We start from the raw sequence: 265505 nt of genomic DNA on the forward strand, positions 1-265505 counted from the left end.
GAGAGCCATGCAGCTATATATCTGAAGGTGAGGGGACTAGATGCCTGGGAAGCAGTGGAATTTGGGGAGCACACCTCTCTCCCACCCTGGCAGCAGTGATCCAGGTTGCAGATCCTCACACAGCAACTGGCACGACTGCACAAGGAAGCAGGGGCAGCCCAGTGCATGCATGAATGCATTTGGAGGGGTAGCCCAGCCTGTAGGAGCACCCTCAGAGTCCCAGTGGCCCCGTCACTGAGAATGCTCCCCACCAAGTGGCTGCAGCTCAGCCCCCACAGATGTGCTCAGCCCCCACAGATGTTCCCTGCCCACCAAGCACAGCAGCTCAGCCAAACCACCAGCAAGCACAGTGCTGGGCCAAGTCTGAGCAAACCACCCACTCACAAAAGAGGCCCCACCACCATGAGAGCTATCTAACAAGTGGCTGTGGCCAACCTGCACAAGCACAGAGCAGCTGAACCCATACAACTTCCAGCAGATGGGAAGGGATCAGAAACACAGCTCTTGCTTCTCCCCAGCAATGACAGGAAGAATCTGTGACCTGATATTACCAAAATGCACCAGCAAAGGATAAGTTCATCAAACACCATGAAAAACTACAGTAATACTGCAGAGCATAAACAAAATGACAAGTTTCCAGAAGCCAATCCTGAACTCACAGAAATTTATGATCTAAATTACAGGGAATTGAAAATAGTTGTCATAAAGACACTCAACGAGTTACAAGAAAACTCAGAAAGACAGTTCAATGAGCTCAGGAATAAAATTAATGAGCCTAAGGAATACTTCACCAAAAAGATTGAAACTCTAAAAAAAAAAAACAAACAGAAATTCTGGAGATGACGAACACAATTAATGAAATAAAAAGTAATCTAGAATCCTTAAAAAAATAGAGCTGAAATTATGGAGGACAGAATTAGTGATCTAGAGGGTAGAAATATAGAAATGCTTCAGGTGGAGGAGGATAGAGATCTAAGATCTTTTAGAAATGAAGAAATTCTTTGAGAAAGCTCTAACTCAATTAGGAAAAGCAACATAAGGATTATAGGTATTCCAGGTGACAAGAGAGAGAGAAAGGAGCAGAGAGCTTGTTCAAAGAAATAATAGCTGAGAACTTCCTTAACTTGGAGAAAGAACTGAACTTACAAGTACATGAAGCCAACAAAACTCCTAATTACATCAATGCAAAAAGACCATCCGCAAGTTATACAATAGTAAAACTGGCAAAAATCAATGACAAAGAAAAAACATTAAGGGCACCAAGTTAGAAGAGAACAATTTACAAAAGAACCCCTATCAGGCTTTCCAATGATTTCTCAGCAAAAACCTTATAGTCTAGGAGAGAATGTAATGATATGTTCAAAATACTGAAAGAAAAAAACTTTCAGCCAACAATACTTTATCCAGCAAAACTATCCTTCAGAGATGACAGAGAAATAAAAGCTTTCCCAGATAAACAAAAGCTGAGGGAGTTCATTGCCACTAGACCTCTCTTACAAGAAATGATCAAGGAAGCCCTCATAGCTGAAACAAAAAGGCAAAGGTTTACAAAACTTTGAGCCAGGAGATAAATAGACAGGTTAAAGCAGAAAATTGCAGTTCTCTATCAGAACAGGCTAGCAAACACTTAATTATAACATAAAAGATAAAGGGAAGGAAAACATCAAAAATAACTATAAACACTTCCATTTAGTCACAAACTCACAACAGAAAACAGAATAATTTGTGACAATAATAACTCAGAAAAGGAAAAGGAAAAGGGATGGAACCTACTTAGGCTAATGGAGATAAGAGGTTATCAGAAAACAGACTATCTCATCTATGAGATCTTTTATGCAAACTTCATGGTAACAACAACATACCAAATCACTAAACAAAAAAATCAGAGCAGAGACAAAAATCATAAATAAAGAGAAAACCATCACAGAAAACCAACAAACTGAAATGGCAGTCAGAAATACAAGGGAAGAGAAACAAGAGAAATACAGAACAACTGGAAAAAAAGAGATAAAATGGCAGTATTAAGCCCTCACATATCAATAATCACTCTAAATGTAAGTGGATTGAATCCTCCAATCAAAAGACCCAGAGGGCTAGATGGATTAAAAAACAAGACCCAACAATATTCTGCCTCCAGGAATCAGATCTCAGCTCTAAAGACATATATAGGTTCAGAGTGAAGAGATGGAAGACAATACTCCAAGCAAATGGCAAGCAAAAGAAAGCAGGTATTGCCATACTTATATCAGACAAAGCAGAATTCAAGATAAAAAAAGACAATGAGAGACAAAGAGGGGCAGTATGAAGTGATACAAGGGACATTCCACCAAGAAGACAAAACACTTATGAATAAATATGCCCCTAAAACAGGAGCACCAAAGTATACATAGCAACTATTAACAGACCTAAAGGGAGAAATCAACAGCAACACAATAATAGTAGGGGACTTCAACAACCCACTTACATCAATGGATAAATCATGCAGACAGAAAGAAAGTCAATAAGGAAATAGTGGCCTTAAATGAAGTATTAGACCAGATGGACTTAATAGAGATATAAAGAACATTCCTTCCAAAAATCAGTGGAATATACATTCTTCTCAAGTGCACATGGACCACTCTCAAAGATAGGCCATATCTTGGGAAACAAGGTAAGCCTCAAGAAATTTGAGAAGATTGAAATCATATCAAGCATCTTTTTCAACCACAATGCTATGAAACTGAAATAAACTACAAGAAAAAAGCAGGGAAAGTCACAAATACTTGGAGACTGAACAACCACTGGATCAATGAAGAAATCAAAGGAGAAATTTAAAAAATACCTGGAAACAAATGAAAATGAAAATACAGCATACCAACGCTTATGGGATGCGGGAAACACAGTTCTAAGAGGGAAATTTACAGAAATACAGGCCCACCTCAACAAACAAGAAAAATCTCATGTAAGTGAACTTAAACTACACCTAAAAGAACTAGAAAAAGAAGAAAAAAGCTGAAAGTCAGCAGAAGGAGGGAAAAAATAAAAAATTAGAGCAGAAATAAAGGAAATAGAGTCTAAAAAAAACAGTAGAAAGGATCAATGAAACTAAGAGCTGATTCTTTGAGAAGATAAGCAAAACTGACAAACCCTAAGCCAAACTCATTAAGAAAAAAAGAAAGAAGGTTCAAATAAATAGAATTAAATATGAAAGAGGAGAGGGGCCAGCCCGGTGGCGCAGCAGTTAGGTGCACACGTTCCGCTTCTCAGCGGCCCAGAGTTTGCCGGTTCAGATCCCGGGTGTGGACATGGCACTGCTTGGCAAAAGCCATGCTGTGGTAGGCATCCCACATATAAAGTAGAGGAAGATGGGCACGGATGTTAGCTCAGGGCCAGTCTTCCTCAGCAAAAACAGGAGGATTGGCAGCAGTTAGCTCAGGGCTAATCTTCCTCAAAAAAAAAATTAATCGTTTCAGACCCCACTTTATTTAACAAAATCCCCAGACGACTCCTATGCACATTACATTTGAGAACCACTGGTGTAACACGTTGCCCATATTTAAGGAGCCTACATTTTATTGGAGGAGACAAACAAGTAAACCAGTAAATGTAGTGTGGTATGATAAATGCTGTGAGAACGACAGGACAGGCGAGCATGCTGAGGTCAGCAAATCAAATAAGACAGGAAATGTCAAGGGGGGAAAAAAGAATGCCGTTGTGCAGTTGTATGACAAATGGTGCACAAATGTGCCACAGCATAGTCTGACTACTGAAGATATTTACCAATAACTAGAAGGAACATTAATTTTTCTTGACTGTCTTTGTGTACCAAGCTCTGTTAGATCAATTATTTTATTTAGTCCTTCACCACCACTTCTTTGCTACAAGCTACCATCATCTCTTGCCTGCACTATGTAGCAGCCTCTCAACCAGCTGGTAAGCCCCGGGAATCCCCCCAACCAATGTATTATGCTGCAGCCAGAACAACCTTTGCAAAACATGAATCCGACTTGGCCATCTACCTGCTTAAAGTTTTTTAACATCTTCCCATTGCTTCGCTCTTTAACGTGGTTTATAAAGCCCTGGGGACCCAGCTCCTGTTGCATCTCCCTCCCGGCACCCACTTAGTCACCCTCCAGTGCTCTCCACTCCAACCAAGATGGCTTATTTCAGTCTCATACTCTTCACACTTCCTCCTACAACAGGCAATTTGAACACGTTACTCCCTTTGCTTATACTCTCTTCTATTTTTCCCTTAGCCTGGTTATTTCCTGCACACCCCTCAGATCTCAACTTAAATGACCTTCCACAGGAGCAGCCCTGCCTGACCTCCCTGATAATGTCACATTCCCCCATTGAAGGATCCCTTGGTGGCCTTTTTCACAACTGCAATGTTAAGTCACCTATGTGACCCATTAACTGTCTTGCTCCTCAGTTAAACTCTAACCACCACCAGGGCCAAGGACCTAGTCTGTTTTTCCTCACCACTTTTTTCTCTTAGGATGGTACTGGTACACAGCAGCCACTCAAATATTTGTTTAATTAACCAACTAATTAATATAGAAAGTATTGCTAGATAGAAATGCTGATGGTCATTTTGGCAAGAAGTCAGTGTGAAATGCTTCAGAGAGGTTTTGTAGATTGAGGGCTAAGAAATTATACTGCATTTTTTTATTAAGAGATCATTGATGGTGGCTAAGCAGTTTCAGCACAGCAATACCACCAAACTAGGTAAGTTAAGTGGTGAAGAAATGGGGGCAGGAATGTAGACAACCTGATTAACAATGAGGGAAAACCAAAAATTAACAATGAAGCTCAGAGGAGGTAGCAAGGTCAAAGGAAGGGCTAATTTTAGAGTAAGGAAGACTCAGGTATATTTGTTGGAAGCAGAAGGAGCAAGAATAGAACAGAAGATTGAAGTGAAAGAAAGAAGGTACGTAATCAATGGAACGAGAAGACCGGAGAGAACAAGATAACGTCGCACAGGGAGAAATCGCCCTTGAAAAGAAAGAGCAGCCCATCTTCTGTTGACACAAGAAGGAAGGAGATGAAGATGAGTAAAAACATAGAAATTTTGATTTTGAGAAGATGGAGGACGTTGGGCAGTCTCTCTCATGATCCCTCCACAACCTTCCTTCCAGTGTATGTTCTTTGACATTCCTTAGGGAAGGAATGATGGTTCAGTATATGCTTTGGTCTCATTTTGCCTCTCTGTTTTTTTTCTGCCTCTCTTCTTTTAAAGCCAATTCTCTCTACGTATCACCTTTGTCACCACTGTCAACCAACACACAGGTAACTCTTCTACCTTCTGAGATTTCAGTCCTGGTTCACAGTCGTCCACTCTGTCTAGTTTTGGGGCTTTATCATCCATAACAATGATCCTTTCCACACTGTACAACTAAAACGCCTACTGAAACTGTTCATCATTCATTTTCATTAAGTAAACAAATATTTATTAAATACCTACTCTGCTCTAGGATTTGTGCCGGGGGTTTGGAAATATGAAGATGAATAAAATATAGCACTTGTTTTTGATGAGCTTATAGTCTAGCATACAAAGTTATTTTTTAAGTGGTAAAAAGTGATACAAATAATATAAGGAAGTGTGTAAACCAAGGGTGGAGTAGTAGAGTGACAAATTCTATCTTGGAGCTCTTAGGAAAGACTTCACCGAGAATGTAGTGCAGCTGTGATATTTAGTATCAGGGACTTGAAGGGAAAATTTGGGGTCACCTCAGATTTCAGCTTAGCCATAAGGAGTCCATAACCTGAGAATACAGTGAGGGCTCACCAGGAAGAGACAGAATTTATTCATTCAATAAACATTTACTGAGCACTTAGTGTATGGCAGGAACTCTGCAAAGACCATGCCTGACATGGACTCACTCAGAGACTGGTGGACATTCTACTTTGACCCACAGAAAAACTATGGAGGAAAATTGTAACTCAAGTGTGTCTATCCATATCTCCATTTCCTATTCATGGAGCTGCTCTTCCTCACCTCCTCAATGCCCACTGAGATTCAGGAGGTAAGTTGGGGGAAAAAATACAGTTGCCCAAGGTACTGCTAAATAAAAATTTGCATATGTCCAGCCTCTGAAATCCATCACTCCAAGAGTATTAGACTTCTAAAAAATACTAATAATGAAGAAAACACACTAATCAGTGCAGCTAGCACTTATTGAACAATTAACTGTGTGCCAAGCTTTGTGATAAGTGTTTTAGATGCATTATATCTTTTAATTCACAGAACTCTATGATGTAAGAATAATTAACTGAATTTTACAGAAAACAAAACTAAGCCTCATGCTGTTAGTAAATCGTGCCTCAGACTTTCCTGGTTGTGGCTATACTTCCTCCAGACAATCAATCAAGTCCATTTTAACCAAATTTCACATATAAATTATGTTGAAGCAAAGAGTCGGCTCAGGCCTTGATTAGAAATGGCCTTCTCTAAATGTTTCTCCACTTCAAAGATAAACGCGTTCAGACAAAGAGCTTACTAATGTTGTCAATAAAGGTATTTTAGACTAAAGGGGTCTTCCCAGCACCCCTCAAACAATTCCAGCTATGGTCACCCAGAGGCGAACTGCCCGTCCCACCCATAGAACTGACCCTTACTCCGTAGCTTCAGTCACCGTAAATGAAATAGATAAGAGTATCCACCTTTTTTAATACTGACCACATAAAATGCTTCATTTCTAAATGGATTTTTAATAGATCTTAAAGACCTTCCTTCTGTCTACCGCTCAGTAATTGCTGCTTTTTGTTACTCTTCAAGCCATTGCTTTGACATTCTGAAGTCATCCATTCTTAAGACATGGGCTGCTTGGTATTTTATTCTAAAATAAACACTGTGATAGGCAGAACAATGGTCCCCCAAGATGTCCATGTCCTAATCCCGGAACTTGTGAATATGGTACCATATATAGCAAGAGACTTTGCAGATGTGATTACATTAAGGATATTGCAATGGGGAGATTATCCTAGATTAACTGGGTGGGCCGAATGTAGTTACGAGGGTCTTCTTAAGTGAAATAGGAAGGCAAGAGGATCAGAGTCAGAGAACTACCGGCTTTAAAAATGGAGGAAAGTTTCAATCCAAAGAATGCAGACATCCTCTTTAACCTGGAAAGGTCAGGGCTCCCTCAAGCCTCCTGAAGGAACCAACTCTGCCAACATCTTGATTTTAGCCCAGTGAAGCATGTTTCAGAGCCTTGACCTCCTGAACTGTAAGATAATAAATTTGTGTTGTTTTAAGCCACTAAATTTGTGGTAATTTGATACAACAGCATAAGAAACTAATTCAAATACATTTTATTCTTTTCCTGTTCTTGATACCTCATTATAAGAAATGCTATTTGCCACATAAAATGAATTGAACAGTTGAATTACCAGGATATCAGTAGCTTGCAATTTCTTTGTCAAAAGTACTCACCTGATAGCTTTAGAATTCGGTCCTCTATCACAGTTGTTCTCAAACTCGAGAACGTATTGGAATCACCTGGAAGGCTTGTTAAACTACAGATTGTTGGGTCCCACCCCCATATCTTCTGATTTTGCTGTTCTAGGACGGGACCTGAGGTGTAGTTCTAACAACTTTCCAGGTGATGCTCATGCTGATGGTCTGGGGACCACACTTTTGAGAAGCACTGTTCTCATCTTTGCTGGGGACTGCTTTGTTACATAAGAGAACTACAACAGTAATAGACACATTGACCCTACAGGTGAGTAAAATGCAATAGGACCTAGAATGGGTAGGGTTGACACTACTACTAACTCTGAGAACTCTGAAAACGAGGGTGAAGGCTATTGTTCAATATCTACCTTAGCACTAGGCACAGAAAATAGTGCTCAGCGAACAGTTCTTTTTATGATTATTATTGAGAGATAATTGACATAATAACATTATATTCCTTTTAGGTGTACAACACAATGAGTAGTTCTGGAATGAATGTTGTGAGAGCAATTATTCACTCATTCATTCAATTACTATTTATTGACTGTCTCCTTTGTTCCTCTGTCCACAGTTTTATGTGGTCTTTGGGGAAGACACGGCAGTGAACTGATGGAACAAAAATCTCTCTCTCCCTATCGTAGACAAAGGGAAATATAAATAAATTAATGATAAGGAATGCTAGAAAGTGATCACTCCTGTGGGGAAAAAATAAAGCAGGGAGGAGAATCAGGGCTGGGGAGCAGGCTGTAAATGTGAGTAGCTTGGACAGAGTAGACCTTTCCTGACTCCCCTCAAGCCCTACTGAACTCTTTCGCAGGGAATACGTCGCTGAGTTCCTGGCTGCAGTGCTTCAGGCTGGATGCCAAGATATTGCAAATAGAGAGAGGAAACATGTGGCTCTCATCCTCCAGGAGTTTACAACCAGTAGCCCCAGATGTAGGATGGAAGTGCCTAACGCTTGCCCTGCTCTGCCCATCGTCCAATTACCAAGAACCTAAATGGAGTTGCAGTTAACACTTAAAACCTTCTCCAAGAGTGAACCCAGGTGCCCCGGGGAAGCTGGGGGAGGAATAGTCATCTCCCTTCTCCTCTTTGGCAGGACCTTCCCAAGCTTTAAGGAAATTGAGAGAAAAAGAGGTTAACAACGTTTCTCACATTTTCAGTTTACAGTTAAGTGTCTTTCATTTTCAAAGCTCTTCTAAATGTTATTTTACAGGATCAAAAAGAGGAGAGGAATTTAAAGAACTGATTCACTGTACAATTCCAGACTGAATACTATTTATTCGTCCAAAACAAGTGGATGGAAATTATACAGATCCTTGGGGGCATCTTAAGGGAGGGAGTAAAGAAGAACATACAAAGTGATATGCAAATTTTTTAATGTTTCAATAAAGTAATGATGAAGTTAATTAAGCTGTTTGGGAGATGGGCCCCTTCCGCTTGAGACAGCCTCAAGAATGAATCTGTCTGTCTGCACACATGACTAAATACAGAGCACAGAGCCGTCTTGTTTTACTACACAATGAGTCTGGCTCAATAAAGCAATTCTTGGTTTCTCTTCCAACTATCTACACAATTAGAAATACTAAAACTTTCTTTAATATACTGGTACAATGCAACCACCATACTTAGAAAGGTTCTTCTGAGGTCAAAGCAAGCTCATTAACTCTTTCTTTTATTTTTAATTTATTCCTATTTTTAATATCCGTTCTTTCTCCTAAACTACTCCTAGAACATTAGCTCTCAAACTTCAGTGTGTATCAGAATCACTTGGAAGTTTGGTTAAAACCAATTGCTGGGCTCCATCTGTAACTTCTGATATGATAGGTTGGGGGTGGGCCCTGAGAATTTGCTTTTCTCCCAGATACCCAGGTGCTGGTGATGCTGCTGGTCTGGGGACCACATTTTGAAAACTTCTGTTCTAATTAAAATTGAGATGACTAATTGAAATTGCTCTGTTGACCATTATAATAACCAATACACCTGAAAAGAGTAAGACATAGTATGTAATATGTAACGTAATACATAAACATCTTAGTTTCTTCTCCAGGAAAAACAACCCAATCAGATTTAATTTTCCAATTGGTATCCCTTTCATCAATTCTATTGCTCTTCCCTAAATTCTCTGGGTAAGAAAAAAAATCACTCTGAAAATATAGAAATTAAAATTGGACATCATATGTTAATACAGGCCTAATAGACAAGGAATCAAATAGAAATCGTCTTCCCAGCTCCTGCAAATAACCCCATAATTTAATAATATCCAAATATCATATTAGCTTTTTAAATTAAAGCACAACATTACCTATGAAAGACCTCACTAGGTTATTTACTTTGTCAAGCTAAACATTGTTTAAAAGAATTTTAAATTTATTTAATAAATATATAGAGACAGGTAAATAGTCATTTATCTTTTTAATATTTTATATTAGAACAATTAATTTTTAAAGTCCATCTTCTCAAGCCACATTGTAAAACGAGAGTTAAAAATTGCCCAAAAGGAAAGAAAATTTATTTTTTAACTGATAAACTAAAATGAAACAGGACTCCTACAGCAACTAATAAAGCATGTCTTTTAACATTTGTAAATTCAGTAGATGCCACTTTAATACAATGTAGAAACATATATTGGTCCTCAGTTCATTAGTTTTAGTATGCCCTGTTAAAATATCTTACTTGCATTTTTGTATCTGCCAAGATGTCAGTTCTGACATGACTCTCTTCAGGCAAAATGTAGTTGGCCTTTCCTCATTTTTCGCTGACACAGAAAATGAACAATTTCTTGACATCATTTAGGATAATGCTATCTGAATCACAGCAAGTTCAAGTATAAATGAGTGCACATGTTAAGTCATCTGCAGAAAGGTACAATTTTACAACTGGGTGAATTAGTTCAGGGCATGAAAATTTAGCAGTCAGACTAACCAATTCTGGAAGTACATCTGACTGTAGAGAAATTTCCAAATACATAAAGACAACCAGCCTTTAACATTCTCATTTCCACTTGCATATAGCATTTGACTTTAATCTAATGTATATGCAAGTTGCTTCCTACAATGTTAAGCATTAAATATAATGCACTCTTATCTAGAATACATTTGATGATTTGGGTTGGCCATTAAAATATTTAAATTGAATACTTAAGTACAGTTTAGAAAATTATATTCTCTACATTTGAAATAACCGTAAATAAAACTCTCTTTAAATTATTATGGAAGAATAATGCTAAGTGAAAAAAGCAGAATACAAAATTGAATCTACACTGTAATTGCAACTATATAAAATTGGTTATGCATGCAAACAAGATGGGGACAAAAGCATGACTGATTTGTTAAGGAAGCATATTGGAGGAGTGTCTTTGCAAAAATTCTATACTTCTTGTAAAGTTATTTGTACAATTTTCAAAAATATTAAAATTATTTTGGGGAAGATATTGTGTTTTCTTCTCTTGGATTGAATATTTTCTTACCATTGATGGTAATCTAAATTATCAAGACACAGGAATGATAGTTTAAGTGTTAGGGGGACATTTGCCATCTTCTTTCCTTCAAAGAAATTTATTTTTAAAGCCTATGATGTTATTGTAGATATACTAATGCATATCCTTTACACAGACATTATTATTGCCATTCATCACTAATATTACAATTATCAAAAATACTAGTCTTCCAACCAGAAATAATCATGGAATCATAATAAAGACAAATGAACTAAATTACTGATGAAGTTGAAAGTTGCAGTATTTTGATTAAACAGCCAGCAGGAATTGTGAGACTAATTAACTCAGGGTCAAGCTACTGCTGAACCAAATGCCAGAACTATCAAAATCCAATGCAGGCTATGCCCCGTTACTTCACTAAGACTGTGTATTTGTACTTAAGAGTAATGATCTGATATGTTAAGAAAGTTCAGCTCAGTAAAATAACTGCTGTTGAAATCTGTTTGCGCCAGGGCTGTTGTCAGCAAATCAGTCAAGTTCTGATAGTCAAGCTAGATCTCAATTCTGAAAGTTAGAGATGCCTAGCATCTTTATGGGAATGCACAAGTGGGATTGGGGTGGGTCTATAACCTAATGTTCATATCTCTGACCATAGTAAAACATGGGGAGAAGCAGGAGTGATCTGAGGCCTGGGGAATACCAGAGCATCTCTCTGAGACCTCAAGATGAAGCTGATAGAACATTGGCAGTGGTGCAGGGAGAAGGAAAATGGTCCCTGGGGAGGCACTGGCCAAAGGACTGAGCTCTTCTTCCCCAATTCATTCATCCCCTACAAGCTGCAACATTTGTCCCTAAAGTTAAGATGATGAGCAGTGAAACCATTCTGGTCTAATTTGTCTTCTTCCTTTCTTGATTTCCTTCATTGCTTCCATTCCCTGTATTAAAATGTGAGTCCATCACACAGATATTTAGAGAGCTTAGATAAAGTTACTAGCCCAAGTTGCTAGGTACTGGTATAATTTCTTAAGCTCTGAGAGTACAAATGTTAACTTCCCACATCCCCCTCTCCAAAAAACTAACAAACAACTAAAGTAGATTTACCAGCTTCAATTTAAGTGAAAGATGAGATTGACCAGGAAACCAGATCAAGATTGCACACATTTAATCAGAAAAGATGTAATGGGCCATGACATTCAAGCATACATTAGTGGTTCTCAACTGCAGCAATGTTGTCCAGTTGTCACAAATGGGGGTTGAGGCGGATACCACTGGCATCTAGTAGAAGGGATGCTGCTAAAATATCCTACAAATGCACAGGACAGCACCCTAGAATTAAAAAAAAGTTTCCAGTTCAAAGTGTCAATAGTGCCAAGGTTGAGAAATCCTGGGTATACATACATTCATGAGAGCTTATAATCTTTATATCTAAATCCAAATTATCTTGGCTCAACAAAATAGCCACACATTCAGGCACAATGAATACTCTCTTTTAACAGACTCTCCAGTTTTAAAATAACACAGAGGAAAATGTACTTATACAGAATTTGAATCAGCTTATATAAATGCCTCCATAGCCCCTGTTCTAATCGTGCCACAACTTCCATCTTTAAGTTTCACACTGCAGATTTTACTAGTTTCTTAAAGTATCAATGAAGAAACAAAGCCTATAACAGCACTTATCACAAGGTATTCTGTGACTCTTTACTTATCTGTTTCTTCTTTGCAATTGTGAATTTCTTAGGAACATGACCCATATCTTATTTATCCCAAGCTTACATAGTAGATGGGCAAAATACATGTGATGCAGGCATAGCTGGGTGGGTGGGTGGATGGAATTTGGATGAATGATGCTAGTCAAGCCTGCAAGTAGGTTTTTAAATAATGTGAATTTACTGGTCATGTCTCTGAAAAAAAATATATCATTAGTTCTAACAACTGCCAATAACAATATTTTTGCTGTCATAGTTGTGTTTAAATACGTAAAATAAAATCAAGATTTTCAAAATCAATATGCTTTTATGATTGAACTGTGTCACCCCAAAATGATATATCGGAGTCCTAATCCCCAGTACATCAGAATGTGACCTTATCAGAAAATAGAGCCACTGCAGATGCAATTAGTTAAGTAAAGATGAAGTCATTAGGGTGAGCACTAATGCAATATGACTGGTGTCCCTATAAAAGGAGGAAATTTGGACACACACACACACACAGAGAACACTGTGCAAAGATCAAGGCAGAGATCAGAGTGATGCTTCTACAAGCCAGGAATGCCCACGATTGCCAGCAAACTCCTAGAAGCTAAGGGAGAGGCATGGTACAGGTTCTTCCTCACAGCCCTCAGAAGGAATCAACCCTCCTGACACCCTGATCTTGGACATCAAGCCTCCATAACCGTGAGACAATAAGTTTCTTTGTTTAAGCCACTCAGTTTGTGGTACTGCATTACAATAGCCCTAGCAAACTGAGACATGTAGGATGCAGTATATTCTCATTAGACATAGTAAGTAAGCAAACAAATGTATACCAGCTACTTCCAAATATGATTCTCCCACATTCACTCAACAACAAGGAAAACTTCTTTTAAAGTTCAGACTTTGGTTTCACTACACTTTAACCTTTCTCAGCACTCTCCCCAGATTATTCTAACAAACTTATTGGGAACTCTGGTGATTGGAATTCAGATTTCATCTCTACCCTAGCTCCTCTTCATGGGAACCCATCCAACATCCTAATTTGATATAGCTTCTTGACCTCCTCAGCTACGACGACTTTACTCCCCCTTCACTTCAGTCACATAATCACATGGCCATTCCTAAGGGCTTGTCACCATGCAAACTGCATGAACTCTCCTACCCTCTTTCTGGCTCCCCTAATGAACAAAGACCTGGATAATCCCTCTACAAGGAAAGGAGAGAAATTTTGCTTTGGTTCTTTTGAGAGTATCTGGAACATAGTGGGAGAAAATAAGGTTTTGTTATACGTATGTCATTACTAGCTAGGTCCCAAATACCCACTGACTCTCTTCCTTGGTGATCTTGGGCAAACTATATTGGAAAATCAGTCTGTCCACCTATATTTAGGCCCAGATTAAAAGCAAGTTTAAACAGATTATTCCACCCCTTTTTCCCTAGACTCCACCCAGATTGCTACATTTAGGAGAGATGTTTCTGCCCAAGTGCTCCTTGCTGTACCAGAATGATGAGAGAATTACCAGACTGATGGCAGGCAACGGCAAAGAGAAACCACCAGAGGAAGACAATCCAAAAGGAAAGCCATCCAGTGAGGGAGCTCTCCCCACAGAAGAGGAGCATTCCAGTGGGATCTTTGATCTTGATTTAACTATAACTTCTACATGGGGGTGTAATACATAGATGAGAAAAATGGCCCCTGCTCCCAGGGGTTCCAGCGTATCACTAACACTTCCTTTGAATATTGCCCCTTCTTCCACAATCCCAATAGACCTACCAGCCAGCCATAAGGTCAACTGCAGGTGTTGAGGTCCCTCTCGAGGGAGAAGAATAGCAGAGAAGAAAGTAAGTCCTGTCTGTCCCTTTCCTGCCATTACCCCTACATTTCCACCCTGGACCAATGAAATGGATTTTAGTCCCTCAAGCATCCTCACTGGCCCTCCTATCTCCAGGTTCTCCTTTCCCAGTCCTCCCTTCTCATGGGTGCTTCTTCTGCTTACCCTTCTGTGCCTTTCCTCTTGCTTTCTCTGTGTCTACACTGCCCTCACCCTCCCCATGCTCTTCAGGAATTGACATGAATTCCGTTGTTTCTCACATTAGGATTAATTCATTTTATAAACTATCCCTGACCTCCCAAATGTGGGTTAGATAACCCCCAACTTTTGTTCTCAGAGTATTTATGTATGCCACTATCATTCTTACTGTTATATTATATGAATATCTGCTTAGAACAAGCAGGTTTCCTCTTCAAGACTCTCAGGTGTTTAAGGACAAATGCATCCTATTCATCTTTTATCCCTTACACTGTCCCTGGCACAAAGAATGCACACAATAAATGTTTAACCAAATTAGCTGGCAACATTATTTTAAGAGAACTTCAACATATATTCACTCTTTCAATCACTTGACACACATTTATCAAGTCCCTGCCAAGTGCCAGGTATATGAAAAGTTGCTCAATATATCCTTTCATTCTCCATAGAAGTGCCTTTTACATGTAAAAATTTTGACCTTTGCAAATATTTAGCACAAGACTATTTTACTGCAGTTAAAATAAAACTTAAAATATTCCCCTACAATCAGCTGTGCATTAGCATGCAGTAGCCTAATTAAAAAGCAAGAACTGTAACAGGAGAAAGGAGATGGGCCATACATGGATTGCAAAGAAATAAAAAGAACTAAGTCATACAATAAAGAGGAGACATTCTATATTACAGAGGTCAAGTGAAGATTGTCAAACTAGTTTTTCCACTTGGGCCCCTAGTTACAAGGTTGGAAATGCAGCATTTTAAAAACCACATATAAATATCCTTTTAAATAATGGAAACAGACTCCTCTGTTAAATTGTAGCCTTCAAACAGACCAAGACCACAAATGTTTCACCAGTATACATATCTTTGGTTTGTCTAAACATGATCTCGATACCTGCAATAGGTTTGTCCAAATGCTCTTATTCAGGATGCTTCTGCCATTTTGTTATTTACAAATTAGGTTGTTCTGGAAGATACGAGGGCTGGAGCCTACTTTTCAGCCAGAGTAGGCAACAAGTGAGTGTTCCAGGACGAACACCTTCCTTTGGGTAGGGCAGAACCAGATGATGCGGAGGGGCTTCAAGCTTCATTTTGGAATCCAAAAATTAAATCAGTACAAAACTGTGAAACGCTTCTGATAAGAATCATGGCTTTCATCTTTATATTAAAAAAATAACTTGAGAAGGAAAGAGAGGTTCTACCTCCCATAAATTTGCTGTTGTTCTACCCCTGAAAACCACAGCAAAAATCTTTATTCTACTATTTCTATGAAAAAATGGTTTCTTTCTGGTGCATGAGCCAATTTCTGTAATATATATATCGTAGTGATTCTATTTCTCTGGGTAACCCTGTCTGGTGGAAATGGGAGAGAAGATACAAATCTCCTGTGTAGAAGAATCCCAAATAGATTCTCCAGCCTCAAAGACATGGAGTGTAATTCCCCACTCCTTAAGTGTTGGCAACGCATAGTGACATCCTTCCAAAGAGTACAGTACAGAAAGGGATAAAAAACAAAGTAATTTCACAGTGGAGAAACCTGACAAACACTACCTCAGCCAGATGCTCAAGGTCAGCATCAAGAGCAATAATTCACATTGGTAGTTTGTAGACTTGATATGATGTGGTGAAAATGACACTTTATGTTTGTGGTCTTCCTCTCAAAAACACATACCCCTGGGCCGGCCTGGTGGCGCAGCGGTTAAGTTCACACGTTCCACTTCTCAGCAGCCCAGGGTTCGCCAGTTCGGATCCCAGATGCGGACATGGCACCGCTCAGCACGCCATGCTGCGGTAGGCGTCCCATGTATAAAGTAGAGGAAGATGGGCACAGATGTTAGCTCAGGGCCAGTCTTCCTCAGCAAAAAGAGGAGGATTGGCAGCAGTTAGCTCAGGGCTAATCTTCCTCAAAAAAAAAAACACGTATACCAACCCAATCACCAGAAAAACATGATACAATCCCTAATTGAGGACAGTCTACAAAATACCTGTCCAGTACTCCGCAAAATTGTTGAGGCCATTAAATGCAAGAAAAGTCTGACAAATTGTCACAGCCTCAGAGTTTAAGGAGACACGACAACTAAATGTATGTGGTATCCTGGAATGGGATGTTGCAACAAGAAAAGAACATTCGGCAAAAATTAGGGAACTCTGAATAAGGTATGGACTTTAGTTAAATAATAATGTACCAGTATTGGTTCATTAATTGCAACAAATATACCATACTAATCTAAGATGCTAATAGGAAACTGGGTGAGGGGTACATGGGAACTCTCTGTACCATCTTTGCAATTTTTCTGTAAATTTAAAAGTGTTCTTAAATTAAAAGTTTATTTTTTAAAAATGAAGCTCCTTACACATAGGTCTCTCTGATTTATACTAGTTGGCATCACCTCCTTGATTTTATGCTTGTCTGCCCTTTATGTTTTTGGGGGGAGGGGAGGTGAGGAAGATTGGCCCTTAGCTAACATCTGTTGCCAATCTTCCTCTTTTGCTTGACGAAGATTGTCACTGAGCTATCAGCTGTGCCAATCTTCCTCTTTTTTTGTATGTGGGATGCTGCCACAGCATGACTTGATGAGCAGTGTGTAGGTCCACACCTGGGATCCGAACCTGTGAATCCTGGGACACCAAAGTGGAGCATGTGAACTTAACCACTACGCCACCAGGTCAGCCTCTGTCCCTTACTTTTTAACGAGCTTCAGTTGAGGTCTATCTCTACTCAACGGTGATTTACTGATTTTGCCTGATCCTCTTTCTTGGGTGTTTGAATGTGAAACTACAGAGAGATTCACATATTTGAATAGTTCGGTAGTGAAGATGCATACGAAACAAAGACAGAGAAAGAAAGCGGAAACCATCAGATAGGGGGCAGAGACGAAAGATATCATCTCGTACCAGAGAATGAAGAAGTAGCAGGGTGGACGAGCAAGTCACACACACAGCAAACTGTTGGACTTGCTGCTGGATCTTAAGAGCTGCTCTTGGCCTCTGGACCTATTGTCATTTCCTAACAGCAAGGAGTGTCATGTCCCTTCTTCATGGGGCTTCGCTGTGTGACTGCTGAGATTCTTTTTCCTTCCTTCTCTCCTTCCTTCCTCCCTTCCATTCTTTCTTTCCTTTCTTTTGTATAGCTTTTTTTTTTTTAATTTAGTGGGAAGTGGCACTGAGCTTAGATATATTCAAGTACAGGCACACCTCAGAGTTATTGTGGGTTTGCTTCCAGATGGAAGCAAATATCACAGTAAAGGGAGTCATACAAATTTTTTGGCTTCCCAGTACATAAAAGGTTATGTTTACACTATACTGTAAACTATTAAGTGTTCAATAGCCTATGTCTTAAAAAAAAAATGTGCATACCTTAATTTAAAAATACTTTTTTGCTAAAAAATGCTAACCATTATCCGAGCCTTCAATGAGTTGTAATCTTTTTGCTGCTGGAGGGTTTTGCCTGGTGGCTTGCTTGGTGGACAGGTCAGCAGCTGTCACCACACTCCATCTCTGAATTCTATGTCCTGTGATTTCCTCCAGCCCCACCCCTGACCGCTGTGAGGGCGGGATGTCCGGGTCCTGGGCCGCCTGCGTCCCCGGCCATACGGATGCTGATGGTTCTGGAGCTCCCCGCAGGGTCCCGGCTGGCTCTGATTGGGGATGGGAACTGGAGGGGTGATAAGTGTCCCGGGCTGACCTGGCTCGTAATGTGAGACTCTCACTGGCTGTCAGCGCTGCCCAGAGATCAGCTGGGCACACAGGGGCTCCGAGGCAGCAGCGGCACCCCCGCCACGGCGAGAAGCTGCCCTCCTCCCGCAGCCGCGGCCGGCACACGGACCCCACCAGAGGCCAGCCGAGGGCTTGAATGGTCACGTCATCCAAGAGGTTCCCTAAATGATCACCTGGTTGACGACACTTAGGAGCAGAGTTGATGACACGCGGGGGAAATTTAGTGTATTTAAATAAAGGACACTAGTTAAAATAGCTAGCTGTCCACCATCAAAGGTGAGAAATCAACCCGCCGTTCCACCCGTCTTCGTCCTGCGCTTTCATTACCGAACCTGGGAGGGAGCCGCGCAGTCCAGGCCCGCCCGCGGGGGCGTCCGAAGGGACAGCATCCCCTCCAGCCTCGGCCGGGTCTGCGGCCCCCAGGCCGCCTGCCCAGCACGCCCGAGGTGCGGGCGCCAGCAGATCCTAGGGGCTCTGGGCGCAAGTGGCCCCTGCCTCCTCCAGCGCCAGCCCGCCAAGGCTGGGGGCTCGGGGTGCCCCAGGGGGACATAACCGCCATGTGCTTCTGCTCCCTGCACCTGCGGCCTGAAGGCCGGTCACAGAGGGCGGTCCTCTGCAGGGGCCCGCCATGCAGAACCTAGGGGCGACACACAGGGCCAGCAACAGGGACGCAAAGGGACCGGCAGGACCACCTCACCCTGCGCCAGCCGTCCTGGCCTCTCAGGGGCGCTGACACCTGACCACCCCTTCTTCCCTGAGCATCTTCTTCGTGTGGCTTCCAGGACAGTAGGCTCCGCAGAGCACATGCGGCCAGTCGAGGAGGTCACAGTGCCCTTTCCGGCCAGGGCGACCGCACATCCTCTGTGCCCAACCACTGGTGATGCCTGTTGTGCCGGCGTCCTGTGACGGTGGGGCACCTCCCTTCACTCTCAAAGAGGGCTGGCTTGAACCCTATTGTCTGGTTCCCATTCTGTCAACCGTTCCCGTTTCTGTGAAGGGACTGGCTTTTCCCTGAAGCTGTGTCCTTCCCAGTTGGTGGGAAAATCTCTCCTTTGATGAGAAGGTGAGGGTGTGGACTGAACTGCCCTTCATGTTCTTATTTCTGAAACATTGTTGGTATTTTCCCCAGCAGTCATTTGTTTCTTCTACATTGAGTAACGGTAATACTAATAAATGTAGCTTGTTCTGGTCTCCTGATGCAGTGGGCTCAGAGAAAGGAGGCCCATTCCCAAGGGATGAATTATGACTGGAGGAAATCAATCATCCTCTTCTCCTTCTTCTTTGCTAGGAGTGATTTGGGGTGAAGAGGGTGTTTGACCCAGTTCAGGCCAATAGGGCCTGAGCAGATGCCTCTGTAGGAGGCAGGTGGTGTTTGGGAAAGTTTTCTCTCTCTAACTAGAGAAAGGCAGATGGCATGAATCAGTCATCACTCTCTGCCTTTGACCTGGTGGGGTGAGTATGTGATATTAGCAGCTGTAGCAGCCAAAATGAGCCCATGAGCAAAGAGGTAAAGAGAATCCCAGAGGAGCTGATGAAAGGCTGCCCCTGCTGACAGGAGCATTCACCAAGCCTGGAGCCTCCCGACTCTGGACTCCTTCTTGGTGAGATCAAAGCCACCTGTGCTGAAGCCACTTTGGGCCGGAAATTCTGTGACATGAAGCTGAAGGCACCCAAGCTGATCCATTTCATCCCCAGAATAATCTAAATATTTCTCGTGCCAATTCCACTTTCTAACTACTAAAATTTGTATTTATCCTGATGAGATATAGGCCATGGTAGGTCAGTCATATCCCATTCCCTTTGTATCCTCCAGTGTCCTTGCACCTTGCTTACCTCATAGGTAATTAGGGGAGGCTGCGTGTGGGGCAATTAGGGTAGATGCTGAAAGCTTGAGGTGGGCAGAGATGACTGAGGACTGATAGGGAAGATGGCATAGCAAGGAAGAAGTTTCCGAGTGGGACAGCCTGTGGGCACAGTCTGAGGAGATGCGGACCCAAGAGAACCACGAGGGGTCTGAACTCTGCCCCAGTTGCCTCGACCACAGCTAGGCAGTAGGTGGGGAGACATCAAGGATTGGTAGGTGGTCTCTAGATGCTGCTGGTGTGGGTGTACCCTAGAAAGAGATTGGGGTCACTGGGCAGCACTGGAGCAGTTGAGGTGAGGGCCCTGGGGTTCAGATGGGACTGGCCAAAAGGCAGAAGATGGGCAGCTTCAAGGGCCAATCATGCCAGGGCGTAGATGGGGTTCTCCTTGGTATTTCCATGTCTGACCCAGTAAAAACTCTTGCTGATCTTTCAAGACTCAGTGCACACAGCCCTCCTCCCTGCTCTCCCAACAGTATACATTCCAAGCATTTCAATACGATCCGCTATAGACCCCTCTCAGGGCCTTGTGGGGTCAAGTCACCACAATCTCTCCACTACTGCCACTCCCTGGCTATGTGGGGAGAGGCATGGTCATAATCTCCAGTTTCCTTCAAATCCCCTCACCCTCCCACCCACCCAAGGAAAGAGTGTCATAATCTCCACTGTCCACCAAACCTCCATGTTGGTGGCATTGTCATAACTACATTTTCCATCAACCACTTCACCCTCCCAGCCCTCCATGGGGAAGAGTTTGTCACATTCTCCATTTTTCATCAACCCACTTTATCCTTCCAACCAACCACAAAGAAGGCAGTGTCAAATACAGAGAAAGATAGGTGAGATGTAGGGATAGCTCACCATTTAATCAAGGGCCGTGATCATAAACCTAAAGACCTAAAACATGATACGATTCTAACCAGAAAGTTGCTTAATGTTCTTGTAAAGAAGAAAACCACCTATTCTAAGAAGCTGTATATAAGATGAATTGGAGTCAGAAGAGATTAAAATTATTAAGACTAACTCATAGAATTTTGCAATAATGCAGGTGAAAGATAATCAGAACATCTATCAAATTTTGTTTGCCTGGGCCCATTTTTATGCCTTTTGTCATTTAATAGATTGTAATGACAGACCATATCTTCTAAACTTTCTTCTATCTTCTCATCTAAGCCTTGACAAATCATTAAGATTTAGAGGCCTCTGTAGTATGTAAATTATTTATATACAATATACTTAAACTAAACTTGTTAAAGAGTCTTTTCTTAAGAGAGGGTTAATTTTTCTGTGGGGAAAAGGTCAAAACTTCTGTGAGTTGAAGTATCATAGAGGTAACTCTTACATTGCAGGAAACCTAAACCATCACTTTCCTGTGTCTTCTTTGACAGATTGGATTGTAAACTTTTGCTTATACAGCTATTGTCTTACGTTGTATCCACCTTAACACTTAACCCATTGTCTTACCTAGAGAGAGGACTTGGCACATTGTTGTTGATTTTACCTTTTATAATAGTCATCATTTTCAGGGAGAAAACTCAAAAGAGTGACCCCTGCAGTAACAAAAAATGTATATTATATGACTCAAATATTAAAATGCTGGAGCTGGTTCATGCCTCTCTGTTCTAAACAATGGGATTTTTAATTGCCAGTTAGAATAGTTGCCAACATTTAATGAAGATTTACTATGGAGCTGCCCCTGTGTTAAGTGCTTCGCATGCGCAGTAGTATCTCACTTAATCCTCCCAACGATGCTTTAGGTGGCTGTTACCATTATCTTCATTTTACACATGAGGAAACAGGCTTAAGGAAGTTAATTGTGAAATAATTAATTACATTTTATTAATGCATTCATTCATGGTATCATAAAGCCTACAGATTTATTTTAACTATAACCTTTATGTTCTTTTCTAAGAACTCAAAATGTCTTAAATTACCTATTACTAAATACATATGTTTTCTCAAAATTGTTGATCTTGCCCACTCTTACTTGAAAAAAAATTAGTATTTTTCCATTAAAAAGTAAAAGATAGCCAAGAACTATAAATCCAGTTGTCCTATTAAATACATTACCATCATTTAATTCTTTAGTAAGTGTATATGTATCTTAAAAAAAAATTTCCTTAAATCAGTAGCATTTCTATACTCTAATAACGAACTAACAGAAAGAGAACTCAAGAACACAATCCCATCCACAATTGCAACAAAAAGAATAAAATATCTCAGAATAAATTTAACCAAGGAAGTGAAAGACCTATACAATGAAAACTACAAGACTTTCCTGAAAGAAATTGATGACAACATAAAGAGATGGAAAGATATTCCATGCACATGGATTGGAAGAATAAACATAGTTAAAATGTCCATACTACCTAAAGCAATCTACAGATTTAATGCAATCCCAATCAGAATCCCAATGACATTCTTTAAAGATTTTTATTTTTTTTTCCTTTTTCTCCCCAAAGCCCCCCGGTACGTAGTTGTATATTCTTTGTTGTGGGTCCTTCTAGTTGTGGCATGTGGGATGCTGCCTCAGCATGGTTTGATGAACAGTGCCATGTCCATGCCTAGGATTCGAACCAACGAAACACTGGGCTGCCTGCAGCGGAGTGCGTTTAACCACTCGGCCACGGGGCCAGCCCCCCAATGACAGTCTTCATGGAAATAGAACGAAGAATCCTAAAATTCATATGGGGCAACAAAAGATCCGGAATTGCTAAAGTAATCCTGAGAAAAAAGATCAAAGCTGGAGGCTTCACAATCCCTGACTTCAAAATATACTACAAAGCTATCATAATCAAAACAGCACGGTACTGGTATGAAAACAGGTACACAGATCAGTGGAACAGAACTGAAAGCCCAGAAATAAAACCACACATCTACGGACAGCTAATCTTCAACAAAGGAGCTGAGGGCATATAATGGAGAACAGAAAGTCTTTTCAACAAATAGTGTTGGGAAAACTGGCCAGCCACAAGTAAAAGAATGAAAAATAGACCATTCTTTTATGCCATTCACAAAAATGAACTCAAAATGGATCAAAGACTTAAGGGTAAGACTTGAAACCATAAGACTTCTGGAAGAAAATATAGGCATCACTCTTAAAAGGATATTTTTGGACACCGTGTCTTCTCAGACATGAGAAACAATAGAAAAAATAAACGAATGGGACTTTATCAGACTAAAGAGCTTCTACAAAGCAAGGGAAAGCAGGAATGAAACAAAAATACAACCCACAAATTGGGAAAAAATATTTAAAAATCGTATATCCAACAAAGGGTTAATCTCCATAATATATAAAGAACTCACACAACTCAACAGCAAAAAATCAAACAAACCAATCAAAAAATGGGCAGGGGATATGAACAGACATTTCTCCAAAAAGGATGTACGGATGGTCAATAGGCACATGAAAAGATGCTCAACATCACTGATCATCAGGGAAATGTAAATCAAAACCACTCTAAGATATCACCTTATACCCACTAGAATGGCTAAAATAGCCCAGATGAAAAATAACAAATTTTGGAAAGGTTGTGGAGAAAAAGGAACCCTCATACACTGCTGGCAGGAATACAAACTGTTGCAGCCACCATGGAAAACAGTATGGAGATTTCTCAAAAAGTTAAAAATAGAAATACCATATGACCCAGCCATCCCACTACTGGGTATTTATCCAAAGAACTTGAAATCAGCAATTCAAAGAGACTCATGCAACCCTATGTTCATTGCAGCATTATTCACAATAGCCAAGACATAGAGGCAACCCAAGTGCCCAAGAACTGATGACTGGATAAAGAAGATATGGTATATATACATATAATGGAGTACTACTCAGCCATAAAAAAGGATAAAATGATCCCATTCACAATAACATGGATGGACTTTGAGGGTATTGTTTTAAGCAAAATCAGCCAGATAGAGAAAGACAAACTCTGTATGATTCCATTCATATGTGGAAGATAAACAAACACATGGACAAAGAGAATAGGTTAGTGGTTACCAGAGAGAAGGGGGGTGGGAGGTGGGCACAAAGGGTGAAGTGGTGCACCTATAATATGACTGACAAATAATAATGTACAACTGAAATTTCACAAGGTTGTAAACTACCACAACCTCCATTACAAACTTAATTAAAATTTTTTTTTTGATTTCCTGCTGGTACATACCATGATTAATTTGAAATAAATGAACACACTCTTTCCAATTTAGGTTATGAAGTTATACAAACCTTAAATAGTTAATTATATCTTCAATACATTTATCAACCAAATACTATTTATACTATGGATATGGATATCAAAATAATGATTCTCTCCATATCAAAGCACTCATATGTTTACACTCTGATAATTTGGTTTGCATTTGCTCTTAAATTCTATTTTTATGGCCAAATTTGTCTTTTTTACTGTGTACTTGAGACTTCTCAAGAAGATTTACTGTATACATAGCAAACATAATCTGAAGAGGGTTGTAGATTCATGGACATATAATGTTAGAAGGAACGGGCATTTCTTGAAAAACCTCACATCCTCTAAAACTGCACTAAATATACCAAGGTGTATTGGAAAAATGGAATTAGGAGCAAAAACTCAAAACTTGGTAGTCAGAGAACTAATGGGATCAATAACAATCGTTTAAAAACATTACACAGTTGAAAAGACATGCTAAATTTTTAATAAGCAAAATAATGCTACAGAATATATAAGACATTATCTTAAGAAAAAGGGATAGTAGTTTGATGGACATGGGCATAAGGAAAGGTTGAGCCTTCTATAAGTTGTAGAGACAAGGGCAAATTGCACAATGATCAGAAAGAATCATTCTCAAAAAGTATTTCCAAGACAGAGCGCATAGTCAAATAAGCAAGAGGAAAACTTGATGTCAAATTGAACAATTAGGTTCCCCTATGGTTTGCTACTTTCAAGCCTCTTTATGTTCAGCTGCTGTTGATTGAGAGTACAAAGCGTTAATGTGCTCAGAGAATCCCGAAACCGTGGAGACCTCTGCATTTTACTGACACCATTCACCTATTTACTCATCCCCTATAAGCTCATTTTGCTAGTTCTCATTTCAGAAATACACATTGTAGGAAAACAAATTGGACCTGAGGAGATTATCTTCATTCCCCTACTTATCTCTAGACTAATGAATGAGTGATCCGGTATAGTAATTATTTATTAAATTTTAATCATTTTTAAAATAGCTAACCAAAGATTAAAACCTTATTATATGGAGCCCTACTCTATTTCAGCGACAACATACTTTTTGAGATTAGGTCTGGAAGAACAAAATGGCCATTAGATCATCTCATCTTCTCCTGGGGGTTTCTTGGGGTTTTTTTTGAGGAAGATTAGCCCTGAGCTAACATCTGCTGCCAATCCTCCTCTTTTTGCTGAGGAAGACCGGCCCTGAGCTAACATCCATGCCCATCTTCCTCTACTTTATATGTGGGACGCCTGCCACAGCATGGCTTGCCAAGCGATGCCATGTCTGCACCCAGGATCCAAACCAGCGAACCCAGGGCTGCCAAATTGGAACGTGCAAACTTAACCACTGCGCCACTGCCGGCCCCTCCTGGGGGTATCTTGCGCTATTGAGGGTTTCTTTTCTTTTTTTTTCTGCTTTTTCTCCCCAAATCCCCCCAGTACATACTTGTATATTTCAGTTGTGGGTCCCTCTAGTTGTGGTATGTGGGACGCCACCTCAACACGGCCTAACAAGAGATGCCATGTCTGTGCCCAGGATCCGAACTGGGGAAACCCTGGGCTGCCAAAGCAGAGTCCAGGAACTTAACCACTCAGCCACGGAGCCAGGCCCCAAGGGTTTCTTTTTTAATATTTGAAAAATATTTACATGCACAGATAGGTCTCATTTTAATCCATAATTTCTGGTTTAACCAAGTAACTTTCAAACCCTAATTAAAGTGTGTTTGAAATAAAAGACTTTAATATTTCATTAGTCTTGTTATGCGCTGCAAAAGATAATTTTTACTCCACCTAAATTAAAATTTTACATGAAACAAAAACAAAATTGTTGTATAGTTATTTTTAACTTTTTAATGTGTTTTCACACCTCTTACTTTATCAAAGTAACTACTCTCTGGAGGGTCGGAAACACAAACCAGATCCAGTTCTGTTACAACTTCCCTAATAATGAGTCCTTGGCTTCTCAGTATGAAAATTATTTTTTCAGTCTAAGTGATTTCTTACGGCAACATTTCATTTTAATACTTCCATTCTCAGCTCAATTTGCTCACCTTAACTTACTTCAGGAGTCCAAATGTTACCTTTATGAACTTTGTTTCCAGGTTCCTTGACCTTTTAAAGTAGTTTGTTTCTGAATCCCCAGAGAGGTATACTTCTTTTCCAGACTTTAATCTCTTCTTCTCCAGAAATCCTCGTCTCTGCTTCATTAAGCTGCCCTGTAATATCCAGAATTAAATCGCATACCTCATTTATTGTTGTGGTTGTGGATTGCTTTTTTTCTTTCTTTAATGCGGCACTTGAAATGACTTTGAAAGGAATGACCTAAAGTTTTCACCATTCAGTTTATTTTATTTTTTTACTTCTAGATAATTGTGGAATAAGAAGATGTTTAACCTAAAAAAAGAGGAAATCATTATAAGAGTTGGGGTAGGGGGTAGGGGGAGGACAATGACGGCTCTCCACCAATAGTTAAAGGGGTTTGTCATATGAAGGAGGAATGATAATTTTCTATAGAGTTTTCAAGACAGAACCAGGACCTGAGAGAATAAGTTACACAGAAACGTATTCCTACTCAGGCTGTTTTAGGAGCAGTGAGTTACTTCCTCCTGGAAGTACTTTACTCGGGGTTGTAGAGAAGGAAGAACTATTCCTCTACCCTCTAAGCTCTTGTGACTGGTCTCAGAATTAAATTGACACGAGACAGAATAACAGAAGAAAATCAAACAAAGTTTAATAATGTGTATACATGGGAGAAACCCAGGAAAACTGAGTAACTCCCCAAAATGGCCAAAGCCACCGTCTTAAATACCATCTTCAGCTAAGGACAAAGGAAGGTATTGGGGGTAGTGGTTTGGGACTTCTAAGGGGAGGAAGGCAATTTACAAGAAGGTGGAAAAGCCAATGTTTGATGAAGGTTTGCTGGGCCATCTGTAGACGATGAGACCGGAGAGAGAACTTTGTTAAAAATGGCCTTGCTGGTGCCTTCCTGTCTACCACACCTAGAGTTATCTATGGGGATAGCTCCTTCCTGGGACAGGCCTTTTATCTTAAATTCTTTTAGGCAGTTAGGAGGAAGGTCAAAGTTTCTGCCCAGGTCCTCTGTTCCCAAAAGTAATCATGCCAGAGAGACACGTTTTGGGGTGGCAAACTCTGATCCCTCAGAGGATATTCCTGAAATTAGCAAGATATTTTACTGGATGAATTTATAAATCTGTATTCATATCAAAACTTCTTTGCGCCTTTGGCTGACGATCAATTACAGCAAAACAGAATCACGTGGGGGTTAGAACAGAGACAATGAGGATGAAAGACCTGAGTTTGAGTCCCAATTCTGCTAAAGGCAAAATTGTATGATGTTGGGCAAGCTTTTTTACCCTCTCCCCTGCCTCAGTTTCCTCATCTATAAAGAGGGAAGGAAAGCAGTGCCATAGAGTTTTTATGAAGATTAGGTTAGTTGATATATGTAAAGTATGCCTAACAACTTGTATACATTATGTGTTAGCTAGAAATATTAAGCTATTTTGAATGAATTTCTTCCATGCTTTTTTAAGTTCTTTAGAAATAGAGACTAAAAGTTAGAGTAAGCTGTGATTCTGAAAACTTCCCCCTTCAGTTGTCCAGAAATATATGGAACACATTTTCATGAAAATGCACAAGATCCACAAGGGTAGGGATCGTTGATTTGGGCATTGATGATTCCCAAGCATTAGGAACAGCTAGCCTGTAGTAGATGCTCAATAAATATTTATTGGACAAATGAATGAAAACGTCCAATTGCCTCACATTTTGAAGAGCAAACAGCTGTATTTAGAATGATTATATCATGATAATTCCATTCATTCCTAAATGAAGGCCTTCTTTGTCATAAACAGGACATTCAAAAAAAGTCCTGAAATGTAGGAAATGTGTTTAATTTTTCTTTGTTTTCTTTCTTTAAAAATCTGCACTGGAGGCCGGCCCAGTGGTGCAGCATTACCACGTTCTACTTCAGCAGCCCGGGGTTAATCAGTTTGGATCCTGGGTGCAAACCTATGCACCACTTGGCACGCCATGCTGTGGCAGGCATCCCACATATAAAGTAGAGGAAGATGGGTATGGATGTTAGCTCAGGGCCAGTCTTCCTCAGCAAAAAGAGGAGGATTGGCAACAGATGTTAGCTCAGGGCTAATCTTCCTCAAAAAAATAAAATAAAGATAAAAAATCTGCTCTGGAAAGGATCCCTTAATTAGGTATCCATGACACTTTTCTGTCCTTGTCACTTTAAACATTAGGATGATTCATTTGGTGGGGAGTACAAACATTATGGGACACAAACCAGGTGCAAAGCTGGCCCACAATAAGTCTCAAGAATTTTTATTTAAATAGTAACAGATTAGTATATCATCTAAACTCTACAAACCACATGTCAACAATCAAGTGGTGAAGGAGTAGCCCTTTTAAGTGCATGGATGTCTTGGTAGATCCTGGCATGGACCTAAGATGTGTGCTTTTATACTGTGATTCCATGACTGAAATCTGTTCCAACTGGATTATGACTGTTCCCCTGATCCCTCCAAGGCCTTGATGGACACGACTTTGCCCCACTCACCATAGCAAAGCAATCATGCATTTCCAAGTAAAAATTTAAAAATTAGTTTGACAAATCTGAAGTCAAATGTATAATTTGTATGGAGCTTCTTCTATTGAGTCTTTCAAAATTCACATATAATACCACAAAATTTAGATTTCAGTTGTCTGAACAATCATGTTAATGTAGTTAACACTCTGATGTTTGTCCCTGAGCAAGGGTCAGGATAGGGATTGGGGCATCCCAGAAAATATCAGGAAACTACTCAAAAATGTCTCTAATACTTTGGCTAAACGCTGTGGGTTTCTGTGGAAACCCATCGTTATTCAGGCTTTATAGCATAACGGTTAAAGGCACAGGCTTTGGAATAAAAAAAAAGATGTAGGTTTACTCTTTCATTTACTGTGACTTAGATCAATTATTTATGCTCTCTAGGTTTCAGTCTACTCATCTTTAAAAGGAACATGCTAATATCACCTTGTAGAATTATTGTGAATGTTACACAAAATAATGTGTGTAAGAAAACTACTGATTAAAAAAGTTCCAAAAACATGTCATTGTTAATAACAATCACAACCATTCATGATATTCATCAATTTATTCAAAAAATATTTACTGAGGACCAAATACGCGCCAGGCACTCTGCTCCACCCCAGTGAAACAGAGAGGGATCTCTCTGACTTTAAAAGGAAATAAACTTTTTTTTTTTTTTTTTTTTTTGAGGGAGATGTGCCCTAAGCAAACATCTGTGCCAATCTTCCTCTATTTTGTTTGCAGGTCACCACCACAGCATGGCCACCAACAAGTGGTAGAGGTCCACGCCCAGGAACTGAACACCAGCCCCTAAAGTGGAGCACACTGAATTTAACCACTAGGCCATGGGGCCAACCCCTAGAAGGAGATAAACTTTTAAGAAAATGATGCAGTCAAGTATGCCAGGTTGTATGATATAAGTCCTCAAGGGGTTCAGTGAGAGCACAAAACTTGAATCCTATTTCAGGAGGCGATGACAAAAAGAGGCTAACTGTATTAGTCAGTGTCCCAGCAAGAGAGAGAGTCAAAGGTTTACTGGAAGGACTATTTACAGAGGTGTGGGCAGCATTAAAGGAAACAACAGGGATGATGAAGGTCCAAGGATGAACACTGTGGGAAGAAGTTAACACCCACAGGCCGGAAGGGATGGGAAGATTTGTTTCCAGTATCAAGCGAGAGCTGTAAGCTGTGGGAGCTACAGCGTTGGCTGGTGGAGTAAAGCCACTGCCAAACCACAGTCCAGCAGGGATGAAAGCATGCAGAAGTGGAAAGAACAAATACCCAGACCTCCTCCTCCTCGTGCCCTCCAATCTTCTCTTGGTGCCTCCCACTGACCAAGGTCAATTGCAAGCCAGAGCTCAGGGACCATGGTGATGAAGGAAACCTTCAACATCAGCCCATGGGGCACAGAGTTGGGAGGGAAAGAGTGAGGAGTAGAACTAGAGGAGTAAATGATGAATATCCAGCACACTAACACTTGATAGGAGCCTAAAAATGTTGAGTAGGTGTGGCTCAGTTAGGAGGGCACTTCAGTTAGGAGCGAGCATGACAAAAACAAAAACAGAGAGGTAAAAAAAAACCCAAACGTCATATTAGTGGAATTGGAGTGTGGGACACAAGACTGGAGACAAAGTAGAAGTCAGATCATGGAAGGCCTAATATGTCATGCCAAAGCATTGGACCATATTCTACACAACCATAACCAATAAGCCTGTGTCCCACAATTGACAAAAGGGAACTATTGCTAATTAAGTTCTCGTGTGTGTGTGTGTGTGTGTGTGTGTGTGGTTGAGAACAGATCATATTGAGAAAATAGGTCCTGTGTCTATTTCCCTGTTTAAGACCCTTGAGAACCAAGGCTGCTAATACAAATCACATATGCTATGGAGGACCCTGTACCATTCCTAATTATTTTAGGGGAATGCATTTAGTTACACACTGAATTAACACTAATTGAAGTTGGAAGAGGTTCAGAAAGCAATTAAATATTACTTGGAATAGAATGGTAGAGAAGGATACGTTGTTCTCTCAATACAGAATTCATGCTGAATGATTGCACTGAGTTAAATTGACATTTTTCCCCCTGAATTCCAGCAAGTAATTGTCTTCTTGAATTGCTGGGTAGGTATTTAAAGCCTCATGAAAAATAGCCAAATGCATATGTGCTCTGCTTCAGTGGCACAGGTTTCGTTCCTGGGCATGGACCTACACCAGTCATCGATGGCCATGCTGTGGCAGTGATCCATATACAAAATAGAGGAAGACTGGCATAGATGTTAGCTCAGGGCGAATCTTCCTCAAGTTGAAAGAGGAAGACTGATAACAGATGTTAGCTCTGGGTGAATCTTCCTCAGCAAAAAAAAAAAAAAAAAAAAAGGTCAAATGCGTAAATAAAGATCATACCAATTTACATTTCCACCAAGATATGAGAAATCCTATTTCATCATATCCTTGACATCGAGACTACTTTTGTGAAAAACGCTTTGTATAGGAATAATCTACCAAGTCATTAGCATTTAGCAGGAATTGGTGTTTTCATCTTCCTTTCTTCAGATGGTTTGGAGAGTATAAAACCGTTAGTGTTGTTACCAAGGAGTAGCAGAAGAGCGGGAGAAGGGCAAAAATCCTACTTCATAATTCTGCATCATTTGGATCTGTGTGATCTTCCACATGTTTCACTTTATTTAACAAATCTTTGTTTATCTATTATTATGTTCTTGGCTCTGTTTTAGACTCTAGGAAGCAAAAATTGATTAATACACATTGCTGTTCTCAAGGAGGTTATAGTTATAACTGAACTATTTATCTAAACTGCATATAGCAGAGGTTAAAAGCAATCTATATACTAGCCTATTATAAATCTGGGGAAAAGTCTTCTAAACTCTCTTTCTTGTTGATGTTATTTTTAAATCATTATTTCAACAAACATTTATTAGTACCTGTCATATGCAAGGCACTAACCTGGGAGATGCAAGGGGTTCATAAAAGTATATAAGACATTAAATGTGCCTATAGAGAGACAAATCTCCAGGGGTCCCTAGTGTTTCTGCACATCTTGTGAGCAGAGGATTGATAGCTTTGTAGCTTTTGTTCTGGATCATCTTTTCAAGGATGTTTATACAGTGAACCTTAACAAGTAGCGATAACGTCTCCCTTTGGATAAGAGGGCAGTTTCAGTAAGGTCCAGTATAATAAAAATGTCTCCCTCTGGGGAAAAGTTGGGTCAAGTTTGCTTGTTAAAGATTTAGTTCCCTGATCTCAGGGTTTCTTAGCTATAACACAAACATACCGTGTGTGCAGCATCCACCTGGGCCACTCTGAGTCACCCCCATGAGACTTGGGGGACAAAGAGAACTGATGTGAACACGAAGTTTATGCTACCTGATGTGCTAAGAGTAATAAATCCTTCATCTCTGATCCAGAAGTCTCCAGGCTTCTGCCAGCGTCCATGAAACTGTGGCAGGCTAACTTGTAAGCTTGCAAGTAGGTAAAATCTTAGACCTTCACAGTTCTTGACAGTGCCATCAAGAAATTTACTATCTGATAAGGAGTTTAAGAAAAGTACACTGATAATGATAACATGTTATAATTGTGGTAATAGTTACCCAAAATATTATAAAGAAGGATAAAATTGATTCTGACCAAGAGACAGTTTCATGTATGAAGTTAAGGTGAGGAAATATGGGAAAATGAAAGCATAAAAAATTATAATCCTATTTCTATTTCTCTGACCACTCTTTCTCAGTATCTTCTGCTGGGTCCTCCTCTATCGTTGGAATTCCCCAAGATTCTATTGTCCCACTTCTGTTTGCAACCTATGTCCTTTCTTAGGAAATTTTATCCATTCATATGACTTCAGCTTCCAAATATTCATCTCTGTCCCTAATTTCTTTCCAAGCTCCAGAACTCTTTTTCCAATTGTTTACTTCACATCTGGATATGTAACAGGTGATTCAAATTTAACATGGGCAAAATTGAGCCCATTCTCTCTCTTCCTGACACACTCTCTAGTCTCTTCCTCCCCCTAACTCTTTAAAAGAATAATCGTTCCCTGGGCTTCAAGCAAGAAATCCACAAGGAATTCTCATCAGTAAGCAGGAATGCTATCAGAGTAAAGAAAGCCAATTTAATATATCAGCCTGATATAAACTATGTGGCTAGAGTCTCTTAAGTGTTGATACTGTCAATAACGACTCACTTTCACCTGGGAGCTGTCCTGTCCTTTCAAAGTGACTTTGTTTTATCTCGACTCAGATGTAGTATCAGTTGACTTGATAGTTCAATACTATATTCTTATTTCAAAGTTCTTGTTGGCTCCTTATAATTGTCCCTGTGTGCTAACTATATGCCCACCCAAAGTGGATTCTACTCACTTACCTCTGCTTGGTGTCCAGTGGATTTATCACCATTTTTGGAGAGTTGATTCACCCCATTAAGTGAATTAATACACAAGTTCTGAGGATTTTTACCTCCTTGATAAATATCTTCTATCTGTCCCCTAATTTCCACCTCTGGGAATACACTGTCCTGATTCAACTCTTGATCACCTATTGTTAGCTTCTTCTACTTTTTTTTTTTTTAAAGATTGGCACCTGAGCTAACAACTGTTGCCAATCTTTTTTTTTTTCCTGCTTTTTTCTCCCCAAATCCCCCCAGTACATAGTTGTATATTTTAGTTGCGTGTCCTTCTAGTTGTGGCACGTACTTCTACTATTCTTCTACTTTTTCTACTTGTCCTCGGTCTCTTCAGTCTGAACCTCTTTAATCTATCTTATATACTCTTTCCAAAACACTCTTTTCAAAATTCAAATCTGACCAACAAATTCCCTGCTTAAGACCCGCCGTAGTTCCCATCATTAACACTACATGTCACTTATTATAAGTCCTTTAAGATAAAGTTCGGCCTCCTTCATTGGACAGACAAATCTCTCCATGATCGGAATCCTGTCTAACTCTTCAGTCTCATCTCAGACACATTCTACCTCAAATCTCAAGATATAGCAAAACCAAACTGATTATACTTCCTCCCATACAATCTGCTGCTTCTTGCCACCATGCTATTTCTCACACTGTTGCTTTTCCCTAGTGTTCACTTCCTAGTCCTCTCCCCGTGTCCTATTCTTGACTTGGCAAATTAGTTCTATTTCACACTTCTCTAGTTGGTCATCTCCTCAAAGTCTGTGATGTTCTCATCCAATTCCTTGCCAACTAAGAGGTTCTCTTCGTAGTCTCAAAATACCATGACATATCTCTAACTCTTACCACACTGGATTGTAATTACATTTTTTAACTGAGTTTCTGGCTGTCCTACTAGATTAAAACACTTGAGAGCAAGAACTCATCTTTCCATCCCTATTCACTTGAATGTGCCCGGCACATAAGTATTTAATAAATATTTATTGAGTGAGTGGATATGTGTATGAATAAATGAATGAATGAAGAGTGAGAGATAAGTTATGAACATTTACATAGCAATTTAATCAAAGTACATCTGAAATTTTAATGAATGTATAAATGGATATACTATACTATGGTTCTCTTCTGAAAGGGCATTAGTTAATAAACATATCAACAATAGGATAAATTTGGCTGTTGGTCCCATAATTATTATAAATATTTTCTTTTCCTTCTGCTAAACTCCTGATAAGTTAGACATGTAATAGATAAATCGGAACATAGTCAATATTTTCAAATTGGTATTTCAGCCTCTTTTTAAATGACAAATGCAAAGCATTTATAACACTAGGGTATATAGAGTAAAGAGCAAAGTTTATATTAATATTACTTATCTTTGCTTACTTTTTTCTTCTTCCTCTCTGTCTTCCTCCTCCTCTTTCTCTTCTTCTTCGTGAGTTCATTCCTAAGTATATCCATTTTTAAAAACATGAAAAATAACTGAGTCCTTGGAAAAGACCGATGGTATCCAGTTTAGTGTGCTCTGAAGTCCTTGGCAGGGAAGGAAAAAGAAAGTGCAGAGAATAGATGATATATAATGATAAAATATTTGGAAAACAGCTGGTAGGACTTTAAAATGTTACAAATGAAGTAGTGAAAGAAATAAAGATATTTTAATTATCTGAGAAATAAAAATAATGCAAGATAAATGTATTTCAAAATAGAATTTCGATGGAAGTTTGGGAAGAAGAGCAGAGATGTATCTCATAAGTCCAGAGTGAGAACCTCTGATAGGACCTATAGAGAGTTTGCATAATCATTCTAATGGTACCATCTTCCACTGCATTTGCTTGAATAGTTTAGAACAAAGTGGAACTCAAAGGTCTTTCCCCTCTATGACTCCCTAGTGCCTGTTTAAGTGTAGTGCGATTTTGAGGGTAGATCAACTTAAGCTAGATATGTTTATTTCACTATAGATTTAATGGTGTGGATGAAAAAACTTAAAGGCATTTATTTATCTGTAACAATAAAGTCAAGAATTGGAAAAAATTACAAGCTCAAGATGATTTTGTAGAGGAAATAGAAATGTAGATCTGGAACAGAAGCATAGCCTTTACATTGCATTTTAATCAAAGTACATTTAAAATTTTAATGAATAATTATACATATAAATATTCTGCTGTTTCTTATCTTGACATTCAATAGTCTCTTACTGCACTTCAGTATTTTGTCTGATAATTTTCTTGTTAATTCAGTCTCCTCAGATATCTTCAAATATTTTTCTTCTACTTATAGATGTCCTTGCTAAATTTAGGAAGAATGTTTTATCCAGGTTCATGCATCTATTATTAAATATTCTTGCCTATTCATAGAATCACATGGACCAATTGCTAACTAAATTCAATTTTTGTTACTTCTTAATACTTGTTCAAATATTTTTAAAACCTTTGCCTAACTATGTAAAAATGAAAGATAATGTAGAATCTTTAGTTTTCAAGCAATGAAAGTGAAAATTCATACATTTCTTAAAAGTAAACTGGCAGTATGCATCAAAAGCCTTAAAAAAAAGTTCATAACTTCTAATTCAGCAATTCCCCAGATGGGAATTTATATTAAGGGGGATAATCATGGATATACTCAAAGATTACCTACAAGGATAGTCATGAAGGCATTATCAGTAACAGAAAAAATATAAACAATAAAAACGTCAAATCAGAAAGAGCTGGATAAATTATGTTATATCTTTCTGACGGAATACCATACAGTCATTTAAAAATCACATTTTGGAACACATATCGACATAAGAAAATGTTCACAATATATTGTTAAGTGAGAAAGGTAGACAACAAAAATCATATTATAGGTTGGTCCAAATTAAATAGACACACACATACATATCCACTATAAGTAGAATATACACCAAATGTGAAGAGTGACAAATAGGTAACTCAGGGTGATGGAATTACAGATCATATTTTTTCTTTATTGGATTTTTCTATATTTAAAAAATTTTATACAATAGACATTTTTAAACGCCATTTGGGGGAATTTTTAAATTTGTTTCTGAGGTGGGGGAAGGCATAAACTCTTTAAGAAGTAGGTTTGGGAGTGAATAGAAAATCTACTAGAGAAGTTAAGTATAATCTTAAGCAATTCTAAGCAAACTAACATGAAGCACTCTAACCTTCATAGACCAGAAACCTGAGGAACGAGAATGGGCAGGGAGGAAAAACGCATCCAGTTTGGACCAGGATAGTCATGTGTCCAGGAGAGATGCCCAGCATAACCAGGATCTCCGCCTTTCTCTTTTCACTGCTTACTACAAAAAAGAGGTGCAAACACATCTGATGGCCTTTCTTTAGAGGATTTGTCGGCAGGGAGCTAAAAATCTCATTACGTTTCTAGGTAGAGGCTTAAAAATGAAGGCTATCTATACTGCCTCTGAAGCTTCAAATCATCAGAACCACAACAAACTTGGATAAATCCTGTGAAGATTTTTGGCACTAATAAATAATAATATTAATTATTATTTTGGCATTACTAAAAACAAAATAAAAGGTTTTCTACCTGTGCTTTATCACATTAAATAGATAAATTTATTAAGAAAAATCTAAATCATGGCATGAACCATAGACTCTTTTAGACGGAAGAACCTTAGCTCATCTACCTATTATACATGATATAGCCAATTAAGCCATCTCTTTCTTTAACCAACATTTTAAATGTATTATTAAAACTATTAATTTATGAAAAATGAATAATTAGTGATTAGATACTAATTGTGTTTTATTTTAGTAAATTATTTCTTGAAACTGAGGAATTGTATAGCTAACCTATGACTCATTTACCCACTCCCTTGGAAAGCCTTGCCCATAATTTACAAAACCACACCAGACCCAGGACCACTACCTATTACTAGTAGCTTCTCAAACTGAGACCTTGTGTTTGGTTGACTTGAAAAACACCACCTACAAAGAGCTAGCTTCTTCATAAACCCAAATCTATAACCCATAAAGTTATACATACACATATGATGATTTTGTAAATCAATAGTTATCATTTGCTTTTTTATTTCTGATTATTCTTATATTTTAGGAACTCCTACAACTTCAGCCATAATATTCTCTGTTTTGCTGAACTGTAAACACAAGGAACTATTATTTAGAATAGTGGTTTTAATACTGTAGGTTGTATTATAGACTGTGAAATAAAACTAGTGGGTCACAACTAACGCTAAAAAAATTAAACATAAAAGAATAGATTAAAAGATCAGAATGCAGTATACATTGGAAGTACACAAATTAGTACTATTTTTACAACTTTTGTTTCAGTTATACTTTTATGTGTGTACCGGGGTGTAATGTGATACTTATTTTTCAATGGGGATATGCTGTGTATTGTTTTGAAAAGCAAACATGCTCCATGAAATCTAATTTTCAACTTGGAATATTTTTCCTTAATATTGCTATATTTGCACTGTGATTTTTGTATTATGTGATGATCTGCTTAAGAAAGGCATATCTATATCAAAAGCCAGAAAGGAAAAGACAAGAAGTAAATTGCTGGATATGTTTTCAAATCCTTCCTGAAAGTACCCCTATGGTACATGCTTCTTTATGGTACTTCATTCATCTTTTGTCTCTCTCTTTCTCTATCTGTGTAGAGGTAGATAAATATAAATAGAGATAGAGAGAGCCTTCTAGGTGCCAGGTGCTGGGGATGCAAAGATAATAAAACGAGCCCCTCTGAGGGTAAAGTTCTAGTCAGGGAGACCACAAATAAGCTAACAAACACAAATTAACAATATGCTGACAGTTTTAAGAAGTGTTGTAGCTCATGGTCTAAAGGTATATCTCCAGTTGAGTGACAGAAGCACAGAACTTGATTTCAATGAAATTCAAATTTTCAGATGAATGAAAAGAATTGGGAGCCAATCTAATAGCAAGCCTTGTTGTATGGGATTGAAACCTCAAAACCCTTGAAAATGTCTAGACTTGATGAATATTAATTGTTTATCATCAAGAGATGCCGTGACCTATGAAATAATATAGAGTGAGAGGGTGACTCAGCCCATTGATTACTGACTTCAACAAACATTAATTGAGCACTTCCCATGTGGGAGGCATGGGAAAAGGAGCCAGAGAAACAAAGGGGAATAAAATACACTTTCGGTGGCCACAGTTAATTGCTGTCTAGTAGGGAAAGCTAATGTGAAAATAGATAATGTCATAGAGCAATGAGCACAATTAGAAGGGGGTATGCCAAGTACAATGGGGACACAGGAAGAGGAGTGCTCACTTCCTTAGAGGAGACACAGCATTTGGCAGAATACAAGTACTAGAGCTGGAATGGGAGTTTTCCAGGAAGAGAAAGGCAGCAAGGCATTCTGAGGTGAGAGAACCACCTCAAGGGCATGCATTATCAGCATGGCACATTGGAACAACTACAAGAAGGTACTACTACTAAATTCCAGGGTGTCAGAGGGTAGTCAACTGAAGTGAGGCTGGGGAGGCAGATCCTGCCACATAAGGGAAGAACTTTTTATATTATACAGAGGGTTTTACACTTTATTCAGCAGACAATGAGGATACACATTTTGGACAATGTTTTAGCCAAGGTTTTAAGTTAACTCTGGTGACAGCATGGAAATTAATTCAAAGGGAAAAGAGTTCAGAGACTCAGAAAACCACTGGGGCTGTGAACTTTGCTATCGCACTTGACTGCTAGCACATTATGTGACCCAGGACACTCTGATATGAAGTAAACCAACATGTAATATTTTTATCTTGCAAAACTGATAATGCAGAGAATTAACAAGTTATGTATGTATAAACAGGAGTTCCACAGTTAGGAAGCCATGAAGTGGCCCTCATAGGAGTCCTATAGTATCGTATCCCTGATTCACCTTGGACTTATCAACATCATTAGATCAGCATATGAATAGTCACCAGGTTCACTGCCCAGATCTGCTGGGTAGCAGGGCTGGCTCACTGTGGAATAAGTTAACCCCACAGACTCTAGATTTGGGGAATGAGGTCTCACAGCTGGGAGTAGGTACCTGGGTTTCCCATTTGAGGAATATTCCTCTACTCCTTGCCTGATATAATTATTCCTCTAAAATCTAATCATTTCCTCACAGCTCCATTTCTCTCTTCATGTTTTCTCTAAATTTTGTCCCTTCAAACCAAAGACACCTTTTAATAATAATGGCAAATAATTCCACAGCACTTCCTATGTGTCAGGTGCTATTCTAAATGCTCAATGTATATTAAATGACTAAATTCTCATACCAACCCTATGAAGTGAGAACTATTATTTTCATCCTTATCTATTTGTACTGCTATAACAGAATACAATAGGCTGAGTGGCTTATTAGCATCAGAAATTTATTTCTCACTGTTCTGGAGGCTGGTAAGTCCAAGATCAAGGCGCTGGCAGATTCTGTGTCTAGTGAGAGCAACTTCCTGGTTCACAGAACTAATCACCTCCCAAAGGCTCTACCTCCAAATACCATCACTTTGGGGATCAAGTTTTGTGGAAATTAATAAAGGGAAGCCTCATTTAAAATGGCGGCAGGAGGCCAGAAGGGGGAGCTCCCACTCAGTATCACTCCAGGTCAATTACAGGAAAGGTAAATTACAGACCCTAACAGAAGTCCCTAACAAGAATCATTGATTACAGGAAGAAATGTACTTGCATCCCAAACAGAAATGACTATCCCAGCAACGCACCCAATGAAAAACCATCACCACCCTGAACTCTTGCTTTTCTCCAGTGGACTTTCATTCAAAACAACCCCTCTCAATTTCCTCCTTTTTCTCTATAAAATAATGTTCCTCTCCCTTGTTTGTTGGATTTGCCTATGGTCTGCTATAGCATGTACGTTCTGAATTGCAATTCTTTGGCTATTCCTAAATAAACTTGTTTTGGTGGTAAAATAACCGGATATTTTATTTTTAAGGTTGATAGTTTCAACATCAGAATTTTCAGGGGACACAAACATTCAGTCTACAGCAATTATCCTCATTTCTCAGAGGAAATAGCAAGTTGCCCAAGATTCTAAATAGGAGCAGAGGCACTAATCAAACCCAAGCCATCTGGCTCTGGAGTGGGTATTTTTAATCACCATGATGTGCTGCCTCCCACAAATCTCAATTTTAAAAGGTACTCAGGAGGAACAAGAGACCGGTACATGAAATTTTCCTTTACAGAAAACTTTTCTTGGATATTCCCTTTATAATAAACTACAAAATCCTATAAGTTTGCCCCCACATCCAGTTATGCTTTTTTTTTTTTTAAAGATTGGCATCTGAGCTAACATCTGTTCCCAATCTTCTTCTTTTTTTTTCTTCTTCTCCCCAAAGCCCCCCAGTATATAGTTGTACATTCTAGTTGTGAATGCCTCTGGTTGTGCTATGTGGGACGCTGCCTCAGCGTGGCCTGATGAGCGGTGCCACGTCCGCGCCCAGGATCCGAACCTGCAAAACCCTGGGCCGGTGAAGTGGAACACATGAACTTAACCATGTGTTATTCTTTTATATACATGGTTTGCATTGGTCCAACCACCGTCAGAAATACATCTCCTCGTAGCATGTTTGGGAGTGCAGTTCAGCCAGACTGAAAGATTACCCTTCTTAGCTGATGTTTCTTACAGTTTAACCAAAATTCTGTGTCTCATAGATAAAATCTCTGTAGGAGTTCCATCAGGACAGGAGACTTACATAAGAATTTGTAGTTCATTGAAATGTCTACCCTTTAATACTCAAAATTAAAAAGAAACCTTTTCTGCAAGGTCAGCAATAAGAGCAAATCTAATGTAAGTCCTTTATTGATTAAAAAAAGTTGATTGCATTAATCTTTTTACTTTGTATCTTGTCTTTAGGTCATAAGTCACCAACTCTTCCGTGAGAGGGAACTACTTCTATTCCCTGAAGCTTTTAAAGAGGCTATAATAGCAGTAGAAAGTTATTTTTAAAAAATCAATCTACCATATAAGGCTTTAGGATCTACTTACTGGTTGAAAGACCCCTGACCCTGCCCATTCTTAAATGGTTCCTATATCGCTTTTGGAGTCTGAGCTTTAGTTTCAGAAATGATTAATTATTTAAATAGAAAAAAAATAGTTGGCACTTAGCCCCTTACGACTTTTAAAAATTCTTCATGTGAGCAAATCTTAGAACTTTATAGACGTGTGATTCTGAGTAAAATATATACGAAAATGTTTCCCACTTTTTTTTTTTTACTTTTTTGAAAAATTAACATGAATGACACAAAGGTCAAAACTTTCAGCAAAAGAATTTTGTGAAAATTATCGCCAGTGCTTCAAAGTGAGTGGACAAGGAAGGCGAGCGTGGAAGAATCTGTTTTCCTTCCATGGAGGTGTTTATTCGTTGGCACAGAACTAAGTCAGCCCACTGAAAGGCAAGCAGGATGTTTTTAAGTCCCCTTGGGCGGGTGAAGCAGGTGCTGGTTCTGCCTTATCATGCACTGAACAATGAATACGTGTTGAAAAATAGAAAGAGTTGATATGCAACGCTTTCACCTGGCAACCACTCACCTCTGCTAGTATAAAATAATGCTAAAAAAAGATTAGCACACAAAAGTCAGGATATGCCTAAAGAAACAGGCATCTCACAGCCCCCTTACATTCTGAGCTCTGTCCGCAGTGAGCAGGCCATGCTCAATACTGGGGGAAACAGAACGATTTATCAGGGAAACCGAACTGTGGGTTTGAATCCTAGCAGGACCATCTACAAGTTGTGTAACCTTGCCAAATTACCTAATCTAGAAAACGGGAATTATCCCAACCTTTAAAATCGAGAGAACTGAGAAAAGTACGTGAAAACAGCTGGCCCCAGTAGGCTCCCAGTAACCTAGCTTGCCCTTTCCCTTGGCGTGTCTAGGGCAGTTGGCGGCCTCATGCCCCGCGGACTCCCGCAGCTGGTTCACACAACGAAGGCACCAAACCCAACGGACACCTTCCCTTATGTGGGTACCGATCACTCATCCCCTTTCTCCTTCTCGGTGCTTCGGCCTTTTTCATTCTGCCTAGCCGCCGAAGTCTAGACTGGTAGGATTCACTTCCAGCTCGCTTTGTAGAGTTGTAGGGTTGGGGAGAAATGTCTGTGGCACTCGCAAGAGATGAGCACCAAATAGGTCTCTTCCGTGCCCCTTATTAGCAACTCCGGAGCCAAAGCAGGGAGGAGGAGGGGAGGTGGCCCGAATCTGCGACCACGGGAATGCCTCCTGCGCCCGCTCTGCTCCTCCGGGGCTCCGGGCAGGGCCTCGGGCTGGGAAGGAGGCTGCAGGGCGCCCGAGCGGTCGGACGGGGGAGCGAGAGGTAAAGCTTGCGGAGCGCGCCGAGCCGCCGGCGCCGCGGCCGGGAACCCGCGGCCACGCCGAGCCAGCCGGGCCTGGGAGGCGGAGGCCGCGCGGGAGGCGGGGCGGCGGCGCCGGGGGGCGGGGGCGGGGGCGGTGTCTCCCCGCGCCGCGCAGGCGTTGCTCGCACCTTGTTGATTAGTCAGTGCTGGGAGCGCTGCTATGGCGCTTCTCAGACCCGGGGCTCCTCCTCACACGCTCGAGGCGGAGGGAAGGAGGGGAAAGAGGAGGAGGAGGCGAGCGGGCGGCCGCCGCAGCTGCAGAGCCGGGGCAAGAGGAGGCGGCGGAGCGGGAGCCGCCGCAGCCACCCGGGCCGCCGCCGCCCGCAGCCACACGGCTGCTGCGAGTGGTCTCGGGGCTTGAGGGCGCGCGGGGCGCCCCGGCCATGCCCCGCCGCGGCAGCTGAGCCGGGCGCGGGCCCCCTCCCTCCCTCCGTCCCGGCCCTCAGCCGCCGCGCCCCCGGGCTGCCGGCGGCCGGAGTGCCCGGTGCCTCCCGCGCGCCCCAGACCGCGAGCGGGAGCAGCGGCGGCCGCCGAGGCGCGGGTGGTGCCGGCGGCGGGAGCTCGGGGCTGCAGGAGGCGGGGAAGATGGACCCGGCGCCCTCGCTGGGCTGCAGCCTCAAGGATGTGAAGTGGAGCTCGGTGGCCGTTCCGCTCGACCTGCTGGTCAGCACTTACCGGCTGCCCCAGATCGCGCGGCTGGACAGCGGTGAGTCCCGGCCGGGCCGCCGGCGCAGGGCAGAAGGGCGCGGACCGCAGGCTCAGCGCGGCGGTGCGCGCGGGGCTCGGCAGGGTGGGACCCGGTGAGGAGTGGGCTCCCCCCGCCCCACCCCACCCCACTCCACCCCTGGAGTTGGCCGGAACGACTGCCGCAGCCCTGGCGCGTTGCTCTCAACTCCCCCCAGCAGCAGCTAGAGATGTGAAAATCAGAGCCCTTGCAGTGTAATTTAAAAGGACGCCTAAAAAAAAAATCACCATAGGGGAAACCTCTGCAGATAGTAATCTTGAAGGCGAGCGGTCTCTTCCCACCCGCCTGCAAGAATTACTCAACCTAGGAAACCCCGAAGAGTTATCTTTAGGCAACTTTCTTACAAAATAATTGTGCTTTGGGTGGCATCTTTGTTTTGGATGCTCTCCTCCCCCTTCCCCCACAAGAAGCTGCACATTTAAGAGGAAAAGCTCCTGGGTGACCAATGAAAGGGATCACATTTCTCAGAGACCTTTTATTACAGCTTGTCTGTTTTGTTTAACCGAACTGAAAGTAATTTAGGGCTGTGTGTAGAAAACGTTTTTAGCAGAAGTGATGGTATGCTTAAGGTTAATTATTAGCTTCGCGCATTTCCAGCCTGGAAAAAATTTAAGTCACCAAAACCTATATTGACTCGGAACCTGAGCTCAGAACTAAGAAATGCTTGGATTTCCTGAAACTGACCACCAGAAACCAAGCAAACATCCCCCAGCCGTTGGTTCTGCAGTGTGACATCTGCAAACAAGTAGATAGATGGGCGTACTGGCTAGCAAGTAGACACCTTCAGTTTGAGAGTTGTGACATGTAAGGTGACAATTTAGGTGTGTTTTGTCTTCTCTTGTGTTTTCACAATAACTTCAGCTGATTTTTGGCTTTACGTGATTTCAGACTGTTTGCAGAAACGAGCTTGCTCTGCTGTGGGGCTGCTGGAATCACCTGGGCCCAGGCTGGCAGGCAAGCAGATAGAGCTGGGGTCACACAGGCCAAGTCAGAAGAGCCCTGAAGAGAAAGATGTCCTTTCAAGTCAGAAGGGATTGGGTTACTCCTTTTCTGGAGTACAAGAGTGTGTAACGTGAGCTGTATAAATGTCCAAAGGCATTTTATTCTGTTTCTTGTCTGTGGGGTTAGATTAGACGTTTGAAGTACTGATTCAAAAAATAAATGGAGGAAAGTTCATGAAAGCTGGAAAACAGTCTTGGCATGCTTGCTTGCCTTGTTTGCTTGGTGGTGGTCGTGGTGGGCACTAGTAATGAAGTGCAAATGAATCGAAGGAGAGACAAGTGGTGTGTTGAGGCATTTGTGCTTAGAGTGGGGCAGAAAGGGTTTTGTGCTTTAAATGTATCTGCAGATCTGAATCAGAGAGAGAGTGGGATCACGCAAGTATTTACAATGTTTCGTTTCCTCTTCCACTGTGCAAAATTGTGTATATTGGAAGGTTATGAGTCCTCACCTTTTCTGACCTTCTCTCATCTCTGCACGCTCTGCCAAAACTTCCTAGCTAAGCAGAGAACATTGGTGCATGGTGTAAAATTCACCCAAAAGCTTCATTAAACTGAAAGTTTAAAGAGGCTAAGTATCAGTTGCAGATGTAACTTTTAGCTTTATTATCCACTTTGCATATCCCTGCCATTCATAAAAAGGATCTGAATCAGCAGTGTAGTCATCCCACACTTCTTTTTAAAATTAGCATGTGGGTAGCAAGTCTTAACACTGTGTCCTTTCAAGCTGTGGAATGGATTTTGATCCCTGTGTAATTCCAATTCTTTATTGTCAATTTTCTCTTCTTACCACTTGAGAATCACAATGGCGCACACAAATTTGGAATCATAGCCAAATACTGCTTTATACCTTGCTTCTTTCACTTACTAATCCCATCTTATTTAAATACTTTTTGATTTTAATAGCTGCATAATATTCCATGGGATGGCTATGTGATCTAGTCCTCTACGGGGGACATCAGGCTGCTTTATTTTTTACTACTATAAGTTGTGATATAATGAACACTCTTGTACATAAATCTGTTTGTTTGAGTTAGGCTATATTCCTGCCTTGCTGAATAAGCATGTTAATCCTTTTTAAGTCCTGGATATATATTGTAAAATTGCTTTAGAAACTAAAGGTGGTACTCATTTACACAAACAGAAGAATTGTGGGAGTACCACTCTCCCCACAGCCTTACAATATTATCTTCAAAAAGAAAGAAACAACCAACAAACTTTGCTGATTTGATGAGGAGAAAGTGTTAGCTTACCAATTAAATTTGGATAGACTTTGAATGAGTCGATCATAGATTCCATGCTTATTTTTAAACATGTTTCACAGCAATGCTTAGAACATGTTAAGGCCATGCCACCATATTTATAAATGCTGTGTGAAACCTCCAGTTTTGTGTGGTCCTCATCCTGTGTATATCCTTTTGCCGGTTTTAGTAGTGAAGGTACATTTTACACACAGACGCCCTATACTTAGACATGAAAGGCAGTCATTTTCCAAATCACTTGTTTTAAAAGAGACTAGAAAGAAATTGAAAAACATGCCACTGGCTGACATTATGCCAGGAGAAAACTACTGGCTAATTTTAAGCAATCATTAAGGAACGTTAACATCTAATTTCATAACTCTTGATTATTGAATGCCTACTATGTGTTGGTACATTTCTCAGTGATTGATGTGTATTGTCTCAAATCCCCAGCATCCTGTTTTAAGGACTTTGGGAACCTGAGATTCAGAAAATTGAGTGACATGTGTAGCAAATGGTGGAGTGGAATCTTCAGCTGACTTTCTGACTCTAAAGACAGACGTTTTCTCTTAAACTGTACTACCTCCTTATACTAAATGGGAATAGATTTAGAGTAGGTCTGATGTCTGCTCTAAATAGCCTCACTGTCTCTGAGAGCTTGAGGACCAGAAAGTCAATATTTTTAAAACAGTGTAGACACTGAATTAAGTGCTGGTCTCATCCATCATATTTAGGCGTCTTTCTACTTCCCAGAGGAGTAGCTGAAAAGAGGTAAGAGGCAATGGGGAAGAAGAGAGGATGGAATCAAGGAAGGGAAAAAGTGGAGTCTGAGGGCTTAGAGTATGTAGATGTGTCTGAGATTACTCCTCAGTACACTTGCTGTGCTTAAAATATTAACTACACAGTAAGTAAAGAACTCTCCAGTTCTTTGCATTTTGCATGTCACTCATGAAATGCCAGTCAGATAGACACATTCAGTATTACATCCCTAGTGGTGAAATTTGTCATTGTATGATAAGAGAAATACAAAATTAGTGAGTCTTTATGTCAGATGTCTCATGAATCTTTCTGGAGAATTCAAAGAAGAGTACTCTAGCCATTCCCCTCAGTAAGATGCATCTCGGTCATCCGAGGTTTAAGTCAGCAGTGCAATTAAGATTGGATATTTAACCTGATCATCAATCTTAGAAATGGTTGGCTGTAGAACCAGGTTCAACAAATGTGTTTATGACTTAGAGGACAATGCTAATACCCACCCCATCTCCAGCCAGCCTCACTCAAAACTAGGTGGGTGAGACATTGTTCATTCTCTGTCTATTCAGTATTTTTCTTGGAAAGGCTTCGACAGGTTGGTCTACACCAGTGTTCTTCCAACTTTTTTGCTCCTGTAACTCCTAAGAGTTTCTGTAAATCTCTGTACTCTATGCACATCTTTAACCTAACTGTTGGGGCCGGCTCCATGCCTGAGTCGTTAAGTTCGCGCGCTCCGCTGCAGCGGCCCAGGGTTCGGATCCTGGGCGCGGACGTGGCACCGCTCGTCAGGCCACGTTGAGGTGGCGTCCCACATCCCACAACTAGAAGGACCTGCAACTAAGATATGCAACTATGTACCAGGGGGGTTTGGGAAATAAAGCAGAAAAAAAAAGATTGGCAACAGTTGTTAGCCCGGGTGCCAATCCTTAAAAAAAAAAAGGAAGATTGGCAACAGTTGCCAATCTTTAAAAAAGTAAAAAATTAAGCTAACTGTTAAGCTTTTCATCCCAAATTTAAGTAGTTGCAAAAGATTTCATTTTTCAGCATATTGTAAATATTGGTCTTTTAAATTGTTACATTGTTTAAAAACCTCTAGTAGGGTCCATGTTTGGTTCCCAGTATCATTCATTTTTTTTCTATTTTATTTTTTATTAAGGCTATGATAGTTTACAACCTTGTGAAATTTCAGTTGTATGTTATTATTTGTCACTCATATTATAGGTGCACCACTTCACCCTTTGTGCCCACCCCTCTTCCCCCCTTTCTCCTGGTGACCACTAATCTGTTCTCTGTGTCCATGTGTTCATTTATCTTCCACATATGTGTGGAGTCATACAAAGATTGTCTTTCTCTGTCTGTCTGATTTCAGTTAACATAATACCCTCAAGGTCCATCCGTGTTGTAAATGGGATGATTTTCCTTTTTTATGACTGAGTAGTATTCCATTGTGTATATATACCACATCTTCTTTATCCAATCATCAGTCAGTGGGCACTTAGGTTGCTTCCACGTCTTGGCTATTGTGAATAATGCTGCAGTGAACATAGGGGTGCATGGGTCTCTTTGAATTGCTAATTTCAAGTTCTTTGGATAAATACCCAGTAGTGGGATGGCTGAGTCATATGGTATTTCTGCTTTTAAGTTTTTGAGAAATTTCCATACTGTTTTCCATAGTGGCTGCACCAGTTTGCATTCCCACCAGCAGTGTATGAGGATTCCTTTTTCGCCACAACCTCTCCAACATTTGTTACTATCAGTTTTAGATATTTTTGTCATTTTAATGGGTGTAAGGTGATATCTTAGTGTAGTTTTGATTTGCGTTTCCCTGATGATCAGTGATGATGAGCATCTTTTCATGTGCCTATTGGACATCCGTATATCTTCTTTGGAGAAATGTCTGTTCATATCCCCTGCCCATTTTTTTGATCAGATTGTTTGACATTTTGTTGTTGAGTTGTGTGAGTTCTATATATATTATGGAGATGAACCCTTTGTCAGATATATTATTTACAAATATTTTTTCCCAGTTGGTGGATTGTGTTTTTTGTTTCAATCCTGTTTTCCCTTACCTTGAAGAAGCTCTTCAGTCTGATGAAGTCCCATTTGTTTATTCTTTCTATTGTTTCCCTTGTCTGAGAAGACATGGTTTCCAAAAAGATCCTTTTGATACTGATGTCAACGAGTATACTTGCCTATATTTTCTTCCAGAAGTCTTATGGTTTCAGGTCTTACCTTTAAGTCTTTGATCCATTTTGAGTTTATTTTTGCGAATGGTGTAAAAGAATGGTCTATTTTCGTTCTTTTGCATGTGGCTGTCCAGTTTTCCCAACACCATTTATTGAAGAGACTTTCTTTTCTCCATTGTATGTTCTCAGTATCATTCATTTTTAAACATGCATAAGTAAGTTCTTAAACAGTTAAAATTTTTTCACCTTTCTTTTTCTCCTTAAATTCAGATTTCCATTTCCCCTCCCTTACAGAATTCCATTACAATATAATATATTTTTGTGCTTGAAAATGTCTTATTGATTACTTTGTCATACTTTCTGCAACAAAAAAGTATATAAATTGAAACCCAGTATTATGTATTTCTTTTGACCACAGGGCTCTTTGTATTTAAATATTTCAGGTTGTTTAAACAAAGAATTGGAAATTACCTGATTTAGAAAAGGAGGTGTTACCCAAATGCTGGAGCCTTTCACTCCTCAACCTGCGTTAGCATTTTTATTTGTTTTTTTGTGAGTTGCCGTGGGGTGGTTACATCCTGGGGTAATGCCCTTTAGAAAGATCTAAGGAAGGTACTGCAAATGCATTACTTTTGTAAAGGGAGTGAAGGACAGCTTCCATTCATCAGGGATGGATGTCCCTCCATCATGGTCATGGTCCCAGGCAGGTCAATTTTTAGGCAAGAGAATATTTGGAAGTTGGGGATCTGGAAATTGACTTCCTTACAGATGTAATGGTGAACTCTTTGGGAAATGCTGGCTTTGCTTCAAACATGTATTGAAGGTTCGAAGAATGTTGCTCTTGTAGGGACCTGAAATTGGCCACCCCAAGGTATGTCTCTGGCATCAGGATTATTTGAGGCTGATTGCTTTTGATAAACTGGGACAGGGAAGGAGGCTCTGAGGAATGGAACTTGCCCCTTGTTAGGACACATTTACGTTTGTAAGGTAAATCTCTATCTGTAAAGATGCCTCCCTCTCTGTACCAGGAAGAAGAAAGGAGATGACCTTCTCTCTAGAAACTCTTAATCAATACCAAAGGCAAGGACTTAAAATCTACATTTTATTGTGCTTCTCTGGTAACCTCCTGTAACTGACTTCCCTCCCCCTCCCAACGTTGGCATCTCCTTAAAGATTAAAGCATCTTTCTTTAGGCTGGGAACCGATTGCAGCGCTCATCTGTGACCCCCCCAGCCCGAGGTAACACACCTGCCACCCCGTGGCGTTCACTGAGACAGCGGACCTATCTGCCGTTTCCATCAAGCGCTATGCTGACAGAGCAGCCTCGTGACTATTGTGGGAGGGACATTTCAATCACATGTGAAACACCCTGTTTGGGGGTATATAACCACTCTGTGCACCCCACTTCTTCGGTGCCCTTTCTTCCTTCGGGAAGAATAGCAATTTTCTCTTGCTATTCTGTCTCATGTGAATTTAATTCATTCTCTGGCCAGACGAACCCACATTTGGGAAGAGGAAATGTCTTCCTCCCCTACACTCTAGAGCAGTGAAAGATGAGTTTATGGCCCTGATTGTTGAAGGGAAGAGGAAGACCAAGGTTGCATGGACTGAGAGAAAAAAAGATGGTAGGAGTTGGAGGCAGCCGCGTAGATAGATCAGCAGATCTCCTTCCTAGCTGTGTGGAGGAAGCGGATCTGATTCTAAGCCCCAGGTGTGTTGGGACTGTGGAACTTTGGTTCTTGCTTTGTGTTGTGGGCTTCGGTAATTTTACTGTTTAAGTGCCTGGAGGGCTGAAGGAACAGAAACAGTGACCCTCAGATCAAAGAGAGGCTCCATGTGGCTGTTTGCAAATGTCAAAGATGTTTCCAGGTCTGTGTCTTATCCTTGAAATTAATGTAAATTCTCAAAATCTCCATGATTGATGTTACTTTAATATATATATTAACAGTTTTTTTCTAAAGTAATTTACTGTAAGTCTTGTTCCAGGAAGATATGCTGTGCTTTTCTGTGGCTTCATTTCCCCTGGCATTCTGTATCTTAAAAGGGTGCATATGCCCCGGGTGAGAGAGACAGTAGTTTAAAGGATCTGGATCTGGAGCCTAGAAACCTCCATTGATACAGGTATTGCCATTTCATAGCCATGCAATCTTGATCAGGTCTCTTAACACTTTGTTTTGTAGTTTTCCCATGCAGAAAAATGTACGTTACACTTGCCCATCTGTCTCATAGTTATCCATTAATTTGTTTATTCAATCAGCTAATATTTATTTAAGCCCCTGCTATGTGTCAAGCCGTGTTATAGGTATTGGGACAACAGCACTGAACAAATCAGACTGAAAGCTCTGTCCTCATGCAGCCTCCATTCTTGTGTATCTGCTTACTATGATAATTAGTTGTAATTGTTTATGTGAAATGCATATGTATTTCAAAACAGTATACATATATGAGATTGGTATAGTGGAGGTGCAGACTAGTTGAGGGGGAGGCTTCAGAGTATATCATTTAGGCAACAGAAGTCCACTGAGTAATAAATAGATTTTATTATCCTTGTCCAGATAAAGAAACTGAAGGCAGTGTGCTGGGCGACACTTTAGTCTGTTTCCTTCTGCCTAATCCAGGTTATTGATTTAGAAATCCACAGCTTATAGAAAGGTGATGTAAGGTCTTTCTCAGAGAGAAAGTGTTATGAACTGACTAATCCAAGATTGAGCTTGGGAGAGACCAGAGCAGTAAGTTAGTTAGGAAAGGAACTTTTTTTTAGTTTATTGATGTCATAATAGTTTATAACATTGTGAAATTTCAGTTGTACATTATTGTTTGTCAGTCACCATATATATGTGCCCCTTTACCCCTTTTGTCCACCCCCCAAGTCCTTCCCCACTGGTAACCGCTAAACTGTTCTCTTTGTCAATGTGTTCATCTTCTACATGTGAGTGAAATTATATGGTGTTTGTCTCTCTGTCTGGCTTATTTCACTTAACGTAATACCATCAAGGTCCATCCATGTTGTTCCAAATAGGACGATTTTGTCCTTTTTTTGTGGCTGAGTAGTATTCCATTGTATATATATCTCACATCTTCTTTATCCAATCATCAGTCATTGGGTGCTTGGGTAGCTTCCACGTCTTGGCTATTGTGAATAATGCTGCAGTGAACATAGGGGTGCATGGGTCTCTTTGAATTGTTGATTTCAAGTTCTTTGGATAAATACCCAGTAGTGAGATAGCTGGGTCATATGGTATTTCTATTTTTAACTTTTCGGGAACTCTCCATACTGTTTTCCATAGTGGCTGCATCAGTTTGCATTCCCACCAGCAGTGTATGAGGGTCTCCAGGAAAGGAACTTTTAACTTAATCCAGATGCACATGTGAATCTGACCAACTGCTACCAAGACACTTCAGTCTTTTTTTTTTTTTTTTTAGCACGTATTCATTGCTACCTTTAACTGGGTTGATGGTGACTTTCTGAGCACCTGTAGTTATATAATTGTTAGCAGAAAAGAAGAACCTAGTATATAACATTATACAAAAAGTGGGCGATGAAGGAAGTCTCTTCAGTGTTCTTTTATATACCATATACTTTTACTTTCCTCTGGTTATCACCTGTTTTAATTGGCCATGGCTAAAAATTATGAAAAAAGAATAGGAGAGGACCTTGTAGAGGACAGTAGATGGTGATAAACATTTAGACCCACAAGACAAGATTTGGACATAGCTCCTTCAGTGCTCTTGCTTTTCAAGTAAGGTGATTATTTTGAAAGTCTTAAATGAGTATCCACATGGCCAGTAAAAAATCTTAAGATGCTCAGTTCCTCTGTAAAAGGAAAGCTGGTTTGACCGTTGTGATTGACTGCATCATAGTTTAAAGAGAGAGTATTTTAGTCTCTTTGCTCTTTTGGCTGCCTTATTGAAATAGCAAGTTCTACTAGACCAGCTTGTAAACTCATTTATTTTTGTTTGAGATTCCTGAAGTATCTGTCTTTTCACTTACTGACTGGCAGTTCTAGGAAGACGCAAACTCCCTCTGGTCTTCAGCAGGATTATCAATCTTAAGAGCACCAGCTATTATATGCAACCTGAAAAATAACTTTATTGCTGGTTTATGTATTATTTTGTCATACTTGACAAAATGTAAAACCTGTTAAAATATTTTAAATCTCATGGGGGTGATTCTTCTTTTAGAAGACATTTCCACTGAAGATGCCCCCCCCCAACATTGCAGCTCCCACTTGGCTCCCAGTTTCACGAGAATGTTTACTTGAATTTCAGGTTAAAGATATCTAAAATTATTTTTACTATTTCCAAGCTCCCAGCACAATGCAAGTAGGAAGAACTGGATAAGCATTTAATAAATGAATGAGCAAATCTCAGTATTAAAAATTTTCAGGTCCAAAATATCCATATTACTAAACCTCTCTGTGACCTCTGCAAGTCGGAAATAGAAGTTCACTTTTGTTTCACTTGAGGTAGACATTGTATTCTTAAATATACAAATTGGAACTAAGATGGTAGGTCCTAAAATTACAGTAGGAAATATACAAACCAGTGGTTCATCACGATGAAATAATGATTCTTAGGGTCATTAGTTATCAATATTTTAAATTATTTCTGGAAATTACAACTCATTTTTAGATGTTTTGCTTTCTTGCTACTTTCGTTCTGAAATTAAGATGCCTTCTTTACATATTATATGTAGCTATGTCATTGAATCTTTAATCTTATATGGACTAGGATGCCATAAAGCTTCGGAACTAGTCAACTCTTAATACAATGAAGAAAAAGCCTGATTGGATAGTCGGCTAACCATTGAACTATCCATTGTCTCATCTTCTCAGGGCACCAGGGATTTTACTTCTAAGCAAAGCAAGCCACTTGGTTTAAATAGTGTTACAAAACTACAACTGCTAATTTGGTACAGTTGTCATCTTCCTAGAATAGCCCCAAGATTGACTGGAAACCGTAGTGTCTTAATCCCAGGCAATGAGTTTCCTTTTATGCCGTTGCAGGAGTATTACAGAGTGGTAAAAGAAGGAAAAAACAATGTTCTGAGCCCCTTTCCAGTTTTGTGGATGAACTACTTTACAATTATACAGCAAGTCATTTTATTTGATTCTGCCAGTTCTTAAACCTAGTTTGAAGTATTCAAATACCACTTGAGATTTGATAGCTTAATGGTTGTTTAATAAATACCAAGTTAGTGAATTTCAGATGCAATATGAAGTCTTATAGTTATGAAGGTATTTGTTATTCAGGTTAATATTTGACATCTACAGTAAGTTAGTATGATTAGGGCTGGTTATGGCTTAGAAGGGAATGTAACTGAGCAGTGCTTGTGTATATACCCCTGTGAAGATTTAAAATAAGTTACGTTCTGTTGTTTTTCTCCACTCAGTAGAGAAAAATTTCCTCCACCGGGCATTTTTTTTTAAAGATGACAGTTTTCTCAGGACCAATCTTTTAGATGTTAGAAATGAAAATTTTCTCTTTGTAATTAGTTCACATTGACAATATTTTTCTCCTAGCAGGGAACTAGGTTGAAGTATCTAAAAGTAACCAGAAAAGGGTAAATGTTTACTTTTCTATTTTTAAATTTATCTGTTACATTGAAAGTGATTAGGAGCACTGGTTAGAACAGATTCTGTCATCTGTTCAAAAAAAGGCTAATGAAATGCCTGAGGAAGCCCACTTGAATAACTCCAAGACATCAATTTGTGTATACACTGTATTGGTGATAGCACTTTGAATTGCTTCTATCTTCCTTTAGGAGAAATGGGCCAGCAAGGAGTGGTCGGAATCAAAGAACTGACGTCTATTCCATTATCATTCCTGGTTCTCAGTAGCTTATTCTCTGAGATCTTCAATTTTAGTCTGTTGAAACAGACTAAAGGTTAACATTTAAAATAACAGCAGATCCGTTTTTACCTTGTACCACTGACACACAAAAACAATCAAACATCAGACCCATGTTAAAAACAATTTAATTAGTTATGTCTAGAGAGAGGGCTCTAGAAGTTTCAGATTACCTACTTAAAAATAAGTAACATAAAGCTTTATACAGTTATTCTGCTGTTATTTTTTTCCTGTTTATTTTGGTCCCATCTTTTGATCAGTTAAGAGAAAGGGATCCACTGAGAGTAGACAGGATCAGAAGAAATTTTCACAAGCTCATCATGGCCAGGTACATCAGTTAAGGTTAATTTCAGTTGTATATAACAGAACAAAAAAAGATAGCGGCTTAAACAACATGGACATTTCTTTCTTTTTCATATAAAAGAAATCTGAAGGTACATAGTCCAGGACTGCTATGGCAGATCCACAGAGTTAAGGACCCAGGTGCCTCATCTCTTTTTGCTCTGTCATCCTCAGCAGGTAGTTTTCACTTCATGGTCCTTAGTGGCTGCTGGAGCTCTAGCCATCATGTCTGCATCCCAGACAGCAGGAAAGGCAGAAGGGTATGTCTTACCGCCCGTCCTACACTGCACTTCACTTACATCTCATTGGTTAGGACTTACACACTCCTATATGGGCAGGAAGGCAAGGAACTGAAGTCTTTTAACTGGACACAGTGCCCAGGGGTTCTTAGTGCAGGAGAGGGGAGCACTGGATATTGGAAGCTGCCTAGCAGCCTCTACCGCTCAGATTTTTGCTTTGCTGCCTTTTCTTCACTTTTTTCTCCTACTCAAAACTTACTAAAATAGCACGCATTGGGCCCTGATTCCTTGACATCTCTTTATTCAGGTTCTTACTCAGCTAAGATAGTGTGAACTTCTTGCCCCAACTTCCTGTTCTCTCTTCATCCTTGAGCATGAGCTAAAACCCTAAAACGGCTGTGAATAAGAGGCCCTTTATTACAGGTGAAAGTACTTTATAAGTGAGCCGTGGAAAGCTGTGTACTTGTAAGAAATTGTTATAAGGCTCTCTCACATTCTTTTTTGGCTTGTGTCCTTTTCCGATTATGTCTGTGATCTGATGCACACAATGTGAATAGTTGTCCACTTTTTTAAATGTACTTTTTTTCCTGCTCTCCTTCTTTTGCCGGAGAGGCTTGGTGGCTGTGTTTTAAAAAAATGTTTACTGTTTTCCCCCAGATATCATTTGTATAGAGAATTTGGAAAATAATAGACCAAAAAATGATAAAAATGAATATGTTTTAATTCCAGAGGTTATATAACTTGTTATATAACTGTTATTAACATTTTCCTATTGTGCAGGCCTGGCATATGAATGGAGACTATATCTAAAAGTGGGACCAAAAAAACCCCTGTTTTTTAAATTTTACATTAGATCATGAACATTTTACTTCATTATTAATATTCTTTAAAAATAAAATTGTCATGACTGATGCTCTGTTATTAGCAATAAACCATTATTTATTCGACCATTTTCCAGTTGTTAGATATTTAGTTGTTTTGAGGCTGTCTTTGTACTTAAATTTGTCAGTTTTATATATCATTATTTTGGGTTCCTGGAAATGAGATAATTATTCAAAATTTATCATTTTTAGATTGTTGGTATATATTGCTAAATTGTATCCAGGAAAGTTTGTACCATTAGCAGTGAATGAATAATATCATTATACATCATTGAATATCATAGGTGTATTTTAGTCTTGACTAAATGATTTTAAAATTGGCCCTTTTTCTAATTTCTGTTGCTTTGACTCCTAGTAGAATAACTTCAATAATTTTATCTTTTTTTGTGTGAATTTTCTGAGTTCGTTGTTCAATTTCTTGGTAGAGTTTTTTTTTTTTAAAGCTCTTGTTTTATTACAAGAGCTTTAATTAGAGTGTCCTTTATTCTTGGTTTCTGCAAGATGTTTACAAATAATTCCCAGGTTTTATGTGAGTCTAATCACTTTTTTTTTTAAAGATTTTTTATTTTTTTCTTTTTCTCCCCAAAGCCCCCCAGTACATAGTTGTATATTCTTTGTTGTGGGTCCTTCTAGTTGTGGTATGTGGGACGCTGCCTCAGTGTGGTTTGATGAGCAGTGCCATGTCCGCGCCCAGGATTCGAACCAACGAAACACTGGGCCGCCTGCAGCGGAGCGCGCGAACTTAACCACTCGGCCACGGGGCCAGCCCCGAGTCTAATCACTTTAAACTTCCTTTCTATTTTTCTTCAGTTAATAAGTAGGTATTACCTCTGTTTCTGAAATAGAATAATTGTGATTAATTTACTTTTCTTTATCAAGCTGGATATTGGCTTTAAATGTTATGTTATGTTGCATTGTGGCCACTCCTCTGAAAAAAAGAATCTCTTTCCATTGTATAAAATAAGATAATCTTGTGAAAATCTTGGTAAAACCATGTTGTGTATTCACAACTGTAATTATGTTTGAGTTCAAGTCAGAGAGAGTTCCCCACAGATAGTTCATTGTTGATAAATTCCTCTGCACTACATGAAACTGAGATGACAGACTACGTTTGCCACTGTTTGGTTTTAAAGACTGAGAATAAATTGATAAGTTTATAGAAATATTTCATTCTTTTGCATATAATCCAGAGCGAACCCGAAGTGCTACATTTTGGGCAGTTAGAGTTTTCTCTGCTAGTTCCTAGTCGCCCCCTGGTAAAAGCTCGACTCTGGCAACTTGAGAGCCCGTTGAAGCTTAGAATGTGAGTGCCGATGCGAGAGAATGAATAATAGAGATTCACAGATAACTTTGATACAGGGAGAGAAGCAAGTATGATAGTTTGAATGTCATTTTATTCTTCTGTTGGATACCTGTGTAAATGCTGACTTCATTGTAATGGCTAAAGAAAGGAATCGGAGATAGGAGAGGGAAATCCCAGTGGAACTCTCTCTCTATGTACAGGCAGTGATGGATGGGGAATAAAATCCATATCCTGCTGCCACACTTGACACCTGAGGACTCTGTAAGGTAGATCCGGTAGTTTATGAATTGTTCTCACTCCTCCCTCAGTCTTTTCTTTTTCTTGGCTCACTTGGGAAGATGTCAATCTGGGTAGGTTGTATGAGATTGAATACTGTACCGTGGATAGCAGAGGAGTTTTATGCTGATAAATGGAGCTAGAGGAGGAGGGAAGAAGGAAAATATATGAAGTAAGTATTAATACCATTTATAGTCGATCTAGTTTTTTTGTTACAATAAGACAAAACTTCATTTCCCCTGATTATAAACATAAGGTATTCATTATGAAGAATTTGAATACATAAAAATATTTAAAAACTAAAGATAATCTGAAGTCCTACAACCCTGAGGTAACCACCCTCAACACTGACTGTCTTTGCAGGCATCCTCTGTTCACCCTAACACACAGACACACACACATACACGCTCACACAGACACACACACTTTCTAACAATTTTATATGAACAAGGCATTGTAGCTACTGCTTTTTCTTTTTTACTGTCTCCCTTCACATCAACCCCCGTTTCTCCAACCCTGCCCACCCACACAATCCATTTTAATGATCCCATGAGTATCCTTCATATTTTCTCCATACTCATCTAATCCTATATCAACATTAGATATGTATATACAAAGACATATACTGAAACAGATTTCTCTTGTTGCTTTATAATAATGGGATTATATTATACATACTTATACATACTTTTTGGTCTCTTATATCACTCATGGGAATCTTTTTGAATCATTTGGTATAAAACAAATTCATTCTTTTTGAAGAGCTGCATAATATTCTATGGTGTGGAAATACTCATTCTTCTGTTGATTAGTGTTCAATTTGTGTCTAGTTATTGGCGTCTGTGAATTATTCTTCACTAACCTTCATGTATTTAATGTCATTAATTTGTTCGTTGTTTCTGTAGAAGTCTTTGGTTTCTATCTCATATCTTTTACTTCTCCCCCCAAATATCTTTGATACCGTTGTCTTCCTGATTCTCTTCATCTCACATGCAAAGACCAAAATTAAATCTTTTAAAAAAAAAAATGTTGGGAAAGTGAGTCTTCTGCCCCACTATCAAAACCCTGTTCACAGAAGTGGAATTGATTTAATAAATGTTGCCAAAATGCTATCCAAAAAGTTCATAACAATTCTCCTTTCTGTCATTGAAGTATGAGAATGCCATTTCTCCACATCTGTGACATTAGGTATTATACAGTTTAAAAAAAATATTTGCCAGCCTGATGGATGCAAAATGAGATCTGATTGCTATGTTAATTTGCATTTCCCTGACTATTAGTGATTTTGTACCCTTTTTATCACTTAGACTTGTTCTTCTGCAAATTGAAATCATACTTTTTGCTGTTTTTTCTATTGTTGGCTTATTCTTGCCAATTTCTAGATGCTATTTGTGTATGATAGAGATGTTTTTCCTTATTCACATTTATCTTATCTGTTGACTTTGTTTATATTGTATTTATCCATTTGAGTTAAAATTTTCTTTTTCCTTCTCCCCCAGGCCCCCCAGTACATGGGTGTATATTCTAGTTGTAGGTTCTTCTAGTTGTGCTATGTGGGACGCCGCCTCAGCATGGGTTGATGAGCGGTGCTGTGTCCATGGCCAGGATCCCAACTAGTGAAGAAACCCTGGGCCACCAAAGTGGAGCACGCGAACTTAACCCCTCTGCCTTGGGGTCGGCCCCTAAGAGTTTTTAATTTTTACATGGGCAGGCAAGTCTCTTTTTCTGCTGTTTTCACTCTTGGCGAAGAAAGAACTCTCTGACCCCTCTACATGTAGTCTCTTAGATTTTCTAGGAAGATTGAAAAAAATTTTTTATTTAAGTTGTTAGTCCATCTGGAATTAATTTTTGCAGATGACGTAAGATTTTTATTTTCTCCTAGATTGTTGTTGTGCCGGCCCATTTATTCAAAAGTGTGCTTACTGAATTGAACTATCTTTGTCAAATTTATTGTGCTGCTTAACAGCAGAAAAAACACACTTCAGCCACACCTGTCTGTCAGGGAATGCCTTGGGCTGTGATCTAAGAACACATATAAATATACAGTTAATGAAATCTAAAAAGAATCCTTTATTCCCCAAAGAACAGGAGTTGTGACTAGAGCTGTCCCTAATCTTCATTTATTCTTCTTTTCCAATGGCTGTGGGAGGCCTGAGATTTGTTTTTCTAAAGAAAATTTTAATTCATTTTAAAACCAGTTGCTACCCTGGTGAGTCTGGGAAATGATAGTAACTTGTTAAATGCTTTCTGGAAGCATAGTCCAGATGCTTTGGCAATAAGTTTTCTCCAGGGAAGATTTTGTTTTAAAATGATACTTTACTAAGCTGCTGTTCATATGTGTGTGTGTGTGTGTGTGTGCGCATGTGTGTGTGTGTAAGAGGGAGTATATGCCATTCAGGATTTAAGAAACATTTGCAAGTTGCACTCTACTTTAGACTACTTAATTAATTGAAAGTATATTTCCCCTATTATTTTTTGGATGAGGAACACGCTTTCACACATTATTCCTAATGTGTCTATTGCTTAAAAATTCCATAATGACCCACATCTGTTCATTGTTAAAGACTTAAAGTAAATTTCTCTTAGATTTTCCTTACCTCCCCAAAAATATTTGGTGGCATTGTCTTCCTGATTCCTCTTAATTTCACATGCAAGGACCAAAATTAAATCTTTTTAGGAAAAATGTAGGGCACTGTGGACCTTATATCTCAATGTCAAGACCCAGGCTGTCTGCATAAATAAAGGAGAAATAAGTATGAGAAGAGGCCATACAACATAGATTATTCTCGGAGACTTTTTCTACTACATGACCTTTGTATAAAACTACAACAAAATTTCAATCCTGCATTCCCTGCGGGACTTTATTAGGCTGGAGTTGAGTCTATGTAAAGGTTTTATCACTTCTCTTTTTAGACATGTCTTTCTAAGCCATCCAGGAGCAGGCATCCTATCTTCTTTTTGTTGTACATTTCGCAGGGTCTAGTAGGACCACCAGGTGTCCACCAGATGGATCAGAAATCTTGTCTGAATGACCCTGCCACAGGGTTCTCGGGACAATCCAGCTTATCCCTAAAGTATTTGCAAGCTCTGCCCCCATACACACACAGGTGCACGTACTCTGTTCTTCACCTTCTGACCTTTTAGCAAATTCTGGGCAAAGAAAGAGGTGATAAGCCACTCCTTGCTGCTTCACCTCAAGGCTTTTAGAGTTCTTTCCCAATCTCTGACTTCTCAAAATATCTCAAACCTAGAAGAGACCCAATATATGAGTATATGTCTTACTTTAGGACTTACTGAATTATATCTACATATATTAACCTCATAGAAATAAGGCGAAAAATATTCTGAGGCTAGGTGAAGCCAACTCAGCATTAAAATTTTGCTGGTAGAGTACTGAGATTTGGCTGTACTGTTTAATCAGAAGCTGTTTAATTTGTCCTGATGTGTTGTGAGAATATATTTCAAAAGGGAAATGAACATATCTCACTCATTCTAAGGTGCACATTTTAACATCTCTGAAATTGGGATGCATCTTATAGTTAATGGCATGTCATAGTTTAATTGGCCGTGTTTATTCTTTCTTGGCTGTTGTAAAGCAGTGATTGTATTAGAAGTCATGGCATCCTAAATTGCATGAACTCTGGTGGTTCCATGGAGTATCTTTGAGTCAGATAATTTAAAGTGCAAAGCACACGTGTGAAACAAGGACTTTTGGTGGATGTCCCAATACAGGGTGGGAGGTAATCTGAACTATCCATCTCTAATTGAGAAAACATCGGGGCTACATTTAACATTTAACAACAGACAAGGTGAGTTTCCCTGTTATATACAACTATGGTATAATTTTCCCTCATACCACATTTTCCACCTTGAAAGAATAATTTGATGTCTCTATCCCCCAGTAGACTCTGACTTCCATGGGGGCAGGGACTGTGTCTTTCACGAACATCACCCCCGGCACCCAACACAGTTTCCAAATCTTATCACCTTGACAACACGTACATGTTCAGTAGAGCCTTAAGGACTCTGCTTTGGCGTATGATACAACATACAAACACATCCACACATCCACATCTACATTGTAGTGGGTTGAATGGTGGCTCCTCAAAAGATAAGTCTGTGTCCAAATCACTAGAACCTGTTTGTTACCTTATTTGGAAATGGGTCTTTGCAGATGTAATTAAGTTAACAGTTTGGATAAGATCATCCTGGATTACCTGAGGGGGCTTTAAATCCAATGACAAGTGTTGTTCTAAGAGGAGAAAGGCAGAGGGAGATCTGAGACAGACAGCAGAGGAGGAGGCAGAGACTGGAGTGCTAACAGCCGGAAGCCACAGGTCTACCTGAACCCACCAGCAGCTGGAAGAGGCAGGAAACAGACGAGTCTCCCCTAGGGCATTCCAAGGACGTGTAGCCCTGCCGACTGCTTGATTTTGGACTTCTGGCCTCCAGAACTGAGAATAAATTTCTGTTGTTTTAAGCCAATCAGTGTGTGGAAATTTATTGTGGCAGCCCTGGGAAACTAGTACACATACATAGACACACATGCACAGAAACACACAAATGTAAACACACACATGTTTTACTTGCCTATAGTTAAATAAAATGCCAATTTTTTAAAAATTAGAAGTTATGATTATATAACCTCCTTTTCTAGATTTTCAAAGTAATAGAGTTAACCCTAGCATCCTTCAATAGACTGATGGATAAGTGGGATTATGGAATGTGATGTTCATGGTGCTGTTCACTTAACAACCATGGATCCCATGCCTGCCATCTTCAAGCACAGTAGCCAGTGCTCAGAACACAAACGTGAATGACTGGATTCCTGGTACTCAGGGAGTTCAGAGGCCCCCTGACTAGGTAGATTCGTAGACACCTATTATCCTGTAGTGAGCATGGAAATGCTTCATTCCAAAGGTCAGCTAGTATTGCCAAGAGCTCTTGAGGCAGACTTCCCAGAAAATACTAATGACTACTGAGCTAGTCCTTGAGGAGTGAGTAGAGTTTTGGTGGGTTTAGAAGTGGGAGAATGCTATTCCTGACCAAGGTTAGGAATGTCCTGAACAGAGGCATCTGAGGCGGGTGATAGGAGATGAGGCCCAAAAGGCAAGTTGGAGGCAGATTTCAAAGATCGGTAACATGTTGAATTTTGACCTTTATCCTGTGGCTAAACTGGGCACAAATAACAGATGGTGTTATGAGAGAATGGACTGCAACAGAATCCACTCAGGTCTCAAATTTTGATGAACTCCAATGTAAAAATTAGTAAAGGGGGTGGCCTGGTGGCGTAGTGGTTAAGTTTACACACTCCATTTCTGCAGTCTGGGGTTCACAGGTTCAGATCCCAGGTATGGACCTACACACTGCTCATTAAGCCATGCTGTGGCGGCATCCCACATAAAATAGAGGAAGCTTGGCACAGATGTTAGCTCGGCAACAATCTTCCTCAAGCAAAAAGAGGAAGATTGGCAACAGATGTTACATGCTCAGAGCCAATCTTCCTCACCAAAAAAAAAGTGACTACACTGGTAGGTGTTCTAATAACATGTGAGCTACTACTATCAGCAGTCTTCCGAGAGGCTCAATGTAAAATCTTCGGCCATGTGCACTTCCTTGTCCTGCCAATGATAAAACTCCATCCTTTTCTTTCTTTCTTAAGAAAACATGTTAGAATTTGAGTGTGAGTCAAGTTTTTATGGAGAACTTTGAGTCTACTTCAGTTTTTATTTTAAGAATAAATTATCTCATAAACTTTATATTTTGCTAAATACTGGTATTGAGCAACACATTCTACAACCAGCCATGTCACCAAATCACAGCTGAAGATCAGTGTGTAGACAAATGACTCATCTTTGTTCCTGTGGCACCTAGCAGAGTGCTGTTCCTGTGGCACCCAGCATAGTGCCTGTTTACAAAAGTGCTCCTAGGATGTTTGTTAATATGGGCAGTAGGAAAGTGTTGAAAGGCTTTAAGGATGGGAAAAGTCCCATCAGATTTAGTTTTTAGAAACATGCTTCTGGTTTCATTTTAGATCATCTAGAGCAGGAAAAATTTGAATTATAAAATGAATTGAATTATATTCAGTACATTCAGTGATTAGACATGGGATATGAGGAAGAGAACATGCACTGGTCCTGAGGTTACTGGCCTGGGTGCTAATGCCCTTCTCAGAGATAAGAACACAGATGGAGAAGCAGGTGGGTGCATTAGTCAGGGCAGGCTAAGTTAGGCTGTGCTAACAGCAACTCCAAACTGCCAGTAGTTTAAAACAGCAGAGGTTTGTTTGTCCCTTGTGCCATGTGTTTATCACAAGTTGGCTGGAAGCTCTGCTCTGTGTCATCATCCTCGCTGCAGGACTCTGGCCTTGTTGAGACAGGAGAGAGAATCTGGCAGATCACACACTAGCGCCTTAAAGCTTTTGCCTGGAAGTGATGCCCCTCATGTCTCTTGTACATTTCATTGTTGGTGGCACATCTCACAGCCACACCTCCCTTTCAGGAGGGTGGAGATGTGCAGTCTGTCCAGATGCCAGGAATTTGACTCCAGTGACTGCTGTGGTGAGAGGTGTGGGAAGGCAGCATTCTAATTTGTGGGTATGTGGAGGTATTTAAAGAAAATTCAGTTCAGAAGAGAATTGGAAATCTGGGCTTGCATCAGCCCTAGAGAAATAGTATTGGAAGATTTCAGTGTTATGGTCATAAAACAAGCCACAGGAGTAAATAACATTGATCAGGATGGAATAGAACCTATGCTAATAATGGTAAAAGATCAAGGTTAGTAAGTTTGTGGTTATAAATATTGCCGCCCTTAAGCCATATTTTTTTTAGCAGCTTGTTATAACTTTTAAATAATTTTAACTGTTGGCATAGGGGTTGAATTAATCACTTAAACGGAATTTAGTTTTTTCAGACTCCGAAATGGCAGACTTGCATTTAGTAATTTAAAAGGTGCCTTTAGATTTTGCAGTAGGATTTCATCCAATTTTCTGACCCAACAGGGAAGAAAAAGTGTTGCAAAGGATAGCCACTGTAGTTTGAACTGAAGATCAGTTATAAGTTGATTGATACGAAGATTGATGAGTACTCAGAAAATTAGAATACCTTATAAAATTTTGACTGGTTGTGCCTCGGATAGAAAGATATGAGCTTAACCTTGCTGTAACAATATCCTTTTTATAGTTCCAATTACTGGCAAAGGGAGACAGTTAATAGCACTTTTCCCCGTTGACCAGTGTACATACATAAGGAGACATGTTTTTCCTATTCTCCATTCTCTTAAAAGGTTCTTGTGCTTCTGCCTGCCCGACCTCCATAGGGGTCTACACCTAAATTGCAGTCATGTGCTGCATAATGACATTTTGGTCAATAGTGGACCGCATATATGACAGTGGTCCGATAAGATCATACCATACAGCCTAAGTGTCTAGTAGGCTCTACCATCTAGGTTTGTGTAAGTATACTCTGTGATGTTCTCACAATGGTGAAATCCCCTAGTGACGCATTTCTCAGAACATATCCCCATTGTTAAGCTACGCATGACTGTTTTCACTGTTTTTTAAACTTCTCATGTGGACATATGTGATTACCCAAAATAAACTCTCCTTCCCTCAAGATTATGCCCTTATCAAGAAAATGAAAAAACAGACGTGGTTTAATGCATGTCACCATTATTCCTTTGAAGGAAATTTTGCAGAATTACAACAGTAGTGATGGTAAAAATGATAATTCTGATCTTCATAGTCACAGTGAACCAGGATTCATTGAACTTCTACTTTTTTTTTTTTTTTTTTTAAAGATTTTATTTTTTCCTTTTTCTCCCCAAAGCCCCCCAGTACATAGTTGTGTATTCTTCGTTGTGGGTTCCTCTAGTTGTGGCATGTGGGACGCTGCCTCAGCGTGGTTTGACGAGCAGTGCCATGTCCGCGCCCAGGATTCGAACCGTCGAAACACTGGGCCGCCTGCAGCGGAGCGCGCGAACTTAACCACTCGGCCACGGGGCCAGCCCCTGAACTTCTACTTTTTGATAGCACTATACTGTGAATGATTAAAAAACAAAAAGGAAGCTATAACTTTTGGCACATAAAGCTATTAAAAGTAACTGTTCTGTATTCCCCAAACAAGCAAAGCCATTGGTGTTTCCTCCTGGGTGATAATTATAATTAACATTTATTGAGGACTAATTGTGGTGCTGGCTATTGTACACCACTTTATATACATTATCTCATTTAATTCTCACAATAACTCTTTGACATAAGGCTATCTGCAAGGAGCAGAGGCTGAGAGAAAGGGAATAATTTGCTCAAGGTCACATAGCTGGAAGGTGGAGAAGCCAGCAGCCAACCCCTTTCTGGAGCCCTGCCTTAAACTGCTCCTCTAGCATGCCTCTCCCAATTCTCAGACCACTAAGGAGGTTTTTCCCATTCATACTGCAAATTACAGAATGAGAGAATCTTTTTGTCAATCATCTTTATGAAAAATTGAACCATTAATAGGCAGGGTACCAAGGATAGGCCTGTTTGTGGTAACTGAAGTAAAGAAAACCACAAGGGCCTCGCGGAACTATTAATAGAGGATGGGAATTAAACTGGACACTGGGAATTTCCAACTGAGGCAGGTTTTCTGTTTTAAATGTTTGTCGTCTTCCTAGCCCATCCTCCCCAACAAGAAAGTCTTAGGGTGGAAGAAGACATGTAAAAGCAAAATAAGAACTATCTTCAATTTTCCTTCTTGGCATTTAAAATGCTTGTTCCCTAATTGCCTTTAATGGTACGTACATACCTATATATGATATTTCTGTACATAAACCCAAATGTATAGTAATATCCTTCACTTACCTTGGGGGGAGACTTGGTGACACTGTAGCCTTCTTTCCGGAGAGGCTCTGCTTCTGATTTACATCAGTCACAAAGCCCACACTTGGGCTCAAATCCTTTCCCTTAACTGAGGAGTAGTGTATTTCATGATGATGAAGTGAAATAGCAAATGCTGTGGAAACCAGGATAGGCTGGTGCCGTCAAAATTGAGAAGAAAGAACACAAGAGACACAATCATGTTATGTGGTAACACTTAGGCTCTGACACTAACGGATGATCCCCTCCTCCCCAATGCACGTCTGTACTGGGCAATATTTTTACATTGTGTATTGATTACATCAACTTTAGCAATAATTCTTGCTTAGCTTTTTGGACATCCTTGAAAGCTGCGAATAGGCATGTGCATAAACACAAAGTTTTCATGTAATTTCAGTGTTCATTGCCCACCCCACCCATCCCATGAAGCCAAGGATTCAGAACCCCCAGCTGGTGCACTCTGTCACTGACACCACCTCGCTGTGGGGCAATAGCCATGCACATGCAGAGTACAATCACTGATGTCATTAGGAATGGAAAGGCACACCCCGTCATAGTTTTTTATTATTTTATCTTAAAATCTTCAGTTTACTAGGTAGCTTTCAGCAGGTTGGGATTTTATCAGTATGAGAGTGGGGGAAGTGGCAGTGCCCTGGCGTGGGAAGTGGTAGACAAAGTTTCTCAAAAATGAAAATATGTGCTCTTCACACAAATCTGATGAGTTTACTTCATCAGGGATTGCCAAAGTGTGGCCCAGGGGCCAGAACTGGCCCGCCGCCTGTTTAAGTAAATGCGGTTTTATTAGAAGACAGTCACACCCACGTATTCGCATACTGTCTCCGGCTGCTTCTGCACGCCAACAGCAGAGTGGAGTAGTTGCAGCACAGGTTATATAGCCCACAAAGCCTAAAAGTTTTGCTCTCTGGCACTTGACAGAAGAAGTTCGCCAACCCTTGTCCTAAGTCATCTGTTCTTACCCAGTTTTCTTTGAGATCAGTGTTGTTTATTTACACAAACAAAAGTGAGAGGGCTCTAGATTCTGGGAAACTAACCATGTGCACATAGGCCAGTCTCTCGCACAGTCATTTAACAGTGACTTAATAAATGGCAGAGAGTTCTTTGAAAATGGAGCGAGAGAGATCCCAAAATCAACCCCTTTAGAAATACAATATAGTGATTTTTTATTATTCGTATCCTTGTCTCTTTGTAAAATGGCTTAATTTTCATCCTAGGCCGGGTTCTTCAGTGCCCTCTCAGAGTATACTTAGTACAAACTAAATAATTGAGTGTAACACTACATAGCATCGAATGAGGAAAGCAAAGCCACCTCAGTAATCACACGTAATAATTTCAGCAATGTAACTTCTAGATTATGTGGTCTCTTGGATTAGCCATAGTACCTCCTTTCATTAGTGTCACTAAGAACTGTCTATAGAAATAAAAATTGCGGTTTTGGGAACATGCCTGTGATATGTAAAGCAAATGGGAAGAACAGTTATAAAGCCCTTGACATCAAGAAAGTTAAAATTTAGGACTTTATCTGTTAGTACTACTGTTGTATCATTTTTTACAACTATTCCAGTAGATTTGAAAGACTTAAGAGAACTGAACCTCTACCAATCCTGAGAGGTAATTATTAATCATTTATTACTTTCCTATAAAACAAATAGAGTTTTCTAGACTTTACCACTCCCTTGAGATGGTAAGAAGTTGCATTAATGTGTCTATGTTTCCTCTTTTAAAAAGTTTACTTTCCTGTAAAGCCAAGGAAAATTTTTATAATATGGAGAGAAGGAGTATATATCATAATGCCAGTAGGACTATGACTTAGAAACTTATTTGATGGATAGTTTTGTTTAATAAGCTTTTAAATATGCAAAATTAAAATTTGAAAATAGGAGCTGGCCCCGTGGCGCAGCAGTTAAGTTCACACGTTCTGCTTCTTGGCAGCCGGGGGTTTGCTGGTTCAGATCCTGGGTGTGGACATGGCACCGCTTGGCAAAACCCATGCTTTGGTAGGTGTCCCACATATAACGTCGAGGAAGATGGGCATGGATGTTAGCTCAGGGCCAGTCTTCCTCAGCAAAAAGAGGAGGATTGGCAGTAGTTAGCTCAGGGCTAATCTTCCTCAAAAAAACCCACAACATTTGAAAATAGAAAATTTAGTTGACTCTTTGGATATCCAGCTAAGTTAACTGATTTCTTATGGGAGCTATACATATTAAATTCCAACCAGAGAAAAAAACTTGTCAAATTTGGTAATACATATCAGAGATTCTTTGGCTTAGAACATGGAGGAATAATTTGTATAGTAAATGTAAATGAATTATCAGAAACCCACTTACAGCTTCCTACCGAATGTAAATTAGATGGTGATGGATGCTGTTAATCTGTGTGAAACAGTTGTGCCTGCTGTTTATGCACACTTGTAAATAGGGACAGCATATATAGTTTTAAAAGCAGCAAAGTTGCATGGACTTAGTGCTGTGTATACAGTACAATCAGGGCCATTGATGGCTTGTGGCATTTGAGCCTGCTGGGATGATGTACACAGTAAACATCCCTTAATAAGATGCTGCTGCCCAGTTACTGTTGGGAGATTGTGCTTGGTAACACTCACTAGGGCTAGAATTTTCTGTTTCCATTCTGCATTTCATAGAGTTTTATCCTCTCAGTGTCTTAAAAAATCTAATTCCCACATGTGCTTATCTAGCATAATTATAGGAACTACAAGGGGATTTGAGAAGGTGTTGGTGGAAGCAATAATCAAGTCGTAGGGATGAGCTCACAATTATAGCAAAATATGAACTAGAGAAGCACTGATACTATATTCATTGACTTCCTCCTGATTTTTTTTTCCGTTGTTATTTTGGGCCCCAGTAGACGGATTTCAACCCCAGTTCCCTCTTGACCCTGTCTGTGAATTTGGGAAATTAAGGAAATTTTCTGAATTTGTTTTCTTACCTGGAGGATCCCGGTTTGCCCAGGATAGTCCCAGTTTGCACTTGTCCTAGCATAATTATTCATAGTACCCTCCTTCACTCTCTGGAGTGCACTGGTTTGGACAATACATTATATGGACATCCTATTTGTAGGTGAGGTGGAGATAATGCCTCCCTCCTAGTCTTGTTGTGATGTGTGATGATTAAAGGAAATAATGTGAAAATGAGCAGTGTGATTCTTTTGGTTTATAAAAATAAAAATTTTGTTACTGTAGATGACCTTGAATTCTAAATTAATGGTGAACAATTTTATTGTATATGTTTGTGCGCATATATATATATATATATACACACACACGTGTGATACATACATATGTACATACTCTGAGGAAGTTGCTGTCTGAGAAAGGGAGAGAATATTTTGCTAACCATTTACTTACTATGTATTGGTAATCAACCCTCCCTGTATTTTGAAAGGAATAATTACTCCTATATTTATGTCATTAGAGATTTCTACTGCACAACCCTGTGTATCATCATTTCAGTGTTCCCATCTGTTATTTGAATTAATTTGAAGGCTGTGGTACCCTTGTGGCAGAGCATCGTTTAAAATTTAGAGCAATTCCTTTGATGAGCAACATGCATTTTACCTCAACATTACATTTCCTGGGATAACATGATTTTGCTACTGAAATAATAATTTGTGACAGTAATTTCTAGCATGCTACTGTGATCTTAACTTATATTTTTTGCTAGAAAAATGAATCTAGTTTAATACCATATGATTTGATTCTGGGATTATTATATATGCTAATTAAATATTTGAGATTTACTGTAGGGATTTTAAACGATTTTTAGGAGGGGGAAATCATTTGTTATGCTACAGTAAGATGATTAATTATGCTTTAGAATCCTACAAAATGAACTAAATCATATTTATACAAAGAACTTCGGCTATTTAAACTAGGAGTCTTTAGCTCCAGCTTGGCTTAGTCATCTTTCATCAGAAGATTTCTGGTTTATATTCAAAGGCAAGAAGTTATTAATTCATGAATTCTAAATATTACTGTAAGCAATAATTCTGACAAGACTTTTTATATCACTTATTTTCCTTTTCTTTCTTTTTTTCAAATAGCAATGTGAATGGTGTCTGGAGGAATATATACCTCCATTTGAGGAGCAGACAGCAGCAGCACTTCTGATAAACTGCATGTAGATCATAAGTATGCTAGTTTTGAGTAAATTATTTTCTGTTTCTGAAAGATGCTCAGAAAGCTCTGTATGTACTAGTTCCTTGGGCTTTTTGTGTGTATGATCCTGAATGAAAACTATATATGTTTTTTAAGAATTCTATAATTCACTCTTTTTACTAATGTGTGTAGATTTCCCCCCCTGTATCTATTAGTCTGTATAGATGGTGATGCCCTTCTCTAAAATGAGGAATAAAAGATCAGGTGTGGGGTGGGTAGTGGAGAGACCAAGTGATGAGGTCAGGGGTTGATGTGCTGAGCTTGAGTTGTTGGCGGGATGTCCCGGTGCAAACGTCCCCCAGGCAGTTGCTTGCTCTGTGAGCACGGGGGTTCTGGGATCTCATACAGGCCAATGGGTCCAGATTGATGGTTGGGAAGGGAGGGAGGATAAGCTTCCAGGAGGAATTGTTGTCTATGCTGAGTCCTGAAGGACAGGTAGGAATTAGCCAGCTGAAGAGGACTGCTCTGTTTTCCTTTCACTCTCAAACACCTCATGACCGGATGTTAGTTAACCTATTAATCTGTGAAAGTTATACCCTTTTAAGTGTTTGTGCTATAAGAACATATGCATTCAATATAGAATTTTTTGAACCAGTCTATCGAGGAAAAGGGATATATAGAGTTTTTCCCTTCCAGTGCTAGGTTAATTCATCAGGGCAGGTTGGAAAGAACTGTGGTGGGATCTGGCACCGTTGGGTGGTTGGGGTTTTCAGGCACAACTTGGTTCAGCTGGTTTTACTGTGATCCTTTTTGTTTTTGGAATTATTGTCCCTCATGTGATGACTATACCCTAACGAGGAAAGAATGTGAAGTGCCTCCCAAATATGCAATGGGGTTGTCGCTATGTTTTGAGATCTGCCATGATCGTAGAATCACCTCGTTGAAGCCAGAGAGGGCCTTCTATCCTAGAGCCCAGGCCAAGCAGTTGACACTCGTAGAAAGTTAAGACTCAAAGAGCCGCTAGCATTTACGAAGCCTGGGGACATAAGCAGAACAGAATGAGACCCCTACCTCTGAGCCCCATGCTATTTGCACAGAGTAGATGACTTTTTAAAAAATTTACTAATAGCTTTATTGAGGAATCATTTGCAAACTATAAAATTCACTCTTTTAAAATGTACAATTCAGTGGTTTTTAGTACGTTCACGGAGTTGTACAACCATTGCCCCTATCTAATTCTGGAACACTTTTATCACTACCCAAGGAAACCCCATACCCATTGGCAGTCACTTGCTGCTCCTCCCTCTCCCTGGCCCCTAGGAACTACCAATCTGCTTTCTGTCTGTATGGATTTGGCTATCCTAGACATTTTGTATGAATGGAATCGTACAATATGTGGCCTTTGTGACTGGCTTCTTTCACATAGCAGCATGTTTTCAAAGATCATCCATGTTGCAGCATGTATCAGTACTTCATTCCTTTTTATGGCTGAGTAGTAGTCCACTGTATGGATCTATCACATTTTGTTTATCCATTCATCAGTTGATGGACTGAAAAGTTTTTCTACTTTTGGCTCTTATGAATATTGCTGATGTGAACATTCATGTACAACTTTTTGTGTGGACATATGTTTTCCTTTCTCTTGGATATATGCCTAGGAGTGAAATTGCTGGGTCATATGGTAACTCTGTTTAATCATTTGAGGAACTGCCAGACTATCCAAAGTGTCTGCACCATTTTATATTCCCACCAACAATGTATGAAGGGTCTAATTTCTGTACATCCTTATTGTCTGTCTTTTTTTTTTTTTTTAAAGATTTTATTTTTTCCTTTTTCTCCCCAAAGCCCCCCGGTACATAGTTGTATCTTCTTTGTTGTGGGTCCTTCTAGTTGTGGCATGTGGGACGCTGCCTCAGCGTGGTTTGATGAGCAGTGCCATGTCCGCGCCCAGGATTCGAACCAACGAAACACTGGGCCGCCTGCAGTGGAGCGCGCGAACTTAACCACTCGGCCACGGGGCCAACCCCAATTATTGTCTGTGTTTTTGATTGTAGTCATCCTAGAGAGTGTGAAGTGGTATCTCATTGTGGTTTTGATTTGTATTTCACTAATGACTGTAATGATGTTGAGCATCTTTTGATATCCTTGTTGGCCATTTGTGTATCTTTGGAGAAATGTTTATTCAAATTCTTTGCCCATTTTTCAGTTGTGTTATTTGTCTTTTTATTGTTGAATTATAAGAGTTCCTTGTCTATTCTGGATACGTGCCCTTTATCAGATATATGTTTTGCAAATATTTTCTCCATTTTGAAGGTTGTCTTTTCACTTTCTTTTTGGTTTTGTATTTTTGAGGAAGATTAGCCCTGAGCTAACATCTGCCACCAATCCTCCTCTTTTTTGCTGAGGAAGACTGGCCCTGAGCTAACATCCATGCCCATCTTCCTCTACTTTATATGGGGGATGCCTACCACAGCATGGTGTGCCAAGTGGTGCCATGTCCGCACCTGGGATCCAAACCAGTGAACCCCAGGCCGCCAAAGCAGAATGTGCAAACTTAACCACTGCACCACTGGGCCTGCCCCATGTCTTTTCACTTTCTTGATGATGTCCTTTGAAGCACAAAAGTTTTAAATTTTCGTGATTTCCAGTTTGTCTTTTATTTTGTCACTTGTGCTTTTGGTGTCATAGATAAGAAACTTGCTTAATCCAAGGTCACAAAGATTTACTCCTGTGTATTCTAAGAGTTTTATCTTTTTTTTTAAAGATTTTATTTTTTGTTTTTCTCCCAAAAGCCCCCCAGTACATAGTTGTGTATTTCTAGTTGTGGGTTCTTCTAGTTGTGGCATGTGGGATGCCGCCTCAGCATGGCTTGACGAGTGATGCCATGTCCGTGCCCAGGATCCAAACCAGTGAAACCCTGGGCTACCAAAGCGGAGTGCGCCAACTTAACCACTTGGCTACAGGGCCGGCCCCTAAGAGTTTTATCTTTTGCATTCAGGTCTTCGATACATTTTGAGTCAATTTTTGTATAGATTACTTTTGATGATGGCTCATCTGTGTTTTCCAGCTGTTTTATCTTTAAAGTATTTCTGGTGTTTGAATCCACCTAAAATTACATGAAAAGTTTTAAGAAAAACTCCCATTTTTCACTCTTCTGTATCTTATGTTTGGCCATTTGGGGGAATCTACTTACTGACATACAGTGATTAATTTCCATTTTTTTTAACCTAATGCTATTGTGAGCTGAAGAATACACATGTTCTCTTTTACAGTAGCCAATACAAGTCAGTGTAGTACTGAAGACTCTTGCTCTGTTAACCTGAACAGTTGGTCTCTGTTCTAGGACAATATCTTCATTTTCTGAGAACATTTGTTTGGGATCTTTCAATGAAAGCATCTCTCTTCCCATCAGCCTCTTATCTGCACAATGAACAAAAGCTACTGAGTAGAGGGCAAAAGCTTGAGACATGCAGGTGACTTGGAAACTACCACATCCCATGTGCTCTAAGTGCTGAAAATTCACATCCACACCAAAGTTGAGTTCAGGAAACTTCACAGTCTATTCTACTCCTCAAATGATACACTACAAAGTTTTCTTGTAAAGTCATCGATTATTTTTATTTTTCATTAAAACAAGGATTTTTTTTAGTTCTTTAATATACTTCGTTCAGCATTCAGTGATATTACTCCTTTTGTATATAGCATGTTTTAAATTTAACGGTTGCAATAACTCTCAAATTGTGCTTTATATTTCGAAGAGCTTCGGCTACCCTGAAATATGCACATTGAATAAAAAGCTGAAATGGATGTTTTGCACTGAATTCGTATAAATTACTTTCTATTCTTTAGTTATTATTTTGGTATACTTGTTATAAATAGCTTAGTTTCACACTTTAGGGTTATGAATACAAAAATTGAGAATTATCTGATAAGTTCTGTCATAGTTGTGATATAAAGGATAATGGGCATTATACAAAGCCATAAAATAGTTCACTCAGCAGTATTAAATATAACAACAGATTTTCAATTGTGATTTTTATCTTTAAATGATAGATCAATAATGCTTTTGTGTCTGGTTCAGTAATTTAGTATTTGACAAAGCTGCTTCTAGCCACTTCAGAGGGCTTTCTCCTGCAAAAAGAAATTAGAGTTTGCACCTGCCTTGAATATGGATCGAAGCAGCCTTCAGCCGCATGGGGTTGCATTCTGGGGCTCGTTGTGAATTGCTTCGAGGGCTGTTACAGTGACCTTTGCAAGGAACTTGTAGGCTGCACCAGGGACAGGAAGTTTGCTGTATTTTGGAATGCAAGCAAAAATATTGGCACATTGTCTCTCCAGATGACTTGAAGAGCACTTTTCTTTCTCTTTGGGGTTGAGGGGGTGGGCTGTGTATGGAGAGATTTGCCGTGTGGGTTGGCTTGTGTCCGAAGAAGGAACCCTTTCACATTCGGATCTGATTACAGAATTGGAGAAATAAAACGGCAGTGGGGGCTGCTTTTGTTTCTGGATATAAGGGAAAGCTTCTGTCTGTTTAGAAATTGCTTGTGTCTGGCTGAGCAGTCATTAACTAGAGCATGATCACAGAAGAAGTCGAAGTCATGTGCTTGAATACAACAGGTAGAGGCTTTCCCTGTCTGCTTCTTCCATTTTTTTTTTTTGAAAAGCTGTATTTTCTGGGCTGGGACCTCCTAGCAGCAGTGAGCATTTATGGAGTGTTTGCTCTGTGTCCCAGGTGGCGTGCCTTCTTTCGAGGGGTTGTTTACTCCTCACAGCAGCAGCGCCGAGTGAAGCGCTGCTGTTCTCCCCATCATACAGGGAGAATGGCAAATGAAAGCTGGCCCTGGAGTTGGGCTGCCGCAGGCCAAATTCTTTCCGTGAACTTTGGGGAAAAATTTAAGTCTTGTTCGTTACAATAGATATTGCTTTCTATATATATAAATGCGTATTATCTGAGAACTTGCCTCTGCACCTCTAGGCTTCCTCAGAGGATCTTTTTCCCTTTTAAAGAAAATACAGGAACTGGGGTCCTGATGTCCCTTAAGTCTGAGACAGCTTCTGCTACTTGTGATTATACTTCTGTATTTTATTAAATCTTAGAAAAGCATCAGTTGTAAGAGGCGCTATTATTTTTTATATAGCTAAGACAAAGAAAACTTGCCAAATAATCTCTAACAGTGCTTTTTATCCCCTAAAATTTTGTTTTATAGTTGTCAAATAAGCTCTTTGAGACTGACTTAACCATAGATTTTCACTCTTGGGCCGTATAAAGAAGAAAACATAGGTGAAATAAATTAAGGTGTTTCTAAGGCTTCTTAACATTCTGAGTTGAACTCCTCTGCATTATTTTTCAACTCAACTGTAGATGTACATTTTTTCCCACACAGTATGGTCCTCTGTGCCATCAAGAGCGTTGTCGAGACAGTATTTCTTAGGAACACTCTGCTATTGTCTCCAGGATTTTCTTCCAAACTGCAAGTTTTATCAACCTTAAAAATATTTTATCTCTTGAATGTGTTTGTGCTAATTAGTAATGATAACAAGAATACAGGCAATGTGCTATTTACAGTATTAAATCACTCTTGAGAATTTGAGCTAGGAAATATCAACAGTCCTAAAATATGATGTAGAAAGGTGCCAGAGCCCCTTCTTGTCATGTGGAAGCTGTGTGATCTGAAGTGAATTACGTAACTTCTCTGTGTGTCATTTTCTTCATCTAAAAAAAAAAAAATAAGGATGATAGTTTCCACCTCAGAGTTTTTTGATTTAATGAGTTAATTTCTGTAGCGCCTTTAAAACATTGCCATGTATACTGGTAAGCGCTGTTTGTGTTCAGAAAGAAGGGAAGGAGGTGTAAGCAGAGGCCAGCCAACAGAGAGGAGAATGGGGCAGATGTGCAGAAGCTGCAGGAGGCAGCCCATGCTGGCCTTGAGGGCCTCCTTCCCTTCTGGAGGAGCTTAACAATCAGAATCCCAGGGTGGGGCTGGCAGTGGGAGGCAGGGCTTACACCTGAATTGACACAGTACTTTCCCTGAGTGTATATAAAGGTCTTTACGTGTGTGTCAGAGGGGAGGTTGGTGGTTGATGAAGACAATAGGGTCGACTGGAAACAATGGGTGCTAAAGTTCTCCCTGCTGTGTCAACTGTCTCCACCACTGACCTGGAGTGTTCTTACCAAAAATAACCCTATCTTTTCCATTTTTTTTCTTTTTTCCAAATTAAAGATAGCTTGGTCATTCTGTGACTTTGCAGCCAAAGCATTTAAACTGCTTCCTCAATATCTTTTGGTCCAGAAATGACCTGGGATGAAGCCCAACCCACAGAGTTGTAAATCTACTGAGCCCTCTTCAGTGGGAGAGGTTTTATAGGACTGGGGAAACCTGCTGAAGCATCACCCTATCAGAAGTCTGTTTGCCTAAGTAATCACGGCAGTTTCTCCTTTTACAGTTTTTCTGCTTTGGGTTCTGGATCTGTGAACCAATTCCATGCTTATCTGAGGATCACCCTAGGGCCGAACCAAGGCTCTCTTCTCACTTAATTCAACCTTCTTCCTCCTGGTTCTTTTGGGGAAAGAACTCAACTTTCAGTTTTCTACAACTCCTCATGTTAAATAACAGAAGTTGTAACTATAGGGTGAAGAAGAGGGGCATCAGAATTCTGTAGACCTGCCTTCTGGTGCCTGGCAAGCCTTCAGGCCTCAGTTTTGTTGTCTTTCAAACAGGGACGCTGGTGTTTCCTCCAGAGAGCTATTATGAGAATCCTCTGCAATCTTCTACCTTAAGCTCTTAAGTCTTGCAAAAATAATAGTGCCAGCTCAAAAGTCAGTAAAACTTGGTCACAGTTAGACATCCCACTTTTGTCTAAAGCACGGGGCAGGGTGGGACTAGGGATCAGCTGGGGGGCCTTTTCCAAACAATATATACTCCCCACCCCCACCCCAAGCAAGAGTCCTTACTGAAATGAACCACTGTGATTCTTGGGCCTATTTACGGGAGTGGGTGGGGGAGGGGAGGAAGACGTCAAAGCCATACTGCTTCTTTCCATCCTCCGACCCTGATGCTCTTGCTAGAGGGGCACCATGCCTCCAAATTAGTCACCTTGAGAAGCTTAACACTTATTTCAGTGATAATTACTTTAAAACCTTTATCGGCAGCCACATATATCTTGAAGGCAAATTTGGAAGGTAGTATTGTTATAGTTTTCAGTTTTACAGATAAGAAAACTGAGATTCAGCATTTAGGTAATTGTCCAAAGATAAAAGTAAAAGATAAGTTCCATCAGAAACTTATAAATCAGCCAAAGTCAGTTCCTTGTTTTGGAGTTTCAGTGTAATTTATCAGGGAGAGGGTTTGACATGCTTTTGTTCTTGACACACTTTTGTTTCGGGGTCAGGAGCGAATGGAGGGCTGTCATTGTTTCTGACCCCCCTTTCTCAGTACAGTTTGTGTGATTCACAGCTCCCTGAGGGGAAGAGTCAGCCTGATAAGGGGTAGAGCTGCCTCCAGGGCAGAGGGCCCACATGGAGGAGCGCTAGATGTCATCATGGGAGCCAGGCAGTCGGCCAAGGTGAGGAAAGTGTGAGGGCTTAGCAAGACCTTGTGGAAGGAAGTTCGTGGATTGAAGCCATAAATTCAAGGGCTGGTGGCCATCCCAAGACTGCTAGCTTGCATGTGAACCTGCGTTTAGACCAGAGCAAACAGACTTTCTCTGCCAGATAAAGCGTGTTTATTTTTGTCTCTTATTTTCTTGTATATTATAGGCCTTCTCCCTTTCTTATTTTTTGCTGAGAGCTGAAATGGCAGCTGAAGTTCATTCCTTTCCAAGTAAGAAAGAAAGAATATAGAAATGGGGGGGGGGCTGTACATGTTTAGTTCCTCATACTTTGGGTGGGAGCAGTAGTTTGTTTGATAAATTGTTTTTATCCTCTGCTTTAATAGTGCTGGATTTTGGCTATTTTGATCTAATAGACATTAGTTTACTCTTTTAGAGAGACCATTCCAATTGTTTTTAGATGAAATATCGTGAAGGAAATAAACACTGCATAAAGGTAAGCTCAGTTTGCCTAGTTTAAGAATGTGAAGAGCACAGGAACTGAATAAAAGCACATTTCTAAATATTTTAAAACAAACATTCTTTAAAACGTCTGTTTAAATTATTCGTATTGGATGTTGAAGAAGGAAGTAGATACAGTGACTAAAGTGTCATTCTTTCTCCCATTTTCTTGTGTTTGAAAGCCCCCCAGTTTGCTGTGTGTCTGTAGGTGAATCTGTTCCCACATCGGAAGGTGGGATGGCCTTGACTTTTCAGGGACATTCATCTTGGCAACCTGTTTGAAGGTATCATCATCATCCTTGACGTTCATCGTCCCTAGTGCTCACTTTCTTCCTTACCTCTAATCACTCTAGAAAGTCAGTTTCCAGCAGCGTCTCTGGTTTTGGAGTTTTAGACACCAAAGCACTTGGGATAACCTGTCAAATGCTTGCAGCCTGGCAAGTTGCCTTCTTCTTCCTTTCTATACAGAACTTATTGTCAGTCAGTTTTTACCGCTTCACAGTTTTTCTCATTCATCTGTTTCTCAAGCCCCCCCCCCCCCCCCCCCGTACAGTATAGCATTCTGGGCTGTCAGAACGTTGGAGCTAGAAGGACGCACCAAGATAATCCTACCTTGTCCCCTTCATGTGATGGAAGAGGAAGTAAGTGCAAGAGCTTATGTACCCTGCTCGAGGTCACGGCTGAGTAACAGTCGAAATATAGCTGAAGCCCATGTCTCCGCCTTTGTCTGGAGCTATTTTAACTGTAAGACATTGCTTTGTTGCTTAAACTTGTTTGTTGCCCAGCTGTCACTTTTGTCATTTTAATGATTATATTCATGATAATGGTTTAAAGTCTGTGTGTGAAATGAAGAACCATGTGATAGCGTGTCTTTCTCTCAACCCATGTATTAAAGGTTCAGCGTGTGTGTGCAGGCTTGCGAGATACACGTGGCATTTCTCCGTTAATTCCATCGTCACCTTTAAAGTAGGTTTTCAAATCCGTTGGCTCAAAAGATGGCTTGTTTAAGGGCCCACAGCTAGTAAGTGATGGAGCTAGGATTGAAACTGTTTTCTAAACCTCTGCCCTCTCGCCACCTCACAGTTACGTGTTCAGAATAAATAAACCTGTCACACTTGAGATTTTATCAATTTTAAATCAGAATACAGTATTTTTCTTAAACTATTATCATGCTTTAACTTAAAAACAAAATTCAAGGGGAACTGTTGGAATGAATGGGGTGATGCATTTGAATAATCCTAATAGTGAAGCTGTTTGAAGTTACAGAAATGACATCTAACTTGAGCTGCTTCATCAGGTTAATTAGTTGGATAAGAAAGGACATTGATATTTGGCTATAAAAAGTGGCCATGTTTTTGGGGTCTGCCCAGTGGCATGGCAGTTAAGTTCACACGGTCTGCTTCGGCAGCTTGAAGTTCACCAGTTTGGATCCAGGGTGCAGACCTGTGCACTGCTTATCAAGCCATGCAGTAGCAGGCATCCTATATCTAAAACAGAGGAAGGTGGGCCCAGATCTTAGCTCAGGGCCAATCTTCCTCAGCGAAAAAAGAGGAGGATTGGCAGTGGATCTTAGCTTAAGGCTAGTCTTCCTCAAAAAAAAAAAAAAAAAGGAAAGAAAATGGCCTTACTTTTAATTTTGTAAACCTTTTACTCAAAATTTATGTTCCAGCTATTAATTTGAAGTATTTTTTTTTTAGGTTAGAAAGATGTAGATAAATATATGTCCTGTTCTTATTGTAATAATTATTTTTCTTACAAATCGCTAGATTTAAAACATTGGAAGTTTTACACACACACATCTAAACGAGCAGTAAAGCAGAGCTACAGTAATTACAAGAGTGTAGAGCTATAATGGCTTTACGTTCTATGGTGCTGTCCTTAGCCTACTTAACCTCCAGAGGTTCTCTAGAAAACAGCTCTTATAGGCTGGTTCTGAGCTGCTGCATCTTTTACATACCTTCCCATCCCTCCCAACCCTGAAGTTCTTATGTGGAAAACCCTAATCGAAAACCTCTTCCACCAGCATCCTTCCTTTATCCTTTGTTAACTTAATTAGTTCTACCTTCTTTATTCTCTATTGTACTCACCCCCTTTGGTGGCTTCACTCTTCCTCTCAGCCTCTGAAGTTGTGGCCTTTAAGGAGAACTATGCTCAGTTTTCCTTAGATGCAGTAAATACAGAGGAAGAGATACTGAAATTAGGCAGCTCTGAGATTGAAACTCAGTTCTACCGCTTATCTAGCCATGAGACATCAGTGACAATTTTTTTTTCCTTGTAAAACAAGGCTAGTAATATCTCCCTCACAAGGTAATAAGAAAGATTAGCTAAGATCATACATGAAAAACACCTAAACCTGTGCCCGGCACATTCTAGAAATTGAAACATGAGCACTACTACACCACTGATTCACTCCTTCCAGGATCCATTGTGAAATTAGGCATAGGAGCTCTTCAGCAACATCGTGAAATTTTATATATACAGCAGCATCTTTCTCCTAATGTACTGCTTTTAGTTATATAACAAGATTTTTAGACCGAATTTTTCTCCTATGTCGTAATTATTTTTGTTTAATTACTACCATTATAATTGCATTTATTTCTCCTATAATAAAAAAAAAATCCCATTATTGGTTAAATAGACTTTTGTGAGATATCCTGGAAACTTACCATCATGTAGAATGTTTCTGCAGACAAACATGATCCAGTATTCAGACAACCGATTTAATAGTAAATGTAAGAAAGAAAACTTTTGCTTTGTTTTTTAACTTTGTATTTTGAAATAATTTGACTTACAAGAATTACGAAAATAGTACGGTGAGTTCCAATACACCCTTAACACGTCTTCCCCTAGTAACCATAGTACAATTGTCAGTACTACAAAATTAACATTGGTTCAGTAGTGTTAATTAAACCATAGACTTTATTTGGATGTCACCAGTTTTTTCACTACTGTCCTTTTCCTGTTCCAGGGTTTAATCCAGAACCCCACATTGCATTCAGTTGTCCATCTCCCTTGGCTTCTCCAATTTGTGACAGTTCCTTGGTCTCCTTGTCTTTCATGATCTTGACACTTTTTTAAAAGAGTATGGGTCATTTATTTTGTAGAATGCGCCTCAATTTTGGTTTGTCTGGTGTTTCCTCTTGATTAGATTGAGGTTGTGCGTTACTGGGAAGGATACCACAGAGGTGATACCACGTTCTCTTCTCAATGTGTGATGTCAGTATAGCTTATTACAGGTGGTGCTAACCTTGATCTCTTGGGTAAGGTGGTCGAAGCCAGGTTTCTCCATTCACTGTAAAGTTACTGTTGTTTCCTTTGTAATTAATAAATATTTGGGGGGAAGACACTTTGAGACTGGGCATTTCTCCTGTTTCTCCTTAAACTTTTACCCACTCATTTTAGCATTCATCTGTGGATCCTGCCCCCAGCAATGTTATGCTATTGTAATGGTGATTTTCTATTTCCCTCATCCTTTCTACATTTATGGATTGGAATTCTTCTATAAGGAACATTTGTCTTCTCTCACATTTTTTACTGTCATTAATTTATGTTGGCATGGACTCATGGATATTTATTTCATTCTTGGGGTTATAATCCAGTATTATCACTATTTACTTTGTTGCTCAAGTTGGTCCAGCTTTGGCCATAGGGAGTTCTCATGTTGGCTTCTGTGTCCCTTGGTATGCCTCCATCATTTTTTTTTTTTAAAGTGCTTTCTTACTTTCCAATACCACAAGATGCTCCAGCCTCATTTCCTGTTTTCCCTGCCTCAGCCTAAGAAGGAACCACTTCTTCAAGGAGCCCTGATTCCTTTTAATGAAGGTATATTTATTGCTACTGAAGTGTCACTGCTTCTAGGCCTCCCAGCAGGCAGGGTTAGAATATATTTGTATGTAAACTAACAAATGTATACACACACATAGCTATATGTATTTCTATATCCATCTATCTGTATGTGAACTCAGGGGTTCATACTCTATAACCTCTGATTCATACCTAGTACAAGACTCATTTTAACATTTCTCTTTTGCTTATTTGTAACTTCTTTTTCCAACAGTGAGAACCTGGCTTTCATTATCAAAAACCAATTGACCATATTTGTGTGGATCTATTTTTGGATTCTCTGCTCTGTTTCATTGATCTTTCCGTCTATTTGTTCACTAACACCACACAGTCTTGATTATAGTAAGTCTCAAAATTGGGTAGCGTGAGTCTTCCGATTTTATTCTTCTTACTCAAAATAGTTTTGACTATTCTGGTTCCTTTGCCTTTCCCTATAAACATTAGAATCTGCTTGTCAATATTTACCAAAAAAAAAAAAAAAACTCCTGCCAGGATTTTAACTGCAATTGTATTAAATCTATAAATCATTTTGGAGAGAATTGACATTCTTAACTATAATGAGTCTTCCAATCCATGAATATGCTGTCTCTCTCCGTTTATTTCTGTCTTCTTTTGATGTCCTTCAAAGGCTTTGTAGTTTTTAGCATACAGATCCTGTACATGTTTTTTAGGTTTATACTTAAGTATTTCTTTCGTGGGAACTATTGTATGTAGTATTATATTTTAAAATTCTGTTACCAGTTGTTCATTGCTATAATGCAGAGAGGTGATTGACTTTTGTGAGTTAACTTGATATTCTTTAACCTTACTTATTAGCTCTAAGAACTTTTGTAGATTGTTTAGGACTTTCTATGTAGGTATTCGTGTTCTCTGCCAATAAGCACAATTTTATTTCTGTGTTTCCAATCTGTATGCTTTTTTATTTCTTTTCTTGACTTAATTGACTTGACTTCCAGTATTATGTTGAATAAAAGTCGTGGGGATGGATATCCTTACCTTGTTCTTGATCTTAGGGGAGCAAACATTCATTCTTTCACCATGAAGTATGATGTTAGCTATGGAGGTCTTTTTTTAGATATCTTTTATCAGGTTGGAAAGATTCTCTTCTCTTCCTAGTTTGCTGAAAGTTTTGTCACGAATGAGTATTGAATTTTGTGAAATACTTTATTTTTCAATTGAAATGATCATGTGTGGGTTTTTGGGGGGTTTTTGTCTTAGTTTGTTCCTGTGGTAACTTACATTAATTGGCTTCAAATATTAATCTAGCCGTGAACTCCCAGGGTAAACTCCAGGAGGAAGTGATATATTACTGTTAATATTTTGTTGAAGATTTTTACCTCCAGGTTTATGAAGGATATTGATGTAAGTTTCTTTTCCTGTACTAGTTTTGTCTGGTTCTGGTATCACAGTTATTTTGGCCCCATAGAATGAGTTAGGAAGTATTCTCTTCTACTTTCTAAAAAGGGTTGTAGAGTTGGTGTTATTTCTTCTTTAAATCTTTGATAGACTTTGCCAATGAAATTATCAGGACTTTAACATTGCTTTTTTGGGAAGGTTTTCTAACTACAAATTTAATTTCTTTATTAGAAGGCTAATTAGGTTATCTGCTTTTTCTTCAGTGACTTTTGGTAGTTTATGATTTTTCAAGAATTGGTCCATTTGCTCTCAGTTGTTGAATTTACATGTGTAGAATTGTTCTTAAGCATTACTTTCTTACCTTCATGCCTGCTGGATCTGTATTGATATCCCCGCTTTTCTGATATTGATAATTTTTGTCTTCTGTCTTTTGTTCTTTGTCAGTCAGGCTAGAGGTTTATCAATTTTACTGATCTTTTCAAAGAACCAGCTTTAGGTTTGACTGATTTTTTCTATTGTTCTCCGTTTTTTATTTCATTGATTTCTGCTCTCATTTCCTTCCTTATGATAACTTTGGGTTTATCTTGGTGTGCTTTTCCTAGTTTGTTAAGGTGGAAGCTTAGATTGATTTGAGACCTTTCTACTTTTATAATACAAGCAGTTTAATGTCATAAATATCCTTCTAATCACTGCTTTAGTAGCATCCTACATACATTGAAAATCCAAAAAGACAGAGTTATAATTTTTGTTTTTAACCATCATACGTATTTTGCAGAATTTAAGAGAAAAACAGTGTATTCTGTTTGCTCACGTGTTCACCGTTTCTGTTGTCCTTCCTTCCTGCTGTTCTAGGTTTTCTTCTGGTACAATCTCCCTTCTTTTTGAAGAACTTTCTTAGCATTTTTTTAGAGTAGCTCTGCTGGTAAGGAATTTTCTCAGTTTTTCTTCATCTGAGAATGTCTTTCTTTCACCTTCCTTTGTCAATGATATTTTCATTGGATGTAGAATTCACTGGATGACAGTTCTTTTCTTTCAGGACTTGAAAGATGTGAAGCTTCTCTCTGGCCTCCATGATTTCTGATGGCAAGTCAGCAGTCCTTTGAACCATTACTGTCCTAGGCGGTATGTCATGCTCATGGAGCTACTTTCAGGATTTTTGTCTTTGTCTTCAATGTCTAGCAGTTTATTTGTGTGTGTCAGGGCATAGATTTCTTTGAGCTTATTCTGTGTGACATTTGCTGACATTTTTGAATCTGTAAGTTTATATCGACCAGATTTCAAAAGTTTCAGCCATTATTTCTTCAAACATTTCTTTAGCATCACACATCTCTCCTTCTGGGACTTAAATGACACAAATATTAGACCTTTTGGTGTTGTCCCACAGGATCCTTAGGACCAGTTCATCCCCCGCCCCCCACGATCTTTTCTTTCTTTCTGTTGGATACTTTCTATTGATTTATCTTCAAATTTATTGACTTTTCCCTTTATCGTTTCCATTCCGCTATAGAATCCATCAGTTCATATTTTATTTCAGTTATTGCATTTTTTAGTTTTAAAGCTGCTATTTGCTCCTCCTCTATACTTTCTGTTTCTTTGCGGAGAGTTTCTATCTGTTTATTTCATCAGTGTTCACTGTTACTTCTTAAACCATGGTTTTAACAGCTGCTTTAAACTCGTTCTCATAACTCCACCATTGGGGTTGATGTCTGTTGACTGTCTTTTCCCTTTCAAGTTGAGATTTTCTTGTTTTGATTTTTTTTTTTTTGAGATTGACACCTGAGCTGACAACTGTTACCAATCTTCCTTTTGTTTTTTTCCTGCATTTTCTCCCCAAATCCCCCCCAGTACATTGTTATATATTTTAGTTGTGGCGTATGGGACGCCACCTCAATGTGACCTGACAAGCAGTGCCATGTCCACTCCCAGGATCCAAACCAGCAAAACCCTGGGCTGCTGAAGTGGAGCACACAAACTTAACCACTCGGTCATGGGGCCGGCCCCCTGCTGGTTTTTTTTTTTATGTCGAGTAATTTTGGCTTTTAATCTGGACTCTTGGAATGTTTTAGTATGAAACTCGGAGTCTTGTTTAAATTTTAAGCAGAAAATTGATTTCTGTTTTGCTTTCTTTTGTGTTAGCAGGCATTCAACAGGTTAGCTTCAGGTTACAAGTTTCAACCTGCTTTTTCGGGGTGTGGTTCCAATGTCAGTTTAGTTTTCACAGCCTTCCCAGTGCTAATTGGATCTGACCTCTATGTGCCCCACCCAGGAGTCCAGTCTGGGTCCGGGCAGCGGTCTACACTGTAGTTCAGTTCTCAAGGCATTTGGTAGATGTTGAAGGTCAGATCTACACATGTGCAGCTCAGAAGTGAGCCCAGGAGTTCATTCACAACTTTATGGAATTGCTCTCTTGAGGTGTCTCCTCTCTGTAAACTGCCTGGCATTTTCTGGCTCCTTGGGGCCCCCTTCCCAGTCCTCTGGCCAAAAAGCCAAAACTTTAGCTTTTTTTCTCTGCTCTCTCCTCCCCTCAATTGCATCTGTGTCCAGGACCTCGTTGCAAGAGGACAGAGAGACAAAAAAGCAACAACGGTTTGTCCATCCTCTCTGGAACCACCACTTCTCTGTTCAGAGATGATTCCCCTCTCAGTAGGGACCTACCCAGCTCCTGCTGCCACTGCCACCGCCACCGCACTACTTGAAGACTCTGGTGTTTTTTGCTATGCCAGAATTTTATTCATTTCCTCAATCTGCCTGCTCCCACTGACTTTTCAAAGTCCTCACAGTTCTCCAGGCATTCTGTCCAGGGTTTGTCATTGCATTCAGTGGAGAGACAAAAGTGGCATTTCTTACTCTATCTTAGCTGGAATCTCCAAAGAATCTAGAAAGGCTAGGGCTCTCCTGAGAGTCCTACCCAGGCTGAGGCTCCCTTGCTTTCGGTATATTTGCTTATTTGTTTAACCTTTTTGTGTGTGTATCTGTGTGTGTGCAGAAATAGAGAGAGAGAGAGTTTGATTCTGATCCTGAACCCACACCCCTGTGAGAAACAAATTTAGTAACTGGAGTACAGTATTTGTGAACAGGCCTTTTTTTCTTTAACATTACAGTATCAAGTCAAAAACAGTTTCCAAAGCTACCAGGGTCAACTCCTTCCATCCTTTTCAGTGTATTTATGTAGTCCATTCATTTGTAATATAGTTAGATTCATTTGGTAAGACAGCATTTTAAAGGTTGGATTTCACGTTTTTAAGATACCCTGAAACACCAGCCTGCTTTAACATGACTGTCTTTGGTCTCTTTCCTGGGTCTGAAAGCTTGTGATTCAATGTTAATTGTTTCTTCCACTTACCACCCTCCCTTTGATCTCACTCAGCAACAGCTATTGTCTATTCTCATCCTGGAGCTGTAGTACTGGTATGTAAACAGTAGTCTAGGACGTGATTGGTGATTTTGCCATGACATTTGACCGATAATGTGTTTGCTAACAGAAAAGGACAAGGCTTTTAAAAAATTCATGTAACGTCCGTTGTGTTTTCAGAATTCAAATGAAGATGTAATACTGTGACGTGGTGTTTGAAACCAATTTGTTATCACGTCCTTCCGTTTCATGTCACTGGATTGTCCGTGACAAACCATGATTTCTAGTCTTCTTAGAATGTGTTAACTGATCTTTGTAGTGCAGAAAGTGACCAAGTATTTGTCTGTCTTTTGCTTTTTTACACGCGTACTCTAGGCCAATGGCAATAAAAATGAAAGAATGTCATTCCTCCCCTGCACGAGGAAGGAGTGAGCTGGAAGGGCTGTTTGTTTAGAATTAAAGTTCACCTGTGGTTGGATCAGTGCTTTTCATTAAAGAAGTAAAGTGTCCTTTATCAGCATAGATTAAAATGTTTTCAAGAACCCGGGCCCGAAGCATAGCCGGCAAACTGAAGCACTCTCTGGCTTCTCTCAACTCATATCTTCACAGCTTGAATTTGCTTTTAGAATTTGACAGTACTGTGCTGTGAGGTTCAAAAATGTCATGGCAGCACCAGAATTCAGAATGGCATGCAGCCTCTCCTTCTGAGGTGACTATGGCTACCTTCGAAGAAAGGATTTGTTTTGTTAGGGGAAACGGTTTAGGCATGGTTACTGAGTGCTGACGACAGTGATTCTGGGAGGTGGATATTATTATCCAGAAAGCTAAAGTTGTTTTATGAACTATTTATATTTGATTCTCATGATAGAAATAATCCCAAGTGGTGGCTCATTGGCGCCAAAGTCACTATAAATGATTTAGAATATCACTGGGGACACCTAAGAGGAACACATTTCTAATTGCTAGTGTAGAATGATATATAGTTTTAATTAACTTGATTGTTAGTGGTGTACGAAAAGCCTAACAGTGAATACAAATTTGAAATGGGGCATTTCCCTTTGTCCTTTGATGGAGATAGTAAATGGTAATATGGACAGTAGATCAGAGATCTCCAAAATTGACCTTGTCCTTTTTTTCTCTAACTAATCAAAGGAAATCATCATTGCAGTCTTCAGCTTTAGAGAGTTATTTTTTTCAGGGGAAGGGGCAGTACACAAAGAAACATAAAATTCATCCTATAAATGCTTTTGAAAATGTAACCTTTTGCTAGGGTTTTGCAAATGAAAACAAACTTGAGCTGCTTGATCAGAAAAAGAGAATACAGGAGTGTCATGGAATCCAAGGGCAAGAATGCAGTGAAGAACTAAAACAAGGAACTGGAAAGGTGGAGGGTGGTCTTTTTGGCTCATCTTGGGTCGTGTATCCACCCTTGAGCCAATCAGCTATGTCCAGGAAGTTGGGCATGTGGTCTAAAGGTTGTATCTGAGGTTCCTCTTTTTGGGGAGAGAGTGACATTTAATGGTGAAGGGTTAAATTAGACAGAACCTCCAAAAGTTATCTATTACAATACCATGTTTAAATTTGCCAGCTTATTATAATTAAAGCATCTAATGGTGTGGGGCCTTTAGGAAAGTTACAAAATTAATCAAACTTGCAAATATAATAAGTTTTTCAACCATTTTCATGCACAAGCTGTTATACCATTCTAACAGTTTTCCTCTAGGTGGCTGCTCTATGTCGCAAAGATCACTGTATTTCTAATAGTATTATATTTTTTGAAAGAAGTGACTTCCCTTTCCTCTTACATAATCCATCATCATTTTTAGAACTCTCTATAATACACTTTTCCTCCATATATAGTCATCCTCTTGCGCGCAGTTTTACTTTAAATTGCACTGGACCCCTTTCCTTCCCTTTCCTCATGCTGTTGTGTGTTGGAACTTTTTTGAGACCTAAGAAATTTAACTTTCAAATTTAGAAAATATAGCTTTACTATATCAGTAAATGATGTGGCATTTTTGAAAGGTCACATTTTTTATGGTTGGAAGGAAAATGGGAAATATTTGTGAGTCATTTTAGTTGTCTGAGTGAGTTTAATGTCAGTTTTTCTCTCCAAGGTTAGATGCTTAATTTAAACGCAGAGTATCAGTTATCTCCATATGCCTGATTTTAATTTTTGTGACATGACAGAATATAGTAATACAGTCCTTTGGAGTGGAAATTTTCACGGGCCATTGTGGGTTGTAAGCATGTTGTTTCTATCCATTTTTCTGTTCATGCCTCTGATGGCACTGCTGTTATATTCAGACCATCCCTGCCTTACGTATCACCACTTGAAAACAGAGCTCTCGATTTCCACATCCACCTAAGGGAGGTAGACACTCCTGGTCTTCTCTCCAGCTCTTTTATTAACTAACAGCGTGACTTGGAGCGAATTATTTCACCTCTTTGAGATTCAGTTTTTCTCATCTATGCATTTGAGGGCAAGAGCTTTGTAGTGCTATTAACAGTTAAAAACAATATTTAACATGTTTCTGGAAAGAAATTGCTCTTCACTAAATGATAGCAACTATTAATTTTCAGTAGATGATGTGTTTCTTGTAAAATGTAACGTCACCAATGAAAAGCGCCTATTCTGGTTATTCTGACATCTATTTTGTTGCTTTGCAACTGCAACTGTATATGGCCCTCCAAAACTTGGAGCTCCCAGAAGCTGTCATGGGATGTTGGGGCAATGAGGGTAGTACAGACTTAGGAGTGAACTGATGAAATAAGTGGCAAGGTCATTAGCTATTCAGGTAATGTTAAATTGATTGAGCTGATTAAATTGTGAAAGCTCTAGGTAGAATTAAAAGAGGAATTTCAGTAGAATGAAGAAAATAGTAGTAATGCTTTTGAAGACTCAAACTCACATACACGAAGTAGAAGATGGAAACTGAACGAACAAACCTGTATACGATAAAGTGAAGTACGGTTGAAGCAAGAATTGCTGTCATGTGGGTATTTTTCCTTAGATCCTGGGCTTCACATTTTAATATCAATAAAAGAATGCAGTTTTTAAGAACAGTACAATAATCCTGCTTTGCCCATTGTTGGCCAGGCCATTAGTAGAACATTTTATTTTCTCTTCTGGGCCCTAGAATTAAAGAAAGCTGGGAAGGATCCAGAGAAGAGCAATAGAAGGAACTGAAAGGATTATTAAAAATAAGGCCCATGTGGAAGGGGTAAAGGAGTTGTGAGTCTTTTATTTGAAGAGAAGTTCAAGAGGCCACTTAATAACTGTCTTTGCATATGTGAAAGATTGTCACAAGAAAGATGCTGAGCAATTGTTTCCTTTTTTACTAAGAACTGAAGAAAGGGAAATGGTTCAAGAGAGATTTAGGTTAGATAAAAAGAAGGACTTCTTGCAAAAGAGAGCAAGGCATGGAGTGTGTAGTCAGACTTGCTGTTCCACATATCTTTTAACTGGACTGGACAGCCCTGGGTCCTTAACCGTTTAGCTGTCTTCTTAGGAGGTTGGCTGCATGCCTTCACCGGACATCTATTGAGTTAAAATTTCTGCCCCTTAAGTAGCACTTTATCCTGTATTATCTTGTATTCCTTGGTTCTTTCATGCATATTAGTTTCTCTCTTTTCCTTCTCCAACTCCCTTCTATCTCGGCTCCAAATTATAAGTTAGTACAGAGCACAAAATGAATTCTTGCGGCCATTAGATGTTCTTGTGCTTGATCAGTTAGCAGACTACTGGGGCAGACTTACCCCCATGATGTTTATCAATGTGCTTGGAATCACTGTTGACCTCAAACAGTAGTAAATGACGTTTAAAAATAGAAACTCTTTTTCTTAGGAAATTTTCACAGTTGTTAATGGGAAAAGTTTCCAAAATAAAATTTTGTGCCATAATGATAGTTTAGTAAATTGGTTAAGTAACTGTATTTCCTATCACTAAATATGGAGAGGGTTCTTTTTTTTTTTTTTTTAAGTGGGAGCTGCTGAGTTAATAGAGTTTAAAAGCAAAATATATAGAAAATCATAAGCACATTTATGGTGGAACATGTAAGTGAGTGGTAACTAGTTAATGTATGCCAACCCGTTGGGGTGAAAATAGTGGCAGGGAGGAGCCGAGTGATCATTTGGTTGACACTTTACTCAATCACAAACACTAAATTGGGACTGGGACAGAATTTTAAGTGCCTTTTTCTTGGGCCTTACTGTTGCGATCTTTCTTTAGAGCAGTTCTGATATACCCCTCAGAAGCCTGGCCTGTGTGGACGTTGTCTGTGCCAAATCACAACACAAAACAAGGGACTGTTCTGTTTCATTTACTGAGAATAGTGCTTAATAAGTACTATTTGACAACATGCTGAATTGAGAGAATGTTATAAGGATGTTTCACAAAGGAAAGGGGGTAAAACGTCTGATGTTTACAAGTTCTGTTTATATGTCAGTTGATAGCAGTATAAAGCCATGCTAAAAGCTTTATTTTTTAAATTTTATTCAATACATATGAATATGTATGCTGAGAGAAAATGATTTTATCTGGTTCCAAATATATACCAAATCTTTATATGGTTAATACTATTTCAGGGTCCAGTTTTTTGCTTTGGTGGTTTGAAATGTATTATGCCCTGGTAAATTGATTTATGTTAACCAAAATTCATGCAATATTGATTTGTAACATGCGACACATCTGTGATTGTTCCCTTTTTCTCAACTTTGATCTTATCCTAGTATCTTATCTTAGTTTATAATCATAAGTAACTATGGTTCCTTCCTAAAAATGGAATTCCAAGGGGAAATTATACTGTGTTTTCATATGTTTATGGATCTAAGTATATAGTAGTATAATAAAGGTCAATGAGATTAAATGTCCAAAGGGAGGAATAACTGTCAAAAATTTTTATAATACTTCTATTTATATTTCAATATCACAAGCTAAGTATTTATCTCAGGTTTCGTTTATCATAGATTTTAACATCTGAAAGTACTTCCATGGGACATTCAAACGTAGTTCTATTTATTAATAGACATCTATAATCTATGGTCAGATACAGCTTATGAGATAATTAACTTGTATGTTGAAGTATAAAATAGTATAGTTTGACGCATTTTTTTCTGGCTAGGCTCTTCACTTAAATATGATAGGATTTTAATCCTAATGCCTCTTGCAACTTGAAGATTCTGTGTTTCACTGACGTTGAGCTTGTGTAAGACCTGTAGTCTGTCTGAATATATGGGTAAGTAGCAATATGTGTTATATAGTTGTGGGCTGATAGTATACTCGTGACCTTATCTTAGAGAGATATTTATATTTTGTCACTGGCGATGGAGCCTAAGGAAAACCTAAATTTTTGCCTATTCGGGTAAATAATACCTATCTTTCCTTTCTTTTCCTTACTTAGGAGCTAGTGCAATTCTGAAGAGCAGAACAAGTGCCAGAGTGAAAATAAAAAGAGAGAGAAAGATAAACAGAACAATTAACTAGGGACTAGTTTTCAATGCTAAAAAAATTACAGTGTAAACTAATAGCTTACCTTTTATTTTATTAATATCTGGCAATTGTGTAGCATTTATGATTCACAGAATATACTCATCAATGTTCTCATTTAATCCTCACAACAATTTATGAAAGACGTACCATTCTTCATATTTCAGTATAAAAACTGTGTCCAAGATTATTGTGACTTAACGAGGATTCCAGAGCTAGTGTCAAGCCTGGATTCAAACTCTGCACTCAGGGTTCAAACCAGCTGTCTTTCTGTTCTTCATAGTATTCACCTAGACTGGGTTTGCTTTGAAACTACATTGAGATATACAATTTAGGTGAACTGCGTAGGTGTTTGTGTGAAATCTGGGTATCTCATTTACAGAATAGGTGATTTAGTTTTCGTTTCCATCCGGCATAATGGGATAGAGTGGTTTAAGACTAAGAAGCAAGAAAGTGGATTCTAGTTTTCTGTTGTCACTAACTGATTGGGGACCTTGTATAAATTTCCTCAGTTATAAAGTGAAGTCAGTTGGCTCTCAGAGCTTCCTTCTCATTCTAAAATTCTGTGATTCCAAATTTAATTACTGTTCCATTCGGAATTGTTGCTATAAAAACATTGTTTGTCTCATATGAGTAACCTAAGTTTTACATTGTTTCCCCTAACAGTCTATGCCCGGAATTGATAAGCTTTGAGTTTTGGGTAGTGTAGTAACAAAATCCCTTTGTGGTGATTCTGAGAAAACTTTTTTTATACCAAATTCTGTTATGTAAGAAATAGTGTCACATGGTGAGACTCTCATCCTGAATTTGAAGAGTGGAAAATGACAGCAGCATGTCAATTACACAGGAGTTCATTCAGCAAATGTAAATTGAGCATCAGTATTAATACTTGGGCTGCCAAGACCTTGAGCTCCCAGCCTAGTGTAGAAGGCAGACACACAAATATGAAATGTATCTATAATTAAAAGGATCCTGGGAGATGTGTACAGAGTGCTGAGACAATAAGAGAGGAAACAGTTCTATCTGTGGGATGGAAAATAGAAGAGATGTACGAGCAAAACGCTTCACCAAAAATGGGGTTTTATCAGATGGAGAAAGAATTCTAGGCAGAAAGAATCATGTACAGAGCAGCAGAGACCTTAAGGAGACTGCTTCACAGAACCTCAGGTAGTTCTGTTTGTGTCACATCCTGAAGGATGACATGTTGGAAAGTTAACCTGCATCTGGGTTGGGAAAGTCTTGTATGGACTTGAGACTATCCTAGGCATTGAGGAGACTTAAAGAAAGTAAGTAGGAACAGAGCTTGTGCAAAGGTGACAGAAGAGGCAGTGTTAGACTCTGAAACTTCTAGCTTGAACAACTACAGGGACAAGGGCATTCTAGGCAACCGAATAAGCTTGAAAAAAATCATGGAGACCCGAAATAGGCAGCACGAGGGGCGGTGCTGTCTCCATCTGTAGGCTGTTCTTTGGCCCTCCCATCCCTCAGACTTTCCCAGTGTAATTGCTGTGGTCAGGTCAGGAAGGGTTTCCTACTGCTCTCCATAGAGTTGCGACTTTATTTTCTTAGCAGTGAAGAGCCATTGAAGGTTTCCCAGCAGGGTAATAATGAGAGCAGATTGCATTTAGAAGACTCTAATTGCAGCAACATGGGAGCTGGGTTAGAGGGAGGCTAGAAGCTGGACAAGGACACCCTCACATATTCCCACTAAGCTGTTGGGGCCTGTATTAAACCAAGAGCAGAGGGGGTGTAGAGAAGGGAATGGAGCCAAGAGTTAGTGAGTTAGAATAATGACAACAGTAATACTAGCTAAGATTTATTGAGTGCCTGCTGTAAGTGCTTTATATTTACTCATTTAATTCTCACAACAACCCTATGAAGTAGACACTATCATTATTATTATCTACATTTTATAGATGAGAGAACTGAGGCACAGAGACATTAAATAACTTACTGAGTTACACAGCCAGTAAGTGGCAGTTTGGGGATGTGAACTGAGGAAATCTGTTTCTAAAGTCCACACTCTTAATTTTGTAACATTCTGTTGAATGCCTTTACTGCATTCTATTGAATCAATAGGCATCTGTGAGACTTGGTGAGGAGTTGGATGTAGGTGATGGGGATAGAGGAGCCATTGATGATGACTGCTTGGTTGACTGGGAGGGTGGAGCTATCACTCACTGAGATAGGAGGAACAGGGGCTTTTGGACGAAAGATAGTAATTCAGGGATATATCAATTTTTCAGTTTCCTGTAGGGCATTCAGCTGGTGAAATCAAGAGACATTGGATATATAGACCTGGAGCTCAGATGGGCCTGTACTTGACACTTAGGTATAACTCTAAGCACAACTGATATCAGGACACTAATGAATTGGCAAAGCTGAGTATAGTTTTAGTCACTCTTTCATAATTGCCCTGTATCCAAAGGACGCTGGGTGGAGTTTGCTTTATGCCCTTTCTGTATGTCTCCAGAAGTATTTATAAACCTTTCTCTACGTAGGTACGTGAAGCATAAATACTGGGGAGAGAACACCAGTGTCCGCATAAGTGGGAATAGTCTGAGGAGCCCCAAGATTACTGGATTCTTTGTAATGAAGACAGCTCCGCAGCATGTAACGTTCGTGTTTATGAAACCAATGTGTTGAGTACTGTGTAGCTCTCTTGCATCCAACTTTGGATTCCATTCTTTACAGTTTAAATGGAAATGTTGTTTATAAACCTCCCAAAAGGTATATGGTTTCCTAGTGGTCCTTTGAATGGATGAGCGAGTTGGTGGGTTTAATCCCAGCCTGGGTGGCAGTTCAGGAACATGGAATCCCAAGAGCAGAGGAGTCAGTGGGAGCCACTGCCTAGCACTAGTAGGATGCATCTAGGAGGTAGAGATACATGCACCTTTCCCCCATATCAGTGGCTACCACTTTCTTTTTTAGAAAAAGGGACTCCTCTCTTTTTTCTCCCTCTAATCTAGGGTTAAAAAGTACAGTCAAAGGAGCATAGCAAAGAAGTTTTGAGACCTAAGTATCATGTATAGAGTAATAATTTTGAAACCATTTAAAGTATGATAATTATATTCAAGTAACTTTAGAAAGCCAAGTGAAATTGTTGGAAATTACTTAAAACTTTATCCTTAAATATAGACTAATAATTTTTGGCTACATTCATTTCCCAATTAAATTGATCTGATCGTAAGATTCTATTTTTCTCCAGAGTCTCAGTGAGCTCTGTTCTTTTGGCTGACTTGAGATGTTAAAAATAAAGCAGAGTTGCACTCTTGTTTGGCTGTACCGCTCGCCTTGGGCAAGGTAACAACTGTTTTTCATATCCTAATATCTCAAAGTATAAATTGATTTTGATCGCTTTTACCTATGAAAGTTTCTGTATAAACACAAAGTTTGCCCATAGTACTCTGGACTTAAATTCTGTATCTGCTCTCTACTGGAATAACTGGCTTCCTTCCTGTATTACCGTCTGTAATAGGCAGAACTCTAAGATGACCCCCTTGACCCCCATCCCCAGGTGTTATACTAGATTATGTTACCTTATATGGCAAAGGGGATTTTGCAGATATAACTAAGGTCTCTCTGATCAATTGACTTGAAGATAGGGAGATTATCCTGGGTGGGCCCAACCTAGTCAGGGAAGCCCTTTGAAATTGAGTTTCCATGGCTGGTCATGGAAGAGGAAGTCAGTTATTCAAAATGTAAGAGAGATTCTTCATGAGAGGTTCTCTGTTGCTGAGATAAGCCAGAGGCCATAGGGCAAGGACCTGAGAGCAGCCTTTAGGGGTCAAGAGCAGTCTCTGATCAGTAGCCAGCAAGAAAACAAGGACTTCGGTTTTACAACTGCAGCTGAATTTTGCTAGCAACGAGAATGAGTTTAGAAGAAGACTCTGAGTTTCAGATGAGAACCCAGCTGGCCTACAGCTTGACTTCAGCCTGAGCAGAGAACCCAGCCATGCTATGCCAGATTTCTGACCTACGTATAAACTGTTAAATTTGTGGTAATTCGTTATGCAGCGATAGAAAACTAGTACACTGTCCCTCACTCCATTCTCCCTACTAATGCTGATTATTGGTCTTCAGAGTTCCAGTGTTGGCATCTCCCAAGCTTACAGTGTGTTTCCATCTGTTGCCTTAATTGCCACTATCGCATTGAGTTAAGGAGACTTATTTCTTTTCCCCTTTTCTCTTTTCAAACCCTGAGCCCATTCTTATTGGTTCTGTCTTCTTGTGATGGTTGGTATAGGTTCCAACCTCTCGGGGCAGGTAGGGATGGCCTTAACCTCTCCATGTTTATATTGTTAAAGTATCATCATGCTTAAAGTGATTTGAAAATGTAGGTTTCTTTCCTTTTCACTTTCCTGACTTAATTCTTGGTAATGTTATATCATATGAAAGAAGATGTTTCTCATGTTATCCACTGGAGTGGTCTGTTATTCCCATTTCTCATGCAAAAAAACAAGCAAAAGAGCAGTGTATGGCTATCCCATAGCAGAGATGGGATTGGGACCTAGAACAGAAGAGATGTGTGGGCTGGGCTGGCAGGTGTTTATAGTACACAGCAACAGGCAGCAGTTGACCTGACATGGATATCAGAGTCCCACCAGTAAAATCTGTAAGCCTGCCAAGTCTCAGTTGGGGGAAAAGAATGCAGGTTGTTAGTTCTGTTATATGTCTGTGATTGTTCTAGCTTAGTCTTCTTGGTTTTATTTGGACCCTCTATTTAAAGTTTTTCTTGCATCTAGAAAAAAATACTGAAATGGGAGAAAATATTCTTTCTCTCCTTTTATTAGGTTAATGGGTAACATTCTGGACTCTGGTCCACTGGATAATTTGTAAAATGATTTCTGTATTTCTTAGACCTGGAAGGGAGATGGAATGGGTTGGAAAGTTTTCCATATTCATTATGAATGTATCCATATTATTCAGGAAAACTTGTTTAATTAGGTTTTCCCTTGTCTGAAAAAAATTGAATGTATATGCTTAACTAGGTTCCAGCTATCTGTCTGTCTATCTTTCTGGGCAAGCTTAGAATACCCTGAGTCATTTGATCATGTTCACATAGTGACTCACTGATGCATCTTGGAAGGGGGAGCCCCCAGATATTGAGTCAGGCTGTGCTATCCCTTATTTGTCAATGTCTGGGAAAACCTGTAAAATGTTATTTAAATTTAACATAATTTAAACTTTGCAAATAGTAACCTTTTATCTATAATTGACAACATAATTTTGATTCATTAAAATAGATCTTTTTATTTAAAAACTTAATGTACACATAATATACTTGAGGACTCTTGGAACTATGTCTTATCTCTTTCCTCAAACCAGTTAAATGTTCCATGTCTCAGATTCTGCGTTTAGGAAGTAGCCTTGTGTACAGAGGATTAAATGTCAGAGTGATTTTTTTTTCTTGTTAAATTTTGCCTTGGAAAATTGTACTAATTTATCTGTAAGCAGTAGAGTTGGTTAGGGGATGTAACTAACCACAGTATCAATTTAATTGATTATGTCTTTCAGCCAATATCTATAAACTCCTGGTTTTTTGGGTTTTGTTTTTAGATTTTTAGAAAGAAGAGATGGTTTTTATTTTGTTTTCCAATCTTAAGTTACACTGTACTTATCAGAGACATACTTCTTTCTTTTAGGCCTACCATATCTTTATAGACCTATCTGTAAAATTTGATGATCTGATTTTTTAAAAGTTTTTTACTATTTTCAATATTTTAATATAGTGTTCTTTCATGTTGAGCTTTTTTATTGAATCTATTTTGAAGTCATAGAGGTAAAGCATTGTCTGACTTCTCTCTTCAGGGCAACACACCTGGAAAAATAAAAACTTCAGGTATTATTTGGCATCTGCACTTTTCTTATTAACCCCCTTTTATTTGTACAGAGAATATTAAAAATCAGTGATTTTTGTGTGTTGCTACTAGAAACATCGTTAGAGCTTCAACATTGGCATATGTGTGAGTCTTCCCTTATCAAAATTTTGTTTGGTTTCATTTTTTAAGGTTAGACAGGATTTTTGGGAATCCGCTTAATGTGAGAAAATTCTAAAAACCGTCAAATATGTAATTCAGATATTTTTCTTAAAAGTATATCTTCTGGTGTAGCTTCTGTGGCAGTCAATCATATTTTTTAGTTTGGTTCTTTAGTATTTTATGTTTGCTTTATTTGTCACAAAAAAGTTCGAGAGAATCTAAATCACATTTGCAACTAAAAATGACAGTGAAAATCCCTTAAGTTTGACTTGTTGCTCAGTTTATCCTCTTGAAAAAAAAATTGTTAGATTTAATGTGGCATTCATACCTGGGAAAATCACCTCTTTATTTTATTAGTTGAAGTGAAGCATGAAGTGCAAATCGTTGCGTGTTAGAAGAGCATTTTCTCCTCAGACAAAGGAGCTGTATTGTGTACCTGAGCCAGGCTAATAAGGGAGAGGGAAATAATTGAGAAAGAAAATAAAACTGAAATCATTTTCACAAGCCTTCTATCTCCACAGTACTCTCCCGACTCCTCCTTATTTATTCTCATCAATGATCGCAACTCCCTTAAAATATTATTGCTATCATTTTAAATGTGAGAACACTGAGGCTCAGAGAAGTTAAGTAGTTTGCCTGTGGTCATATAGTTAATAAATACTAGACTCTCAGTTCAAACCTAAATCTGACTCCAAATCCTAATCTATTTCTGAGATCCTACACTGCCTCCCACCTAATATATGGAGTCATCATATAGTCCTTTAACTTAGAGGAAGCGGAGAGCTGGGGGCAGGGAGGGGAAGATCCTAGAAATGTCCCTGGTGACCTGGCCTTTGCCTGCTGTCTTTTCTCAGAGCTTGATGTCTGGAGGAGCCAGAGAGGATGGCTGCCTGTTTCTGTGGTCTTCTCAGTTGCTCTCGGTCTCTGCATGCCTTTAATCGTGTGAACATTTCACACAGTGTGATAAATGCTCACATCACACCAAGCAAATGCATCATCTTGCGTTCAGTGTCCAACAATGGAGGACACACGGGATGTATCAGACAGTTGAGAGAGGAATGTCCATATACTGTGTTGTGATGGCTGCCAAAGAGAAATTTCCCTGTATAAATCTGCCCCCCTCACCCCCACCTGCCAGAAATGTGATTCCACGGTATGTGCCAGGCACTGTGCTAGGAGGTTTAGTGTATTTTGAATGTTTGTAGAAACACTGATACTACAGTTGCTCACCTGCTTTTCTAAAAATCACTTGGCACAGAATTCTTATCTTTTAAACGTTAGGTACAGTTCAGTATTTCAGAGCATAAAATTTCAGATTTGACTTAAGTAGTCATACTTCTGTTTCATAGTGCAGGAATCTATTATTCCTGGTAAATCTACTGTTGAAAAAGGACTCCTTTGTCCAAGGGTTCATTTGAAAAGAGGTAATAATATATCCCCAATCTCTCTCTCTCTTTTACACATCTTTCTCTTTTGTTTCATGCATTCCTTTTTGCTTAGATTTCACCATGAAGTTCTTTGACTTTATTACCACTTAGTGCTTTGTCTAAATTAATCTCTATTTCCTTCTTTTCTTGCTGGGGTTTCACAGTAAACTATAAAACGTAAAAACACAGCAACTCTTTTACTTGCTAAGAACCTAAGATTAAAGTCTTTGGACCTTTGAATAGAGTATTCATCCAAAGAAGGGATCTTCGACAGTGTAGATGTGTGGGTGTTTGTTTAGGTTAGGTAGAGATCAATAGAAGATACTTGGAAAAAACAGCCTTTTCTAAATATTGTGCTTTCCTTGAGGGGCTTAAATGTTAAATAAGACCTGAGTGCTTAATTTGTACTTAAGACTTATTTGATGTAATTGCTCACCAATTTCTACCCAAGATTGTTCATTCAGAAAGCATTTATTACACACCTGCTCTGTGCCCAACAGTCTTGTGGAATGTACGCAGAGAAGAGCCATAAACTTGAGCCGAAAGAGCTGATGGTCTAGCTGGGGAGAGGAGGGTTCCTAGTTGTTTCATGTGTATGTACTCAAAGTAGAGATAGGCACTCTGGGGATTTAAATACTTCATTAGCATTTGTTTTACCTTTCAAACTTTTGATACTTTTAGTCAGTAAAGGAACTGGAAATCACTTTTAGATTAGTCAGCATGCTATGGCAGCAGATACCTGTCTGACTTAACTGAAGATTTTCCAAGAATATAAATATCCTGGAGGCTACAAAGGAAAAACCTTCCCAATTAGGTCGGCATATTATTATAGATTCTGCTCTAAAGAATTAAGTTGCTTTCTTTTACGATCTTACACATTTTCAGAAAACAAGGAGCTCCTAATCATGGGTTACACGAGAATTTCTGTGCTCCAGGTTCATGGCAAAAGTGAGATACAAGTGGAGGAGTTGCGAGTTAGTCACTGGGTCTTTATTCTTAGCAACATTCAAATGGGTGCATAACCCATGGGCTGTAAAGTGACTTTTCCTTTCTATGGTACTCACCGTGTAATATCACTGAGGTACTTAACGCTGACGTTAAATTCTACTGTTGACAGTAAATTGTAGGAAAGTTGTTTCATCTACATTCCTCATGATTTTTTTTTTGCCATTAATATAAAAACACTTATTTTTCTCTCTGTATTAGGGATACTTGATATCACCCCATTTAGAGCCATGCCCCTAACTGGATTTTGTAAATAACTTAGAGCCAAAGATCAGAATATATGTGAATTTAACCATCCAAATGTGAGTTAGCATATAACTTATCTGTAATTAGGTGGAAGTAAAGCGTCTTATTAAATGTATGACAGAATGTTTTTAGAAATTTTTGAGTAATATTCTGGTCCTTTGAAGTAAACTTGAGTTAGTAAAAGTAATACAGCCTCTTATAATCACAACCTAGTTAGGAAGCTTGAAAGAAATTATCAGAAGCGTAATATTGATGAATGCTGTTTCCTGTAAACCCTGTGGAATCATTTTGAAGTAAAAAACATTAGATATCAGACACTGCTCAGATTTTACAGTCAGCAGCTAGGCTTAGACAGTGCTTCCTTAGATGAGCACCTTTCATAAAATTGGTTTTTCAAAGAATAAAAAATAAAAATTCTTCTCTGTTTTGAAACTAATTCATATACTTCAATTGAGTAATACAGGCACCACAATTCTTATCATATTCCAATACTCCTGTATCAATTTAGGCTAGAGTTTGGGTGCAAGTCACAGAGACTCAAAGACAAAAAGTCCAGGTTAGTATGTTGCCCAAGGTGACAGTGACCCAGATTTCTTCTCAGTTGGTGCTGCATTATGGACTCAATTCCAGTCCAAAGTTCCACTCAGGTCTGAGATGGTCACTGCCATTTCGGTTCCAATAATCACGTGTGCATTCTGTCTATCAGGAAGAATAAAGAGAGAAAAGAAGGGCACATCCTCCTCAAAGATACATCTTGGTTGCTACTTATGTTCAGTGTTGTAGTGGAGATTCTAGCCAGGGTACTAGGTAAGAAAAAGAAAAAAATAAAGTGTCCAGATGAGAAAGGAAGAAGTAAAACTATTTCTCTTTGCAGATGACATGAACTTGTATATAGAAAACCCTAAGGAATCTACAAAAAACCCCAAAACTGTTAGAACTAAGAAATAAGTTCAGCAAGATTTCAGGATATAAGATCATAAGATCAGTATACAGGGGACTGGCCCAGTTGCGTAGGGGTTAAGTTTGTACACTCTGCTTTGGTGGCCTGGTGCTCGTAGGTTCGCATCCCAGGTGCAGACTGAGCACTGCTTGTCAAGCCATGCTGTGGCGATATCCCACATAAAACAGAGGAAGACTGACACAGCAACAATCTTCCTCAAGCAAAAAGAGGAAAATTGGCAACAGCTCTTACCTCAGGGCCAATCTTCCTCACACACACACACACACACACACAAAAAGATCAATATACAAAAATCAGTTGTGCTTCCCTACACTAGCAGTGAACACTCCAAAAATGAAATTTAAAAAACAATTTATTTGCAATTCCATCAAAAAGAATAAAATACTTAGGAATAAATTTAACAAAAAAAGTACAAGACTTGCACACTGAAATCTACAAAATGTTGTTGAAATAAAGATCTAAATAAATGGAAAGACATCCCATGTTCATGGATCAGGAGAGTTAATATTGTTAAAATGACACTCCTGCCCAAATTGATCTGTATACTGAACACAATCACTATCAAAATCCCAGCTTGCTTTTTTGGGGGCAGAAATTGACAAGCTGATCCTAAAATTCATATGGAAATACAAGGGACCCAGAATAAACACAACAATCTTAAAGAACAAAGTTGGAAGACTCGCATTTCCCAATTTCAAAACTTATTATAAAGCTACAGTAATTAAGACAGTGTGATACTGGCATAAGGATAGATATAGAGAACAATGGAATAGTAGTGAGAGACCAGGAATAAACTCTTACGTTTATGGTCAGTTATTTTCTATAGGGAGGCGAGACAATTCAATGAAGAAAGAGTAGTCTTTTCAACTGGTACTTAGACAATTGGATATTCACGTGCAAAAGAATGAAGTTGGAACCCTACTAACAACATGCACAAAACTTAACCTAATATGGGTCACAACCTAAATGTAAGAGCTAAAAACTGTAAGATATTGGCACAAATCTTCATGATCTTGGGTTAGGAAACAGTTTTTTACATGACACTAAAAGCACAAACAACAAAAGAAAAAATAAATTTGACTTCATCAAAATTAAAAGTTTTTGTGGTTCAGGGGCTGGCCCCGTGGCTGAGTGGTTAAGTTCACATGCTGTGCTTCGGTGGCCCAGGGTTTCGCCAGTTTGGATCCTGGGCATGGACCTAGCACTGTTCATCAAGCCATGCTGAGGTGGTGTCCCACATAGCAGAACTAGAAGGACCTGCAAGTAGAATACACAACTTATGTCCTGGGGGGCTTTGGGGAGAAGAAGGGGAAAAAAAACAAGATTGGCAACAGATGTTAGCTCTTTTAAAAAAAAAAAAAAATTGTGGTTCAAAGGAATCTCTCAAGAAAGGGAGAGAATAGTTCACATAATGAGAGAAAATATTTGCAAATCATATATCTGATAAGGAGCTTGTATCCAGAATATATAAAAACCCCTTACAAATCAACAATAAAGACAAATAACCAAATTTAAAATTGGGCAAAGGATTTGAATAAACATTTCTTTGAAAAAGATATATGAATGGCTAGTAAGCACATGAAAAGATGCTCAACATCACTAATCTTTAGGCAAATACAAATCAAAACCACGATGAGACACTTCACACCTACTAAGATGGCTATAATTAAAAAGGATGGATAACAAGAAGTATTGGAGAGTATGTGAAGAAATTGGAACCCTCATTCATTGCTGGTGGGAAGATAAAATGGTGCAGCCAGTTTGGAAGACAGTCTGGGAATTCTCAAAAAGTTAAATATAGCATTACCAAATGACCCAGCAGTTCCACTCCTAGGTATATATCCAAGAGAATGGAAAACATGTCCACGCAAAACCTTGTACGCACATGTTCACATCACCAGTATTCAGTAACTGCCCAAACTGTAAACAGTTCAACTGTCCATTGTCTGATGAATGGATAGATAAAAGTGGTATATTCATACAGTTGAATGTTATTTGGCCATAAAAAGGGATGAAGTAATGATACATGCTACAACATAGATGAACCTTGAAAAGATTATGCTAAGTAAAAGAAGCCAGGCACAAAAAATCACATATTTTATAAGTCCATTTATATGAAATGTCCATAATAGGCAAATTTATAGATAGAGAAAGTAGATTAGTGGTTGCTTAAGGCTGGGGTGGGAAGTAGGGAATTATTTTTAATGGGTATGAGTTTCTTTTGGGGTGATAGAAATGTTCTAGAATTAGATTATAGTGATGATTGTGCAGTTTCGTGAATATGCTAAAACCATTGAATTCTAAACTTCAAACACTGAATTTTCTAGTATAATAAAGATATATATTTTAAAAACATCTTGAAAGTTGCACATACTATTTCCATGACATCTCATTGGCTGTAACTTAGTTACGTTGTTATACCTGATTGCTGTGGGGCTGGGAACAGTACTCTGTATTCTGGGCAGCCATGTGCCCAGCTAATGTAAGGGGACTATTACTGAGGACAAGGAGAGAGTGAGAATATTGGTGACATCTAGTAATCTCTGCCACTTTCTAGTTAAAAGTGAATCATAACAAAAAAACTGCTACAAGTTATTGTGGTTAAGTCAACAGTTGTTCTTGATGAAAATCTTCCTATTAGCCTGAAATAATAACCTGTTTTTAAAAAAACAAAAGGTTTAAATATGAAGAGAGGTCTGAGAAAATAGAATTGCTCTTATTTTCTGTGGCAAAATAGAAGAACAAAAAGGAGGAAAATATCTTTAATTTCATCTGATAGTTAAATGTGTCAATTTATGGGAGCTAAGTAGTAAAAAATGCCCGTGTTCAATTATCATTGATGGTTCATTGATAATAGCTGGGTGATTGACTCTGGTCTGGAAAAAGGACAAGAAGGGTCCCTGGCTCCTAAGAATGTTACAGTCCAATTGGAGAAAGATAATGTATATGCATAAAATCTTAAATAACACAGGATAATTTATAATTACTACAAAATGAAAAAAAAAAAAGACAAAAAGTGCTATGCAAGTTTAAGAGCCTGAGAGAATCTGTGACGTGAGTATTTGAGGACAGTACTAGTAATAATACTTTTGGGAGGCTTAATATGTGGCTAATACTTTCTAAGTGCCTGCTTGAGTATTACCTTGCTCCCTTCTCACAACAGATGCAAGAACTGAGTCACCTGGGGGGGTGAAGTCTCTCGGGGGCCTGTGCTCACTGCCTCAGTTGTTCTCTGAATGCTGACTGCACATTGGGACGTCTGAGGAGATTTCCCAGCATGCAGATTCCTGGGCTCCACCCCTGAAGGTTCTGATTTCATTGATCTGGCGTTTCATTGATCTGGCGTGGGACCTTACCTTACTCCCTCCAACCCCAATTGGAGTTTTTACAAGTCCCCAGATGATGACAGTGACTGTGCAGCCTGGGGTCAGAACCACCGTTTTCTTTAGGGCTGAAGGTTCCTCCCCTCACACATGAGGGATTGTCAGCCCTTGAAGGAAGGGCAGGACTTGAGACAGCAGGTTTTCATTTTTAGAACTGGACAGCAGCTACCTTAGTGCTACTGTTGTTGGTAGTTGTTTTTTTCTCCCCAGAGCCCTTTCTCTCTACCGTAAGACATGTCTTAGTGTTCACAAAACAACAGTGCCTAGAAATGGACTGTCCTCTTGAAGTAGATGAATGTAGAAATGCAGGGGCATGCACATCATTGGAGGGTCATTCTATTGTTTGACATTTGGAATAGGGGAATGTTATAGGTGACTTCTGGATTCCAAAATTATTCATTGTATCTGCCCAGATTTAGGACACTCATTTCCCTTTGCATTCGTGGTATCTGTGCCAGAAGCTTTATCTTTTTTTTACCCCTTATTATACTTTTTGAGATGCTGTTGTCACCAAGTGGCTTCAGATACCTTCATTTGGTTGGTACTTGTTTCTGATCCTTCCTCTTCAGTCCTACACTTTCTTATAATACCTCAACCATTAGGCTAAAAGCAGTTTCTTCTCTTATTCCTAGACTTTTATTTTCCACGGAAGAAATTTTGGTTTTTCAGTTTCCACTGATTTCAAAATTATTACCTGTACTTTAATGACTTCCTGTAACCATATCTTCCCTGATCCCTTTATAATTTCTCTCTCTTAATTAATTAGTAGCTAATTAGTTATTTCTTTCAGGATTTTCCTCCCCTTCTAATACTTCTTTTTTGGAACACCTTACTGCTTTTTCATTGCAGACAACGTTTTAATTTCAGGATGCTCTTTCACTGTCTTAGAGCAATTTGCTATGACATCATCTCTTTAGCTCCTTCATCTCCTCCCCTCCACATACCCTTTCTTTAGTCACCATGTCATTTTGGATTGTAGTCTTTGGGGACAAAGAAATATTATCATAGTGCCGTGTTCTATTCTCCCAGTAAATATTTTTTGTTTGTTTGGGAGGCATTAAAACAACTAGGACCTCATACGTTGAAAATGTTTGAGGATGCTAATTAAATAACATTTAATTATATCCTTCAGTGTATGGGATGAAATGTAACTAAAAGAATGAGGAAGGAATTTTTAGTCTAAGCTAAACTTAGACTAACCCTTTGCAGATTCAAGGTAAGTTTCTATTTATAAAGAGTACCTAGAAAGAATAGCCTCTGTAACAAAGTCTTTGTAATTATTATAATGAGGAGATGGCTGGTGGTGAAGGTTGTGCATATAGATGTTTTAGTTAAGGTAGTCTAACTACTGAAACAAAAAAGGAGAACTGCAACACATCACTAGTATAATATTACAGTTGAAGTGTGTTTCTCACATCACTGCTCAGTGTGTGGTCAGGGCACCGGCTGGTGGTTTGTTCCACTGTGTATTAATTAAGGAACCCAGACTGCTGGCAGCTGTGCTATCTTCAGCTTGTTCCAAGGTCTTCCTGGGAATCAATATTCAGCCCTTGGCTGAGGAAAGAGCATAGAGGATGGCTTGTGGGCAGTTTCCATATGTACGGCCAGGACAGGAAGTAGGAAATGTCATTTCTGCTCACACACCTTTGGCTAGAACTCAGTGGCATGGCACCGCTTAACTGCAAGGAGTCAGAAAGAAGAGGACTCCTGTCCGGTAATCAGCCCCTGCCTTTGAATGTATTGTAAAAAATGTTCAAGTTGTGAGAGAAATGCATTGGTTTGAGTATTTAACCTACTCAGGAAGATTCCTGTCTCCATGAAAAGGATTGTGAGGTCAAGTAAAGACATAATTAAAATTAAGCAACAGTATTTATTAACAATGAGGAAGTACAAGTACAATGTTATCACTTGACCAGCTTTCCTTTTAACATTAGTAAAATAAAACAGTGCACAACTGTTAAATTAGATTTGTAGTAAGTAGCAACACAGATATCATAGAACCTATTAATTTACCCATTGTTGATAGATCTAGCTATGACATAAGGAACAGTTTGTGTCTATAACAGATAAAAATAATACCAAGTTCAGTAAGTCTGATTCTCATTACTCATGTGTTAACAAATTGGAGGATTTCAATGGGGCCTTAATAGTCAGTCAACAAATAATAAGTATCCACCATAGACAGGGTTCTACCAATGTGCTGAGAAGAAACCAAGCTAACTGTAGATAAAAGCATACTTTAAAAAGAAAAATAAATGAACATGGTAAGATTATATATTTGCTATGCAAAGTAGAAAGTCAGGTATTCTAGGAGTTGAAAAGACTAAAAGGGCATGCCTTCTATAGAGACATCGCCCCAAATTGTTGACTGAGCCTGTTACTTGGGTGTGAAATATAACACCAGGAACAAAGAGACACAAATGTGGAAAATCAAAAACATTTTAATTTACTAGCTGCCAAAATCACATCCCAACTTTGAGAAATGTGTAAAATCATTCATTTGTTCTATGTGACATGAGAATGGCAAACAAAACCCCAGCATGGGTCTGTGTCTGTTTGGTTCTTTGGATTCAGCCCAACTTTAGTGGAAAGCTCATCAGCAGAGAGTTAACAGGCTTACCATCAAAACATTGTGAATTGTCATCTGAGTGCACTCATACTTTGTCTTCATGATTAAAAATTTAAAAAAACAAACAAATAGAGATTTGGATTCTACTATGGCAGACTTTTTTTTTTGAGGAAGATTAGCCCTGAGCTAACTGCCGCCAATCCTCCTCTTTTTTGAGGAAGGCTGGCCCTGAACCAACGTCTGTGCCCATCTTCCCCTACTTTATATGTGGGACGCCTACCACAGCATGGCTTGCCAAGCAGTGCCATGTCCTAACCTGGGATCTGAACTGGCGAACCCCGGGCCAACGAAGCGGAATCTGAGAACTTAACCAGGCCGGCCCCTACTATGGCAGACTTTTATAACTACATGAACTAATTCAGACACATCCTAAGTAATTCATACATAAAGGCACTACAGTTATGCACTAACTCAGATACAGTCAATTGAATTTAATTACAGTTCAGACAAAGCTAAAATAGTTACAAACAGCATAAAGAACATAAGATTTATCCAGGGAAAATATTCTAAACGTATTGTTAGAATATTGAAAAAGCAAAACCATGAGACAATGAGTCTGGGTGTTCCTTTGCACTTCTGTGGTTGCTGGTAAGATGTGATGGCTTAGAGAAGATCTCATCTTGCAGCATTTGTGGTCCTGGATATCTTTGTTCCTTAACCTCTATAAGCATGTTTCTCGAACTTGACGAATACATAGACCAGTTTTTTGGGGTTTTTTATTGTAAAGATTGGCACCTAGGCTAACATCTGTTGCCAATCATTTTCTTTTTTCCTTCTTCTTCTCCCCAAAGCCCCCCAGTACATAGTTGTATATTCTAGTTGTGAGTGCCTCTAGTTGTGCTATGTGGGACGCCACCTCAGCATGGCCTGATGAGCGGTGCCATGTCTGCACCCAGGATCTGAACCGGCGAAACTCTGGGCCACCAAAGCGGGGCGTGCGAACTTAATCACTCGGCCACGGGGCCGGCCCCAACAGACTGGTTTTAAAAGGGAAAAAAAATGCTTGTGATTCTCACAGTATTAAGTTATTTTTATTATAACATTTTTAAATATATATAAACATTAAAAAGTCAGTCTGATGTCCTTGTGCTGATAGCTCTAAGAGAAATTTATAAATTCAGCATAGAATATAAGCAAACCTGCAAGATAAATGCAGTTTAAATGAAAAATAGGAGGATTCGTATCAGGAAGGCATTCATGAAGGCGGCCTTTGAGCTGATCCTTCAAGGGTGAGTAGGATGAGTAGAGGGTTATTAGGGATTGGGAAATAAGTCTCGGGCAAATGAGAGAAAGAGAGAGGACAGCCCAGATGTGTGTGGAACAGAGAACATGTTCTTTGGGCTCTACAGAGTGGTGTGGGGGACACAAGGTCATAGAGCCTTTGGAACTAGATCATGGGACTCTTGAATATTGGGCCAAGGAATTTAGGCCTCATTCCGTATGAGTGAGAACCACTGAAGACAGCTGTGAGCAGAAGAATAAGATGAGAAGTGCTATATTCTTAAAAACTTTATCTGTAGCAATATTTAAATAAATTGAAGCCATATTTAAATAAATTGAAAGAGTAAAGAACAGGAGATTGAATACCCAACCAAGAGGTCAGATCCATGAGAGCAGGTACTTGGTTCACTACTATATTACCAGGTCTAGAACATAGATGGTTCTCAGTAAGTGTTTGTCGAATGAATGTATGATGTATGGTTAAATGTCGAGGGGTCATGCAGGTAGAAATGTGCAGAAGATAAAGTCTGGACTATGAACTCAGAATAGAAGTTAGTAACTGGTAGCATGGATTTGAGAGCTGTCCATAACTAACTGAATCCTTGAGAGGTATATAAGATTGTAAAGGAGAGAGAAAAGGTGAACAGGCTAAAGGGGGAACCTTGGTTAACTCCTACAGTTACAGCCAATGTAAAAGGGGAACAACTTGAGACAGTAACAAGGAGAGATCAGAAAGGTGAATCAGAAAATTAGATTGGCCCACCAGCCAAAGGAGCAGAATTTGTCTATGTACAGGTTATAAATATTCATTTTAAAGGTTTCAGACTGATACTTTTTTTATTCAGACTTACTTTGAAGGATTGAGGGTGTCTAGTTCTCCTAGCATTAAAAACAATTTCAACAGGTATGTAAGACTTAATGTTGAGGAGGGGTCAAGGCGAAACCAGGCAAGTAAAGTATATCCCAGAAGCATGCCAGATGTGGGGAAATTTCTGGATGGCATTACCATATTTTGGAATTTAACACACAGTTATTTTAGACTTCTTGTTACTACATCATTGAGCTAAATATGTAAGTTTTAGTATGTTATACATGGTAGTTAAACAACAGGATAATTATATCACAAAAAAATTGTTTACTTTACGAAGTCATTTAATGTAGTGTCTCTATTTAGTGGCCTACCCTAGGATATTTTAAGTGATTATATTAAGTTTTATTTCTAGACAATTTTTGTGAAACTTATTTTGCCTAAAGCAGGCACATGTTTCACTTGTTTAAAAAAATAAAAAAGACATAAGCTCAAAAATAGGCATTGGTTTCTTACTACTTTATGGCTTTGAAAATTATCTGAATCCTCTTGATAGAGAATTTACTCCATTAGCTAGCAGTAGGATTTAACATTAAATTTTTATTTTGATTAACTTGACTGCAATTGTTTCTTGGCTGCCTTTTTAGAGCCCACTGTGGAATAAAATTAAAACAGTTTTTATGTTATAACAATTTAGTTGCAGAAAATGACATTTTTCTTTTTTCCCTGAATGGCACAGTTTTTTCCCTCTGAGTTTCCTGCAAACGCCCCGTGGCTGTAGTTTCTCCTTTATCCCATCCATCTTTTATAGTACCGCCAGATTAATTTTCCTAAAGCAGAATTTTGGGCATTCTCTTGCCCAAAACTCTTCAGTGGCTCCCCATTGCCTCCATCTTAGCTAAGCTCAATTCTTCCATCAAAGCAGCACCAGCCCAAATGCTGTATATTCCTGTTCACATTTTCTTAATGTGCTCTGCTAAGTCTTGATCTCTACTCTGGGTTTCTTCTGCCTCTTGCATAGTACTCATCATGTCCTACCTGACATAAAATTACATACGAACTCATCTCATCCAGGAGAATGTCCACATCTTGAATGCAGGGATCAAGTTGTCTTTATAGTTTTGCCCACTCCCCCAGTGCTTTGTGCAGAAAAGATACTCAATATGTGTTTGTTGGTCTTCTGATTGTGCACATTAAATATGTGCATGTCTTTGTATATCAATTATATCTCAATGAAGCTTTTATTTATTTATTTGCTGAGGAAGATTAGCCATGAGCTAACATCTGTGCCAGTCTTCTTCTGCTTTATATGTGGGTCACTGCCACAGCATGGCTGACCAGTGGCGTGGGTCTGTGCCTGGGATCGAACCCATGAACCCGGGTGGCTGAAGTGGAGTGCACCAAACTTAACCACTAGGCCACAGGGCCGGCCCTTCACTTTCTAGTGAATTCATGACTTAATTATTCATTCTTGTTAACAGTACCCTCTGTCTCCTTCCTGTTGTAGTAAGCACCCTAGGGCAGGGATCTTTTTTTGTTCAGTGATGTATCCCAAGTTCTGGGAACAGTGCTCGTCATATTGGTTGAGTAAATGAGTGAGACTTGAAGCCAGAGGTCAGCTTCTCCCTGTTTCTTGGATTGTTGGTTTTCAAGGCGATAGGCAGTGTGGTGTTGGAAGAGCAGAAGAGAGACTGAGAAAATCTCTGAAGTCAGTTTCTGCCACTTACTAGCTGTATAGCTTTGGGCAAGTTTCGTGACTGCTCTGAAGGTGATTTCCTCACCTGTAAACGGATAATGTGACCTAAATTATAATGTTTATTTAAAGGTTAAACTTTAGGGAGAAAAAGCATACAATAAATAGAGTTAATAGCCGATCACTCCCAACATAACATGACAGACTTGGTGCTACACAGTTTCCATCGCTGTCACCGTGTATCTTCACAACCACTCTGTGAAGCAGGGACTGTTGGTGCCCCATCTCACAAGTGAAGAGAAGGTTCCTGCCCAGGACCATACACAGTGGGCGGGTGCAGAGCTTTGACTAGACCAGGTCTGCTGGACTTGAGGTGCTTGTAATCCTCCCCGCTGTGTATGTGCCCTTCCCACCCTCCTGCCTCCTGGGTGGGAGCTCCAAAGGGGCCAAAGGTCCTGTGAGTTCTCCTTTGGGGCGGCGGTTCTAGATCTTTGCTTCCTGCACTAATATGCTTGAGGGATGCAAAGGGCTGGTGGATACCAGTGGCCTCCTAGGGAGGGTGTCTTTATGAACCTGGGCCTCCCAAAGCCTGAGGGGCAGGGGAGTCTGGTTTGAAAAATTCCTCCTGGGGAATTGGACCCTCCCTCCTACTAGGGTACCTCCACTTCCAGGCCTGTTTCTTTTTCTCCCATCCCACTCCCTCCCCACAAAATAAGTCTCTTAACTCTTTGTATTTCCTTCAACAAAGATAAAGTATTCTTGCATAAAGACTGTTTTAAAGACCGTTGCCATATTGGTTTGGAAACAAATTAAATGATTTATGGTTATACAATTAAGTTGATCATTATGGCCTCCTCTACTTTATTTATTTAAAAAGTATGGGCACTTTTAAGAATTTTTAAGGGATTCATAAATGACATTTCAAAACAGTTAAATCACCAATAACTCTTTTAATTATTGCGATATAATAAATGTCAAAAATAAGGAAGGCTAATTGTTTTCTAAAGGAATTAGCCTTTTCAGGTATTTCCTTTGAGCATTTAAAATTACTAAACTAGGATTAATGGGATAGAACATTTCAACATCTAAAAAGACATCTTTTAAGTTTCAGGGAATGGATTTCTCTTTTGAAATAGTTTGTCATCAGTTTAGATGCTGAAAAGCTACTTCAGAGAAATAACGTTAACGTGAGTAATAACATTAACTAACGTAATGTTATTTACTAATGTTTACTAATTTACTAATTTATTTACTAATAATAAAGTAAATAACAAAATAAGAAATAATTTCATTTGTATGTTATAAAGCTTCACTATTTTTAATTGATTGTGAAATTTGATAGGAGGCCAGAGAGAACTGGCAGAACATATAAAATTTAAAAGGAGATAGAAGCATTTAATTTCAAGTACTGTTTCAACAGTGGGAGAAGTTTATTATTATTTTTGGTAATTACATTGTCGTGATTAAGAGTGTCAGCTTTGGAATCAGTCTGGCCTAGGCCTGAATCCCCACTTTTCTACTCGTTAATCTGTGAGCTTAGATGTGTTACTTAACATTCTGAACCTTCATATTTCTCTCCTGTGAAGAAGGAACATTACCTACCTCATAATGTTACTCTATTGCATGAAATAATATATGGGAAGCGTGTAAGTAGTGCCTGATGTATTCTTGGCCCTTCATAAATATTCTCATTGAAATATCATTTAGCTAAAATGACCTATTTGAAAATCTATTTGCAAATAAGTAGGAGACATTTTTATAGAATCCTGTGTACAATTGTCAACTTGGTTTGGAATGCCTTTTTTATTGTTAATTCAAAGGTAGGTTTTATCTCATCTTGGGGTGAACTATCACTTCTGCATTAGTGAAGTTTTCACTAATGAAATTTGATTACAGAGTATAGAGTGAGCAGATGGTATTCTAAGTTTTTTGTATAAAATTGTGTTTTCTAGGAGAATGCATAGAAGGGCTGCGGGAGAATGACTACCTTCTGATCCATTCGTGTCGTCAGTGGACCACCATCACTGCCCATAGCTTGGAGGAGGGGCACTACGTCATTGGGCCAAAGATAGAGATTCCGGTACATTATGCAGGTAAGACTCCTCTCAAGGGGCGAGAAAAGGCAGTGGAAGGGGACTTGAAGATATTTTTTCCTCCACAGTGAGAAAATAGGAATTGTGTATAAGCTAGAGAATATAATGACTTAGAAAAAGACGAATCAGACACTTTTGTGTGGTAATTTCATCTATCAGTGAAAGCTCAGATTCGTTTTGTCATAGTTATTTCTGATTAATGCATGTAGTTGGACGCAGATTCTTATTAGATATTTATAAAATGAAAATTTTGCAAATATAAAGAATGTCTCTGTAGTCTTGGGATGACAGTCAATATGTGTAGTCAACCTCTGAGCTCCAATGTCTGTGAATAACCCTGGGCACAGCTTGAATGTTGCTTTTGTGAATGACTTTGATGTCATGATTTCACAAGATGCCATTTCACAAATGAGCATTGTGGTCTGGTTTCAAAAGTACAATCGTGAGCCACATAGCGACATTTCGGTCAACAACTGACTGCATATACAATGGTGGTCCCATAAGATTTGTACCATATAGTCTAGGTGTGTAGTAGGCTATACTGTCTAGGTTTGTGTAAGTACACTCTGTGATGTTCACACAACAACATAATGATGCATTATTTCTTAGAATGTATCCTGTGTGCCAGTTCTGTTCTAGGAGTTTAGGATTTATCTAGTGGCTTGAAAAATTTTCAGTAGTGGTGGCTTGTAAACACAGTTCTTGACAAAAAATTATACTTTCTTTACTTTCTTCTGGTGCTTATAGTTCATTATAGGAAGGATCTTGACTTTTTCTCTACTACTGTTAATTTTTCAGAAGTCTGCAGCTTTAATCAATTAGCTGTAAATTGTGTAACCCTAGAATGCTATTATGGTCTTGAGTGAAACCTCTACACTGCCCAGAGAGTTGTCTATTTGGAAAAGGGACCTTGCTGTATTCCCACTGTGCAGAACAGCAGCAAATGGTATGTGTTCAGTAAATATTTATTGGATGAATGAATGGTTTGGTCCCCTTTTTATTCCTAGGAGTCTTCAATTGCTAATATGACCTAAGGATCATTCAGCTTCTCAAAAATCCTTCTTATTCCAAAAAAATTAAAAGAAAGAAAGCATTTCTCCAGCTTGAAACTTTGTCTTTGGAATGTATTTCCTAGCTGTAGGAGGGTCTTCATAGAAAAAGGAGGAAGGTGTAGCTACAAAATGTATCACCACTGTGAGATTGGGAGCCAGGCTAAAGGGGCAGAGAATGACACAGGCCCCCCAGCCTGTCCAGTCTCTCCCACAACAGGTGAGAGCCACACTATTTTTAGCAGGCCCAAAGTTCTGGTTCCTGTTTTTTGTGGAAAACTGACAAGGAAGGTATAAGATTGTGCTTCATCACGTTTACAATTTTACCAAATCTTCTGTGTTCATCTGTTAGTAGATTGAGTTTTAGTCTTTCCCCCCAAAGCTGTTGTAAATAGCTCTGTCAAATCAGTCTTCCAAAGGGATGCTTTCATTTGATCGTCTCCTCAAATCTCTTAAGAGACGCCGTACTGCCACCAGACTCTTTGACTTGTTGCTCAAAGCCCTCCAGGGATGGTTCTAGTCTACTTCTCCAGACTTGACTTTTCTACTCTGAAGAGTGAACCTTCCCCTCTATCTAGGATGGTCACCTCACTGTTTCCTGGACATATTGAATACTTTTCCTTTCACACCGTTCCCTGGCTGGAGCTGCCTTCCTCAGCCATGCTTTTATCAGAGCCTGTCACTGCATCAGAAGGGCGCAGGCATCCATTACTGTCCCAGTGTGGTCTCCCGATGTACTTACTGTGTATCACATTCATTTAGCTCACGTCCTCAGTCTTTGTTCAGTTACCTTTTCCTGTGAACACACATATCTTCACTTCCAGTTGGATTATACACTCCTTAACAATTCTAAACACTTTTGTGAGTCCTTTGGATCTGTACACGAAACGTAAAATTCCATATAGTGGTAGATGCTTGATCTAGGAATCTCAAAGTTGGCTACAGATTAGAATCACTTGGGGAGCTTTAAAAATGACTGATGCCCAGGCCACATCTCCAGAGTTTCTGGTTTAATTGGTCTTGAGTGTGGGCTGGGCATTAGGATTTTGAAAGCTCTTCTTGTGGTTAAATTATGCAGCCAAGGTTGGGAATCCTTTGTTCTGGAGTGGGTGTTCACAGTGTCAGATGATAAGATTTCCCCAAACATCAGCAAGTATTTGCAAATGTTTTATCATTTTTGAGCATATTTATTTTTATTAACAGCCATTTACCTTCCACTAGGAAGAAAGATACGGCATATTTAGCAGCTTACTCTTTGTCTGCAAGGAAGATGATAGTACACTTAATTGGGAAACCAGGCAGCACATTGCAGATGATACTTTTTTTTAAAAGTAAAATTGAGGTGGCAGGACTAAAAGGAAATGTGAGCGCTAAGATCACACCACTTTACTTGAAAGGAGAGAAAATACATTAAAGGAAGAAAAACTTGAAATATAACTGCCTGAGTCAGTTCAGGCTGCTCTAACAAAATACCATAGACTTTTTGGATTATAAACAACAGAAATTTATTTCCCACATTTCTGGAGGCTGGGAAGTCCAGGATGAAGGCATGAGCTGATCTGGTACCTGGTGAGGGCCCACTTCATGGTTTGCAGGTGGTCATTTTTTTCACTAAGTCCTACATGGTGGAGAGAGCAATCATCTCTCTTGTGTCTGTTCTTTTTTTTTTTTTTTTAAAGATTTTTTTATTTTTTCCCTTTTTCTCCCCAAAGCCCCCCGTACATAGTTGTATATTCTTCGTTGTGGGTCCTTCTAGTTGTGGCATGTGGGACGCTGCCTCAGCGTGGTTTGATGAGAAGTGTCATGTCCGCGCCCAGGATTCGAACCAACGAAACACTGGGCCGCCTGCAGCGGAGCGCACGAACTTAACCACTTGGCCATGGGGCCAGCCCCTCTCTTGTGTCTCTTCTTATAAGCACACAAATCCCATTCATGAGGACCCCACCCTCACGACCTGATCACCTCCCAAAGGGCCCCTCTTCAAATACCATCCACCTCGGGGATTTCGGCTTCAACATCTGATTTTAGAAGGACACAAACATTTAGTCCATAGCTAGGACCAAACGGTTTATGAGATATTTGATAAGATCATTTCAAAGGACATACTGGGGTATATTTTATTTCAAAGAATTTATTTATTACCATGGTCAGCCCTTGGAAGAAAGAGAGCTTAAAGTAAATTGCGGAGACCAAAAATATCATTTATGTCTCTCTGGTTTATTAGTGCTCTAATTTTAATTAGTAGATGTAGTCCTTATTCATGCATATTTTACTGACTTGTCAGAATTTAATGTAGGTTGAGATTCAGCTCTTGTTCTTTGAGGAAAATTAATAAATAATTAATAATTAATTAAATTTAACCTAGTAATAAAAGCAGCTTTGTAATCAACCTCATTGGATACCTGGTTCTGCTATTTCTCATCTGTATTACTTTGGGCAAGTACTGAACCTCCCCAGACCTTAGTTCCCTCCTCTATCAAGTGGGGATGACTACAGTGCCTTCTCTTAGGGTGGTTGTAAAGATTAAGAGGTAGTGCAAGTGAAACATCCTTCAGAGTGCTTACCACTTAGTAAGTGCTCCGTAAATGGGAATGGTGGTAAATGTGATAATGATGACATGAGTGATTCCTAAAGGTTTACCTCTTATTTTGCATGGTTGATTACACGTTGAATTACTTTTCTGCTCGTTAAAGCAGTCTGAACTCTGCTACTCCTCAAAATTGTTTTGGCTGCTGTTTTTTGTTTTTGTTTCTGACATTTTATTTGAGACTGCAATAGTATAATCTATTCCTTTCTGCCATTTACCCCATTTTACGCATTTCTAACATCATCTGCCATATTTGTTTTATCATTCTTTCTCTCCTTCCCTCTGCACACACACAGATATACACAATTTTATTTATTTGTTCTGAATCGTTTGAGAGTAGACAACATATACCCCCTAATACCTCATTATATGTTTCCTAAGAACAAGGATATCCTCTCATGTAACTGCAGTACTATTAGCAAATTCAGGCCGTTTGATTCTTTTATCTAATCTACCGTCCATGTTCCAGTTGTGTCAGTTGTCCCAATAATGCACTTTGTTGCATTTTTTCCCTCCAGGACAGCATCCAGTCTAGGACCTCTTATTGTCATGTCTTTCACTGTCATGTCTCTTTAGTCTCCTTGAATTTGAAACAGTTCCTCAGCCTTCCTTGTGTTTCATGACATTTATGAGGACTATAAGCAAGTTGTTTCTAGAATAGCCCTCAATCCTGGTTTCCCGGTCTCCCTGTGATAGATCAGATTGTACATTTTTGGCTGGATTGCTATGTACTGATGTGTCCTTCTCAGGGAATCAATCTGGAGGCATGAGATGTTCCCTTCCCCCTTATTGGTGGCGTTAATTTTGATCACTTGGTTAGGGTGTTGTCTGATTTGTCTGCTGTATAATTACCATTTACTTTGTGATTACTGGGAGATCTGCAAGGAGATGCTTTGAGATTCTGTAAGTATCCTCTTCCTTCCCTAACTCTTTCCCTCCCTTATTGAGCAGCTATTGATGATTTCTGTTTGATTCAGTTTTTCCTGTGAAAGAAGCAAAATGGTGCATGTCTAACTTAACTCCATCAGCCCTTCTTACATTTGTTAGTTGTCATTCTGCTGTAAAGAAGAGCTTTTGTTTCTCATTTAGTTATTTACTTATTATCAGTATGAAATATGGATTTTTACTTCATTCACTGGGTTGTAATATACTCCTGTCCGTATTTATTTTGATTGTCAAATTGTCCCAGATTTAGCCCTTTGGGCTCAAGCTGGCTGATGTTCCTCTATGACGTGCCCCCTTCATTTTTTCAAGCCTGTCCTTATTTTCAGGCATAAGTAGCAACCGTTCATTTCAGTCAGGTCTACTGCACTGTCCTGTTCCGGGCAATGCTTCTCACTCTGTATCTCTGTAAACGGTGTCCCTTGGGGTTGTGCAGTGCACAGCCTGGTTAACCCCATGTAGCTTTATTCACATATATTCTGGGAACTAGTAAAACTCAGCATTTTTAGGAAATCACAATTCGGAGTGCCTTTCTCATATTCTTTATCAGAGATTTTCATGAAATTCCTTGTATGAGAAGAAATAATTTCATAAAACTTTGAGCAAAGATAAATATGATTTGAAGTTCTTACTAGAAGTGCACTCTGATATGGTGGTAATAAGAAGCACCTTATTATGAATTCTGAAATTATTAGACTTGAGAAAAAAATAAAGGCTTCCCTCATTCTGGCAAAATAAGTTTTTCATTTTGGATAGAAGGGGTTTTCTTGGTATAACAAACAATTGATTCCAAGAGAAAGAATGTGTTCAGTCAGCATCGTGTATTTTGCTAACAGCGGAGAAACCACTCAAGAAAAATTGGCATAGTGTTTAGAAAAGCGATTATACAAGTTTTATTCAAAAGGCATCAAAGATAAATTTTATCTAAACTTTCTAACTACTCATTGCTCACAAAAGGGCAAAGAATTCCTAAGGTATGTACAATAAAGAAGTCAGAATTTTTCTGCCTTCTGTGCACTTAGACCATCTAAATTACTGCCTGGCACTTCATCAGAGACTGATGACGCACCCTGCACCCCTCCTCCCCATTTATCCTGACATATTAAACAACAGCAACAAAATCTATTTTTAATAATTAAAGAGGCCGGCCCCATGGCCGAGTGGTAAGGTTTGCATGCTCCGTGTTGGTGGGCCAGGGTTTCCCTGGTTCCGATCCTGGGCACAGTCCTAGCACTGCTCATCAGACCACGCTGAGCTGGCATCCTACAAAGCAGAACTAGAAGGACCTACAACTAGAATATACAACTATGTACTGGGGGGCTTTGAGGAGAAGAAGGAGGAGAAGAAAAGAAAAAAGACTGGCAATAGATGTTAGCTCAGGGCCAATCTTAAGGAAAATAAGTAAATTTAAAAAATAAAATTTAAAAAACTCTAGAGGGGGCTGCCCCATTGCCTAGTGGTTAAGTTAAGCACACTCTGCTTTGGCGGCCTGGGTTCAATTCCCTGAGCGCAGACCTACGCCACCATGCTGTGGCAGCGACCAGCATGCAAAATAGAGGAAGATTGGCATAGATGTTAGCTCAGGGTGAATCTTCCTCAAGCAAAAAGAGGAAGAATGGCAACAGATTTTTTTTTTCCTAGGGGGGAAAAACCCTAGTGCAACTTAATTATAGCCCAGAGTTTCTAAAAATGAAAGATTTTCACTTTACAGTTCAGGTTTCTATTCATCAAATTCCTTTGTCTCTGTAGCTCTGAGTGGTCAGTCAAGCAGACACAAGTTGGTTACCACTGAAGCTCGTGTCTCAGGGCCCCTTATTTATTCTTACCCCTTCTAGGGCCTTGAACCTAATTTAGCATTCACAATTTGACATTCTTTCCTTGAAAACTAATATAAAGTTCAGGCTCCACAAAAATCTGGATATGCCATTGCCTCTGGAATTTTATTTGCCCTTCTAAGCTCCAAGTTTCCAAGCTATAAAATGGAGATTAACCTTAGAAAAATGTGGAGATTCTCTGAGATCTAACTTGTGTAAATGGCTCACCACTGTGCCTGGCACACGATGAGTACAAAATAAATGTTACCTCCTCATTGTCACCTCTCATGAAAACCAGCCAAAAAAATCTCTCTCCCACACCGAGCTTTGAGAAACCAAATGAATCAAAGTGTGAGGTGTCTCTATATCTGTGGTCCACCAATTTGAGAGGTAGTAGGATTCTAACTGAGTTTATGAAAATTGAAATACATCCGATGGAATGCTTGCTGTCATCATGGGTGAACAGATTGCTGCTTGAACATAAGCATCTGAGATAAACTCCAGCCACATTTGGCTTCTATTTTTAAATTCGCATCCTCCTGCAAATCCGGTGAATCTATGACAAGCTAACATGATCTCAGTACTTCCCTCCTGGCTACAATATGCACAGAAATGAGTGACACGTAAGCACAAGGTTGGTAAGAATTGCTTGTGAAGTCTTCAAGACCTTTATTCAGCAAGCACCTAGATTTATATCAGCAGTGCCTGTTTTTGAAAATGTGGGATGTGCAGTGTCTGTCTCTTGGGCCAAATTATAGTAGCGTGGCATCTAACATAACCTTGAATTGTAATTACTGAACGAAAGGAAATGTGGAAACAAGCTAATTTTATTCTCCTGGGTTGCAACTTTAATTAGCATGAATCATCCATTTACAGAAGTAACTACTAGTGTTGAACGACGCTTTGTGGACTGTCTGTATTACATGGGATGAAGCTTATGTGATAAAATGGAAAGTAACCAAACTTTCTTTTACAAAGTCCTAGAAACAATTATAGCATGCCAAGGAACTTTATCCCAGCCAGTTCTGCCAGTAATAAATATTAGATATCTAATATTAGGTCACAGTTAACAATAACTAAAATTTATTTAGTGCTTACTATTTTCTAGACACTTTGTTTACTCAACATTTTACTTTCATTTCTTCATGTAATTTTCACAACAAACTCACAAGGTGAGTTCTATTATTTTCTGCATTTTTCACAAGTACAAACTGAAATTTAGAGATGTTAAGTATCTTGTAATGTTACACAGCTAATAAGTGTGATTTGAACCAAGGATATGTGGTTCCAGAGTCTGCTTCTCTCATCACTATCCCCTGGAAAGTGCTAGAAGGCGTTTTCCACATGGAAGGCCTTCTAACCACCTTAGAGAAGAGAGATCCGTTAGCATTAGCCAGTAAGTTGAGTAAATCTTGCACTTTTCTCTCCTTTCACACACGCACTTATATTCTGAGTTTAGAGGAAAGTAAAATATATATTTCTCTTGACCTTTTCCAGATTCACAAGGCATCCGCATATAGGTGACATTCCCAACCCTGAATAATTTCCCAGGAAGAAGCAAAGACAGGAGAGCTTCCAGGAGAGCCTTCTGGGGCGATGATGAGGGTAGCATGTGGGTGCAGGGGGGCCTGGGGAAAGGGCCTTTTAAGTGTGACTAAGGAAACTGGTGATCTTCAAAAGGGCAATCTCAATGAATAAAAGTGAGGAAATTACAATTACTAATGGAAAGGAAAGGGAGAAAAATTACCCAATGAAATTTGCGTTTCAGTGATGTTGATGAGGTGATGTTAGGGAATTATTTTGATTTTGTTAGGTATGATACTAGTATTACAGTTATGAAGGAAAATATCCCTTTTTTTTAGAGACACATACTGAATTATTTAAGGGAGAAATGTGATTCTAATTTTTTAAATACTTCCGTAAAAATGATCAGATAAAAATTGATGAATACACAACAAGCTGTTAAATCTAGATGGAGGATGGACGAGTTTTCATTACCCTAATTTCTATATGTTTTTAAATTTTTGTCATAAAAAGGAAAAAATTGACTCTGTGACATAGCAGCCAGCGGCAAAGTTAATTGTATTGTAGAACTCTTAAGTGGTATTCTTACCAAAACCACTCTGCCTCCATCCTTGAGTCCTGTTTATAGTCTGAAGTAATTTCTGTAGGGGTGAAAGTTCACCTTTCACTGGGTTGTTTTGTTCTGGTGTCAAGTGTGTATGGAAACAGCCCAATGAAAGGTGAACTCAGGAAGAAATGATTCTCTTTTCACAATTCACAGCATGGTGGAACCATCCCAGTTAGTGGCTTCCTCTAGAGACTTGATTGCTCTCAGCTTTGGCTGATTTCCAGGGGCTGACCCAGTTGGTGGTAGCGACTTAAGTAAAAAGGGAGAAAGAGGGGTGTGTGTGTGTGTATATAAGAGTTGGGAAGAGAGGAAATTTTTTTATTAGTTTCTTGTTAAAATAAGTTATTTGGTGTCACACTGTGTGGCTTTTCTTGATCTATAAACACTAGTAAAATAACTTTAATAAAAATTTGAGACTCCCTCTGTTGCTGTTTTCACATTTCAGCCTGTTTACCCTCAGAATGCTTGCAAATCATATACTGAATCTACAAAGAGAAAATCTAGGATCAAAAAAGTAAAACAAAAACTCTGGCACAAAACAGAGGTGGCATTTGAGGTTCAAAACTCCTAAGGTGCTTTCTTCTGTTTCTTTTCTCCTTGTCTGTGGTACTGAATGGAAAGTTGCTACTTGAAAGGGACCAGTTTGAGTATAATGTAACCTATGAGATAATATGATGAACATCAGCTGGAAAGTTTGAACAAGCTGCCTGTAACCACACTGTTAATGGGATGTTTATAGCCTGGGTGGGGATGGGCTTGTGTCACTTCATAATTTGATTTCCGTGTTGGATTTGTACCTCTAAGAAGTAGTGTGACGTATTAAAAGGCTCCCTTTCAGCCTCTAGGAATTATTTTTTTTCTTTCCGGAAAACAGACTTAATGTGTTCCAAAACTGATTGCAATGCTGGTGAAACTCCCTGAAGCCAGTCCATTCCATGTCTTAGAATTGGAATCCCTTACCTTTATGACTCACTCTCCAGTGATTCGTATGCTGGCCGTCTGTTAAACCGCTTACTCATCTGGGTAGTTGTCAGGTGTCTCTGTACACAGGAAAACAAGGAACCATGTGTATCGTGTGAACTTCTCTGACATTTAGAGCAGGAGGAGAGAGAATTCAGAAACTTCCATGTGCATTTTTAGTAAGGTATACATTCCCAGAGCCTCCAGCTTGTTAGAACTGGTTTACAGAACATTATGAGGTTTGTCCCTAATGAGAGAGGGTGAGACAAGCAAAATAAACACAGAGCTTTTATTTTCTAGACGTTAAAAATCACTGTAGGTAAATGAAATGCAGTGGGCAGATAGACACTTGAAATATTCCATTTCTCCGCTCGTGTCTTTGCATTCCATGAGTTTCATATTCAGTGGCAGTTGTGTTTTCGCTGACACCATTCACACCATTTCATCATCTCGGCTTTCTTCCTTCCAGTAATGAATCCAGTCACCTTGGGTGGAAGTTTTTAGTGCTCTGTCTACCTTGTCTCCTTTCCTCTTTGCCCCTAAAGTAATTGTGTACCAAGTCTTGTTGATGCTGCCTCCACAATTTTTATCAAAGCTGCCCCCTGTCTCCAGCTACCCTCACTGGGTCTCACCTGCTCCAAAGACCAGGGTCTCCTTTCCTCCTCCACTCAGTCTTCTATGCTGTTATCAGGTTCTTTTTTCTCAACTGCAGCTCTGCTGTTTGACTACTGGCCAGGACTTTTCAGAGACGCCTGCCATGTGAGTGCGGATTCTTGTCTAACTTAGGGTCTTTCTGAGGCCTGGCGTCCAGTAGACACCCCACTGGGGGCCAGCTCCACTGGGCTGTTTGTTGCTCCTCAGGCCCCACACACCCTGCCCTACTCCTTGCTGTTTCTAGTACTCTTAGGGCTCGCACATCAGAGTCACCACCCAGTTGTGAAATCCTACCTGAAATATCACCTTCCTATAGACATACCGTGTATATAGACAAGATCCTTCCCCATCCTTCTGCTTTGGAATCTCTATAACAATTTGTGCCCAAGAGTTTATGTCTTGCTCTTACTCTTCTCTCTCCTGAAGGCTTATTGAGGCCAGTCCTAGCTCTCACAGCACAGGCTTGATGCTTTAAGGGCTCGCTAAATATTTTTGACTTAACTGAAATTTGATTCACTGTTAAAAGACAAACTTTTTTAGTAGGTTTACAAGGATGCCTGAGAACTGCCTGGAGAACAAGTCTGGTCTCCTATTCCCTCGGAGCAGGCAGATACTGCTCTAAACCCCTTCGGGGATAGTAGGAGAAGATAATACATGAGTGCTCTGATAAAGGCACAAACAAATGCTGAGGAACTGCTGAATAAGGAGAGAGCCATTCTGTCTGGGAGTGTGAGGTGAGGGTCCTCAAGTGAACATGGGAGGAAAGGGCATTCTGACAGAGTACCAGCTGACATAAAGATTTGGATTGTGGGCGGTAGTCACGATAAGTTAAATGGTTTGTGGGGTAGAGGGGGAAGGAGTATTTAGGAAATAAGGTTAGAAACCTAGCCTGGACCAAAAGATGAAGGGATTTGAATTCTAGGATGAATAATGGGAACTGGAATCTCTGGGCCTTGTGGTGGTGGTGGCGGGGGAGGGCGGTCCCTTGCCTCACCTGTGTTTTAAAAAGATTACATGAGGCCACCACCCCACCCCCAAGCCCATCACCTCCCCCACTGGTCTGGAATGGAGGATGAGAAGAGGGTGAGAGAAGCTAGATAGGAAGCTGTTGAAATAGACCTGATGAAAGGTAATGAAGACCTGAACTAGGCTGAACTAGGCTGGGAGAAATGCTGATGAGGTAAAAGTTGATATCCAGATGCAAGGAATGGGGAAAAAGGAGAGAAACATAATTCTGAGATTTTTTTTTTTCCAGTTTGTATAGAAACAGATTTTTTTTTTTACCCTCCCAGGCATAGGCATTTGCTTGTGCACACTTTTCCTAATGACTTTATTTCTGCCATTTTCTTTTTTGCTAAACCTCTTTAACCTTAAAATAAATTTTGTCAACAAAATAAAATCTTTCAGGTTCTTCCTAAAAAAATGAGTGAGAAAGTAAACATTCAGATTTCTTTTAAAAGCCCTCTGTGATCTTTTGGGACACTCAGGTCCTCCTAGAAGTTTCTCATTATCTCAGGTACCAGACTTTTAGATTAGCAAGAATGCTTTTATCCTTTCAGTTCTTGGGCCTGCCGGGTATGTCAGAGATAGGAGTGCCACAGAAAAGTGTGTTTGGAGTAAGGGATCAAATAATGAAAAAAAAGGTACAAAAGTCTCAAGCTCTAAAATTTAATACCATAAAGATTTAATAAGTTTGCCTGTATTTGGCAATTACTTATTTCCTAAATCCAATAGGAATTCTCTTTCTATGTGTCAAAGTCTAGGAAAGTTTGGTGAATTGAATGAAATAGTCTGGTCATATATTTTCAATACTGTGATAAAGAAATCCCTCTGTGAAGGAGAATATGTGTATTGTAAGTTGACTTGCTATGATCAAAACATCTTTTACAGAATTTGTCACAATACTTTATAATTCTGTTACTTCCTTATTTAAGAAAAAGAATGATTATTTTCTTTCTTTAGCATAGACTAGTGGTTCTCAACCAAGTTTGAGCAAGCAAGTTGCTCAACCAAGTTGAGAGTTTGCACCCATCTTCCCACGTCCCAATTTGACAATGTCTAGAGACATTTTTGGTTGTCACAAGAGGAAGGAGCCGCTGTAATGTGATGGCTAGAAACCAAGGATGCTGCTGAACATCCTGCAAAACGCAGGACGGCCACCACAGCAAAGAGTTATCCACCCCAAAATGTCAGTGGTGCCGAGAGGAAGAAACCCAGATGTTTATTATTTTTGTTGTTACCTTTATTGTTGGTATTGAGTTTTATCTTAGGCTGCATTATCAAAAATTCTCACTTTTTGGGCAGAGGCTGCCAGACATTGTCTAGAAAACCCATGTCGGAGTTGATTTCTAAAACATAATAAGCAGTTGCCCAGACTGGAAAAAAAAAAAAAAAGGTTAAACAGTTTGTGAATAGATATTACTTTCTGCACACACTGCATGAGACTGACAGCAACCATGTGTGTCATGGCAGAAAAATTCAGAGGGCAGCAGAGGAGCAATCCCTTTAGTTTCAAAGCTTTGTTTATCTTCCAGAACTATCCTGGCTCTTTCCTTCTCCCTTTATATTAAAAAAAGAATGTATCTGAAAATGCCTAGCATAAACAGATTTTAAAAGAATTAAAACGACATTGTAAAACCTGGTTTACCTACTTCAGATTCCAGTATACATCTACATAACATGTGGTTCTTAAAATGCTATTGAAATTAAAAATTTAACATGTTTTTCTGTGTGGGGTCAAGATCTGGGATCTCCCCTGTTCAGCCTCTCCCCCTAGAATAAAAATGTATCACGTTTCTCTTCTGTTGCTAATTCTTCCTTCCCAACATTTTAACAACACCTTTTTGGTTTTTTTCTTTACTTTGGGCAACTGCATAGAGAATCTAAAGCCTAGAAGGAGAGAATACACTGAAGCAGGGCTGCTGCAGGTCTGTGGATATATTCAGATATTGCTTGAATAACTAAATGCCTATTAGACGCTGGGCAGTGACGCAGAGGTGGGGGGACAACTGAAGAGGAGGAAGTGGTAGCACATACGGCTCACAATAGCAAGAATGGCACAGAGCCGTGATCTCATTTAATCATAGAAACTATCCTATTCTAGATGAGGAAACCAAGGCTTTGGGACCTCAGCCAAGGTCCTACAGTCAATAGGTGGTGAAGTCGACATTCAAACCCAGAGCCGTCCAACTGTGAAGCCTGAGCACTGGGCCTGCAGCCTGCCACGGTGGCCAGATCACAAAGGTCTTACAGATCTCCTGGGTTTGCGCTGTAGCCTGTCAGCAGTGAGCTCACTCCCATGATATTGTATTTGTGTTTTAGAGATAAACCTTTGGCAACAGGTGGGGATAGCCCTTTGTGACTAGCAAGTTGCGTAAGGTGAAGTAGCAAAGAGTACATTCCATTGTTCCTTGAGACTGCTTCCGAGACTCTCAGGGACGGGCTGGTGAATCATGAAGAGAAGGATATAATCTCAGGTATGAGAAAGCATTGTGATTGAGGCTGTAATTGTTCTTTTTGTTTGTCCATCTTTCCTTTACCTTTAACCTTCTTGCCAACCAATAGACATACATAATGTCCTTCTGCTCATCCAGCTCTCATCCTCCTGCTCATCTAGGAGGAAAAGCTCACAAATTTGAGGGCTTTGTGTTCCTCCTCTCTCCCATTGGAGCACCATGCAGAAAGGTCTTCTATGTGTTTCCAAGGTTTAAATGGGCTGGGGAAAGCACAGTCCTTTTATTTGTGCAAAAAACCCAGGTCTGGATTAGCAGAGCAGAAAACTGGAAACTTATAGAATAAAGATGTTTAAACTGAGCTACAGAATTCCTGGCATTTATAACTTCACCATACCTCAGCCCTGCTCTCCTCCTGAACACACACACGCACGCACGCATACACACACATGGTATATATAGGGAATCAGTAGTCCTTCTTGTGAGGTGGTAGAAGAAACATCAGATGACACATTTTACCTGTTGCAGGCGCCATTAAGAAATTATCTTCTCTGTGATATTGTGGTTCTGGTGAGTTTCCTTGTGGCAGCCATTGAGCATGTTGCTTTGTAGAGGGATGATGTCCACTAGTGTTGCTGGTGTGCAGTCATTCCTGAACCACTGTCTTCACGCTTGACCAGCCCGGCAGTGCCACACTGGCCCAGTAGTAATACTAGACCTTGAATGACACGGGCTCCAAGATGTTTAGGTGTCAGGAACCACCTTGGGTGAGCTCTGTGATTCTCGGCAGACTCAAGTTCCTTGCCTCCTTCCTTATGGCAAAAACCAGCAACAACAGTGTAGAGTCAGAAACAAGATGAGGGTTTCTACTTTCACCTCTATTCTTCTATGGCTGTCTTATTCCACTTGGGCCACTATAACAGAATACCCCACCTGGGTGGCTTATTAACAACAGAAATTTGTTTCTCACAGTTCTGGAAGCTGGAAGTCCGAGGTTAAGGTGCCAGCACAGTTGCATTCTGGTGAAGGCTCTCTTCCTGTTTGTAAATGGCCGATTTCTTGCTGTGTCCTCACATGGTGGAAGGGGCTAGGGAGCTCCGTGGGGTCTCACTTATAAGAGCACTAATCCTATTCATGAGGGCTCCACTCTCATGACCACAGAGCATAATGGATGACATCTCAAGGCTTAACTGTATTCATTTAGATCAAGTGAAGGTTCTGGATGCTGCTCTGTACTACTTTGTAAAAATTACTTTTTCCACCTCCCAAAGGCCCTACCTCCTAATAGTATTACATTGGGCTTTAGGGTTTCAACATTTGAGTTTTGCGGGGGAGGGGTGAGGGGGCAGACATATTCAGTCCATTGCAGTGGCCTAGCAACTGGAATTTTTCTTCCCAAATAGAATATATACTATACCAAAATGACAATGTAGAGAGGAGGTTCATTGACCTGGCTCAACCCCTTAGAGACTATGTAATCTTTTATACCTGTTGCCTAACCTTTCTGTGCCTCAATTTCACTATTAATAAAATGGGAATAATAATGCCTACCTCATATACTTGTCATGAGGCGGAAATGAGCTTATAATTAATATGCTTAGAAGACCATCTGGTAAATACTGCATACCATGTAAGTGCTCTCTGCTGCTGTCGCTGTTATTTTGTAATTGATGTAGTAAGACAAAAAAGGAAATGAGATTTCAAACATTAGAAAGGAAGAGACAAATATATAATTGTCTCACTAGAAAATCTGAGTAAATCAACTGAACCATAGACTATAATTAGTATCAGAATTTAGTGGTCAGACGTAAAACTAGGTTATAAAAATCAATAATGTTTCTAATATACGAGAAATAACCAGATGGAAAAAGTAATTTTTACAAAGTAGTACAGAGTAGCATCCAGAACATATTCTTGCTTCCCTTGCAAAGATCTTCACTTGATCTAAATAAAGACAGTTAAGCCTTGAAGTGTCAACACATCCATTATTCACTAAGACAAGTGATTCTTTGTTGGCATGTGAAAACATGTTAAATGTTGTGTATAGATTTGTTTTAATATTTAAAATGTTCCTCCCATCTTTTCATGGAGGACCTTATTTACACATATCCTCCAAAAATCTATTTTGAAAGATCCTGATTAGTTTGTACCATACCTTTAATTCAGTCATTTGTCCGAACATGATGGGAGGTATGTTGAGACAGTTTTCTGAAGGTCACTGTCCAGCTTTTTTAAAGATTCAGCTAAGTACATGCAGACCCCCTGTTAGAAATTAGGGTACCTGGCAATCCATATGTGGCTGCACAGCAGTGAGTGTGGCAGTTCTTGCTCTAGGATGGCTATGAAATCAGTACTGAATCTCAACAAAATCTGTTTGATCACTTTCCAAACAACGTAGATGTAAATTGGATTGAAGAACCAGGCATGTATCATTGTCTTTTGTAAATCTATTCAATATTGGAATCAGTTCCAAATCACTGGATCTAGCTTCCAACTATTGCCTTTAAAGAAATGATTTCCAGTTTGACTGCCTGAAGGGTGAGCGGGATATCTAGCATGACAATGCTGTATCTACATGAGACCCAATTCAGGGAAAAGATCGCTCCAGTTGGCAGCTTTTGAGTGGATTGGGTTTCTCAAATGATTCTTGACTCAGTTTAGTTGTTCTGAATGAGTAAAATACAGAGGTCCCTCAAACTCAAACCTGTGAAAAAACCCGCATAGCTTGACCTTAAGGAACTCTCCTTTTGCAAAGCATTACTTGTAGTAGATCTAGCTTTTCCTGGTCCTTCATATACTTAGCACCTTCTTTAGGAACAAGTAGGTGTCTTTTGTGCTTAGAATAAATGGTACCTGATCTTCAAGCCATTCTAAATGCCCTCACCTTAAATCCAGCTGTTGGAAGGACTTTTCTTCTTGTAAGTCTCATAGCACTTTATGAAAACCATGTCTGGCACTTGAGTGTATAAAATGCCCTTTACCTGTATCTGCTACTTTATTGTAAGCTCTTGAATATAGTAATTCGTTTATCTTTGCATTCTTCACAATACCTTGCAGTGTGCCAGGTACATAGTAGATGCTGATATGGTTGAACAAATGAATACATGAACAAACACTAGATTACTATACATCTTATTTACCATTTAGAGGTGTTCTCAAAGGCACACATTATACACAACAGTTTTTAATTTTAGAATCATCCAGGCATTTTCCTTTCGCCTTACATTCTCTACTTTTCTATCTTCCCTTAACATCTTGATAGACAATTTATGTATATATATATATTTCCCCAGAGCTACTGCTTAAAGCTAATGCAGAGTTTACTTTCGTTGGAGCTATATTGTTTTGCTTGAATGTAAGAAAGGGTCTAGCATAAGGTGAGTAAGTGATTATTAGTATCAGTTTGGTTTAAGTTAGAGGTAGAACATTATCATATGGGCGCATGCCAACAAGGAGAATGTCACTTGCAGGCAGGTAGGGAATTAAGTCATTGATCCAAGAATACAGAAACTAGCATCTAGAAAACCAACCTTGAAATTGAAGGAAGCACTTTAATTATTGTGCAGAGCAAGAAGTGGGGTGGTATGCAATGACTGAATACAATGTACAAAATTGGCTAACTGCCCAGAAAAGAAATTTATGACTATGTGATCTCATTTTCCCTTCAGCATAGTGTCACCTTTCTAACATCTACTTGAATGTTCCTCACGTCTTTGAAGACCATGCATGAAACATCTGATAGGAAGTGTGTGGTGTGAACACTGGGTTCATATTCTTCAGCGGAAGCTGAAGCATTTCACATCTGAGAACTCAACCCAGTCTTATCACTCTTGTTTATGAAAGCTGCTGAAATCACATACTAGGTTTTAAGCATCAAAACTTCAAGTCAGTGTATTAGCAAATGAAATCTCTAAGCATATTCTACATCAATAATGAACGCTATGTTTGCATAATTCATTTAGGGTGGATAGCAATGTGTTCATTTTGCTAGAAATTCTTATCTGTAGCTTTATAAGGCTTTGAAGACTAATTAACAAAAATAATTATAAAAGATTCCTGTAAATGGACTCCACTGACAGTAAATCTGGTCCATTTTAAAGCAGATGATGGAAAATTACCAGGTTCTCTGAAGGTTGAAAAAACAATCAGGACAACACATAGTGACCAACCTAGTGCTCTTCCTCTGGAGAAATCCTCGTGGGCAGCGAGAGCATATTGTGTGACAGCTGTCCCATTTTGGCATCATCTTCCAGAGGCCTTATTTTCAGGTGCCTTTGCTTATAAAGTTACACCCTTGAAGACCTGAAAAATTCATTTGTTTTCACTGTTTCATGTCAGAGTCTTCTTGGGAAAATGTGAAGGAAAAAAAAATATAGGTCTTTTTCTTTTCTTTTTTTATAATTTGACCAAACCAGAAGATGATATTAAGTAGGTCGTCAGCCAAAAAGAGAAAGCCCTTTTTATGCTCTACACCATTTTCTGCTTGTTTCTATGTGTGTTTTGTCCTTCCCTGGAGAACTCAGCCAAGGAGAATAGGAAGCAATGTGTGCAGCAGGAAGTGCCCCTTATCGTCCCCTTTGATTCGTCCCCCTGAAGAACGTGTTGCTTTGGACTTTGAGTTCCACACAGTCTTGTTTACTGTATCCTAGGGTCCCATTGACTTTATAACTGTGTTTGTCCCGTGGTGATAGAAAGACATCCCCTCCCCCTAAATGGAACCTAGTTTTTACCAACTAGATACTATTTCCTTTTATTAAAACATGTCCAGAAAGATTAGGGTTTTGACGTTATAAACAAGAAACAGGATTATCTTCCAAGTTGATATAGCAATTTTGTGTGTCCCCTCCAGCTTGGCTGTTTGATTGTTTAGTTTTTCATTCTCTAGTTAAAAATAAATTTTAATGGGGCCGACCTGGTGATGTAGTGGTTAAGTTCATGTGCTCTGCTTCAGTGGCCTGGGGTTCACGGGTCGCAGGTTCAGATCCTGAGTGCAGACCTAGCACTGCTCGTCAAGCCACACCGTGGTGGCATCTTACATAAAATAGAAGAAGATGGCACAGATGTTAGCGCAGCAACAATCCTCCTCAAGCAAAAAGAGGAAGGTTGGCAACATATTAGCAGGGCCAATCTTCCGCACACATGCACACAAAAAAAATAAATAAATTTTCAGATATTTATCTAACGTATATATAGATATAGCATTAGTGCTTTAAAACTTGCTACTGTATACAGTCTAGGGAGAGTGATTAATACAGAAAAGCTTTATGAAACAGCTTTCTTCTGATAACTGCTAGGAGAACTTCTTCTGTGGAAGGAAAATTGGCATAAGAACATTCCGAGTGAGTGGAGAGAGAGCTGTAACCAAAATGAAGCTGCTTGGAAACTGTGTCCCTCTCCCCCTAAAAATGACGCAACACCCAATTTACTACGGTCATGATTGTGAAATGCTCTCTTCTCCGGAAGTCCTTGGGGGCTGCCATTTCTATGTTAAAATTCTGACCTTTTGCCCCATTTCCTGATAGAGTGAACCCAAGCCAAATCAGTGGCCATTCAGCTGACTAGGCCAGTTTAACCAGTATTCCCAGCTTTGTTGACATTGCAACAGCACGCTGGAGAGCTTTGTGTGCTGTTCTTCTTCGCAGTGGTGAGACAGAAGGCAGGTGTGGAATCTTCACAGGGTGGAACTTGCTACTCTCTGATGATTCACTGGGTGCCACTCTTTGGGTGTATATTGTCAGTACCCCCTTGCTGGGAGGTTGTTTGCCCTCAGAGGTATATAGCTCCTAGGGCCCTACTCATAAGATTGTGTGTTTAAACCTGTGGAAACACTCCAAGTGGGTAATTGCTCTCTACCTTCTGAAAATCAATAGGATTGGGTGTGTCCGTTTCCTAGGCTGACTGTTCTATGTTATGTTTCTCAGAAGAAACAGGTTTGTTTTGTCAGAGGGTAGTGTATATCACATGGTGGTCTTGGGTTTTGATTTAGAAGAGAGACTATACTTCCTTTTATGTGTGATTGTGATTCTGATAACTTAAAGGGTGATTTAGGTGTAAAGATAGAATGCACTTTATTAGTACATAATAATCTTTTGACCATAAATTTTGCTCTTTGTGCCTGTGCATTATTATATGTGTATATATATATGCACAGAAGGATGTGTGAAAGGATGGCACCAAAGTATTAATGTTGGCCATCTCTAGATGGTGAGATTTCAACTGACTTAAAAGACAAACCACCCAAACCCTGTCTTTAACCCTATTTCTACATCTAATAGCTCTTTAGCCAAACATCTTCGCTCCTTATCTCTCATTTACTTCGTAATTTTTGTTCTCATAACTTTACTGAAATAGCTTTTACTAAGGTCATTAGTGCATCCTACTTTCTACATAATGGAAATTTTCCAGTCCTTTTCTTGCTGGACCTTTCTACCACATTTGAAACAACTGTTTATGTTTTTCTCCTTGACATTCTGGACCTCTAGGCTGCCAGGACATCACCACATGCTCCTGGTTCCTCTCGGAGCTCTCATTCTCAGTGTCACCTACCCCTTGGTACTGGGTGTCATCCAGAGTGCCATCCTTGGCCCACTCCTCTTCCTCCCTGAGATATGTCATTAGGAGTGTCCTACTCAATTCAGTTACCCTAAACTTCCCACCCACCTTAAACCTGCTTTTCTTCCTGTGTCCTGTTTGGTGGCATCACCACCCAAGTCAGAAATCTGGGAGTCTTCCCACGACTTCATCCGCCACATCCTGTGATTAAAAGTCCCGCAGATTCTATCTTCTCTGCATATCAAATGTGTCTTTAAAAAAAAAAAAATACATATTTCTGCTGCCCTAATTCAAACCCTCTTCATTTTTCACTTACACTGGCCTTTGAACTGCCTCCAGTTTTGTTCCCCTAAAGTATGCTACCCACATGGTAGCCAGAAAGGTACTCGGTATTCAAAGCACATGGTGTTTGTAAGTTACCCACCTTATACCTTTGCCTTAAATCCTTTCATGGATCCCCAGGCCAACAAGAGAAAGTCAGTATGACAGAGCAAGACACTCTAATCTAGGTCTTGCCTGTACATTTCTGCCACATTTGGTGTAGTTCCCTACAAAGCTGTGCCCTTCCTTTGGCCATGCTCTCCTCTCCACCTAGAATGGTCATCTATCATCTAGGAGGGCTCTTCTGAAGCTTCCTTGCTATTCCTACTCTCTCTGTCTCTGATGTTGCATGTCCACGTTTATGATTGTGTTTTTCCCCAGTAGATCCTTAGTTCTTTGAGGGCAAGTACAGATTTTCCTTTGTATCTGTAGTACCTAACAGAGGATCTGGCATTAATAAGACAAGAAATCTTTGGATTAATGATGTTTATGTAGTTTGAATTGCTGATAAGAAGTAGAATATATAAAGATTGTAAACAGTAGGTGGTTTGAGCATGATCCTAGTGTTACCTTGACTTACCTTGACTTCTTGATTGTCCCTCAGCTAACCTCTATGCCACTCTTCATCTGTTTTGTATGTGGGACACCACCACAGCATGGCTTGATGAGCAGTGTGTAGCTCTGCGCCCGGGATCCAAACCGGCGAACCCCAGACCGCTGAAGCAGAGCGCACAAACTTAACCACTATGCCACTGGGCCAGCCCTACCTTGAAATTTTAAATGTAAAGGAAATAGAAATTTAAGAATCAAAAGATTTTGGCTTATAAATTGAGGAACATTGACCTAAAAAAATTCTTGAAACATGATTCTAAATGTTGGGAGTTATGCCTATGGTAAAAATTAATTTTATACTTTTATAAGCATGTCAGTATAAACTGTGTGGTCACATTCACTTTAAAATTGTCCTGAAGTAGTGTGTAAATTCTCAGGCAATGGAAACTTATAATTTTCTTCATCTAGAACCTATATAAATAAAATTTTATCTTGAGTACTTTCTAGTGATGCTTATAGCAACCCACAGCTCAAAGAGAAGTTCATCGCCCAGATTTCACAGTTGAAGGAAATAAAAGACACATATGCAGTTAGTGGTAGACCCAGGACGAGCAAGCCAGGCCACTGTCTACAGAGACTTCTGCTCAGCATTTTCTATGTGATATGGACAGATCCATACTCAGAGAGAAAGACCCCAAAACAATGATTGTGTCAGAATTATGTTGGAAGAATTCACTGATGTTTTATTTGGTTTCTTCTTTATGTACACATTGCCTGGTGATGTGGTTTAGTTGATCAAGAAGAAATTAAATGAAAGTCTTTACTTTGAATGATAATGTGACCCAACCCCTACCAAAAAAAAAATGCTTGATGTTTTCAACTAATTGTTTATTAGCAATCATAAAATTATCATTCTCTCATTTAAAAGGACTCTGGGGGGCTTGAGATATGTGTGTGTGTGTGTGTATTTTACCTGCAACAAATAACATTATCAACAGAGTGTCTCTGTTAGTGCTAAAAGTAGAAAGAGTTTCAGATTGATAAACCGGTAGACTTTAAAAGAAACTCTCTACAAGTCTAATTTCTAACTATATCTTTTCTAAAGCATACAAAAAAATTTAACATATGCAGACTTTAAGTAATTTGGATCATTGTCCAAATTCATGATGTGAAAGTCATTTCTACATCTTTTAAAGAAGCATATGGGCCCTGAAATGTGAATATACGTTCGGAATTAGCTTTGCCTTTCACTCGCTCACTCTCGGAATGTCTGATAACATTCATTTGTGCCAGAATATAGTCATCCTTAGAGCTTATTGCGGGAAAGGCAGTACTCTCAAAGTAACATTGGGATGCCAAACTGTCCTGATCTGTCTTCACTAGGATTGAGGGTGTAGATGTACCATTCAGATCAAATACAGACTAATTGTCCATCTTCTAAAAGGACAGTTATTACATTTTATGTTAAATTCCCAAAGCGGATTTTTCTTGTTAGCTAGATTTAAACAAAAGTACTGGGCCCTGCCTTTTGTTTGTTTAATTTCACTGTTATTTGTTATTGCCAGGGAGCTGGGCTTCTCACATTTCTGATCAAAATGCAGAGCCTACTTTTGAAAAGCCACATTCATATTGTGTGTGCACGTGAGCGGGAGGTGGGGAGAAAGAAGCAGAAGGGGAAGAGTAGAGAAGTATGTGAAAGAAGGAGAAAGAGTGGCCAGGAATGAACTAGAGAAGTAACTAGGGCTAAGTTGTGAAGGGTCTTTACAAATCACTTCCATTCATTAAAATTAGTAATTTAACCACTTGGTAGTTAGCACCAGGCTCTGTGGAGACTTCATGACCTTAGTATGTAAAAGGTAGAGTTCCTACAATCTAGAGGTTATCAATAAATCAGTGGGAACGTGACTCAAAGTAGAAAAGGAGAATGGTGTTTTTACCAACTGAAGAAATATTGAGACCTCTCTTTCTACTAGGCAACATTTTTGCCTAATATTCCATGAAAATTTCTTGACTGTCACCAATTGTGACACATTCCTAAGAGATGTGAAGATCCACAGGTTTGTAGAAGTTTGGTCAAGTTTTGGAATAATAGATAGCTCTTTTATTTTTATTTTTTTTTTTGAGGAAAATTAGCCCTGAGCTAACTGCTGCCAATCCTCCTCTTTTTACTGAGGAAGACTGGACCTGAGCTAACATCAGTGCCCATCTTCCTCCACTTTATATGTGGGACGCCTACCACAGCATAGCGTGCCAAGCAGTGCCATGTCCACACCTGGGATCCGAACCATCGAACCCCGGGCCACTGAAGCGGAACATGCACACTTAACTGCTGCGCCACCGGGCCAGCCCCATAAATAACTGATTTTTAATCACTGGTCTCATTGGCAGCAGACATTTGTTAAGTGTTTTTCCCTGTGGAGGGCCAAGCACTAGAGATACAAGGAACAGGGTGGCAGGCAGTGAAACTACTGTGTATGACACTGGAATGGTGGATACAGGTCACTGTACGTTTGCCCAAACCCATAGAATGTACAATACCTAGAGTGAACCCTCATGTAAACTGTGGGCTTTGGGTGATAATGATGTGTCAGTGTTGTCAGTCAACTGTAACAGATGGAACTCTGGAAGGGAAGGTTGATAATTGGGGAGGCTAGTCTTGGGTGGGGGCAGGATGTTTATGGGAAATCTCTGTACCCTCTTCTCAGTTTTGCTGTGAAACTAAAACTACTCTAAAAAAATTAAGTCTTTACAAAAAGTAAATAGATGGATTTGCCTGGAATAGAAGATTAGCTTCAGAGTGAACATATCCAACATGTCATAGTCCTTATGGCTCTGCCTTGTCTGCCAGGAATACCTTTCTCCCTGTCCATCCCTCAAGCCCCAGATTAATGTCACCTCCCATAGAAAACCTCACCTGGCTCCCTCAGGCAGTTAGTCATCCCACACGTAAAGGAGCTCGCTCTTCTTACTTCCATGTAGCCTTTCGCTTCATATGGTTCTTACGTTTCATGTCTGTCTTCTTGGCTTGCTCAGAATTGGGACTGGACCCTCTTAGTCATCCTTGTATCCCTAAACCCTGGGAGAGTACCCAGTGTGGAAATGCTCAGTAAATAAAATAAAACAAAATAAAATAAAATTTGGACTTTGGCAATGAATAACTTATCGAGAGATTGTTTTTCTTGGGTTTGTTTTATCAGGGAGGTAATCTCAAAACTAGATGAAGTGTTAAGAAATTTCTCAAAGGAATATGTTTTCTTGTAAATCAGTGGAATTTGGATTATCCCTACATGTTATAAAACTAAATATCTTAGGAGAAGAAAAAGGCTTAGTCTGACTTTCAGACTCAGAGTGTAAAGTCTTGGACCACCAGTCAAAAATCAGTATCTGGTGTAAACCCTAAGCATTACTGCTATTAGTTAAATGTTTTGTTTTTTTAAAATACTGTTTGAAAATAGTAGTTGATCAGTTTTATTTAAATAGAAACTGCTTTGTTGGATTTTGTAGAAAATAAAGATATTTACATAGATAAATTTTAAAAGTGTTTACTGTTTTTATTTTCTGTGGGCTTTTTTTGTTGTTGTTATTGTTGTTGGTTTTGTTTGACATGAATCAATAGGAAAATCTGAAACTCAAGTTTATAAATTAAGAACATTAGCACTGCTGGATGGCTCCAGGAGCAGGAAAGGGCTTACAGGAGATTAAGATGTTGTTTAAATAGATTCCCCAATTTGCCCGTGTCCATGTAGCCTAGCATCAATAACTCCTCTCTCTTTTAAAAAAAAATTTAAGTAAAAAGAGCTATTAGCATTCAGAGTGTTTTTTTTGGTATGTGGGGTGTTCAGTGTGGAGTACATGACTGTGATATGATGATACATTCTTGGTTTCTCAACCTTGCATTTCACCTGTGACGGTAGAAGCTTATGACTGAGGACCTAAATTCCACCCACTGGTTTTTCCAGAATATTTGTAGGACTTTCTCAGTAGCTAAGAGCTGCCAACCCAATTTTGGTATGTAGACCTCCCAGCTAGCCGGAAGCAAAATATAATTTAAATCATTCTTCTTTGTTGCATAACTGCCCGTTGAGTGTGGTACTTAGTTTTAGTTAATGGTTTTAACCGAAGTTTATCTCATATTACAATGTGGTGGTTAGCTTGTCTTGTAAAAATGGATGAGGAAGATGATTAAAAACTGCATTGTCACAGCTTTCTAGTCTACTAATCTTTTAGGTTTTTGAATGAATGGATCTCAGTGAACAAGAATGTTTCTGTATTATATACAGATCTCTTCCTATAAACATATATAAATTTAGTACGCTGTAAAGACTTTTCTTTCTCACCTTGCCTGGAGTGGCCCTTGCCATAACTTTAGTTATAAATTCATGCAGCAAATATTTGTTGAGGACTCTCTTATGCCAAGCACTGTACTAGTCACCGAAGCACAAGGGAATCGTAAGGCTGCCTGAAGAGGGCTTAGTTACTGTTACAATGGAGGGGGATAAGCAGTGCTGTAGAGGGAAATGCAGGTGCTGCAGGACCGTCTAGGAGAGGCTCCTAACTAGACTAGAGGACAGTTGGTGGAACTACACGGGGTGCTTCTGCTGGGTCATGGGGTGAGTAAGGTGGGGTGGGGCGAGGAGAGAAGTGTTACAGGCAGGGAGAGAGAGCAGTCTATTTCAGTGAAAAAATTATACATTTGAAACTACTGGAACCAACAACCTGAAGAAGGGAAAATGGAGAGTTGAGCTGAATTGGTAAACAGGAGCCAGATCTGGAAGACCATATGTGATTTCTAAGCACTTTAAGCAACATCTAAGGAATATTATTTAAAGGGGTTCTGGAAATCCTCATTTAGCATTTACTTATCAAATACCTTCAGAGGTTTAACTCATGCTGAAAACAATCACACTTATTTTGCATTGTTTTAATGATGTTGCTTTCCTTCCAAGATGAGCCTGAGGGAGTGAGGATTGGTGCTCAGAGGAAGGCCTTTTGATGAGGTACCGGTGACCGAGGTGGTAGATAACCAAAAAGTAACTGGAATGTGAAGCAGGGGAGATCCTGAAGTGAGACTTGGGTGGGGTGAGGCAGGCCAGTGGGAGTGGGAACAAATTGGGAAGTATGTTGTCACCATCCTTAGAGTTTTGGTCAACCTACCTCCTCATTTCCACTTCCCATTCCCCTATCGTAATATATAAAGGACATTTACCGCTGTAACATTCACCTGTAGCGTCCCTATTTTTTTAACCAAAAATTGAAACCATGATCCCATAAAAGATTTTTGTACCACTTCCTGTGAAACATTTGGACTCTTAAATATTGGATTTACAGGAAATTTCCATATGTTTGTATAGTGAACAGAATATTTGCAATCAAGATGGTTTTCTGTTGCCTTAGTGTAAGCTGTGGGTGTGCAATGACAGTATTTCCTGAGGATGTGAATGGCTAGATTTTTTTTCCTGTTGAATAAGCTAAAATATCTGTCATTGCCAGAATAGTAAAACATCAGAGTTAAAAACAATTGGAATGATGTTTACTGTTTCCCAATAAAAATAAAAATTAATTCTATATATAAAGGTTCTGATTATATTTAAAATTAATTGTTCTGAACCACCATTCTTCCTGAAGACTGGCAGCGAAAACAATTCCATCTCACTGCCCTTGGTCTATTTTTTAAAATTCCTACAGATGGCGAAGGGCACAGATTTTAAGCAGTCTTGGGTTTGAGTGTTTGCTTTGCCACTCACTACTCTGTGATTTCATTAAGTTTACATTCTGGAGATCAGTTTCCTCCTCAGTTTATTTCAAAAACAATATATCGAGAAGTCTTCAGAAATTAATCTATCTACAGGGTTTGATGTTTTCTTGTGCTCTTATATGTGCCTGGCACATGGTATATTCTTATACTTAAAAACTTTGATCTGATTATCTCATCTTGTATTTTTTCCACATTTTTCTACGGCTGTTAACGTTTGCCTTATGTTTATAAAGTAATTTTCTATACATCAGTCTTATGAGCTACATTAGAGAATTTTATAAATGTACTTTACTAACATAAATGTATTCATGAGATATAAAGTGTTTTGTTAACACTACCACACCAGACTTGTATAGAATCAGTAAATATAGTTCTTGCGCTTGGATCCTGCTTTTCTACCACACTTACTGTTTCTGTGTTGCCTGCTCTGTGTGGGGGAGGGGAGGGCAGGGATGAATACTTATAAAAGTGAGATATTAAAATTATTCTTTTCATGGTACCAGAAGGATAACCTTGATAAGGGTAAGCCTTAAAGTTGGATTTGGCAAGGGCTTCTCCTGTGGTATTTCAGAAAGTTCCAGGAAGATCACCTGAGCCTCTTCAAAGGTCAGCAAGCCTCCCTTCTACGTGTTGATGACTGAAAATCCACGAACTATAAGGTTTTGTCTCTTTTGAAAATTCGAAATGCTCCAAGTGTTCCTAGACACTAGAGTAGGGTATGAGGGATTGAATTAACCCATTAAATCTTTTCTGACATTTGCATTTGAGAATTTGCAAAATTTTCAGATCCTCAGTTGCATCCTGATTTGTTATGACTGAAGACTGAGACCCAGGTTTGCAGTACCTGGATTAAAAAGGATCTCCCACCAAGAGTTGGAAATCTTATTGAATCAGGAAAATTCTAAAGAAGTTTTATTTATTTCAGTTTTACCTACTACAAATAATATATAAGTGATCACTCATACTTCTAACCAGAATGGTTAACTAGACAATTATGACACCATGTTCATTTTATAAAGAAACAATGGCAAGATAATGTCCAAAAAGTAACATTTACCTTTGCAAAGGAATGGAGCCATGGACTAAAGTTAATGGCTAGGCAATTGTTTTTAATTTCTTTAAAATCATTGGTGTTTTAAAGATTTACTGTGTTCTTAAGTAAGTTTTTTTTTTTTTGGCCTTGAGTCAGGAAAATATTTTTTCCCTTAAGAAACATGTATATACTTTTATAATGATCATGAGGAAAATTGTGGTATATCCAGTTTTTCAGGAATATTTCTGTTTTTAAGCCAAGCCTATCAATTTGGACTCAAAACCAAACCTCTTATGTATTTTATTGACAAAGCTGAATGTGTATAAGCTACAATTCCAATTTACCCCAATTTAAGCAAATTTGATATATGAATCCAGGTAGAAAGGTATATAAATTATTAATACTTGACGTATTTGCCATAGGATTTCTTGGAAGAGCAATCTTAGCTAGTCAATATAAAATGATTCAATATAGATGTAAATTTATGGTTTTGTGAAGAGGTACGATAGTAAGTATATAATGGTAAAAATGGTAAGTATATAATTAGTGGGATATTACAGTTTTAAAAATGCAAACTCTGCCGATAAACATCTCTTCCTTCCTCATTAGTATATACTCTTGTTTTGATAGTTAAAATATCTTGGATTTTGTTCTTTGGAAACTGAAACTGGCAGGCCGGATTGCAGTGTAAATAGACGGGTAGGGTTCTCTTTGATGCTGTGCATGGCGTTAGGAGTTTTATCCCAGTAAATACTAGCTTAGTCATCATTTGGTTAAACCATATAAATTTGTCTCTTTCAGTCATTTTATGGTTGAGGTTTTCATGCTTCCCAGCAAATTCTCTCTCTTTTCTGTAGTTTGCCTTTACAACTGGTATGTGAAAAACTGAGAAAATCGCACATTCCATTTGTCCATTACTGATTAGTTATACATATTTAGCAACTGAAGAACTATTATAATTTTAAATATTATTTGCCATTTAAAGTCCATTTAATTTAGGAATACAGCAGGAGTTAGATGATTAACCTACTAAAATTCTTAAAACGGTTTTGACCAAGGACATGCAAAGGTCTTATCCTAGAAAATGACATGTTCCAGAGAGATCCTTTGGGTACCCTAAGGGTAAATGTACCAGAATGGAAAGGAAGTGTGGATAATGAAGACTGATGCAAAGATGAGTGAACAAGAGACTGTATTCTTGGAATATGAGTTCTTGGAGCTAGAACATCTGCTATGGGAAATAATGAAGATCATAGCTACTTAGTCCAAATATTAAGGATTTGCATGTCTAATTATTGTATCTCTGTCTTCTGAATTCCCACTCTCTTTGCCAGGCCAACTGTGGTAGTTCCTAGTAGCTATTGAAGTTGGCAGAAATGGTTTATAAACTTTTATTTTTATATCATTGCTTGAAAGTAATCATTGTTAAGCAACACATATAGATGATTATGCTTAAAATGGAGACGTACACTGATGTAAAGATATGCACTGTATTCAACATTTTCATTATTAACCTGGCACATGTCTTCAAAAGATGATTGAATGAATGGATTCCATACCAGTTTCTATCTATCGATTCTTGATGTTGATTTTATGTGAGAGAATCATGGTACGTTTTGTAAACTCTACTAGGAAATACAACCAGTTTACAAATTTTCCTAAAATAATTGGCTTAAACAGGATATTGGAAAATTATGAAATACTGATGTAAAATCTTTCATAACACATCTTAATTCCATTTCCTGTTACTTTTATGGGGGGTGGGACATCAAGTTTTCAAACACTTTTGTTTGAAAATAATTTTCTTTCTAAAATCAAAACTTAAAGAGAGTTGGCCTGTGCACCAAAAAGAATTTATGGTTAATCATACTATTAAAGTTAAGAAGACCTAGTTGTTCAGAAGTAATATTTTAGTTGATTCTTCCTTCTTGAATTCATTTAGGGGAAACAAATATCCAAAAATATTGTAATTTAATTTGGAGATATTATTTTATTTTTGATTCATTTTCACAGCAGATTTGCCTTTCTCACCATGCTTGACTGGTTCAAACATTAAAAATAGCCAGAATCCTTAGGCTCATGCCAACAAAATGTGGATGAGGCACTAGCTCAGGTGTCTGTGGGTATGGCGGTGCGGGAGGTAAGGAGCCAGGCTGAGATTTCAGAATTATCTGTAGGTGATCTGTGAAGTAGATCATCAAAGTGTGGAGGTGTTCCTGTGTGGGGTAATGAAGGTGGTAGTAATGATGTCTGCCTAAGAAGCCTTGACAGGACTGTACTTTGTTCTCTTAGGGGGGCATAGCAGGACCTAACAGTTAGATAAAAAATCAGAAGTCTATCTGTGAGAATCTTAGTATTTTAAATAGAATATTAAGTAGAAATATATTTCCACCTAATGGGAATGCTGCCATTATAACAATACTTCTATTTAAAGTCTAAAGCAAAGGGAGAACTTTGATGAAATGTGCAGATTCAGCACAGGTGTTTAGGATTTGCTCTGTCCCAAAACCCAGGAATGTGAAGTAAGGGAACAAATAGGGGTAGATCCTTAAGAACAAACATGAGAGAGGAGATGACAGAGTGAAAGATATTAACAAATCTCTAGAATAAATTATGGAAATTTCACCCAGCATCTATCAAATTTTCAGAAGAATGGAGCCATGGTCACGATGAGATACCAGTACTAAGAACAGGAGTTCTGTGGAAGTCAAAACACCCAATATTAACCCCCAGAACCCTGCCCTACTGGGCTTTGGGGTGTTTTCTGGCCAGCTGTGACTCCTCCATGCGGGAGGATTCTTTTTTGGAAAAGTGACCCCCCCAAAAGGTCTAAAGATGTTAACATGTAGGGGTCCCCTAAGGAAATAGTAGGCTCCCCAGCTGATCACCCTTCAGTGAAATTAATCAGTCAGCCAGCCCTATTCATACACACAAAACTTCCCATCTGAGTTTCAGTGCCTCCCTCTTAAATAAGAACTGGCAAAAGGAGCGTCAGACTCCGGGGAATGTCTGCAACGTCACTGTCAAGAGCAAACCACACACCAGAAAAAAGAGCCTTGGCAGAAATGCCATCCAGGAATCAGAAGAAAAGTTCCTTAATTGCCTGAAAGGGATCAGAGGATATTTATTAAACAAAAACAGCATTTTTTTTTTTTTTTTACGGAAGCAGTCAAAATAAGCAAGCTCTTCTGTTGGAAATTAAAAATATTGCAGAAGTAAAGAAATTCAGTGGAATGATTAGATAGCTAAAGATGAGGAACTTTCTCAGAAAGTAAAGTTTTCTACAGGAGAGGAGATAAGATAGGAAAGAAAAGAAACAAGTTAGAGAATGTCTGCACGAGGCTCAATATTTGAATAACAGATATTGCAGGAAAGGAACGGATGGAGGTGATCGTCAACACCATTTTTTTTTCCAAGGAAAGAGCCAGTAGATTACCTGATGTGTTTGACCAAATTGAGAGGGTTTTTATGTTTTAGATTAATAAGAGTTAGTCCTGGTTACTTAAAAAAACAAAGCTACTGTAAGGCAGTTATTTACCCCAGGGGAAAAAGATTGAATGTTGCACAGGAAAGGATATGTAATCCCTTTGGTTCCACTGTGAACGGTATAATATAAACATTGAATATTGATTTTAATCCCAAAATTAAATTGTCATGGAACCAAATTGGGGAGATTGAGGCGGGAGTGTGTTGAGTGAATGTAGGTGGGGCAAGAAGCCTTCTGCATAATAGGAAATCCATGGAGGATCCATACAAATCATATATATTTAGAAACGTGGAGACAAATATCAGAAGAAACTGCTCCAAGAGCCAGAAATGTACACCTCTGGGGAGCAGGCATCAGGTTGGGAGGTGTGAGGCAGCGGCCGCTGTTTTTTTTTTTTTTTTTCATTATAAGACACAGTACTTTCTGACTATTAAAACTACGGGCATGTGTTACTTTGGTTAAAAAGTTAAAGCAGGAGGCAAAGTTTTTTTACAAAGCCTGCCACATACAGTTTTGAAACAACATATGAATGTCACAGTGAGAGGGATGTGAGCTGAACGCACAGCTGGGCAGTTTGGAGTTGGCTATGTGGTTCCTTTCCTCAGATCTGGCTTGATGGGCTTGCATCCTGTGCAGTCACACAGGCCCCACGCTTGGTTTAATGCTCTGCCATTGCTCTTTTGAAATTCTTAATAATTTGGGAACAAGAGGCCCCACATTGTCCTTTTGCACTGGGCCCTGCAAATTATGTAACCAGACCTGCTTCTAATAGATACATTGTTTGGATCCTGGCCTGACTGAGGTTGATACTACTTCCTTTGACCCTGACCTTCTAGTGGCCTGTTCTTACCATGCTATAGCCACAAGGGTTGGAGTAAACTGATGTTCTTCACAAGAGACTTTAGAAGTCTTGTATTATATGATGTCCCAGAAAACCGTTCTAGCATCTTTTATTAGTTAATAGATTCTTTGTCCTTTTAAAGAAGACATTTGACACAAAAAGACGTAATTTTTTTTTAATTGACTTTATTTTTTAGAGCAGTTTTAGGTTCACGGCAAAATTGAGGGGAAGATACGGAGATTTCCTGTATACTCGATTCCCCAACACGTATGCATAGCCTCCGCCATTATCAACCTCCTCCGCCAGAGTGGTACATTTGTTACAATTGCTGAACCTACACAGCTACATCATTATCACCCAGAGCCAATAGTTTACATTAGGGTATACTCTTGGTGTTTATCTTAGTCCATTCTGGCTGCTATCACCAAATAACATAGACTGGGTGGTCTATGGTACAACAGAAATTTATTTCTCATAGTTCTGGAAGCTGGGAAGTCCAAGATCAAGGCGCTGGCTTGTGCCCTCACATGTCTGAAGGGGTGAGGGAGCTCGCTAGGGTTTCTTTTATATGGCCACCAATCCCCTTCCTGAGGGTTCCACCCTTATCAACTAGTCACCTCCCAGAGGCCCCACTTCCAAATACCCTCACACTGGAGATTAAGTTCCAACATATAAATTTGGGGCGAGACACGAACATTCAGTCTCTAGCAGTGTTGTACATTCTTTGGGTTTGGACAACTTTGTAATGGCATGTATCCATCATTATAACGTCATCAAGAGTAGTTTCACTGCCCTAAGAATCCTCTGTGCTCTGCCTATTCCTCCCTCTCTGCCCCCAGCCCCTGGTTATTTTTAATTCTGAACTACATGCTGAGTTAGTTTTTGTAGGAAAGAATATCAGTGCTCCACAACAGAGAAGTGGTACACTCAGCTTGTAGCCCCATTTTGAGAGGAGGAAGTTTATGGTGACCATGAGGTGTGAAAGTCATCCCCTCCCCCCTACCCCCAAGCAAGGAGGACGCAAAGAGGATGAAAATCAGGCCCTTTATGGCCAACTGGAAGGCCTCGCTTGACTTCTTATAGTGAGCAACGCCCTCTGCAGACAGTCCTCATTTCCTGGCTGGGCACACACCTGTGTTCCTGGGAAGGACACAAGTCTGGTATGCTCTCTGAGAGGGTCTCCTCTGTCCCCTTCCTCCATGGGCTGAGTGATCCTGTGGCCTTCCTGCTGCAAGTCTTTGTGCTGCCAGCCAGCCAGAGGCCCATGGGTGGGACTAGGGTGTCATTCAAGCTCTGTGTGGGGGCTGGGCTGAGTGTGTCACATGTCTACAGAGGGAAGGGACACATGGTGCCAAGGGGTAATGGCTTGTCACCATAAAGTGAGGAGACAGGTTTTCTTGTTTGGTTAGTCAATTGATTTTAAAAGCAGTTACCAAAAAGGAGCATTAAAAATGTCTAGAGCAATAACAGTGTCACAGTAATCATTGCATAGCTCCCAGAATGATACATTTGAAAGACGCAACTAATTTGGATATTCATGTTCTGCTGTATTTCATCAAAGAAGCTATTTATAGTTATATCTTACTCATGACCTAAAATTACAAGGTTCTAGAGATAGCTGTGTTTAGTATAAGGAAATATATGTGATTCGCGGCTTAGATGAAATTTTTTTTCTTTACATTTTGGATAAACAGTTTGGTAAAGGGTGAGAGTTCCCACACAGGTAACATTAATTCTGGCATGACTTAATGCTGAGTGCTAGGTGAAGCTGATGAAACAAGTGGAGGCCTGCCTTTTTCCCAGCCTGTAGTGACTCTTGATATCCGTTCAGGTCACATGCCTGACACTGTGCTGGACGCTGGAGATGGAAGGTGGAACAAGATCAAGTCAGTCTCCGTCACTGGGGAGCTCACAGTCCAGGGAGAGAGAGACACTCGTCAGTTACACATTGAGATGGAAGCTGTAAATAAGAAGCTCAGGGTATCTTGAGAGTTGAAAAGGAAGAGCTAATTTAGATTGGGTTCAGGAAAAACCTTTTTGAGGAAATGACTTGTAAACTGAAACGTGAATGATGAGTTAGTAGAAAGAGTACTGCCAGCACAGGGAACAGAGTGTGCAAAGGACTTGAAGCAAGAATAAACTCTTTCTGTGAAAGGGAGCCGAAGAGCGTCCCTGTCTCCAGAGCTCAGAAAGGGAGGAGTGGAGTGGCACAGGATTGAACTGCGGAGGCAGGCAGGGGCCACACAGCCAGGACTGAGAACTCCGTTAAGGTATTCATTTTAAAATGATACATACAATGGGAAGCCATTGGTTGGGGGGCAGGGTGAGCACAACACAATTTAAACAGCAAAACTAAAAGTCTTGGACCTTTCAATAGCATCATAATGGTTCTCTGAGGAGGTAGTTTTCACACCTTCTTGGAGATTTTTGGGTTAGTCAGATAAACCTGGGTTCAGATCCTGGTTTTGCTCCTTGCTAGGCCAGGGCAAATGGCTTAACGCTGTGAGTCTCTTTCTTATTTGTAAAATTGTCATGATAATACCATGTATGTAGAGGAGATTGAAGGACATAAATAAGGCACTCGTACAGTATCTGACATCTCGAAAGTTCTTAATATCTGGTGGTGGTGAGCATAGTAGTGGTCATCTTTGTTGTTATTATTATTATGTATTTGGAAAATTTAAACAAGTAGAAGTGGGCAGAGGAGCAGAGTAATAAATAATTAAACTATCTGGTCATTAAATAGGAAAGGGGTAAATAGAAGAGCTTGTTCCAAGAATCAAAGAGAGGAGCCCAAAAATTACATTTATTTAATTGTCTTTGTGATGGGAAAACTGAAAAAACCTAGCAGTAAAACTTGTGTAATTTCACTCCTTTTCCTCTTGGATGTTTTTACTTTCTGGAATTGTGTAGTTAAATGGCTTGTATGTAAGAGTTGAGAAAGCAAACACAGGAGATAAGTGTGAATGGTCATTTGACACAGGATGAAAATCCCTGATATATAATTATCAGTACATTTTGAATTACTCATTTTCTCAAGAAAAAGGTTTGGAGACTATAACTTTTTTTTTGAAATAGGAAAAAATTGCTAACCTGACCTGCTTCATGGTGATTCATTCTTTTCCCATTTTGCTCCTTAAAACAAACCCAGGAGCCAGATGTTTGGTTGCCTAAGATGAAAGCCGTTCCCTTAGAAATCCTGAATGAAAGAAAAAGTGCTTCTCTCAAATGATGAGGTCTGTCTGGGGTAATCATGACCTGATTCAGGCAATAGAATGTGGTTGTAAGAATGTTGCTCATAGCAACCAAGAGCCCTTATAGATATATTCATATTCTAAAATAAGCCTTCTCTAATAGTAAGTGTGTGTGGAATTTTCCTGTTCACTCTACTAGGTGTTTGTTCTTTTTTTCAAGAATTGTGTAGACCTTAATCATATTCAGTTTGGGAGGTTTATAACCTATTGGTTGCGTCTATTTCCTTAAAAATCCTCCATTTCCTTCATAATTTTTTTTTTTTTACCTGTTAAAACACTTTTCTTTGTTCTCTCTGTGAATTTAAATCAAATTTCAGGGTGTCAGGATACTATGAAAGAACTCCTTAGTTCCCCCATATTCATAAATACCAGTATGAAACCAGTAATTTTTAGTTGTCATTATTTAAAAAGATAAAAATGAAGTAAGAAATTTCTAATATGTTTGTATGTTTGTTGAATTTTTCCCCCTGTTGTTAGTTACTGAAACTTGAATGTACAGCTAGCAATTTTAACCACTTTTCTCTCTATTCTTGATTTCTTAAAGTAAAATTTATGAATAATTATCGTAAACAGAAATCCAGATAAAACAGCCATCTCTAAAATTTGTCTATTCCGAAGATGCAAAATAAACATTTTTGTTTATTTATGAAAAAATACAATTCTAGGTGGCATTATTTTTTTCTTCATCATAGGCTTCTTGTTTTGTGAGGTTTTTTTAAAAAGGAATTACATGTAAATATGTAAAACTGTACAACTAGAGAGTTTCGGGAAAAAACAATACCATAATTACACGTGAGCTCATCAATATGCATAGTGATCCTGAGACTCTTCTCTTAAACTGTCACTCCCTCTTCGCATATCTTGCCCATGACTTCTGGTTTCTCACAAAACATTTATTTAGACACAATGAAGAGTAAAACATTGGAGGGAAGTCATAGGACTAGAATTCTAATTGCTACATTGCTGTGTGACCTCAAGCAAATCATTTAACCTCTCTGGGCCAAGTTTAACCAGTGATTTGAGGGAATGGACTTTGCTATCTCTGAGGTCTCTTCTAGCCCATTCTGGAATGATCAAAATGTCAATCCTGCTTTTGTGGAGGTTTAGAGAGTATTATAGTTTGTTTCTCTCTTAGCTACAATGTGTTATTAAAGTTTTAAATTTGCATTGTACGTAGAAAAGAAACCAGATTTCATGTAGAGGGAGTGCTGGTGGCAGTTAGAGTTAATTTTGGACTCTCAGGTTGAAACTGCAATTCTTCCAGCCAGAGCTCTCTCTCCTTTGTCGTAACATTTGTTCAGTCATATAACAAATAGTTATTGACCTAATGTGCCGGGTACCAGGCACTCTTTTAGGCACTGAAATACAATGTATTATATAATACAGATGTCTTAAATTTGGCAAATCTATGTATTTTAATGACTTTTTTCATACTTTAAGACTAAGCTATTAATATTTGGAAGTGCACACAAAATATGTGAAACTCTTTCACATAATCCTTTGCTAATGTTGTTTTGCTTATATTCTTAATTAATATTTTCACCACTAATAGGAATTTCAATGTAGAGGACACAAAACAAACATGGAGCAGGAAAGGCACAACCTCTGGTACTAAATTACTTTTTCATTTTTACTGCAACTTTATAGTGCTAATGAATTTGTTGGTTTAGATTATCAACATGATTTACACCTCACATATATGTTATCTGTAGTTCCTTTGGCTTCACTAATATTCATCAATTTCATAACATAGACCCATATAGGACATCTTTTATTTGTAATCATTCATTTCTACCTAATCAATTTATTAATAAAAGATTTTATAATCTTTCTAAGTACAAAACTTTAGTTTTCTTGACTTTCAAGAGTTAGTCCTCCCTCCTTCCTCTCCCTTCCCCTCTTCTTCCATTCATGAGTTCCACTGCTTCCCCTTCTTCCATGGTAACTTCTCCCCAGCCGTCTAACAGTTCTAAATCATAAAGGTTCAGGTTCCATTGGCCCATATGTTTACACGCTCAGGACAGCAGAGAATCGTGTCACAATCAGAAGGCACCTTAGAAGCCACTTGCCAAAGGTGGTGTGATTTCATTGTAGTCAAATTGATTAAATAGTCATTTCCTCCTTCCACGACTCATCTTTGTCTTCTTGTTCTTAATTTATTGGTAAACTTTATGTTATTTCTAAGGTACTTTTACCTAATGTACCTCATAGGTTAAAGCCTATAGTTTAAGAAGATCTTGATACAATCAAAGCAAGAAATTCAATAAATTATGCCAGTTACTTGAGCACTTATCAAAGTGTGACAGATTCTCTTAACCCTTATAGTTGGGCCAAGGTCAAAAGATGTTGGCCGTACACTAATGAAATAGCTATTATATAAATAAATGGTAGTGCTCAAAGGCCAGCTAAAAGTTGAGGCAATACCTCCTTTATGTGGCAGTATTGTTACTAAGAAATAAAAGTAGCATTTAGCACTTCTCTGACTCAATACTGGTGTATCCTCTACACTGAGAAAATATCTGTCACACAAGAGGCCCTCAAAAGGTGTTTGTTGACAGGGCGGATCTGGTGGCGCAGCAGTTGAGTTTGCATATTGTGCTTTGGTGGCCCCAGGTTTGCTGGTTTGGATCCTGGGTGTGACACCGCTTGTCAAGCCATGCTGTGGTGGCATCCCACATATAAAGTAGAGGAAGATGGGCACGGATGTTAGGTCAGGGCCAGTCTTCCTCAGCAAAAAGGGAAGGGTTGGCAACAGATGTTAGCTCAGAGCTAATCTTCCTCGAAAAAACAAAGGTATTTGTTGAAATAAAATAAGTGCTTCTGACTTCATTAGCATCCGATTAGAACTTTGTACATATCTGTATGTGAGGACATTTAAAAATATTAGTTTAACATAAATGAAATAAAAGTCAGTTAAAAAAGATATACATATAGGCCCTCATTCTAAATAGAAAATCAGTGTAACTTTTATTTTCATATTAACATCTGACTGTTCTAAAAACTCAGTACTCTATCAAAAGCAACCCATGATCTAGTTGGCATATGGAAAATTATAGTTGAAAGATTTAGTGTAAGTTGGCCTCTATTGATAAAAAATTAATTGAACTCCTTTGTTGTTTGTATTCTAATTCCCTTTGTATTCTCAATTTATAGCATTTACATATTAGGAGCAGCTCCAGAAGGGAGGTAGTGGGAACTCCTCTATCCCGTGGGCACAGCTGGGGAGGTTCTTCTACAAGACCCCAGATCTGCCTGGAATTCTCTCTCCTCCTCCGTCCTTCCAAACCCTTCTTCCAGGAGAGTCTTGCTTTCCCTCATAGTCACAGATGTTCACAGGTCGGGTTTTTTTAATCTGATCCTGGGGAAAGACAGGTGATCCACAGAAAGCAGGAGGAGGTCAACTTTGGCTCTCATCAATTCTTACTGGCCAACCCCTAGAGCCCGCCTCCTCTCTTCTTTCTGTTCCACTTTCCACTCCATCTCACCTCCTTACCCCTCTCTGCCTCCTGCCACATTCCTGTTCAACTTGTCCTCTCAAAACTCCTGGTTCTGCCCCTCATCTCCTGAAACAGTGGACCTCTTAGTGGCCACTCCCCAGCCATGCCTTATGGAGCACACAGCCCCAAATCCTCCTGCAGTGACTGGCAGTGAAAGGGTTCTGGGTTAGCAGTGAGGAGGACCAGATTCCCCACAGAGTCTCAGGACAGCCTGGCAGCACAAGAAGATGGGTCCCTGCCACCCCATGTGGGGTCGCCTGGGATGCATTTTCCCAGTGTTCTGCAGAGCTCTTGGGCCTGTCTTAGTATTAGTATGTTTTAAATCAGGTTTGGTGTGCTGATCTAGCAACTTAATCCCCAATTGTAATCTTGTTTCCCTGGGAAAATGTTAAAGTTTTGAAGAACTGACTAATAACTGAACTTCTGGAATACCATACGTTTGTAAATTGGTGGCTGCCTGTTTTCTGATAAGAGTGGATCCTGCAGCTGCTCAAAAGGGCTTTGTTGGGGGTTGGGGTTGAGAGGGAATGGGGGTTGTTCATTTTGTTTTAACATTGAGGATTTTTAGCTCTGAAAGCACTTTTTAATCACTTTATATTATTTTTGCATTTCAATTTGAGCATCTTAGACATAATGCATTTGCACAGAAAAACATGTATTTCTGATACATATAATTCCATAAATCTACATATCAACAGCTGTGTACCTACACTGAAGAAAAGATTCCTTTTCACAGACGTTTCTTTATGGCATGGAAACTAATATTTTAATCCATCTTTTCAAGGAATGTGCTGAGAATTTTAATGTAGGGTAGCTGGTCAGATTTAAACTGTGGTATCCAGTCCTGCTGAGCAAAGTTTGGGTTTTTTTGTGTTATTAATACTTTCTGTTCAAGTGAGAAGCATGAAAAAAAGACAAGGTAGTGCTTTAGAAATACTTACATTTTCCTCTTTCAAGATATGATTTGGAATATGTATTAACCACGTTTCCAGGACATTGAATGTTTAAGATTGTCCTTGAACTGTCTCCACACTTTTCTTGGTTAAACTCGTGTAAGTGGAGTATGTATTCATGAACTTTGTTGAATTGTGTGAAACTTGTGTCACGCAGGCCCTTTAATCCACACTGTAAAGCTTCTCATGGAAAGTGTCTGAACCTTTATTAATATGTTATTTATATCTGAGTTAAATTGAGGCCAAGGACTGTAATTGTTAACAGTTACATCTCCTGCTTGCATCAATAGTTTTACCTAAGTCTTCTCTACTAATAAATTTGAATCAGATTAATGAGTAATCAATCTAAAGATAACCTTTTAAAACCATTGGAGAGCCAAGAAAGTGAATGTGTAATTGTGATTAAGAAGCATATGTGACTAAGGCACTCAATGCATTCAAGTGGTGCATTGGTGCTCCTTCCTATTAATGCAATGGAATGAAAATTACTTCCTAGTTATGTTAATATAGCATCATTGATTACTTTAAACTTTTTTAATGCTGTGAGGAAATACAACATTGCACCATTAAAAATTAACGGTTGAGAAGACAGAAGCATCAGAAGTTTAACCAAAGGACTAAGAAATTACTTTAAAATACAGGTTCCTAGATAAATGTTTTGTCAACTTTCTCACAAACTATTTTGCTAATGTTTGCTCTCTTTCCAGTTAAAAATAGACATACCACTCAAAAAATAGTACATTTATTAAAAAGTAGGAACTTGTCTAATAAATTGCAGTTTTATTAAAACACCATACTTTACATTCCTGATAGGCCATAAAACTTAATGTGAAACAGAAATGTAAAACTTTGACCAGTTGGGTTTCATGTGTGTGGGGTTTTTTTTCATTTTTGGTGAGGAAGATTGGCCCTGAGCTAACAACTGTTGCCAATCTTTCTATTTTTTTTCTCTCCCCAAAGTTGTATATCCTAGTTGTAAGTCCTTCTAGGTCGTCTTTGTGGGATGCCACCACAGCATGGCTTAATGAGCAATGCTTAGGTCGGCGCCCAGGATCCGAATCAACAAACCCCAGGATGCTGAAGCAGAGCACACAAACTTAACCACTACGCCACCAGCCCAGCCCCCCTTCATGTGTATTTTGAAACCAGAAGGATGTAACTTGGTTTGTTTCTACAGTGTGAACTTTGATGTTTTTATAACTCACATTATCCTTTTATTCTATAAGGTAGAAGTGAAAACTCTTCAATTTATAGTTGCTAAATAAAGAAGGACAAACATCCAAATAAGAACTTTAAAAAGCGATTCACAACCTACACGAGTTGATAAGACGTGTAAAGCTATTTTTAAACTACATTTAAAAGCTGTTTTCAAATTTCCTAGCAAAAAGGGGTCTTGTCTTAGTTTGAGGCAGTATCAGCTGGACCACACATAGAGTCAGAAATAGTGACATCCAGAAGTTTGAGTAGAAATGTTTAATCCTTCTTTATATCTAATTTAAATGTCTTTGGGTCTGTATTTAATATCTTTAAAGGCCTGGCTCTATGTTTAAAGGAGTTGGGGCCAGAATGTACTGGTATTAGCCAAAAATCCTAATCAGGGTAGTTCTATTGAGGTTAAGCTGTTAAGGGTTATTTTATTTCTTGCTTTCCAAACTGTAAAGTGGTTATATTACTTCATAAATGGACCTTTTTATGTCTCCATGGGTATATATATTTAGAGAGGAGAGAGACTCTGAATGACTCATTCTGAAAGGGGTGGGGGGCCAGTATTTAACTTTTCAAATAACTTTCTTTTCTCCTCTTCTCATTTCTTCACTGAAACTTGCCGGTGACTGTACATGAAAAGTGTTCCCTTCCTTTTAACTATCTCTCGTTGTTGCCAAGGTGTAAATCAGAAAGCCCAAGTTTCTTTCCCCCACTTCACAAACAAGACTCGGTTCTGCTTCAGACGCTTGGAGCGCAGCCAAAACTTGTCATGATGATGTCAGTTTACCAAGAATGTTCACATTTCTCATGCTGTGTTCCACATTCCCTGGACTCGGGCACATAGCCTTTCAGAGCTCATTGAAGTTTTAGGGCTGGATTAAAAAAGCAAGCCTTGTTTTCAGTATTTTATGCTACCTTTTCAAAATCAAGGATCCATTTTTAACAGTATGACAGTTTACAAGCCCACATGATACATTCTATATCTGTTGATAAAGGAAATGCAGAATGACCAAAAATTTATCAGGTGGTGAGAGAAGTAAGATTTCCTAGTGTAATAAATTGAAATTTTATTAATTTAGTATTCCCTCATCTGGTGAATATTTATTTTATATATTTATTTATAATATTTTATTGATTAAAAATTTTTACAAATAACGTTGGCATCTATATTTTTGGAAAGAAATACTTGTATGTAGGAGATGTTACTCGATGAACAGAATTCTCAGGTGTCTTGCAATACTTAGTTCTTGGCTAGCTAATTGGAAACTATGCTGTAGATAATTATTTCTAACTATTTAATAAATGATTTTGACCTGTAAACCATAAACATTAGAAAAACCCAAAAGTTTTCGAAGATTGTTTAGAAAAATGGCTAGTTATTGTACATTAATGACCTAATGTTTAATTTTGTATTTACCTGTCCTGTTAAACTTAATGGACTTCAATTGTTTATGGAGAAATTATGAGGACCATGAAGAATTCAGTCCTTCCAATGTTTCAGATGTGTATAAGTTCAATTTTATGGACTTTGAGGGAACAGAGTTTTAAAATAAACCCGTTCTGTTTTATATCTGCTACATTTTATCTAGTTACGTTATGTGATCCAAAAGTTATGTGATCCAAAGCAATGTATAGAATTTTAGTTCTGCAATGATCTTTGAAGAACCAATAGTCTGACTAAAATTTTACAGGTAAAGCTTTGATTATCGAATGATTCTGGACAGCTTCACTACATGTTAGGAAAATTAGACTAAATAGGCTAAATTCTGTGATCTATAAATTCTTTGTAAATACCAAACAGATGAGTGTGTTTTTCATGGATTTCTCTCAGTTGTTGTACATTAATGACCTAATTAACCTAAAAAAATAAAATACCAGTTAATATTTATATTGTAGATATATTTGATTTTTTTTATGTCCTCTCACTTGAGCTGGTAAATTATATATTTACACTCTGGGAAAGGGGGATTTTCTTTGATATTAATGTGTAAATTGAGCTCTGCTTGACTTTCTAGGCTGATGTTGGATATTGCCTACTTTGCATTTCTCTTATGATAATGGGAGGTAAAAATAGTTTTCTTTTAATTACCAAGTTTTGATTCATTCGGAATAACGAGACTTGTTACAGCTACACTGGCCAAAGCATGTATTGTTAATCATAGGCAAAACTCTGGCCTTCTGCCCTTTGTTCTCATTGAGCGGCATAATGTATCCTCTTGATAATTTCTAGAGTGTTCCCTTGTGGCTTTTTACAAAAGTTTCAAAACAAGTTTAAGCTGGGCAAATTAAAATCTAGTTTGAATACAGAGATTTTTAAATCTCTATTTTAAGAAATAATTGCAGATTCCAAAAGTAGTTTTCAAATTAGCAAGGAGGCCTCGACCAAGGTTTCATTCCTGTCTTAGAACTCCTCACCACGTTCTCTGAAATTTCAAGAGTGAATTTGCAGGGCTAGAAAGGGACTGGAAGTCCAACCATGTCCTGCTTCCAGATCCTACCTTCCCTGAAATCAATTCATGACAGTGACAGATCAAAATTAGTGAATTGCTTAAGGTATATTTATACAGTGGAATACTATAGCGGTCTTCAAACAAACGAGACAGTTACCTGGCGTGAAAGGAGAGCCAAGGTAAGTGTCTGGTAAGCTGCACATTTTGTTCTATTGTTTTAGGTCTTACTATTGTCTCTCTATGGACAGAAACTGTCTTATACACCATTATACTCCCTTTTTTCTACTTTTATACGTTGTACAAAATACGTAAATATTTTTTAATTAACAGTGGTTTGGGCTTTCTGTGATTTTGAGTTAAAGTAGTTGTCGTTTTTGTTTTGTGCATCCTGTGGCATTTCCTAAAGAAGATTCCCTTTCTTCCTCAAGAAGTCTTCCCAAATTGACTAAACTCATTCTCTATTATCTCATTAGTACAGTTCCCTCAGCTCACCTTTGAAAAGGTTGTTTTCCAAATTTGGTTCTGTTTGATGTTTCTCTTGTCTCCCTGTTCCCAGCTCGAGCTCCCTTTTGTTTTTTGGTTTACAAGCAGCCAACTAGAAGACTGAGAGGATCCTTGCTCATCAAGCACAGGAAGCTAATGCCCTTGGCTGCAGAGCGGTGCTTTCTATAGACCAGAGTTGTAACTGTGTTTGTTTTTATCTTGTTACTAAACTTTAATCTTTTATTCTCTCAAGTATTTCTTTTTATCCCTGTCTTAAAATAAGTTCTTCTTTTTGTTGTTGTGTGCACATGGCTGGTAGTTGGAGACACAATGTATGCACATTCCCGTAAATGAAAGGCCTCAAACCTGGCTTAGGGTGGGCTTGTATTCAGACTTCTCCAAATTCTGTTTCCAAGCAGAAATGGAGTGTGAACAAAGCCAAGACTGAAGATTGAATTGAACTGAGATGGTGCCAACACCGTGTCTCCTCCCTTCTCTTTAACCCTCGTGATGACCTCCTTCTCTTTGGTGGGAAGTTCTTTTCAGATCTGCTGCCTTCTGCAAGGCTTTTTGTCCCCTGCAGTTCAACTCTGCTTTATAAACATTCTTCTGATGTTGTGTTTTGGGAACCTTCTTAAAAGCTCTTGAATCAGATGATGTTAAGTTCTCCAAAATCCAATGATTCTACTTCCTTTCACTTTTCAGTGTCTGAAACACAACCAGGAGTAGTAAGTTGATCAATTTTATGATTCTCATAACATTAATGCACTAAAAAAATAAGCAGAACAATAAACTGTTTGTTCTACAGTCCCCAAAGGAGTGCCCAAATCCTTTGGTTGTATTAGAATTTTATTTTTATATATGGTCTGAAACAAAAGAACCATCAACTAGGGCTTGGACGCGTTTTTCATATAGCAAGTTACCTCTCACAATATCTGTCACTTTCTAAGAGGATTTGCTTTATATTGATGAAACAGTTGCAGAATACTTGAAGGAATTCTCATAAAAGGTTGATCCAATTATATTTGGAGTTTGTATTGGTAGCAGGAAGCCAATTAAGGTCAATAATTTTGTTTTGTGTGATGGTACCCTTAAATGTTTGTATCTAATTGTTACATTTAAAATTCTATACTTGCTTGACTTTGCTTCTTTTTCACTTAGGTAAAGTTAAGCAATATGTTGATGTTGATATTCTTGTCAACATTTGATACACATGGCATTTTATGTGGGGACTCCCAGACTTTAACGCAAGTCAAAGTTAAAATAAAACTAGCCCAAAGTATAGTATAAAGTAGGCTTAGTATAATCTTAGTGGAAACCACATCCAGTGTTTAGGCCATTGAGATGATTAACCGCTTCATCATACATGATCTGCTTTGGTTGGCTGGACCCTTCCCTCTGACTACCTGTGTCAGTGGTGTCATCATCGCCGGATTCTGAGCCCCAGGTCAAGTTGCCCACGGTGTCATTTTCAAGTTGGCAGTGTGAATCATCAGTTCCTTTTCATCCTGAGAGTCAAATAAGTGTTTGCTTATTTGAGCAAATTTAACCAGAAGCTACCATTTCCTGTGCTCATCGACAATTTAACCGAATTAGCATTGCCTTATCAAGGTTGTAGTGAGAAGACTTCCTCAACGTTTTCCTATTTTTTAGTCTACTTGAAGAAGTCAGTATAGATTAAAATGGAATAAACTTGCCCTTTATCTTTTTTCATATAATTTTTTTGTTCTACTAGTTTACCATTTAATGATATTTCTAATTATCAACTAAAAATTTTTGCCAGATCTTAGTGTTGGTTTAGATTTCAACAATTTGATTAAGTGAACTGTGACTACTGGGACTTTTCGTGCTGGGTAGTAATACTGGATTCCTAACAATGGTCTTCTAGTACATAGACATTTCACTAATGTGTAGGCATTTTAACCTTTTCACAAATGCCGTGACTTTGTAATTAATCTGTCCCTGGATAATCAAAAGTTAACTGTACTCTATGCAAATATTTGATTTGCTCATACATTTTACTTGTGTGGTTAGCTTATAGACTATAGACTACTCACCAGCTCTCTGACCTGTCGCTTCATTGTTATAAATTTATAGGTATATGCATGTGTTTTATCATTTGGTAGTGTTTTACTTTGAAAATGGTTTTTGCATCAGAAATCCTTAAGCATAATCTTTTACCCATTTAATTTCCAAAAAATTGTCCAAGTAATTAGGCATTTCTGGATATAGTGAATCGCTGTTTACTCAGCATAGTGAGTAGTTACCTTTTTTCCCATTTAGCAGGATTGGACAGAATTATTGATAATTTCTCTGAAGAAGTCAGCAGTGCAGGACTAGGTTTCAAAAAGAATGTAGCCTATTACATCTAAGTCCACTTGGATATCTGGATCCAAAAAGAGATCAAATCCAACAGAAACAGTCTGACAGATGGGGTCTGGAGGTGGGATGGGGGAGGCAGCACAGTTGTGTGAATACAATGCAGAGGTGATATTAATACCAGTTACCAAGCTGTGCGTTTCAAAACTTCCTCCAGGGTAGGATGTGAGAAGACCAGAGCAGGATGCGCACAGGCCCCTGGAGATCTGAGCCTTGGCAGAAACAGAGCAGGAAATGATCCAGAGACTGCCAGTGTGCCCAGGAAGGGAGTGGAGAAACGCCCCCTGCTCCAGTGCTTGGGATGGAAGAGAACCAGGCAGCAGCCCTCTGTATTGAGGCATTGGGCCGAAGAGCTGGGAGTGGGAGGTGCATGTGGATATCCTGGGCTGCTGCCCTAGGCATCCTGCTGGGGAGTGGGTGACTTGCTGACACTTGGATGTGCATTCTAACTGCTGAGATGAATCTAGAGAGCCATAAAGATGGCAGCCACCATTTCCTATGAAGATGATGTAAATGCATTACAGGCAAATAGTTATATGTTATACTAAAATATTTATAATCTGGAACACATGAGGCTAGTTATATGAAGTACAAATTTGGTTTGGTTTGGTTTTAACTAGCTTGGTTTAAAGTGCTGTTGTGAAAAACTCTAAAATTCACATGGAACCACAAAGGACCATGAAAAGCCAAATCAGTCTTGAGAAGGAATAGCAAAGCTGGAGACATCATACATCCTGATTTCAAAATATATTGCAAAGCTATAGTAATTAAAACAGTAAGATACTGGCATAAAGACAGACATACAGACCAATGGAACAGAATAGAGAGCCCCGAGATAAAGCCACACAAATATACAATCAATTGATCTTTGACAAGAGTGCCAAGAATACACAATGGGGAAAGGACAGGCTCTTCAATAAACCATTCTGGGAAAGCTGGATATCCACATGCAAAAGAATGGAATTGGACCGTTAGATTACACCATACACAAAACTCAACTCGAAATGGATTAAAGACTTAACATATAAGACCTGAAACTATAAAACTCCTAGAAAAAAACATAGAGGAAAAGATTCTGGATGTTGGTCTTGGCAATGGTTTCATGGATATGACACCAAAAGCCAGACACAACGCAAAAAGAGACATTTGGGACTACATCAAATTAAAAAGCTTTTGCACAGCAAAGGAAACCATCAATAGAATGAGAAGGCAACCTACAGAACGGGAGAAAGTATTTGCAAACCGTATATCAGATAAGGGGTTAATTTCCAAAATATATAAGGAATATATAAGGAACTCCTATAGCTCAATAGCAAAAAACCCGATGAAAAAATGGGCAAGAGACTTGAATAGGCATTTCTCCAAAGAAAACATACAAATGTCCTACAGGTATCTGAACAGATACTTAGTGTCATTTATCATCAGAGAAATGCAAAACCGAAAACACAGTGAGAAATCACCTCACACCTGTTAGGGTGGTGTTATCAAAAAAACAATGGACAACAGGTGTTAGTGAGGATGTGGAGAAATTGGAACCCTTGTACATTGTTGATGGGAATGCAAAATGGTGCAGCCACTGTGGAAAACAGTATAGAAGTTCCTCAAAAAATTGAAAATAGGATTACCATTTGATCCAGCAATCTCACTTCTGGGTATTTATCCAAAAGAATTGAAATCAGGATCTCGAAGAGATACTAGCACTACAGTGTTCATTGAATATTATTCACAGTAGGCACCATGTGGAAACAACCTAAAGGTCCATCGACAGATGAATGGATAAAGAAAATGTGAGATACATGTATACAAACGAACTATTATTCAACCTTTAAAAAGAAGGAAACTCTGCAGTGTGAACAATATGCCCAAGGGATTGCAATAGGCTCCAAAAACATTGATTCTCGCCTCCACCTCTCTCAGCCCCACCCCATTCCCCATTTAGGAACCAGAGTGTGAGGATCTTTTTAAAACAGAAATCTGATTGCTTTACTGCCATGTTAACAAAATAAACTTCTCTTTTGTCCGGTTGATTTCATGTAATTGAGCACAGAGAAACCTATACAAAGATATGTGAAACACTTTTTATCAGTCCTAAGGGGGTGAGATTGGAGGCGGGGCCAATTGGTGGCCTTAGCATGGTGGCTAAGAGCCCAGCTCTAAGATTAGACTGCTTGGGTCCACATCCAGCGCTGATTTGCTAACCATATAGCCTTGGGCAAGTTAAACTTAACCTGTTTGTACCTTTATAGGGATATTAATAGCGTGAAACCACTTAGTGCCTGGCACTTAGTAAGTACTATGTGTTTACTGCTGTTATTTATTTCCCTCTCTATTGTTGAGTTGTTACAATAAATATACTTTACTTTTATAACATTCAAAAATTTTTTTAAAAAGGAGGACAAAGAGGCTCAAGGATACCTGGGGGAAATTCTTATTACTGCCTACAAGGCCTCCTTTGACAAGCTCCTGCCTATTCGTAACTTCGTCCTTGTGCTGCTTTTCTTCTCTTTGATCTTCTGAACCCCAATCACCCGAGTCTTTTCATTTCCTGCAGCCTGACCTCTGCTCAGTTTTCAGGTCTCAGGTCAGAGTGATTTCCTCAGGAAACCCTTTCCTGGGTCTCTGAGACAAGATCACATCCCCCTGACTCGGAGCTCTTCTTCTTTACAGCATTTATCCCAGTGGTAATTACATATTTCTTTGACTGACTGTTTAATAACTGACATCCCTTCCCCCCTCATCACTTGACTAGAACCTCTAAAAGTCCAAGACTGTCTGTATCACTCACCATTCTCTCCCCAGTGCCTAGCACAGCAGTTTGCCACACTGAGAAGCAAAGGGGTGTTCCACTGAACCGAGAGTGCAGGTTGGTGTGGAAGAGAGACCACAGGCTCTGTGAGGACCTGGCAGAAGTGACACTGGAGAGCAGAGGAGCTGCTGCACTTTGAAGGATATTGTCATTTCTGCCAAGGACTTTGAGTTGTATCCAAATAACTTTGAGAAGCTGGTGAAGGATTTCAGCCAGGGCCATGATTGTAGGGTTAGGTTGCATCTTAGAGCAGTCACCCCAACATCAGTGTGGTGGATGGATGGGTGGACTTCGGAGCCAGAGTGTATAGTTCAATGCAGAGCTGGAAATTGTCGAGGACCAGGACTCAGATAGCAGGGATGGAGCAGAGGGAGTAGCTTCGAGAAATATCCAGATGGAACAACTAATAACAGTACGTGATGGAGTGGATGTGGAGCCATGCGGTGATGATGAAGATGACTTCTGGGTTTCTGGTTTATATTGCTTTATGGATTGTGACTTTGATTTAGGAAGTTAAGAAACAGAGGGTAAAAATCATATTTAGAGAGAAATACTATGAGGTGAGATTTGTATATGACAAATGCCTGTGTGGCATCCTGGAGGAGTTGTCCAGTGGAGGCTTAAGGCAAACTAGGCTCAAGAGAGAGATTTAGGAGATGCGGTCTGCACCAGGTGGGTGCTGACGGTGTGGGTGGGTGGTCCAGGCAGCAACGCTTCCCATAGACCCAGCCCAAGCCCACTGTCTTCTGTAAAGAAAATTTCAATCCACAGGGATTCCAGTTCTTCTGCCTGTTTTGCCTAGGCTGCACAGTTCTGTAGCTTAGAAAATACTAACTTGGGCTATGGATATTCTGTAAGTTTTATTTGCCCCAAAAGATAGCTCCTCAAGCACTTTTTTATTTCAGAAGTTTTTCTTAGAGGTCTGCAGAGAAGCTATTATATGCAGAAATGTTGTTTCTGCCCTCAGAGATCTCCCTGCAGCACTAGAACAATGTTTTCACGTAGTAGGTCTGCAGGAATCATAGTAGGTGTCTTCTTCAGCCATTCATCATGGGCCAAGGACTAGCATTCACATCTGCAGTTGGAGTAGAATCAAAGAACAATATGAAATAAATTTTCATGGTTTACTCTTAAAGAAAATTAAGAAATGTGAAACCCAGTCTGTTGGGCTTCTCCAGAGAACCAGCAATAGGATGTGTGTGTGTATGTGTGTCTGTGTGTAGACAAACATACATACGTAGAGAGAGAGAGATTGGTTGGTTGGTTGATTGATTTTAAGGAATTGGCTCATGCATTTATGGAGGCTGGCAAGTTCAAAGGCTGCAGGATAGACCAGCAGACTGAAGATACAGGGAAGAGCTGCAGTTCGAGTCCAAAGGCCATCTGTTGGCAGACTCCTCCCTTCCTCAGGGAACCTCAGTCTTTTTCTTAAGTCCTTCAAGTGATTGCCACCCACATTATGGAGGGCAATCTGCTTTACTCAAAGTCTGCTGATTTAGATGTTAATTCCATTCCAAAAAAAAAAAATACTTCACAGAAATATCTAGAATAGTGTTTGACCAAATATCTGGGAACCGTGGCTGAGTCAAGTTGACAGAAAATGAACCATCACACCCTAGCTGCCCTTGCCTATACCATGGCCTGCTCCAGGAAAGCTCTGGAATGCTGCGGGTCTCTAAAAGATGGGCTGTGTGTGAGGTTCAGATTTTAGTCTGATCATCTAGACCTTAAATGTAAGGTTCCCAAAACATCCACAGTTTTGAGAGCCTTAACGAGCCAGAGGCCTTTGTTACTTACTTATGCTAGTTCAGGAGCTTTGCTCTTGCTTTAGAGGCGTTTAAGCATCGTTATTTCCTTGTTTTGTTTTGCAGTTTACATTGCCTTTGAAAAGCAACATACACACACTCACACATAGAAATCAGCATTTTGCGGTTCTTTTCCATTTTACAGATAAGGAAAGTGAGACTGGCAACATTAGGTTTCATGCCAAATTGATGGCCATTAAGTGACTGGATTGAACCTAGGTCTCCTCACCTTAAACTGAGCTTTTCCCCTCTCTCCTTCTACCCGCCCCCCTGAAACACCTTAATTCTCAAGGAGGAGGAAGGGAAGAGAGAGAGACTATGAGAATGAATATTTACAGAACTCCCACCTGAATTCAGGATAGAAGAAATAAAAAATTTTTCCAGATTATATGCCTTACTTGATCACTCTGGAGTTGTGGGTGTTAGAGGAATTTGGGTTTGAAGTCCATTCCTTTCTAGTTCTGCAGTTTTGGTGACAATATTTGTCGACAAATAAGGATTTAAACCTTAAAGAAACCTCCTCCTTCGCTCTCTGGGTCACCCTCCCCACTGCCCATAGCATTTAGGAGTGTTTTCACAGTCATCAAGTCCACCAGGTTTGGGACTTGCATTATATGCCTCCTTCTAGTTTGTTTGGTTAGTTAGCTAATGTGTTTTGCCTTCAACCAAGGAAGTTCCAAATACTCTCTCTGAGAGAGCCAGCTGGGGAAGAAGTGCTGTCCAACTTACGAGTGGCAGACGGGCTGAGTTCTCTGGGTGATGATGGAGCAAACCACCCACTAATTTTAGGCTGGGAAAGCTTGGAGCGCACATTGAGTTTTCAGTAGAACATAACATCCCACGAAGACATTCTATAGCCCTTGGAAGTATCTCCTGGCTCTCTAGCTCTTTGCCATTTTGAAGGTTCAGATCCCCCTTATTATCCTGTTAAGTGTGGTCAAGTCTTTAGTTTTGAAAATGTGACTTTCTACCTTAGACCATCCAGCTCTCAAAGGTCATGAAAGGGAAAAGTTGCCCCTCTTTCCTATGACTAATGTAGATAGGAAGCGGTGAGCCCCAGGCAGCAGTCTCACTTGTAAGTGGATAAACTGAGTGTTGGCACACAGGGCTGCAGGATTCTCCTGAGCTGCCACTTTCAAGCTCGTGTACCAGACGCTGAGTTGTAGAGCACAGTGGGTATTAATTGGCCTGGCTTACATACATATTGTAACTATTCAAAAAATTTTCATGCGTACATCATCTGCCTTGGTTTGTGTGGATGAAGTTTAACTTTATAACCAAAGCTCCATTTGATCTTGCACAACAAAATTACATATGGTTTTGTTAGTCCCAATTCTAGCACCTTTTTGACCTTTTTGGCGCTAAAAGCAGACCATTAAAAATAAAACATATGTTTTCCAGGGTCTAATTTCCCAAAAACAGTACCAAAATATAATATACTTTTGCCTTAAATATACAGAGAATTATCCTAGATTATCCCACTGGATTTTAATAAGAAATCTGTGCAGTAGGTAGAACAGCTGGTGTCATTACTGTTTTATAAAATAAGTGGAAACAGAGGAATAGCATTCACCTAAAGACCCCTGGACTTCATATTTTTAGCAATTACCATTTTCAGTCACCCACTTTGAATCATGGAACGGATTCTAGCTAGCTGTGTTACATACATCTGCTAATATTTAATCCTCATAACAGCCTGTGAAGTCACTGGTAGGGTTCTCACTTTATAGATGAGGAGGAAAGTTAAATACTCAGTCCAAGGTCTTGCTGCTGGTCAGTGGCGCTCATCTGGTCTGAAGACCACGCTTTTTCTTCAAGTTTTCCTTCATTACATTGTTCAGATTGATATCATTAAGTTCTGTGGCCATTTATGACCTCTATTTGAGTTTTACTTCATCAGCATTTGAGTGAGAAATAGGTCAGAGCCAATGCAAATAGACTTGTTGGATCCTATCTTTGCCACTTGCTAACTTTAATAATGAAATGCTATAAAGCCCTATATTTGCATTTTTTATGCCAATCAAGATGTTTCAACTAAGAAGAAAGCATAACACGAGGGAATTACAATATTCAAATTCACCCAGTATTTATAGAGCACCGTATTTGCTAGGTGCTGTGGTGGGTGCTTTCATACATACTCTTTAACACGATTTTTACAACATTCCAGCAGGCCTTAATTATTGTTTGCTTACAGATAAGGAAACTGAGCCTCAGAAAGAATAAAATATGTGAGGAAGGGCACACAGCTAATAAGTAGAGCTGGATATGCAGTGGCGTCTTTTAGCTTCATGTCCATTACCCTTTCTCCAAGGTCCACGTTCACTGCTCACACGCTCTGTTGCTACTGTGGTCTCTCTGCTGTCCCTCAACCCACCATCAGCCCAACCCATTCCGTGCTATTTGCATACCCTCACTTGTGAATTTCTGATAATTTAGGCATCAACCCAGAAAGCATTTCCTGAATTGTAACTAGAATTGTCTATGCGAAATCATGCATCTAAAGAAGGTACTATATTATGCAGTCATTAGCATCTTGTTTAGGAACCTCTGCTTTTCAGAATTAATTTCACAGAAAGCAGTGGAGTTATCTATCAAGCATTTCTGAGAAATGAAGACAAGAGATGGATACATGTAGTTCAAACCAGGACAACTCATTACATCTGCAATGGGTATTTAAGGAGTCCTGAGGTAATTGAACATGGTAATTGTGTTGCTGTATCTGAGGGATTTCACTGACACTTGTTTTGCGTGAGCCCATAATTGCAGAAATATTCTCTCATGGTGATTAGTTCCTAATTTAAAATAGACTGTTTCATTAAAGGTAACTCCATAATGAGACCAGTAAAGACCCAAGCTGTGTGCTTTAATGACAGTAATTCCCTCTTCGCTTGCCGCTTGACCATGGGCACAGAGTTGTGAGTCAAAGCCTTCATCTTAAGTCCTGCTTGAATTGCGAGAAAAGAGGAGGTCGAATTACATTCCCTTTAAGGTCCCTTCCAGCTTTAGCATTCTGTGATTCTTTGGAATATTCAACAAATGGAAGTTCAAAAATTGATTCTGCTTTCACACTGAGAGGGAAGAATGCCCACAATTGAATAAAAGATTAGAAGCTGTGGAGAGGAAATAGTTGTCTTGAGTGAGTTCTTTTATTGGAAATCAGCCTTGTACTACTGGACAGGAAATTAAGTTCTTGCGTGGGTCATTAATCATTGTGCCGATTTGAAAATTGGCAGTGGGGGAGGGTGGCTATATTTGAGGAGGAAGGAAGGTGTGGGCGGAAAGAGCATTCCTAAAAGCTCCCCAGTCTGGGGCTGGCCCCGTGGCCGAGTGGTTAAGTTCGCGCGCTCCGCTGCAGGCGGCCCAGTGTTTCGTTGGTTCGAGTCCTGGGCGCGGACATGGCACTGCTCATCGGACCACGCTGAGGCAGCGTCCCACATGCCACAACTAGAACCCACAAGGAAGAATACACAACTATGTACCGGGGGCTTTGGGGAGAAAAAGGAAAAAATAAAATCTTTAAAAAAAAAAAAAATAAAAGCTCCCCAGTCTGAGTGGGCATTAGCCAGCAAAGACAGGGTGATATCAGACACCCCCTTCTGTTGCAGGTGTCTCTGATATTTGTCAGCTCTCCTGATCGTCCTCCCCAAAAACTGTTTCCCACTTCTACCAAGAAGAGGGAAATAAAATTATAGATTTTCACTGAGAAAGGGCAGAGAATTGATAATCTGATGGGGGTCGTCTTTCCCTGTTTATCTCAGGAGAGATGTTATAGGGGAGGAAGACAAGATTGGGATATCCTTAGTCTTTGTCAAAGTTACATTGAAAAGAGACCAAGAAACCAGCAAAAATATGAGTACTAAGTTATACCGTGTCAGAACAACGTGTGCCCTTGAAAATGACTCCATCTTTTACATCTCCTACCTCCTTGGTCTCCCTTCTCCGAAGTGGAACCCCACTCAGGAAACTGTCTTCTGCCACAGAAAGCTGGTGCTCTCTTTGGTATATATTAATTGGGCTTGAAGAGTATTGAGACCGTCCTCCTCCTTTTCTGTCCTCCTCCCAGTATGTAACTGTTTTAGAGTATTTTTGCTTTTCTATTTATTTTTCTTTTACGGTGAGAAGTTTTGGTAAATAAAAACTTGGCAGCAGGTTTTATTTCCACGAGAATAACAATTCTGACATCTCAGGGTGTCATCCGTCTCAAAGCTGTTCCCAGCGGAGTCTAAATATACCACTGGGCTTTCTCATCACTCATCAGAAATTTGCACCCCTCAGGGTCTGATTGAGCCTCCTATAAACTCCGTCTTATCTTATAGATTTTTCTAGTGGGGAAGTGGCTAAGTTAAGTTGGGAATTGAAGTATTTGTCTTGGTTACAGTTTGTGTGGGGTTTTGCTTTTTCTTCCTCTCCAGACACCTGCTTCTTTCTGACTGTAATTTAACAGTGTTCTTAACTGCTCAGTGCACAATATAGTCCTTAGCATCCCTGATAAATCTTGCCCTGAATCATCCTCCCCAACACGGCAAGGGTTGTCCTGTGTGGTTATGGCTTTCATGCTTAGGAAGAACAGAAATAGACTTTGCTCTTCTCTCTGCAGATCGCACACCAGCCTGCATAGAGACCTGAGTCTTTTCTCCAAACTTTTCAGAGCTGCTCCCCCACCCCTATTATTTACACCAATGATGAGCACCTAGAGGAAAGTTCCAAAAAAAAATCAGCACTGGGTTAAGCATCACTGTCAGCTCAGGAAGAGTATCTGGAACAGCTAATGTGCAGAGGATGAGCTCTGTTGCCATGAGCCAGCTGCCTCTTCACAGGAAATCACACAGATTTGCAGTATTTGGGTCTCTTTTGAATGAACAAGAGTAGGCTAGGTTTTCACTGTACTGGAGTTTGTATACCTAGCTCTGAAGAAGTAAGTTTCTCAAGAACTCTTGAAGTTCTCACTTGGAGAACTGGATCCCAGCAATTCCTGTAGAGGCCTTGGTCTTCTCAGCGGTCACTCCTCCCTTGAAACTTGGCTTGAAGTCATAATGACTTCTCATAGTCAGAGCCATGGTTGTTGCTTTCTGCTCCTTGACTCTGTAACACCAGACATTACTGGGAACTGTCCTTGAAACTCTTCTTCCCTCTCTCTGTGATGGTGCACTCTCCTGACTTCCTCCATCTTCTCAATTCCTTCTTTGTCTTCCTTGGTTCATCCCTCCTATGTTGACCTTAAGACTCAGTGCCTGTTTTTTTTCTCACTCTCCCCTCTTCATGTCTCCCTCTCTCTAGCTCCGCAGAAAACCTACCCTCACAGCTTCCACTGTCACCTCCTATGGATTTGACTCTTTGACTTTGACTTCTTTCATTCCAAAGTTCAGCTGCCTATTGAATACACTTCTACTTCCTTACTTTATTATCATCTCAGCCTCAATATGTCTAGAGAAAAAAATTTTTTTTACTCTCTACACTGGACCCTCCTCCTCCTGTGTGTATTTCTGTCATTGTCATTTCAGTCTATGTCCTAGACCACCATGTTGGTCCTCCATACTCTTTCTGCTTTGTGCCTGTCTTCCCAGAATGGGCTCAAGCACAGTTCCAGGGCACACATAGGAGGGACCAGCATTCAGGGCTTAGAAACAATAGTTTCCATGTATGAAGCTCTAAGTGCCAAGCACTGTACAAAACACTTTTCTAGGCTTACTCCGTTTAGTCCTCACAGCTTCCCGTGGGATGGTGAATAGGAGGGACTGTATTCTACCCAGAGAGGGGACAGGCATTGCTCTTTCCCCTCCTCCTCTGCAGACATCACAGAACCAACTGCCTACTTTAGAATCGTCAGGGTGAATGGATTCTCAGTCTAGGTTGCCATGTGAGGGCAGTTCCCTTGGGGACTTCATGGCTGGGGACTTGAATACCTTCCCTCCCTTTTTTCTCCTCCTTTTTGGAGTGGTAAGACTTGGTTCTGTGTGCCTTCCCTGTGTGCTACACCTTTGGCTCTGCCCAGAGGAGGAGTGAGAAATACATGCTTAGTGTAGGCTTTGGCACTAGGTTCTGGAAGAGCAATGGAGGGAGCCAGGAGTTCACTGTGCTCTGACCAACTGGCCAGCTTAGGTCAGCAGTCCTGCCTGCTGGCACTCGTTCACATAGTGTATATTTATTGTGCAGAGGCGAGCTGGGCAACATGCTAGAAATACAGCCCCAGCTCTCACATATGTATAAAGAAATACATTTTATGCAATTCATTTTGTCATTATTATTTAATTGGAATTATGATAAGTGCTACCAAAGTGTGGCAAGCAGGCCAAAGCCTTCATTGGTGAGGGCTCTTAACTGTGCTATCGCCCAGCATTATATCCAAGGAGTGTAAGTGCAGGGTGGCAGCTGGACAAGGTGCATACCCAGTGGACAGGACGGCTGTCCAGGGCAGCAGTTTGTTTATGTCAGTCCTCTACTCACAACATTGCAGTAGATCGAGTCCACCCACCTGTCTTCCCATCTGTCACCAAGCCCATCAGGCTGTCCCTGCTGTTTGTCATTCCCACCCATAGCTCTACCTGTGCTCAGGTGTTCTTACCACCTCCATTTTTTCTTTTTACTCTTCCACCTCCACATTCTCTCATTACCCAAAACCCAGTGCATCTTTCGGGTCTCTCTAGTGCCCCAGTTTCTCCTTTGTCCCAACAGCATCACTATGATCTCTCCCTCCCCTAATAGTTTATGCCCATTCTGTTAGGAGTTTGTAAGGAGTTCTCAAAGTGGGCACCGGCAGGAGCAGTGTCACGTGGAAACTTGTTAGAAATGCAGTCTCAGTCCCCACCTCATGCCTACTGAATCAGAGGCTGGGGTGGGGCCCGGCAATCTGGTTTAACAAGCCTGCCAGGTGATTTCGATGCACACTAGTTTGAGAACCATTAGTTTATGTGACTCCTTTAGAATTTAATTTTGTTCCCTTATTTTCTTATTTCATATATTAACATCTTGCTTCCACAACGAGGTTATAAGCCCATTATTTTTGCCATTTATGTTTATACATATTTGTATGTAACAGTTTAATATACATTTGGATACATCGCTGAAAGCTGTTCCAATGAGTTTTCACCTACTTTCACATGACTATTAATTTCATCTTGATCTGCTGAGGAATCTGTGGTATATGTAGGGCAAAGTTAAATTCTTCACAACTTTTGAAAGTTGTTGAGAAGTCCTTATTGGTACAGGGTGCATTATAACAAAGGAAGGGTTATAACTCCAGAGCCATTCTTTGTGGATTTTTTAAATGCTGGGGAGAAATGTTCTTGCGATAATTAAATTTTTGCTACCCCCAAAATGAATAGTAACAGAATTAAAGAGGGGAAAAAAAATGATTTTCTGTGTGACATCAATTTGGTGGAGATGATGAAAGGAGGAACAGATTTCTTGTGAGCTGAAGTGTTTGATTTGGTTGGGCTGTATTTCCCATTCACTTCAAAGGCTCCAGTGTAGTTATGTCAGAAGACACCTCTGGTGGGGGCCTATATGGAGTTTTGCAGAGAATGTGAAAAGGCCTAAGTGTTAAAAATGCTAGTCATAGAGTTTCTCACTGGAAATAAAAGTATGGGGGAAGACTTTATTTTATTCTGTTTCATCCTGACAGTACATTATCTTCCCACCCTCCCGTATGCAACCACTTAAATGGATTGCTTCCTTTTTCCTTTGGATGTGTTTTTATGAAAGTGCAATGGTTTGTGTGCCGATATTTTTTTTTTTTTTAAGATTTTATTTTTTCCTTTTTCTCCCCAAAGCCCCCCGGTACATAGTTGTGTATTCTTCGTTGTGGGTTCCTCTAGTTGTGGCATGTGGGACGCTGCCTCAGCGTGGTCTGACGAGCAGTGCCATGTCCGCGCCCAGGATTCGAACCGACGAACCACTGGGCCGCCTGCAGCGGAGCGCGCGAACTTAACCGCTCGGCCACGGGGCCAGCCCCTGTGTGCCGATATTTTTAACTTATCTAATTTTTATTGTGTTTTAAATCTCATATTTTGGAGATCCACTATGTTTTTAAAATCCACTCTTGTTTCTGTGTGTTCACATGGTCTCCCAAAGTGGGCAGCAAAAATCATGCTGTAGTGAGCATCTTCATGCATTCCCCTGGTGGTCTTATGTGAACATTTCTTTGGGATATATACATGGGAGTGGAACTGCTGGGTCTTAGAAATATGTAAAGTTATTTGACTAAATGGTGCCAGGTCGCTCTCCAGAATGGCTGCCCCAGCCTCACGCCCACCACAGTCCCATGAGATTCCTTAGCCACATGAGGAATGTACAGTTTTGCAGTCTAATAGATGTGAAGTAATAGCTCTTAATTTGCATTCATTTGAAAAGTCAGCTTTGCCTCACGTGCTTGCTAGTCTTTAGGGATAGCCTCCTTAGTAAATTGTCTGTTCCTACTGTTTGCCCATCTTTGTATTGGCAGTGGTGTCTTTTTAGGTGATTTGTAGGATTTCATTGACTATTTTAGGTATCAATCTCTTTTCAGTTTTAGGCTTTGCAAGCATCATCTGTTCTGTCACCTGTCTGTCAACTTTTTCCGTAATATCCTTCATTGAACAGAAATCCTTAATTTTAACGTAATCCTGGTTTTGCCTTTTAATTTCTCCTTCTGAAGCCCTTCGCTGCCCATGGGTGGTGTCAGGTAAGGATTCATTTTTAGTTTTTCTCAATATGCTGAACCAGTTTTAGCAACACCAAAGATTAAATAGTCTTTTCCAGTTGTCTTCATCATGTAGTATAAAGCTTTTTTTCATTTCCCCAACCTCTCTAACCTGTTAATTCCATAAAGATATTTGTATAAGTTGAAATGACTCAGAAGAGAGAAGAATAAGCTGCCTCTCGATGACTAGTAAGAATAACACTCATGAAAACAATGTCAACACACCCTTCTCCTGGCCCAGCCTTGGAAAATTTCAGCTGGATGCTAGGTGGAAATTCAGTGTAATTGCTGAAAGAAACTATTATTTGTTGACATTGTCTATTCTACCTACAGGGTGTCAACCACAACAGCCAGCGTAAATTCAGTTCCCATCCGATTATATCCTATAGTGGTTCGATTTATCAAGTATCTAATTATTTTGGATTTATGAATTATTTACAGGACATGCAAAATAAACATGCTACCCTAAGTTGTTCATGTCTTGAAAATTGAGTAGGCATTGAAAAAATTCAAACTTGTATGTAAATAAAGGAGAAAGAAATACAGATTTCTAAAGTATTTGTCTGCCTAGTAATGTCTGTGTCCCAGAAATATCCTTAGTACTTTGCACACTACCTTGAACAGAGTAGTAAGTATATAAGTAAATTTTCTTTGAATCTTTATATTATTTTGACTAATAGTTAAAATAGGGAGGAAAAATTAATTTGGGCTTTTGGTAATTCTGTTATCGAATCTTGATAACAAAAAAATAGTAATCATCTTACTAAATCAGGTATACACTGTTCATATGTCTTCTAGTAAAATGGGAAAAAAACCTGCATTAACTTTCTAGTCATTCTTTCCTTGTCACACATATTAGCTGTGTCCAGTTTCAGGTATTGCAATATCTGTTGGATTTAATGATACCTGTTGTCTTCGTTAGGAGCTATCATCACCTTTGTATAGTGAATTTTCTACATATACTCTTGTTTGCAAGTAAAATACTGCATTCTCATCACCTTCCTATGGACCAAATATTACTGAAGACAGTGTTAATCCTCTTTGTCAACACTAAACATCAACATAAGTACAATCTACCAATTTTCTCATGATTTACGTGTTTTATTTAATTGATAGATTATTAGCTATAATTTCCATTCAGCATCCATATAGATTCTTAAATGTTTATCAGTTCGTCAAGAAGCCTTCTAATATCCTTGGCACTTTAAATGTTTTTGGTTTTTATTTTTAAAGAAATCAAATTCTAAAACCAGAAAATGAAACAGTCCCCTTAGTACAGTTTCAGAAATCATAGCTGCTGACTCAGTCCTAATTGTTCTTTTAAATTTCCCCAGTGACTTAGGTTTATCAAAAGCCTGCTTTTACATTAGAAACAAGAGTATTTTTATTTGAAATGTATCTCTGTGCCCTGACAAAGTCACTCCTCTCCAAGTACGTTTTCTCTCCAGCCTTGTTTATCCCATCAGAGGTTCCTGCCAGAAGCAGCTGGGTTTACATAACTGCCCTTGTTGGATGGAATATTTTTCTGAGCGCAGTCCTGCACTTACACCGCAGCGTGTTTAACATGGAATAGGGACAAAACCTGAAAGGCAGGAGAGAATGCTCAATAAGCTGGATCTGTGGTGAATCAAAGTGGAGGCATTTGGATGAAAATGAAGTATTGGAAGAAGGGAGGAAGAGCAGGGGCGTTTTGTCAGCAAAGACTAAAGAAAACAAAGGAAGAGAGAGTAGTTCTTTTGTGAGGGGGTGGAGGGGAAAACCATTCCCTGGTTCGGGAGTGTAGGGCAAAGGTACGCACTTACTGTTTGAAAGCGTGCTCATTCATTAAACACTTTAACAAAAATGGAGCCCCAAGTCTCAGAACAACAGCAAGGCTATTGCTGCTCCATTTTTTAATTAAAAAAAAAAAAAGATTTGACAAGAACGAGGGGTTCTCTGTCATGTAGGGCCTTTTCATTTTACTGGAGTTTCCGGGTTTTACTGCAATTTTGACTGGTTGCTAACGAGCATAGGACTCTCATCCACAGTCATTGTGGTCACAACTATATTAGAGTAATTATGTTTTAAGCATGAGACATTTTAGTTGGAATTTCTCTTCATTAAGCAGAGGGTTCTGTAGGCAGCCTGTCATAGAAAAGATAACATTTGTTATCTCCGTTCCCTATCTTTCCCAGAACCAGAGTCTCCAACCAGGTGGCAGTGCATCTGCCCGCATTCCCATCTTCTGTGTTTCTCTCTCCTCTCTTTCTTCCCATCTACCCAGCTACTAGTTGTGCCACTTCCTTATCAGTGTCAAATTTGGTGTACTTTCTGATGTCTCAGCTTCTGGATGAGTTTTTCCAGGATTAATATAAGAAGGAGCTACTGTCTTTCTCCTAAACAGTAAGACAATCAGAATAAATGCATGATTACACTGCTTTTCATTCATGACAGGTATACACCTGTGTCACATTTGACTTCTCTCTGATATATATGTTTATGGAGCCCTTATGTGCCACTTATTGTGTTAAGCCCTTTATATTATGTTTAATCATCCCAATAACTGATGTTGGTTTTATTGCCCTTGTATTATAGAACTAGGAGACGGGTGGAGGTGTAGGAGGTTATGACTTAACCACGGTGGCACAGTAGGAGGGAAAGCCAGCATTTCAATTCCAGAAGTTCATGCACTTAACTGCTGTGCGAAGATGTGGAGACAAAATGATAACCACAGAGTGCGTGTCAAATCGGAAGTCACAACCCTTGTGCTGAGCCATGAGAACAGAACATGCTTGGCTCTGGGTATGTCATACCTTGGCTCTGCTCTTGTATCAAATGCAAACCTTAGGGAGTTGCTTTGCTTTATTTTTTTAGAACAGTTTTAGATCCACAGCAAAATTAAGGGGGAGAGTACAGACATTTCCCCATATAACCCCTGCCCCCACACATGCCTCCCCATTTTCAACATCCCCCACCAGAGTGGTCCATTTAATACAATCGATGAACCTACATTGACACATCATCATCACCCAAAATCCATAGTTTACATTAGGATTCATTTTGAGTGTTGTACATTCTATGGATTTGGACAAAAGTCTAATGACATGTATCCGCCATTGTAATATTATACAGAGTATTTTCACTGCCCTAAAAATCCTCTCCTCTATTCATCCCTCCCTCTCCACTAACCCCTGGAAACCACTGATCTTTTTTTCTGTCTCTATCATTTTGCCTTTTCCGGGATGTCATATATTTGGAATCACACAGTATATAGCCTTTTCAGATTGACTTCCTTCACTTAGTAATATGCATTCAGGTTTCCTCCATATCTTTTATGACTTGATTGCCTTGCTTTTTGTAACTAAAGAATTTGGTGAAATGTATCCCTAACCTTTACAGAAATGCAATTTAGGACTTTTATAGTATGTTTTTATTTTGGGTCTTTGCTGGCTTTCCCATATCCAAGGCCATGCACTAAGCCAAGCTGGGCATTAAAATTTGGACTGTCCTCCCCATCCCTCTTTGATAATGCTTAGTATGTTCTGCATCATACTTTTAAGAAACCATTCGTGTTTCTCTACATGGAGTTTTAATCACTTCAGTCTTGGCTGAAAGGTTAAAATCTAAATCCCTTATAATCAAGGCACTTTTTTTCCTAATGAAAACCACAGCTTGAGCAGCTGCTTATATTATTGTCTCTCCTCTGTGGTCCCTCTGGTGTGTGGGAGTTTACTGTTGGGCTGTGGAAAAGGGAGCAAATAAGAAGCCAAGAATGGGGTCATGTTTCAATAGAGAAGTAATGGTGGAATGTTAAAATCCTTGAGTGTTTTCCTCACCCTCCCCACACTTTGGACATGCAGTTTGGCTCTCTTTTTCCTTTTTAAATATTTCCATAAGGCATGGAAGAGAAATATGTATCATAAGAACCATAGTATTGAAAACTCCTAGACCTCAACGTTAGTTCTGTACAGTTTGCCTTCATTTTTGCCTGAAGTTGTAAAATGACAACATAGCTTTCAAGTCTGTCTGTGGTGTACATCCATATTTTGTCCATCTGCGTTGGCGTAGTCTTCCTTTCCTTTGTCTGGGTTGAAATTGTGTTTATCTGTGCGTAACATTTTTTTCTTTGCAGATTTTTATGTCCCATTTTCTTTTTTAATCTGTTTCCATATTTCCTTTACTCCTCATTTTTCTCTTCCCTGCTTCCCATGTTCTGTTTACCTTTGCTTTCCTCTTCCCTTTTCAAAATATATGATTTAAAATTCTACAAATAAAACTTTGTTTTATTTTTGCAGGTCTTAATTTTTTATGTAGATAAATAGATCATTTTATATTTCTCCAAAAGGATCCTACCTCAAATAGGGTTTTGATCCTTAATAGAAGCAGCTGCTTTGTCCTGGTGATTAGCTACAATACCAGACATTTAAAAAGATAGCTGGTTTCTGATTCCACAGAATGGGTAAATTATCAGTGACACCATGTATCTTCCATGCTTTAGTCATCCTAAGTTACACTTTAATGAAGGTATTTTTTATCATTTAACCAATTGCTAGGGTCATTTGGGGGATTAAATGAAACAGTCTATTTGAATAGCCCTTCAAACTATCAAAGAAGAATTCATTGCATGTATTCATAGTAAATGACCCTTCTTCCTACTAGATTTTGGATATTTCTTCAGTAACAGACAAGGCATAGCCAGCCCCTCACCCTGTTGACCTTATCATGTGAAAAGAGGTTCTTGTGGTATGGGGAAGCAGCATAATAAAGGTATACTTGGGCTCAGAACACGTGAGTTAGAATCCTGGATTTGCTACTGGCTCACTGTGACCAAAGGCACATTCCTTAATCTCTGCTAGCTTCAGATTCCTCATAGGTAAAGTCTCTAATCATCACCACCCACCGCCTTGGATTGTTGAGTGAGGTCCTGTGTCTGAACGCCTTTCGAGTGAGAGCAGGCTGGCTGTAAAGAATCTTCCTGAGATGGCTCTGGTCCAGAGGCTCAGACTCCTCTTTCTTTTCTATTTTGTCTTTATGCATCCAATCAAATCTCTTTCTTAAGAAGTTGATTATTATGTGATTCTCTGTTTTAATTCTTTGTCAGTTAGTGCTGGCGTTTAACATATTCTGACATTCAGAGTCAGGCAGGACCTACCATCCTTTATTACCATTTTTTAGATTGAATATATTTGGCAGGCCAGAAGAAGGAGGACCTCGAGATATGTCTAGACAGATAGCTGTCAACAATATAGGTCTTCAATGAGCTTGGTCATAAGGCTTATGCTCAAATCTGTAAACAGAGGCTTCCTACTTGAGGTCCTTGTTTCAGTTTAAGAAAGAATGAAGCACTCCAAGAGCCTAGACTTCCCACCCAAATTTCTTGAACGTTTCCTGACCAATATTCAACCACTTACATACAGCATCATCTAGATCAGTGATGTTGTAAGCCCTTGGTCAAACTGATGAGGACTTTTAGGCTGCTTAATTTTAAAACGGTTTATGATGAGGATTTTTAGGCTGGTTACTTTTAAAACTACAGATGAGAAGCAGGCTCCGAGGACTGGAATTTTGCTTGCCCTTTTGAGAGACATTTGCACTTGTGAAGGAAGGGGGATGACCTTGTAGGGACCTGAAATTGGCCACCCCAGGATATGTCTCTTTGGCATCAGGATTGTTTTGGGCTGATTGCTTTCAATAAACTGGGACAGGGAAGGAGGCTCTGGGGAATGGAACTTGCCCTTGTTGGGACACATTTACATTTGTAAGGTAAATCTCTATCTGTAAAAGGTGCCTCCCTCTCTGTACCAGGAAGAAGAAGAGAGGTGACCTTATCCCTAGAAATTCTTAATGGGGAAGGCAAGAACTTCAGTTGGTTGCTGTCTGGCAATCTCATGTAACTGGTTTAGGGTGGTGGCGTCTAACCTTTCTAACCTTTACTTAATCCGATTTGATTCTTGTCTAAAAGTCTTGGGATCACCCAATGACCAGACCCCACCTGCACTGATACCATTTTAACTTTTTTTCATGTTCTTTCCTTTGTCTTGTAAAGAGATGAATCATATACCTATGCCTTAAATTTAGCCCTAACCCTCAACTCGGGGCAGCAGCAGAAGCTCTGACTGCCCATGGGTCCTGTCCTCACGCACCAGCTCTGCCTGCCCATGGGTCCTGTCCCCATGCCAGTGGGGGCAGCAGAAGCGGCGGCAGCAGAAGCTCTGACTGCCCATGGGTCCTGTCCCCATGCTATTCCACACTATTCTCCAAATAAAAGAGCACTACTGCCAGATCTTGAGAGTCTAAGAAATCTTTCTTTTGACTCCTCGGCTCACCGACCCCGCATCAAAACCACAGCTATGTCCTCGTCTGTCTTAGAAGTGCATACTGGTCCCTGGATTAAATGAGATGTTTTATTTTAGCCAACCATTAAAAATTGGACATGTTTACATAAAAACCTAGATTTCTTGCCTCTGGAAATCAGCAGATGCTAGAGCTATGAGGTTGCCATCTCTACCTTTTTGTCAATTTTACCAATTTATAAGACTTTTCTGGTCATGTAAGTGTTTGGTTTTGAGACTCCAAAAAAAATATGTATTTCTCCTGCTCTGAATACTTACTCTTCAAAATAAGCGTTTATTAAGTTTCTAGTATGGACTCAAACTGTGCTGTCAGAGAAGCAGAAGACACAATTCCTGCTGTCAGGGGCCTGTGGTCTGAGAGAACAATAGAAAAACAGGTGAAGTAAGTAGGGAATAATTAAACATTAAACTCTGGTAATAAATATGAATAAAGATCAGCATAGGCTGAGATTGTCAGGGAAAGCTTCATGGATGACTTTGGACTTGAGCCGATGCTTAAATTCATTCCCTCATTCAGCCGTTGTTTACTAAGTACCTACTGTGTGTCCTGTACAGTATTGGGCACTGGGAATAAAAAGATACATCCCCTGCTTTCTTTAGGGAGTTTACTATTTAGTTTACAAAGATAGACGTGTAAACGAAGAAAATAAAATATTATACATGCTTGGGTAAAAATCTAGAGATAGATAATAAGATCACAAAAGAGTGTGTTCAATTATGTACCTGAGATAAGAAGATTTTTATATAGAGTCAGTGATGAGTGAATTGGTTTTGGATAAGTAGATTGACCAAACCTGGGAACAAAGGAAAGGCATTCCAGATCGAGTTCAGTGTGAGAAGAGGCATAATTCACTGTGGATGGATCTAGATGGGTTTTATCATGATGAGAGGAAAGTGAGAGTCAGATCTTAGAGGTGTATTTGTACCCCCAAAGTCTTTTAATCAGAAGATGGGGGGTACACATCTCCTATGTTGCTCCTCATCCCCATTCCATTCTCTACTGCCTCTACCCTGCTCCACCCCAGAGGCTGACCTGTAGGGCTATGTCAGCAGACTCTCATGCCCTTTGAATTTCAGTTAAGGTCAGCCAATGGGTAAATAGCCCCAGCAGGAGACAGGCAGAAATAAAGCGAGGTCAAGGTCTTTATTCTCCTGGCTTCCTCCCTTGAAAGACCACCTGGAAACAGCTGCATCTCCCCTTCTCAAGGTGACCTTATTTACATAACTTTCTCCTTCCAGTCACTAGCCACTCCCATTTTCCCTTCAGGCCTTTGGTGGTGACATCTCTTTACTGTCACCAGGTTATCATTCTACTTCCCTTGCAGCCCACCCACATTGTTATCAATAGTCCCCTGTTGTAAATAAATCCTTTGTAAATTATCCATGTTCAAAATATGATTAGATTTTAATTTTAAGCAGTAGTGTAAAGGATGGTTTCCTGGAAAGGAAGTCAAGGGGCAAAGCCTTCAACTAGGAAAACTGGCCAAAGTGAGAGGTGATGTGGTGGAATATGCAGTAGTAGTGGAGATAGAAAGGAGTTGATTGTTATGGGAAAGGGATGGAGTTGAACTGACACCACTGGATGTGAGAGATTAGGGAAAGGGAGGAGTCAAGGATGACCACCCAGGTTTCTGATTTGGGTGGCTACTTTATTGAAAAAGTAAAAAGATGAGTTCAGTTTTGCATATATTGATTTTGAGATCTTTTTGGGAGAGCCAGTAGAGATATGCACCAGGTATTGATTGGATAGACCATGTGGAATTCAGGAGATCTGGCTGGAGGGAAGGCTGGTGTGTTGTCAGCTTACAGGTGGTCCTTGAAGCCAAAATGATAGAGGAGGTCCCCCAGGAGAGCTGAGAAAGTGGGAGAAGAAAGATGGTCATGCACAGAACTTAGAATGGCTCTAAAAGGATCCAGAGTTGTGTACAGACTGAAAAAAGAGCATGAGCAAAGACAGAGCAGAGAGAATGAGTATCGATTGCTCAGGTGGCAAGGAAACATCTGCAGAAGCTGAGTGCAACCAGATCATGGAGGGACTGGAAAGCTAAGGCAGAGGGGCCTGTGCTTGGGTTAAAAGTTAGGTAGCTGGGGCTGGCCCCGTGGCCGAGCGGTTAAGTTCGCGCGCTCCGCTGCAGGCGGCCCAGTGTTTCGTTAGTTCGAATCCCGGGCGCGGACATGGCACTGCTCATCATACCACGCTGAGGCAGCATCCCACATGCCACAACTAGAAGGACCCACAACGAAGAATACACAACTATGTACCGGGGGGCTTTGGGGAGAAAAAGGAAAAAATAAAATTAAAAAAAAAAAAAAAAAAAAGTTAGGTAGCTATTATACACTCATTTATTCATTTATTCTATAGGTGTGTATTGAACGCTTAGGTTCTTGAGTGAGGTGAAATGTACTCAGGTTGTGTTTTAAGATGAATGAAGTGATAATACAGGGCAGAGATGGGGATGGGCTTAAAATCTGAAGCAGCAAAACCGTTATGAAGTAATGCGGATCAAAACCAGAATAGCAGCAGTGAGTACTGAGGACAAAGAGATTTCAAGGAGAGGGAAAAATAAGTATAGGAGAAGAAAGATGAAGATGAACCTGAGATCCCCACCATCACCTGTTAGTGACGATGTTCAAATCTAAGACGTTTTTAGATTCCATTGTGTTTACAATCATTGTGCCTCAGAAAATTTCTGATAATTCTGAAGAAGCAAGTGACCAATTAGATGTAATGTTCCCATTTTCAAAAAATAGGGAAACCATTTGCATGGTGTAAAATAGCTTGACTGGGTAAAACGTGTGTCCCAGAATGATTCAGTTTTGAATCCATGTCTTTAAGTTCAAGGATGGGAGTTTCAGAATTAAAAGTAATAGTCTGACCACTTGTTTTGCATAATCTCAGATGGAGAAATAAATAGAAATACCCACAGATATTTATGATGAAATTCATCATTTTGGGGTTGATGTTTTCTTTCTGTTCTTTGGCTTTAATTTCTAATCTCTGTGGTTCTATGTCTTGAGCCTTTGTGCAGAGATTCTTTCTTTACCTCTTTTCTCCTGATTCCACTTTCACTATCCCCTGCATTGGTAATAAGAAAAGTCACACAATATGGAATAGAAATTGCTTAATTATCATAAAAATAATTGAATCCACCTTTATAGTAAGAAAAATGCAATTAAAATCTCAATGAGATACTATTTTTCACCCAGATTGGCAAGATAATAAAAAAGTTTGGCAATAAACTGTTAGGAAAGGTATGAGGAAATACATTGGTGGTGGGAGTATAAGTGGGCATAAACTCTGTGAAGGTTAGTTTGGCAATATCTATCAAAGATAAAAATGTACTTACCCTTTGGACCAGCAATGCCACATTTAGGCATTTTTTCCACCAATGTACTTGCATTAAATATGCAAAGCCCTCACTACAAGGGTATTAACTTCAGCATCACTGTGGCTGAAAAAGATTGGAATAAATCTGAATGCTCATCAATAGGGGACTGGTTAAATTAGTTAGGGAATTTGCACGGGGTGGAATACCATGCAGCTCTTAAAAAGAATGAGAGATTTTTATGGAATGATGAAAGAACTGTACAGAATGCTACCATTTGTTTCGAAAAGAGTGGCATTATATGTGCAGATAGACTGTATCAGATCCCATCTCTGGACAGATGTGGAAGAGAATGATAATGCTGCCTCTGGGAGGAGAGCTGAGGGTAAGATTGGGAAAGAGGCTTACTTTTCACCCTATACCCCCTGGAACTATTTGAGGTTTTTTGGCAATTACACATGTTAAGTAATCTTTAAAACTCTTCCCATTACTCAAGAAAAGGGAAGCTGAGTGGCTCACCAACTGTATTGGTAAATTTAGGTAAATGAGTTTTCATAAATTGTTGGTGGAAGTGAATATTTACGTAAACTTTTTAAAAGGCAACATATTGGTTGGTACAGTTCAAAATAACAAGATGCCTATCTTTTACTTGGCAATCCTACTTTTACATTTCGATCCTGTAGAAACTCCAGCGTGTATGCATGAAAAAGATGAAATACAAGAGTAGTTTTTAGATTAAATCTTGAGTGTAGTGCAGATTCCTGCCCAGGATTATTTCCTTCTTGAAAAATGACAACTGGTTTGTTGTTTCCGTTACTTGAGAATTGCTCATTTCTTCACATTTGGAAATGGCCCTGTGGTTTTAAGGTCTGGTTATTTGAAGCATGTAAAATATATTTCATTTGCACAACTGACTCGAATCCACCTAATTTAGTGTTGGTGGCCTGTCTCTGAAAGAGGTATGAGAAGATTTTATTCATTCATTCACTATTTAATAAGCAGCTGCTTTATGCCATGTTTGGTATAATGTTGGTGGTACCACAGTGAATGACACAGACATAGTCTTGGCATTTTCAACATTCCAGGGTTCCTTTTTCTTAACCATTTTTGCTCATTTTAGCCATTCTTAAGTTGCTGTGGTGTTCTGGTGCCATTTTTGTTGCTGTTGCTTTCTCTTCTATCCTGGTTTATGCAGCGTTTTTCTGCTCCCAGCAATGAGGGAAACACCGTGGAATGTTGTTGTTCACTTGAGTTATGGGCCCACAGATGGATACTAGAGGCCTCAGCTCTCATTCCATTTCTTTTTATTTACACACATGAAGTCGACCACTGTGCTGAAGGGAGGGAAAATAGTAAAATCATAGCTGTAAAAGATTTACCACAGACCGTTCTCATTACCGGCAATCACGGGGATCAGGGAAGCACAAAGTACGGGGAGTCCCATGTTCACCAGTGGCACGGAACTTATTTCCCACTGACCATTGACCATAACTTCCCAGCCAATAACAAACATAACAGACCTGAATTTGACCACCTCTAACTCTCCCTGGTATTTCTATGCTTTTCTGCATCGTTGCTCTCTCTTCTTAATTAGCAAAGTTTGTTTCCATTTTTCATTTCTGACAAGTGACTTTTTCCCTCTAAGGAAAGGAGAAAGTGTAGCCCTTTCAGCATTGTACAGGTGCTGGAAACTTAGATGCCTCGGGGAAGACTTCGGGCCTCTTAGCTGTGCTTAATGTGTCATCCATTTTGAGGTAAATCACTGTGATTATTGTGAGAGACACATACACAAAAATGGATATTTTCTGAATGATGTTATTTCTCATCAACATACTAATTATGTAACACAGTTTCAGAAACATATCACGAAAGCGGTGCAATATAGTCCCAATCTTTGCTTTGTATCTATTACCTTAAATTTATTTAAACTGTAATCGATGAGCATGTCGGTGGTGTTGATTTAGTTCCTGGGAGTTTCAGGGTCCTGCAGATGGAACAGCTCTCGCAATGGAGACGTTTTTATGAAATCGTCAAAGCTGTTGAAAGACAATGCAGTTTCCTCCCTCTCCAAGAGCGGAGTTTGACAGTAACATCTCAGAACAGATGTTTTGACAATTTCCAAATGTTTTTATTTGGTGGCACAGAGCCTCTGTTATTCATGAAATGGTCTGTTAAAAAATTAGTTCCTCCATGTGGGGGTTGTGGGAATATGTGTTATGTAAATTGATTTCACATTTTGGCAGGGAACTAGCTCTTAACTCTTTAGATTGTCTGCAAGGTCTGACTCTGACAAGTTCGGACTTCCAAGCTATGGCAGACACTGTAGAAGAGTACTTTAAGTTGACGCATCTGAAAGTGTCATATTGTTTTATAAAAGAATAGAATAGAAGCTAAGTTAGAAGTTCACAGGAATTTGGTCTGATAAAATACAGTGAGAGAATGTGGGCATTCACGTTTGCTGGTTATGTGCATTGTTCTTCTAATACAATCCACCTCTATAGCTTACACATCTCTATTTTAGACTCCTATTTAAACAAAAAACTACCATTCTAAGATGAACATGGGTCAGCTTAGGATCTGGTTTCAAGTACCTTAGAAGAGACCTCGGTCTAACTATTTAGGACTGTTGGAATATAAGGACTGACCATTTTACTTCTAATGTCTTGTCTTCTTGCCACTACGCCGATCTCTACTTTCCATTCCTTCCAGCAGGACCGAGGTCAGCAAACAGTGTGGCCTGAGGGCCAAATCAGACCTGCTGCTGGTTTTTGTAAATAAAATTTGATTGGAACGCAGCTGCTCCAATTCGTTTACATGTTGTCTGTGGCTGCTTTCAAGATAGATCGCCAGAGTTGAGTAGTTGCAATAGAAACCATTTAGCCCATGAAGACTAAAATATTTACAGAACAACTTTGCCAACCCCTGCAATAGGAAGCTGCATATGTACTGTGACCCAGTGTTTAAAACGTTGCATTAAGATACTTGATATATTTAGATTTTAAAGGCATTTGTGGGATGTAAGAAATGTAAAGTAATTATTTGGTTTTAGATAATTAAACACATGACAGAAAAATGTTTAAAATAATAATATATGTACACAAAGAAACATATAAACTAAAATTTTCCATGGCCAGTCTGAAGAAACTATGGAAAAGAGGAGAGAGAAGTTAAGTAACTATACTGGATATTCAATAAAGAGGTAAAAGAATGAATGTAAGAAGTCTATTTTTCTGATGTACAATATGTTCACATGTTACAATTTGTAACATTTGGTCATGTTTAGCTGTTAACTTTATTTTTATTCTTTATTGGGTATTCTTTCATCTGTGTATGTTAATTGTTCTCAGAACAGCTTCTTGTAAGTGCTCCTATGTGTAAGTGATACTGAAGTCTTACTGGCCAGTGACAAACATAGATGAGGCTAGAAGTTTAGAATTTATACAGCTTAGTACTGACCACAGCCAAACCAAATATGGTTTTATTCATTTGGTCCATAAGCCAAAATATATTGGAGGCTAATAGTATAAGGGTATAAATACAATAGAAAATAACTAAAGAATGCTTAAAAAACAAGCCCCGAAGCTGGAAGAGAAGAAGAAAGGTGTTAAAGAGATAGAGGTAGTTCTGTCAAGAAACCCAGGCTTTGTTATATGAACCAAAATATCAGCATCGTGACAACCAGGTCAAGAAAAAGAAAGTAGGAGTGTTCTAAAGCTCTTGTTACTTGAGAAGAAACATCTTATTTTGTCAGGAGATACATTTTTTTCCCCTAAGAGGACTGCATCACATGATCTTTATTTAAGGGCTTGAACAGTATCTGCTATCACAGTTTTAAGGGAACCCAGAGATTCTGGACCTGCGCTGTCTAGTTCGGCAACTACTAGCCACGTGCAGCTATTGAGTGCTGGCGGTGTGACTAGTGTGGACTGAGGTGTGCCACAAGTGTGAAACGTGCACAGGAATTAAAAGGCTTAATGTGGAAAAAAGAGAATGTAAAATATCTCATTAATGATTCTTACATTGAATTTAGATGCTTTAAATAAAAAAACATTTATTTACCTAAAACATTATTAAAATTAATTTCACCTCTTTGTACTTTTTTACTGTGGCCACCAGAAAATATATAATTGCATGTGTGGCTTACGGTGTATTTCTCTTAGGCAGCCCTATTGTGTAATTTCTCATTTGATACAGAAGTGGTAGGGGGCAGTGACACATCCTTGGCCCTATTTCTGAAGGGACAGAATGGAATTTAGGCATGTAGCTTTCAGCTAATCTCTTAGCTCAGAGACTGAACATCTGCAGACCACTTAATGAATGTTTGGCATCTATACAGATCCCCCCTCTTAGGAAAATTTTCTAAAATATTGATCACAAACTTAAACTATTTCATAATCATAGAAAGATGATATCCTTTGTAAGTTTTCACGAACTATACCTAGTTTAACAATAGCTTGAATTATATTCAGGTTCCAAATCTACAATTTCTTTTCTTACTCTTTTTAACAAATTAGGAAATATATATCATAATTACAGATAATTGGAAATGTTGGCAAATATCTGGTGTCTCTGTCAGATGGTTCTGGATATTCCAACCAAATGGATCTGTAAATGTGAGCTCTCAGCAGTGACTACTTTTGTCCCCGTGTATGTCACATCCTGATGCTGAAAGATTGTCTATTTCATCTGGAAGATCATTTTAACTGCTTGTCTGATCTATTCTTTGGGTTTGTCCAAAAGGTATTTCTTGAGGTTCTTTACAGTATTCAAATAATGATTTTTAAGTAGATAGATAATACACGATTGCTTTCTTTCTCTGATGGGTGAAAACATTCATCTAATCTTCAGAAACAGACAAACCTTGTATAAAATAATGTAGTTCACCTTTTATTTATAACCTTGAAAACCTGCGGTTACTAACACATCACTTCATTGTTTGCCAATCCCAGGACTAAAGTAATTTTCTGTCTTTGATTCAGTAAACATTTATTAAGCGCCGATTGTGTGTGAGGCTTTGTGGTTCCCGAGTTTAGACATGTTGAATTTGGTGCTAATAGGATTTACAAGTATAAATATCCAATAGACTTTTAGATATCTTTCTCTAGAAGTTAAGAGAAATTTAGAGTATATCAAATATATTTATTATACATTTATGCAGTTATTCAAATGTTTAACTTCACTGATCTTCAAAGAAGTGCAGATTAATACAAGAAAGTGATGCTTTGTAATACCCATTTAACTACCTAATTTAAAAAATACTCAGTGAAAGAGAACAGATTAGTGGTTACTAGAGGGGCAGGGGGTTAGGGGTGGGTGAAAAGGATAAAGGGGCGCATGTGCATGGTGACAGTTAAAAATTAGACTACTGATGGTGAGCACAATGCAGTCTATACAGAAATTGATAAATAATAATGTACACCTGAAATTATACAATGTTATAACCTTTATGGTTTCAATTAAATAATTGGAAAAAAATATTCAGTGTTGGCAAGATTGTGGTCCTGCTAGGATGCACATACGCTGCTGGTAGAAGTAGAGATTGGTTTAGGTATTTTGGAAAGCAATATAGCCATGAATGTTAAACACAAAGAATTGTGTGATTTCCTTTGATTTTAATAAGCCCACTCTAGAAAATGTATCCGAAACATGCAAACCAAAAAAAGAAAAGAAAATCTCTGTGCATCTGGAAAAGAGGAAAGGGAGCTGAGAGTTGCTACATGGTTACTTGTGCTCAGTTCTTTAAATTCATCATCTCAGTTAATCCTCACAGCAGCCTTTTGAAGTGTCCCCACTTCACAGGCAAGGAGACAGGCTCAGACGGATTAGTAATTTGCCAGTATCATAAAACTTGCAAGTGGCAGAGTTTGAACTTCAGTTAGGCATCTGCCTAACTCAGACTAATTGTGTAAGAATAGAAAAATAGTTAAATCCATTATGAAATGCTACGCAAACGTTACAAGTGTAGTAGTGTGGGAAAATGTAGGAACAGAGTATAAAACTGTAGATTCACTATAATTATTAAGAATTTGTACCTGGGCAAAGTAGAATAAAGACAAATGAAAAGTTTAATTTGTTGTGGTGGCAGAATTTGTTTAAGTGGTATTGAAATTGCCATAATCTTGATTTTTTAAAAATTCTTTTTTTGTGTGAAAAGGATATAATCTAACATACTTTGACTGTATTTTTGGATGTGTTATTTATACTACTGCACACTTCTAAAAGGTATACGAGCTGTTACATCATGTCGAGGTGCATCCTCTATTTTGTTCTTGTCACCTACCCCTTAACTCCTGAAAACTCTCCCATCAAGGTCCATCACCAGCAAAATCCCTTTATCCTTAAACTCTTCTCTGAAATTACTTTTATCTTATTAAACTCAAACCTGGAGAGGCCCTGAAAACACTGCTCACCTGAAGCCCTCTCTATTTTTTGCCCCAAGGTTAAGATCAAGTTGTCTCTATGCTCTTTCTTGCTAACTTGACCCTTCTATTCCACTCCTCCCTAAAAACTCTCAGCTTTAAATCTCTTGTCATCAGACTGTATCACCTGCTACCCCATTGTTGTTGCAATTATCTACCAAGCCTAGGATTCTTCCCTCATTTCTCCATAATTCTCACTCCTGGCTCACTGCCATTCTCTCCAGCAATGCTCGCTCCTCATTCTTGGGGATTTCAATGCATACGTATACGATCCTTCTATTACTCCTGGCTTCTCAGTTCCTTTAGCTTCTCGCCACCTCAACCTTTACCTCCCAGGGTCACCCCCTAGACTGTGTCATCATCATAACTGCATCCCTCCATTATCTCAGTTGCATTTATGCCACTCTGACTACTCTCGTCTGCCTGGCTCTTGAGCTTACTCCCTCCAGGGTACAGAAATCAATTCCATGCAAATCTTCCATCTAATGATCTCATTACTCTTTTCATCCTCTTCTCTCCCTCCCAAGATGTTGAATCCAGCTCACGTTCCATGGACAGTTGTCATAGTCACTCCCTTGCGTACATCCTGACTCCTCTGCCCCTCTTTCACATCTCATATCCACTGGGCAATTTCACACCCCTGGTTGAATCCAAATCTCTGCCCACTTTGTGCCTGCCCCTGTGCATCAGACATTGGCTAGAGAAAAACACACAACCATACTGTTTGGTTTCCCTTTTAATTCATGACCATGAACCTCAAGTGGGAACTTATGGCTGCCTAGCAATCATATAATGTTATTCACTCTCACTGGGCTTTTTACAATCTTCTTATCTTTTCTTAACCCTCCAACACCTCCTCTCTGAACCTTATTCTCAGCTGGATGCCTTTCTTCCAACTTTTGCTGGAAAAATTGGAACAATAAAGGGAGCGTCCACTGAACTCATCACAGATGAACTTCTCTTGAAGTCCAGCCCCTTTGCTCCGAGGTCCCCTTGCCTACTCAAGGATATGCTCCAGTAATTCCTCTCATCATCTGTTGGTCATTCCCATCAGCATCCAAACATGCTGTTACTTCTCCCATCACATTAAGGACAACAAAAACATTCCCTAGATCCCATTCCATTTCCACTCTTTAGCTACCACTCCATCTCTCTTCCCGTCATAGCAAAACTCCCCCAACCCCATCTGTTATCCATTCTTGTTATTCCCAGTTCTCCTTTCTCGTTCTCTCTTAAATCCAGTTCAGTCAGGCTTTTGGCCCAACTATTTCACTGCTCGTATCAAATCGAATAAATACAAGCTGCTAAATCCAACACCTCTCAGTCCTCGTTTCACAGTCCCCTCAGCAGCATTTGACATCACTCTCACTCCTTCTCCTTGAAGCACTCAAATCACCTGGCTTCTAGAATGCACCCCTTCTGGATTTTTCTCTTACTCCTCTGGCCAGTCCTTCTCAGTCTCCCAGGACTCAAACCTTAGACCTCTTTGTCTACACTTAAGCCCATGGTCAGGATCATTAAAGTGTCATGGCTTTAAATGTCATCTATGTGCTGATGACTCCCAGGTTTACTATTTCCAGTCAGACCTTTCTCCTGACCTCCATCCTTACATGTCCATCAGAGAGATTTTGGGATATCTCCATTTGCATGTCAAATAGACATCTCAGACTTAACCTGTCCAAACTGAATGCCTGGTCCTACCCCCATCCCTCCAAACCTGCCCATCTCAGTTAATGGCAACTCCATTTTTTCAGCTGCTCAGGCCAGATTCCTACCACCTTTTCACCTCTTCCAAATCCCTGCCCTCTCATACCTGGATTATTGCAGGACCCTCCTAACTGGTGTCTCTGCCTCTTCAGCTCGCACCTTTACAGTCTCTTCTCAACACAGCAGCCAGAGTCATCCTTCTATAGCAGTGGCTGGACCACCTCTTCCCCACTCACAGCCCCGGTGGCTCCCCATCCCATTCAGATGAAAAGCTCTAATTCTTCAAAGCTGTACACAAGCTGACCACCTGTTATTTCACTGACTTTCTTTCTCTTCCTCTTAACTTTTACTCATCCCATTCCAGCCACGCTGGCAACATACCAGGCAGGCACCCACCCATTCATCTGAGGGTCTTTGCATAGGCTGTTGCCTGTGTTTAGATTCCTGACAACTCAACTCCCAGGTACCAAGCACGCCACTCTCTCCCCTACATCAAAGGTCACTGCCTTAGCCATACCTACTCTGGACACCCTGCGTTCTCCACCCCCTCACCGTGCCCTATTTTTAACAGTACTTTTCACATTCTAACATATTATATACTCTGCTCATTTATTGTGTTACCATCTGTCTCCCACTATAATGTAAACTTCAGGATGACAGAGATTTTTACCTGGTCTATTTATTGATTTACCTCCAACATCTAGAGTAATGTCTCCGCCTAATAGATGCTTAAAAAAAAATGAGAGTATGAATGAAAGATTCCCTCTTTCTGCGTGATGCCCCATGAACACATGCTGAGAAATGTGCCTCATAATAGCTTTAATTCCTTTTCAGGTTTCTCAAGTGTTATATTGTAAACATCATTCAGAAAATGACTGCTAAGAAACACTATGTCATTGATTTCATTATATATGATCTTTTATTCTAAACAGAAAACAACTCCTCTAGAATATAGCAGTAGTATCATAAATATTGAAAATGTATAAACAACATAATAGATCCCTGACGTTTTTGGGAATATGTTCAAAGTTCTTCAACAGTCTCCCAAATTGTGGATACCATAACAGTGTATTCGACCCTCCTGAATTTCATACACAGCAATAAAAAGGAAGGAAGGAAGCCACATGTTGCCCCAGATACCGAGCACCTCATTCACTGGAAGGAGGCTCACCACCCTCACACCCCGCCCCCGGCCCAGCCTCACTTGCTGCTTACGCTTCACTCTGGTGCTGCAGCAACATGCAAATGATAGCAGCTCGTCAGCCCTCAGCCTCACCCACATATTGTTGAAACCGAGGATATCTGTGAAAGCCAAGGATCTACTAGGTTATTCTGTTTTCTTTGCAAATTTTTAAAATTCTAACTTTAAAAAAATTAGTTGCCCAGGCCACTTGGGCTTGGTTTTAGAATATAATATGTGTGGGCCTTATTACAACTAAATGACAAGGTGACTGACCGTTTAAAAACAAACGAGCAACCACTTACAACAGAGTAAGTTTTCACTTTGAGATCAAATTATAAGTAAGCATCCATTGAGTTTGATTTTGGTCCTCTGTGAATAAACGTTAATGTAAGCAAAAAAAAAAAAGAAAAAATATACGTTTGTTTTCATTTCTAAGTGATTTTTAAATATGTATTCCAGTTTAAGGAAACCTTCTGCCATGGTAACTTGTTTTAAAAATGATAATAATCAGAAGCCTTTGACATAGAAGAGTGGGCGAGAGGAAAGGGATGCGGTCGCCATGGTGACAGCAGTCCAGCGTCAACATCTCACATCTCTTCCCTTTATCATGTATTTTAGGGCAATTCAAGCTGCTGGAACAAGACCGAGATATAAAGGAGCCAGTGCAATATTTCAACAGTGTGGAGGAGGTGGCTAAAGCATTTCCTGAACGCGTGTACGTCATGGAGGAAATAACATTCAACGTGAAGGTAGCCCTGGAAGAACCAAATATTTATCCTTACTCAAATAGTTGAACTTTCAGGTCACTGTGTACACAGTAAGTGCCCATCTGTGCCTCATAGGAGCATTCCCTCCTCCTAATGGTTAGTGTCGGTGGCCCAAACTGATCTTCTAAGAAGTGCCTATGCCGTAGCTGACCTGACTCCCCAACAGGTTACCTTACTTAATGAGCATTATCTTTTGCTTGAATAGCTGTTAAGACAGATAAAAGATGTTTTGGGTTTTGGGTTTTTTTTTTTGCTGAGGATGGTTGGCCCTGAGCGAACATCTGTTGCCTGTCTTCCTCTATTTTGTATGTGGAATGCTGCCATAGCATGGCTTGATGATGGTGTGTGTGTCCGCGCCTGGGATGCAAACCAGCGAACCCCAGGCCCCCAAAGCAAAGTGCGCAAACGTAACAACTGTGCCACCAGGCCGGCCCCAAAAGATGTTTTTTTTAATTCAGACTTTATTGCCTAATATGTAACAGTTGTTTGGCCAGATCTTCTGTGAGGCTAGATGCTCCTCTTATAGGAGCAAGCAAAAGGGCTATGATGAATCTAATACTGAACACTTATTTAGAGAAAGAGACTTCCAGAGCATGCCCTGAGATCAGCGTGTATTCATTCCATTCTTTGTGGACTATCTTTATCAGTATACATAGGGAAAATTGGTGTATAGAAGGTTGCCTAATAGATATTTATGCATCCTTGTTTATCAGAGAAATGCTAAGTAGCATTTACTGTACTGTTTGTTTTGCATTCTTAAAGGGACAGTTCATCCCCTTCTGCATGTTAAGTGAGTTCCTTTGCCTAGACTTGTTCTTGAAGAGAGACTAACCAGAGAAGCAGTGCCACTAGCTAGCTCCAGCCTTAAGCTGGCCCAGCCTTATTGCCTGCTGTAGGGGAGGAAGACATTTCTTCTTCCCAAATGGGGGTTCGTCTGGCCGGAGAATGAATTAAATTCACATGAGACAGAATAGCAAGAGAAAATTAAACAAAGCTTTATGAGGAACCATGGCCCGAGGCCTTTCTTCCCGAAGGAAGAAAGGGCACCGAAGAAGTGGGGTGCACAGAGTGGTTATATAACCCCAAACAGGGTGTTTCACATGTGATTGAAATGTCCCTCCCACAATAGTCACAAGATTGCCCTGTCAGCACATTGCTTGATGGACACAGCAGGTAGTGGGTCTGTTGTCTCAGAGGGCGTAGCCGGAGGCAAGTCTATTGTCTGGAGCTGGGTGTCACAGGTGAGCGCAGCAATCAGTTCCTAGCCTAAGGAAAGATGCTTAATCCTTAAAGAAATGCCAAAGTTGGGAGGGGGAGGGAAGTCAGTTACAGGAGGTTACCAGACAAGCACAATAAACAAATGCAGATTTAAGTCCTTGCCTTTAGTATTGATTAAGAGTTTTTAGAGAGAAGGTCATCTCCTTTCTTCTTCCTGGTACAGAGAGGGAGGCACCTTTTACAGATAGAGATTACCTTACAAATGTAAATGTGTCCTAATAAGGGGCAAGTTCCATTCCTCAGAGCCTCCTTGCCTGTCCCAGTTTATCAAAAGCAATCAGCCTCAAATAATCCTCATGCCAAAGAGACATATCTTGGGGTGGCCAATTCCAGGTCCCCACACTGCAAATCCACTGCGTTTTCTTCAGCAACACTTGCAATTACACTAAAACATTTTAGCAAGTGTTCACATTGAAAGGATTTTCTGCTTAACCTCCAGTGGGCAGGAAGTCCCACTAAGTCACGTTCTGTGGACAGGTCAAGATTTAGGGGGGCAGAATGCCTGTTTCTTAGAAATCCACTCTGTGAAAAACAGACTGTGTGGTATCTTAGCCCAAGAATGCAACAGTGTCTTTGTGGATGAGTCACTCCACCCACACGCCTCAGGAAAGGGGGGAGGGCCCACGACAGCCTCCTGATTGGGGAAGTGGTTCTGCCATTTGATTGGCTAAGCTAAATCGTTCTTTCTTCCAGTTCTAAAATATTCACAGCTGCCATTGTCTTCTTTCTTTGTTTTTTTTTTTTTAATTAAAATGGGTGAGATTTTGTGTTTTGTCAGATTCTTTACTAACCAAATTATGCTTATATTAAAAAATATTTATAATTTCTAACTCCTCACTGGTCTAGTCTATGAGTCACCAAGACAACTTTTACTCCTTCACATTGAAGATTTGTGAGAACATGTTCATTTTTAAACTTACCAAGATTCATTCGCCAAGAGCTAGTCAAATCCTATTCCATTAGTGTATTGATATGATTTAAATCTCTCCTTAAAACTTATATTTAGAATTACCTAAATGAAAAGAGTATATTGTGTAGATAGGAAAATTAATGCTGTTAAACTCTTTTCTGAAAACATTTCGTTTACTGATAAATGATGAGAAATCAAGCATAAAAATTTTTTTTATGATTTTTAAGATTTCCTCAAGTATTAAAATTTTATATTCAGTCTTTTACGGCATATTGTTCCTGTAAGAGATTTTTTAAAAATGCCTCTAGCAGCTATTTTTGTGAATTTGTGTTAAATCAGCGATAACTGAAAGAATAATACTGAAACAATACATTTTGATAGGTTTTTTTTAACAGAATACCATGATTGACTGTATTGATTAAAATGTATATACTAGTGACATCATTCAAAAGTTCAGCACAACAACGTGAAGATACTTACTACTACTGACCTGTACACTTAAAAATGTTTAAGATAGGGCTGGCCTGGTGGCGCAGCGGTTAAGTGCACACGTTCCGCTTGGGTGGCCCGGGGTTCGCCAGTTCGGATCCCAGGTGCAGACATGGCACCTCTTGACACGCCATGCTGTGGTAGGCGTCCCACATATAAAGTAGAGGAAGATGGGCACAGATGTTAGCTCAGGGCCAGGCTTCCTCAGCAAAAAGAGGAGGATTGGCAGTAGTTAGCTCAGGCCTGATCTTCCTCAAAAAAAAAAAAAGTAATGGTTAAGATGGCAAATTTTATATTATATGCAGTTTACCACAGTTTTTTAAATCGAAGAAGAGTTCAAAGGCACAGATAAGTCTATGGAGTACAGGCTTATAGCAACCATAGAGCTGACTAGGTTTGGGTTGACTTCCTGTACTATGCATACATAAATATTTAATCTCTCTGGTCTGTTTTGTGGTTAGTGCTGTCCAGTCAATTCTGACTCCTAGTGACCCTGTGTAGAGCAGAGCAGAACCCTGCCTGGTCTTTTGTGCCATCTTCTCACCTTCCAGTGCTCTGTCAGACAATGCTCTGCTGCTATTCAGAGGGTTTTCATGGCCAATTTTTTTGGAAGTGAGTGGCCAGTTTCTTCTCCCTAGTCTTTCTTAGTCTGGAAGCTCTGCTGAAACCTGTCCACCATGGGTGACCCTGCTGGTATTTGAAATACTGGTGGCACAGCTTTCAACATCAGAGCAGCATGCAGCTGCCACAGTATGACAACCGGCAGACGAGTGTGTGGTTCCCTGACCTGAAAGAAACCTGGGCCACAGCGGTGAGGGTACTGAATCTTAGCCACTAGACCACCAGGGCTGGCTCTTCTCTATTAATAAAATTTTAAGATGCTGTCACTTTAAGCTTGCACTAATCATTAAGATATCATTCAATTCTATCAAAGAAGAATTGATGAAGGAACCTCAGAAAATTTGCATGAAGAAGTACACAAAAGTCAATGTGCTTAGTGAATAAATACCCAAGTAAATAAATAAACTGAGGAGATCTGTAGAAAAGATGTCTGGAAACTACCTGGGCCCAAAAAAACAACGCTGAAAGTCATGGTGTTCTTTAAAAATTGATGATAGTGTGCATGTACTTAAATGCAGTGGTTAATGTGAGAGCTAAGTGGTATAAGGAAATGGTATGCTTGGTTACTACTGCCCCTGGAGAGGGAGGAAAAATATGAAAAACGGTACAACTTACTCATAAATAGAGCTATTATAAATGTTATTAAATATTATATAATATTAAATATAATATAGCTATTATCCAGGAGGCAATTTTTTAAAAGATAGCAGAAGTCAAACCTTCTTGGAAAACTTCATCCTCTAATCTCCACGTCAGATACACTATAAATGAGACCAAGACAATAAACGTTTGAAGGAATGACTTGTCATTGACAATTGGCAGCTAACTAGAATTATGAGAGTCAAAAGACATAATTTGAAATAAAGAAATATATGTCCGTATATATGTATTCACATATATACTTACAAGTACAAATTGAAATGAAGCATCATGATAGGAGCATCTGTTAAGTGTTTAATTCTTTAAGCAGCAAATATATTTTGAGCACCTACTGTGTGTCCTGCACTGGTCTAGGCACGGGAGGTAAAGAGTGAATGTGCAAACCTCTGCCTGCTTGATTACAGTCTATTGGGGAAGCAGACAATAAATAAACAAGCACAAAGACTACCTCCAAATAAAGCTAATGAGGAGACAGTTGATAGACAGGTCTGGAGTTTGGGGCAAGGTCTGGGCTTGGACTATACGTCGGGGTTCGTTAGCTCCTAGGTGGCATTTGAAGCCCCTGGGCTAGTTGAGTTTACCTATATCAGTGGTTCTCAAGTAGAGGCGATTTTTTTTCCCTCAGGGGACATTTGACAATGTCTGGATACAATTTTGATTGCCACAATTTGATGTACAGGCGGCTGCTGCTGGCATCTTATGAGAAGGGGACAGGGATGCTGCTGGAGATCCTACAGCACAGGACAGCCCCCACATCAAAGAATGATTTGGCCCATAATGTCAGTAGTGCCGAGGTTGGGAAACTCTAACCTAGAGACCAGATAAAGAAGAGAGGAGATCTAAGGGCTGAGCCCTGAAACCCCCCAGCACTGGGGTCAAGAAGAGATTGAAAGGAGTAGCAGTGAGATAGAAAGACAGTGGAGCATGTGGTGTCCCAGAAGCCAACTGACAAAAGTGTTTCAAAGAGGAGTATGCAGCTGTGTCCGATGCTACTTAGTGATTGAATTAGATGAAGACTAGGAACTAACCGTTCAATTTAGCAAAACAGAAGCCTTTGGTAGCCTTGACAGTAAGGAAATAATCAGCTCAGGGACCCAGAAAGTAAGTTAGCCAGGAAAGTACAGAAAGATGTTCCCAGAGTTTTGTCAAGGTAAATTTCAAGTGGGATTACTCAGCACCAACCCTTTTTTCTTCAGCCTTCTTCAGCTGCCTGGATGCAGGTACAGCATAGACAGGGTTGGGTTTAATCCAAGTCAGGGTTCCACCAGGTGAGTGTGACAGATCAGCAAAGGTTCGGATAAAAGTGTGCCCTAGAGTGACAGGCAGTGATGGACCACAGACTCCTCACTGGGTAAGAAAGTGTGACTCCAAGAAGAATAATGTCACTGAAAACTGGAGATCCTGGTGGAGTTAGGGAACTTCTGAAGTGCAAATGTTTAGGAAAGTGGGGTGCACAATAGCAGTTGTGGTAGAGTATGAGATGCTTGAAACTGAACTTTAGGCAGTAATATAGGAAATGACAGGAGTAGCTGTTTTTTCGGATCTAAGTATGTCCATTTGAATGGGCAACTGAGGTGATAGAAACAGAAGATGGGAGATGAGGTGAAGAAAATGAAAGAATATGGTGCAGGTAGCCTCTCGCTGATCATTTGTGTACATTTCCTCCATTCCCTTCAAAGCTAATGGCATTCCATATTTTTAGAACAGCAATCACTGCCTCTTTCACATTTTGTTTCTTTGTCCAGTTTTTGTTTTCCATGGTGAGATTTTCACTTTTGTTTACTGCTTTCCTGCATATTTGTTTTTAACTGTAATAGGCATTTTCTTTTTTCTTTTTTTTTTATTGAGTCAATGATAGGTTACAATCTTGTCAAATTTCAGTTGTACATTAATGTTTGTCAGTCGTGTTGTAGGTGCACCACTTCACCCTTTGTGCCCACCCCCCACCCCACCTTTCCCCTGGTATCCACTAAACTGTTCTTAGTCCATAATTTTAAATTCCTCATATGAGTGGAGTCATGCACAGATTATCCTTCTCTAGCTGGCTTATTTCACTTAACATAATTCCCTCAAGGTCCATCCATGTCATTGCAAATGGAATGATTTTGTTCTGTTTTGCAGCTGAGTAGTATTCCATTGTATATATGTACCACATCTTCTTTATCCATTCGTCTGTTGATGGGCACTTAGGTTGCTTCCATGTCTTGGCTATTGTAAATAATGCTGCAATGAACATTGGGGTGCATAGGACTTTTGGGATTGCTGACTTCAAGCTCTTTGGATAAATACCCAGTAGTGAGATGGCTGAATCGTATGGTAGTTCTATTTTTAATTTTTTGAGGAATCTCCATACTGTTTTCCATAGTGGCTGCACCAGTTTGCATTCCTACCAGCAGTGTACGAGGGTTCCTTTTTCTTCACAACCTCTCCAACATTTGTTACTATTAGTTTTAGATATTTTTGTCATTCTAATGGGTGTAAGGTGATATCTTAGTGTAGTTTTGATTTGCATTTCCCTGATGATCAGCGATGATGAGCATCTTTTCATGTGCCTATTGGCCATCCGTATATCTTCTTTGGAGAAATGTCTGTTCATGTCTCCAGGTAATAGGCGTTTTCTTAACTACCTCTTTTAGTTTTTTCATCAACCTTCTCTATTCTCATGTTTACTTCCAAAGTCAAAAGAGGTGCTATTTCTGATTTGGCCATCCCAACGACCTTTAGTAAGAAAAATAGCCACACCAACAATTTTCAGACATACATTTTTAAATAAGCCACCATGATCTAAAGAGCACATTGGACTGTGTAGTGTAGTTCAGGCCCTGAATTCAGAGCTGAGTTCAGACCCCAGCTCCAAGCATTGACTGTGACCACGGGCAGGTCACATGACCACTTGAGCCCAGATGGCTTCACCAGTAAAATGGGAATGATACTACCCACCTCATAGATTTGTCATGAGAATGAACATAAGTATAGGGGTTGGCCATCTACAGTCTTGGGGCAAGCCACCTGTTTTTGCAAATAAAGTTTTATCAGCCCATAGCCACCCACATACATTTAGTGGCGTCTGTGGCTACTTCCATGATACAACAGCAGAGCTGAGTGATTGCAAGAGACCATATGGCCCACAAAGCCCATTACTACTGTCTGGCCCTGAAAGAAGAAGTTTGGCAACCCCTGATTCAGAACATAAAATCATACTAAGTTTCACATTTTTAAAAAATTTCCCACCACAGCTTATTTCACTTACTTTTTATTTAGTACTGTATACCCAATGTCTTAATATGAAGAACTCAGTACGTAGTAGCTGTTTGTTGTTGTTTCAGAATACCTCTTCATTTCAGATCCTTTTTTGGAAACTCATCACACCAGTACTTAGTGAATTATTTCAAATGTCTCCCAGCCTTTCAAACCCAGCCCAGTAATGATGAGAAATTTTCCCACACATTTGTTTTCTGCCATCAAAATAATGACTAACAAATTAAGTCTTAATTTAAGTTCTGTCTTGATTGTGACCTTTGTGGGGAGAGAGGGAAGGCAGCGCAGCCTCCGATTTGACAGTGGGTGTCAGGCAGCTCTCTTTAAGTGGGTAGAGGCAGCCTGACTGCAGCGCTGTTGCCCTAAAGCTCTCTACGTTCAAATTTCTGCTCTCAAATCGGAGAGCCCAAATACCCTAATCTGGTTGCTATAATGTTGCTATTTTCATTCCAGCTAGTGAGGTTCAAGCTGTCAGCTGTTCCAGCCCAGATTTCCCCAGAGGCGACATAACAAGTTTGCATTGTCTCAGCTGGGGAAAGTGCCGTACTCAGGAATTGTGAGATTTCACTCAGATGGGGAACATACTCACCACTTTGGCTTGCACAGACCTCTTTTTTTTTTTTTTTTTTTTTGGTGAGGAAGATTGGCCCTGAGCTAACATCTGTTGCCAATCATCCTCTTTTCTTGCTTTTTTTTTTACCTCTCCAAAGCCCCAGTACATAGTTGTATATCCTAGTTGTAGGTCATTCTAGTTCTTCTGTGTGGGATGCCACCACAGCACGGCTTGATGAGTGGTGTGTAGATCCACGCCCAGCATCCAAACCGGTGAACCCTGGGCCACCAAAGCAGAGCTTTTGAACTTAACCACTCCACCCTGGGGCCAGACCTGCACAGACCTCTTAAGAACCATTACCGTGTGGTCCGAGGCAGGAGCTGAGCTGACAGTCCTGTCACCTGCATATCAGCTCCAGATTTCTAGGTTTGGCACCTGTTTTTGGCAGGGGTATCAGTGACTAGTGGCCAAGCTGATGTAGTGTAGGGCAAAGGATTTCAGAGTTGTCTTTTTTTAAGAGGAAAAACATCATATAAGATTCAGAGAACTTAAGCAATAGCTGAGCTTCTCAATACTGAGAAACATGACCAAGATTAAAATAATAAAATATAAAGAATCCAGTGACACTAGGAAGTTTACAGACTTTGAGGTTTTATAATCATCAAATTTTATCTGAAAAGGCCCTTACACGTTGCCTAGTCCTACTTCTTTTAACAAATAGGAAAACTAAGAAACATGTTAGCTGACTTCATTGATTCACATGAAGCCACAAAATGACTTAGCAGCAAAGCGAGGTCTCCTAATTCAATCCAGTCATCCTTCTGCTCCCTCCAGTTCTATTTGTGGATTTGAGATAAGGCTCACAATTGTGATCAGAATATCCTTTCACATTGACACAATAGCTTGCATGGTTAATTCATTTTCGTTTTTAAAAATCTAAATAAACGTGTTCAATATTATTACCTAGCCATCATTCTGTCTTTCGTATTTCTGAAATGCTTATGGTCTGACACAAAGGATTTGGCAGTTTTTATGAATGTTATACGTGCAGATTTTTAGATCTTCTTTCATACCAGACTATGATGCCAATATTTTAAAAATAAAATCCTACAAGGTAAGTTGGTATTTTCTCTCCATCAGCATCAGTACAGTGTCTAATTAGATAGCATGTGTCAAAATGAACCCCTTCAAAAATGCCACTGTAGGGTATTAACAGGTATTAACAGAGAAATAAGACTAGCGTTGAGTTCTTGCATTGTTACTTGAAGCAGTGTTAAAGATACACTGAAGTGGCTAAAATGCATCACTGAATAAATAAGCAAGAGTTCTAAAGTTTAATGTGGTTTGTGTAACTTGAGGCTGAACTTTGGATTTTTTTCAAGGCTTCCAAGTTACTGAGAATCAGCCAGTTTTTTCGTGAAGTCATAGATTTGAAGCAATCCATGTGCCTTTTATCTTAACATATTAGTTACGCTTTTTAAAGTTGCCATCTGAAAAAGTGCTGGAGAAATAAAGATCTTCCCATTCTGCCAACTAGTTACACTGTATCTTATTTCCATACATAGTTAACATATTAAACATATGTCATGTTACTTTCTTTACTCATCTTAACAGAACAAACTACAAACAGGGTTGAAAATCCATTAATGAAGAGGTTTGGGGCTCCCCATGATTCTACTCTTGTCATAATTATTTTACTCTCTGGTTGTGTCTGTCTTTTAAAAGACAGAAAGAGCTTACCTGGTGGACTTTGTTCTCCGTGCATCGGCCATCCTGTGGTTGGTCCTGTAAAGTAACACAGAGCAGTGGTGCTGAAACATTTGTGTTCTTTGGGGAGGTTTTTTGTTGTTTTGTTTTATTTTAAGACTGTTGTTCAGTCATAACCAACATTCCTAGTTTAAAATACCATTCCTAGTTTTTGTCTTGACAATTCAGAAAAGGAATCTCCTCCTCACGTTGTAAGTCCATAATAATATCAGAGACAGTTTTTTCCTGTGATTTTCTTTCAAAATGGAGAGAGATCGTGTGCTCTGGCATTTTCCTCTGGAGCCTTTAGGACATGAGTAGTTCTAGGTAGCCAGCTTTTGGAGTAGTGTGCCTTCTAACAAAAATTCTGCCCAAAATGACTGTAATTTCCTTTCAGTTTCTTAAAATATATTGCACTTTTCTGCCATCTTAAAGAGAAGTGCTTGAACAAAACAAACTTATCCTCATCTCCTGAGTTGCGGATGACTTTTGCCTTTATATGGGGAGTCCCACAACCCTGAGAATTCGGTGTTTTATGGTCTCGTTTAAATTTTTGTTTGTTGCCTCTTAGATTTGTTAGAATAGCTGCCTTAACAGTCCATATTTCTAGTTTTAATTTCCACTTCTATTCTGCTGCGGGCTAGAAACGGGTAACCAAGTTGGAAGAGTTTTGATTAGATAGGAGTAAGTGTGCTAAGTTAAGGTCCTTAAAGGCTTTTCTCGAAGCCCAACATCAGCAACATCACATCTTTTTGGCTGCTCAGAGGCCTTTAGCTCACTACCTTGTTCTTGCCTATATTCCAGAGACATCAGAAATCATCAATTACTATGCAACCTGAATTTTGTTAGGTGTAAGAATGAATTTTAAAAGTGAATGGTGAATGAATTTAGACGTAGCCAATTTTTATTTTACTTTCCAGTTTTAAAAAATTGCATGTTTTCCTTACAATGAGTCAGATATCATTTATTTTCAAGATTCATTCAGAATGATGAATTGGATACGAACACAAGGTTAATTATTGTTGTTTGAAGACAGCCAGTGTTTTTTTGGTGGCAGTGGTGATGACGGTTTTTGTCATCTGAGGTTCTGAGACCTCCTCTGAAAAACAACTAGCTGGCAAGCCCTCTACTGCACTGTCACAAATTAAATCATCGATGTGGTGCTTGTCATCCTTGACCTGTTTCCTGGTTAAAAAAAAAAAAGGACCCTTAGGATTGACGTTTATGTTAACTCTTCATGCCCTTACTTTCTCATTTTCTGCCATTTTCCCAAAGGAAAGTGTTGTAAAATTTGAAGTTTTGGGGGAAATGATCCAATATCAATCAAATATTGTCTATGTATATATCAATCAGATCAATCATGATTTTCAAGAGTTGACACTTTAACCTCTGTTACATATTTGATCTTTGGAACAATTGTTCTTAGAGAATGGATTGCCTGTTGCCAGAGCCATCGGAGTGTGTGTGTGTGTGTGAGAGAGTCCGTGTGTGCGTGTGTAAAATTTTACATCGGTGTTTTAAAATATTGCTTCACCATGGGGTATTAATTCTGAATGGTATTATGAGCAGTAAAACCCTGATCGTTTCCTGGATTAGACCTATTAGAGTTGTTTAGATAACACACTTTGAATTACTTCCTCTCAGGAAACATTGAAACTGGAAATGTTAACCAGGCACGCATACCGAAGCACTTAGACAGAACGCATTGTTTCTTTTGCTATTAAAAAAAAGAAAAAAGGAAAGAAATTATGCAAATAAATCACATCTGTAGAAACCAGAGTAGACTGTTTGGCTCAGCTGCCAAAGGAAGAGTATTTATTTATGAGATTCTTCATCTTTCCCTGACAGTGACCACAGATTGGTCCGTACGTTAGTCTCATAATTTATGCCGAGCTGATTGCTGGCATTAATGATGACGTCAGACTTGGGAGCATGGAATTACAGATTGTACTCACATATGTTACGCATTTTTATGTATGGGAGTAGGAGTAGCTTTTTTTAGAAGTAAACACATACATGAAAATGTAGGCAAAACTGCTGAATGTGCCCAGGGAGTGACATTTAGTACGGGTAATTTTGATCTGTTTAATCTGTGCATGTACTGTCTGATTCATGTCTCACAAGCTGCATGAACATTCCCTTTCGTTTTGTTTGGTGTGCAGTACTCACTAGACCTATAATTTCTTTATTCTGGAACGTGTGTGTTTATAAAGGTAAATTAGGAAGAAATATAGTAAACACCAATTTAAAGGGCTAGAAAGAAACATACGCTGTGTTGTTCCTTCACATTTTAGAAGTACTGTTGCCTCCCTGTAGGTTGATGGGAAGTACTTTGTCGTATGGATGAACGTGTGTGTTTCTCAGATCTCATGAGAACCTTTTCTCTCAACATCCCTGTCTCCATCCTGATCCAAATGGATGAACTGCCAAGTTTTTTACAAAGTTCCAATAAAAAGGAAGTTAGCAATGCAGCTGAGCATTTTGGAGACTAGTCTATCCTAAAAAGATAGATTTTGAATTATTTCAATATGTTCACTTCCTTTGGGATATAACTGTAATGATATTTCAGGCTCTAGTCTGACGTTAAGTTTTGTTCTGGGATAAAACATTCAAGAAAAACTTCAGCAATTCTTCAGTACAGAAGGAAGGGTAATGCTTAGAAGTAGTGGTTTGGGCTTGCACACTAGTGGAGAGAAATAAATTGAATGTGTAAATACAGATGTGAAAGGCAATGTGAAACAAAAGAATTAATATGTTTTTATTGTTAATAAAAGCAATAATAATAATGGTCTCTATTTATTGAGAGCCTGCCGTATGCCAGGCACTGTGTGAAGTTGTTTGTGTACTTTGATTTAGCCTGCAAAATAGATGCTGGTGTTCCCATTTTATAGATGAGGAAACTGAGGCTCAAAAAAGTAAAGCACTTCGTATGAGGTCACCTAACAATACAGGCAGGATTGAAACTCAGCTTGTGGTTTAGTTAACATTATTGTACCGTTAAGAGTATTGTACCAGTTTATTTCCAAAGACCATTGTTCTTTTCATTCATCTGTACCAGGGGTCAGCGAACTTTTTCTGTAAAGGGACAAAGAGTAAATATTTTAGAGTTTGCAGGCCACCTAGTCACTGTTGCAGTGACTCAACACTGCCATTGCACAGTGAAAACAGTCATAGACGTTGCATAAATGAGTGGGCATAGCAGTCCTAATAAAACTTTATTTACAGAGTCAGGTAGTAGGCCGGATTTAGACTATGGGCAGTAGTTGACTGACCTCTGATATATAGGGATAACCCAAAAGTTAGAATCAATAGCAAATGAATCTTTATAAGGACTCTTGATGACCAAAGTCAAAAGAATAGAATACCTGGAACCTTGAAGCTACAGGTCCTGTAGGAAAAGAAAGTCAGCCATCGTATGTGCCAAGTACTGTCATTTATAAATGATAGATTAGCTTTAAAAAAGAAAAAAACCCTAATCTATATTCTTCAAAACTATCAAGGTCATAAAAAACAAGGAAAGACCAAGAAACTCACAGATCAAAGGACTGGATGCAATGTGGTACCCTGATTTGATCCCGGAACAGAAAAAGGACATTAGTGGAAACAAAAAATAAGTGAAATCCAAATAAAGCTTGTAGTTCAGTTCATTGTGTTACTGATGTTAATGTCTTAGTTTTGATAATGTGCCATGGTTGTGTAAAATGTTAACAGGAGAAGCTAGGTGAAGGGGATACAGGAACTTTCTATACTATCTTTGCAACTTTTCTGCAAATCTGAAATTATTCCAAATAAGCAGTTAAAATTTATTTTATTTAGTATTATTTATTTGAATTCCTAAACTTACCCCAAAGTAGAAGCCCAAATGAATACTGAGTCTGGCAGTAAACATAGTTAAGTCGAGGTCCCATTAAAAAGTAATAGCAATACTTATCTGAGTCACCTAAAATGGATTTTACACCTTAGGAGCCTGAACTACCTTTATAACAGTATTGTGCTGCCATTTATGTACTGATGATGCCTCCTACAGAGAAATTTACTTCGCTGTAGAGACAACACAGCTGCTTGTGTTTTACAGCATTTATGTCGATTGACATGTTGCTTGTTCCAAAGGTTAAAATTATAGAGATGACCTAGAATAGTGGATAAGAAATTATTTACAAAGATTGTTACTCTAGTTTTCTAAAAACATACTGATGATTACTATTTGATAAGCACTATGAACACTGTCAGTCACTTTACCTAGACGCTTTTTGTTAACAGAAAAGAAAAAAAAATCAATCTCAGGCTTAATGTAAGCCTGATAACAAAACCTGATAAAGATAACATGGTAGAACTGTAGACTAATCTCACCTGTGACTGAGATAAATAAATCATAGAGCATACGCTAGCACAGAGAATCATGCAACGTAGTTTTAACGGCACTCTGATCCCGTAGAGATTATTTCAGGCCCGTAGGCTGTTTTAATATTTGGGAATCTACTATTTTATTGTATAAAACCAATATATCAAAATTTAAAATAAACATGACTATCTTATTGGATACAGAAACAGCATTTAATAAAAAATTTTTAAATTTCTTTTTAGAAGCTTTTAGAAAGCTAGAATTGGAAAGACACAGTACTAATAAGATTTGAAAAGTCATCTCAAGCCAACAAATTTCTCATAGTTTACGTTAAAAAATTGATGATAGTCAATCAATCTCCTATGTTTGGGCATTTAAATCGGTTCCAGTATTTTGAGAATACAAATAATGCTACAATGAATAATCTCATACATGTGTATTTTCATACTGTTGGAGGATAGTCTTCAAGGTAAATTCTCAGATGTAAGAATCCTGGGTGGACGCATAAATGCATGCATAGTTTGGTTAGGTATTGGCAAATTTCCCACCATGGGTCTCATATCATTTGGCATTTCCACCAGCTATGAACAACAACGCCTGTTTCCGCATAGCCTCACCAAGTGTAAGGTCAAGCTTTTGAGTTTTAATCAGTGTATTAATTTACATTTCTCTTATTATAAGAGAAGGTGAACATGTTTTCATAGACTCTTCTGAAGGCCATTGTGCATCTTTTTAGTGAATTGGTTTTTGATGACTCTTGCCCTTTTTTCTGAAGGATTTTTGGTCATTTTTTAAAAGCTGCTTCTGTATTAGGGACATTAGCTCTTCACCTGTGATATACATTGCAAATATTTTCACTCAGTCTGTTACATGACTTTTGACTTTGCTGCTTTTGTTTCTTGCCATCTGAAAACTTTGAGTCAGAATAACCACAAATGAAGGCTTTTGTTACCAGATCTAAAAATCTACGATAAAGATACAGAAATTAAAACAGCATAGTTTCGATGGGAAAACAGGCAGAAAGGCCATCAGGATAAAATGACCTTTTTAGATACAAATATATGTATACACATGAGTGTATGTGTTTTATAAATTTAGTATATGATAAAAGTGGCCCTTCAAATTACTGATGAAAGGGATGGTTATTTAGGAAGTACACTGGGCTCTCCATTAACTGTTTAAAAACTAAAGTTAGATCCATACCTTAAATAATTCACCAAAGAAATTTTAGTTAAATAAGTAAAGTAGTTAATAAATGAAACTATCGAAAGATTAGAAGAAAATATTAATTATACTAGCATTTCTCAACCTCAGCACTGTTGAAATTTGGACCAGATCGTTCTTTGCTGTGGGGGCTGTCCTGTGCATCCTAGCATGTTTAGCAGCCTCCCTGGCCTCTACCCACTAGATATAAGTAGCTCCCCCCAGTTGTGGCAATCGAAAATGTCCCCAGACATTGTCAAATGTCCCCAGGAGTTCAGGGGTGGGGGTAAAATTACCTCCAGTTCAGAACCACTCATCTCTATCTTCTCAACTAGTAGAAGTGTAACAACCAAGAATGAAATCAAAAGGAAAATTTTGAAAATGCTTTGCTACGTAGAAAAAAGTACTTTACTACTTAAAGAAGCTATAAAGTTGAAATTCAAGCAACAAAGTCAAAAAAATATAGCGTAAATGACATTCACATTACATAAAAAGTAATCAGTAAGATGACCATCTCAATAGAAAAGTGAGTGAAGGACACAAATGGACAGTTCACAAAGGAAGAGATCTGAACATCCGGATGTATAAACACCAAAAAATATTCACTATACTAATAATCAAAGATATTCAAAATAAAACATGAATAAATAAATCCAGGATGCATACTTTGCTTTTAATATTGGTAAACATTAAACTTACTCATGAATATGAAAAGACAGATCATTTCATAAAGGGGAAGAAGTATAAATAAGGATAAAATTGATGAAGCACATGGGCAGTACGTAGTAGACCTTTCAGACACCCGCATAGCTTTATCCTTGCAATTCTGCTTCTGGGCCTTTATCCTAAGGAACTAATAGAACCGTAAAAAAGTTCTATTTATTATTGCTAAACATTAGGAAAATGCATCATCTAACAGTAAAGAACTGGTCAAATAAATTAAGGCATATGCATATGTAATGGAACATGTTAGGTCAGTGTTACAATTGATAGAGTATATACTTGGGAAAATGGATAAATTATGGTGAGAAACTCAGCAACAGAATTGTGCATGCATGTGTGTGCATTTATAGATTTTTTTTTAGATTGACGTACCTTTTTTCTTTATATATGAAATTGGTAACGTAGATTATCTTTAGCGGTAAGATTATGTAGAATTTGTTCATTTTTATATCTGTATTTTCTAATTTTTTCCCAATGAACATGAATAGTTTGTATAATAATAGAATAGGGAGAAGTAAAACATTTTTAAATCCTTTATCTCACTTCCAATTTTGTAAAATTTTATTAGTTAAAAAAACAAGAAATTTTCTTCAATAGTCTTCATAAAAGCATTTTTTATAACTGAAAGAGATATGATGATAATAATGGTGATGTCCCATAATTATTATCCATATGATAGGCTGCTCTCCATAGGAAAAGAAACTGGAAGGATATTTATCAAATATCGTGGCTATCTCTGAATCAGGCTCATGAGTGTTATTTTTTTGTATGTATTTTCCCTCTATATTTCCCAGATTTTTACACTAATGTGTAGATTACTTTTTTCTTGAGAAAAAATTGTGTTTTTAAAAGTGTAAACCAATATCATCTTGTTATTTTTAGCCACATAAATATTATAAAATAAACGGGGTAGCTAAATTTAGTATTAAAACATAACATTTTCCTTTGTATGTGCACATGTGTCATAATAGAAAGTCCTCTGCTTCTTTATGCAAATAGACTAAAGGAAGCTAACCTGAAATTTGATTTATCCTGTTGTAGGTTGCTTCAGGTGAATGCAATGAAGACACAGAAGTTTACAACATCACCCTGTGTACTGGGGATGAACTCACTCTAATGGGACAGGCAGAAATCCTTTACGCAAAGACTTTCAAGGAGAAGTCACGACTCAACACAATCTTCAAAAAGATTGGGAAGCTCAATTCCATCAGCAAGCTGGGAAAAGGCAAAATGCCCTGCCTCATCTGCATGAATCACCGGACCAATGAAAGCATTAGCCTTCCTTTCCAGTGCAAGGGCAGATTTAGCACCCGAAGTCCCCTGGAACTTCAGATGCAGGAGGGCGAACACACCATCCGCAACATTGTGGAGAAAACCAGGCTTCCTGTGAACGTGACTGTGCCCAGCCCTCCACCGAGGAACCCCTACGACCTCCACTTCATCCGCGAGGGGCACCGCTACAAGTTTGTGAACATCCAGACCAAGACAGTGGTGGTGTGCTGTGTGCTCCGGAACAACAAGATCCTCCCCATGCACTTCCCTTTGCACTTGACAGTCCCCAAGTTTAGCCTCCCAGAACACCTGGTGAAGGGGGAAGTATGGCCAGAAACCCTGGTCCATCACTGGCTGGGTATCTGCCAAGAACAGTTCGACATTGATGAGTATTCACGGGCTGTCCGCGATGTGAAAACTGACTGGAATGAGGACTGCAAGAGCCCCAAGAAGGGCCGGTGCTCTGGCCACAACCATGTGCCCAATTCCCTTAGCTACGCTCGCGATGAGCTCACCCAGTCCTTCCACCGGCTCTCGGTCTGTGTGTATGGCAACAATCTCCATGGCAACAGCGAGGTGAACCTCCATGGCTGCAGGGACCTTGGGGGAGAGTGGGCGCCCTTTCCTCATGACATCCTGCCCTATCAGGACTCGGGTGATAGTGGGAGCGACTACCTTTTCCCAGAAGCTAGTGAAGAATTGGCAGGCATCCCAGGAAAGTCAGAACTTCCTTATGAAGAGCTGTGGCTGGAGGACGGCAAGCCCAGCCATCAGCCTCTGACTCGTTCCCTGAGTGAGAAGAACAGATGTGATCAGTATAGAGGTTCTGTCCGGTCCAAATGTGCAACTTCTCCTCTTCCTGTCCCCGGAACTCTGGGAGCAGCAATGAAGTCTTCAGAAATTGCCCTACCTCCACCTCCAGTGCCTCCGAAATCTGAAGCTGTAAGTCATTTCTATTCTTGAGTGATGTGCCCGTCCTTCCATCTCTCTGCTAAGTCATCCACTAATTTATTTTCTTTCATCAAGAAAGGAAAACTCTCCAACAGAAGATTATCAGAATCAACAAATTTGCTTAATTAGGAGTGAAATGTAAATGCTTGCCAGGTTGTTTTTAACAGTTAGGACGTAGAGTTTTACTCGATGTTTGAGGAGAAACTCTTTGAGAGTTTTCAATAGGAAAGGTTTAAACATGACTTTGCTGTCTGGAGAATGGATACTAGGGAGGAGTGAGCAGAAGCCAGGAGACCAGAGAAGAGGCGATTACAGTAGCAGAGGTATGAAATGATGATGCCCTGGACCACAGCAGTTGGTAGCGGTGGATGACAGGGAGAAATGGGCTGCTTTGCAGTGTGTTTTAGAGGTAGATCCAACAGTATTTACTGATAAGTTGGATGTGGGTAGTGAAGGAAAGAGAGAAATCAAAGAAAACTCCTAGGTTTTTAGCCTGAGCAGCAGAGTGGATATTAATGCCATTTACTGTGATGGGGAAGACCAAAGGAGGAGTAGATTTGTTTGGGGGGAGTGGGGGATTAAGCATCATGAGCATCATTTGTAACTCTTTCCTATATCCCTAAAGTTACATTGAGATCAAAGAATACTGGGTTTGCTCATGTACACACACACACACACACACCTCAGAGCAGAACCAGGTGCTGGGGTGGTTCTGTTTAACACCTTAAACAACTCTTTCAGAGTTTCAGGGGGCTTCTATCAAATTTTAATGCAAAAAGGTCAGTACAGGACAAGAGGAAGGGCCCTCCATTTTGACCATGCTCTTTGATTGACAGACACTCTGAACATTTGCTACCCATTTTTGATCACTGGGTTTTATTATATCTGACAGGAGAAAGTACCAGAGGCATTGAGTGTAATTCTATTCATTTATTTGACAATTTCTCTTGCAGTGGTTTTCTTTTTTTCTATCTCTTGTAGAATCCTTAAAAAAACTTACATGAATCACAATAAATAGAATTAAAATCAAAACCCATCTGACTGAAGCACAGATTAGAGGAGCAGGGTGTCTCCATGTGTCCCTGTCCACTCTCTGCCCCTACCAGGTGGCCTCCAGATGCCTCTCTGGACCCCTTAGGCTGTCCAGAACCCAGTTTTAAAACCATGGAATTACTGGGTGAGATGCTAGAAATATGACCACCTATAAGACCTGGACTCTGGACTCTAGTACCTTTCAGTTTGATAGGGAAGGTAACAGATGAAAAGAGAGGACTATCATACAAGTTAAAATGTGACAAGCAATAGAAGAGAGATATACATAGATAATGTGTGTAGGAATTCAGAGGAGATAGAAGCTTCTAGTCGGGTGATGAATGAGAGAAGCCTCCATGGAGCTTATGACATTTTTAATGAACTGAGAGAATATATATGAATTGGAAGAGCAGAGAGATGAGAAAGAAGGGCACTCCAGGCAGAATAGTGTGAGCAAATATATGGAAGCTGGGACAGGTGAGGAGAAACAAGAAATCTTGTTGGGCCAGTGGAGTAGAGTTGAATAGGGTGTGTGAGGAGCAGTGGTGGCCGAAAGGCTGGAGCCAGGTCGTGGACCGCCCTGAACATCGGGAAGCACTCAGTGCCAGTCATCGTGCCTTGCTGTCCATGCAGAGCCCTCATTGCTGCAAAGCTTTCCCAAGAGGGCCCACCTCCGGCTGTTTGCTCCGGAACATAAGAACTCCCCAGAAACTGCACATGTGGACTTTGCCCTGCTCCTTACAGGATCTTCCAGGGACCTTAAGGCACCAGCCCAGAGATCCCTGTACCCAGTAAGGGTCTTGGAATATTTGGGGGAAGTCTTGGTAGAGTCAGAGTCCTTGGTCCTTTTACTCATGTCAGAGGGTGTTCCCAAAAAAACAAGTAAGAGAACACTCCTCCTGGCAAGTCCTCTAGGCAATTTTAGGGATGTCTCAACTGGGCTGTATGTTTCATGATACTTGAAGGTCGAAGCCTGATCTTCAATAGGAACGTGCCCACACGAGCTTTTCCTATAGAATTTTGGTCCTACCTGGCAACCTAGTAGGGACTCACGTTTGTTGGCTGGCTGATTGACTCATCCCACGTGGTCACACCCAGAGTCATTCACTAAACCAAGTCTAGAGAAAACTAGCGCTGCTTGTTTTTTCTGTGCTTAATGAAAGATGAGTAAGAACATAAATACTAAAAGGCCCTATCTTGACCTCAGTACTAAAAGAAAAATGCTAGAGTTAAATTTGAAACTAAAAGCAAATCTCACAGGAAAAGAAAAGATTTTGGCCTCTGGTCTAAGCCATAGTTTCTTATGACATAAGAGAATCCTTTTAGAGCATGTCCAATATTTACAAAATGCTATGATCATAAAGATTTTTTTTATGAACACCTGAAATCATTTAATTTACTTAAAAAAAAACAAAAAAATTAGGCATTTTGAATGAGGTCATATTTTTTATTGGTTCTGTGACCATGAAATGAATTTTCCATTTTTAGGATGTGCGTGGGATCCAGAGAACGTCATCGTTGTTAGATGTGGCTTCAGCTTGTAATTTTCAAAAGGGAACTTTAATGGAGCATAAATTTAAGTGCTCCCACAGAATTAAGTAAAACTTTTTTGGATAGTTACCGTGGAGTGAGCCCTGGGAGGGAGACATGCCATATATCTAATATCTATCCCACCCAGTAATTAAAGATGGTCATAAGCTTTCAAGTGAGACATTATCTGAAAGAGTGGCAGCTCCCACTAGATCTTTAGGGATGGAAGGTGCTGGAGCAATGGAACAGAGTCAAAGAAAGCGTGACTTTCATGGTAAGGGAAGCAAAGCTGGTAGTTGGTGAGTGAACTCAATTTCGCCACGGTCCGTGACCCGCTCCCATTAAGGTCTAGAGGTATAGAGGCTCCATTGCTGTCTATGTCAGCCTGTTCATTTTCTTCTAGTTCTTCTCTTCTTCACTTCCTGCTTCAGTGTCCTAAGTTGTAACACATAGTTGTGCTCTCTCTCCAGCAAATTTTGATGGTCTTTGTTTCTTTCTGCAAAAGTGAGAGCAAATCTTCCTCCTTCAACACTGATGCTGACTGTGTTTTCCGTGTTGTGCCGCAGTTCTGATGTCATCTGGCTTATGCTTGTCAGCGTTTTCCTATCCATATACTAAGGTGCAAAACTAGGTTGTGGGGCCAAACAGAAAATCGTCAGTGGAGGAGTAATCGGTTTAGCTCTGTTAACGTACTTTGTACTTGATGTGGCTATTTAAAATTTGCTCTAGTCCTCATATATCTTTGTAAAAATTGTTTAATACAGTTTTTTTTCAACACAAAACTCACCACTTAACGTCTCCCAAGGATGAGAGTCTATTCCTTTCCTAATGGGAATGTTCCAGGGAAAAACAAACAATTTCTGGTTGCAAATGGGCCCAGGCTAAGGGAACATGCATGCCCAACTCACTGAATGGTGACATTTTCACTTTTTTTTTTGGTGAGAAAGATTAGCCCTGAGCTAACATCTGCTGCCAATCCTCGGCTTTTTGCTGAGGAAGATTGGCCCTGAGCTAAGCTCTGTGCCCATTTTCCTCAATTTTATATGTGGGACGCCTGCTGCAGCATGGCTTGATGAGCCCTGCCTAGGTCCGCACTCAGGATCCAAACCTGCAGAGCACAGGAACTTCAGTACTATGCCAGCAGGCTGGCCCCGACGTTTTCACTTTTTAAAGTAGTGCAAAGTGTCCTCAAATTAGAATGACTTGACAGTCCCCCTTTAAGTGGATTATCCTTATTGGTTCATATATTTGTTCTAAACACGTCCTCTCTTTCATAACATTGTGGGCCTCTATCCGTGATTTTAATTTTCTAGATATCGGCTGCTATATCTAAAATATTGAGTCAGATACATTTTACAGGTGACAGCCTTTAAGAGCTGTCTCTCTCTCTTTTTTTCCTCTTTAGAAGATGCCATTTTGGAGAGCAATGATGGGAAGACTTTATATTGCATAAAATCTATAAATAGGATGTTTGACTCCCAGACTGCTCTGGTCTATGCAGTAAATTACAAATCACTATGAAAACTACAGGATCACCACTCTTCTAAAACCATGTATGCAGTAGTATCCAACTTGGGGGCCCTAGAACCCAGGGATTAATATCCTCCATCTTCTTTAGTAACAGAAAAAAGTCTTCTCACTCTTGGTTGGTTGTTAACATTACAGCAGTTTCTGAGATTCATGAAAGGAAAATCATAAAAGAACCTCTAGGTTGTGAACTACTAGTTTAAACCAAATTCTACTTCAACATTGCTGAAGAATTTGTTAACCCTTTGTGATAGACAGGAATGCCTCATAGCCTATGAGAAACAAGCTGTCGGGACTGAGTTCTAAGATGGATGGGTAGCATATATTCATTGTCAGAAGGCTGGAAGTCCATCGTAAATAAAGTCCCTGTAATGGAGCACACTGTGTTGTTGGTATTTGAGAAAAATAAGATTTAAAGCTGTGTTGTGGACCTGTAGCTAGTGTGTTAAATTAAGAATATGCAGATTATGATCTGCTGAATGAGGAGGCACAAGCCACCCACATGGGGTTGGCAGGTACCTCCGTCAGCATCCAGCCTCTCACTTTGGGGAAGTGAAAACCCCAGGGTCATTTCAGTTAAAGGCGCAGTTTCAATACTCTCACACAAAGGAAGTAAAATCACAAGGTTTGTTACTTACAGATCCAGAAACGAGGTAGGGGGGACGGGCAGTGAGCCAGGGGAAGGGCAGTCCTCTGTCCCAGGTCCCGAGCAAGCAGGAGATAGAGAGCAGGGTAGCAACACCCAGGACTTATCAGGTGGTTGGGGCCAATGTCACTAACTTTTCTTGGGCTCACCTCTGAGCATCAGGATACCCCAGAAAAAGCAAAGCAGGAGCTTGTGGCAGGAATCGTAAGCTCAGGTCCTTATCAAAATGTCCAGATTCTGGATGTGACAGGGTTGTCATACTGTAAAATGCCTAAGCAGCAACTCAAAATAGCTGTTCTCTCATAACAAAAGTGTGACTTTAATGCCAGATTGACTGGACCTAGTCCAGTAGGTGCTTGAAAAAACAGACTTGGTTCTACAGAAGTGAGTTGGAGTGTCTGAGTCTGCCTCAGACAGACTGAACAGTTGATGAGAAAATGCAAGGAAATCCCAGGCATCCTAGGACTCTTCATTTCCCCTCTCAGGGGAATTTAACTGGAGGGAGAGAGATGGTCTACCACACTGAGAGATGAATAATTAGAGGCACATAGCATCGCCTCTAAGAGCCACACATGGGTTTGAATCCTCGCTCTTCCACTTAGTAGCTTCGTACCTTCGGCAAGATATTTAACCTCCCTGAGTCAGTTCCTGTGGGGATAACAACTTCTTCATCACATTATTGTATTGTACAAAGCACTTGGGACTTTTTCCTGGCACTGAGTAAGCATTCAATAAATAATAGCAGTAACTGAATAGAGATGGAGGGATTCTGAGTTAGGGTCAGATAGAAAGTGACTTTTAGGGGAGGGTTTTTTCCTCCATCCTTCCTTAGCTAAAGTATAGGCGTCTTCAAAGAGTCATGGAGGCCGATGGGGACAGCGCATCTACCTCCACAGCCAGACCAGCAGAGAACTCTGGCACCCAGGTGGGTGCCAGTCGTCTCCACATTCCAGAAGCGTGTGTGATAGTTTCATTTTGCTAGGTCTCTAAGAGATTACAAAAACGTAATTGGGTTTAGAAATAACAAAACATTCTTTTCATCTGACTTGGAAAATGTCTGCTTGATAAGCTAGGTGTTATATTATCATCACCCAGCTGTGGAGCCAAATTTGTAATCATCATAGACCAAAAAAATAGCTACGGAAATGCTCGGCTTCCTGTGGATCCCAATAACATATAATCCTTTAATGGGGGACTCGGGGGTTTTGAAGAACTATAATGCCTGTGAAAAAGTTGCGTGTGGCTCTAAGTCTGCAAACACCTGTCAAGAACCTGAAATTCCCAACTCTACATAGAAATATTAAAGCTGAGAGGTTGCCTTGGTTGATTCCTCGGGTGTGGCCAGATCATGGTGCCACTAGATGTCACAACCCTGAATGAGTCCACCCTACAGAATTAGGGGCCTCACGCTTCTACCGAAGTTAATAAAAAGCTGTAAAAATATGTTCATATAGAAACCGAGGGAAGTGGCCATGAGAATTGATTCTACGCTGATTTTTTATTTTATCTTTCGGCTTTTTCCTTCTATCAAATGTTCATTTAGAAAAGGCATTAAAGGACAGATTTTCTTAAATAAACCTGATGTATTAATATTCAAGTTGAGGTACTAAAAAGATTGATCTGGAAGTGATTATTTACTTTTCAAAAATAATTGCTCTACAAAAAGACTCACTCAGGATTCCTCTAATTAATGAGGCCTCCTAAGGCATTTGACATTTAATTAGTTTTAATTACAGCTTTTGAGGACTACTCTGTAAGCAAGCCATACCTACATTCCTATTTGTTAATTGAAATAAGGACTAAATTATTACTATTGCGTTTTGGTAATTTTGAAACTAATTGCCTTCAGTTTCATGTAGGTTATTTGTTTTTAAATGAAATCTTCTAGGCCAGGAACTTTTTTTCTCCTGAGTCCATTGAAAGTCTCAATGATTAGAATGTATGTAATAGAGTAATTATCATCTATGGGATAGATCTTGTTTCAGATCTGCACTCTTAGGTACCATTTGCACAAAATCACGTTAATAGGAAGGTTATATACTATTTAAATGTCTGTCATGTATTATACTCCCTGCTCAGAAAAGGTCTTTATTCTCTGCCCCAATGGCATATTCTTTCTTCTGAGTCCATGGAAGCACCCTAGAATTTAAACAAGTATTCTTTTCAGAACCACTTGCCCTTCTTGCCTCCGAATGAGCGGCCTCCTGCGCCCTCCGCCTTGCCTCCCTCGCCCGAGGCTTGGAGATTGGAGGCCATGTCAGACCCAGGTCTGTGTTGGGTCCTTATCATCAGTGTATAACACTGGAAAAAGAAATGTATGCATCTGAGAATCAGGATTTGGACTGTAAATCACATCTGCCCTGTGTAATTAATCAAATAGAGGTTCATTTATGGCCATTTTGTCATTATAAAACTTTAATTTCTGTTTGGCTGAAAATATCCCTGATGGGTATGTGACAGGGTTGTGAACTCTTTGTATAAAAGCCCCTTTATAAATACGATTTCTTAAGGCTGTAATGATTTTGTTATCTGGGAGAGGGAGTGTGGGAAGAAATGTAAAATACAGGGCAGAGGGCGTGCAGTGAAGGCAAAGTTACAAAGTTCAAGGAAGCCTGCTTACAAAACTCCTTTCTTTGGATTGCTGACATTATCCTGAAGTCGGCTTTCTGGAGAAGAAAACTCATAGTGAAGGTGAGTCCAATCTTAGATCAAGCTCACCTACACTATATATATTTTCTGAATCGTGGTCAACATATTGACAAAATGGTCATTACCCCACCTCAGTATGCCAAAATCTCTTTAATGACAGCCCACAAATCCAAGCAGCGTGATCTCTGAGACAGGAGATTTTCACCCACAGGCGTGTGACAGTAGATTTTAGACTATAGACAAGGAAGTATGTGGCCTTGTCAGTGGGTAAGTCCAGACCCACTGCCTTGTCTATAAAAGCTGAGTAACTACTGCTATGAAATAGAATGTTTCTTCCAAAAAAGACAGTTAAGCAAAGAAATGTCATAGTAAATGTTCCATTTACTTTTTTTAAGCTGTCTCTTTGGTCCAGTTAGTGAAGGGATGTGAAGGTGTCATTTCTTCCATAAAAGACTAGTAGGGAGTTCCAAGAAATAGAGACTTTCCAGGAAACATTATCGTACCAAAAGCCCCCATTCCCACACTAGGCTGTTTCATAAACACTTGGTGGGGCTTTTGTTTCTTGTATTATTTTAATCCCTAGGGAGGAAGAGTCAGAGAAAGATAATGTCATGGGAGAAAGAAAGTAGTTCATAGGTAATGTGTATAAAATTGTTTTATGTTTCAATTTGTCCTCTAAACATCTACATGTAACTTTGTTTTCCAGCCATGCAATAATGAGCTTTGTAGTTTTAACAGCTTCTCATGCATTGTTTTTAACATGTGGCTATTTAGGGAGAAGACCTTGTTTTCCATTTATCACAAATTATTGGTCCTTCATCCTGTGCTCTGTTCCCTCCTGGCTAAACAGAGTTAGAGAGAGCTCTAGGAAGTGGAGAGGTGAAAAGCCGCTTAACCGCCTATTCCAGGAGTCAGGAAATCAAGTTAAACTTTTTGGACAGTATTCTGAAAATAAAGAAAATAGCCCCATTCTATGATTTTGACCACAGATTGAAGTTGGGTTTTGACTTTGTTGACGACCTTCACTTAGAAACATGAAGTCATTTATTCTGTTGGGTATGTTCCATCTTTGCTGTAGCTGTTAGATAATAAGCTACCACTGATGACTTTTTTCTAGCTTTACATGGCCGTTGATGGTGAAGGCAGAGAGCAATGGAAAGCTGTGTGTCCTCCTCTCCATCTTCTTAAATGAAAGGAGAGCACAGGTCCGAGGACTCAGTGCATGGACATACCCAGGCACATTTTTCAAGTTTCTTTTAAACTTAGGGAAAAAAAGCCATGCCTCCTTCAATCCAGTATCCCTTTCTAATAACTGCCTCCCCCTTCCTTTCCAGCCGGTGTTCTTGCACAGAGTGGTCTGCCTTCACTAACTCCAGCCTCACCTCCTCGAGTGAGTGTACCTTTGACTCACTAGAATCTGGCTTCTGCTCCCTTCCCTTGACTCAAGCTTCATTTGCTAAGATCCCCAGTAACCTGCGAACTATCACATATCTTCCAGACCTTTCCTGACTTCCTGACATCCTTCCATCTTTCCACTGTCGTTCTCCTGTTATTCTCCCCACCACCCTTGGCTTCTTTGACACCGTTTGGACATGGTTCTGTTCTGGGAGCAGTAAAATGCAGCCACTTGTTTCTCTCCTTCTTTGTCTGCTCTTCTGCCCATCCCTTGGGAGTTCAGCCTTCTTCACTTCTCATCTGAGATCTCAGTGCAGCCACCGTGACTTCACACTATCCATCAGTCGAACACCAAGCTCAAACTCAGTATTTTCAAAACTGAACTCTTTGGTTTCTCCAAAGCTCTGTTCTTCCTTCTAAGTTTTTGTCTGATAAATGGCACCAGTATTTGTCTCGTCATCCAAGCCCCCCGACCAGAGCCTCATTCTGGTGGTTTTGTCATGCCTCTGTATCTTTTGTGCACTCATAATTCCTTCTTCCTCGAGACTCTCTCAGATAAATTTCCTATGACTTTGTTCTTCTCCTGCCACCTTGAACAAATTCGTGGTGCTCATGCTAACCCATGCTCATACTTCTGTTATTATACTGTCAATTCTCAGTTATGTGTTTGTCTTCCTCCCTCACAACTAATTCCATGAGTTAGTCATTTTTGTATACTCAACAAGTGTATGATAGGCACTCAGCATCTATTTGAACAAATAAATAGCAAAATGGAATTGTCATGTAGGAAAAGGGAAAGGGATGGCCATGTCCATCAGACTTTTAAGGACAATGGAAGATATGGTGCCTATGATCCTGGCTGTTAGCCCCCAGGACAGACCCTTTTTACAGTTTACGTCAAACCCCCACTGTTAGATTATTTCAGTGTGTTAGATGGCAGTCACTTGAATATGCCTTCCTAAGAATATGCCTCTTAGACTAAAAAAAGTGACAGTTCTAGAAAGAGCAGAACTCACCACTTCCACCTTTCAATAAATTAACTCTGTGTATAGCCCTGGGTTAGCAATCTGCTGCATTGATACCAAGGACAGTTGTGTTAATCCTGGGTAGTAGTATCTTATATTTGATAAGAACTGAAACATTGAGCATTTAGAAAAGGGAAAAGACTTGTGAAGGAGCAAGGATGAGAGAATTGTGTTGGAAGTGTAACTGCTGGAAAGAAAAGCTTTAGACCAGAACTGTGTCCCAAGGCTCTGGGTACAGATGGGAGTCAGCTCTCCCTGGTGCCACTCGAATCCATGTTGCGCTCATTGTTGTAAACAGTAGGTGCCAGGAGTTCTCTATGAACACCCAAGCTACTCATAACCAGAAATTACCTACCAGTAGGCTCAGGTAACTCATAACCTGTGGTGGATCGTAACACCTGCCTCAAAACAGCACACCCACCCCTCGCCTAGGACCAGAGTTGGAGGTTTATTCCTGATACTCCAGATCTCTCTCCCTCCTTGTGCTGCCAGTTGAAGTTCAGTCTGAAGTGCTGCATTGGCAAGAAAGAGAAGGATGCTAGTCCACCAGGCATGGTGTATTCTATTTTATCCTCATTTTAGAATAGTAATTATTCTGGGAGGTGCTGAAAATGAAAGCCACAACATTTCCCAGTTTAGAAATATTGTTATTGTCCTTTTCACTCTGATACAATGTCAAGTGCGGTGACAGTGGACTTGACGGTAGTCATATGTGCCAGGTCTGCTGATACCTTTTTTCCCTAGATTGGCACTGATATGAAGACACAAAAAAATTCACATCCAGCCCAAATAGACTTATTAAGAACAATTTCCACATAAAAATGTAAAAGGCATTCTGATGGTATAGGCTTAAAAATAAAAGTGCCTTTTTCTTGTATTTTGTGTGATGTCTGTTAACTTCCACGTGGCATTCTGTGTGACATATTTGTGCCAGAGGTGACAAATCCCCACACTCTGCCATCCACAGGGCAGTAATAACGATGACAGTCCCTACCATTTTCATTTTCAGGCTAATTGAATGTACATGGGAAGTAAATAAATATAAACAGTGTGTTAGCACAGTTCAGAAGCAGTGACCAGTTCTGGTGGCTACTTACCATGGTCCCAGACCAGCATTTAACGTTAGGGGCTGGGCCTTAGGAACTGGCATTTAGGTGGGATGGCACTGAGAACCAGAGCAGAGAAAAGGACAGGAAAGCACAAGGTATGTTTAGGCGACACTGAATCCAAAATGTTGCATGAACCTGTGTGTTCATATAGAGGAGGAGTGGGAGAAATAACTGGAAAGATAGCATAAGATGGCATAATTTCTTCTAGCTAGAAAGACTACAGAGGGCCTCAGTGGGAGGCAGGAGAGGCTGGACTCTATCCAGTAATCAGAGGAGGCCACTGGAGATGGGAAGTAACATGATGAAAGCCACATGCTGAGACCTGTAGAAGGAATGTGCTGAAAATGTTGCACTTAACAGTGAAATTGAATATGAGGGGAAACTGGAAAAAGGGTGATTGGCCATCTAGTCTTGTAAAGTGCCTTTTATCGTCAGATAAAGTTCATTTCAAGCACAGCTACTTTCTTCTTGGATAAAAATGTCCCGTGTTGAATCGAATCAAGAAGCAAAGAAAAGTAGAATGATGACTGTTACAAGAGACAGGAAGTAAGAGGGTACAGTAAACCCTCAGTATTTGTAACTTCCAAATCCCCAAACGTGTACGTTCCACCCAAGCGTCTAAGTTCCCCATAAAGTGCAGTGAAATATGATTTCATTTGAGGAACCACATCTGGTAGCTACAAGTTGACAATGACATGTGGAGATGTGTACTAGGGTCCTCAGCTGCTCTCGCCCACTGAGGGCCACCCTCGTGCACCTGCCTGGTGTGGCACAAGCCACTCATTTGTGCCTTGAAAAAATTACAGCTCAATTCTTGTCATGGACAGGGTCCCTGTAAAGTCATTTTTTGTTTTGTTTTCTAACTACCTTTTCTCCTAAACAGGTTTCAAATAAGCCTAGTTCTTTCCCTCTGAACTCACACGCTCAGCCCTGTGTTTATATCTTTGCTGACCACATCCCATCTCCTAAGAGTAAGATCACACACATGGACACACTGGCACACATGCATACACACTCTCACACACACACATTAGTTCTTTAACTTCTTTCAGGAATCATGTGGCCACCCCAAAAGTTTTCTATATCTCAAACGCTGGGGAGTTCCATTTTAAACGCTCCCGGTTAGCCATGGCTCACCTCACAAGCCCTGTGACCTACAAATACTTCTTCTCACTACTCGCCTGCCTTCCCCTGTGGGAGACCTATTGGAAAGCTCTTTGGAATAGCCCAATTATGGAAGGAAGTGGCAGAACCACCTCTAAGTGACGTTGAGTGCCTGGGTTTGGTTATAAAAACAGGAAGAGAAGACTTCCAATAGGTCAAATTGAACTACAAGTGGCTTCTTTTCTGTGTTCTGAGACCCAGGTCGGCTGGTTACTTGAAGTTACAATGCGTATTATAATTGACATCTAGGTAAGCAGTCCCTAATGAAATGTCATGTTTAATGACTAATACCAAAATTTAGAAAATTCTAAATCAAATTCAGCACCAGCCATGTTTTCCTCTTGTTCCTTTCTAACTCAATGTTGAGAAGTGACTGTTTATTTTGAAAATTAAAAAGTTAACTGACAGACTCCTTATCTTCTTAGATTGTCCATGATTCCTATTACTATAAACATAAATAGAATCAAGCACATGTATAATAAAGTTATATCCATCCACCCTAGATTCTAGATATTCCCTGAGAAAGGAAAAAAACCGTAATTGGCCACTATGCAATTCACTAACAAGACAGAAGGAAGATGATACAGTGTATTGGTTATTTATTTTGTAACCAGAATATACCCCCAAAAGCCAGGAAATGAGTGACCCTACCAGAGCTTCAGTGTCCATAGTTAGTTCTCAGCTTCTTAAGGAAAAAAGACCCCAAAGTGGCTAAGAGTTCCCCTGGGCCAGCTGGACGATCCTCTGTCTTGCTTGTCCAAACCTCATTTCCTCCCAGATTTTCTTTCTGCTGTCATCCACCACCTTTTAAAGAACTCAAAAGGGAAAAGCCTGCAGCTGTTGGAGAAGAAAACCTGCTGCTCTGAATATTTTGTTTTAGCCTAAAGAGCTCCAGATGAAACACTGCATCCAGTGGGCCCCAGTAACCAGGGCTGTGGGTGCTCCAGGTGGGAGCGATGATCCCCAGCCCCAGGAAGAAATGCAAGGGGTGAGACTTTTTAAATTGCTTCCATTTCACTTAGAATTAAGTTTTGCAGGGTCACGCATGGTCACATGACTTTTCCTACCGTCTAGCTTTCTCTGGCACTGAGTCAGGCCTGGGAAGCCAGTTAAAGGCCTGGTGTGCAGTGTAGGTGGTGGAAGACGCTACGTAACGGGAACCCATTTCATTTGGTGTTAAGCAAGCTCATTACCAAAGCTAATGGGAGCTTACTGTTTCATTCTTTATTCACCCAGAGCTGCTGGGACAGAAAAGAATTGAAGGCAAAGGTGAAAAAATTGGTGGGGACACGGCCTAAAATCAGGCGAGGGCAAATTTGATGAAGTCAGAATTGGCTCTTTTTTACCTAGGTAGCAGAACCAAGTAGAAACTGCCCCCTGCTGCCTGACACAGAGAAGTGCATAAAAAAATGTCCACTTCATTAAAAACAATCATATTCTGAGGCCTGCAGTGAATGGAAAACAAACTGGAGTGATGGCAGGCTGATTTGAGGAAGCTGCAGTGTCACAGGTCCCCCAGCTCCTCTCCAACACAAAGATGAAGGGAGGATGAGAGAGGTGGACGCAGCTCTTATAAAAGCACTCTTTGGATTTGGGCAGCTGCCCTCTTGCTCGGTCCAGCAGCGTCAGTATAAGCCGAGAGCTTGTTAGAAATGCAAACCCTCAGGGCCCCCCTAGGTCGGCTGAATCAGAATCTGCATTTCAACAAGATCCCCAGGAGATTCACGTGCACATTTACATGTGAGAAGCCCTGAAGATAACTCAGAAGGACCTTTAACAGTGGAGAAGGCCCACTGTTCCTTGAGGTTTGGGTCAAATTGAACTCAATTTGAACAGTGAATAAACACAACTCAGTAGGAGACTTTAATCCTCTTATGTGATTGCCCTTATTTTCTTAATATTCCTGCTTTATGCATCCTCACATATCACTGGCTCTTTAACTTGCTGCATTTCACCTTACTTGCTATTGTTCAGCAGCAACTGGCATTTGCCAAGGAGTTTCTTTCAAAATAAGTCTGTCCCAGCAAGGACACGACAGGCGTCGTTTTTGTCTCTGGCAGCCTCTGTGTTTCCCATCACTCTTGTCTGCTCCAGTCTTCTCTCTCCCTTCCTTACATCCCTCCTGTTAGCATTTTAAGAGTAGTGACTTGACCCTACAAGATCGAGCTGGCCCCCAGTGGCATTGTTGGTCTTTTGCTAACCCAGAGTGTTCTTTTCTGCGCCAGGTCAGGGAAGAATGCCGGCTCCTGAACGCCCCACCTGTTCCACCCCGAAGTGCAAAGCCTTTGTCCACAAGTCCCTCCATCCCTCCTCGCACAGTCAAGCCAGCGCGGCAGCAGACTCGCTCTCCCAGCCCCACCTTGTCCTACTATTCTTCAGGGCTGCACGACATGTAAGTCTTGACGTCAGGGCCCACTTCAACACGATTCCTCTCATCAGCCAGGTCCCGGGTTCTTGAGAACAGTTTCAAGGTAGCCACAACCTAGGCAGGTGGTGGGAGAGGAAATGTTCTTTTTAAACATTAAAAAGAAAAACAAAATTCTACTGGAAGAGCATGATGGGGCCCTGTTGGTTTTGAGCTAGGATGGAAGAGCCAGTGACCTCAGAAGACACAGAGTCTGTGAGAAATTCAGTGATAAAGGCTAGCATCTAGTTCTTTCCACTTTGGCTTCGACACAAGCAGACAGCACCTTCACCTAGGCCCTAGAATTGAAAGGGTCCTGTTGGCTCTCTACTCTGCACTTCTGCTCAGGGCAGGACTCCCTCTTGATCATCACTGTTGGGTTGTCATCACCACTGTCTGGATTCTTCCAGTGCCTGGAGCCGTTCTTTTGCAGTGTGGCTCATTCCATTGTTGGCAAATGCCAATAACGTTTTTTAGAAATCTTTCATTATATTGAGTTGAAATCTATCTCCATGTAACTTCCAGCTATTTCTTGTGTCTAGAAAAACCAGTCTAGCTCCCCCCTGCTTCTCTTTGTCAGCCTGTGAAAAACGTCAAGTCAGTTATGATCTAAGTCTTCTCTTTTCCAAAAGAGACAGCCTCAGTTCCATCAGCTGTTTCCCCTGACATCACTGATCCCTCATCAGCCTGGTCACCCAGCCCTAAGCACACTCTGGTTTCGCTGTCACTCTTAAAATACGGCCCCAGAGCTGAATGCACCATGTGTGATCTTTATAGTGTAAACAAGCTCTTTTTTGCAGGTCTGTTTTTGTTCTCTGGACATTTAAATCCTTATACTAATGTTACTCTATTGTACAGAAACCAAGGCAAGCATAAGCATTTTATTTGAAGCCTTTCTTCCTACCTCATAGTTTATATATTTTTTTTAATTGTATATTTGCCATTGCCACTGTAGCATTTTAAATCATCATGTTCATATCCATAATTACCAATGTATTTTAGTAATTTAAAGATTCTTTTTTTAAAAACCCAAGGAGGTTAGCAGGTATTTTATTGAATTCATGATAAGAAATATATTTTTTTTCCTCAATTTTTCCTACATGTTTCTGCTCAGAAGTAACATCTGTGGGGTAAGGAAAAACCTGGGATTTGGCTTTTCTTTTTTTACTAATCTCTCTTTCTGTGTTTGGTTTTAAGCAGCGTTACTAAAAGTGACCCAAGTCCTTCTGAAAGTGCTCCTGTTTCCTGCTATCCGTGTAACCGCGGGAAAACTGATTCTGTGGACCTGAAGTCCCCGTTTGGAAGTCCCTCTGCTGAAACTCTCTCCTCCAGGCTCTCGTGGCCCAACCATTACTCGGGAGCGTCGGAGAGCCAGACCAGGAGTGACTTCCTGCTGGATCCAAGCAGGAGTTTCAGTTATCCCAGACAAAAGACGCCAGGCACACCAAAGAGAAACTGCCCAGCACCTTTTGATGTTGATGGCTGTGAGCTCTCGGCCAGCCCCCCCGGCCCCGTCACTGCAGAATTCAGTAGCAGCGTCTCTGGTTGTCCTAAGTCAGCCAGCTACTCTCTGGAGAGCACGGACGAGAAAACTCTTGCAGCTGGCACGACAAAGCAGAGCGTTTCATGCCCTGCCTTACCCCCCAGGGCCCCAAAACAAGTGGAAGAGAAAGCGGCCTCTGAAACTTCTCCTTTGCCTCTGAAAATCGATGGTGCTGAGGAGGACCCCAAGGCGGGGTCACTGGACCTGTCTGAGGACCAGTACTTTGTTAAAAAGGGCATGCAGGACCTCTTCTCCGGCTCCTACCCTTTCTCATCTCCACTCCACCTCCAGCTGGCCCCCAGGTCCTGCGGTGATGGCTCCCCGTGGCAGCCCCCCGCCGACCTGTCAGGACTCTCCATAGAAGAAGTGTCCAAGTCGTTACGGTTTATTGGTTTGTCTGAAGATGTCATATCGTTCTTTGTTACCGAAAAGATTGATGGGAATTTGCTTGTTCAACTAACGGAAGAAATCCTCTCAGAGGATTTCAAATTGAGCAAACTGCAGGTGAAGAAAATCATGCAATTCATTAATGGCTGGAGGCCCAAAATATAGCCAAATGACCCCAGCTAGTGTTGAACGAAACTGATACATGTGTGTGCTAGAAGGGTTGGGCTGGGACACAAGTTCATGGGTTTTTTTTGCACTAAAAATCTTCTCTGTAAGTAGGGATAAGAGAAACTCTTACTATGCAGATTCCGTTTTTTTGAATGGTGAACAGGCTATTTTGTACATCAATAAAAATGCTGTACAGAACACTTAGAGGTGTGCCTTGTACATCCCTCAACACTCAACAGCTGCTAAAAGACAAAAGGCGTGCTCAGAGAAGTACTTCTTGCCCAAGTAGATGTCTGCGAGGAGGTATGATATTTATTACAAAATAGCCAAAGCTGAAAAACATAAGAATCTTAAAAAAAAAAGAAAGAAAAAAACACACATTGAACAACAGTTCCCTCCTTTGGGAGGAATTGACTTTAGACAATTAACTCTATTCTGTGCTCTGTTGTTTGGATTGCTTAATGCTAATTGTTTTACTCTTGTGCCTGAAAATGTTAGTGATATGAAATGACACTTTAATGTTATATGCTTGGTGGGGATCTTTTCATCAAAAGACGTTTTCCAAAAGTCGTGTAGATAGAGGATATAAGACATCTTTAGAAATAATACAAATCATGACCACAATAATTTATCTATAACTGCTGCTAATTTTATTAAGCAGAGGAAAAAACCCCAGAATATATACATATATGTGTATATATATGTATATGCAATATAAATGTATATGTTTTAAACATCATTATGAGTCTGATATTTGAGATAACATCTGTTCACTTTCAGATATGCATTGAGGTTTGGGGCCTGGCTCTCTTAGGAATAGTGGACAGAATGATTCCAAAGATTTTCAGAAGCCTGTCACTCAAAGTTTAGTCTTTATTAGGCTTCGTCACTGAAAACTTGGAACAAATCAATAGAGAGTCTGTATTGAAGAATTAAATTTGATTTTAAGCCCATCGTGGGACTGGGTTTTGCATAGAATATTCCTGTGCTGATGTCTGGGGAAATGGCAATTTCTGTCAAATGATAATTCTCCTGTTTGAGAGTTTTATTCTCTTGGCGTGTGATAGTGAGAGCTGTGAAGGGCATTTCTGAGAGTGTGTAGAATGTTCTCAACATGCTTCATGCTTTAGGAGAGCTCAGAAATCAGACGTACCCTCTTATGTTGTTGTATGTGCTACAGCTGTTGAGTAATTCTTAAAAGCGTCAATAAGTGTACGTTAGGTCATAATTTCTCCTTTCCTCTCTTCCAAAGAAAATACATTATTACCACATTTTCATTCCAAGAATTCCAGGACGTTATTCTGACAATTTTTGCCAAATGTGATTAAATAATCCAAAATATAATGACCTCATCATCATTATTGGCTTTTTGAAGGAATACAGTCTTAGACAAGTTTTGGTTCTCTAAGGAAGCCATCACATCTATAGCCCTGCATCCCGTCAGGGTCTGACTCTGGATGTGCAGACAGTCTGTGAGTGAGGTTGGCCAGCCAGAGGTCCGCGTGACTTGCAGGATTGGCTTCTATTTTATTATCTGCTCTTCCTGCTCACCAAAATAAATAAATAAAGGTAAAGACAAGACCTGTCCAGTGTGGGATTTTTCTTGGGATTAAAAAAGATGTTTTTAATCCGTCTTATGGTTTAGAGTTGAGGTGAATTGATACCTCTTCTCATTTCCCATCTTAAATCTCCTTTAAAAAACAAAAAACACAGCATTTTTTCCCCCAACACATCTCCCAAAATGTAAATACTATTCTCTAGGTAAAAAGGACCCCACAAAGAGAGTACTCTGTACAATTTGTCACGCTGGAGCACCTCTTCTAAAGTAACTGACAAATCTATGTAGCAGTTCCCAGTGCTGCAGTCACGTGACAAGACCCCTCAATTACTTTCATGTTTAGAAAACTTCCTTCTGTGTGAGAGGCAATGCCCTTAGTAAAGTTAACCTCTCAGAACTTTCCTTTAAAATGAAAACGGGATGCTATTGAAAGGCTGCGAGTTTTCTTTGGCAAACCCTTTCAGCATCTGTTTTAAAACACTTAGCCGTCAGACACAATTCTCAAATTCAGCGGGGAGGAACAGGGTGGGTCTGGGTCTTCTATGAAGGTTACCCCAAATAAATCTTTTTTTCTTTTCTTTCTGTTTTTCCTTTTGCAAACACTCTACACAAAGTAGCTTCTGGGTTTTGTCTTGGCATATTTATGTTGAGTTTGTATGGATGGCAATGGCACTAGGGAGACTCCTTGAGAGCAGGGATTATGGCCTTTTGTTTCGTGTATTCACGTTCATTGAGCGCCTTGTGTGAGCCAGGCCCTACGCTGTTATGACTCGACAAAGCTGAAAAAAAGACATGGCTTCTACCCTCTTGGAACTCCTAATATTTATATTTAAAGTCACAATTGTTGAGACTGCACATGTGTGGGTAAGAGGAGCATGAAATCCTCTGGCAGTTAGATGCATGGAGAATTAAGCGTGTCCTGTCTTTAAAGAAACCATAGATTGAAGAAATGGCAGCCTCTATTAAAGAGATACGAAATAAACACCACAAGACCGTTAAAATTTGGAATACGTTGGAGGCAGAAAGTATCTCTAACTCCCACTAGCTGGTCTCATTTACTGATTTGGAATTTTTTTTAATTATAATAAGTATCTTCTGGCATCTCTAAAGCCACAGATAAATGTAATTGCCATTCCTGAACTGAGCACCTGTCTGTTGAGGACCTTGGCACCCTGACTAGACAAGGCACGCATAGCTGGAGAGAATCCTGACAAGAAACACCGAGCAGGGGTAGGAAGGAAACAGCTCTTTCCTTCTGAGAGCTGGGTTTTGTAGTGAAAAGTAATGTATGGAGATCCCCACAAGCAGAACCTTTTCTAACCAACCAAATCAAGACTGAGTACATCTGGCAGGTTTCCTGCAGTCTGTGCAGTGACCACGGTGCTTGGGGGAAGGTGTCTGTCCATACAGGACTCTTTTGTCTTTAAATTCTTGGCTAAAATCATCATGGCTCCCATCAGAAAAGAAAATCAGCAATAAACCAAACCAAGCAACTAAATGTAAAATGTGGACCTGACTCATGTTGGGCTGGAGAACTCAAACACTCACAGATCAATTCCTTCTCAGAATCTTGTAAAATGCCTGCAAATTCTCTCTTCTTTAAGTTGAGCTGCTCAGCTTTATGAACTGTGAAATTTACATTTATGCTCTTTCAACCCACATAGACGGCAAGCTGCGAGCTGCCCATTCGACTAAATTGCAATGTTTATTCTTGTTTCATGTAGAAATAAAACAGCAATCTCATGGAAAAATGTTGTGACCATCCATTCCAAGCATTTTCAGTCACGTACATAAACACCCTGTGCTCACATTCCAGAACCACCTGCACATCATCCATACGGCTGCTCGAGAAGTTCAGGGGACGAGCGTGGATGGATAGAGGGTCCTTCGTTTTCCAAACACGTTGTATAACAAGTCACTACTCATCATGCCTACAGAGTATAAGATTAACATTTTGAATAACAAACTGGAAAACAAAACAATTCTCCAAAGAACCTTGTGAACTGTTCAAAGAAAATTCCAACTTCAGTCCACCAGAAAAGTTACATGTGAGATTGGACACACGAGACTTTCAGAAACTGTCCATTATGTCAATTCTGACTATTTTTCTAGTCATATAAGGCACCAGGCTGCTAGGACAAGAAATTTAAAATGCCCGGAGCACAAAAGATGGGAAGTAGGACTTTCATAGTGTGGGGTTATAATACTGTGGAATTCTTATGGTCACTTCTTGTCAAATCACATTGTGTAGTCTTCAAAACTTGGTGTTTTAAAATTTGTCTCATTGTGAAGGCCAGAAACTGGGGGTAAACATGGTTTCAGTTAAAAATATATACAAATATCTTCTGTAATTTTGCTGCTCTGTCTAATTTTTAGGCTATGAATTTTGTAATGAGCTTGTCAGATTATGGATTTCCTTTGTTTACAATCTCATGTAGTGGGGCTCAGATAATTTCTTAGCTATAAACCTCTTCTCCCATTTTCGTGTTAAGTTCCATTTAAAATATTGTTTAAGCTAAGCCTAAAAATTGAACTCAGTTGAAAATTTGGGAAGTTTTCCTTGACTTATGTGGAAATGGTATAGTCTTTTCAAAGAATTTTGTAACCGTCTTTGCAGTTTCTTTGCTTGGGAAAGTTGGATTGTTAATAACAATTGTATTACTTTCCAGAGCATTTTATCTAATGGGCCCAATGTGTACCTCAAGATAAACATGGTATGTTATGTCTAAAAAATTCATTGTTGATTTAAATGGTTCTGAAATGTCTATAAATAAAGAAATTTTAAAAGTTGACCCTCTTGCAGTTGTTCCTCAGTGAGTCAAATCTAGTGTATAGTTTTCTAGAACCTCTCTTCCCCACCCTCATTTAGGAGAAGGGAGCTTGTCTGAAGGGCTTCTTAATGCTGCAAGCCCGTTCCATGTTAAGAGATTGAGGACTATGGCTATTGCACATGGAAGAAGCCAGAAACCCGGCAACCTCATGGCATTCGAAAAGAATCCAGTAGCTGTGTGGTCAGGAGTTAGAACAAAAGACAAGTATAGATGAAGTGGTGATCTTTAAAAAAAAAAGTTTATGTTCATACAGGGAAAAGAAAGATGATACAAATTCATATCTCTTTGGCTTATATACAGTTTAACTTATATAATTACAACTAGCATAAACAGTGAGCAGAAATGGCTGGGGGTACTAGAGGAAGTCATGAACATTCAACATCTGTGACATCCACCAGTAGTGGTCTACAGAGAAGTTGGCAAATAGCAAGTGGAGGTTGGTTAAGGGAGCTTTTATTTAAAGTACTCCAAATAGCGTGAAGTAGTTTCCCAACATTTTGTGCCCTAAATCTTCCTGTCTTTTTGGGAGGAGGAGGGAATCAAACCATTTTATTGAGGGAATTCGGGGGAGGGTCAAAGGGCTGGAAGAACAATGAGATCAGATGTCTTCGGCCACATCCCCGCCAAGATCTCCCCAGGTTCACAGTCACCGAAAAGTCTTCCTGTCTTAGTTTACTAGACAGAGCATCCCTAAATCGTTCAGTCCATCTTATACATAAGCCTTCAACCATTCTGTCCTATTTCACGGGGATAAAACGTGACTAAACCCATAGGTAGCCACTTTCCTGGATTTCAGGGATGTGCACTGGAAGAACCTAGAAGAGTGAGATGGGTTGGCAAAAATGCCCAAGGATCTACCTCAAGTTCCTAGGAGCACTTACATCGGAAATACGCCAGGACATTTGACTCCCTCAAACTGTATATTGCAAAGGAAATCTGAGTTTAGAAATAAGTTGGGTTAGAATCAAATATCCTCCGAATCCCACGTGTCTGAGATTAGAAAACGCCAAATCATTGAAAACAATGAGTAGGTGCGGGGTAAATTCTTATCTCACTGAAGTGACTTTTCCCTTAAGACACCCTCTTCCCTATTTCTGCCTCTCCTTGCTTAGCTAACTCGTACAACCCCTTCAGGATTTACTAAATATCATCCCCCAAGTTGATTAGGTTTCACTCCTCTGTGCTGACAGCTTCCTATGCATCTCTCTGACCCCTTGTAAGATATCAGGACTTACGTCTTAATTGTTATATCTTCAAAAGTAGATGCTACTTGAGTTTCTATTGAATGACAGCATGAATGCCATCACATCTCTGATGGTGACCAGTCTTTGTGCCGTCAAGATCAAGACTAGCCTCAAAACAACAGAATGAAGTCAAACAAATGACGTAAATGAAACTTGTATTCATCATAAAATTTCTGAGAATAAAAGAGAGCAAAATATGAACTTGTTTAGAGATCCTGGACTGAGTTTATATGACCTGCCAATGAATAACTTTTTCTTCTCACAGTTTGATTAAGCCAATGACTTCAATTTTTTAATGATATAAAATGAACTAAAAATACATCAGTGCGTTCCCATAGGTTGACTCAAATATTGGCTCTAAAAGATACAGACAACTGAAGAGTAGTAGATATGGTTGCATGACCTAAGCTAGGAGTGATCTGAGGACCAGAAGCAGTGATGGGTGAAGATAAGAAACTGGGTGCTCAGAAGTACAACTTACCAGGAGACCTTGTCGCAGAGCATAGGAAATTCTGTCAGTGGGCACATCACTGAAGTTTAGAACCAGAGGAAACCTTGGAAATGATGTGGTCCAACCTCTTAACTTTATAGGCATGAAACCCATGGAGGGTAAATGACTTCCGCCAGGCCACCTACAGTTTGTGCCAGGACAAGAGCTAGAAATAAAATCTCCTGGTTCCCCATTTTATACTTACTCTGTTACAACATTGTCTCCCAATTTCCTCAATTGACTTCTTAAAATAGCATTTCATGATTTTTTCAGCATGTTTAATTCCCTACTCTGGTTCTCCCACTTCTCCTTCTTCTAAGGCTAAAAAATGGGAGACAATCTTCAACTGATGCTCCCCAGTCAGTGCTAGCTGGAAATCAAGAGAAACCTCTCCCGCTTATAAAATGGAGGCTCTGAGCATGTCTCCTACTTTTTGATTATAAGAGATGACTCACTAAGCAGAGAGACTAAGTCAGACAGGTATAAGATGAAAAACTGAAATATCCACAGAGCACACGCGTCTTTCATCCCTCTGTATGCAGGGTACAAACTGGGCCACCTAGGTGAAGAAGGAGCCGTAGTACTAAATGTGGCCACAGGGTGTCGGGCTTTTCCATCCAGCTAATGACAACCAAGGATTAGTCCAATCAAAGCTCTGATGGAGGAAAATGGTGAGTCAAGTCAGTAAAGAGTAAAATTTTAAGTCCAGCCATATCAGAGGTCTCTATCTTCCCATGAGTCACTTTTCCACTTCCTTCGTTAGCCAAAGGCATTAGACTCCTGAAGTCATGGAAAGGAATAAACAGAAGTGGCTCAAAAAAGCTAAGGAATTTGAAAGTGGGGCACTGTACAGTTTTTCAAGCCAGATATCCACTGGGGAAGAGGGTAGAGGGATTTTCAATGCGCAAAATTGACCTGTCAGATGGCTTGCCCCTTCTTGGTTCTGTGTCTCTGGAATTTTGAAAGTGAATAATGCAAATCAGAAGCTCTTGAGTAAAGAAAGTTGTATATCAGGTTTTTTTATTCCACTGGTTGGTTTTGAGCAACGAAACTATCAACCGGAAACAAAAACTATCAAGTATCTTCACACTAAAGCTGACTTTCAAATTAGGGTAGAGACAGTACATCTCCAATCCTCCTTCACCTTGACGCTCAAAGCATAAACCTACCTAATAGATCCTGGAAGGAAGAATAAAGATAAATCCTAACTAGCAAAGAGAATGTTAAGCTTCAGTTTTTGGATAAATATGTTTTGGCTTCATTTTCCATGCTTCTTACTCCTCTTGGTAGTGCAGTTATTAACAAAGTAAAAGAAGTCTCTTTTTCACTTCAACTTTTAAGGAGATGCTTGATTCGACAAATCTAGTGAACTGCCAATAGTTTCAGTTTTAGTTTAGGTTGCCATCTTGAAACAGTATAATTGCCAATGAAAGTTTTCATAAGACCCTTCTCACCTGTTTTTGTCACATTTCAGTGATTGGTGAATAAGGATCATGGAAAAATGAGACTGTTCTGAGAGGGGACCACAAGTCACAGAAACACTGCTCTTCACGTTTCAAAATAGTTTGAGATCCTGGTTTCATGCTTCTTTTTATGTTACCTCTGTCCTACACACGAAGGTCCTCACTTTTGGCTTCTTGTCTATGTGAAGACTGTAGAATTATGCCAGCTCTCCATATGCATCCTATTTGTCCCCATCTAAAGTTGAAAAAGTCTCGCAATGTAAATTATCATTTACCATTGAACCAAATGCCATCTTAACAGGTGATCTGACTGACCTCCTCTCCTTGAGCCAGGATCACTCATGAGCCCACTTGGTCTCAAAATCTGAGTCCTGGACAGGACTTCAAAGGCCTTCGCATACTGTGAGGATCTGTTCCTGTATGTAGCGATCTCCAGAGTAGAAGATTCCATTCCTACATTGAACAGTTCTCGGTTCTTCCTTCTCTGCCTCATTTTACAAATTAAATTGTCCACTTAATTTGGTGGTGTGTGAGTTATATCACAATTTGTTTAAAAGTTCACCTATTCCTCCATAGGGATAAATTGCGAATCGGGTCATTTTCTATCATATTCTTTCTCAGGCCTAGAAACTGATCATTTTCTTTTTAGTTTTCCTCTGATGAGAATAGCTCTTAAGTTGTCACCAAGGGCTCAGCACTGTGTACACCAGTTATCTGGCACATTTTGGAGAACTCAAATTTCTCTATATTAATCATCCCAGATGATAGAAAGATGCGGAAGTTATTTGTGCTGGCAGAAGGAAAGGGCAGCCTGTGGAGATAGCATGTTACAGCAACTGATCACGTACTGGGATCCAGGAATCAGTTAATCATTGATAGTTTGTTATCGGAAGGTTGAGATAACTAACTTATCTTTCACAGATGACTGTGCAGAAGAGCAGTTTGAAGCGTGGAATGGGGAAATGAAGTACACGTTCTTCTCGTTCAGCTAACTATTAAGTGTATCTCACCAGAATTAATGTGCAAGGGGGAAAATGCTATTATTTAAGCTTTGCCAGCTTCTTTGAGAGACATGTTTATTTTTTCGCCTTTCCATGTTGCCAGTATTGGCCATTTTTAGAGCATTCATCTTCCATCCGTAGGCTTTGTCCCCTCCTGACTGTCACTCAGTGTCAGGGTGTGATTTTGGTGTGGGCGGATTATAAAGGAGAAGTCAGCAGTGGTTACTAGAGGTGGGGGTTTGATGCCCAGCATGCCCTCAGCAATTCCAGCACCCGTGTTCCAGGCTGTGGATTATCCCACTTCCAGACTGGTTTATCTGCAGACCTAGCTCCGTTTCTCTCCTCCCTGACCCCTGCGGTCTTACTGTTACTGAAATAAAGGACCCCATCTACTCTGTCTATCTCCATTCTGGGTTTCTTCTCACACCTCTTGCCCTGGAACTTCTTAGATCTTTACCCAGACTGAGCCCAAATTTCACATTTCCCTGAATTCCTTTTTTGCTCTCTCATTCTATCTCTGGTTAGCTCATTATGATGCTTTAAAACATTCTCTAACCTGATTTTCATAAACACGTTCTTACTCCCACCAGGCAAATGACATTGGAGAGACTGGATGGATCTCACAGGCAGATGGAAGAAGGAAGGGCAGCTGTGTGCGGTTGGATGGGTTCATTAATTGAAGTAATTTGAGGAAAGTATCCACCATCATTCCCAAACAGTAAAAACTTACCTTTCAATACCAGATGCATGAGTGCTAAAGACAGATTTGAAATTACTTTTAGCGTCAATAAAATATTTATTAGCCAGCTCCCAACTCTCTGGCATGCCCCGAAGACATTCCCAGTATGTTTAGGGGAGAATGTGTCTCATTTGCTCCTTGGTTGAGCAACTCTCAGTTATTCTCTGACTCTCAATCCTGGCCACCGTGCCCAGTCCTGCCATGGCCTCAGGGTCACTTCCTGCTACTCATCTCCACCTGGAGCTCCTGAGCATGGCGTCTGGTTAGACAGGTGCTCCTGCAAACAGGCGCCACCGGAGATGTGCACGTAGGCATTTCCTGTCCTCCTCTGTCCCTTCCTCTCCTCAGCACCACAATATAGGTTCTGTGTACAGCTGTTCCATCAATGTGAATTACAGATGTGCTTTCTTAAAATCCCAGGGGTCCAGCAGGTATATACACATACACATTGACCCAAATAAACATACACATACACACACATATATGCTACAGACAAATGTTCTCTCAAAGACTCCCAGTCCAACCCATGAGGAAATGGGCCCAATAATGAACCACAGACCTCTTCATAACTGCACCCTCAGCTACACCAATGCCCAGAGGAAGCTTTGCAATACCACCCGTAGAGGCAGGACTAGACTCTCAGATGGGCTTCCATCCTCCTCATCAGGATATGTCCGGAAGGAGGATTTACTGTTCTAGTGACAATAATTTAACACCTTTGGAGTCAGCCAGGCCTGAATTTGGAGCAGAGCTCCACTCCTTATTATCGGTGTGATTACGGCCTTATTTTCTTACCCATAAAATGGGAATAATGACAACCACCTCTTAGAGTGGTTATGAAAATTAAATGAGTTGGTATATGTGAAGCTCTTAACACACCACTTAGTTCAAAGTAAGACAATTCTGTTTTGAAATAGAATTGAAGACCTTGAGAAACGAGGGAGAAGGTAATGGTGGGAATAACTTACATATTCTTTCTATCCATCCCATTCATTCAGCAAGTGCTTTTTGAGCACGCATGAAGTTTTCAGCACAGACCTGGGTGCTAAAGCTGCTCTAGTGAATAAGACACATTCTCTGTTTACAAGCTGATGGTTTATAGACAGTCAACACAGTAATAAAATCATTTCTTGAGTACTTACTGTGTGCCATTCATTGGAACATAGTAAATCACACGCATTATCTCATTTAATTTACACAGAAGTAAAAAGAGGTAACTACTACTGTTATTCCCATTTTTGTAGATGAGGAAACTGAGTCTAAAAAGGGCAACTTATCCAAGATCACATAGCAAGTAAGTGGCCAGCCCTGGATTCAAACCCAAGTCTTTCTAACCCACTGTCTAGGCTCTTATGAAGGGATCATACAAGGTGCTCTGGGAGCTCATAGGACAGAACGTCACCGTGTCTTGAAGGTCAGAGTCGGACTCCTGAGTGAAGTGGCATCTAAACAGGAACCTGGAGAATAAGTAGGAATTAGAAAGATGAAGGACAGGAGGGAGAAGGTGAAGGATATTCGAGGGAAAAATCAGTATTTTTGAAGTCCTGGAGACGTGAGAAAGCATAACATCGCTTCCATAAACTGTTCAGTAGAACTGGAGTGTAGTGAGCAAAGAATGTCGGTGAGAAATGAAGTGGTTGGAAGAGGCCTTTCTGTGAAGGTCACTGCGAGGCAGGCAAGGGAGTCTGGTCTTCATCCTGAAAGCAAGGAGCTTCATCATTGGAAGTAGGGGAGTGACATGAGCAGGTGGGATCACTCGGAATTCAGGGTGCAAAATGGATTGAAAGGAAGCAAACCTGGGTGTGAGGAGAGCAATTAGTAGATTGTTCACGCAAGGGCTGAGGGGGCCTGGATGGAGTAGCGCCAAAGGGGACATAGAGAAATGGACCAACTGGAGCAGAGTTTAGGAGCTAAAATGAAAGGACTTGGTAATTGATCAAATGTGGCAGCTAGTGTTTATCTTTAAGGCATGTGCCTAAAGTGTCCCATAGCCCCACATGCCTATGAGTCTTTCAAACTCCCACCAATCTGCCTCCTAACACAATATGGGAAGGGGAAGTAAAAGATTAATAGTAGGATAGTATTCTGGGGGCCTCTGAATTTTATGATAAATGATGGTGCTCAAGCCAGAATCTCCACTAGACCCTCTGGTGCTTCGGAGGATGAAACAGCAGTTCAGTCATGAAGCATCCCTCAGCAGAGCTGGGCAGGGACCTACCAAGAGGCTATCTATCCCTGACTGGGGGTATCCCCCTGCCCATCACCAGCCACGTTGGCCTCTGCAACCACAATGAGCCTGGGATTTCTCCGAAATCAGCTGCAGCAACTGGCTCCCCAGGGGCATTAGAGGCTTCACTTCAGCTGGACGGGGCCTGTGGAGCAGAAGGTTGTGCCCAGAGCACCTTCGGCAGCACCAGTGGAACAGTGTCATGGCTCACAGGAGTGAAGGAGAGGAGGGCTTGAGAATGGCATGAGACAGTCCACCTGGGCATCTGGATAGAAAAGAAACTGAGGAGCGGGGTGGGAAGAAGATGCTACTTCAGCTTTGGGTGTGTTGCATTTCAGCCAGTCTAACAGTTGGGGTTGTGTTTGGCTGCCCGGAAGTAAAACCCAACTACAGTGGCTAGTCTAGTGAGGGGTTGTATTTCTAAAGTAACGAGAAGCCCAAAGAAGGCAATTTAGGGCGTGTGCAGCCACTCAAAGAGGTCATCCAGAAACCAGGCTCCTTCAGGTCTCCTGCTCCACTGCCCTCATCTGTGCCTTTAACTTGGATCCTGTACGTGCAAGCATTTTTCCTGACTTCCAAGCAGAAAGAAAGCTTGGAAGTGCGAAGAGTAAAGGACACATGCCAACTGGTTCTGTCCCTTTTTAATCAGGAAACGCATTTCCCAGAGGCTCTACCCCATAGATCTCTACTTGGCCAAAATGAGGTCACATGACCAGCCCAGCTGCAAATGTCACACAAGTGAGTATTTCTAACCCTGAACAAATCAGGGCTCTCTGGGCTAGGAGGAAGAGATCAGACATTGGATAAGCAACCAGCAGTGTCTATACGGGTACTTATGCAATATATATTCATTGCCCCCACATCGACTGTGGGAATGCAGGCCATCCTGCTGGAGATATTTTTTTTAATTTTTTTTTATTAAGGTTATGAAAGTTAACATCCTTGTGAAATTACAGTTGCACATCATTATTAGTCATGTTGTAGGTACACCACTTCACCCCTAGTGCCCTCCCCCCACCCCCCTTTCCCCTGGGAACCACCCATCAGTTCTCTTTGTCCATATGTTAACTACCACCTATGAGTGGAGTCATACAGAGTTTGTCTTTCTCTGTCTGGCTTATTTCACTCAACATAATACCCTCAAGGTCTATCCATGTTGCAGAGCCGGGCGCTGGAGCTCCAACCGTGTCCCCAAGCACGTCTATGGGAAGTCCGGGTGCCCTATGCACCGACCCGTGCGCCGGAGACCGTGGGCCCAGCAGCAGCTTGCGGTGTGGTGCCATGCCAGGGAATCCGCCCACCGGGAGCTTCCCTTTGTTCTGGATTCTGGGCGGGGCCTCCCTGCTAATGGTGAGTGGAGACCTTCCCTGCTGGTGGGTGCGGGACCCTGGGGATTCCCCCTGGGCTTAGGTGTAATCGCGGGGGGCTTGAGTAGGGCTGTTGTCACCTGTTTCCACCGTCGTTCCGCTGGTGAGTGCACACTCCCGCCCTTGGTGTATGGCGATGCTATGGGGGAGTCCGCTGGAAGAGAACCTCCTGCAGGAACTAGGCTGTCCGGGGGTCGGGGGTCGGGGGTCGGAGAGTTTTCACCTATTTCCACCTCCTCCCGAGGGGAAGTCCGTCCGCCTTCTGATGTATAGTAGTACAAGACTCTTAGGCGTCTTGAGATGCTATCTGGATATCCTTTGTTAATCGGTGAATGTCCAATTAGTTGTAGATTCAACGGGGGAGAGGCAAAGAAGACCACTCACTCCGCCATCTTGGTCCCGCCTATTAGCACACTCTTATTGCAATTGTCGTCTTAATTGGGTTGGTACCCAGCGTAGCTGGTTGCTAGGCTCAGGGGCATACAGTTGTGATAGGCCTTAGGTTGGCTCCCGCCTGGCCAGCTGAGAAGCTCCGCTGCCCCAAAGGTGGCTTTTTTCCTCTCCGGCCGGAGTTACTGCCTCTTCTGCTTTCGTCAGGATTATCCCTTGTTCTGGGGGTTCTTTTTATCCAGTTTTCAGTTTTCAATCCAGGGTGATTCTTCTTAAAATTGTTGTAACCTGCTTGTTTTTGTGGGAGGAGGTGAGTTCAATGTCTGCTCACAGCGCCCTCTTGACGAGAACTCTCCTGCTGGAGATATTTTTGATACATGAGTCAGAAGTTGAGGACAGAACTCAGCTCTAGAACAAGTTAGGTCATTAACTCTCTGGGATCACATCCTTATTTTTGCCTGTATTTTCAGTTGCCTCAAACCCATGCAAATTTTTGGAGAAATGGCTGTGTATTATATTTTACCACCTGGAAATGCATAATGCTTATTCATATAGTAAAGGCTCTGAGAAATTTTCAATGAAAATCTATTTGACCCTCTTTAACCTAATATTTCTCCAACATTCCCCAGCACTTGCTTTGGACACACTGGTCTAGGCCAGTACCTTGGGATCATCTAGTTTAGTTCTTTATGGCCATGTGGTTCACTAAGAGTTAAGCTGTTGGCAGGGTGTAAGAAATAAGGGGGCTGCACTCCATATAATATTAAGCACAAGGCCAGTTTTCTGAGTAGGCAACATCTGCAGTTACACAACCCTAAGCACTTAATCCCTTACCCACTCCCTAGGGCCTCTAGGGCTCTGGTGCCCCTTGGGTCCTGACCTTGTGTTCCTGTTGACCAATCAGAGGTCTGGGTTACCACAAACCATTATTGTTCTGAGCTCTGAATAGACCAGTCAGAAGGCTAAGTGGCAATAACCCTTTCATGTGCTACGTCGTGGGTAGACCAATCAGGGAACCAGGTAATAATAACCCATGGGTCAGTTAAATTCTTAATAGAACAATCCAGAAGTCTGAGAGACAGCTGCCTCTTGATAACGTGGATCTCACTGGACTTGCCAGGGGTCCAGATTTCGGTCAATAAATAAGGATCCAAGTATGGAAGACACCCTTCTTCCACAAAGACTGCAATCCAGTCAGCCACTCCGTGGCTCTGGGGGCCTCTGTAGCCAAGAGCCCCGCTCTTCCTTGATCATGGTACCAGTCCAGTGTTGATGGTGGCCGCAGCTTGGGAGGGGGGCTTTTGTGTCCCTCCCTGTGCTATCAGTGTTTGTTGTGCCACCTCTGCCACTACCCCCACCTATTTATTTATTCATTATTGTGTGCCAGTAAACGTGAGACTGGGGGCTAGGCCTTCCTCACCACCTCTGCCCGTGTTGTAACCAGTCCTCCCTACATAGCAAAATGTGAGTGGGAATGTCAAAAAAAAAAAATACCCCACACTTAACACTGTTGTTGCCGTCTTGAAATTAATTTCGAACAAGGGGCTCCACAGTTTCCTTTTGCACTGAGCCCAGCAAAGTATGTAGACAGTATCAGGCAAACAGGATAAAGATCAGATATATATGATTCATAGTTTTAGCTTTTTCCTATTTCAGAAGAAGCAGTTGCCTGCTAGTGTAAATAAATTTGCCCTTCTTGCTAACATACATAAACATATGAAAATGCTAAAACATAGAAATGTTCTCTCATTCCTGTTCACACCCTTCCCAACCTCTTTTTTTGGGGGGAGGGGAGAGCGAGGGTGTTATGTCAAGTTTGTATCAAATGTAGTGCAAAAAGAAATTAGCCTCACTTTGTTATCGTAAATGGATATAAAGAAGAATTAAAACCAACCACTTTTGTTTTTTTAACAGTCGAACAAAGGCACTGGTCTTTGAATGCCTTGGGGAAGGGAATCGTGTTTTCTTTATGTATGTTCACAGGAAAGCACAGTATATGGCCTATGGTAATTGCCCACTTGGCTGATTGATTGAAATGTTGCTTGATGAGTGAATGAATTTGACAAGGTCCATCCAGAGATTAGAGACACTCCCTACTCAGTCAGAGCCAAGACCCAGGCACCCACTTCAGACTCTGGGGGAGCCCAGGATCTGCTTTTTACTGCGAATCAATCCTTTGTCAAGTTTATTTGAGCTTCTGGAACTTAAACTTATGCCAGAGCTGGAGCCAGTCTCGTGACCACAAAGGCCATACTTCCCCCAGCACTTAACAGCAGCAATGACCAATCTCGCTAGTCCTCCACGTTGAAGGAAATATCTAATAATGGGAACAAAACTTGCATAATTGAAGCTACGTTGGAGTTCCCCTCAATTAGGAATTTATTTTGAAATCTACGGAAGTGGGCAAAAATGATGGGATGGTGTAAACAGACTTACCCACAAGTCTAACCAAGAAAAAAATGATAATAAAGAAGCTGATTTCTTTATCCTTAGCTCCAGGCAAATATGCAGGGTTTTTCATTTATTTTTTCCCTATTCAACCACTTCCAGCCCAAAATGTATTTATACCTACAATCCCTATTGCTACAACTCCCATGAATGGAATGCAACAGGCATTGCAGGAAAAAAAGTGGTGTCTTCCACGAAGGGTATTTATGAGTCAGTATATCTCTCCATCTGGGATAATCCATGCCTAACTTTCTTTGACTTTGAAAAGTTTAAACAGAGTCTTGGGAGCAGTATTGAAGTAATAAAATTGCCTTTAGGAAGCAACAGCCAGGCTTTCATTTCTATGAAAGAGGAAAGTTAAGCCCACAGGAAAAACAAAAAAAGCAACAAGGCTTAGATATTAGCAGAAAGAGGGGAGGAGATTCTTTGTCATTATTTGTCACATAAAAGGACAAGATAATGAACCAACAGGGATTGACCTTTTCCCTGGCAGGAAAGAGTCGGCATTTAGATTTCTTTTCTGAACCAGGAATTGGGTCTTATTCGTCTTTATGTCTACCCCATAGCAACCACCACAGCGATTTGTCGATATGTCAGTAGTGGGTGTTTGTGATTATCTCTTGGTTATTTGATGGGTGAGTGGTAGGTGAGTTCATGGGATGGTTGGTGGATTTAAATTCAGCAAATTCCTCTCTTTTCTTCCCCAAGGTTATAGCTGCCTTTTTCTCCTTCTCTTGGTCTCTGCGCCATGATGCCTTACCCCAGCCCTGGCCTCAGTGTCTTTTGACCCAGCATGCATGTCTGCATATGAACACCAGAAGGGTCATGCTCCTTCAGAAGCTGAATTTGGGTCTGAGCTTCTCATTTTGTCACTGAATTATAAGCTCTCATGTCTTGTTTATCTCAGTCCTGGTCCCCCAAGACTGTCCCACCTGCCCCTCAGCCTCTCTCTCCCTGGTCAGGTTCAATAAATCTTTACATTGTTGAATTGGTGAAAGTAAATAAATTAACTGTTTAAATTCTGCTTGAAAACAAACTCTTCTTTAAGTAATTTTTATAAAAAGGAAGGTAAATATTTGCCAAAAGTATTAAATGTCTTGAAATACCTATATTTACCTAACTATTAAAGAAATCTTTTTGTACTTAAAATTGAAGCCTACATTTAGTTTTCAGTCCAAGGAAATAATCTGTCATAGCTTTAAGAATGTACAAGGCACCCAATTTTCTTAGTGTTTTAGTTTTTCTTTTCTCATTGAAATGGTAAAAAATAAAGTCTGTGACTTAATGAATATATAATTCTCTCTGAATTATAATGTGATTTACTTTTTATGCTTTGAAACATTTGCCTCTATTAGGTTTCTTTCCCTCCCTATGTGAACAACCAGATGCATTGTGCCCGATTTGTCTCAAAGCAGGGAGAACATCGGTAGTCATTTGAAGCATCTCTATTTCCCACAGGCCGTTTCAGAGAGGCTCTCTACCAGTTCCTTCTTTCAAAAGTTTTAAGAGAGCACAAGTCTAAAAAATACACAGTATAGTGTTCTGTCTGAGATGTAGAGAAGACAGGCAAAGGTTAACAAAAATAGAAAGAGAAATTTAACTCATTCCATTTTATTGAAAGCAATTTCCAAGTAGCTTATCTGTTATGAAGATAACTTCATCCAAGCATTTATTTAATAGTTAATTAGCAGCATCTCTTAAAAGATTTCTGCAGCCTAGAAAACACAAGGCCATAATCCCGGCTAATAATACCAAACTGATGAGCAAAGACAGCACCTATGTTTTCAGCTGATGATGAGGCAAAGATCATGAAATTCTGCAAAACTCAATCTAAAGTGAGTTATAAATCGCACAAATACCAGCTAATGGATAATGAGATCCTATTCTAATGTTGATAATGTGCAATGTAAGTGTTTCCTGTTTCTTAAATAGGATATCTTTGACCATTTAAACAAGTCTTTAGCACCAAGCATCCACAGGCGTGAGTATATTAAAAAAGCCATTTTGTGTATGCTGCTTGGAGGTAATGAGAAAGTGCTTCTCGATGGGACACGCATAAGAGGAGACATCAATGTCTTATTAATAGGTAAGAACACGCCGAGTTAATAGTGCATTGATAACTTATTTTTATTGTCCCCTCCTCACCACGCTTGTGTGACTCAGTCATGTAATATTAGCAAGAAAACAAAAAGCCAAACTAGCACAATTACTGTGTCATCATTTTCTTGTATAAAAATGTGCTTGCCTTTTATTGGAAACATTTTTTATCCTTGAGAACATCATTTGACCTTTTTCACAAATATCCTGTGTCCAATACATCAGCCCCTTACCCAAAATTCCCCACTCATCTCCTTACTCCTCCCCTAAAATGTAGCCCTGAGTTCTAACTTTGATCTACTCAAAAATACAACAAACATCCTGAAAAACCCGACTACTGTCTAAAGCTCCCTCTAACCTACGCTATGGCCCATCTTTCCATTTGACCCTTTGAGGAAAGGCTGAACGGCCAAGCGGAGTTTGAGCAAAGACTTTGGGGGCTTTCGTCTAGCTGAGAACTCGGCAATTGGCAAATCCTCACCCACCGCTTACAGCAGCCCTCTCGGCACCAGGCTCTCAGGGGGATCCGATAATGCATGTGGTACAATATCTGCCTTTCTGGCGAGTTGCGCAGGTGAGACAAATATAATCATTGAATATGCATTAATTAAATACTTACTCCATGCTAAGAATTGCCAGCCACAGATAAAACAAAAAGTGGAAGACACAAAGCTTGTCCTCAAGGGGCTTACAGGAGAAAATTAGAGGAGAAACATGTAAAGAAATTAGTGCAACAAAGTGCCATAGGCTCAATGATGGAAGTACAAGCAGAATGTTGAGAGGGCACCTACAGAAAGTACCAGAAAGGAGATTCAAAGAAGGAAGATCTCACACAAGTGAGAATGGTGGAGAAGTTTCCAAGAGTAGGATTTTAGCTTTCAACACTTCCCTTGAATGGTCATTTCAAGAACTCACTAGAAAATTTTCCTACACAATACCTGCTTCCAAGGTATTTCTCAGTATCTCCCGCATTCAATGCTGTAACTTATTTGGACTTCCACTTAATTGTTACCTTCAAGAGACTTAACCAGTCTTCCCAAAATAGAGTAGCCACCTAGTCATTCTCTTTTACATAAACTTATTGGTAATCCTTTGCCTAACATTTGTCAAAATCTACTATTTTTCTTATGGTTTTATTTATCGCCTATAAGTTCAAAGAAAGCCAGGACCTTGCTTTGTTGCCTGCTCAAGTCGCAGTGCCTAGGATGTGCATGGCACGTAGAAGGTGCTCGATAATAGTTTTGAATGAAAAATAGTAAATTCACAGGATTGTCTCAAATCAGCCTTCCGGCCAGACCACTTTCCCTTTCTCGAATCTTCGTGTCGCACCCACTTTTCCTCCACCCATGTTAACCCTGGATTGATATCCAGTGTTCTTCCACAGGGAAGTGAGTTTTACAAAATGCTCTTTTCACCTTCGCTAGCACCATCTCAACATGCCCTGATGCCTTAGATAAGGGTCATGGAACCAAGACCTATGACAGTCGTGAAACTCGAGTCAAGTCTGTACAAATATCAAATTATAGTAATTTTTTAAAGATGCATAATATAAACTATGTAAGAAAATGAATTCTGGATTCTAGGGAAGTCTTTTTGCTATAAATTTATGGTCTTTTAGTTCAAATTTCATGAGGATTTAGAATTTGGGGTGATGTATTTTGCTCATTTCCTCACATTTTATGTCAAACAGAAGGACTGTCATTCTGAGAAGAGGAAAAATGGCGCAATTATATTTGATAGGCAAGTGAAAAATGTACCCTGAATATATTTAGGCCTAACTAGCTAATAATAATGATTCAAACAAGATACTGTCTCTGCTTTAAAGCTTCTTTCTAAATCATATTTCTTTGAAATGTGTAGTTTTTTACCATGCCTTTGATTATGCTGATCTATTCAATTCAACTCAACAAATATTTACTGGGTACTCCCAAGCATTTGGGGGAGGCAGAGGGCTAAGAATGCTGTAAAGATGAATAGGAACCTCAAGAATCCCAAAACCTAGTATCTAGCCATGTGTTCCAGGTCATTTTATGCAAACACCCCATATTTTATTTTATTTTTAAAATTATTTTATTGAGGTCCTATTGGTTTATAAGATTGTGAAATTTCAGGTATAAATTATTACATATCAGTTTCTGTATAGTCTGCATTGTGCTCACCACCAATAGTCTAGCTTTTATCCATCACCATACATGTGTGCCCCTTTACCCCTTTTGCCCATCCCCCCACCCTCGTCCCCTCTGGTAACCACTAATCTGTTCTCCTTATGCATGTGTTTATCTTCACAAAACATCCCATATTTTAAAAGAGTGTGCCTCTCTGCACTTTGTGTTTTCAGTGTTCAACATGGAAATGAGGTCAGCGAAAGCTGCCCTGCTGTCACAGAGCACAGCCTACCAGTGCCGGCTCACCCAGTCCCCAGGACTGTCGCGGGTCTGGTTTTCCTGGTTACCTCCTCTGTGGGAAAATTAGCAGAGCATCTGTTGCACTGAGCTCCAAAACAACCATGTCCTCTGCTGCTCTCGGAGATAACATCCACAGAAGGCTGAAAATTAAAATCAAACAAACAGAGGACTGCAGATTGTTCAAATTAGCGTCCATTAGAGCCAGAGGAACAGCCAGTTATTTAGCCGTTAAATTAGACTGTGGCTGCAGCTGATTTGAGAGGACAGAAGACTGAATGACAAGTGTTAATAAATCTGGGGAAAGGTGCAAAGGAAGCCCCAGGGAATCAAGGAATGCAGAGCAGATGGACAATTGGATTTGAACAGAGGGAGAAAAATGGAATTTTTAGGTTGAGTTTTTTAAAAAATAGCAATAACCCGTATTTCTACAGATGTATTCCTTTTCTTTCTGAAAGATTGCTAAGTCCTTCTCTTTCAGATTGCTGTCAAAAAAAGAAGGGATGGGGGCTGCTGGTAAAATGATACAGATCAGAATTCCATGGATAAGAATATTGGATGTTTTCCATAAATCTCAGGAAGCATTGTGTCACTTCATATGTTGAGTTACATACATAGGCATTTTATAAGACTGTAAACCTAGATACAGGCCAATGAAATTAGTCAATCAGTTAACATAGCCTATTGGTAGTACGTTGAGATACAAAAGAACTACTCCTTTACTGCCATTTGGAAATGAATCATTTAGGTGAGAAACCTTGCCATTTTAAGAACCAAAACTTTTCAGTTTGAAACTATTTGTTGAATGCATGTACAAATGAATGAATGGATGGATGGAACGGATTATGGAATTGCATTCAGTAATAGACACTGAAACAATTTCTTGGTGGAATTGTAAACATCGGTTACACTGCAGTACTGTCCTACAAGGACAGCTTGGGAGCTGAAATGTGAGTTGGGACTGCAGCTTCACTTAGGCAGTCTGCACTTGTGGAATCAGACATGATGGAGCAAGTCCAGAGGGCAAGTGGGATCGGCCAACGAAGAGACTGTCATTGACAGCCACTGAGGCTCCTACTGAGAGAGCACCCTAAGCGGTAAGGGATCAGCCCCCAAAATTGGTTTAAAAAACAGTACTAGGTTTCTTGGAGGTGAAGTGGAATTTTGAGTTCTGCACATCGTTAACGAGTCCGGTATTTTTCCTCTAGGAAGCTCAGGGACTCACATCAAAGTCTTAGGGAAACAGTGAAATGCAAAGGAAACAACAAAAGAAATATCCTTATATAAGATCGTTATGCAACACTGGTAACACGGCCACACAATCTAGCAGTGTTTCAGAGAGCACAGCACAGCTCCAGCCTTATGAGCAGCAGCAAGCTGATGCGTGTGGGAGGAAGCAGACCCTTGCCCTGACAGCTCAGCTCTAGCGACCCTCCATTAAAAGACACCTTCACGACAGCCGCCTCCCAGCTTGGCACAGCATCATGACTTAACCACCATGACACAGCTGCGCTGCCAGAGTCTATTGGGATTTAGGCCATTGCTCAATAAAGACTGACTGAGCACAGTGTGGGAGATTCTGGGATAAGCCCTGGTGGCACAATGACAAACACACCATCAATCTCTGCCTTCATGGTGCTTACATTCCAGAAAGGACTTGGTAGGTGTCCTTGGCAGTTAGTTTCCTAGGGCTGCTGTATAAAGTACCTCAAACTGGGGGGCTTAAACAACAGAAATATATCGTCTCACAGTTCTGGAGGCTGGAAGTCCAAGATCAAGGTGTCAGCAGGATTGGCTCCTTCTGAGAGCTGTGAGAGAGAATGTTCCAGGCTTCTCCCCTAGGTGGTTTACTGCAATCTTCGGTTTTCTTGGCTTGTAGAAGTAGCGCCCTGATCTCTGCCTTCATCTTGACATGACGTCCTCCCTGTGTGCGTGTGTTCAAATTTCCCCTTTTATAAGAATGTCATGAAATGGGATTAGGGGCTCATCCTACTCCATTATGACCTCCTTTCAACTAATTACATCTACAGGGAACCTATATCCAAAGAAAGTCACATTCTGAGGTACTGGGGGCTAGGACTTGAACATATGAAATTTGGGAGACACAATCCAATCCCTAACAGCAGGAGAAACTCTGGGAGCAGTAAAGAAATGACAGTTGATGCCATATGCAGCTGAGCTTAAGTGAGAAAAAGCCCTGTAAGTGGTGGGAGGCCCCACAGAAGCAGAGGGAGAAAAAGACGGAAAAATACTATTTATTACTTTTTCCCAGTTTTTCCACAGTTTTATTGAGATATAATTGACATGTAACTCATAAAATAAGTTTGAAGTGTACAACGTAAAGAATTGATACACATATATATTGGGAAATCATTACCACAATAGAGTTAGTTAACACCTTCATCATCTCACATAATTACCATTTTTTCATGTGGTGAGAGCATTTAAGATCTACTCTCTTAACAACTTTCAACTATATAATATGGTATTGTTAGCTATAGTCATCATGCTGAACATTGGATCTCCAGAACTTATTCATCTTATAACTGTAAGTCTGTAACTTTCGACCAGCATCTCCTCATTTCCTCCACCCCTCACCCCTGGCAACCACCATTCTACTCCGTTTCTATGAGTTCAGTTTTTTAGATTCTACATACAAGTGAGATCATACAATATTTGTCTGTCTCTGTCTGACATATTTCACTTCACATAATGCCCTCGAGATCCATCCATGTTGTTGCAAATGGCAGAATTTCCTTCCTTCTCATGCTGAATAATCTGTTGTATACTTATACCACATCTTCTTAATCCATTCATCCATTGATGGGCACTTAGGTTGTTTCCATATCTTGGCTATTGTGAATAATGCTGCAATGAACATGGGTGTGCAGATATCTCTTCGAGTTCCTATTTTCATTTCCTTTGGATATATAACCAGAAGTGGGATTGCTGGATCATACGGTAGCTCTATTTTTAATTTTGGAGGGAACCTCCATACTGTTTTCCATAGTGGCTACACCAATTTACATTCCCACCAACAGTGTACAAGTGTTCCCTTTTCTCCGCATCCTCACCAACGCTTTTTATCTGTTGTCTTTTTGATAATAGCCATTCTAACAAGTGTGAGTTATTGTGGTATTGATCTGCATTTCCCTAATGATTAGTGATGTTGAGCACCTTATCATGTACTTGTTGGCCATTTGTATGTCTTCTTTGGGAAAATGTCTATTTAGGTTTTCTGTCCATTTTTTAATCTGATTTTTATTTATTTATTTTTTTTGCTGTTATGTTGTATGAGTTCCTTATATATTTTGGATATCAACCCCTTAGCAGATAGATGGTTTGCAAATATTTTCTTCCATTTCATAGGTTGCCTTTTCATTTTGGTGATTGTCTCTTTTGCTGTGAAGCTTTTTACTTTGATGTAATCCCACTTGTTTATTTTTTTCTTTTGTTGGTTGTACTTTTGGTGTCATATACAAAAAAGTTATTGCCAAGACCAGTGTCAAGGAGCCTTTTCCCTATATTTCTTCTAGGAGTTTTATGATTTCAGGTCTTATGTTTAAGTCTTTGATCCATTTCTAGTTGTTTTTTGTGAGTGGTATAAGATAGAGTCCAGTTTCATTCTTTTGCATGTGATTATCCAGTTTTACTAACACTGTTTATTGAGGAGACTATCCTTTTCCCCATTGAGTGTTCTTGGCTCCCTTGTTAAACATTAGTTAGTTGACTGTACATGCAAAAGTTTATTTCTGGTCTCTTGATTGTGTTCCATTGGTCTATGGGTCTGTTTTTAGGCCTGTACCATACAGTTTTGATTACTAGAAGTTTGTAGTATAGTTTGAAATCAGGACGTGTGATGCTTCCAGCTTTGCTCTTCTTTCTCAGGATTGCCTTCACTATTCAGGGCCTTTTGTGGTTCCATATGAATTTTAGAATTTTTTTTTCTATTTCCGTATAAAATGCCATTGGAATTTTGATAGCAATTGCATTGGATCTATAAATGGCTTTGAGCAGTATGGTAATTTTACCAATATTAATTCTTCTGATCCTTGAACATGGATATCTTTCCATTTATTTGTGGCATCAATTTCTTACATCCAAGTCTTACAGTTTTCGGTGTGCAAGCCTTTCACTTCTTTGGTTAAATTTATTCCCAAGTATTTTATTGGTTTTTGATGCTATTTAAGAGGGATTGTTTTCTTTGTTTCTTTTCCCAGTATCTCATTGTTAGTACATACAGACTCAACTGATTTCTGTATGTTAGTTTTGTCTCCTGCAGCTTTACTGAATTAATTTATGAGTTCTAACAGTATTTTAATGGAGTCTTAGGATTTTCTATAAATAAGATTATATCATCTGCAAAAGAGACAATTTTACTTCTTCCTTTGTGATTTGGATGCCTTTTATTTCTTTATCTTGCCTAATTGCTCTGCTTAGAATTTCCAGTACTGTGTTGAATATGAGTTATGGGAGTGGCCACCCTTGTCTTGTTCCAGAACTTAGAGGAAAAGCTTTCAACCTTTCACTGTTGAGTATGATGTTAGCTGTGGGCTTGTCATAGATGGTCTTTATTATGTTGAGGTTACTCTTTATGAGACCTCAATTTTACTGCCCAGGCCTGGAAACATGTTTCATATGCTATTTTGTTTTTTTCTAGTTTTTCATATATGGTTTAATGTTTAGGCCTCTGAATGGATTCAAATTCATTGCAGTATATAAAATAAGTATAAATCTAAATTAATTTTTTTGCTATCCTGACATTCAGTTGCCCCAGTAATCTATTCAGCAATGATTTGGGAAGAATTTGGAGTGAGTTCACATTGTCAGGGAAGCAAGAATTCTCAAATCCCCCTCTGTCAACTAGATCCAGCCAGTCCTTCCCTTCTACCTCAGGCTCCCAAGGAATTTGCTACAAGAAATAGCAAACAAGAAAATGCCACTTTGCTAGAACTGAGTTAGTATCCACTGTCCCACTGTAGCCCTGTGATGAAGCCGGGCTGAAGCATGCAATTTGGGCCTCCAGCTAAAGCCTGTACCCAAACCTGAGCTAATACTACTCTCTAGCCAGATGTGAGAACAGCAGCCCAGGATCTGCACCTTCAGATGTGCCTATAAAGAGAGAGACCTGCAGGCCCTGGGTCCACTGAGCCAAGTGCGTGGAGGAAGCTCAGACCTGGAGGCAGGGGGCAGAAAGGCACGCTGAAGGCAGAATTAGCAGCCCCCCCCCCCCTTGTCACACTGCTCTGTTTTTCATATGTTAATTTTAGAATATATGATCAATGGAATAGAATCCCCTGGGGAATTTATCTTCTTTTAACCCAATACTAAAGTGTTGTGGTTTCCATTACTTTCTAAAATGTTTCAAATACGATAGAACAATTTTATATAAATATATTCATATTCATAAATTTATATTGAGTCCTTTAGTTCTCCAGGTGACTATCAAGTTGTCAAGTTCTATTTCCTATTTGTTATAACTTCCGTTGATAATATATCAATGATGCATAAACCTATGTATTATATTTAGTTAGGAATTATTGTCTTCTTTATTTAAAATTCTCAACTGGGGATATTATCTATCTGTTCATTTATTCTTGTCCTCTTTTATTTTTCATGTTAAGATTTTATGATTTTCTTAAATATGTGTCTTGAGTGAATTCTCAGTAAGTCAATATTTGCAAAAACAAAAAAGGAATCTTTCATTATCACTGTATATTTTAGCATTATGGCATTCACATGTACAAATAATAAATCTTGCATATTTATTTTATATATGAAATTAGGAAAACATTACTTCTGATAATTTTTTATGGATTCCTTTAAATTTTCCAATGATAGACTCATAAAACCTACAAAATTAAAATGTTTATTTTAGGGGCCGGCCCGATGGTGCAGCAGTTAAGTGCGCACATTCTGCTTCAGCGGCCTGGGGTTTGCCAGTTTGGATCCTGGGTGCAGAGCACTTGTCAAGCCATGCTGTGGCAGGCATCCCACATATAAAGTAAAGGAAGATGGGCATGGATGTTAGCTCAAGGCCAGCCTTCCTCAGCAAAAAGAGGAGTAGCGGCAGCTGATGGTAGCTCAGAGCTAATCTTCCTCAAAAAAAAAAAATGTTTATTTTAATGTGTTTATTTAACTTTTATTTATAATTATTGTCTCCTTCTCAACTATTACCAGAGTTTTTGAATGGTAACTAAGGCTTTTTTTCTGTCTAATAAGACTATCTCTAGTGCTAAATTAAGCATTTTTTTTTCATTGTACAAATCTTTAACATATATGGTTTTTAAGATCAAATACAAAGGACAATGCATGATTAGCCATAAGAAATTCAAATGCCAAATAGAGTAGCAGTCTTTCCTTCCTTTCAATGAATTAGAAAAAGATCTCTAAAGAATAACTCTTTGGGACAAACCTCAGGACTCACCAACTTTTAGAGGCCGTTAACTATTTTCTCTTTACCTGAAGTTTTCAGGAATAATACAGCCTATGAATGGGGGGTGGGAGTAGGGTGTGGAGGAGGGGCATTCTGATAGTCAGGGCTGATTGTGTCCCACAGAAGAGTATGCGGCAGGAAGTCATCCCCCCAACTCCCTTCCCAGTGCCTGTGGGTTTTTTCAAATAGAAAAGAGGATGATCAATGAGTTGGGTTCCACGGTCCCTTGGTTAAGGAATAGGCTCTAGCTTCTAGCATAACTGCTTGAAAAACATGATGTTATCTTTTTGTTTGTTTGATTGTTATTCCAATATTCATTACTTGTAGCAGGCACAAAATAGAATGGATGCCCAATCCCCAGAGATTTCCCAGCAGCCATGTTTCCACCCCCTCCTTGGCCCCAGGGGTGTGCACTTGAGGCAAATTGGGCCAATCAAAACACCTCACCCCTGAGCAGAAGACGCTGGCACATAACCTGAGCCATGGCAATTAAAATCCTTCCTCACAATGCTTCCAAATGGAGCCGGAGGCAGGAAGCACCATATCTTGTCTGTGCTAGGACCTGAGTCTGGCACCCTTGGTGCCGCATCTCCTGCCACAGAGAGGGAGCTGGTTTGGTAGAACAAAGCCAACACACAGAGAGAGGTGGGAATGGGAGAGCCGAGGACTAGAGGAAGTCCTGGTGGTATGCATGTTTTTGATTCCTGTCATTCCTGGAGCCAGCTTGAGCTCCAGCCTTCCCAAGGTTAGGATTTCAAGCCACTGAAGTCCCCATTTGCTTAAGCAAACTCGTAACTTCATTTATAACCCAAGGAGTCCTGAATTATATAGCCAAAGGTCAAGTTTCAACTCAGCTGTTTCTGGAGTTTATCTTTCTCACCTCTGTGGACTTGTATGGGGATGTCTGTGACTAACCAGCAGTGATGGTACTGAGGGGTTCTGAACAGGTCTCCCCAAGATGTGCCACTTTGGTGTGTGGATTATTTTGAGCTGAAGGCAATCAAGACCCTACAAGCTCAAGAGAAACTTTTACCTCTCCCTTAAAGAATTTAAACTGGGGGCCTTGCCCATAATAAGAGTTATTATCAGAAAGAAGTTTTTATGAGCTATCTATAAGGCAGGGCAGACGTCTAATTACTAAACGTCCGCTCTTCTTATTGTCCTGTGAATTACCCTTCTCGCTTCTGAAGCCCCAGGCCCTGATCCCAAAATGGCATGTATACCTCATTTTACCATTCTATCTTCAAACCTCTCCTGTATATGGGGATCCCATGCATATGAAATTAAATTTGATTTTCTCCTGTTAATCTGTCTCATGTCAACTTAATTCTTAGACCAGCCAGAAGGACCTACAAAGGTGGAGAAAAATTTCTCCCTCTCCCACAGCACTGTCTTTAAAGACAGCTATAATTTCTTTCCCCTTTCCCCGTAGACTTTCCCAGGTAGCAGTGGTTAGATGTGTGGGCTCTGGAGTTACAAGGTCCTGGTCAAATCTCAGCTCCAGCATTTATTAGCTAGTTCTAAGTGGCCTGTTTAAATGGATTCTGTTTAATGGGGAGTCCTTCTTTTTGTGGGCTACTTGGAGGTTGGCATATTACATAGCTTTTGAAGCTCACTAGTCAATGGGCTCTCATGGTGTTATCTTCAGAAAACATTCCCATTCTGTCACTCAGGGCCATCATTCATTAGCTTTTCCTTCCTTCCCTTTTCCTTCTTATATTGTCATTATAAATGATCCAAGAAGCTATAACCAAGAGAAAGACTGACTCAGAGCCAGTGGCAGCCACAAGAAAATGCAAATTGGAGGGAGAGCAAGAGTAGAAAATAGGTAAGTTTCTTGAGACTGGTGGAGCTTCCAAGGAGAGAAATGTATGCAGTTCTTTTCTGATATTAACTACCTTTTTATTTTTAAAGATTGGCACCTGAGCTAACATATGTTGCCAATCTTTTTTTTTTTTTCTTCTCCCCAAAGCTCCCAAGTACATAGTTATATATTCTAGTTGTAGGTCCTTCTGGTTCTGCCATGTGGGATGCCACCTTAGCATGGCCTGATGAGCGGTGCTCGGTCTATGTCCAGGATCCGAATTGGCGAAACCCTGGGCTGCCAGAGCAGAGGGCGAAAGCTTCATCACTAGGCCACGGGGCCAGCCCCTTAACTACCCTTTTTATGGCTATCTTTATATTGGCTTAGGAGCTTTCAGAGGGTCTATGAACATTAATTCATGAAATACTGCCAAATTATGGAAGCTGAGAACTCTCTCATAAGTAGGCTATTCTACGGCTAAGGTTTACAGATAAGAAAGTGTTTGTTGTACATTGCTGACAGTATGAGCTGACAGTAAGGGCTTATCAGGTAAGGCATTATCAGTGCTATCTGACAATTCCACGTGTTCATTACATGTGATAGTTTTCCAAGGCTCCATCTAAAAGGAAATGTTTCATAATCCCAGCTGCTTTGGGGTGTACCAAATCGCTGTTGTTAAGGTTTATGACGACTGAGTCATTTCTCAGAAACGGGACACCTTTGACCTAAAACTATTCATCCAGAAAAGGTAAGTTCTTGAGGACGTGGGGATGATTTTTGTTTTCTTTGTTATACAATTATCAGAAAATGATAACAAAAAGTTAAATCCCTTCTATTGTGACCATTAGAGTAAGAACCCAAGTAAACTCAAAAAGAGCATGTAATATTCAAATACTCAGAAAAGGAAAATTTAAAAAAACAGATAGCTAACTCAACATGTTATCTAAACTATACACACTTGAGGCAGTTATTTGAAAGATGTACAAATAAGATTCCTTTAAAAAAATTCTCCTCACAGTTTAGATGTCCTAACGTAGTAATTGGAAAACATGTGAAAAATCTAATCATACAAAAAATTAAAAAGGAAAACATTGTCTCTTGTCCCTCTTTCTCCTGCTCCCGTCCATGCATGCCGTCCCTAAGCCTCTGGGAGACCCGGTTAAGTTGTGTACACAAGTGCAGCTGGAAGGGGAGCACGGAGAGGATCTCAAGATGTTCTTTTGGAAGCTGCTATGGCCATCAGCTCTGCGACAGAAGGGCTTACTGACTTTCAGAATCTGGAATCTGGGCCTTGAGTCTTAGGGATGTCAAGAACAGCTAAAAGCAGAGACGAAGAAAGGCCTTAGTCTGAGGCCTCGTCCTTGGATTGGCAGATCAAATAAGTTCCTTGAAAAAGCACACTGCTCAGTTCGAGGAATTCTTTTGTAATCTCAATCAAATTGCAAGTCAAATTTTTACCTCACATTCCCAGACTAATGATTCTGCTCCCAATTCCACTGTGGCGGATGGAAGAGGGGTGATTCCCTCCACCAGCAGTCAATTCTACACCAGCTGGGTGTTCTGCAATTCAACTCAATTCTGATGCTATCTACTTAAGGATAGCATTAGATTCCACAGGTTAAGGGCTCAGTCCTACAAGACTGCCCACCTTCACTTCCGACACCAATCTCAAGTCCAAGTTGTCACCGGCTGGCTATAGATCACAGGCTCCAATAATTCCCTCCTTGGGTTTGATTAATTTTTCTTTTTAAAGATTGGCACCTGAGCTAACAACTATTGCCAATCGTTTGTTTTTCTTCTCCCCAAAGCTCCTCAGTAGAGAGTTGTATATCCTAGTTGTGAGTACTTCTGGTTGTGCTATGTGGGACGCCGCCCCAACATGGCCTGACGAGCGATGCCATGTCCACGCCCAGGGCGTGAACCAGCAAAACCCTGGGCCACCGAAGCAGACCACCTGCACTTAACCACTTGGCCACGGGCCGGCCCCTGCTTTGATTAATTTGCTAAAGAAACTCACAGAACTTAGAGATAAATTCTACTGACTAGATTACTGGTTTATTATAAAAGGCTGTAACTCAGGAACAACCAGATGGAAGAGATGTATAGGGCGAGGTCTGGGGAAAGGGAATGGAGCTTCCATGCTCTCTGAACGTGCTGCTCTCCTCCCACCTCCACACGTTCACCAACCTGGCAGCTCTCTGAACCCTGTCCTTTTGGGTTTCTATGGAGGCTTCATTACATAGGCGTGGTTGATTAAATCCTTGGCCATTCACTATTGATTCAACATCCAGCCCCCCACCCCTTCCTCAATCAGGGAGCAGGACTGAAAATTCCTACCCTCTAATCTAGGTTTGTTGCCCTGGCAATCAGCCCCAATCCTTAAATTCTTTCCAAAAGTAACCTCATTAACATAACAAAAGACAGTTTGACTGCTCTGGTCACTTAAAAAATTCCCAGGGTGGGGGTTGCCCCGTGGCCTAGAGGTTAAGTTCACGCGCTCCACTGCAGTGTCCTGGGGTTTCACCAGTTCGGATCCTGGGCGCCGACATGGCACCGCTCTTCAGGCCACGCTGAGGCGGCGTCCCACATAGCGCAACCAGAGGCACTCACAACTAGAATATACAACTGTGTACTGGGGGGCTTCCGGGAGAAGAAAAAAAAAAGATTGGTAACAGTTGTTAGCTCAGGTGCCAATCTTTAGCAAAAAAAAACAATTCCCAGCGTTCTAGGAGCTCCGTCGCAGGAATGGGAAGACCAAATATATGTTTCTTATTATGAATCACAATATCACACATACTTACGAGTATAATTTCTTTTTTGTTTGTTCTGAGGGTAGAAGTTTGATTTGGTTTGGCCCTGCTTGATAATTGACCCCCTTAAAGATTGAATGTAGGTCCCGTCTGTAAGGTTGAACTTGAGGGCAGATCAGATGTACCTGAGGTACGGCCAGCCCTCACTGGGGTGGCACGTGCTGCCTGAAGCACCACACGTACATAGCAGAGTGGAATAAGCACAAGTTGAAGGACAGATTGACCTAGTTCCAAACATATCTCTCCTCTGCCAAATGAGGATAATGTCGCCTATCACAAAGGACTGTTTTGAGAATTAAATACATAAAACACCTCGCATAGAGTCTAGAATTGAGTGCAGTCCCCACAAAATTGTCAGTTCCCTTCTTCTGACCAAGAAGAAGGTTAGTTCCCTTCTTCTAATCTTGCTCTTCTCCAAGGTCCCAAAAGTCTATGCGCTATCCACCTCCAGTGGCCTGTTTCCACCTCCTGGGTTGGTTTGAAATGGGTGTTTAAGTGGCCAATGATCAATTACATGTTTCCATGACAGCTCTTCCCAGTCATCTGAGAGCTCTGAAGAAAATATCCTGTAATCAGTAACTCTAAGGACAGCAAGCACTTTGTTCCGAGTGTAAAATACATTGAGCACTAAGATTAATGTTATAGATGGATTCCAGTCCAATGGCCTTAGCGGTCAGACTTGACGTCAGTGGTGAAATTCGGTTTTATGTTAAAATTCTAGATGTCAAAGGATAGCTGTTTGTCCTTCCTGTAGTCCCTGTTCTTATATAAATGTGACTAGAGATATTGAAGATAATGTGAATAGGACTCTATTCTTTCCAGGCCCTAAGCAATGGTGTCCACAGACACACAGGAATTTTAAGGTCATTTTGAGCCCTGGGATTAAATAATGTTCAATCTCTCCCTGGTATTTAAAGAAGCAGATTAACTCATCAATATCACCAGGTACCAATAGGCCTGAAAGAGTGTATGCGCTTCCATGAGTACTTCACTACTAGCATAACTGCGGGCCCTCCAGGACCAGTTCAACTGACCCCATCTTATCAAAAGAGTAATTAAGAGTGGTTTTTCAGGAGCTGAGACCCCTTGTCCAGTTCAGGCTGGTTGAGACCACCAACCCATCAACTGGGCCTGCACAAATGCTCTGACAAGTGACCTTTTTGATGTCTTGGAGCTAAAAACTCCACCCTCAGATCATGGTAACACCATAATTTTGTGAACATGAATCCTGTGATGAGGCATGAAGCTTGACTACACTCGCACAGATCATCAATTACCTCACTTCTCCCTTACCTCCGATCATCTATTCCTACACTTCAGACCACCTTGCCCCCAACCCCATAAATATCCCTGAGTCCCATTTTCGGGAAGGCAGATCTGAGATTGATTCTCCTGCTTTCTCGCTTGGCTGCCTTGTGATTAAATCCTTTTTCTTTGCAAACTCAGCATCTCGGTGATTGGCATAATCATGCAGTGAGCAAGGCAAATCTGGTTTGGTAACACTAGGGAGTGATTTTTGCCCATGAAATAAGGTGTCATTAAATTCTATCCAAAATGTAAAATTTGAAGTTTGAAATAGCACAATATTAAATGTCTTAATAAAGTCTCTCTACGTACAAAATTTAAAATAATGTGAAACATCTCAATTTAAAATTCTTCAAGACTCTCATAATTTTAAAGCTAGTGACCCACATGAATTGCAAGTTGTGATTATTCTATAACCACAGGGCAGTGCCACTTTAGCTGGTTTCCACATATACCCATTGTCCCTTGTCACTCAAAAGTGGTAGAAACAAATGGCATCACAAACTTACAGTCATAGGCCTCACAAGTATAACTTGACAACCTTGCTGCCATGGCAGGCATGGAACCATTGGATGCTGGTTGCATGGGAAAAGGTCTTTAGATCAAGTCCAATCCCCTCATTTTACAGGGCTGAAATATTCCATTGAAGGGAACTCCTCTGCCTTGAAACAATGCTGAAAATTCTCGAACTCCACTAGTGAACTGTTAGTTAATAATTAGCTCTGGACACTTATCTTAAATTATCACAGGGAATAGAGACCAAGGAAAAAGTAATCAAAGGAAAGTATCCTGGGGTGAGAATCATGGCAGATACTGGATCATGACAGACTGAGATGGTTCCATTTCCCCTCTTACTTTAAAGATAACTGGGTGTGGGATGGGGCTTCATATATAATTGAAAAAGAGGAAACATTTATGTAAACTATTATATGCTCCAGTTTTAACCTTTGGAAACAACTATAAAATGAAAATCTATACACTATTAAAAAGCTTAAAGTCTGGAACTAACAGGTAATGAAAATTTGGACCCAATATGGCTACACAATATCAATGAATGGCATTTTACTAAAGTATATACATACCTGCCATTCCCTTGTCCTTAGTATATATTCATCATGAGTAATATGATTATAATCACAAATAAGAAATTGGAGATATTTTCCTCCATTGGTCCTAGAATTCAATAAAATTCTCAAAAATGTATCTCAATCTCAATTTGGGAATGCCTGATGATGGAGTATAACAGCTTGCCTGTAATTCAGTAGTGTTAACCATCCAAGAACCACACTATGGGAGACCAATAATGCTTGCAACACAAATGGTCATGATCCTGCACAGAAAACAACAACAATGAGATCAACCTTTAAAGGGCTGAATTTTTTTTTTTTTTATTAATGTTATGATAGATTACAACCTTGTGAGATTTCAGTTGTAGATTTTTGTTAGTCATGTTGTGGGTACACCACTTCCCACTTTGTGCCCTCCCCCCACCCCCCCTTTTCCCTGGTAACCACCGATCAGATCTCCTTATCAATATACTAACTTCCACCTATGAGTGGAGTCATATAGAGTTCGTCTTTCTCTGACTGGCTTATTTCGCTTAACATAATACCCTCGAGGTCCAGCCACGTTGCTGTGAATGGGCCAATTTTGTTAAAGGGCTGAATTTTAACCAGGATTTTTACTGTAAACTACCGTGGGCATGTGTTGTGAGAAAAGGCACATGTGCAATTGTTTTTGCTAATTAGATGATTATAAAAATCTTTTAACTGATCCCCCTACTCTGCCCCTACCTGTTCACTGAGAACAGTCCATGGTCATGCAGGATTCTTCCTCCTGCTTTCTCCCTCCTTTTCTAGCCTCTTGTTGTATTTCCCCTTCTAACAATAGCAGTGATACAGAACCTCTTCATCTCAAATTCATGTGCCCAAGGCGTAGCAAGCCAATCACTGAGACACTGGTGCTTGGAGATGGAGAAAGGCTCTACTCCAGCTGGCCAAGATGAGAAGGAGGGAACATGGGTTCACTCAAATCTGCCTTAACCAGAGCAAAAAGCAGGGGGCATTTATAGAGCTAAGGGGTTTGGCAGGAAGAGCTTCGGTGAAACAAAGGGGCCACTCTCAATAAGCCCCTGAGCAGTTTGCCACGGGCTGCTGGGGGCCAGCCATCCAGTGACCGCAACCTCCCCGAAGGCATTCTCTTTCTTCTGCAGAACACTCATAAATCTTAAGACCTGAGTCACCCCTCAAGTTAAACAAGAAAAGGGCAAATCGACAAGATTCATCATCCATGTCTGTGTTGGTAACAAGGTCAAAAGGCAACCATATTCCTATTGAATACCTATAGTAACCCTCAGGTACCCGGTTCCAGCAGCACTTACACAGTGCTTGTGACGTGCCAGGCAGTGTTCGAAGCACTTTACAATATTATGTAGTTTAATTCTTGCAACAACATTTGAGATAAGTATTATTATTATTCAGTGTAGAGATGAGAAAATTAAGGCATAGAGAGATTAAGAAACTTGTCCAAGGTCACACAACTAGTGTGTGGTGGGATTTGAGGCTAGGCAGTCTGGCTCCAGAGTCCACTCTTAGCCATGAGTGTGTAGGCAACAATTTCTCTTCTGTTGCTCAAGTGTACTTTCTAGAACTTCCTTTCATTAGGGTTACCATGCTTCCAGGTTTGACTGGGACCGGTAAAGCCTGGTGTCCGTAATCATTTTTGAAAATTGTCCCTGTCTAGATAATAAAATATATCACACTTTTAATACTACCTACTTTCCACAGCTTCCGTTTGTTGAGTGCCCACTATGCACCAAAAAATTTACACTTATTATCTCATTAAACCACATAAGAATTCCATGATGTAGCAACAGTGATTGTCTCATTTTATAGCTGAGGAAATTGTGTCTCAGAGATATTAGGAAATTTCCCCCAAATTACATAACTCGTGTTTACTGAGCCAAGATTCAAACTCAGGTCTATCTGGTGCAAAAGCTCATGGCCTTAATCACTACTCCACTTTTGCTCCTTATGAAAGGCAAGCAGCCAAGAAAAATCACCTCAACAGTCACTAACTGGTGATACATAAATGGCAAGCAATAGGATATATTGGAGTGTGTGAGGAAGCCATTTGGTGTAAAACTAACTCAACCTGACCTTGTTTTTCCAAAAGGAGCTGATGCGGCCATTGAGCATGCACTTTATATCTGCTTTAAGCATTTGCTATGTCCCAAAGACAAGAACAAATGGCGTTAGGATAGAGATGCAACTTGCCCCACATTGGCATTTCCTTAAGGATAAGCATCTCTCCCCAGGCGAGGAATTGATTGCTGAGCCCACCCTGTGACCACTCAGCTCAAGACAGCAGACCTGCTACATGCTGTGTGAATCCCTGTGCTGGGTAGGCAGTCTTGAGACTGTTGAAAAGGGACATTCCAATCATATGTGATACATGCTCTTTGACGGTATATAACCACTCTGTCCACCCCACTTCTTTAGTGCCTTTTCATCCTTGGAGAAGGAAGGCCCTGGGCTAGTCCTCAGATCTGGCTCATCATACACTCACCCCAATTTTGATTTATAGATTGGTTATGGACTATTTGCATCGACACTGGGTAAAGAAAAGTCCATTATTACTGGCTGCATAGAGTTCAACTAGGACAGCTGTTCTCAAAGGGCGGTCCACAGACTCCAGCAACCCCCAAGATCTTTTCATGGGGGTTATTGAGATAAAAATATTTTTATATTAATACTTGGATATTATTTGCCTCTTTCTATGTTGACATTTGAACTTATGATGCAAAAGTATTGGTGAGCCTATGATGAGATATGACTTCACACCCAGTAGGATGGTTATAATTTTTTTAAATTGAAAATAACAAGTATTGCTGAGGATGTGGAGAAATTGGAGCCCTCGGGCACTGCTGATGGGAATGGACAGCAGTGCAGCTGCCATGGAAAGCAGTTTGACAGTTCCTCAAAAAGTTAAACATAGACTTGCCATATGACCCAACAGCTCAACTACTAGATCTAGTCCCAAAAGAGTTGAAAATAGGTGTTCAAACAAAAACTTGTACACTCATGTTCACAGGAACACTGTTCACAACAGCCAAAAGGTGAAAACAACCAAAATGTCCACCAACTTTTGAAAGAATAAACGAAGTGTGTTATATTCACACAATAGAATATTATTCAGCTGTCAAAAGGAATGATGTACTGATATATGCTACAGTGTGGATGAAACTTGAAAATCTTATGCCAGGTGAAAGACCTAGACACAAAAGGTGACATATTGTATGAGTCCATTTATACAAAATGTCCAGACTAGGCAAATCTGTAAAGACAGAAAGCAGATTAGTGGTTGTCAGGGGCTGGGGGAAGGAGGAAGGGGACTAATTTTTTAATGGTACAGAATTTTCTTTTGGGGTATGGGGGATTGGAATTGGCCACCTCAAAATGTGTCTCTTTGGTTAAAGACAAAAGACTCTGAAGGAGACGTTGACCTTCCCCCTAACTGCCTAAAAGAATTTAAGACAGAAGGCCTGTCCTGGGGACACCATAGATAACTCCGGGTATCTGTAGACTGTGAGGGTCCTTGCTAACATTATCCTTCTTATCAAAGTTCTGTCTACCAGACATTTGCTTTTCCATTTCCATGTGAATTGTCTTCCTCCCCTTTGACGTCCCAAACCACTACGCCCAAGTCCTCCTTTGTTTTTAGTGAAATATGGTATTTAAGGTGGTTGTTTTGGCCATTTTGGCTAGTTACTCAGTTTTCCTGGATTTCTCCCATGTATTCATGTTATAAAGTTTTGTTTGATTTTCTCTTATTATTCTGTCTCATGTC

The 265505-nt window shown here is 39.8% G+C and overlaps 1 protein-coding gene across 2 annotated transcripts; it reads left to right on the plus strand.

Moving 5' to 3' along the window:
• The first annotated feature begins 42915 nt into the window (after positions 1 to 42915).
• On the plus strand, positions 42916 to 232395 carry GAREM1 (GRB2 associated regulator of MAPK1 subtype 1). Of its 2 annotated transcripts, none has more exons than XM_046671435.1 (6): positions 42916 to 43460; positions 113946 to 114086; positions 193312 to 193442; positions 210285 to 211457; positions 225769 to 225935; positions 227145 to 232395. In XM_046671435.1, exons 1-6 carry the CDS (start codon positions 43340 to 43342, stop codon positions 228040 to 228042), a joined length of 2631 nt encoding a protein of 876 aa, XP_046527391.1. In that variant the 5' UTR covers positions 42916 to 43339; the 3' UTR covers positions 228043 to 232395. The 2 variants fall into 2 exon arrangements, with proteins under 2 accessions (XP_046527391.1, XP_046527392.1); XM_046671436.1 differs by having other exon boundaries at positions 227148 to 232395.
• Positions 232396 to 265505: the final 33110 nt, after the last annotated feature.

Source organism: Equus quagga, chromosome 9, assembly GCF_021613505.1.
Source record: "Equus quagga isolate Etosha38 chromosome 9, UCLA_HA_Equagga_1.0, whole genome shotgun sequence".
Classification (NCBI taxonomy): Eukaryota; Metazoa; Chordata; class Mammalia; order Perissodactyla; family Equidae; genus Equus; species Equus quagga.

Excerpts from the sequence above, each read along its gene's own strand:
- GAREM1 (XM_046671435.1), top strand. The coding sequence starts at position 43,340 with ATGGACCCGGCGCCCTCGCTGGGCTGCAGCCTCAAGGATGTGAAGTGG. Across the intron at positions 114,087-193,311 it reads GATTCCGGTACATTATGCAG|GGCAATTCAAGCTGCTGGAA; the intron begins GTAAGACTCCTC and ends CATGTATTTTAG. Across the intron at positions 193,443-210,284 it reads AAATAACATTCAACGTGAAG|GTTGCTTCAGGTGAATGCAA; the intron begins GTAGCCCTGGAA and ends ATCCTGTTGTAG.